The sequence below is a fragment of the Salvelinus namaycush genome, chromosome 19 (genome assembly GCF_016432855.1).
Source record: "Salvelinus namaycush isolate Seneca chromosome 19, SaNama_1.0, whole genome shotgun sequence".
Taxonomy (NCBI): Eukaryota; Metazoa; Chordata; class Actinopteri; order Salmoniformes; family Salmonidae; genus Salvelinus; species Salvelinus namaycush.
In genome coordinates this window covers 41563074-41781149 of record NC_052325.1, presented here as the reverse complement: position 1 = coordinate 41781149, position 218076 = coordinate 41563074, and the positions used below count along the sequence as shown (strand labels likewise).

Below are 218076 nucleotides of genomic sequence, written 5' to 3'. Positions count from 1 at the left end.
TGGTAACATTGGTTGGATTTGTGCGTTGCTCGGCATCGAAATGGTTGTTCATTTTCGATTCACGGGTAGTAGTCAAAGCGCACAAGTTTACCCAGGTGTCTGCGCGCTCGTGCACCCCCCTTCCCCCCACACCAGTATTCAAGTGGGAACGTATTTTCCTTGGATAAGAAATGCGCTCATCTCCAACCCGGTATGACGTTGCTTCGGGGCAAGTGAAATCCTTACTGTCGCTCAGAAAAACTGGATAATTACTTGGACGAGCCTGTGTGCACAAGGGTATTTTGTGAAATGGGAGAAAGAGAGAAACATTTCCCTTGCGTGTTTACAGTAAAGAAATAAGAGCTCACGGGAATGTAAGAACTCGTCTCAGGTGTTGCAAATAGGCATACCTCTGCCATATATGCCCATATCTGTTGATAACGTAAACATGCATACTTTTGGGGAAACTATGTATGCCCTCACCTGTTTTTCTATAATAAAGTAGGCTAATAGACCAGTAAACACAACTTCCATTGCAACTACAACAGCTGTGGAAAGACAATAACATGCGAAACTATTTCTTGACAGGCTGATATCAAATGTGTTTCTGCTCATCCATTCATCTATATTTTTATTTAGGCCAAGTAGCCTAAATGAATCTAGGCTATTACCTCCATCTGTGCTCAAATCTATTTGATGATGTTTCCATTATAAGGCCCTACTCTATCGAAACACCTGCTCCCAGTGCTTTTTCTTTGCCGAGTTCACATTCTATTTTTGTCATATTAGTCATTAATAAATGATTTACAATATTTTCAATACAAAATTACATGTGCCCTGCATGTCTTACATAGGTATCATTGCCATGTTTATATCTCCCTTTGGAGTGGCCAATGGCATCCCAATTGAAATTCAAGACCTCTGCTCTCTTGTAGCCCATCAAAGATTCCCCTCTGCATTCCGATACAGTGAAGCAATCAATCACAATACAGACACAAGCAAACAGGTAATAGCACTAGTCTCATTTACATTGCTCATTTCTCTCTCTTGATAGCCCTGAACTGCAGAGCGTAAAGAAGAGGAGCCGTTTGTTTATCTCATGACCAGGTCTCTTTGATTCGTACCTTTTTGTTTTATCTCCAACTTCAAAAGGTGAGATATGGAATAGTTTTGTCTGAACCGCAGGTGTGTCACAGTAGTCATAGTTCCATTTATCATGAGATAAAAGAGAAGTGATATCTGGCTTAGCCTCAATGTATGGTAGGTTGAAGTGCATCAAACAGTAGCAAAGCATCCTTGGGTCATGTGACAAAGCAGATATTCAATCAAATATTATGTTGTTGTTTTTTTAATGTGTGTGACCTACAGTAAACTCATGATCAGATGTAGGACACCATTCAAAGTAGGCTGATGTGTGTATTTTTTTGTGCAATTTTGTATCAAGTTTGAAGTGTCTTTATTAAAACCACATGCAGAAAGTTCATGTCCCAGCTTTGAGTGCAATACATTACATTTGACCTAATCCATTAAATATGCCTACATAAGTTTATCCTTACATTTTTGGAATTCTTGCAATACATTCCCCGCTATTTATATGAATATGTGACTTGCACTCCTAATGAAATAAGAAAGTTATAAAAATGGCATTATCACTCCTTGTCTATATTTAACTGAGGCATAATGTCAAGCATGACTACTCCACTTGTAGTCTCTCTCTCTCTCTCTCTCTCTCTCTCTCTCTCTCTCTCTCTCTCTCTCTCTCTCTCTCTCTCTCTCGCTCTCGCTCTCTCTCTGGGTGAGTGTTTTTGTTAGGGAGGACTGATTCTTCATACTTGGTTTAAACTTTATGGACAATAAAGATCCTATTTCAAAGTACAGCAGGGTGTTGAGCCTGGGGTCTTGGCTGAGTGTGCCTGAGAACAGCCCTCAGCAGACCCAGAGTTTGTGTTTAGCTGACAATGCTTCAACAATCCCTTGTACTGCTAGCATGTGCTCCATACTTTGCCCTCCACCCTTGCCCAGCACACTCCCCCTTTCAAACTGCTTTCATCCAACCATGAAATGGCTACCTACTGTCTGCCAGGGGATTGCACCTTCTATCTCTGGTTACCAGAGCTTCATCTTTCTACCACACATTAGCCCTTTGTTTCTCAAATCTTTCAATCCCCTTGCTTTGGCAAAAAGTCAGTCAATACATTCCCCTAGGATTATCATCCAAAACGATTAGAAATCCCATCACACATCATATTTTATGTGCCGGGTTAAATTAAGGCTAAATCAGAAACACATGACGGCTATGTTCCTTAACCTTTTTAAACAAACCACAGTCCTTTCTGGAATTCCCTTGAGAAGTCAAGTTTGTGAAATTCCTTTGCAACTGGCAAGGGAATTGTATTATAAAACATCGATAATGCCGCATGATTTCACATATCTGTAATTTAAACACTAAGTATGTTTGGAAAAATAAATGGAGTTATGTCATATGATACCCTGACTAAAGCAAATTAGGGACACGGACGCAATGTTTTTATCAGAATTGTGTAAATGTTATTAGGAAAATAGTAAATTGCCCAGAGGGAAAAAAACACCCGCGAATCAAGGTCACCCACAAATCAATCTGCCCTGTCAACTATGACCCTTTTTATGACCCTTTTCAGTGAGTCCAGACTGCATCCTCAACGAAAACCTAATTCCTGTGCAGATTACACATTCTGACTGTAAAAACGTGATAACATTTTTACTGATCATGAGATCACCCCCTCAGCAGCAAATAGTCCCCTCAGAATCGGGCCAGCCTATTGGAAACCTAATTAATTCCAGCAGTGGTCGCATCTTCCAAGTGCGTCACATTTAATACTCCATATTAACATCACTGTTGAACTTTTGTTTATTAGATTAGGTTTGGCCCAATCGATTGTGTTACCCAGGGTGTTGTGTGAAAGTGAGACCCACTGTGTGTCTATCAGTTATAGGTATAGCTGCTTTTATATCACCAAGGTATACTCTGTTGGATAGGGTCATGTTACACGAAGCCATGGAACTAAATCAAATCAAATTCTATTTGTCACATGCGCCATATACAACAGGTGTAGGTTGACCTTACTGTGAAATGCTTACTTATGTGTCCTTAACCAACAATACAGAGGTTAAAAAAAAAGTATGAACAATTTGCTCATGTAAAGGAAAAATAGTAACACAATAAAATAACAATAGCGAGGCTATATACAAGGGGCACCGGTACCGAGTCAATGTGCAGGAGTACGGATTAGTCGAGGTAATAGAGGTAATATCTGTTCTTATCTTAGGTTGTGTGTAAAGAGACAAAAGGAGATGAATGGAGCTACTTCTGAATTTTCTTTCATTGAGCACGTATCTCCATGTGCAACAGTACACACCCCTCTGTGTCTAACAAAGGAAATATTTATGTACTAGTGGATCTCTCCTGGAGGAGATGGTCTCCGAAGATAACAGGCTTCACACTGATCAACGGAATGATAAACCCAGTTCATTAACAGTGCTCACAATGAGATGTAGAAAAACATTGTACAATGTGCAACCAAGGGAGAACTGTATTATCTGGAGTATGTACAACAACATTGAAGATATGATTTTCTTTACTTTTAAAAATCTTTGCTTTACTACCTTTATTTTTTTTCCGTTACCCTCACTCACTATATGATTATTCATCATGATGCCTCATGATGTTATGTACAGTAGGTACACTACATAATCAAGCCTTGCTACTTTGAAAATATTGCTTAATTCGTTTTGTTTGATTTTTACATGCTGTATCATTGCCTATTAAATGAAGAACAATTTGAGATGAAATGTGTTCCTGTATGTAAAACGTTGATATGGTTTATTAGTATATAGCGCCATCTTGTGGAAATCGATGTAAAGGACGCTTCAGAGAGAACAGAGGAAAGTATTAATGACTGTCCTAGGCTACTCTGTATGTGGTGTGAGCTTTAATGTCATCCATTTTTTTTATAAGAAGGCACAACCTGGAATAATTTAGTAGGATATTTAGTATTTTTTTAGGATCCCCATTAGCTACTGTTAAAGCAGCAGCTACTCTTCCTTCGGTCCACACAAAACATGACATAATACATTGGCCTAACATTAATAGACAGGTAGGCTAGGCTATATCAAGGACAGAACTACATAATGTAAAATAATTATACATGCTTTCATCGATTATGCCTTCATAATCATGTGATTCATAGATGCTACTGAATGCAAGTGGAACACACAAAAACAAAAATGGTAATGCAATAACAAGGAGGTGCCTTGCAAATATGCTGCCACTTTTCGCTAAATTCCCCTGAAGTGAAAATCAACCTTGTTTTGCTAAATTCGCCTGATGTGAACAAGGCTACCTTGTTTCTATAGTTACAGTCCATAATGGGTAACCTGGAGTAAGTATAGACTTTTTACAGTTAAACTAACTCCGGCAATGGCTTTTCTGGGGTAACATGTATGCTAATCTCTGAAAATTGTAGGTCTTGTGATACAGTTACCACCCACAATGGATTTCATTAGATAAAATGCAACATTCATGAACATGAAATAACCAGGCCTTGAATTCGGATAGGATTAAATGTATAGAAATAATTCCTGAACTTTAATGGTCATTTTAATTAATGACATCCCACTGGGCACAGATGTCAATTCAACATCTATTCCATGTTGGTTCAACGTAATTTCATTGAAATGATGTGGAAACAACGTTGATTCAACCAGTGTGTGCCCAGTGGGAGAGGCTAACTTATTGACTTTTGACGACTTATAAACAGAGATCTTATTAAAATACTATATGATTCTATGCAATGTGCAATTCTATAGGTCTACTTATAAATTCCGTATGACTAATTAGTAGCCTAGGCTACCGCTGTCTTATCATTTTGTTTGTTAAGCTTGCAGATGTTATGTAGGCTAATACCTTTTATTAATTATATTTAATTGTATTCCAGATTACAGTATTCTACATCAATAATAATGTGGATGCTCCAATCATTTTCAATAGGCTAAATTGAATCTTTTTGAACATTCTGCACCCTCCTGAACCGGTCTCTGGTGTCACAGGCCTGAATCAGTCCCTGAAGAATGAAAATTTAAAGTTATGAAAATACCTATTAGGTTTACCACACTATGGGGGAGTCAACGACCAATCCTATTTACCTGAAGCAAATTGCAATCACGGCCAAAGGGCCAATGGATGCGAAGCTCGCCCTCGGAAGCCCCGCCTTCCTAGCTCTAACACCAGGGCTCGCATCCATTTCCTCAATTCAGTACTGCTCTTCAGCGAGCCCAAATCCCCTGATGGCGCAGGGCCAAAATATGTTATACCTCGTTCCCTCCTTCAGCGAACAGTAGTTATATTCATAACTGTACATTCCTTTTCAGTCACTCGGTATAACATACTATAGGAACATACAATCAGGCTCAGAGTTACCAAACTAGGAGACCAAAGGCAGTCCAAGCACACACAGATTCCACCGGCTGGCTCCAAAAAGGATGTTACAGAAGCCTCATGAGGCCTGAACTGTCAGAGCCCCATATAGGGAACCAGAACCTACTGCAACTTGGTTTTGCGCACTGACATGCTGCCACTGCAGCCCAAGTCCATAAACCCCACGGTTCAAAGAACAATACTTACCATACGAGCCTGAAATGTCAGAACTCATACAAGGAACTCATGAAGCTATCAACTTGCTCCACTACAGCCCCATCGAAGAAAATGGGGGCGTGCCCGGTCCTCCTTTTCCTGTAGTCCACAATCATCTCCTTTGTCTTGATCATGTTGAGTGAGAGGTTGTGGTCCTTGTACCACATGGTCAGGTCTCTGACCTCCTCCCTATAGGCTGTCTCATTGTTGTCGGTGATCAGCAAACTTAATGATGGTGTTGGAGTCGTGTCTGTCATGAGTCATGAGTGAACAGGGAGTAGAGGACGGGACTGAGCACGCACCCCTGAGGGGCCCCGTATTGAGGATCAGGGTGGCGGATGTGTTGTTACCTACCCTTACCACCTGGAGGCGGCCCGTCAAGAAGTCCAGGATGCATTTGCAGAGGGAGGTGTTTAGTCCCAGTGTCCTTAGCTTAGTGATGAGCTTTGAGGGCATTATGGTTCTGAACGCTGAGCTGTAGTCAATGCATATCATTCTCATAAAGGTGTTCCTTTTGTCCAGGTGGGAAAGGGCAGTGTGGAGAACAATAGAGATTGCATCATCTGTGGATCTGTTGGCGCAGTATGCAATTTGGAGTGGGTCTAGGGTTTCTGGGATAATGGTGTTGATGTGAGCCATGACCAGCCTTTCAAAGAATTTCATGGCTACAGACGTGAGTGCTATGGGTCGGTAGTCATTTAGGCAGGTTACCTTAGTATTCTTGGGCACAGGGACTATGGTGGTCTGCTTGAAACATGTTGGTATTACAGACTCAGACAGGGAGAGGTTGAAAATGTCAGTAAAGACACTTGCCAGTTGGTCAGCGCATGCTCAGAATACACATCTTGGCAATCCGTCTGGCCCTGCGGCCTTGTGAATGTTGACCTGTTTAAAGGTCTTACTCACATCGGCTGTGGAGAGCGTGATCACACAGTCGTCCAGAACAGCTGGTGTTCTCATGCATGTGTCAGTGTTACTTGCCTCGAAGCAAGCATAGAAGTTATTTAGCTGATCTGGTAGGCCCGTGTCACTGGGTAACTCTTGGTTGTGCTTCCCTTTGTAGTCTGTAATAGTTTGCAAGCCCTGTCACATCCGACTAGCATCGGAGCCGGTGTAGTACGATTCAATCTTAATCCTGTATTGACGCTTTGCCTGTTTGATGGTTTGTCGGAGGGCATATTGGGATTTCTTATAAGCTTCCGGGTTAGAGTCCTGCTCCTTGAAAGTGGCAGCTCTACCCTTTAGCTCAGTGCGAATGTTGCCTGTAATCCATGGCTTCTGGTTGGGGTATGTACGTACAGTCACTGTGGGGACGATGTCCTCAATACACTAATTGATAAAGCCAGTGACTGATGTAATGTATTCCTCAATGCCATCGGAAGAATCCCAGAACATATTCCAGTCTGTGCTAGCAAAACAGTCCTGTAGTTTAGCATCTGCTTCATCTGATCGCTTTTTGATAGACCGAGTCACTGGTGCTTCCTACTTTACTTTTTGCTTGTAACCCGGATACGGGGAGATAGAGTTATTGTCAGATTTGCCAAATGGAGGACGAGGGAGAGCTTGGTACGCGTCTCTGTGTGTGGAATGAAGGTGGTATACAATTTTTTCCCCCTCTGGTTGCACATTTAACATGCTGATAGAAATGAGGTAAAAGTGATTTAAGTTTCCCTGCGTTAAAGTCCCCTGTCACCAATGGCGGTGTCTCTGGATGAGCATTTTCCTGTTTACTTATGGCGGAATACAGCTCATTGAGTACGGTTTTAGTGCCAGCCTAGTTCTGTGTTGGTATGTAGACAGCTACAAAAAATACAGATGAAAACTCTCTAGGTAGATAGTGTGGTCTACAGCTTATCATGAGATACTCTACCTCAGGCGAGCAAACCTTGAGACTTCCTTAAAAATCGTGCACCAGCTATTGTTTACAAATATGCATAGGCCCCTGCCCCGTGTCTTACCAGAGGCTGCTGTTCTGTCCTGCCGATAGAGTGTATAACCCGCCAGCTGTCCACAAACTCTAATGGTTCAAACAAAAACACAGCGCGTCCAGGACCAAAGCCAGGTCCCAGGTTGGTGCCATAGGCGCAGATAAGGTTTAGCAGAAAGAGAGACCGCGTCCCTCCCTGCCTGTTTATGTACACCCCCACCGTACTGTTGTCAGACCTTACCAACACATGCTGGTCCTCCAACATCAGAAGGAAACGCCTCAGCAAAACAGTCATTAGCTCTAGGTAATTGATATGCAGTGCCCTTTGAGCTGTTGACCAAATCCCTCTTTCTGAGTAGCCCACACACAGTGCTCTCCCATCCCAGTAAGGATGCATCTACCCGGCCCATGAGAACCCCCTGCAACAGCAATCATGGGTCTCCGAGGAGACCGTGGGGATACACTCCGGGGATACAGTACCTTGAGCAACCAATGGCGAGATGCGTCCAGACGCGTAGCAATCACCCAGTGCTGGAACACACATATCAACGGATGTACCAAAGGTGAAGAAGCCGGATGTGGAGGTCCTGGGCTGGCGTGGTTACACGTGTTCTGCGGTTGTGAGGCCGGATGGAGGTACTGACAAATTCTCTAAAACGACTTTGAAGGCCGCTTATGGTAGAGCAACTAACATTCAATTCTCTGGCAACAGCTCTCGTGGACATTCCTGCAGTCAGCATGCCAATTGCATTCCTGCCAACTGCACGCTCCCTACAAACTTGAGACATCTGTGGCATTATGTTGTGTGACAAAACTGCACATTTTAGAGTGGCATTTTATTTCCCCCAGCACAAGGTGCACCTGTGTAATGATCATGCCATTTAATCAGCTTCTTGATATGCCACACCTGTCAGTTGGATGAATTATCTTGGCAAAGGAGAAATGCTCACTAACAGGGATGTAAAGACATTTGTGCATCAACTTTTTTAGAAATAATTTTTCCGTGCATATGAAACATTTCTGGGATCTTTTATTTCAGCTCATGAAACATGTGTAACAGTATAACTTTAGACCGTCCCTCGCGCGAACCAGGGACCCTCTGCACACATCAACAACAGTCACCCACGAAGCATCGTTACCTATCGCTCCACAAAAGCCACGGCTCTTGCAGAGCAAGGGGAACCACTACTTCAAGTCTCAGAGCAAGTGACGTCACCGACTGAAAGGCTGCTAGCGCGCACCACCGCTACCTAGCTAGCCATTTCACATCGGTTACATTCACCCCCCTTTCGACCTCCTCCTTTTCCGCAGCAACCAGTGATCCGGGTCAACAGCATCAATGTAACAGTATAACTTTACGTCCGTCCCCTCGCCCATACCGGGCGCGAACCAGGGACCCTCTGCACACATCAACAACAGTCACCCACGAAGCCTCGTTACCCATCGCTCCTCCTCTTGCAGAGCAAGGGGAACCACTACTTCAAGTCTCAGAGCAAGTGACGTCACCGACTGAAAGGCTGCTAGCGCGCACCACCGCTACCTAGCTAGCCATTTCACATCGGTTACACATGGGACCAACACTTTACATGTTGCGTTGATATTTCTGTTCAGTGTAAATCTTATTTTATCTGATCTGCATGCCTCTTGTACTTGATTTAGTCTATTTAATATTTTTATTACTATTTATTTACAATGTGACTTATTTCATTCCTTTCCTGTGTTACTTATTACTATGTTACTTTTGTCGCTATTGCACTGTGTGAGAAGCCTGCAAGTACATGACAATAACATTTAATTTGATTGGATTTGATTTGTCCTCACCAGTGGACACAGGTGATCAGGACGCGTGGGCTGTGAAGAAAACAGCACGTGAATGTCAGGAGCACGGCTGCCGCTTACTAAAGCATAGGCCGATGGGCAAAAAAGTGACCATTCTGGAAGGAAGCCAGCCTTTCCAATACTCATTGCTAACTGGGTTGGTTCTTGAAAAGAGGTGGACCATAAACAGCTATTGGGAGATGATGCAGCAGAGCAAGTTGCACAACCCAGTTAGCAATGACCTGCACTGTTGGAGGGCGGAGCTAAAAGAATTTCACTGTATCCTGCAATTTACACCCTGTGCTTGTGACTAATAAACTCATCTAATCATCTAATCTAAACCCAAAACCCCTCATTTCCTTTATCCTAAAACCAATGCACCAAGGGGCTGATTCTGACTTAGGAAATGTATGACTTTTTTATGCATTTTGATTTAAGCACTTCTCAGTATTCAGACTTACCCTATGCACATAAAGGCCTTACTGATGTGGCTCCCTTGGGCACCCACAGGGTGGCCTACCAATTTGATCAAGGAGTTTTTCTTCAATTGTTTTTCTGTTAATTTATCTAAACCAATCCCTTTTCTTAGGTTAAATGTTAAATATTTTTTTACAAAGATAAAAACTGTCTACCGTTAATTTGAATTTGATCGGCACATTAGAATGTAGCCTATGAATGCATTCAGAACGGAGATCAATGAAAGACAGCCATCAAAACATATGCATATCTATCTCTGTTTTTGAACTCATGTGTAGATAAAAAAAACTCTGAAATTTCACAATTTGTATGTTTTAGATAAGTTTTCATGAACCCTATGTAACCTCAAGGAAAAATAGATCCCAGGTGCACAATTGGCCCAGCGTCGTCTGGATTAGGGAAGGGTTTGGCCGAGCAGATTTCCTTGGCTCATTGTGCTCTAGCGACACCTTGTGGCGGCCCGGGCGCCTGCAAACTAACGTCGGTCGTCAGTTGGACGGTGTTTCCACAAATACATTGTTGCGGCTGGCTTTCGGATTAAGCGAGCAGTGTGTCAAGAAGTAGTACGGCTTGGCAGGTCATGTTTCGGAGGAAGCATGGCTCTCGACCTCTCCCGAGTCCGTTGGGGAGTTGCAGCGATGAAACAAGATCGTAACATACAATTGGATATCAAGAAAAAAGGGGGTAAAAAAACTCCATAATGATTTAATGAACCTACATGTCCATTGTTTTTACATTATCCTGTTAAACTCTGATCCCCTCTGGTGGCATTTTCTAAACTACCCTCATTTCGGTTTCAGAAATACAAACAACAAGAGATTTGAAAGTCTAAGTTTGAGAAAAAATATGTCACCAATTACTGTGCCAAAAGGATACAAATGAAATACAAACAATTTCTCGTCTTACAGGAATCATATACATATGAGGAGAAAGCTGAAGTCTCTACCTATCGATCCATTGATGTAAATACACTGAGTGTACAAAACATTAAGAACACCTTCCGAATATTGAGTTGCACCCCTCCCTCCGTTTTGCCCTCGGAACAGCCTAAATGTGTTAGGGCATGGACTCTACAAGGTATCAAAAGCGTTCCACAGGGATACTGGCCCATATTGACTCAAATGCTTTTCACAGTTGTGTCAAGTTGGCTGTGTGTTCTTTAGGTGGTGGATCATTCTTGACAAACACTGGAAACTGTTGAGCATGAAAAACCCAGCAGCATTAACTTTCTTAACACAAACCGGTGCGCCAGGGGCCTACAACCATACCACGTTCAAAGCCACTTACATTTTTTGTCTTGCCCATTCACCATCTGAATGGCACACATCCACAATCCATGGGCTTTATTTTAACAAACCTAGCGCAATGGCCAATCTATGCCCTGGGCGGTAGTGCTATAGGTTCGGGGGTGTGTCAGAAATATTTTCGCTATTTTCACAAGTACAATTATTGACGCAGATCCTGGTGTTGGTGCGAAAGGGCTCGGTTTTGATGAATAAACATGTTGTGGATGTGTTGAGGCTTGGCCCCTCACTGGCCACTCAGAAAATGCTCCATGGCTAAATATGTGGTTGTTTCAAGTTGTATATTTACAGTCTTTTATGTATTGCCTTGGAATCAACTCCAACTCCAATGTTAGTTTGTTATAGTTTGTTAAACAGCTTACAGAATCAAAATAACTGTCATGTGTGCTCCCTCTCCGGCCTCTAGGTCACCAGGCTGCTCATTATGGCGCACACCTGTCACCATCGTTAAGCGCACCTGCGCGTCATCAGACTCACCTGGACTCCATCACCTCCCTGATTACCTTCCCTATAGATGTCACTCCCTTTGGTTCCATCCCCAGGCGTTATTGTTTCTGTTCCTGTGTCATGTCTGTGCGTTATTCGTATTTCTTATTTTGTATTGTGTTTATTTATTAAAACACTCACTCCCTGAACTTGCTTCCCGACTCTCAGCGCACCCGTTACAGTAACAAAATGTAGACCTTTCCCAAGTATGTTAACTTGAACCTATTTGCAGTCCACATTGTTCTAAGAAATTGCATGGCTTCAATGTGGAAATATAAACATAAAATTCACACATATATAGGGGTCAGGCCTAATGTAAATTGCATTATGGCTGAGCATGGACATGCCAAATGTTGTCATTAAGCAAGATTCAATTCACTAAAAAGAGAGCGAATAATTAAAATCAAATTCTAAACAAAACAACTTGCTTTAAATAGGCTATGGCTAAATACACTTACAGGTACCATAATTGCTATTAAAACAACACAGACTATGGAGGGTTTAACCCACATTCAAACGTATCACAGTAGCTGGGACAAAGATCCAATATCAATAGAAAGGGAGAATGTCCATTCACCTTTATACTGCTCCCAAATAGGGCTATGTTTTAATGAACCCAATTGTAACCATCTTACAGATAAGATCGCATTCACACGTCTCCAGAAATTGGATTGCAAGCGTCCCACGGATGTTGCAACAGAATATCAGGAAGGTGTTCCCATTTTTTGGTGTACTCAGTGTATGTCATGTTATATGGTACTGTATATATTGTGAGCATACCTTATATGCTCATATATGTGTGACACATAGCATTCAAATGTTTATTACATATATGTCCCTTATATGTCACAACACATGTTAACAATATGTGTTAACATACAGTACCAGTCAAAAGTTTGGACACACCTACTCATTCAAGGGTTTTTCTTTATTTTTCCTATTGTCTACATTGTAGAATAATAGTGAAGACAACACATATGGAATCACGTAGTAACCAAAAATGTGATAAACAAATCAAATTATATTTTAGATTCTTCAAAAGTAGCCACCCTTTGCCTTGATGACAGTTTTGCAGACTCTTGGCATTCTCTCAACCAGCTTCACCTCGAATGCTTTTCCAACAGTCTTGCTGAGGACTTGTTGGCTGCTTTTCCTTCACTGAGATCCAAATGATCCCAAACCATCTCAATTGGGTTGAGGTTGGGTGATTGTGGAGGCCTGGTCATCTGATGCAGCACTCCATCAATCTCCTTCTTGGTCAAATAGTTCTTACACAGTCTGGAGGTGTTTTGGGTCATTGTCCTGTTGAAAAACAATTGATAGTCAGATGGGATGGTGTATTGCTGCAGAATGCTGTGGTGGCCATGGAGGTTAAGTGTGCCTTGAATTCTAAATAAATCACAGACAGTGTAACCAGCAAAGCACCCCCACATCATCACACCTCCTCCTCCATGGTTAACGGTGGGAACCACACATGTAGAGATCCTCCGTTTACCTACTCTGCATCTCACAAAGACACAGCGGTTGGAACCAAAAATCTCAAATTTGGACTCATCAGACCAAAGGACAGATTTCCACTGGTCTAATGTCCATTGCTTGTGTTTCTTGGCCCAAACAAGTCTCTTCTTCTTATTGGTGTCCTTTAGTAGTGGTTTCTTTGCAGAAAAATCGACCATGAATGCCTGATTCACGCAGTCTCCTCTGAACAGTTGATGTTGAGATGTGTCTGTTACTTGAACTCTGTGAAGCATTTATTTGGGCTGCAATTTCTGAGGCTGGTAACTCTAATGAACTTATCCTCTGCAGCAGAGGTAACTCTGGGACTTCGTTTTCTGTGGCGGTCCTCATGAGAGGCAGTTTCATCATAGCGCTTGATGGTTTTTCCGACTGCACTTGAAGAAACTTTCAAAATCCTTGAAATTTTCTAGATTGACTGAACCTCTTAAAGTAATGATGGACTGTCATTTCTATTTGCTTATTTGAGCTGTTCTTGCCATAATTTGGACTTGGTCTTTTACCAAATAGGGCTATCTTCTGTATACCCACCCACCTTGTCACAACAAAACTGATTGGCTCAAACGCATACATTTTTAAGAAGGCACATCAGTTAATTGAAATGCATTCCAGGTGATTACCTCATGAAGCTGGTTGACAGAATGCCAAGAGTGTGCAAAGCTGTCATCAAGGCAAAGGGTGGCTACTTTGAAGAATCTCAAATATAAAATATATTTTGATTTGTTTAACACTTTTTTGGTTACTACATGATTCCATATGTATTATTTCATGGTTTGGATGTCTTCACTATTATTCTACAATGTAGAAAATAGTACAAATTAAGAAAAACCCTTGAATGAGTAGGTGAGTGGTACTATATATATTGTCATGGAAATACTACACACAGACACTCAAAGTCAATATTAAATGAATCATTGTTTATTATCAGCATGCTGGAGAGGTTCCAACCAACTCAATGCACCAAGTACACATGTCAATCAGCAGCTCCAATGGGGCAGTCCTGTTAGTTCTCTTATATACTGCAGACAAGTCATATTTGCATGATTTAGCTTATTCATCATTCCTAATTAATTCACGTTTGGTTCATTCATGTGACCGACCAATACTGGTTCATGCATCATGTGGCAGACCAATACCTCACAAAGCTTCTTCTCTCCAAGCTAAGACCTTGAAACTGAGTTATCGTTCTCAAAACAAAGGTCTGGGCGTACTGCCAAATTGCAGATACTACAATAAAGATTTTTCCCAGGTGTTCAATCAGTCACTTGCATGAATACAGAAATTGGTTTATAGGGAAGCACAAACAGAACACAGAAATTGGTTATCAGAAAACCACAAACATAAAAATGTCCATCACAATTTCGATCTTGTCTCATTGCTGCAACTCCCCAACGGGCTCAGGAGGCAACGGTCTAGTCATGCGTCCTCCAAAACATGGCCCGCCAAACCGCACCTTTAACACCTGCCCGCTTAAGCACCAATGTGTAGGAGGAAACACTGTTCAACTGACGACCAAGGTCAGCCAGCAGGCGCCCAGCTCGCAACAAGGAGTCGCTAGAGTGCGATGAGCCAAGTAAAGCCCTCCCGGAAAACCTTCCCTAACCCGGACGACGCTGGGCCAATTTTGCGCCACCCTATGGGACTCCCAAACACAGCCGGTTGTGATACAGCCCGGGATCGAACCTGGGCCTGTATTGACGCATCTAGCACTGTGATGCAGTGCCTTTGACCACTGCGCCACTCAGGAGGCCTGACTATTTACATATGGTGTACTTGTTACATTTTAAAGTACTTGTTACATTTTGAATGCTTATTAGGACAGGAAAATAGTCCAACAAGAGAACATCCCTGGTAATCCTTCCTGCCTCTGATCTGGCAGACTCACTAAACACAAATGCTTTGTTTGTAAATTATGTCTGAGTGTTGGAGTGTGGCCCTGGCTATCTGTAAATTAATTTAAAAAATGAAAATTGTGTTGTCTGGTTTGTACTTATACTTTTACTTTTGATTATTAAGTATATTTTAGCAATTACATTTACCTTTGAAACATAAGTGTATTTAAAACCAAATACTTTTAGACTTTTACTCAAGTAATATTTTACTGGGTGAGTTTTACTTTTACTTGAGTAATTTTCTATTAAGGTAGCTTAACTTTTACTCAAGTATGACAATTGGGTACTTTTTCCACCACTGCCAACATATGCTAAATATGATGTGGCTGTCCAGGGTTCTGATTTCTGTGTGCGCATGTGTGTGAGTGCACGTTCGTGCAAGTAGAAAAAACAAGTTGACCTACCCTACTTGTAGAGAAACACCAATGCCATGCTCCTCTCTTTCATGTTGACAAAACAGTCTATCACTCTGTCATAAAGTAAATGCTTTATGACAGACTACCTGGATAAAATGCTTGCCTGCTAGCCTAACTTCCTTTCATGGGCAAAGTTAGCTAGTTAACAGTAGCCTTCTACATCTAGCTACATATTTAACTTCAATCCTCTCAGGCCAGAAGCACAAAGTATGAATTTATGTTTGGATCAAAATCGTTGCTATAATCATTGGCCAGTATGGAGAATTAAGTGTGGAAGGACCAGTCACAGTTGAGCTCACTCTTTTTTATCTCAATGCTGATTGGCTATTATTTTATACAATTATTTTTCAAGGGAGGTCAAACGCTCGCTGGCTTCCCTTGCATTCAATGCTACGATAGGTAACAAAGTCATACTCTTTTGGACCGGACAGAATCTGATAGATGGCCTTCACATACAGAGACAGAGGGGCGCTGTTTTGCTTTTTTTCTATGTACATTTTATGAGGAAGCCTGGCTTCCCTTGGCATCCATGAGTACACAACATTGTACACATCCAAGGAAGCATGTTCAAACCTTTAACTAGCTAAATGATCCATAAACCAGTATAGCCATTGCAAAACTGAGCCAGGTAACGGTAGCCACTGAGCTAATAGCAACCCTATAGACTTGACAGGCTTAATCCGTTAGATTAGTTTTAGAGTATATAGTTTTTCCAAAAAAAATAACTTTAAAAGGTAAGTATCATTCAGATAACCATTTAAACATTTTCTGGTGGCAACAGACATAAACAATTCCCAAAGGAAATCCTTGGAGGACTCAGCCCAAAATAATAGTGGATTACAACAATACATGTACAGTCATTGATTACAATAACAATACCAAATAACGTTTTATAAATACAATGTGATTCCATAACCTTATGGGCAGCCACAACTATAGTGTTCAAAAATAAACATTCATACTTAGATAGCTTTCTGTGCATTTTCAAAACTTGTACATCACAAATTATGAATCTAAATATATCCATATTATAATGTTTTGTATTGGGGGATGGGAGATTTATATATGTTATTCAAATATATGAACATATATTTTTAAATGTATGACACGTTCTTTGATATCTGCTTTAAGGCCATATACAACTTTTCTGTATGGGTACTTTCTGAAGGGACTGTAGCATCAGCTGCTGCATTGTGTGTGTGTGTGTGTCTGAGGTGTCAAGTGCAGACATCTGTTGATCAGCAACATTTTGGGAGGGTTGTTGTCACGCTCAAACTGCCAGTAATCTACTGATTGAAATCCAGCATAATGTCCAATCCATCAAGATGACACACGTAGGCAAATTAATTATGTTTCTCTCCATCTAGAATCCACTCCAAGAAGAAGCCCAGGCACCACACAGTGTTGTCTGTAAGACAAAAAGTTAATAAATTATACACTATTGTACAATTTCAACTTGAGTTGAACTATGCCAGCATAACATAACTTCGGGATCAGTGTCCTTTCCACGGGACGGTTAAGCTAATGTAGGCTAATGCAATGAGGTTATAAGTAACAAGAACATTTCCCAGGACAGACATATCTGATATTGGCAGATAGCTCAAGTGCAGGGCGCAAAATTCAAAATATATATTTTTTTAATATTTAACTTTCACACATTAACAAGTCCAATACAGCATATGAAAGGTACACATCTTGTGAATCCAGCCAACATGTCCGATTTTTTAAATGTTTTACAGCGAAAACACCACGTATATTTATGTTAGCTCACCACCAAATACAAAAAAGGACAGACATTTTTCACAGCACAGGTAGCATGCACAAAGCCAACCTAACTAACCAAGAACCAACCAAACTAACCAACAAACAACTTCATCAGATGACAGTCTTATAACATGTTATTCAATAAATCTATGTTTTGTTCGAAAAATGTGCATATTTCAGGTATAAATCATAGTTTACATTGCAGCTACAATCAGAAATTGCACCGAAAGCAGACAGAATAATTATAGACACCAACGCCAAATAACTAAATACTCATCATAAAACATTTCTGAAAAATACATAGTGTACAGCAATTGAAAGACAGGCATCTTGTGATTCCAGACAATATTTCCGATTTATCAAATGTTTTACAGCGAAAACACAATATAGCGTTATATTAGCTTACCACAATAGCCAAAAACACAAGCAATTTCCCAGTAGCAAAAGTAAGCGATCGTAACAAACAAGCAAAAGATATATAATTTTTGACTAACCTTGATTTTATTCCTCAGATGACAGTCCTATAACATCAGGTTATACATACACTTATGTTTTGTTCGAAAATGTGCATATTTAGAGCTGAAATCAATGGTTACACATTGTGCTAACTTAGCTACTTTTTCCCACTACGTCCGGATTTTTCCTGACACTTTTTCTGACACACATATTCTGACCAAATAGCTATTCATAAACATAACTAAAAAATACATGTTGTATAGGAAATGATAGATCCATTAGTTCTTAATGAAATCGCAGTGTTAGAATTCTAAAAATAACTTCATTATGATATGCAGCTTCGGTATAGCTAGAGTACCCAAATGTTGGGCGCCCACGACTAGTTCACATGTACGACAGATATATGAAATAGCATCATAAAATGTTTCTTACTTTTGCTGATCTTTCATCAGAATGTTGGACAATGTGTCCTTTGTCCAGAACAGTCGTTGTTTGGATTTAGAACGGCAACTTTCCCTCTTGATTTAGCACGCGCACTAGCCAAGTGGCACGGATCTCTCCATCGTCAACAAAGTCAGAGAACGGAACACGGCAAAACTCCCGAAAAAATTTCAATAATCTGATTAAACTATATTGAAAAAACATACTTTACGATGATATGGTCACATGTATCAAATAAAATCAAAGCCGGAGATAGTAGTCGTCCATAACGGCAGCTAAACAGAAGGCAATCCCACTGTCCACCTCGCGCTCCCCAGAGTACCGGAAATGAGGGACACGTCATACAAAGAGCTTGTATTCCACTTCAGACCAAGATAAACACTAAATTTCTTCTCTCACAGCCTCTTGACATCCAGGGGAAGGTCTATGAAGTGCACGTAGACTCTTACGTATCATGCCCATGTATAGGCAGGAAGAAGAACAGAGCCTCGATTTCAGACTTTCCACTTCCTGGTCAGGAAGTTTGTGCCAAATGAGTTCTGTTTGACTCACAGATATAATTCAAACGGTTTTAGAAACTAGAGAGTGTTTTCTATCCAATAGTAATAATAATATGCATATTGTACGAGCAAGAATTGAGTACGAGGCCGTTTGAAATGGGCACCTTTAATCAGAGCTACTCAATACTGCCCCTGCAGCCATAAAACGTTAAATTCTGGTTCATCTAACTGCACTGTCCAATTTACAGTAGCTATTACAGTGAAATAATACCATGCTATTTTTTGAGGAGAGTGCACAACTTTGAATATGAAAAGTTATAATAAACAAATTACACATACTTGGGCATTCTTTTTAAATTATTTTTTATTGAATATCCGAAACAGACAATATACTTGCAGTGAAGCCGCTCAACAACTACACCACACCAGCCAGTCATCCAACAGACTCCCATTCAGAGCGACACACAGAAGCATCCAGGGTCAATGCCCTGCTCAAAGGCACAATGACAGATCTCCCACCAGGCCAAAAAACGAGAACCTGAATCCTCCAAGATCCCCCACATAGTTCCCCAATAGCTGTCCCTCAACCATTTGAGACCCCTCCCACAGTCCCCCCCCCAAGAAGAAAAAATAAATACAAATAAATACAATTCATTCCATTCCCCACCCCCAAGAACCCCCCATGCACCAACAACCAAGAAAATGAACTAAAGAGAAAGAAGAAGAAAACAGAAGAAAACAGCAAACAACAATGCAAATTTAAAAACAACAAAAAAACAAAGGACATCAAGGACAACTAAAATCATAACAGCAATGCCAACTGTATATGTTTGTGTGCATGTCTGGCACTATTACATGTATGTGTGTGTTTGTGTATGCATTTATTTGAATGAGTGTGTGTATATGCATGTGTACAAACACCTGCACGGCATCAGCCTCAGGCAAACTGGCATTAGTTGTAAAAACACTGCCCCTCAGTGTCATTCAAACATACTTTTTATTATGTTTAATTTTTTACTTTTATCTTTGACCCTCATTCTATTTCCTGCACAGCAACTCCACTCCCACTTGTCTCCAATTCCACATCCCAACCCTCAGCTTCCCTCAGCCCATCCCACCTATCTGTGCTGGCCACCCTCTTTGGATTTCTATGCAACATATATCTTTCAACTATGCTGTGATGTTTAACGTACAATTTCAATCTATCTAATTGAATAGAATCCACAGATTGCGAGTTGAAGATAAATACTTTCACTAAGAATATTAGTAATTGACTGACCCGGTCTCTCCAGATCTCCTAACAGTACTATTTCTACGGTCAATTTTAGATCAATGCTATGCATTTTCAGTCATTCCTGAACCTGAGACCTGAAACAGGCTCCCTCTGGCCAATACCAAAATAAATGGTCTATTGATTCTGTATCCTCACAACAAAATCTGCAGAGCTTCGATGATTTTATGCCCCAAATATTCAACGTTTTGTTGGTGGCAAGAATTTGATATTTGATATAGTAATTTTAGCTGAAAAGCATGAAGTCTTGAATCTTGCATTGTTTTATATATCAACTCAACTCGTACCATGGAATCGGTACATCAAAAATCTCTTCCCAACAAATTTGCAATCTGTATGGCACAGTTGTCAACATCCTGGTCCTCAAATGAAATTGGTATACTTTCCTATGTATGCAATTTTTATTCCTCTGCCAGTTTTGATCCTTTATATTGGGCGGACAGACCAGTTCCCTACCTCCTCCCGCTGCCACCTGCCTCCTCCATTTTTTGGGGTAATGCTGTAATGAATTGGTTGTACTCTTGCATTGAGCAGACCTTTCTGTACAATTCTGATAACTCAATGAAGGACATAACTCTACCATTCCAATTTACAATATAATTTGAATGAGTGAAGCTTTTAGAGAGAGGTTTAGTGCTTTTATATTTAACAATCTCAACCCACCCAATTCATATTCATTATATAGATAGGCACGTTTTATTTTGTCTGGTTTAGCGTCCCAGATAAAGCGAAATATTTTTTGCTCATATGATTTGAAAAACAAATCATCAGGAGTAGGCAGTGCCATAAGTAAGTGAGTAAACTGAGATATGACTAAGGAGTTCATCAGGGTAATTTTTCCATAAATAGACAGGTATTTACCTCTCCATGGTTGGAGGATCTTGTCTATGTTTTCTATTGAAATTCATTGTGGAGATCTTATTTATATCTTTTGTGATATGAATACCGAATATGTGTCACGACTTCTGCCGAAGTCGAGGCCTCTCCTTGTTCGGGCGGTGCTCGATCCATTTTTCATTTTCCATTGGTTTTGTCTTCCTACACACCTGGTTTCAATCCCATTCATTACCTGTTTAACCCTCTGTTTCCCCTCATGTCTTTGTCAGAGATTGTTTGTTGTTCAGTTTTGTGTTTGTATTGGTGCGCGACGGGGTCCTAGTACCCACTTTGTTTTATTGTTATATTTAGTTTTGGAGTTATGTTTCGTTTATTGTTATTAGACAACTCCATTACATTCAGTTTGATTCTCCTGCGCCTGACTTCCCTGCCACCTATACACACGACTCTGACTATATGTCTACTTCACCATCAGCCCATTTCATAGGTAAACTGCAGGGTAATATAAAAGTTGTATTTTTTAAGGATCCAATACATAATATTGTACACTTATCATAATTAGGTTTTAGTCCAGAAAGTACAGAAAAGTTATCTAGATCTTCAATGAGACATTGCAGGGATCTAGCTTGCGGAGTTAATATAAAACTTGAGTCATCGGCATACATGGACACCTTTGTTTTTAAGCCTTGGATTTCTAATCCTCTAATGTTATTGAATCTGATTTTAATAGCTAGCATTTCAATGGCCAAAACGAATAGATATGGTGACAGCCTTGTTTAACTCCTCTTGACAATTCAAAACTCTCTGAGAAATAGCCGTTATTTACTATTTTACACCTGGGGTTGCTATACATTATTTTTACCCATTTTATAAGAGAATCATCGAAATTGAAAAAATCCAGGCATTTATAAATAAAATCCAGTCTTTATCAAATGCCTTTTCAAAATCCGCTATAAATACCAGGCCTGGCTTCTTAGATATTTCATGACGTTCTATTATTTCTAGTACATGTAGTTGTCGTATATTATCTCCAATGTATCGTCCATGTAAAAAACCTGTCTGATCAGGATGAACAATACCTGGTAAAACTTTTTTATTTCTGAGTGCTATGCGTTTTGCTAGTATTTCTGCATCACAACATTGAAGTGTAAGGGGCCTCCATTTTTTAAATAGACTGGATCTTTATATTTGCCATCTGGGTCTTATTTGGGCAGTCTTGATACAACATTTTGAACAGAAATACAATGGTTCATTGGATCAGTCTAAAACTTTGCACATACACTGCTACCATTTAGTGGCCAACATCTAAATTGCACCTAGGCTGGAATAATACATTATGGCCTTTATCTTGCATTTCAAAGATGATAGTACAAAAAAATACAAAAGAACGGTTGGTTTTTTCTTTGTATTATCTTTTACCAGATCTATTATGTTATAGTCTCCTACATTCCTTTCACATTTCCACAAACTTCAAAGTGTTTCATTTCAAATGGTACAACGAATATGCCTATCCTTGCTTCAGGGCCTGAGCTACAGGCAGTTAGATTTGGGTGTGTCATTTTAGGCGAAAATTGGAAAAAAGGGGTGGATCCTTAAGAGGTTTTTAAGGTAGGTTAATTGAACATGCATGCATGTGCACATGCGCAGATATGACTTTTAGAACAATGTCTAGCCTAATAGAAAGAAATGTGGCATAACCCTCAACTTTTGCATAGTGACCAGACTATAAAGATGTACCTCAGTAGGTAGGCAGATGGTATCTAGCTACAGCCGTGTCTATCATGCATTCTTAGGCAAATCTTTTTCTTGTAAAACCAGCTTGTCAGTTTTTGAGATTTGCAATAGTAAATTCTTGCATAATTGTTTCTCCTCACTGTTAGGACACTTAGCTAGCTAGCGAGCTTGCTGAATAGCCAATAATTGTTATTTACATCAGCTTGGAATCCTATCTTGCGTCATGCTTATAATTTTGTGAGATTGAAATGTATCCACTGTCATAATCATAACCAATGTTAACCTTTGTCAATTATGCTACATAGCTAGCTAGTAAAATGATTTACAGTTGCCGATGTTACACATTCTAGAAATCATAAATCAAGTAGATGGTTTGGAGCTATACTGTTATTTGCGCATGGCTACAGAATCCTATAGCTTGGGTCTCCACATTTCCTATCTGCAAATTATAAGGCCAACAAAATTCACTGTGGTAAAGGTGAAATGCTTCAGTTTGCTGACATGTGACTGGTTTCACATTTGTCTCCAGCAGTCATAGGGTAAAATAGATCTAAAACAATTGTAAAAATGGTTTACTCATTTACCCAGCTCTCATCAATAGCTCATCAACTTGTAAATTACAGTGCACAGAGGATGGTGTTATTTCTATCTGAAAAATATTAATATGACATTGCCAGCAGTAAGATTTCAGTTTGATTTAAAAAAGGACAAGGCCTGTAGCTTTCAAATTATATGTCACCACCAAAACTAAAACAACCGCTCAGAGTTTAACAGGTGAAATATTAGCGACAATTACTAGTGATCCTCAGCAACAAACACAAGGATATGACAGCATTTACAGAGGAAGCAAATTTAACTAAACAATGATACATTGGCAGTGTGGCATGTGTGGTTATTACTGATGGTTGATACAGATTGTGGCTAATAGTAAAGCTGCACTATGTACGTTTGTGTTTCCAGGTGTTTTTGAAGACCCCTCCTGCTATAATGCAGAATTTTCTCTAGATTATCATTTTTTCCCCCAGGAACCCCAACTAGTCGGCTGGGAAATATGTGTACCGCTCTGAACGCAGTCTAGGCCAGTGCTGCCAAGTTTGTGGTTTTCCCGCTAAATTGGGCCACTTTCAAAATGATGTCGCGGGTGAAAATGTATTGATCACTGGTTGCATGTTTTTGGGCTATTTCTAAGTTGCACCGCGGCCGCCATGGCATGTCTCTTACAAATATACAGTACCAGTCAAAAGTTTGGACACACCTACTCATTCAAGGGTTTTTCTTAATTTTTTACAATTTTCTACATTGTAGAATAATAGTTAAGACATCAAAACTATGAAATAACACATATGGAATCAGTAGTAAGCAAAAAAGTTAACAAATCAAAATATATATTTCAGATTCTTCAAAGTAGCCACCCTTTGCCTTGATGACAGCTTTGCACAATCTTGGCATTCACTCAACCAGCTTCATGAGGTAGTTACCCACAATGCATTTCAATTAACAGGTGTGCCCTGTTAAAAGTTCATTTGTGGAATTTCTTTACTTCTTCTTCTTGTGTTGTTTTGTGTGTGTTTTTTTCACCTTTTATTTAACCAGATAGGCCAGTTGAGAACATGTTCTCATTTACAACTGCGACCTGGCCAAGATCAAGCAAAACAGTGTGACACAAACAACAACACAATATAAAAAATGTATATACAGTGTGTGCAAATGAGGAAAGATTAGGGAGGTAAGGCAATAAATAGGCCGTAGTGGCGAAGTAATTACAATTTAGCAATTAAACACTGGAGTGATAGATGTGCAGAAGATGAATGTGCAAGTAGAGATACTGGGGTGCAAAGGAGCAAAAAAAATTCTAATAACAATATGGGGATGAGGTAGTTGGATGGGCTATTTACAGATGGGCTATGTACAGGTGCAATGATATGTGAGCTGCTCTGACAGCTGATGCTTAAAGTTAGTGAGGGAGATATGAGTCTCCAGTTTCAGTGACTTTTGCTATTCGTTCCAGTCATTGGCAGCAGAGAACTGGAAGGAAAGGCGGCCAAATGAGGAATAGGCTTTGGGGGTGACCAGTGAAATATACCTGCTGGAGCGCGTACTACGGGTGGGTGCTGCTATGGTGACCAGTGAGCTAAAATAAGGAGGGGCTTTACCTAGCAAAGACTTATAGATGACCTGGAGCCAGTGGGTTTGGCGACGAATATGAAACAAGGGCCAGCCAAAGAGAGCATACAGGTCGCAGTGGTGGGTAGTATATGGGGCTTTGGTGACAAAACAGATGGCCCTGTGATAGACTGCATCCAATTTGCTGAGCAGAGTGTTGGAGGCTATTTTGTAAATGACATCGCCGAAGTCAAGGATCGTAGGATAGTCAGTTTTACGAGGGTATGTTTGGCAGCATGAGTGAAGGATGCTTTGTTGCGAAATAGGAAGCCGATTCTAGATTTAATTTTGGATTGGAGATGCTTAATGTGAGTCTGGAAGGAGAGTTTACAGTCTAACCAGACACCTAGGTATTTGTAATTGTCCACATATTCTAAGTCAGAACTGTCCACAGTAGTGATGCTGAACGGGCGGGCAGGTGTGGGCAGCAATCGGTTGAAGAGCATGCATTTATGTTATGTTATGTTTTACTTGTATTTAAGAGCAGTTGGAGGCCACGGAAGGAGAGTTGTATGGCATTGAAGCTCGTCTGGAGGTTAGTTAACACAGTGTCCAAAGAAGGGCCAGAAGTATACAGAATGGTGTCGTCTGCGTAGAGGTGGATCAGAGAATCACCAGCAGCAAGAGCGACATCATTGATGTATACAGAGAAAAGAGTCGGCCCTAGAATTGAACCCTGTGGCACCCCCATGGAGACTGCCAGAGGTCCGGACAACAGGCCCTTCGATTTGATCTTCAAGATATGAAGATCAGGCAATCTGGAAAATTTCAAGAACTTTCTGAAGAAGTTTCTTCAAGTGCAGTCTCAAAAACCATCAAGCGCTATGATGAAACTGGCTCTCATGAGGACCGCCACAGGAAAGGAAGACCCAGAGTTACCTCTGCTCCAGAGGATAAGAGTCAACTGCACCTCAGATTGCAGCCCAAATAAATGCTTCACAGAGTTCAAGTAACACACCTCAACATCAACTGTTTAGATGAGACTGCGTGAATCATGGTCGAATTGCTGCAAAGAAACCACTACTAAAGGACAGCAATAATAAGAAGAGACTTGTTTGGGCCAAGAAACACGAGCAATGGACATTAGACCGGTGGAAATCTGTTCTTTGGTCTGATGAATCCAAATTTGAGATTTTTAGTTCCAACAGCTGTGTCTTTGTGAGACGCAGAGTAGGTGAATGGATGATCTCCGCATGTGTAGTTCCCATCGTGAAGCATGGAGGAGGAGGTGTGATGGTGCGGGGGTGCTTTGCTGGTGACACTGTCTGTGATTTATTTATAATTCAAGATACACTTAACGATACGCCATCACATCTGGTTTGCGCTTAGTGGGACTATCATTTGTTTTTCAACAGGACAATGACCCAACAAACCTCCAGGCTATTTGACCAAGAAGGAGAGTGATTGAATGCTGCATCAGATGACCTGGCCTCACAATCACCCGACCTCAACCCAATTGAGATGGTTTGGGATGAGTTGGACCGCAAAGTGAAGGAAAAGCAGCCAACAAGTGCTCAGCAAGACTGTTGGAAAAGCATTCCAGGTGAAGCTGGTTGAGAGAATGCCAAGAGTGTGCAAAGCTGTCATCATGGCAGAGGGTGGCTACTTTGAAGAACCTAAAATATTTAATATATTTTGATTTGTTTAATGCTTTTTTGCTTACTACATGGTTACATTTGTGTTATTTCATCGTTGTAATGTCTTCACTATTATTCTACAATGTAGAAAATAGCACAAATAAAGAAAAACCCTTGAATGAGTAGTTGTGTTCAAACTTTTGACTGGTACAGTATATATTTCACTGTGACCTGCTGCTGACTGTCAGGCAGTCAGTGGCGTGTGAGTGAGTGGCGTGTGTCTGTTGAGAGAGCACTACAGCTATTGTTTTTTGGGTCTGAGAATTCCCTCACGTGGTTCTTTTTATGGGGACATTAAATGTGGAGAATGAAACATTTGCCTCTGTTGGCCATCAAGTTGCCTATTCATTTATATGCCATTGTAAGCTACCATTTGATACTAAATATGTTGAAATTACGATTGTGTAGCTTACCTGGAGCTGGAAAACCAATTTAATAGGTGTTTAACACAAGCAATTCTTACCTCGAAATCGCCTCGCTATTCATGTTGAATAAATTAGTCTGTTAATTTGAACTAAGCAAGCTGCTAAATCGTTCAGTTTACATCTTGCCTACATCTTGTCTAGGCTACTGTAAACAATCTGAAATTAGATGTAGGCCTATCAGGGCCTATTGTAATGACAAGTCAATCTCGCAAATGGGACATTTATAACGGTTTTTAGTCTAAACATCACATAATAACAGCACAGTTGTCAGAAAATAGCCTAACAGTTTTTTTTAATGTTTGTCCAAGTTTTTCATACTCAGAGATTGAGATCCCCTGTCCAACTTTCATCACTCAAACTCTCCTGTCAAATTTACCCATAGTTATGCACATGCTCAAAGGGGATTTGTTTACAGTTATAAACTTGGTTCAAGCCCTGAATGCTGATTGGCTGAAAGCCATGGTATACAGTGGTATATCAGATCACCACTGAACAAAGGCAGCGTCAGGTTCAAGGATAGATGGGCCAGAACCTGAAAGGTTGCTGGTTGAAATACCAGAGACTGCGATTTAGAAAAAGTTGCTGTGTCCTTCAGCAAGGCACTTAACCACCAATTGCTCCATGGTTGCCTACGCAAGCACTTTGGGAATTGGGATATGTCAAAAATAACACATTTCGAATGCACTTGTGTGTTTATGGACCGATATCAACAATTGTTATTATCATTAGAGCATGTCATTTGTGGTTACAATCAACACATTGTCGTGGAATATTAGATCCAAAGATTAAGGCAGAGACTATTTAATTGTATAATAGAATAATATTTAATACAAGCAGCTGCAGGGGAGATCTACCTCTGATTTCACAGGAAAGAAGTCAAATAATAAATGGTTACATGTCTCTTATATAGTGGGAGGTGAGAATAAAATAATATTGTTACACAACAGTTCTTTCAATACAAGCAACAGTTCTGGAACACAATGGCCTTGTGTTAGGGTGCACACATAGCAGAAGTCTATTAAAGGCATAACATCACAGTCCAACACAGAACATATCCCTTGAGAAGTTACAACAGCTCACCCCAAATTCTGCCACCACAGCATGTAGTTCCTTTCACAGATTTTTGGCGCCATGCCATATGTCAAGGGAATAAAGAATACCAGAGTCCTTGTATTTTCCTTTCTCTGGCTCTGAAATGGAAGTAGAACAATACAGATTGGAATATTCACGTGTTCGAACTCAAAAACACACTGGGAATAGTGAACATGTCAACAAATAGGTAGAAATAATAAAACGTTGTGCAATCACTTCAATATAGGTCGATGTGGATGGGGGGGGGTGCTCCCTCTGCTGTTTCCTGAAGTCCACGATCATCTCCTTTGTTTTGTTGACGTTGAGTGAGAGGTTATTTTCCTGGCACCACACTCCGAGGGCCCTCACCTCCTCCCTGTAGGCCATCATGTCGTTGTTGGTTATCAGGCCTACCACTGTAGTGTTGTCTGCAAACCTGATGATTGAGTTGGAAGCGTGCATAGCCACGCAGTCATGGGTGAACAGGGAGTACACGAGAGGGCTGAGAACGCACCCTTGTGGGGACCCAGTGTTGAGGATCAGCGGGGTGGAGATGTTGTTTCCTACCTTCACCACCTGGGGGAGGCCCATCAGAAAGTCCAGATCCCAATTGCACAGGGCGGGGTCGAGACCCAGGGTCTCGAGCTTAATGACGAGTTTTGAGGGTACTATGGTGTTAAATGCTGAGCTGTAGTCAATGAACAGCATTCTTACATAGGTTTTCCTCTTGTCCAGATGGGATAGAGAAGTGTGCAGAGTGATGGCGATTGCACAGTCAGTGGACCTAAATGTGTCATCGGCAAACTTAATGATGGTGTTGGAGTCGTGCCTGGCCGTGCAGTCATGAGTGAACAGGGAGTACAGGAGGGGACTGAGCACGCACCCCTGAGGGGACCCCATGTTGAGTATCAGCGTGGCGGATGTGTTGTTACCTACTCTTACCACCTGGGGGCGGTCCATCAGGAAGTCCAGGATCCAGTTGCAGAGGGAGGTGTTTAGTCCCAGGGTCCTTAGCTTATTGATGAGCTTTGAGGGTACTATGGTGTTGAACGCTGAGCATTAGTCAATGAATAGCATTCTCACATAGGTGTTCCTTTTCTCCAGGTGGGAAAGGGCAGTGTGGAGTGCAATAGAGATTGCATCATCTGTGGATCTGTTGGTGTGGTATGCAAATTAGGGGGTCTAGGGTTTCTGCGATAATGGTGTTGATGTGATCCATGACCAGCCTTTCAAAGCACTTCATGGCTACAGACGTGAGTGCTATGGGTCGGTAGTGAATTAGGCAGGTTACGTTAGTGTTCTTGGGTACAGGTACTATGGTGGTCTGCTTGAAACATGTTGGTATTACAGACTTGGACAGGGAGAGTTTGAAAATGTTAGTGAAGACACTTGCCAGTTGGTCAGCGCATACACGTCCTGGTAATCCATCTGGCCCTGCGGCCTTGTGAATGTTGACCTGTTTAAAGGTCTTACTCACATTGGCTGTGGAGAGCGTGATCACACAGTCTTCCAGAACATCTGGTGCTCTCATGCATGTGTCAGTGTTATTTTCCTCGAAGCGAGCATAGAAGTAGTTTAGCTCATCTGGTAGGCTCGTGTCACTGGGCAGCTCTCGGCTGTACTTCCCTTTGTAGTCTGTAATAGTTTGCAAGCCCTGCCACATCCGACAAGCGTCGGAGCTGGTGTAGTACAATTCGATCTTAGTCATGTATTGATGCTTTGCCTGTTTGATGGTTCGTCGGAGGGCATAGCGGGATTTCTTATAAGCTTCCGGGTTAGAGTCCTGCTCCTTGAAAGTGGTAGCTCTAGCCTTTAGCTCAGTGCAGATGTTGCCTGTAATGTATGACTTCTGGTTGGGGTATGTATGTACAGTCACTATGGGGACGACGTCATCGATGCACTTATTGATGAAGCCAATGACTGATGTGGTGTATTCCTCGATGCCATCGGAGGAATCCCGGAACATATTCCAGTCTGTGCTAGCAAAACAGTCCTGTAGTTTAGCATCTGCTTCATCTGACCGCTTTTTGCTTTTAAGCAGGAATCAAGAGGATAGAATTATGGTCAGATTTGCCAAATGGAGGGCGAGGGAGAGCTTTGTATGTGTCTCTCTGTGTGGATTAGAGGTGGTCCAGATTTTTTCCCCTGTATATAGCCTCGTTATTGTTATTTTATTGTGTTACTTTATATTATTTTTTACTTTAGTTTATTTGGTAAATATTTTCTTAACTCTTTCTTGAACTGCACTGTTGGTTAAGGGCTTGTAAGTAAGCATTTCACAGTAAGGTCTACACATTGTGTAACGGTTTTCGTCATCTGAAGAAGAGTAGTCGGACCAAAGCGCAGCATGGTAAGTGTTCATGCTTATTTATTATAACAGAACACTATAACAAAATAACAAGAGAATAAATGAAACCGAAACAGTCCTGTAAGGTGCAAAACACTAAACAGAAAATAACTACCCACAAAAACCATGTGGGAAAAAGCTACCTAAGTATGGTTCTCAATCAGAGACAACGATAGACAGCTGCCTCTGATTGAGAACCACACCTGGCCAAACACAAAGAAATACAAAACATAGAAAATGAACATAGAATGCCCACCCAAATCACACCCTGACCAAACCAAAATAGAGACATAAAAAGCTCTCTACGGTCAGGGCGTGACACATTGTATATGATGCATATGACAAATAAAGTTTGATTTCATTTGAAAATAGAACCCAGACCTTAAACCCAGACTTGGGACCACACAGCCTCCACTGAATAGCAGGCTAGTGATTGCTTTGCAATGCTTGCAGTTAACCACTGATTCCTTCCAAACCACTCATTGTTGAATTTGCGATTTCCAACTTATTGTGTAACGTTTATGTCCGATTGCCAATGAGCACCGATACGTTTTATCTATAATTTCTCTTCATATGAAAAGGATTAAAAAGGATTTGCCAGTAGACTGTCAACTTGATTCATGATGATGACTGCTAGCTAAGATTTTGAAAGTATCAGTCCAATCAAAGCTACTGTAGATATGTCATTTGACATCATTTTATCTGTGGCCAATGAACTTGCGCCTTCTTGGATGGGCACGTCTAATGTAACTCTATGGCAGTACCCAAGGGGCTTGAGTTTTCTAGCCTTAGATTTGGCAGTGACGTAGTGTCCCCATGAGTCACAGAACACTGAGCCAATCACGGTGCAACTAGAGAACATTACCAACCCCTGCACTCTGTATTATCCGCTGGCTGCCCCACCACCACAGAAAGCACTGAGCTAGGCTGAAACCCCTGCATTTTGGCTCAAAAAAGAGACCATGTTTGTATGCAGCTATTTTGCTTGCAAACTGATGTGACAAATTAATGCAAAAATAACATGCAAAACATGCACCCCCCAAAAAAATGTATTTTATTTTATTTTTTGCAAAAAATGTTGCGTCTCTGCCGCTGCCTCTATTTAGCCTCGTGGGGACAGTTTCTCAGACACAGATTAAGATACAGAAATATATAATCAATATTTAAAAAAATTGTCAGTATTTGTAGGCCTCCAGAAAGTATTCATACCCCTTGACTTGCTTCACATTTTGTTGTGTTACGGCCTGAATTAAAAATGTATTAAATATATTCTCTCACCCATCTGCAAATACCCCATAATGACAAAGTGAAAACATGTTTTAAGAAATGTTTGCAAATTTATTGAAAATGAAATACAGAAATATATTGACATAAGTATTCACACCCCTTAGTCAATACTTTGTAGAAGCACCTTTGGCGGTGATTACAGCCATAAATGATCTTGGGTATGTCTGTATCGGACCACCAGCTCTAGGCAGAGTCTGGGTAGTTCCATATTTTTTCGATTTCCCAATGATGGAGCCCACTATGCTCTTGGAAACTTTCAACACTCAATAAATTGTTTTATACCCTTCCCCAGATATACAGTGCATTTGGAAAGTATTCAGACCCCTTGACTTTTTCCACATTTTGTTACGTTACAACCTTATTCTTAAATGGAATAAATAGTTTTTTCCCCCTCATCAATCTACACACAATATCCCATAATGACAATGCAAGAACAGGTTTTTAGATTTTTTGGCAAATATATATAAAATAACTGAAATATCACATTAAATAAGTATTCAGACCCTTTACTCAGTACTTTGTTGAAGCACCTTTGGCAGCGATTACAGCCTCGAGTCTTCTTGAGTATGATGCTACAACTTGGCACACCTGTATTTGGGGGAGTTTCTCCCATTCTTCTCTGCAGATCCTCTCAAGCTCTGTCAGGTTGGATGGGGAGCGTCGCCCTAGTCTGAGGTCCTGAGCTCTCTGGAGCAGGTTTTCATCAAGGATCTCTCTGTACTTTGCTTTCCCTCAATCCTGACTAATAGTTCAATCAAATAGTTTCATCAGACCAGATAATCTTCTTTCTCATGGTCTGAGAGTCCTTTAGCTGCCTTTTGGCAAAGTGGAGTGTCATGTGCCTTTTACTGAGGAGTTGCTTCCGTCTGGCCACACTACCATAAAGGCATGATTGGTGGAGTGCTGCAGAGATGGTTGTCCTTCTGGAAGGTTCTCCCATCTCCACAGAGGAACTATGGAGCTCTGTCAGAGTGACCATCGGGTTCTTGGTCCTCTCCCTGACCAAGGCCCTTCTCCCCTGATTGTTCCGTTTGGCCGGGCGGCCAGCTCTGAGAAGAGTCTTGGTGGTTCCAGACTTTTTAATTTAAGAACGATGGAGGCCGCTGTGTTCTTGGGGACCTTCGATGCTGCAGACATTTTTGGTACCCTTCCCCAGATCTGTGCCCCGACACAATCCTGTCTCAGAGCTCTACAGACAATTCCTTCAACATCATGGCTAGTTTTTTGCCCTGACATGAACTGTCAACTGTGGGACCTTATATAGACAGGTGTGTGCCTTTCCAAATCATGCCCAATCAATAGAATTTACCACAGGTGGACTCCAATCAAGTTGTAGAAACATCTCAAGGATGATCAATGGAACTAGGATGCACCTGGGCTCAATTTCGAGTCTCATAGCAAGGTGTCAGATGTCTAAAAACCTGTTTTCGCTTTGTCGTTATGTGGTATTGTGTGTAGATTGTACATTTTTTATTAATCAATTTTAGAATGAGGCTGTAACTAACATAAGAAAATGTGGGAAAAGTCAAGGGGTCTGAAAACACATCACAATTATATCTATGAGCTCTACAGACAATTCCTTGCATGTAAGAGTTTCTGCTCTTACATGCACTGTCAACTGTGCACATGCACATGTCCAAACAATTGAATTTGCCACAGATGGACGGACTCCCATCATGTTGTAGTGACATCTCAAGCAGTGGAGGCTGGTGGGAGGAGCTATAGGAGTACAGGCTCATTGTAATGGCTGGAATGGAATAGACAATAACGGAGTCAAACATGTGGTTTCCATACGTTTGATGTGTTAGATCCTTTCCATTCATTCCATTCCAGCCATTACAATGAGCCCGTCCTCCTATAGCTCCTCCCACCAGCCTCTCAAGGACAATCAAAAATAAATAAGATGCACCTGAGTTCAATTTGGAGAGTCATAGCAAAATGTGAATACTTATCTAAATGAGATATTTCTGTATTTAATTTTCAATAAATCTGCAAAAATCTTTAAAAACATGTTTTCACTTTGTCATTATGGGGTATTGTGTGTAGACGGGTGTAAAAAGATATATATTTTGAATTAAGGCTGTAACACAACAAAATGTGGAATAAGTCAAGGAGTATGAATACTTTCTGAAGGCACTGTATATTTATTTCTGTGACACCTGAGGCCCTACTTAAAACTAGGCCAAGGTTTCAAGGTCAAGTCAAAAACAACTTTCTTCTTTTATGAACAGTCTTGGAGCGAAATATTTGATTTATTTCACACATTAACCATGACTTTATAGTAAAAATATATATGTTTGGTCTTAACCCGCAAATCTGGATTTTGTGGTTGATTGAATGTGACTCTAGGTTGCCCTCTAGTGTGACAACGCACCTCTAATAGGCTTTTCAGCTGAAGAGAGGATTTTCTTTTCTATAGCTCTTTATTTAAACCAACATTTATGTAGGCCGCAGTATTGTGATCTATTTAGCCATGGGCGAGGTTGATGGGTTTTATTTAACAAATTATGTGATTCAGTAGCATACTGAAAGGGTCCTGGAAACGCATGCGTTTATGCATATCTGGCGGTTGTGTTTCATTGGGGTGGAGCTAGAGACCATTGACACGTAAGAATCCTGCTTTAATTTTGGGGAAGAGGCTACATAGGCCTACGTCTTTTTAGTAGCGAAGGATGGCATTTTTGAATATAGTCAGCTACTAATATTTTGTATTTGGTTTGATGTACATAATTATCCAAAGCGACTAAATTAGGCGGTGTGTAGGCTGTAGAAAGGGCCTACATAGTCAACGTTGAGAATGAGATTCTCAATGTTTATTTCTCTGCTGAGGCCGATCGGTCCGGTTATTATCGGTATTTCTTTGGGATTTACCTTAAGTTTACTTAGTGTGAATTGGGTGGAGGAGTCTTGTTTCCTCAACGGGAAAGCGAGTGAAGAAATAAGTTTGTCCCAAGATGGGAATTCAAAAGGAGCAAGGAGACCCAATTCGATATCGACGGTCAAAGATGTGGACGCCGAGGAAGATTTTGAGCCAAGAATAGTGCCATATAAACCAGTCCAACAAAGCAAACCAAATAAACTTTTTCGGTAAGGATTCAAAAATCATGGTTTGAACCGGAATAGATTAAATGTATAATTTCTAACATGCTACAACAGTGTAGCCTAGATCTTGTTTTGCCAGTTGACTGTGATGCCTGTGCCATTATTGCCCCGAAATCTTCAGCATGGATATTAGCCGAAATCTTCAGCACGGATATTAGGCTATAAGATATGTTGCCCGTTTTCCCGGGAAAACTCGTTACAATGTTGCCAATTGTCCTTCAGCAGTATGTGAGCCTGGGTTAATTAGGCATGGTTGTTTCCCCATCTTTCTTTATCAGTTTTTCATTTGGTTTGCAGTATCTTTAACTCCTACACCTATTAGATGTCAAGCACACTTAAACAACATCAGATAGCAATTTATGAACAATATGCTTTTTTTATGTAGGCAATTAGCACAATTACATGTCAGTCATTATTGGAGTAGGCTTTTATTGTGCCCACAAAAACAAAAAAATCTTTGAAAGGCCAACATTCCTGAAATGTTGAACTAATTTTACATCCTTCACCCTATCTGTGGCATTCAGTCTCCAGCTACCAGAGTACACACAGTATTTTTGTCCATAACAAACTATTGAAAAGTTTTATTGATATCGTCTACCTACTGTATGTGGAAGAATACTCTGAGAATGGCTTGCATTGAACATTGTACCATGTGCTTGACTAACCTTGTGTAGCATGCACAGCCAAGTTGTTGTGGTGTAGTACCCTCGACCATGAATTTATTTTCAGCAGTATTTGGGCAAATAATGATGGCTTAGGAGTAACTATTACTATACAATGTTATTATAACTTTATTCTGTGCTGTAACATGACTTACTTACTTAGTCCTCTGGGTCCCTGGTGGGACATAAGACTGTAACAATCTTCTGCCGCTGGAGTCTATCTTTGGCTACAGCTTGAAGAGACCCATCTCTACTAGCTCAGCCTGTAACATGAAGAACTGCCTACATTTTATTAGACAAAATATGCAAGGATCTTTTCTCATCATGACCTTCACAACAGTGTCTGTGTAACACTATTTGGTTTGATCTGAATAAAAATAAAAAAACATATAAAAACATATATTTTTTGTTTTCAATCATTTCATGGGGTTATAGGACATTTTGCCCCTACTCCTCATGGACAGCTAGCCAGTAAAAGAGATGTACTGGGTAGATGTGTTTGTGTATTTCAAATGATCACACAGACGGGTTGCTCCATTGCATGAGATAGCGCTTTGAGCTGCTGGGCTGGGGCCCTCCTCTGGTACGGACTCTTCAATCTTGGACTCTGTCCGATGACCAGGTTTCAAAGACAGACAATCCTTAATCAAATCCCAGAAGAACACTGGACCTTGACTTCAATTAACCATAGCAAAACAATTACTGATGGGCTTATCTACTGTGTGAATGATGGCAAGTGTTGAGCATAAGAACATGCATGACAGGGTTGCTTTCGCATGATGAACGAAGACTTTAAAAGTTCATTCTTAAATCATTGAAATGCTGAGCTGCAATTGAAGTACTAGTATATTTGCAGTACTATGTATAAATATATGGACAATAACTCTGTATGTTATGTTTTTGTATGCTTGTTTCTCTAGCTTTAACTTTTCACATTGAACATAGCTGCAATCACTTCATGAGAATGTGTATGTTTTCCAGGGCTAAGTACATCAGTACAGAGCTGGGGATCCGGGAGCGCCTCTTCGTAGGGATCCTGACGTCCAAAAGCACCATCAACACACTGGGAGTGGCCGTGAACCGCACCATCAGCCACCACCTGGACACTGTGGTCTTCTTCACAGGCATGCGCAACCGCAAAGTGCCCCACGGCATGTTCGTGGTCACCCATGGGGACGAGAGGCTCATATGGAACATGTTCCAGACCATCAAGTACATCTTGGAGCACTATATCCATGAGTATGACTGGTTCTATCTGGCCCAGGACGACACCTACACAGAGGCAGACCGGATCAAACAGCTGGTGGCTCACCTGAGCATGGACCGGGAGCTTTACATGGGCAGCCCTGAGGAGTTTATAGGTGGGGAGATGGAGGGGAGGTACTGCTACGGTGGTTTCGGATACATTCTGTCCCGTACCCTGTTACTCCGGCTCAAACCGTTCCTGGAGAACTGTAGGAATGACATCCTGAGCGCCAGGCCTGACGAGTGGCTGGGCAGATGCATCATTGATTATGCCAACACCAACTGTGTGGATGAGCATGAGGTAGGTTATGTATTATGGTCTTGTACAATTAAGTTCCATGGCGAGAGTTCTGTTCTATGGGTTTATGATCCCTTTGTCCAAGAGATTAGGCCTAGTCCTAGACTAAGATGCATTCATAATAGAGATTCTCTATTCAAAGTGTCTTTTAGTCCATGACTAGGCTTAATCTGTGTCTGAGAAAGCAGCCCCAAGTGTTTGTCAGGAAGTGAATGTTTCTTGTGTCAACATACCAGACCTGGGTTGAATACATATGTGAAATACTTGAGCGGGACTTGATTTAGTTCATCCAGTACAATAGAACAAATGGAATAGTCACAAAGTGGACATTTTAAGTATTTTACATATGCATTTGGCTCAGATGTGCTCTGAATTGAAACCCTAAGTCAACTGTCATTCACTGGCATCTCCCCCAAAAAAGATGAAACAGAGCCTGACTTTATGAGGCCTCATAAACTTTACGCTGCCCCCTAACATGTAACTCAATCCGTTAGTGTAATAGGCTGGTTCCTGCTCAGTGGAAGCTTGACACACACACACACACACACACACACACACACACACACACACACACACACAATATAGTAAATATTGACGACGGTATACTACAACATCAACATAAGATCCGTCTTTTAAGATCCACCAGCCTCATGTTCAAACACTTTATTTCCAAACCACATTTGTCTTGAAATAAATAAATACAAATTATAATAGTGATATCTATAGAATAAGGCATGTTGCACCATAGTAGTGCTATAACATAGTTATAACATCCATCAGTGTTTTAACACTGCATTTTCTATAGAGAGAGAGTTGTCTGGCTGGCTGTCTTTCTCTTCACACTGTGGCCCCCGATGGTCCTCTCTGCTGTGAAAGGGAGCTTTGCTTCTCCTGTTCTGCACTGACAGGCAGGGCCCCAGTGGAGCCCTGTCACAGTCACACCGCTTGTCCAAGTGACAGTTTAAAGACTGTGTACCTTTTAAACTAACTACACTGATTTAATTTATTTGTGTATGTTAACCTTTTCGGCTCGTAGTGTGGCCCTTTCACATTACACCTGAATTTGTTCCAACAATACCCCATTCTATAACAATACTATTTTAGAACCTTTTTACATAACGAGTAGTTAATTCAAGACAGTTTGAGTGTGCCTTAACCTTTTTCTGTGGTATGTTAACTTCTATACCATTTTCTCTCCTGTGGTCTGGCATTTGAGCAGGAAAACATGTTGTTTAAGATTCTGTAGTGGAACAGAAACAGAGGGCCTGTTTCACTGCTGCACGGTTGACCATCATGCCTCAGGGCCAGCACGACTCCAGCAGGGACCGACCTATCTATGAAGGGAGAAGTAGGGGAAAGGTCAGAAGAAAAAACACGGGAGAGTGTTATTTGGAAGTGTGACTCACATTCCAAAGAACTGCGTTAGAGCATATTAAAAAAAGGTTACTCAGTTATGTGTTGCAGTGACATATTCTTTAGATCTTTGACATTCTTGAGATGTTTAGTTGACACATACAGTCCGACGGTCGGTGACCTCTGCTCATGCGACTTAATTCTTTGTTCTTTTAATAGCTTGATCAGATCGGATTCACTTTTTCTTCCGACCCCTTCCTAATTGGTTAACTTCTTAACGTGCGTACTGTGTTTATCCTAAATGGCCGTCGCTTTAGATTAAGTGGAGTCTTATTACTTATTGTGGTCATTTAGGTGTTATTCGTACACTGATTCCTCTTAAGTTGTTGACACCATACATTCTAGCAGTGTTTTTCCTATGAAGCCGTTTCGAAATGTTTTTTTAATAAGGGCATGTCCAGGTAAAAGGACCCATGAGAACCAACATGTAAAGTTCATAGAAGTTCATGTCAAATCTGGTGTCAGCTAAGTCTATATATTTTTTTTTAAATTAAGGCATATTCTTTTTTCAACCATTTCCCATCATAAATATTAGGAACAGGCAATGGTTTTGATTTCTGGTCAAACAGATGGAAAAGGGATCTTTGAAAAAATTACCTGAAATATTCTTAAATGATTAGAAATACTGTGGGGTCCAAAATTATTGACACCCTTGATAAAGGTTAGCAAAAATGACCTTAAAATATATAATTCAAATACTGAGCTATATTGTATGCTAAACAAATTGGGAAATTATATTATTTTATACTAATACAATTGCTCAGAGAATGGTTTTTGTTTAAAAACGTATACTTTTTTTATCAAAAAGGTAGGGGTCAAGATTCACACCCTTGTTTTCAATACCTCACCTTGCGAAGATAACGACACAGCTTTTTTTCTAAAATCCTTCCAGATACTTGATATCCTTCATCTGTTCTTACTGACTGCACTCTTCAATTATGTCGTTTACTGATTGAGAGGATCAGGTCTGTCTGTCTAGCAGCACAGCCAATGTGCCCATATAGTGTGAGCACTGGGAGTCTAGGCTACATTATTTTAGCTCCCCACTCATGCTGCATAGAAGTTAACACACTTGAATAATGCAATATGTAGAAACGTATTTACTGTTCGCAAAACAATGTCCATACAGTCTAGAACACTTTACAATGCAAGAAGATACCGGTAGCTTCCAGCTTTTTTTAGGCTAACTTTCCTTGCTAGCTTACAGCAGAAGTGAACATCAATTCACTACCCTAGTACTTTGTTTATGATAATGCGAGCCATAATCAAACTATGCTGATTTCAAAGCTGATTGACACCAAACACTTTTAATTCAGTTAATCGTTTCTCCCTCACGTCTAAAGATGGCCTACTTTTGTCTGTGTCACATCCTTCCCCTCACCGATCTCAACTGACTGTGGGAATGTGCCTTGTGAATGACGTCATTACTGGGTCTTTCAGAGAGAGAGGGCACTTTTTATAAAGTAATACATTTCTACTTCTATGCAAATGTTGTTGATCAGTACAATAAAATAAGTCCCAAATGGAAGGGACACCGATTGTTTGTTTGTAATCTGTAGCCCCATGAAATCAGTGCAAACAAGCTCAAAAACTCAATGCATGCACACACTCCTATTTAATATGCATTCACCTGTATTGTTAATAGCCCTGGGTTATGTCTTGATTCACACAGTTTATCAATATAGATTTACCACTCCAAATAAATGATTACCATTATGTTATTAAGTAGTTAGATTGGTCAAAATAAAGTCGAATAGTTTTAGTGTATAATTGCCATGTCTGCATTAATGAGTCAATCTCATATTTCAAATGTAATGATATTGAACTCAAAAGATGCCTAACGATTGAACAGAGCAGTAGCTGATTTTATTTGTCTGGAACATGTGCCATTCTGTGACTTTTGCTAATTAGCCTTTTTTGCCGTGGTATTGTTTTGGTATCAAGTATCATGATGGTATAGAGTAAGTCAAAATTCTGGTATCGTGACAACACTTTTGTTACGTGAAATGAGAATGAATGAAAGCAGAAAAGAACCCCACACCTACTGTAAAATATGGTGGTGGATCTTTGCTGTTATGGGGCTATTTTGCTTCCACTGGTCCTGGGGCCCTTGTTAAGGTTAAAACATAAAAAACTGGCCTCCCGAGTGGCGCAGCGGTCTAAGGCACTGCATCGCAGTGTTGCGGCGTAACTACAGCCTGGGGTTTGACTGGGAGTCCCATAGGGCGGTGCACAATTGGCCCAGCGTCATCGGGTTAGGGGAGGGTTTGGCTGGGGGGGCTTTACTTGTCTCATCACGCTCTAGCGACTCCTTGTGGGGGCCGGGCGCCAGCAGGCTGACTTCAGTCGTCAGATGAATAGTGTGTACTCCGACACATTGGTGCAGCTGGCTTCTGGGTTAAGCGAGTGGGTGTTAAGAAGCTTGGTGGGTCTTGTTTCATAGGATGTATGACTCGACCTTTGCCTCTCCTGAGCCCGTTGGGGAGTCGCAGCGATGAGACAAGATCGTAATCATGAAATTTGGGAGATAAAGGGGGTTAAAATTATTAAAATGTTCTTTCCCATTTAGTTTAATTTGATTCAAAACCAAACATAGCGTCCCCTCCCCCAATGAAGGCTGTTTTTTTTTTTTGGTCCTGCCCAATGCATTCGCCAAGTAGCAGCCTATGGAAAAAGGATTTGGCTCGTGAGACTGTTTTGAAATAAATGTGAATCCCCAAAGCTTTATTAAAAGATCAAGTTTGGGAACAGAAAAACAGTGAGCAGACATCACCTTTTGATCATTATTTCAGCCAGCTCCCATTTTATTATTTTGATTGTGCCTTAAACCCCCTCCATGTAACAAGTGTCCATATGCCCATCAGAAACAAGAGATGAGATGATGCCGGTGACCCTCGTATTTAGAAACATTTACGTTATTTTCCTGTAACAATTGCTTGTTTTCCATTTAATTTGATTAAAACCTCAACTTTTTTAGAATGATTCACCATCCTTGGCTTTATGTTTGAGAACATCCATGGCTCACATGCAATGCAATTTAGAAGCTGTCTGCTATTCCTGGAGAAGTGCAAATGCGATCTGTATGATCCTTCCATGATTTTTTATAAAACATTATATTTAGGAGCAGTAGCCTATAACGGAGTGGACATTCCCCCTTTCTCTTTATATTGGCTCCTGTGAAAAGTATGGATGTGCGTAAAACCTACCATAATCTACATTGTCTGGTGTATGTACTATATTTTAACAGCCTATTTAAAACAAGTTGTTTTAGTTTTGATTATAATTAATTTTTTTCAGCTGTATCAATAGTGACTTTAATCTTGTTTATATACAGCGTTTGGCATGTCCATGGCTCAGACATGGCAGAAATAATGTAATTTACATAGGCCTAGCCCCTATATCGGTGTGAATGCTATGTTAAACAATGTTGAACTCTTGCAATTACATAGAACAATGTGGACTGCAAACATGCTCAAGATATTTAGCAAAGATAGGATAGGCCTACATTAAAAAAATGTTCTGTAGGCTATTTAACAAACTAGGCTATAACGGACTAACATTCAAATTGAAGTTGATGACAATGCAAGACATAAAAGACCGGAAATATACACAACTTGAAGCAACCACATATTTAGACCATTAGCATGTTCTGATTGGCCTCAACACACCTACAACTTATTTATTAATCAAATCCCAGCCCTTTCTCGCCACCGCCAGCTACTGCGCCCATAATTCCAACTGTGAAAATAGCTAAAATATTTCTGACACACCCCTAGACCATTAGCGCTACCGCCAGCACTAAGATTTACATTGCATTAGGTTTGTTGAAATACAGCCCAAAAATGTATAACTCAGTCTTTTTGTTTTCACCCAATTCCCACTTTGCTAAATGTATGTCGATCTTTGTTTTCAGGGGCTGCAGTACTACCATTACGAGATGGGCAAGAACTCAGATCCGAGTAAGGAGGACAATATGCAGTTTAAAAATGCCTTCACTGTCCACCCGGTGTCTGACCCTGAGCAGATGTACAGAGTACACAAGCACTTCACTGAGATCGAACTGCAGAGGACATACGATGAGATTAAGAAGCTGCAGGTAAAAACAGTCTAAACCTGAACACCACAAAACATCCTCTGTTCAGTGAACACTGACTGTAGTCTGTCTCCCTGTCTGTTTTAATTGAACATCAAGCGCTGAAGTCTTATTTATTTCAGTACACTGTTTGTTTTGTGAATGACTCAGCTGTCTTGGTTGAACATAACCAGCTTTTAATTGTAGCCATACAGTATCACTGAGTATAGTTACATGCACACAATTATTGTGATAATCGAATATTGTGAATAGTCAGATTTAATATAATAGTTTGATTTTAATTATTTACATGCTTTGCAAGAATAACTATTTCCATAATAATCCTGTTTACAAGGGCACATCTGAAATCATTTGATAAATGCAGAAAATCGGCATTCAAAATCAAGCGACCAAGCCTATTTGATTCCGAGTTTGGATATATAACGTTTGTATGTGAAAACTATTTCTAAGATCCATACTTTCAGTTTTTCCGAACTCACTTCACTCGCGGGAAAGAAGGAAGCGTGCGTTGTTTATGCACATGCACCAGATCAAATACCAGGTGTTTTAATCGGCGTGTGCTTACTTCAATTATGACCGTACGCCGATTAAGATAAGCAGAGTAAGGTGTTTACATGACTAATGCCATACTCGGCCTGTTGCCATAATCAGTTTAATATCAAGTTATTAGTGTGCATGTAAACATACTCACTGTCAGGTTTTGACTTTACAGAGGTATTTTATTTCTTTACATCTGTATCCACAGACGGAGATAAAGAATGTGAGTGAAGTGGCTTATGATGGCAACCGGAGCGCCCAGTGGCCCATTGGGATCAATCCTCCCTTTGAGCCCAAGTCTCGCTTCGAGGTCCTTCGATGGGACTACTTCACAGAGGAACAGGTGTATTCGTGCATCGACGGCTTCCCCAAGTGTGAACTGCGCGGTATTGATCGTTTGGACGTGGCCGACGTCATCGAGATAGCCATGGGGGAGCTGAACAAGAAGTACAAGCCTGTCCTCCACTTGAAGAAGCAGCAGCTGATCAACGGCTACCGGCGCTTCGACCCCACTCGGGGCATGGAGTACACCCTGGACCTGCAGCTGGAGGTAGTCAACCAGAAAGGCCGCAGTCGCTCCATCACCAAGAGGGTCCACCTGGTGCGTCCCCTGAGTCGCATCGAGATCATCCCCATGCCTTATGTCACAGAGGCCACCAGAGTTCACATCATCTTACCGCTGAACGTTCAGGATCGAGATTACGTCAACCATTTTCTTGAAGTGTTTGCCGCAAATTCGTTTGAGACCAGTGAAAACGCCATCTTGACTTTCCTGTTCATCTACGACCCATTCGAGGCCCAGCAGGTCAACCAGAATGACATCTTCGCCAGTGTTAAAACCCAGATCAATGCCTACGAACGCAAGTATCCAACAGTGAAGATCCCGTGGATAAGTGTTAAGACCGAAACCCCCTCTCAAATCAAATTCATGGACATCATCTCGAAGAAGCACCCAGTAGACACTCTGTTCTTCATCGCCAACGTCAACACCAACGTCAACTCCGAGTTCCTCAACCGTTGTCGCATGAACTCCATCAACAACTGGCAGGTGTTCTTCCCAATCCACTTCCAGGACTACAACCCAGACATCGCCTTCCACAACCAGGAGCCCCCACCTGCAGTAGACCTGGTCAAGGACGCCGGACACTTTGACCGCAGTTCGTTCGAGGAGGCGTGCTTCTATAACACTGACTACATGGCGACGCGCACGCGCATGGCCTTCGACGTGCAGGAGAACGAGGAGATCCTGGAGACCTTGGATATCTACGATATGTTTGTCAGGTACTCAACCCTGCATGTGTTCAGGGCTGTGGAGCCAGCCTTGCACCAGAAGTACCGCTACCAGGCCTGTAACCCTCGGCTAAGTGAGGACATCTACCACAGGTGTGTCCAGAGCAACCTGGATGGCCTGGGAGCCCGTTCCCAGCTCGCCATGCTGTTATTTGAACAAGAGCAAGGAAATAGCACTTGATCACACCCCCCTTAGAAACTTCACCTAGAATGTGTGTGTGATTGGGTGTATGCATGTTTGTGTGTTTGCGTGCGTGTGAATGTGTGCATGTCTGTTTTAAAACTAATGCAGTACATTCCTAAAAAAATTTTTTTTTTTTTTACTGAATACAAAAAACCATGCTGGAACCAAATGGGTTTGTTTTGAACATTGAAAGTATTTTAAACCTTTGATTTGGTGGTCATGCAGGGATGCCTATATCAATATTTTTTTATATATTAGAAAAGTTCTACATACATTTGATGTTGCTCTCAAGGGTATGGCTTTAAACCTGCACAGCTTTTGATACTTGGTCCTTTGCAGTTTAGTAATCACTACTAAAGCACATCTCAATATGTGTGCCTTTTAATGTCTGTCGGTCCTCTTGTATTTTCATGTCCATTGTCATATCAAGCAAAAAAAGTAGATTTACATGTATTCATTTATCAATATTTGAGGCCTCATATTTCCACACTACACATTTCATATTTTAATGTGTAAGCTGGCATCTGAAATATAGATTCACTCTACTCAAAAATGTTAAACGGATGAAAGCTTTATGGTACTAACGTAATCAGATGCAGCATGAGATTACTGTTAGGCTAAGAGGATTGGACATTATGTGTCGGTACTGTAGGTCCCCATAGGTGGGGTAGAAAACTAGCCTGTAGGGTCTCTTTAGGAGGCTGCAGCATTACACATTCTTAAAAAAAAAAAAAGCATATGATTGTCTGTTATTTAGAATAGGAAATCATGTCATCTTTATCTGTTACATTTCTATCTGCAACACTCTAAACATTTCACCCCTCTGAATACACGGTTAGATACTGTATGTTTCTCTGACCATATTGCTGGAGAGTCCTTGAAAATAACTGAGAGGCCAACTTTGTGACTGGACTAGTTCACATAAGTTGATGGTTTCAGTATGTTACACACTCAAATGTGATCTCAATATATTAAAGTAGCAATTTGAAATCAGTTGAATTTAAGAATGTAGTTATTGAGGGCAATCAGGATTGTGGTTTGTAATGTATACATTGGTCATCAACGTTGTAACATGAATGTTATTACATTTCTATTGCATCAGAATATACCTGAAGATATACAGTTGAAGTCCGAAGTTTACATACACCTGAGCCAAATACATTTAAACTCAGTTTTTCACAATTCCTGACATTTAGTCCTAGTAAAAATTCCCTGTCTTACGTCAGTTAGGATCACCACTTTATTTTATGAATGTGAAATGTCAGAATAATAGTAGAGATTGATTCATTTCAGCTTTTATTTCTTTCATCACATTCCCAGTGGGTCAGAAGTTTACAACACTCAATTAGTATTTGGTAGCATTGCCTATAAATTGTTTAACTTGGGTCAAACGTTTCAGGTAGCCTTCCACAAGCTTCCCACAATAGGTTTGGTGAATTTTGGCCCATTCCTCCTGACAGAGCTGGTGTAACTGAGTCAGGTTTGTAGGCCTCCTTGCTCACACATGCTTTTTCAGCTCTGCCCACAAATGTTCTATAGGATTGAGGTCAGGGCTTTGTGCTGGCCACTCCAATACCTTGACTTTGTTGTCCTTTAGCCATTTTGCCACAACTTTGAAAGTATGCTTGGGGTCATTGTCCATTTGGAAGACTCATTTGCGACCAAGCTTTAAGTTCCTGACTGATGTCTTGAGATGTTGCTTCAATATATCCACATAATTTTCTTTCCTCATGATGCACTCTATTTTGTGAAGTGCACCAGACCCTCCTGCAGCAAAGCACCCCCACAACATGATTCTGCCACCCCCGTGCTTCACGGTTGGGATGGTGTTCTTCGGCTTGCAAGCCTCCCCCTTTTTCCTCCAAACATAACGATGGTCATTATGGCCAAACAGTTCTATTTTTTGTTTCATCGGACCAGAGAACATTTCTCCAAAAAGTACAATCTTTGTCCCCATGTGCAGTTGCAAACCGTAGTCTGGCTTTTTTATGGCGTTTTTGGAGCAGTAAAACCGTAGTCGGGCGGTTGTATGGCAGTTTTGGAGCACGACCTGGCTTGTGAAGGTCTACACATTTTTTTTCTGAAGTCTTGGCTGATTTCTTTTAATTTTCCCATGATGTCAAGCAAAGAGGCACTGAGTTTGAAGGTAGGCCTTGAAATAAATCCACAGGTACACCTCCAATTGACTCAACTTATGTCAGTTAGCCTATCAGAAGCTTCTAAAGCCATGACATCATTTTCTGGAATTTTCCACGCTGTTTAAAGGCACAGTCAACTTAGTGTATGTAAACTTCTGACCCACTGGAATTGTGATACAGTGAGTTATAAGTGAAATAATCTGCCTGTAAACAATTGTTGGAAAAATGACTTGTCATGCACAAAGTAGATGTCCTAACAAACTTGGCAAAACTATAGTTTAAGAAATTTGTGGAGTGGTTGTAAAAGTGTATGTAAACTTCCGACTTCAACTGTACATAGTTTGAAATCCCATTGATATTGACATTTCCCTGCAACATTTCTGCCAAGTTATAATAATAATCACTATTATTATTATAATTATTGTATATATACATTTACATGGTACCACATTGTAGCCCTCAATATGTAATAGTTTGGCAGCAAGCAAATAGCTGTACACTGCAATTTCCACTCAGTATTGTGCAAACAGAGGCCTTTTGAGTGGGTGCAGCAGGTACCAGTAACCTGAGAAGTAAAATATGTGCAATACTGTATAGATTATATTTATATATGAACAAATTATAACTGTCCATTCAAGGACCGGGATTATATTTGTTTGACATGTGTTGCAAATTGAGAATATGTTCTAAAGTTATATTTATAAAGCTTATACCAAGCCAATATCCTTTGTAACACTGAATGTGACATGGCCTACATTAAAGGTAGACAGTGAAATGACGTTGCAACGAGCAGCAGCGCAGATGTTGCGATGAGACGCAAGACTTCGTTCTCATACAGTCACACACAGTATCTGCGCATGTGTATGGGTTGGTACGGGACCGAAACGACTGAGAAGTTTAGCCTCGCGCTTCAACGCTCTTATTTGTTGCGGAAGTTGACCCACTATGTTGTTGACTTTGTGCATCTATGTCCTTTCACTGAGTCTACAGTACCTTTTAAGACTTAACTGACATTACTGTATTGTGTATAAATTAATACACTACATTTTTAAGATTTGATTTGTATTGTATTATACTGAAAGAAACACTATGGACACTGAATCTATCATGAAATGAATACATACTAAAAAGAAACAACCAACCCTTGTAAATCTAGATTTTACATGTACAGTGCCTTCAGAAAGTATTCACACCCTTTTACTTTTGTGTAACTGATCTACACACAATACCCCATAATGTCAACGTGGACTTTGGTTTGTAGAACATTTTAGAAAGGAATGAAAAGTCAATAAGTATTCAACCCCTTTGTTATGGCAAGCATAAATAAGTTCAGGAGTAAAAATGTGCTTAACGAATCACATAAGTTGCATGGACTCATTCTGTGTGCAATAATAGTGTTAAACATAATTTTTGAATTCTACCTCATCTCTGTACCCCACACATACAATTAATTATATGTAACTTCCCTCAGTCGAGTAGTGAATTTCAAACACAGATTCAACCACAAAGATGTGGGAGGTTTTCCAATGCCTCGCTAATTACACTTTGGATGGTTTATCAATACAGCCAGTCACTCGAAAGATACAGCCGTCCTTCCTAACTCAGTTGCTGGAGAGGAAGGAAACTGCTAAGGGATTTCACCATGAAGCCAATGGTGACTTTAAAATGGCTGTGATAGGAAAACACTGAGGATGGATCAACAATGTAGTTACTCCACAATACTAGCCTAATTGAGTGAAAAGGAAGCCTGTACAGAAAAACTATTTCAAAACAGGCATCCTGTTTGTAATATGGCACTAAAGTAATACTACAAAAAATGTGGCAAAGCAATTCACTTTTTGTCCTGAATACAAAGAGTCATGTTTAGGGCAAATCCAATAAAACACATTATTGAGTACCACCATCCATATTTTCAAGCATAGTGGTGGCTGCATCATGTTATGGGTATGCTTGTAATTGTTAAGGACTGGGGAGTTTTTCTGGATAAAAAAGAAACGGAATGGAGCGAAGTACAGGCAAAATCCTAGAGGAAAACCTGGTTCAGTCTGCTTTCCACATGACACTGGGAGATTAATTCACCTTTCAGCAGGACAATAACCTAAAACACAAGGCCAAATTTACGCTGAAGTTGCTTACCAACAAGACAGGGAATGTTCCTTAGTTGCCGAGTTAGTTTATTTACTTAAGACAACCAAAAAAAGTAGATTTAACAATAAATTGTTGTCTAGCAATGATCAACAACCAATTTGACAGATCTTGAAGAATTTTGAAAAGAATAATGGAAAAATGTTGCAAAATCCAGGTGTGGAAAGCTCTTAGAGACTTATCCAGAAAGACTCGCAGTTGTAATCACTGCCAAAGGCACTTCTACAAAGTATTGACTCAGGGGTCTGAATACTTATGTAATTGAGATATTTCTGTATTTCATTTCAAATAAATTATTCAATTTTGAATTCAGTCTAACATAAGAAAATGTGGAATAATTTAAGGGGTATGAATACTTTCTGGAAGCACCGTATATGATTTTCCAAGATGTTTTGTAATTGCATCCAAAATGCTTCATATGCATGTCTATTTTGCTAGAGACCATTTGAGATTATAATACATTATGCAAATTCAGAATGATGAAGCTCAAATAGAGATTTCCATTGTTTCCCTTGTATCTGATGTGTGTAAATATAATATGTAAGGGATAATCCACGAGGGGCTATGCGTTCTATGAAAAATAATGAACAACGTGGAAGGTGTGACCTTCCACGGAGTTGCATTATTTTCCAGAGAACGCATAGAGCCTCGAGTTGATTATCCCTTTTATACCATGGCTATAATTTAACACATTTGCCACTAGAAATGTGTTAATTTGCCTGTAGAAATGTGTTCAACATCCACTGAAGTAGCTAGCAAGTTTACTAGATGGCTAGTTGCCATGGTCACCAAACAGACTTGCTAGTTTAGCTAACCAAACCAATCAGGCCTAGCTTGTTATTATGAAAATCGAATTCAACAATACCAATACTGTTTTCAATTTGACTTTTGCTTTCAAAAGCAACTAAAAAAACATGGAAAAATGAGCTATAGCCATTGAATTCTACCGTGCAAATATAGCATGTGTTATTTAAGCAATAAGTCATGAGGGGGTGTGGTATATGGCCAATATACCATGGCTTGTGGAGTGCCTGGATACAGACCTTAGCTGTGGTATATTGGCCATATACCACAAACACTCGAGGTGCCTTATTGCTATTATAAACTGGTTACCAACGTCATTAGAGCATTAAAAATAAATGTTTTGTCATACCCGTGATATACCACGGCTGTCAGCCAATCGGCATTTAGGGCTCGAACCACCCAGTTTATAAAGGCAAATAATGCCCACTCTAGAATGCCCTTTGAGCCAATCTGGAAGGAGTATTCAACAATGCCATGATATGTCTTCTAATTGTTACGACAAATCTTCAGTTATTTGCTTTGTTTAGGTGAGGCGATGGCGTAATCGACATTTCCTGCTTTGCATTTTTCACGGTTGACTATTCTCTGTTTACTACCAGTGCAAATATTGGATTCAGTTATTTGAAGTGTCCAGTGTACTATAGTATGTTTCTAACGGTAGTGTTAACCTAACTCATTATTAATCTAATTGAGAAACAGTGACCACTTGGAAATTCAATCCATATCCTCCCCATAAAGCAGCTGACCCAAGTCTGTCCAGACCTATATTAAAAGGTCCTGTGTACAGCACAAACTGTAAATAATGTTTTTCCCCCGTCTATATTATATCCGTTACAAAACAAGCAACCGCAGAACATTTTCTACCTACAAATGGAAAATGAAATAATCATTGGTAAATCTTCTGTTACAAACATTTTGCATGTCATATTACTGAGTACATCATTATTGTGTAGATACAAGACTCAATGGTATACTGAAATCCTCAATGAACTGTGAATTATTGTAATGATGAAATAAAGAACTAAAGTGTGAACATTTTGTCTTAGTTCCTTTTTTAAAATGTGTGGTTTGGTAATGAACTAGCATGTACAGTAGAAATGGTGAGCGGGGCATTACATTTGGGAGGCAGTGGAGTCAGCAAAGCTAATGTTGTCCTTTAGGCGTCAGCAAAAGAGCACAATCATTCAGCCATGGTCAAATGTCGGATGTTTATCAAACATGTGAAAGACCAAGTTACTTATGATATGTTTAAAACTGCACAAGTTTCAAAGCCAATATATTATATTTGGTATATTCTGTATATCTTATCCTTCCTATTTATACTGAACAAAATTATAAATGCAACATGTAAAGTGTTAGTCCCATGTTTCATGAGCTGAAGTAAAAGATCCCTGAAATTTTCCATACGCACAAAAAGGTTATTTCTCTAAAATGTTGTGCACAAATTTGTTTACATCCCTGTTAGTGTGCATTTCTCCTTTGCCAAGATAATCCATCCACTTGACAGATGTGGCATCACAAGAAGATGATTAAACAGCATGATCATTGCATAGGTGCACCTTGCGCTGGGGACACTAAAATGTGCAGTTTTGTCCAAACACAATGCCACAGATATCTCAAGTTTTGAGGGCGTGTGCAATTGGCATGCTGACTGCAGGAATATCCACCAGAGCTATTGTCAGAGAATGTAATGTTAATTTCTCTACCATAAGCCGCCTCCAACGTAATTGTAGAGAATTTTGCAGCATATCCAACTCACCACAGACCACATGTAACCACACCAGCCCAGGACCTCCACATCTGGCTTCTTCACCTGCAGGATCGTCTGAGACCAGCCACCCAGACAGCTGATGAAACTGAGTAGTATTTCTGTCTGTAATAAGAGCCCTTTTGTGGGGAAAAACTGATTCTGATTGGCTTGGCCTGGCTCCCCAGTGGGTGGGCTTATGCCCTCCCAGGCCCACCCATGGTTGTGCCCCTGCCCAGTCATGTGAAATCCATAGATTAGGGCCTGATTAATTTATTTAAATTGACCGATTTCCTTATATGAACTGTAACTCAGTAAAATCGTTGAAATTGTTGCACGTTGCATGTGTACAGTATTTTTGTTCAGAATAATTTGTCTATAGGACAAAAGTATTCTTTTAAGTTTGTTTGGGAAGAAACAGTGAAAAATGCTAAATTGTATGTATAGAAGATGTAAGGGCCTCATACATACTACCCTCAGGCATGCTGTGAAACCACCTAACTATAGTGCAGCTGGGAGCAAATTGTATGTCATTATTTTGCACTCCATTTTACATAGATCCTTGGACTTTCTCCTCCCACAGGGAACAGTTTACCTGAAGAATTCAAACTCAACGTTTGCGTCCCAAATGGCAAATGTAAATAAAAATACCTGACAGCCAAGCTCCTTAGAGCTCAAGAACAAAGCAAGAACAAAATAAGTGAATTAACAATAGATCATATAGGAGGCATTTTAATGTACCAATCTAAACTTTAATATTTGTACTTACCATAACATTTATAAAATGTGTTCTAACAGAAGAAACAGTCACAATAGCAGACTTCTGTACAAAATGTATTCAGCGTTTTCCTTAGTGAATTTCCATTGATGCCATACTGTTTAATAGACTTGCTCTGATCCTTTCTTGAACCCTCAACAGTGTAACGGTGCATGCGTCATTGCCATCTCACTATATGACCGATTTCTGTCATATGTGGAACATTCAGATCATGATGAGACAAAATCGCAAAACACAAACTTATTACTGAGAACTTGATTTTGATTGTGTGAATATACAATATGCAAACAGTATTGCGAAACAGAAAAATTGTGAAACTGGACAAGCAAGAGTAGAGAAATGAAGTGAAAGAACGAGCAGAGTGGCACATTTAGAAATTGTAAAATGTTCAGATTGTTGTCAAGGGGGGAATCAGGCAAGGTCAGCTCTACAGCAACCATTTAGTTCCACAGTAATATGCACAGGTGTTGTTGTAATTTGCACATACTAGTTGTTATATTATATACCAAATTCTTTCTGAATTCCATGGACACATTCTCAGACAGGCCATACATGTATGCTATACCCATAGCAAATACATTTCGCTGTAGAGACAGACAGACAGAGGCTTTTCTGGATCTATAAATACTTGACCGCCTATAGATAACTGTAACAAGTGACGTCAAGATTGCGTTTTGACACCCACATTCACCCTTGTACAGCGTCTCATCTGTGTGTGTGGCCTGTCATTAGTGGAGAGGATAGTGTTTGTGATGACAGAGTATGCAGAGTATGCAGAGTGTTTGTGATGACAGAGTATGCAGAGTATGCAGAGTGTTTGTGATGACTTTGTATGCAGAGCCAGTACAGGATGCCATCAGAGACTGTGATTGGGAACCTTTGAAAATGTCATATTGACACATGATTATGAATATTTAAAAGCCATGTTTAAAAGCCACGATTACTTGACATGGACAACAGTGGATTCTCTATGCTGATGAATGTGTCATTTCATTGTGGACTTGTCTAACAAAGCACAGCTCGGAGCACTCGACTACAGTATGCTTACCAATATTAAGATCACAAACCAAATGATTAAGAAATAGTTGATAACCTCCTGATATCTATTTATGTGATCATATACGCTGTAGTGCGAGGTAAAAATAAATAACCCAGCAAAATCCAACAAAATGGTGGAGGTCTTAAACCCACAGTGGATTGTCAGATAGTACTCAAAGGTCTTTGATAGGTCTTTCACGGAGACTGTTTCACTGAGGAGAGTTGACAGCAGTTTAGTCCTAGATCAGCCTTTTCTTTGTCAAATTCACTATTTATGCCAAGAGAGTGTGCAGGAGACGTAAAACAATTATTTTGGAAGTCAGTTTACTTCCAATAGGGATTTTGGGAAAATAATATTTTGGCCCTTTCTTTAAAAGGAGGAGATCAGGTACTACAGTCTGTTGAAGGTGTTCAATGATGTGTGTTATAGTGCCCACACGCAAATGTGTGCCTGATTTGTGAAGAGCTACAAACTGTTTCCCACAGGACTGGCATATAGTGAAAGGGAATGGTTGTTGGTTTGGTTCCAAAAAATTCACCCTCTCATTTGTTGCTTTGGCTTTAAGCTGTGGGGGCATTAACTTGTGTCACACATCTGTTAGAGAATATATAACCTTAAGCAACCTTAATGGGGACTTTGTCATTGAAATGACCACAGCATTTGCAGAAGGGCCCAAATGTGAAATGATTCATCCATGTCAGGCTTGTTGTTATTCATTACCTTTGAGTGCTGTCCTAATTTGGACACCGTAATTGCTGTAAGAACTTCACCTTTACCCAAGTCAGTAAATCTGAAAAATATATTCATTGCCTGGAGCAATGCAATTCCAATCATCACCTTTCCGACTGGTTTCACTAATAAACAAGAAGAAGCTACAATCATATTACTTAAAAAATAATATTCTCTAAAATATATCAATAAATTACCAACATTTGTATTAGAGTTATATATTAAATGAATCATTATCCATTTAAAACAGTGCTTTCTCTTTGTACTCAGGTTGGAACCATGTACAGTACATATATAATACTACTCTCTAACACACCTTTACTATAAACAAGACATGGTGTGTATATAGTACGGGCCCTATCATCAAAGCAAGTGTAGTAGGGGTTTAACGCGCTAAAAGATCAGTGTAATATTTTCTCTGATTCTGTTTGCTGATATCTCTATATAATGGTTAGATTGAATATGACCACTTGTCTCATCTTGTATACAATATAAAGGGGAAATTATAATATCTCAGTAAATAATTACATAATTTACAATGATATGATTCAAAATAGTAAGTGAGAACTTATTGACAAATAGTTTGGTGGAAACAAGATTAAGAGTGGTACATAAATCAAGATATTGGAGGTGAGTATATCAAGATGGCTCAAGATGACATGCAGCCCTTGTCTTGTTCCCATGTGGTGACCATGTACCAAAATAACCAGAATAGGGATCGAAGGTGGGCGTCTCCAGCCGGACAGTACTGTGGGGTCCAATCTGTGCTTACATACAAGTGGTCTATTAGCAGCACAGGTTTGGTGTTCGACTTTGGCTGTAGCTTTTTCCACTGGTGACAGCAAGAAAGGTATAGAACTGAGGTCCCAGGGTCTGTTTTGATGCCCAATCCAGCCCAGATAGGACATATTTTATTGTCATCAGGATGGAAAGATGGCCCCTGGGTCTAGCAAGCAAAGTCCTCAAACACTCCATGTGGCTGTCCTTGGTGGTGGGGGAGATGGTGGTTCGGTAGAATCGTATTGGCGTAGGCTCCTTCAGGGTGACTTCTGGTCATGTCACTGGACTCCTGGTTGCCACAAAGACCACAATGTAATAATATATACTAAATGGGTCAGTTTCCCAGACACAGATTAAGATTTGTCTTGGACGAAGAAGCACGTTCAATGGAGATTCTCCATTGAGCAAGCTTTTGAGTCTTGGGCTAGGTTTAATCTGTGTCCGGGAAACCAACCCTAAATGATGTACAGTGTGTTGGCTCAATAAACCAAAACGATATTGCTTTTGAATAAACCAAAATGATAATACCTTTGATGTAATGGTAGATATTTCATGTAGATAATTGTTTTACGTCTATGGAAAATTGATGATTTTGGATGATTTTATATGGACTCAAGGAGTAAATTTGTTCCTCATGAGAGAGGGACCTGGGAATTGAAGTTGCCTCTGGGGGGATGTAATCCTGTACAATGGGATAAAACAATATTTTTAACAAGAGATTAAACTGATCTCCCTGAAAGATGTGCAGTGATATAGCTTGTGATATAAAGATTTATAGTGATAATGGTTGTAAATATTTCGATTTACAACCATTGTGCCAAATGTGTTGTACATCAGTTACACAAATTGAGTGTGTACGGGGCCAGAGAGAACTGAACAACCCCATTTCAGGAGGCTCATTCCCCTTTGGGCTCTCCCTGCATACACAGAGATGCGTAGGCCTACAACCTGCCTGACGCTACATGTCTGCCCTCCACAAGCAAACCACTCACCTTATTGGCTTTCATATCTTGCAGATCCACAGTGGCAACAGTGGTCGTTTGTTGTTTCTTCTCATCCTTCTGTGGCCTCAGCAGACGCTGTAGCCTGTGCTTGATCACCTGGATGGAGGCAGGATGGAGGGAGGGATGGAAGAGTGCAAGCAGAGTCAGGAGTTCACTCCATCAGCACATCTGGCATGTCCCAGAGCTCAGCGAGCGGAGATTTTCCCATATCATTAGCCTCATATAACACAAGTGAAATCCTTCACACTCATAACTGACACATTAGCAGTGATAGTAGTGCTAGTCCACGCGTGACAGTTTAAAATGTCAAAGTGCCGCTAACACTGATTGAGGCAGGCATTTTAGAACAAAGTCCTTGGTGTTTATAGAGCAAGACCAGCTGAAATGTGTGTAGGGTTGTAAAATTACTTCCCCAAAATATCCAGTTATTCCAGAAATCCCGGTTGGAATCAGGTGGGAATAAGCAGAAAATCCGGAATTCTCCAACCAGAATTTCTGGAAAACTTGGGAATTTTGCAACCCCAAATTTGTGTCACCTTTTGTGAGCTTCATGCACATATTATAAGGATAGACGATGTACCTCGTAAACATAATCCAATATTTCTAAGATGGACAAAATACTGGCTCCAATGAACAAGCCCATCTGGCCTCCAATGTCACCTGAAAAGGAAGAAATGTAATATTCAGGATGCCAATAATTACTCATTCACTCATATTTGAAAACCATTGTCTGAAAATTCCATGTATTACTAGAGCCAAAGAACCAGTGTCAGGCAGTTTCCATATTAAGACTTATCTTAAAACCACATGAAACCCCAATTATTATTATCTTTGAATAAAACAAGAGCGAGAGAGAAAGGGGTCATAGTAGAAAAGAGAAACTCACCTAGTAAACCTGCAACATCATACGCTTTCTTTTGTTCAATTGTTTCATAGTTAAGGGCCTCAAAGAAGATATCCAACACCAGAAAGTTGTCTCTAGAGATGGAGAAAATGAGAACAATATTAAAAGATAACTGCATATGTTTAGTCTACGTTGTTATAACCGATAGTAAAGTGTTATTATGAAAAATACAAAATTGCACTTTCCTTTTTACCTCAACCGCAGCTCTATAATATTACCAGGGTAATATAAAAAAATATATATATACTGTACCATGTCATTTTTGTGGTTGTTATAAATTGTCATGATGGCACTTTCAATTAAAATTAAAATGAATCAAGTTAATAATTCACAGATTATGGGGACTTTAAGATTTTAACAGCACTGGCAGGGAACATGAGGGAACATGGGAACATGAGAAGCATGGGCTGAGTCTCTAATGGAACCCTAATGCACTTTTTCTGACCAGGGCCCATAGGGTTCAGGTCAAAAGTAGTGCCCTATATTATATAGTATCTCTGAATAGGTTGCCATTTGAGACACACATGATGTGTCTCCATTTTCCAGCACTGATCTTTTCCAGGTCACAGTAATGTAAGTAATCACGTCAGTTCTACCTGATGTACTCCTCAGACTTGTCGTATTTCCTGGACAGGTAGCGAGCGGAGCCCTTGCTGGGGATCTTGACCATGGAGAGCTCCTTGCCGTAGCGAGTCAGGTTACATGGTGTCTCACAGGGACAGGTGTCCCCAGTGCTCTTCTGGAGAAGGGCTGGAACACAGAGCAAAGTGTTTTGGCCTGGGTCTGGGACACAGCTTGGAACACAGAGCAGAATGTAATAGACTGGGTCTGGGACACAGCTTGGAACACAGAGCAGAATGTAATAGACTGGGTCTGGGACATAGCCTCGAACATAATCTCGGTTAAACCAGAACTGAAGTCTTGCGTAATTGGTGAGATGCTCGATTAAGTTCTGGGTGCATACATGTTAAGAGAAGAGATAGAACGAGAATCGGAACTGGAATGAAGAGCTCCACCCTCTGTCTATGCATGTTATGGGGAAGTCTATGGACCAAATGTCCCCTCCCCTTCCGAAATTCAAAAGATGCTAACACCTACAAAATCTGGATTTTCCAAAGCACTGGAACGAATGCTGCTCGTTATCTTACGCATCCCGTTGTATCATGACAGATCTACGGTACCATTTATGTTTACGTAGCCTGTCCACGAGAGAATACCTAGAATACAGAGCAGACTGTTGGGGGGCCTGGAACACAGAGCAGAGTGTTAAGGCCTGGGCCTGGGACATAGCCTTGAACACAGAGCAGAGTGTTAAGGCCTGGGTCTGGGACATATCCTGGAACACAGAGCAGAGTGTTAAGGCCTGGGTCTGGGACATAGCCTGGAACACAGAGCAGAGTGTTAAGACCTGGGTCTGGGACATAGCCTGGAACACAGAGCAGTGTGTTAGCTTGGCTCTGGGATATAGCTTGGGCCAATAGGCCGGTCTAAAGCCAGGTGATCGTTAATGAGCAATAGACTCCAGTGATGATAGAACACCTGCCATGCACAAAGTGAGGCCCTTGTTCTCCTGGGCACTTGTCTACAAATGGGATGCACGCGTATTTCAGTTAGCAAGTTAAAGGGAAATTCCACCACTTTTTAACCTCATATTCATTATCTCCAGCACCATACCTTTATCAATGTTTATTTACTACATGCTTAGTATGCATACTGAGATCATGGCAAGTCTCAATATTTATTTTGGCCACACACGCACATACACACACTCTAACACAAACATGCATAAACAATTTCTCATTCATGGCACTAAAAGAAAAATATTATATACTGCATCAACATAGACAACAATACATGCCTTACTCAACTCATCCCTCTTTTCACGACAAAATTCAATTCAGTTAGAAAAAACTGTTATCCAAATTTGGTGAGTTGTGTGTTTTATAACTCTTATAATGAGGTTATTTGTATGCAGGGGCAACACAGACTCTATTCTTAGACTGAGGCACACAAAAAGTCACCTACTGTATATAATATAAATAATGTTTTAAGTTATTACCTTGAATTTATTCTGATTGAGTCGAGAATACAGCTAGATATAAATATTAGCCATTCTTGTAAGATATATATCTAGATTTAGCGCACCCACCCATTAAATGGGCTTGAAATCCTTTTGAAGAGGAAGATAATTACATTTCTGGCTTATTAGGCTCGAAGATCATAATTGTACTGATACATCTCATCACATAATAAAGCGTCTCTTTTATGACCACCATAATATCTTTGAGACAAGGCACCTCTGCACAGAGATTACCCAGAGCCAGCCAGTGGGGAGTCAGCCACATGGAATTGGTTCAGTGAAGGAATATCAAATGTATCGTGAAAGCTCAGAGAATGAAGGTGAGTAAGCAGTTAGGTAGCATCGTTGTCACTCACAATTTGTGCATTTTCTACTCCATCAATTGTCATATCATCATGGAGGCAAGGTAATTTTGTAATCTTTACCTAGGCAATCCCTACCAGTACATTGAAACCCAATTTCTCCTTATAATTTAAATAATTATTCTGCATTTCACTCAGGGACCATTTATTATAGTAAAAAAGAAAAACATTTCTTACCAAGCGCCTTGTCAACACATTTGATGTTACTGGGAGTGCAGATATCAGCAGTTCCTGGAGTACAAAACATGAAATGAGTTTGATCAAGAAAAAACTAAAATGGCCACCATCCGTATTGCTGCCAACATGAAAAACTCTCATTGAGAACACTAGCTTATCATTCATCTACAAACGCAAGTAGATGTGGGAAGATGAGTTCCATTCACAATTTTTCGGCCATGTTGGGCATCCTCTGTTTGCATTGAGAAATGGAGCACCGGGGCCCAACCCCAAAGGCATATTTAGAAAGTCTTTAAAAAACAATCAATGATTCACCTCATCACAGTGACAAACACAGCACAGGGGCCACTAATGATAGGAATTCATCAGGAGCACAATTCATCGTGGGAAATATGTGTGGCGAGCAGACAACAAAATGTTCTTTGAGTTAATGTTTTAGGAACAGTCGCCTTTTCAATTTGCATTAGGGAAGATTGATTTGGGGACATTAACGTCGGGGGCACTGAGGAGCAGAGGCATCCTTATGATCAGAGTAGCATGACTGCACAGGAAATCTTTCACCCTACTCTCAATGGAGAGAGGTCAGGTGTCTCTCTACAGGGGATGTTACATCAAGGCCCTCCATTCAGGAATGAAAAGAAGCAGATTTGTATACCAAATAAGACTACTGCCATGACTACACATACAGTTGAAGTCGGAAGTTCACATACACCTTAGCCAAATACATTTCAACTCAGTTATTCACAATTCCTGACATTTAATCCTAGTAAAGATTCCCTGTCTTAGGTCCGTTAGGATCACCACTTTATTTTAAGGATGTGAAATGTCAGAATAATAGAAGAGAAGGATTTATTTCAGCTTTTATTTCTTTCATCACATTCCCAGTGGGTCAGAAGTTTACATACACTCAATTAGTATTTGGTAGCATTGCCTTTACATTGTTTAACTTGGGTCAAACGTTTCGGGTAGCCTTCCACAAGCTACCCACAATAAGTTGGGTGAATTTTGGCCCATTCCTTCTGACAGAGCTGGTGTAACTGAGTCAGGTTTGTAGGCCTTCTTGCTCGCACACGCTTTTTCAGTTCTGCCCACAAATTTTCTATATGATTGAGGTCAGGGCTTTTTGATGGCCACTCCAATACCTTGACTTTGTTGTCCTTAAGCCATTTTGCCACAACTTTACTTCCTCATGATGCCATCTATTTTGTGAAGCGCACCAGTCCCTCCTGCAGCAAAGCACCCCCACAACATGATGCTGCCACCCCCGTGCTTCACGGTTGGGATTGTGTTCTTCGGCTTGCATGCCTCCCCCTTTGTCCTCCAAACACAACAATGGTCATTATGGCCAAACAGTTCTATTTTTGTTTCATCAGGCCAGAGGACATTTCTCCAAAAAGTACAATCTTTGTCCCTATATGCAGTTGAAAACCGTAGTCTGGCTTTTTTATGGCGGTTTTGGAGCAGTGGCTTCTTCCTTGCTGAGCGGCCTTTCAGGTTATGTCGATATAGGACTCGATTTACTGTGGCTATAGATACTTTTGTACCCGTTTCCTCCAGCATCTTCACAAGGTCCTTTGCTGTTGTTCTGGGATTGATTTGCACTTTTCGCACCAAAGTACGTTCATCTCTAGGAGACAGAACTCCTTCCTGAGCGGTATAACGGCTGCGTGGTCACAAGGTGTTTATACTTGCGTACTATTGTTTGTACAGATGAACGTGGTACCTTCAGCCGTTTGGAAATTGCTCCCAAGGATGAACCAGACATGTGGAGGCCTACAATTTATTTTCTGAGGTCTTGGCTGATTTCTTTTGATTTTCCCATGATGTCAAGCATAGAGCCACTGACTTTGAAGGTAGGCCTTGAAATACATCCACAGGTACACTTCCAATTGACTCAAATTATGTCAATTAGCCTTTCAGAAGCTTCTTAAGCCATGACATCATTTTCTGGAAACTTCTGACCCAGTGGAATTGCGATACAGTGAGTTATAAGTGAAATAATCTTTCTTTAAACAATTGTTGGAAAAATTACTTGTGTCATGCACATAGTAGATGTCCTAACCGACTTGCCAAAACTACAGTTTGTTAACAAGAAATCTGTGGAGTGGTTGAAAAACGATTTTTAATGACTCCAACCTAAGTGTATGTAAACTTCTGACTTCAACTGTATGTGCGGTACATTAAATGGGTAACATGGAATCATATATAATACCAGGTGAGTAGTGAGTAGTGAGTGAGGGCTACAGTAGCCTACTTACCAGGCATGTGTACCATCCTACAGTTGCACTCCCGGAGCACCTCCCTGGTCTCGCAGCGCAGGCGGCAGGCACTGATGCTGTAGGTGTCGTATCCTGGGATCATCTGGTCGCTGGTGGAGCGGCAGTTCCCCCAGGGCTGGGGCAGGTAGGTCAGCTAAGCACAGAGTGATTGATTAGAGCCATGCCTGAGCCACACGGCTCGGGGGTGAGGATAAGTGAGTACTGAGAGAGTGGTAATCTGGGTGAAAGCGGTGCCGGGGCCTACCCTTTGTTCCTGACATGAAACAAAGGTCTGGAATCCCGGGGAGACTCCGAAGCCCAGCTGGTGGATGTAGGGAGGCTCATCCTGGCTGTGGATTTGCACGCGGATCCCTGCCTCTAACGACGTCTCATCTTCAGGGATAAAAGAGGCACGTGTAGGCAGTACAAAGACACACGTACAGAGTGGATTCATTCAGCCTTTTATCCATCAATCCTAGGGGAAGGCTAATAGTGACAAGGCCGATCTCAGTCATTTGAGAAAAACATGACACTGACAATGATCACATCTACATATACTGAACAAAAATATAAACACAACATGTAAAGTGTTGGTCCCATGTGTCATTAGTTGAAATAAAAGAACCCAGAAATGTCGTATATGCACAAAAAGATTATTTCTCTAAAATGTTGTGCATATATTTGTTCACATGTCTGTGAGCATTTCTCCTTTGCCAAGATAATCCATCCACCGGACAGGTGTGGCATATCAAGAAGCTGATTAAACAGCATGCTCATTACACAGGTGCACCTTGTGCTGGGGACAATAAAATGCCACTCTAAAATGTGCAGTTTTGTCACACAACAATGCCACAGATGTCTAAAGTTTTGAGGGAGTGTGCAATTGGCATGTTGACTGCAGAAATGTCCACCAGAGCTGTTGCCAGAGAATTTTACGTTAATTTCTCTACCAAAAGCCGCCTCCAACATCATTTTAGAGAATTTAGCAGTACGTCCAACCGGCCTCACAACTGCACAACGGTTTCTTCACCTCAGTCTTGATCTGAGACCAGCCACCCGGACAGCTGATGAAACTGAGGAGTATTTCTGTCTATAATAAAGCCTTTTTGTAGGGAAAAAATTATTCTAATTGCCTGGGCCTGGCTCCCCAGTGGGTGGGCCTATGCTCTCCAGGCCCACCCATGGCTGCGCCCCTGCCCAGTCATGTGAAATCCATAGATTAGGGCCTAATTTATTTATTTCAATGGACTGATTTCCTTATATGAACTGTAACTCAGTACAATCGTCGAAATTGTTGCATGTTGCGTTTATATTTTTGTTTAGTGTACATGACTTACAGCACCGTCAACAGATTTATCCCTTACAATAATAATTTTACGAAAGCATTCAGGATAGTGGCGACATTGCAAAAATGTATCACTAGTGTCCTATACAAACACGATTCAGAGATGGGGTAGAATACGGTTGATTTATGACAACAGAAACAGATCCCGTAACAACATGTAAGGTTTACGACTTACTTGTCTCTTTCCAGATGGGGAGATACTCGTCCTGTTGAATATCCAACATAATCTCCAGCCCATTTCCCATTCCACCTTGCTTGGTTTTCCTGGACGTCGACTTGTTCCCATTGAAAGTGTAGCATTTTCCATATCTTGTATAGACCTATGGGAGAATATATTAATATCAGAAATGTCATAATAACATGACAATATCCATCTATGCTGTAACAGACTCATACAGTACTTAAATGGTGTAGAAATGAAGTTGGAGGTATGGACCAGGAAAATAAAGAAGGTCTACCTGGTCTACATTCTCTGTATGTAATGGCTACCCAGAATATTTTCAATGCATTTTCATAACTCTACCTACATGTACATGTTACCTCAATTACCTCGACTAACCAGTGCCCCCGCACATTGACTCTGTACCGGTACCCCCTGTATATAGTCCCGCTATTGTTATTTTACTGCTGCTCTTTAATTAATTTTACTCTTTTATTTCTTATTCGTATTTTTTAAACTGTATTGTTGGTTAGGGGCTTGTAAAGTAAACATTTCACTGTAAGGTCTACACCTGTTGTATTCGGCGCATGTGATTGATAAAATCTGATTTGATTTAATAAACCTAGGAGATGTGTGTTGAAGGGAGAGTGATATACCAACAGTCTTGATCCTTATTATACTATATAAACATACAACATATAACTCATTAAAAATGTATACCTATATACTTTACATACTTATGACTATGATAAAAATGTAGTTTGCTCTTCAAATTTACAGAGCAAACACCCACTAACGATCCATTAAGGATTCCACAAACTGATCACACAAAGTTAAGTGTTCCTTTTTTATCTACGTTGATAAGAGAAGATAAAAGACAGAAGCAGTTAAAATTGAGGTCGAATATCTGTTGAAAGCTTGACAGCAGCCTTTTAGGGAAACATTGAATTCCTTTGTTTATGGGCCTCATCTCTTTACAGTACAAGCCAAAGTGACACAATTATATTATTTTGACTTGACACCATGAACCTTGTGGAGCATTAGAATGAAAGATGAGGAAATCACATGACAAACAAAATCAGCAGATGAGACAGTGGGGTTGACAGTAAAATAACAATGGTGCCAAATCCAGTATGTTTCTGTAACAAGCCTGTTTTTATTTCAATATCAGCACACGTAGGGTTTCACAATTCCAGTAATTTTCTTAAAATGCCAAGTCTTTTCAGAAATTCTGGTTGGAAGATTCCCGGAACAGGAAGGAATAAGTAGGAAATCCAGAATATCCTCCAACAGAGATTTCTGAAAAACCTGGGAATTCCAGAATTTTGCAACCCTAAGCACAAACTTTACAATGAGTGGTGTGATGACTAAATTAGGGTTGAACATTAGACAACACACAAACTAATTTACAGACCACAGGGTGTGCTCTGATCTCAAATAGTTACACACAAACCAAACCTGTACACTGTCATATGGCTCTGCAGCTGGCTGTTGTGCACCATACACAACAGTCATTAACACTGGTTTTGGTGTTGTTTGTATCCCATATTTCCCCTTTAAGCCACTGTTAACCAAACTGGGATGTTTACTAAAACACAGGCATGTACAGTACAGTACACACCCTGTAAATGGTTATGCTGTCCCCTAAATCAGGTAGGCCCATTCCCCTATATAATGTGGGAGTGCCCTGCAGTTAAATGCTTCTGGGGCAAAGTTTCAAAATTAACTTTGAATTGCATGAATGTAAACATTAAATGCTTAGCTCTTTGAATCGCTCAATCAATCAGGCAACAGCACTGGCAGGCAGCACTGGATAGGGACATGTTGGCTGGTTTGGGAAGGGACGTTGGAGGTGGAGGCCCACTTTTTTTGTTTTCCTGTTTATACTGAATTCATCATCACTTAAAGTATATCTTACAGTTAAAATTTTTTTTTTGTTGAGTGGCAGCCTACAGGTATATGTTTTATAAACTTAGAATTTGAAATGAATAATGTACCTGTAACCCCCCCCCCCCAAGAAATAATAATAATCGTCCCCAAAAAAATCTACTCTATGATCCTTCAAGAAATGGGTACATATAGAATATGTAGCCTAGTATGTAGGAAGAAAAATATGTCATCAAATGATTTAAAGCCCTACTGTGTAGTTGTGGCTAAGCCAATGGTGTACGAAGAGGACAATAGTGTGCAACCCGCCCTCTTTGACTGACGTGCTATTAGTGTGCGTTGGTTTAATCTGTGGAAGGCGAGCACAGAGCAGCAGAGGAGGTAAGCTGCACCCCATCATTGATTTAGCCTGCTTTATTGACATACTTAAGCCTCCACCGCTGCACTCGATTTACAGAGGAAGAGGAATTAAAGAAAGAAAAAACACACTTACAGAGATAGTCCTGAGTTCTGCTCTAAAACTTGTGATAACGCCGGGGTATTGGCAAATTATGTCCACAGAGAGCAGGGGAAGTTTTTCCATCATCTCAGCCTGGAAATGTTTGTTGACAGAGCCTCCACTGATTCATTTCTCAGCTTTAGCCTCTCTGTCTCGTCTCTCCAATAGCCTGTGTGATTGATGGAGCATTTTCCCCTTGTTACATCTTGCACCAAATTTAGCAAAGGTAACAGGACTGACTATCAATTCCAAGGAGGAACATGGCATCGTCTCTGAAAAACCAAACATCCTGTACCATAGTATTTTCAAATCACACTAACAGTTTATTCTAAAATAATCCCTCACATGTATCTACAACAATATACACCTTTACGATAAATCGTGTTGTGGACCAGTGTTCTTGGTAAACTTTTAATGAATGTAATAGATAGCTACATTCACAACAAAGGTTAGAAACAATTATTTATTTTTAAAAAATTATACGCCAACACTGGTACGAACAGCTGGATAGTTACATGCTATCCACATTAAAATGCAGCCCAAGTCCGTAGCAGTAACTTTGCTTTGGAAAGATGCCCAACTACTCTAATTTGCATAAATCTCTCTTGTTCTAGTGGCTAGCACCCAACTTAATTGAGCTTAATGTCAGTCCATTAACAGTCTTTTGGCAGTATTTTCTCCTCAAATTGCCTTGTTTCTCCCCTGGTCTCTCCATTTTAAATACATTAAGAGGCTCACCACTTGCTACATGTAACTCCTGAGCCCTTGTGTGGTATACCCTAAAACATCCTCTTTATGGCAGTCATCTGACAGTTCCCGGGTGTTTTCCTTTTAAATAACCCACAAGAATCACTTGAGCGCTTCTCCAGAGGACATCCATTTCTTAGCATGTGGCCGTGTGTCAGCGGCCGGGGCTCTTCGTGTATGGATGAGGAGGAAGATTATCATTAATTTCAGATGGTGGTGGAACACGCTGCATGGCAGATTGGCAGTTGAGTCCCATTAAGGGCGGCTCATGCAGGTTTACAGGTGAGAGAACGTTCCCTGGTTTAATGGCTTCATTACAGCCCTCTGGCAGAGTGCTAGGGATCACACAATAGCATAGATTGATGGAATATCTACATGAGCTGCCTAATCTTGTCTCTTGGTTGGTTCCTCATGTTAAGTTGCAAGTAGGGTTGGAAAACTCTGGTAACTTTCCCCAAATGCCCAGGTTTTCTAGAAATCCCCCACGGAAGATTCCCAGAATCAGGAGGGAATTAAGCAGGAAATTCTGAATCCTCTGACCAGGATTTCTGGATAACCTGAGAATTTTGGGAAAGTTACCAGACTTTTGCAAACCTATTTGGAGACATGTCTTGGTTGGTTGCTCTTGTAAGTTGCAAGGCAGGAATGATTGAGTAGGGACATCTATGAAGGAGTCTCACCACCTCCTGAATTGCACATACAGTAGCTAGGTGCCAGAGTAATGCAGGAACTAAGGGGAGAGGTTTTACCTCACTGCTAGATGGTAGTTTAGTCATTTAATTCTCAAATATCTTGCAATCGAAGTATGCCATTAGAGTCTATCAGAGGCAACATGAAACAAATTAGATTTGTCATGGGTCAATGCATTTAAGATCCTAACATACTGACGAGAAGAAAGTGCTCTAATTGAGGGAACAGAGGTGGTGCCCCAAATGCCCCCCTATTCCCTATAGAGTGCACTACTTTTGAACTGGGCCCATAACGCTCTGGTCAAAAGTAGTGCATTAGCTACATAGGGAATAATGTGCCAAATGGGACGCTGACAGACACTCCACTCCAGATGTTTAAAGACAACGACAACGTGGTTTGGGTAAACGGAGTAGACATTTAAGTGTAACGTCTGAACAGTGTGGATAAGAATGTGAGGCACGCAAGGTTCTGCACCATTTGCTCCTGTCTCACGGGCAAGCCACTCAACTCGGCGTATAGGGCACCACTTTGGCACACAATCAGACACATTACATTTATTGTATATCAATTCCTAACTTCATTAAACAACTGACTGGAAGCATCACTTTACTGGTGGCCTATCCCTCTAGCATACAGCACAGTAAGCAAGACGTGTCATCAAGGACTTGTTTGCATGGCAAATAGAGCGGATTACGGCAAAAAATCTGAGCGGATAACGAAAGGATTTTATCTCATCCCTTTCATTGGAGATATGTAGTAAATTATATAGTTAACGGACACACGCAACAGGGGTGAAATTATCCTTAAACTATTGAGTCTCTAATCACTGTTGAATGTATGACTCGGTACACTAAGAACCATCAGTATTTGCACACCTTCGGTTATATTTTATTTTAAGAAATATAGAGAACACGTGCTGAAAGGAATGTGAACGCCAAAGTGGATACCAAGAAATGTCAAAAAAAGCAAGGTAGTTCTGCATAAAGAGTACTTTGTCTTCGCTACAAAAATGAAGCATCCCTATGCTGATAGATCAATCACTCTATCACCATATTCAGGGACTTTTATTCTGTTTCTCATCTTCACTCAACCCAAAAAATAGGAATAAAGAAAAACATGGGCGCTATACTCCCTAGAAAATACACACATTGTTCATCTCCAGAAACTAGGAAGCTGTAGCCCTCCTTCCTATCCTCATGTTGGATTATAGCAGGCTAATGAAGCAGCACATGTGCACTCCACAGAGTCTCTGTCCCAAATGGCACCCTATTCCCTATATAGTGCACTACTTTTGATCACGGCCCATACAAAAAGGAGTGCCCTATGAAGGCAACAGGGTGGTATTTTGGACTGACCAGACAGCTCAGACAGAAGGGGGGAAATCTACCTTGACAGTGTTGACAGTGTGCCAACATCAAGCAGCCTACACGGACACATAAATGAGCCATTTTGGAAATGTGATTAGATACCAGTAATATAACGGAGATCAATTAATTTCTATCACCAGTGGCACACTGTTCTCTAAGCAGTCTTTGTCAGTAATGGAAATGAGTCCTCGCTTGCTTGTAAAGCTTTGTTAAATGTCTTGGAGGACTGAAACAACCGATTGGGCACAGAAACGATGCCCCCATAATTTCCTCTATAAATCAAATGATTAAATCTTCTCATTTTTTAAACACCCAAAGGCTTCTATAGATGTAGCATTGCGAAACATTAGATACGTTGTTCATTTGTATGTACTGCTGTAGTCATGTCATATTTTCAGATCTGCATTCAGATTAGTTTACTGGATTGTTCATCATACATGTGTCTAAACTACACTAACCATTTGTGACAGTTGACTTATGTGCCCTTTCTTGTAGAGGTGGTGAACGCAAACGGACCCCTAGATACAATCTTTTGCTCTTTTTTTCCACTTGGATGGTCAGCATCATAGCAGCGATGAAAAGAGTGGAGCAGATTAACGTTACTACTACAGCAGTGCTGATTGAATGTTATCATAGGTCACAAGGGTCCCTCACTAGACTTATATAATCCACGTTTATCAATGTACCAGGCTATTTCCTTTTGGGTCGATTTGCTCTCTGTTCTTATTTGTGATTTGGTTTGATAATAGCTAATAGAGCCTGGAGGAAAGAGGAGAAATCTGCCCTGTGCAGAGTATGCAGCTAAAAGCCCTGCCCGAGGCATTTGTCTATCTGTCGACAGCTTTTCTGCTGCTGTTTCGATTTTCTATTTTAATGAAGGCACCTCTCATTAACATAGACCTTCACTTCTCCAGCTCTCAATATTCCACCTCCCTTGCTCTCTGTCCTCCAGACTCCTCCCTCGCTCTATCGCCCCAAACTACTCCTGCCACCGGCGTACCCGGGTGCCACTTTTGCCTGGCAAACTTTTTATTTGCTATTAATCCGATGTGAGACACCTCTGGGAAAGTCTGGGGAAACAATATCTATTGAGGCAAAGCCAAATGCTGAAGATTGATAATTCTATATTGGAAGAACAGCAACTACTACATTGCCATGTAAATCATCAGTGCACAATATATGGTGTTCAAGGGTTTAGTACAGGCCTTTCTCTGGTCATCAGCCAATGGGCATTTTAGAGTCTAGACCTTGATTGAACACATTCATTCTACATGTATGGATTATGGTAATTTGGGCAAATTTCCTCACCCAGCATTATTACACATTTATTACAAATGTTATTAAATATGTTATACATAGAATACGTATAGATCCCCTTAGCACCATGATGTGATCTCTAAAGAGACATGCAACCCTAACTTTATTCACAAGGTGCTGCAGTAAGTGCAACATACAGTGCCTTCGGGAAGAATTCACACCCCTCAACTTTACACATTTTGATGTTACAAAGTGGGATTAAAATTGATTTAATTCATTGTTTTTGTCAACAATCTACACACAATACTCTATCTTTTCAAAGAGGAAGAAAAATTATTCAATATATCTAATATATCTTTATTAGATAAGTGGGTGGGGTTATATCCTGCCTGTTTGGCCCTGTCCGGAGGTATCATCGGATGGGGCCACAGTGTCTCCTGACCCCTCCTGTCTCAGCTTCCAGTATTTATGCTGCAGTAGTTTATGTGTCGGGGGGCTAGGGTCATATCTGGAGTACTTCTCCTGTCTTATCCGGTGTCCTGTGTGAATTTAAGTATGCTCTCTCTAATTCTTTCTTTCTCTCTCGGAGGACCTGAGCCCTAGGACCATGCCTCAGGACTACCTGGCATGATGACTCCTTGCTGTCCCCAGTCCACCTGGCCATGCTACTGCTCCAGTTTCAACTGTTCTGCCTGCGGCTATGGAACTCTGACCTGTTCACCCGACGTGCTACCTGTCCCAGACCTGCTGTTTTCAACTCTCTAGAGACAGCAGGAGCGGTAGAGATCCTCTTAATGATCGGCTATGAAAATCCAACTGACATTTACTCCTGAGGTGCTGACTTGTTGCACCCTCGACAACTACTGTGATTAGTATTATTTGACCATGCTGATCATTTATGAACATTTGAACATCTTGGCCATGTTCTGTTATAATCTCCACCCGGCACAGCCAGAAGAGGACTGGCCACCCCTCATAGCCTGGTTCCTCTCTAGGTTTCTTCCTAGGTTTTGGCCTTTATAGGGAGTTTTTCCTAGCCACCATGCTTCTACACCTGCATTGCTTGCTGTTTGGGGTTTTAGGCTGGGTTTCTGTACAGCACTTTGAGATATCAGCTGATGTAAAAAGGGCTATATAAATACATTTGATTTGATTTGATTTGATTCAACCCCCAGAGTGAATACATGTTAGAATTACCTTTGGCAGCGACTACAGCTGAGGCTATTTTTGGGTAAGTATCTAAGAGCTTTGCAAATCTGGATTGAACAATATTTGCACATTATTCTTTTAAAAATTCTTCAAGCTCTGTCAAGTTAGTTGTTGATCATTGCTAGACAGCCATTTTCAAGTCTTGCCATAGATTTTCAAGCCAATTTAAGTCCAAACTGTAACTCGGCCAATCAAGAACATTCAATGTTGTCTTGTTAAGCAACAACAGTGTATATTTGGCCTTGTGTTTTAGGTTATTGTCCTGCTGAGATGTGAATTTGTCTTCCAGTGTCTGTTGGAAAGCATACAAAGTGTTCATCTAGGATTCCTGTGCTTAGCTCTATTCTGTTTATTTTTATCCTAAATAACTCCCTAGTCCTTGCCAATAACATGATGCAGCCACCACGCATGCCTGAAATATGAAGAGAGGTACTCTGTGATGTGTTGTGTTGGATTTGCCCCAAACCTAACGCTTTGTATTCAAGACAAAAAAGTAATTTCTTTGCCACAATTTTTGCAGTATTACTTTAATGCCTTATTATATACAGGATGCATGATTTGGAATATTTTTATTCTGTACAGGCTTTCTTCTTTTCACTCTGTCAGTTAAGTTAGTGTTGTGGAGTAACTACAATGTTGTGAGCATCCTCAGTTCTATCACAGCCATTACACTCTAAAGTAGACCTTGGCCCAATCCCAAAAAGACCTCTAGACCCTACGCCCTCTGCACTTGTGGAGATATGAGAATATTTGATTGGTACAAGCAATGGTGAAACTTCAACCTAGCCTATCAGATGACAAGGTGGAGCTATTACCATATTGATTACAACGGTGAAATCCTCTCAGATTATAGGGCGACGGGTGTAGGGATCCATTTGGGATTGGGTCCCTGTTTTAGCATGGCCAGCGCCATTAATGACTTTCACCATTCTGAAGTAGACAGCTGGGTGGGACTTCCTCTGGGTTAAGCCATTACGCAAAAGATGCAAAGATGGGCCCTCTATCCAACTCTATGCTCAACACATCAAAGAGTGGTGGAGTAGCCGTCCAATCCAGAAAGATCCAGATATATGCTCAGCTACTGGCAGCATGACTGGGTGCCATCCTCACAGATGTTTGACATGCAGACTTTGGAGCTGCCAAATTGGGACCAGGAGACACCAGGATCTTCCCCAAGAGGCCTACAGTATGAAGCTCCCAAAACATCAAGGGTAAATCTGTGGTCAGGCAACACCCCAAGGAGCCTAACATTCTGCTAACAAGGTTACTACTTTCAACTGTTCAAGTCAGACTGTTCTGAGAGGATTAGTATGGTAAATATGTGAACTCTCTTTATATTTTGTTGCAGCGGCAACCGCATACTGGTATGAATGTTGCCACATGTGAGTAGACTACTACTGTCAGTTGAGGGACTCGCCTAGTATACAGTACGCAGGTCTACACATATTGGAAGGGCTCATGCAGTTACAGCGCTAACTGTCAACCAAATCAAATCAAATTGTATTTGTCACATGCGCTGAACACAACAGGTGTAGTAGACCTTACAGTGAAATGCTGACTTACAAGCCCTTAACCAAAAATGCAGTTTTAAGAAAAATAAGTGTTAAGTAAAAAATAGATAAGCATAAAATAAAAAATAAAATAAAAAATAATTAAAGAGCAGCAGTAAAATAACAGTAGCGAGGCTATATACAGTGGTACTGGTACAGAGTCAATGTGCGGGTGCACAGGTTAGTCAAGGTAATTGAGGTAATATGTACACGTAGGTAGAGTTAAAGTGACTATGCATAGATAATGAACAGAGAGCAGAGAGTAGCAAATAGTTTGGGTAGCCATTTAATTAGCTGTTCAGGAGTCTTATAGTTAGAAGCTGTTAAGAAGTCTCTTGGGCCTAGACTTGACGCTGAAGTACCAGTTGCCGTGCGGTAGCAGAGAGAACAGTATATGACTAGGGTCTTTGACAATTTTTAGGGCCTTCCTATGACACTGCCTGCTATAGAGGTAGGAATCTTGGCCCCAGTGATGTACAGGGCCATACGCACTACCCTCTGTAGTGCCTTGCGGTCAGAGGCTGAGCAGTTGCCATACCAGGCAGTGATGCAACCAGTCAGGATGCTCTCGATGGTGCAGCTGTATAACATTTTGAGGATCTGAGGACCTATGTCAAATCTTTTCAGACTCCTGAGGGGGAATAGGCTTTGTCGTGCCCTCTCCACGACTGTCTTGGTGTGTTTGGACCATGTTAGTTTGTTGGTGATGTGGACACCAAGGAACTTGAAGCTCTCAACCTGCTCCACTACAGCCCCGTCGATGAAAATGGGTGTGTGCTTGGTCCTCCTTTTCCTGTAGTCCACAATCATCTCCTTTGTCTTGATAACGTTGAGAGATAGGTTGTTAGCACCACACAGCCAGGTCCCTGACCTCCTCCCTATAGGCTGTCTCATCGTTGTCTGTGATCAGGCCTACCGCTGTTGTGTTGACGGCAAACTTAATGATGGTGTTGAAGTGGTGCCTGGCCATGCAGTCATGACTGAACAGGGAGTACAGGAGGGGACTGAGCACGCACCCCTGAAGGGCCCCCGTGTTGAGGATCAGTGTGGCAGACGTGTTGTTACCCTTGCCACCTGGGGGCGTCCCGTCAGGAAGTCCAGGATCCAGTTGCAGAGGGAGGTGTTTGGTCCCAGGGTCCTTAGCTTAGTGATGAGCTTTGAGGGCACAATGGCATTGAACGCTGAGCTGTAGTCAATGAATAGCATTCTCACATAGGTGTTCCTTTTGTCCAGGTGGGAAAGGGCAGTGTGGAGTGCAATATAGATTATATCATCTGTGGATATTTTGGGGCGGTATGCAAATTGGAGTGGGTCTAAGGTTTCTGGGATAATGGTGTTGATGTGAGCCATGACCAGCCTTTCAAAGCACTTCATGGCTACAGACTTGAGTGCTACGGGTCGGTAGTCATTTAGGCAGGTTACCTTAGTGTTCTTGGGCACAGGGACTATGGTGGTCTGCTTGAAACATGTTGGTATTACAGACTCAGTCAGAGACAGGTTGAAAATGTCAGTGAAGACACTTGCCATTTGGTCAGCGCATGCTCGGAGTACACGTCCTGGTAATCCGTCTGGCCCTGCGGCCTTGTGAATGTTGACCTGTTTAAAGGTCTTACTCACATCGGCTATGAAGAGCATGATCACACAGTTGTACAGAACAGCTGATGCTCTCATGCATGCTTCAGTGTTCATTGCATCGAAGCAAGCATAGAAGTAATTTAGCTTGTCTGGTACGCTCGTGTCACTGGGCAGCTCACGGCTGTCCTTCCCTTTGTAGTCTGTAATAGTTTGCAAGCCCTACCACATCCGATGAGCGTCGAAGCCGGTGTTGTACGATTCAATCTTAGTCCTGTATTTACTCTTTGTCTGTTTGATGGTTCGTCGGAAGGCATAGCGGGATTTCTTATTAGCTTTCGGGTTAGAGTACCGCTCCTTGAAAGCGTCAGCTCCACCATTTAGCTCAGTGTGGATGTTGCCTGTAATCCATGTCTTCTGGTTGGGGTATGAACATACAGTCACTGTGGCGACGACGTCATCGATGCAACTTATTGATTATGCCATTGACTGATGTGGTGCACTCTTCAAAGCCATTGGAAGAATCCCGGAACATATTACAGTCTGTGCTAGCAAAAGTGTCCTGTACCTTAGCATCTGCGTCATCTGACCACTTCTTTATTGATTGAGTGATGGTGCGTCCTGCTTTCGTGTTTGCTGGTAAGCAGGAATCAGGAGGATAGAATTATGGTCACATTTGCCAAATGGAGGGCGAGGGAGAGCTTTGTACGCGTCTTTGTTTGTGGAGTTACGTTTTTTTCCCCCCTCTGGTTGCACATTTAACATGCTGGTAGAAATTAAGTCAAATGGATTTAAGTTTCCCTGCATTAAAGTCCCGGGCCCCTAGGAGTGCCGCCTCTGGATGAGCGTTTTCCTGTTTGCTTATGGCTGTATACAGCTCATTGAGTGCGATCTTAGTGCCAGCATCGGTTTGTGGTGGTAAATACACAGCTACGAAGTATATACAGTGGGGGGGAAGAAGTATTTGCTACACTGCCGATTTTGCAGGTTTTCCTACTTACAAAGCATGTAGAGGTCTGTAATTTTTTATCATAGGTACACTTCAACTGTGAGAGATGGAATCTAAAACAAAAATCCAGAAAATCACATTGTATGATTTTTAAGTAATTAATTAGCATTTTATTGCATGACATAAGTATTTGATCACCTACCAACCAGTAAGAATTCCGGCTCTCACAGACCTGTTAGTTTTTCGTTAACCTGTCTGGCACCGGGGTTCCGCTAGCGGAAAATATTTTTGAGAAATATTTAACTTTCACACATTAACAAGTCCAATACAGCAAATGAAAGATACACATCTTGTGAATCCAGTCAACATGTCCGATTTTTAAAATGTTTTACAGCGAAAACACCACATATATTTATGTTAGCTCACCACCAAATACAAAAAAGGACAGACATTTTTCACAGCACAGGTAGCATGCACAAAGCCAACCTGACTAACCAAGAACCAACCAAACTAACCAAGAAACAACTTCATCAGATGACAGTCTTATAACATGTTATACAAAAAATCTATGTTTTGTTCGAAAAATTTGCATATTTGAGGTATAAATCAGTTTTACATTGCAGCTACCATCACAGCTACCGTCAGAAATAGCACCAAAGCAGCCAGAGTAATTACAGACACCAACGTCAAATACCTAAATACTCATCATAAAACATTTCTGAAAAATCGATGGTGTACAGCAAATTAAAGACAAACATCTTGTGAATCCAGACAATATTTCCGATTTTTTAAGTGTTTTACAGCGAAAACACAATATAGCATTATATTAGCTTACTACAATAGCCTACCACACTACCGCATTCATTCATCAAGGCACGTTAGCAATAGCAATAGGCACGTTAGCGATAGCGAATAAACCAGCAAAAGATATTAATTTTCACTAACCTTCATAAACCTTCATCAGATGACAGTCCTATAACATCAGGTTATACATACACTTATGTTTTGTTCGAAAATGTGCATATTTAGAGCTGAAATCAGTGGTTATACATTGTGCTAACGTAGCATCTTTTTCCCAGAATGTGCGGATATTTTTATGACACTCAACTATTCTGACCAAATAACTATTCATAAACATTACTAGAAAATACATGTTGTATAGGAAATGATAGATACACTAGTTCTTAATGCAATCACCGTGTTAGAATTCTAAAAATAACTTCATTACGACATCCAGCTTAGTTATAGCGAGAGCGTGCCCAAAATCTGGGCGCAAACTACTATTTCACATGTTCGACAGATATATGAAATAGCATCATAAAATGGGTCCTACTTTTGATGATCTTCCATCAGAATGTTGTACAAGGGGTGTTTTGTCCAGAACAATCGTTGTTTGGTTTTAGAATGTCCTCTTCTCCAGTCAATTAGCACGGAAAGCTAGCAAAGTAGCGCGAAGCTCTCCTTCCTGAACAAAGGCACACAACGCAACACGCCTAACGTCCCGACCTTACAGACCTTTACATGCTTTGTAAGTAGGAAAACCTGCAAAATCGGCAGTGTATCAAATACTTGTTCTCCCCACTGTAGATGAAAACTCTCTTGGTAAATAATGTGAGCAATACCTAGAGATTTCCTTACTATTAGATTTTGTGGACCAGCTGTTTACAAATATACACAGACCGCCACCCCTTGTTTTACAGAAGGCGGCTGTTCTATTTTGCCGATGCAGCGTGAACCCCACCAGCTGTATGTTACTCATGTCGTCGTTCAGCCACGACTTGGTGAAACATAAGATATTACAGTTTTTAATATCCCGTTGGTAGGATATTCGTGATAATTTTTTGTCTATTTAGTTGTCCAATGATTGTACGTTGGCTAATAGTACTGATGGTAGGGGCAGATTACCCAATCACCGTCGGATCCATACAAGGCACCCGAACTACGTCCCCGATATCTCCGTCTCTTTTTCATACGAATCATGGGGATTTGGGCCTTGTCGGGTGTCTGAAGTTAATCCTTTGCGTCCGACTCGTTAAAGAAAAACCTTTGTCCAGTACGAGGTGAGTATTCGCTGTCTTAATATCGAGAAGCTCTTTTCGGTCATAAGAGAAGGTGGTGTGGAGCAATGACACATTTGACACACAACCAAACCTCTCGGAGCTAGCACTGATGTCATTCTGCTCTTGGGGAAGTGGAGATGGAGGTCAAACTGATCATTGCCATTGCCTGGGTCAAGTGAGGGGGGATTACTTATGAGTAAAAAGGAGGATGATCAAAATGAAGTAAATTTAAAGTTGAATTTGACTAGTACACACATAAGCAGTGAGGCATGGCATACAAGCAGCCATTCTTTTTTGTTTTTTTCTCCTTATCGTTGGGTAGTTCCCTTAAGATAAATGGCTATGCAATTTTCTGTCAAATCCATTGTAAACTGAATATTAGGGTAGAACATTTTCGATGAGCAGTGGAGTTGCTAGCGAATCCCATATAGGGCATAAAACAAAATAGTCTTAGCAGAATGAACATTCAAAACAAAAATGTTCCATAAGGGTGCCTGTATTGTCATCGACAAATCCATTTGTAAGCTGTTAGCCTCTGACTTTGTCCACGTCCCGTGGATTCAGACTGCTAAAGTTACATAAATACCTTAGGAAATGGGAGTACACAAAATTCCTGCAATATCGACAGAGAGGCGGGTCAAAGTCTGTGTCCCAAATGGCACCCTATTTCCTATACAGTAAACTACTTTTGACTACAGCCATAGTCAAAAAAGGGCACTATATAGGGAATGGGGGGGAATTTGGGATGCAGGAAAATCTTGACTCACCTGGTCTCGCTGCGACAGCCGTTTGTGTGGCATGTGGAGAGATGATCTCACACATACTTTACATATCTGCAATTTCATCACCACAGTTGAATGCAGGAATCTATGTGATAATCAGATGTGGATTTTATGGATTTAATAGATTCGAGGGACATGAATGGGGAAATGTCATCCATCATTTGGCACTTTATTTTGATAACGAACCATTTGATTACTTCTTCAGTAAACCACAAGGTCATGGAGAGAGAGACAGAGAGAGAGATGCTAGAGAATGGAACAGAATTAATCGGGGAACACAGGCTCAACATAGCATCAATTCCTCTCCCTGGAGCCTTGAGGGTTCATATCGCATTTTTAGCATGTGTGACTGACTACAAGTGAATGACAGCTACTGTAACAGAGATGAGCAGGCCTCTTGATATGAAAGAGACCTCACACTGTTCACCCTCTCCCTCCCCCTCCCTTGACAATAATCATATTGCTACTCACGATAGACTGAAAAGCAAAGTCAAAATAATATTCGTTGCTGACACTATGACTAATTTGGGTCCTCTCAGCCACCTAGAAAATGGCCAAAACACATTCCTTTAGTCTGAGGAAATTTGCAATCCCCATTTCCAGTGGCCTTACTCTTCCATAAAATGTTGTTCAAGATCATCTTAAAGATTGAATGAATACGCCCGAAGACAGACACACTACTTAGTGTTGGGCCTACAGCCTGTACAGCGCTGCTCTCTTACCTACTCTCAATGTAAATGAAGCATCTACAACAGATCAGGATTGGACCCATTGCGTCCATCTATGTGTGTGTGTATAGGGATAGAGAAATCAATGTCAGTGGATTCCCATGACGCCTCCATGCCTGCCAGCAAGGCTTCATACAGGGATGGAAAGTCATCAGCTGAAACTCACCCAAGGGGAAAAGCAGACGTTTGATATTGATGTTTGAAGGGTGTCGGGTGTCAAGAAAGACCCTTGTAAAAGCAATGGTAACAGATTACTCAAGCAACCATCTCCTCCCTCTGCTCAGTGAAACACTTTGGCTTTCTCCATTGGTCTTGTTTGAAGGGTCATTTTTAAATACAGCAAGGGATGAACAAACAAGCGGAAGAGCGGTGAATGACCATCCATCAAACCCACACTTCTTTGTCTGGTTGTCTATCCATCTATCTTGTGCGTGATCCCCCCCCCCCCCCCCCAAAAAAAACACCGATATAATTGAAGGAGAAAATAGTCACATCAAAAGGCTTAAGAAATGGAAATCCACAACTTCAAAATGCAGATGCAAGGACTGATTTGCAAAAAAGAGATTCGCTACAGAACAACCGATTTGATGCATTTAAAGGCACGTGTTTGAATGACTTATTTCCTCCATTAAATTACCATAAGTGCTGTGTAATGGCTGATTAACAGGTGTTTGGTTTAATAAATTATTATTACTAGAGGGTTAGAGGGTTAAAGGGTTAATTAAAGCAGATATTCATTATTTAGAGGTCAAAATGCTTAATAAATCAATGAATCAACATTAAGGACAAGACAAACCAACACGAACGCCGGCCATGCGTAGTAGATCACCTGCTGGGTGTCGACGAATATGTAGAATAGTCAGTAAATTAACAGAAAATGAGGGCCAATGTTCTGTGGTCAGAGGCGATAGGACGGCCACCAGCTGCACACGGATGTCATACCTCAGCCAACACACTATAAAGATCAAGAGGATATGACGAAACTTGATTATACACTATGGAATTATTCCGCACACACGTTCATCCCACTATGTATTATTCTGGTATTATTCTGAACTTTTTTCCACTTCTTGCTATAAAATTACCCACAAGCTTATCGTCTAACTTATGCTCCAAACATTTAAACTCGGCATCAAAAGGAAGAGGTACCTGTGAAATGAGGTGACGAAATCCCACATCGATGTGCCAGGGAGCAAAATATTCAATTTGCTGGCAAACCTTTGTGATGAAAGATAGAGTAAGGACAATGTGCAAAAGTGACTGGGAAAAAATGTATTTGTCTGAACCTTTATGTGATTTCTTTTTTACTGTACCATCTTTGTCGCCTTATTATCGGAAGATATTACAATGCACAAATCTCTTATTGCACATCCCATCAAAATGGGGGGTGACTAGTCCCCAAAGTGGTGACCCTAATAGTCTGAACATGCCTTAGGAGTTATTACAAAGAGCATAAACAGATAAATACATCCAAACTCCCAGTTTAATTAAAGACAAGTCCCCTGTTTAGTCATTCGAAGTCTCCTTTATTAGAAAATGTAAAAAGTCTCATCCCCAGAGTCTCAGAGTCACAGGGAAACTGTGCACAATATGCTTTTAATTTCCCAGGAGACCACAGCACGGTAACTATTTAACGACGGGAGGTGCGGCTCCACTGAACGAAACAAAAAAGTGCCATCAAGTGTGTTCAGTTCATGAAATATTTGACTGATTTTGCTGACACTCATTTGCCCTTTAATCATCATTCAACTCCAACCTGGACCTAATTTCATTCATCAACTAACTCTGATATAGTGTACAGTAGGGGGTCACTGGGTTTGGCACCGTAGGCCTTTACCTCGAACATCAAATGGACAAACCTTATCTGTAACCAGAGACATTTGTCTAAAAAATACATAATTGGCCATTTCTCCAGAAATAATCCATTAATTGCTCTTCTTGCGGGGCAAGAAAAAAGTTCTATTGAAGTTTAGCACGTAGTAAAATTACTGGAGGGGTGAGGCATAGAAGATCAGTAGTCTACCAGTGGGGCCAGGGACCAACTGCACCAAGGAAGTAGTTTTGATTCTGTTTGGCATGTGTGGCATCTGTACTTTGTTTCATGGAGACCGACAGAGACAGACAGGGAGACCGAGAGACAGGGAGACCGAGAAACAGGGAGACCGAGAAACAGGGAGACCGAGAGACAAAGAGAGAGAGAGAGAGTGAGAGACAGAGAGAGACAGACACAGACAGGCCTTGAACTCCTGAGAATGCCATGGCTGGCCAGCCTGGGACACGTTGTCAGCACATTGTCAGGCCTCATGATTTCCACTCCCCTACGGGGCCATGGAAAGGACACACAGAACCACGGTCGGCTGAGGTCACCAGGACAGGTGGGACTCCATTTGAAGTCAAATAACCTTGACAATTAATGTCATGCATTTCATCATTCAAAGAGCTTGAAAGTGTCAAACCAGCTGACGAGGAAAAGACAGACTGTCTTTCAAAATGTAGTGTCATGGATGAGACTGAATTTTATCTTTGCACACGAAATTAAGTGGGAAATTCAATTGGATTTTGTAGGCTAACTCACAGGGCCTATTAGAGATCTGTGAAATTGGTCGGAATGTTTACCAACAAGACACCTTTTAATATCAGATCGTATTTATAAAGAAACAATTTGAGATCTACCTTCGTGAAACTGAAATAACAGAGGCAAGCAATCTCAGGGAGGAAGACTTTACACTTTGGAGTGGATTTATACCCTGTTTTTTCCTATAGGTCACAGTCAGGTGGGGGCAAATCTACCCCAGACTTCCAAGAAGCCTCCTGTTTGAAGCAGCTGTTTGTATGAGAGATGTGCAAGTCCTTGACCACCCTCTTTGCCTTTCATTTCAATGTTGGCAAAAACTGTCTTCCTAATCTGTCTGTAATATAATGCATGTACAGTGGGGTCCGAAATGATTGACACCCTTATTAAAGATTAGCAATAAGGACTGTGTAAAATACATAATGCACAGTACGCTCAGTTTTTTTTGTTGCATTTGCAGTTTGTTTTGGTTGTGTATCAGATTATTTTGTGCCCAATGGAAATGAATGGTATATAATGTATTGTGTAATTTTGCAGTCACGTTTATTGTAAATAAGAATAGAGTGTTTCTAAACACTTCTACATGAATGTGGATTCTACAATGATTATGGATAATCCTGAATGACTCTTGAATAATGATGAAAACTTTAAACTACTTTAATACACATCACTGATTTTCTCCCAATACTTTTGGACCTTAAAATGGGGGGACAATGTTCAAAAGATGCTGTAATTTCTAAACGGTTCACCCGATATCGATGAAAATACCCTAAAATTAAAGCTGACAGTCTGTCACTTTAACCTCATAGTCCTTGTATAATTTCATTAAATGTGCTGGAGTACAGAGCCAAAACAACAAAAAATGTGTCACTGACCCAATACTTATGGAGCTCACTGTATATCATGAATATATAAGTCAAAAATTTGATGTAGCAACTAAGGATTGTAAGCTTTAAGGATTTTCACACACTAACTTAAAATCTGTTGAGTGGTCTTCAGGATAGAATTGGTATTCCTGTCAACGATAGGGGGGATTAGGGGTAAGATTTAAAAGCTTCTTCCTCCAACTTTTGCCAGGAAACGTGGAAAAAGAAACAAAGGAGGAATGAGTTTACATTTTGAGTGCAGACACCCCGATGCATGGCGTAAAGAAAATCAAAAACGGGTGAAAAAAAAGTGGCAGGTGACAAGCCATCAGTTATCCTTTACCACGGACATTTTTCATCGTCAGTCGTGAAAATATAAAACTGCACTCAATAGAGAAGAAGCTCATTCTCCTGTATCAGGATTCACAACAATCTACAGACAAAAATAACTTTAGTCCCCAGTCCCCATCACACCTGGCTAATATCAAGGTTCTGCATGCAGGTTATGAACTGGAATGAATTTACAATGCCCAGTCAATTTGGACAATTGCAGAGTGCAAGCTATAGGGAGGTAAGTGTAGGAGTGTGGCTTTATTTAGAAATCATAACTTTCCATGACATTATAATTGTATTACGATAACAGTTCAAATGTGTTCCCACTTTCCACCAAGTAGTAAATTGTTTTATATTAACGTATGCTGAGACCTTCTCTCTGGTCTTTAACGGAATGATAATATAGTAATAATGACAGAATATGTGTGGTATAATCCACTACTGTGTTTGCCTGAGTGATCATTTTAGCTCAACTTACTCCAAATTAAAGCTGATTTTGTTTCAAGACGTCCCTGCCTGCTCCCTCTTCACATCAATCTCCAGCTCAAACGCTGGTGTTTGTTACTATTTTTAGGACCAAGCAAACCGGGTAAAATAAGAAACATGGTTGATGTTAAATTATTCCCCAATCCTTGAACTGTATAGCAAGGCATGGAGTTATGACTCAACTCACAACTAAGAGAGGATCAGATTGGCACAGTGGAAAGTGTTGGCGTGTAATTGAATTGAAAAGCACAAAGCCGTTGTAGATCACACAAAATTCCTCAAGCCCTCCAATTCAAAACCAAGTCACGACCCTGGTCGCCATAAGTGCCATCCAAGTCAAATCCCAGTTGGTTGCATGTGTGTCTCTGTCACGAGCAATCCAAATTCCCCCATCAATTGGGCAGCGGAAGAAACGATCCCTGGCAACTTTTCACATCAGCCAGGGATTAGAGGCAGAGGGGTTTACACTGGCCTTACCAGAATAGTGGATACCATTTTTTGATTCAGCAATTTAAACTAATTTCAAGGCTGGCTCCGCAGCAATTTTCTGGATCAATGGAACGTCATAGCTCACTTGGTCACTAGCCCTCTTATCGTACCTACAGCAATGGGGTGTAGGGGGGCCTATGCTAGAAACTGAGTCTGGAGGGGTGAAGGTGGCATGTTCCTATAACAGGGCATCTCTGTCCCTTTCCCGCCAGGCAAAAATCCTAAACAAATTAGATTTTTCTGTAATTCAGAGGACTTAAGAGAGTTTATCCTAAAAAATCCCATTAGTAACGCTTTACATGAAGTTGCCGCTATTACTATGTAACTACACAGTAATAACTATAGTAACAACATAGTAGTTACATAGGTGTTACTACGTAATTACATGGTAATAGGGTTGTAGTGGTATCAGTTATTAGGCCTACACAATTGGAACAAGAACTGTAAATACATATCCACTTGCTGAAGATTATTCCACATGTGTAATTACTGATGTTATTACACATGTCTTGTTCCATTATGGAACTAATGTTTTGTAATTACATGTTTGAAAGTTACCTGTGAATTTCCATGTTATTAACTCAAACCAAAAGCTCACCTTGTTACAAGGTGCCACTACCATCAAGTCCACATGTAATACCAAGGTTGATAAATAGGCTAGGACCTGGTAACAACAATTATAACAAGGCACACCCTGTCATTAACTACTGGTTATTTTCAATGCATTTATTTCTATGTTATGACCTTGCTCAAAGGCTATACCAAATCCAAGTACAATGTAAGAACAATGTAGATAAATAGGATATACTAGTAATTATCATGTATGCACTTAGAAGCAAGCAACCTAATATAAAGTGAAACCCAGTAGGGTATAATCTTCATAATTACTATGTAGTTACAGTGTAACAACCTTTGCCGACAATAGGCTAACAAAGATAAATTAGGAGACAGGCAAACATAAGGTACAACCCGTTTAGTTACATTATTCGTACACTATAACGATCTTTAACAGTACTTAGTCCTTAGTTAGTAGGCAGCTAAAGGTTTACTACCAAGAAAACAACATCTTAAATGGAATGCAATCAGGTTTTAGGTCTGGCCACAGCACTGTTTCAGCAACATTGAAGGTTTTAAATGACATCCACTGTGATCTTGATAAGAAGTTACATTGTGTGTCTGTTTTTATTGATTTGTCGAAGGCTTTTGACACCTTGGACCATGCTGTGTTAGTGCAAAGGTTAAAATGTTGTGGAATTACTGGTCATGCTCTAGATTGGTTTATAAATGACCTATCAAATCATACACAATGTGTAATGGCGGATGGTTTTAAATCCATAGTCCATAGAGGTGTGCTCAGGTGTTTTCCGCAAGGTTCTATTTTGGGCCCACTGTTGTTCATTTTGTATATCAACAACATTGGGGATCTTATTGAAACAGCGGATGTTCATTTTTATGCAGAAGATACTGTTCTTTATTCAAGTGATAGTAGTTTATCTTTAGCTTTTGAAAATGCCCAAAGAGCATTTAACATCATACAACAGAATCTGTATGATTTAAAGCTGATTCTAAATTTGGGTAAAACAAAATGCATGGTATTTTCAAATGCCAGGCATGTTACAAATCATGTCATTGCTACATTGACTGGACATACTATAGAGCAAGTTAAAGTGTACAAATATTTGGGTGTGTGGGTTGATGATAAGCTGAGCTTCACTGTGCATGTGGAGAACTTGATAAGGAAGCTCAAGCTGAAAAATAGTATTTTATTACCGGCATAAGGCTTGTTTTTCTTTTGAGGCCAGGAAGGAGCTGGTACGATGTACATTACTGTCGGTTTTAGATTTTAGTGATGTTATATATATGCAGGCCTCAGCCACTACCCTGAGAGCACTTGATTCAGTGTATCATGCAGCCCTCAGGTTCATTTCAAATCAGAAACGTCTAACACATCATTGTGATCTCTACAGCGCTGTTGGCTGGTCATCATTGACCTTGCGTAGGCTTAAACACTGGTATACACTGATTTATAAGGCCATATTGGGTAAAATGCCATTTTGTCTCTGTTCTTTTTTAGTCAGGTCAGTAAATAAATATCAATTACTGTCCCATTCTGATTTGCTTCTAACAGGTAAAGGTAAAATAAAAATAAAACAACCAACTTTGTAATGACAATGTTGTTACAAGGAATATACAGTACCAGTCAAGAGTTTGGACACACCTACTCTAGGTTTTTTGTTTGTTTTTACTATTTTCTACATTGTAGGATAATAGTGAAGACATCAAAACTATGAAATAACACATATGGAATCATGTGTTAAACAAATCAAAATATATTTAAAAATAAAAAATTATTCAAAGTAAACACCCTTTGCCTTGATGACAGTTTTGCACACTCTTGGCATTCTCTCAACCAGCTTCATGAGGTAGTCACCTGGAATGCTTTCCCAACAGTCTTGAAGGAGTTCCCACGGCAGTTGGAACCAACAATCTCAAATTTGGACTTATCAGACCAAAGGACAGATTTCCACTGGTCTAATGTCCATCGCTCGTGTTTCTTGGCCCAAGCAAGTCTCTTCTTATTATTGGTGTCCTTTAGTAGTGGTTTCTTTTTAGCAATTCGACCATGAAGGCCTGATTCACGCAGTCTCCTCTGAACAGTTGATGTTGAGATGTGTCTGTTACCTAAACTCTTAAGTATTTATTTGGGCTACAATCTGAGGTGCAGTTAATTTGCTGAATCCTGAGGCTGGTAACTCTAATGAACTTATCCTCCGCAGCAGAGGTAACTCCTCATGAAAGTCAGTTTCATCATAGGTTTTTGCGACTGCACTTGAAGAAAGTTCTTGAAATGTTCTGGATTGACTGACCTTCATGTCTTAAAGTAATGATGGACTGTCATTTCTCTTTGCTTATTTGAGCTGTTCTTGTCATCATATGGACTTCATATTTTACAAAATAGGGCTATCTTCTGTATACCTACCCTACCTTGTCATAACACAACTGATTGGCTCAAACGAATTAAGAATGAAATAAATTCCACAAAGTAACTATTAACAAGGCACACCTGTTAGTTGAAATGCATTCCAAGTGACTATCTCATGAAGCTGGTTGAGAGAATACCAAGAGTGTGCAAAGCGGTCATCAAGGCAAAGGGTGGCTACTTTGAAGAATCTCAAATATAAAATATATTTTGATTTGGTTACTACATGATTCCATATGTGTTATTTCATAGTTTTGATGTCTTCACTATTATTCTACAATGTATAAAATAGTCAAAAATTTAAAAAATCTTTGAATGAGTAGGTGTGTCCAAACTTTTGACTCGTACTGTACATGTGTTTACAATGTACTTACCCAGGAGCAAGCAATTTAATGTACATGTAAAGTTAAGTTATGTTTTTTATTACTCTGTTGTTGCAATGTAACAACCTTAGCAGACAACAGGCTTAACAGGAGAAGTTAGCTTGGAGACGAGAGAACATTTTTCAGTTTGACTTTTCTTTAATGGATTTGACAAAGATTAATATTCAAACCGTTCAATTCCCCATTTCAGACGCAAAGCAGTAACAGGTTGGAAAGGAAATGTTCAATATCTTCAGAGTCTGGGGGAGGATTTAGTATTTTTTCAATCTAATCCAGGAGAGGCTCGTCATGTGATTTGTAATATATGGAATGTCAATATTGCTCAGTGTTTTAGAATTAGTTGCTTTTTATATCTCAATGTGGGCCTGAAGCTGCGTAAACGGTAAATGGTTTCCGTAATGAATACAACACTGCTGTTCTGTCTGTTAATTTGTTTGTAATGTGCAAAAGTGCAATGTAAGTCTCAAAATAATGAAATATCATTGTTAACGAAATGTTTGAGTTTCATGATGATTTTGTAACTTTTATTGACTGAGTTTGAAAATGTTAACATTGTGCCAAGTGCTTAGCTAGCCACAAATGCTAGCTAGCTTTACGACCCTGTGCTAGTATGTTTCACTAACACAAATAGTTGGTTATTGCTTTAGTCTGTTTGAATATCAATCTTTGTGTCTATTTTCAGATGATAAAGCTAAGAACATTAACAACTTCATACTTAAGAACACTGATGACATGGAAGAAATGGAAACACAGTATTTTACAAGAACCAATTGTCAGGATTTGGCCAGGATTGTTCCGGTTTTGGTCACTAGATGCCCCCATTGTGCTTTTTTGACCCTTTTTTGACCCTTTTGTTTTCCCTTGTTTCCAGTTATTATTTGCACCTGTGCCTCGTTTCCCTTGAATGTATTTAAACCCTTAGTTTTCCTCAGTTCTTTGCTCTGTGTTTGAATGTTAGCACCCAGCCCCAGCCATGCTGTGAACATTTGTTACTCCTGTTGGATTCTCTTGAGGTACTCTGGTTTTGTTCTCGTTTATTTATTTTTTGATTATTCTTTTGAGGTTTTTTCCCTGCTGTACTTGCCACTTTGTGGATTTACCTTGTGACTTGGAGGATATACCTTTTTCTCTTGGAATTACTTTTGACGTTGTGGATTTATATTTTTTGCCTGAAGAACTTTCCATTTTACTTTATTAAAACACCGTCTCAAGTACTGCTGTGTCTGCCTCATCTTCTGGGTTCTGCCGACTATTAGTGGCTCAGTTTGCTAAGTGACTGTTTCTCACACCGGAGACCCGAGTTCGTAACCGGGTCCTGACACCAATGTCACTCCCTAGAAACACAACCTTATGGAACAATCCTTGGATAGCTTTTCAGAATTCATCTATAAATTGGCCCACGTGGAAACTAAAGGCATAGAAACCGTAAGTGACTTGGTACAGTAATAGGAAATACATTTATTTCAATGACAAGTTTAAAAACTAATTTTGGGTTGACCAATGTAGATATTTTCAAATACATCCAACTTAAGTTATATTTCACAACCTTTTGGACATCAATCTTGAGGGAATCCAATTTGAGTCAGAAAAGGAAATTCATGTGATAGGTAAGCTTTAAAAAAGAGTGAGGGAATGTTGGAACATAACTAACGAGATTACAGTTAACAAAAATGTATGCTTAATCCAGTATAAATGTATAGAATTGATTAAAAAACTGTTAAAATTCACAAATTATACAGCACAACTGCAGAATGATGTCTAAAGTGTAAAATTGCTAATGACCCAATAATTCATGCCTCCTGGGTTTGCCATTACATGACACATTAGGGTGCAGTGAGATACCCGATGGGTTTGACTAAACTCTTGCCATCAATTATCTTTAAAAAACATACAAAAAACTGGAAATCAGAAAATCCTCCGTCGTTCACGCAATGGAAAGGTCAAATGCTTTATAATCTAAAAATTGAAAGAGCATGGGTGACGGAGAGAAACAAAATGGTGCAGATTGAGGTCATGTGGCAGAAAGTGATAAGGGTGCTGGTGATAGGGGTGGGGCCTAGTGGGTCTGGGCAGGTGTGATGTAGTTGTTTGTATGTGTATGTTTTGTATTGTTTTTAAAATAAATATGAAATAAAATAGTCAAATCCATTAAATAACTGAAATATTGTCTCCTAACTTCTCCTGGTTAATCTATTGTCTGCCAAGGTTGTTATATTGTTGTTACTTCAATTTACATTCAATTGTTTGCTCCTGGGTAAGTACATTGTAAATACTGTGCTTGTACAGTTGAAGTCGGATGTTTACATACACCTTAGCCGAAAACATTTAAACTCCGTTTTTCAAAACCGCTGGCATTTAATCCTAGTAAAAATTCCCTGTCTTAGGTCAGTTAGGATCACCACTTATTTTAAGGATGTGAAATGTCAGAATTATAGTAGAGAGAATGATTTATTTCAGCTTTTATTTCTTTCATCACATTCCCGGTGGGTCAGAAGTTTACATACACTCAATTAGTGTTTGGTAGCATTGCCTTTACATTGTTTAACTTGGGTCAAACGTTTCGGGTAGCCTTCCACAAGCTTCCCACAATAAATTGGGTGAATTTTGGCCCATTCCTCCTGACAGAGCTGGTGTAACTGAGTCAGGTTTGTAGGCCTCCTTGCTCGCACATGCTTTTTCAGTTCTGCCCACAAATTGTCTACAGGATTGAGGTCAGGGCTTTGTGATGGCCACTCCAATACCTTGACTTTGTTGTCCTTAAGCCATTTTGCCACAACTTTGGAAGTATGCTTGGGGTCATTGTCCATTTGGAGGACCCATTTGCAACCAAGCTTTAACTTCCTGACTGATGTCTTGAGATGTTGCTTCAATATATCCACATAATTTTCCGTCCTCATGATGCTATCTATTGTGTGAAGTGCACCAGTCCCTCCTGCAGAAAAGCACCCCCACAACATGATGCTGCCACCCCCGTGCTTCACGGTTGTGCTTCGGCTTGCAAGCCTCCCCCTTTTCCTCCAAACAAAACGATGGTCATTATGGAAATGTTCTATTTTTGTTTCATCAGACCAGAGGACATTTCTCCATGTGCAGTTGGAAACCGTAGTCTGTTTTTTTTATGGCAGTTTTGGAGCAGTGGCATCTTCCTTGCTGACCGGCCTTTCAGGTTATGTCGATATAGGACTCGTTTTACTGTGGATATAGATACTTTCGTACCTGTTTCCTCCAGCATCTTCACAAGGTCCTTTGCTGTTGTTCTGGGATTGATTTGCACTTTTCGCACCAAAGTACGTTCATCTCTAGGAGACAGAACGCGTCTCCTTCCTGAGCGGTATGACGGCTGAGTGGTCCCATGGTGTTTATACTTGCAAACAATGGTTTGTACTGATGAACGTGGTACCTTCAGGCATTTGTAAATTGCTCCCAAGGATGAAGCAGACTTGTGGAGGTGTACAATTTTCTTGGCTGATTTCTTTTGATTTTCCCAAGATGTCAAGCAAAGAGGCACTGAGTTTGAAGGTAGGCCTTGAAATACATCTACAGGTACACCTCCAATTGACTCCAATTATGTAAATTAGCCTAACAGAAGCTTCTAAAGCCATGACATCATTTTCTGGAATTTTCCAATCTGTTTAAAGGCACAGTGAACTTAGTGTATGTAAACTTCTGACTCACTTGAATTGTGATACTGTGAATTATAAGTGAAATAATCTGTCTGTAAACAATTGTTGGGAAAATGACTTGTGTCATGCACAAAGTAGATGTCCTAACCGACTTGCCAAAACTATAGTTTGTTAACAAGAAATTTGTGGAGTGGTTGAAAAAGGAGTTTTAATGACTTCAACTTAAGTGTATGTAAACTTCAGACTTCAACCGTATATATCCCTTGTAACAACACTAATTAAAGAGTAACTAAATGTTCTCCTGTCTCCTAATTAGCATATTGACTGCAAGGGTTCTTACATTGTAACTACATAATAATTCAAAGTTACAGTGCATTGAGAAAGTATTCAGACCCCTTGACTTTTTCCACATTTTGTTACGTTACAGCCTTTTTTTTTTATTTATTAAATCGTTTTGTTCCCTCGTCAATCGACACACAATACTCCATAATGACAAAGCGATATTTTTGCAAATGCATAAAAAATATATATATATATAAACACCTTATTTACATAAGTATTCAGAGCCTTTGCGCTGATACTTGAAAATTAGCTCAGGTGCATCCTGTTTCCATTGATTATCCTTGTTTCTACATGTTTCTACAACTTTATTATAATATTTTTTAATTTTACCTTTATTTAACTAGGCAAGTCAGTTAAGAACAAATTCTTATTTTCAATGACGGCCTAGGAACTGCCTTGTTCAGGGGCAGAACGCCAGATTTCTACCATGTCAGCTCGGGAACTTGATTGGAGTCCACCTGTGGTAAATTCAATTGATTGGACATGATTTGGAAAGGCACACAAATCAAATCAATAACATTTTATTGGTCACATACACATGTTTAGCATATGTTATTGCGGGTGTAGCGAAATGCTTGTGTTTCTAGCTCCAACAGTGCAGTAATATCTAACAATTTCACAACAAAACACACAATATACACCAATCTAAGTAAAGGAATGGAATTAAGAATATATAAATACATGGGCGAGAAACGTCAGAGCAGGATAGACTAAGATACAGTAGAATAGAGTACAGTATATACAAATGAGATAATGAGTAATGCAAAATATGTAAACATTATTAAAGTGGCCAGTGATTTTAAGTCTATGTACAGTATATAGGGCAGCAGCCTCTAATGTGCTAGTGATGGCTATTTAACAGTCTGATGGCCTTATGATATAGCCCAACAGGATGCTCTCAATTGTGCATCTGTAAAAGTTTGTGAGGGTTTTAGGTGGCAAGAAAATGTCTTCAGCCTCCTGAGCCTCCTTGCTGTTGCTCCTTCTTCACCACACTGTCTGTGTGGGTGGACCATTACAGTTTGTCAGTGATGTGTACACCAAGGAACTTGAAGCTTTTCACTGCGATCCTGTCGATGTGGACAGGGGTGTGCTCCCTCTGCTGTTTCCTGAGGTCCACAATAATCTCCTTTGTTTTGTTGATGTTGAGTGAGAGATTCATTTCCTGGCACCACACTCCCAAAGCCCTCACCTCCTCCCTGTAGGCTGTCTCGTCATTGTTGGTAATCAAGCCTACTCCTGTTCTGTTGTCTGCAAACTTGAATCAAAAATCTAATCATATCAAATCAAATTGTATTTGTCACATATACATGGTAATCAGATGTTAATGCGAGTGAAGCGAAATGCTTGTGCTTCCAGTTCCGACAGTGCAGCAATATCTAACAAGTAATCTTACAATCCGCAACAACTACCTCATACACACAAATCTAAAGGGGTGAATGAGAATTTGTACATGTAAGTATATGGATGAGCAATGGTCGAGCGGCATAGGCAAGGTGCAATAGATGGTCTAAAATACAGTATATACAGTACATGTGATATGAGTAATGTAAGATATGTAAACATTATAAATAAAATACAGTGTATATATGTGATATGAGTAATGTAAGATATATAAACATTATTGAAGTGCCATTATTTAGAGTGGCATTGTATAAAGTGACTAGTGATCCATTTATTAAAGTGGCCAGTGATTGGGTCTCAATGTAGGCAGCAGCCTCTCTGAGTTAGTGATTACTATTTAGCAGTCTGATGGCCTTGAGATAGAAGCTGTTTTTCAGTCTCTCTTGTACTGACCTCAACTTCTGGATGGTAGCGGTGTGAACAGGCAGTGGCTTGGGTGGTTGATGTCCTTGATGATTTTTTGGGCCTTCCTGTGACATGAGTGCTGTAGGTCTCATGGAGGGCAGGTAGTTTGCCCCCAGTGATGCGTTGTGCAGAACTCACCACCCTCTGGAGAGCCTTGCGGTTGAGGGCGGTGCAGTTGCCATACCAGGCTGTGATACAGCCCAACAGGATGCTCTCGATTGTGCATCTGTAAAAGTTTGTCAGGATTTTGGGTGACAAGCCAAATTTCTTCAGCCTCCTGAGGTTGAAGAGGCACTGTTGCGCTGTCTGTGAGAGTGGTCCATTTCAGTTTGTCTGTGAAGTGTACGCCGAGGAACTTAAAACTTTCCACCTTCTCCACTGCTGTCCCTTCGATGTGGATAGGGGGGTGCTCCCTCTGCTATTTCCTGAAGTCCACGATCATCTCCTTTGCTTTGTTGACGTTGAGTGAGAGAATGTTTTCCTGACACCACACTCCGAGTGCCCTCACCTCCTCCCTGTAGGCTGTCTCGTCGCTGTTGGTAATCAAGCCCACTACTGTTGTGTCGTCTGCAAACTTGGTGATTGAGTTGGAGGCATGCATGGCCACGCAGTCGTGGGTGAACAGGGAGTACAGGAGGGGGCTGAGCACGCACCCTTGTGGGGCCCCAATGTTGAGGGTCAGCTAAGTGGAGATGTTGTTTCCTACCTTCACCACCTCGGGGCGGCCCATCAGAAAGTCCAGGACCCAATTGCACAGGGCAGGGTTGAGATCCAGGGCCTCCAGCTTGATGATGAGCTCAGAGGGTACTATGGTGTTGAACGCTGAGCAGTAGTCAATGAACAGAATTCTTACATACTGTAGGTATGCGATGGCGATTGCGTCATCTATAGACCTGTTGGGGCGGTATGCAAACTGAAGTGGGTCTAGGGTGGCCGGTAAGGTGGAGGTGATATGATCCTTGACTAGTCTCTCAAAGCACTTCATGATGACAGAAGTGAGTGCTACGGGGCGGTAGTCATTTAGTTCAGTTATCCTTGCCTTCTTGGGTACAGGAACAATGGTAGCCATCTTGAAGCATGTGGGGACAACAGACTGGGATAGGGAGCGATTGAATATGTCCGTAAACACACCAGCCAGCTGGTCCGTGCATGCTCTGAGGGCACAGCTAGGGATGCCGTCTCGGCCAGCAGCCGTGCGAGAGTTAACACTTTTAAATGTTTTACTCACGTCAACCACGGAGAAGGAGAAGGGGGGGCAGTCCTTGTTAGCGTGCCGTGACGGTGGCACTGTATTATCCTCAAAGCGGGCAAAGAAGGTGTTTAGTTTGTCTGGAGGCGTGACATCGGTGTCCGTGACGTGGCTGGTTTTCTTTTTGTAGACCGGGATTTCCTGTAGACCCTGCCACATACGTCTCATGTCTGAGTCGTTGAATTGCGACTCCACCTTGTCCCTGTACTGGTATTTTGCTTGTTTGATTGCCTTGCGGAGTGAATAACTACACTGTTTATATTCAGTCATATTCCCAGACCTCCGTCCATGGTTAAATGCGGTGGATCGTGCTTCCAGTTTTGCGCGAATGCCGCCATCCAGCCACGGTTTCTGGTTAGGGTAGGTTTTAATAGTTACAGTGGGTACAACATCTCCAATGCATTTCTTTCTAAACACACTCACCGAGTCAGTGTATAGGTCGATGTTGATCTCTGAGGCTGACCAGAACATATTCCAGTCCGGGTGGTCAAAACAATCTTGAAGCTTGGCTTCCAATTGGTCGGACCAGCGTTGAATGGTTCTTGTCACTGGTACATCCTGTTTGAGCTTCTGCCTATAAGACGGTAGGAGCAAGATGGCATCGTGGTCGGATTTGCTGAAGGGAGGGCTGGGAAGGACTTTGTATGCATCGCGGAAGTTTGAGTAGCAGTGGTCGAGGGTATTGAGCATGCACGTAGTGCAATCAATATGCTGGTAGAATTTAGGTAGCCTTGTTCTCAAATTTGCTTTGTTAAAATCCCCAGCAACAATAAATGCAGCCTCAGGATGTATGGTTTCCAGTTTGCATATAGTCCAGTGAAGTTCCTTGATGGCCGTCTGGGTGTCTGCTTGAGGGGGAATGTACACAGCTGTGACTATAACTGACGAGAATTCTCTTAGGTAAAATGGTAGGTAAAATGGCTGGCATTTGATTGTAAGGAATTCTAGGTCGGGTGAGCAGAAGGACTTGAGTTCCTGTATGTTGTTATGATTACACCATGAGTCATTAATCATGAAGTATACACCCCCACCTTCCTCTTCCCAGAGAGGTGTTTATCTCTGATGCATGGTTAAGCCCGGTGGCTGAACCGATTCCAACAACATGTCCCAAGAGTGCCATGTTTCCGTGAAACAGAGAATGTTACAATCTCTGATGTCTCTCTGGAAGGCAACCCTTGCTCGAATTCTGTCTACCTTGTTGTCAAGAGACTGGACATTGGCTAGTAGCATACTCGGAAGCAGTGGGCGATGTGCACGTCTACGGAGCCTGACCAGGTGGCCGCTTCGTCTGCCCTTTCTGTGGCGCCGTTGTTTTGGGTCGACTACTGGAATTAGATCCATTGTCCTGGGTAGTGGTCTGAACAGAGGATCCGCTTTGGGAAATTCATATTCCTGGTCATAATGTTGGTAAGTTGACGTTGCTCTTATATCCAATAGTTCTTCCCGGCTGTATGTAATAAGACTTAAGATTTCCTGGGGTAACAATGTAAGAAATAATACATTTAAAAAAAATACTGCACAGTTTCCTAAGAACTTGAAGCAAGGCGACCATCCCTGTTGGTGCCATCTTGAGTTGGAGCCGTGCGTGGCCACACAGTCATGGGTGAACAGGGAGTGAATACGCACGCACTCTAGTCTGGCCCCAGTGTTGAGGATCAGCGAGGTGGAGGTGTTGTTTCCTACCTTCACCACCTAGGGGCGGCCCAATAATGTAAGAAATAACACATAAAAAACAAAAACTGCAAAGTTGCCCAGGGGCTAGAAGCACAGCTGCCATCTCTATCGGTGCTATATTCATGGTTATATAAGGTCAGTTGACAGTGCATGTTAGAGTAAAAATCAAATCATGAGGTCGAAGGAATTGTCCGTAGAGCTCCGAGGCAGGATTGTGTCGAGGCACAGATCTGAGGAAGGATACCAACACATTTCTACAGCATTGAAGGTCACTAAGAACACAGTGGCCTCAATCATTCTTAATTGGTAGAAGTTTGGAAACCCCAAGACTTTTGCTAGAGCTAGCCGCTCGGCCAAACTGAGCAATTGGGGGAGAAGGGCCTTGGTCAAGGAGGTGACCAAGAACCCGAGAGTCACTCTGACATAAATATACCCTGGTCATTTAGCAGACACTTATCCAGAGCAACTTAACGTGCCTTACTCAATGGCACATCGACACATTTTTTTACCTAGTCGGCTCAGGGATTCAAACCAGCGACCTTTCGGTTACTGGCCCAATGCTCTTAACCACTAGTCTATCTACCACTCCTGTGGGTTCGATTGTAGTGGCCGTAGTCACATATAACATGGTAATTCACAGGTGACTTTCAAACATGTAATTATAAAATGTTAGTTACATAGTGGAACAAGTTGAAAACATTTTGCTAATTTTATGCAATTCTACTTATTTTTCAAAAGGCGTAGAGAAAAATGTGCAGTTATAGCAAATTTCCTGCAATTCTACACATTTTGCCATAGGGTGGAGAGACATTTTTGCAGTTTTAAAGCTAAATTCCTGAAATTCTACACATTTTTCCATGACTTATGGCATGTTAAAATTATATCTGAGTGAGAGTGGCTAACAAAATGAATGGCGGGCCCCTGGAGGTCAGGGCCCTGGGCACGGGCCTGGCAATGATTAGATAGCTGGCTACTGGCTGGACTAATTTGACAATCTAAAACATCTTAGTGAGTGACAATTATGCATGGAGCTGGCCCTGGGAACAAAAAATAATTACATTAGTAACTACACATGTAGAATAACCTTCAGAAAGTGGATGTTTAATTAGAGTCCTTGTTCCAATTGTAGAATAACCACTACAACCCTATTACCATGTAATTACATACCTATGTTATTACAGTTATTACTGTGTAGTTACATAGTAATAGAAACAATTTAATGTAAAGTTACTGTGGCCTTTAGGGACAGAAAGAGAAACATTTATCAAACATGAATTGAATTTAGAAGCTGCTTTGCGATATTTTCAACAAAAAAGGTGTGAATTTGTTATTTTGTTAAAAATTTGACTTAATTAGAATAATACATCTACCACTACCTAACATCCTTTTAAATCAATAGTGTAGTATAGTATAATTACATTATACCATAACACCTATCCTTTCCATCCTTGAGCCAGACACTTAAATGGGCATTGGTTAAAGCCTCCCTGGGCCATCTCTGAATATAAATTCAAAATCAACAAAGATCTGTAATCTGCAGATCGCTCTGCAGTGCTTCCACTTTTCCAATATTGACATGCTTTATGTTTATTTAACCTTTATTTAACCAGGTAGGCCAGTTGAGAACAAGTTCTCATTTACAACTGCGACCTGGCCAAAATAAAGCAAAGCAGTGCGACAGAAACAACAACACAGAGTTACACATGGAATAAACAAACGTACAGTCAATAACACAATAGAAAAGTTTATATAAAGTGTGTGCAAATGAAGTAAGATTAGGGAGGTAAGGCAATAAATAGGCCATAGTGGCGAAATAATTACAATTTAGCAAATAAACACTGAGTGATAGATGTGCAGAAGATGAATGTGTAAGTAGAGATACTGGTGTGCAAAGGAGAAAAATATATATATAATAAAATAAATAACAATATGGGGATGAGGTAGTTGGATGGGCTATTTACAGATGGGCTATGTACAGGTGCAATGATCTGTAGGCTCCTCTGATAGCTGATGCATAAAGTTAGTGAGGGAGATATGAGTCTCCAGCTTCAGTGATTTTTGCAATTCATTCCAGTCATTGACAGCAGAGAAATGGAAGGAAAGACGGCCAAAGGAGGAATAGGCTTTGGGGGTGACCAGTGAAATATACCTGCTGGAGCACGTGCTACGGATGGATGCTGATATGGTGACCAGTGAGCTGAGCCAGTGGGTTTGGCGACGAATATGAGGCGAGGGCCAGCCAATGAGAGCATACAGGTCGCAGTGGTGGATAGTATATGGGGCTTTGGTGACAAAACGGATGGCACTGAGATAGACTGCATCCAATTTTCTGAGTAGAGTGTTGGAGGCTATTTTGTAAATGACATCGCCGAAGTCAAGGATCGTAGGATAGTCAGTTTTACGAGGGTATGTTTGGCAGCATGAGTGAAGGATGCTTTGTTGCGAAATAGGAAGCCGATTCTAGATTTAATTTTGGATTGGAGATGCTTAATATGAGTCTGGAAGGAGAGTGTACAGTCTAACCAGACACCTAGGTTTCTCATGTCAAGTCTGGGACAACAGGAGGGAAAACTGGCAAAAAAACGACAAAAGATACTTTGAACTCCCAAGTGGCGCAGTGGTCTAAGGCACTGCATCTCAGTGCAAGAGTTGTCACTACAGTCCCTGGTTTGATTCCAGGCTGTATCACATCCGGCCGTGATTGGGAGTCCCATAGGGTGGCGCACAATTGGCCCAGCGTTGTCCGGGTTTGGCTGGGGTAGGCCGTCATTGTAAATAAGAATTTGTTCTTAACTGACTTGGCTAGTTAAATAAAGGTTAAATTATAAAAATGACAGAAACTCTCCATTCTAACTAGACTAATGCATAATGTTACTTTTTTGTTTATCCAGTGTCGGTTCCATTTAATTTTGTTTCAATTACCAGAGAGGGAATGCTGCAAGGGGTTAAAAAGCAATTTCCCCCATCATGACATCTGTACAAATGTCTGCTGGCAAATGTTGGAGGAAAAAGGGGGCCAGATAAGGGGTGAAAAAAAGCAATGGTGTTGGAGGAGAGAGGTTCATCCACCTGTTTAATCTGTGGAGGCCTTATCTTTGCCTCCTGCTGCCTCTGCACACTCCTCCAGCACCCAGGCAGTCTGATTGTCTGAAATCACTCAGTACTGAGGGGCGGGTGGGGGGACTAGCGGTGAAACCAGGGACGTGGCTGGGGTACTGCCATCCCAGCCCAACCCAGGTCATACATTCCCCTGATAGTCCCGCTATCCAGCTTTGTAAGGGCCTTGGAGAGAAAGCGGAGAGTACCATACTGTCAACTTCCACAAGGCTTAGTAGAATGTGGGGAAATCCCACAAACATAAATATCACTAAAAGACACATCTAAACGTTTACAATATGCTCCTCTCTTTTCTTTTACAGACAGGCTCAAAGGATTAATTTGTCAAGCATTTGGACTTATGTAAATGGTTACATTGTCTCAAACAAGATTCAGTGAGTGAACATTTAGTAAAATAAACAAAAACTTTTCATGTGAATAATGTCAGCAGCATTCTGGTTTCAATCAAAGAAATTCTGTAAGCAGACCTAATAATGTCATTTATGTATGGCTCAGATCAGTAGATGAACATAACATATGCCAGAAGGCAGGGCATTGAGTAGTGTGGCAGACTGGGCTCATGAGTCATTAAGAGCATGTAAAACCAAGCCCAGTGTGTGTCACAAATGGCAACCTATTTCCTATGCAGTGCACTACTTTTGACCAGGCCACATAGGGCTCTGGTCAAAAGTAGAGCACTATGTAGGGAATAGGGTGTCATTTGAGATGCATCTTAGAAAAAGCCCAGGCCATCGACCCAGCAGCAGAAGTAATGACTATATGATTTCAAAAGCATATTTTGTTGTCGTCCCTCACTTGACCTTACCATGAGCACTTTGTTTTTGCCTTAGATCAAATGGGTCTTTCTAGTGGCATATTTGCTAAGTGTCATGTTAAAATGCTCAATATAGCACTGAATGGGGAAGCACAGTTTGAGACTTTACTTCATTCACAAGGGATAGGCAAAGTTAATTGAATATCCAAACGAATGTTAGTACTCAATTACTTGAGCGAGTTTTCATTTTTGGTTAAATATACACTGCTCAAAAAAATAAAGGGAACACTTAAACAACACAATGTAACTCCAAGTCAATCACACTTCTGTGAAATCAAACTGTCCACTTAGGAAGCAACACTGATTGACAATAAATTTCACATGCTGTTGTGCAAATGGAATAGACAAAAGGTGGAAATTAAAGGCAATTAGCAAGACACCCCCAATAAAGGAGTGATTCTGCAGGTGGTGACCACAGACCACTTCTCAGTTCCTATGCTTCCTGGCTGATGTTTTGGTCACTTTTGAATGCTGGCGGTGCTCTCACTCTAGTGGTAGCATGAGACGGAGTCTACAACCCACACAAGTGGCTCAGGTAGTGCAGCTCATCCAGGATGGCACATCAATGCGAGCTGTGGCAAGAAGGTTTGCTGTGTCTGTCAGCGTAGTGTCCAGAGCATGGAGGCGCTACCAGGAGACAGGCCAGTACATCAGGAGACGTGGAGGAGGCCGTAGGAGGGCAACAACCCAGCAGCAGGACCGCTACCTCCGCCTTTGAGCAGGAGGAGCACTGCCAGAGCCCTGCAAAATGACCTCCAGCAGGCCACAAATGTGAGCCACTTGTGTGGGTTGTAGACTCCATCTCATGCTACCACTAGAGTGAGAGCACCGCCAGCATTCAAAAGTGACCAAAACATCAGCCAGGAAGCATAGGAACTGAGAAGTGGTCTGTGGTCACCACCTGCAGAATCACTCCTTTATTGAGGGTGTCTTGCTAATTGCCTTTAATTTCCACCTTTGGTCTATTCCATTTGCACAACAGCATGTGACATTTATTGTCAATCAGTGTTGCTTCCTAAGTGGACAGTTTGATTTCACAGAAGTGTGATTGACTTGGAGTTACATTGTGTTGTTTAAGTGTTCCCTTTATTTTTTTGAGCAGTGTATTTTTAGGCCTATTTTGACACTGAAAAAGCTTTGTTTTCAATTAAATTAGATTATCCTTGTGACATTTTTACGTACAAGGATATACTGTACCATGACATTTGGAATAGATAATTTAATAAAACAAAAAACTTTGGAATGTAGTGTTTATAACTGACTGCTGTGAATTTAGCAGTCTGATCTGCCATTGGTATGCTATTTTGCCACTTCAAATTGCAACCTTTATTTAACTAGGCAAGTCAGTTAAGAACAAATTCTTATTTACAATGACAGACTACCGGGGAACAGTGGGTTAATTGCCTTGTTCAGGGGCAGAACGACAGATTTTTACCTTGTCAGCTCGGGGATTTGATCCAGCAACCTTTCGGTTACTGGCACAACACTCTAACCACTAAGCTACCTGCCACCCCTATTTACAGGTGTGCAGCTAACAGAGTTTCCAGAAGACCTGACACAGCTCAACGCAAAACTCACCATAAAAACGTAACAGAACCAGTTCTATCATAGCGAAAACTAGACTACGCTTTCACTGTTGCTTTTAGACAAAAAACTACAGAGAAAAGCTAAATGCATCATATCGACTGTATTTCTGTATTTCGAAAGTTATACATCTTGATTGCTGACATGCAAAACATTTTGGGACTATATCAACAATGAACTAATGAAACAATGTTCAGATTGAGCATCAGTGGGCTCTTAACCAAAGAAGCATTTGTCCAATGACTCTTATGTGTAATGTAATGGAACTGAGAGTCATGATCAAGGAGTAATGAAACAGGAGACTCTAGAGATTGCAGAAAACACAGTCTCATCTCACTGAGGTTCTCAGATGGATTTAGAGCTCTCAACCTGAAAAAATACAAAATCATTTTGTAGAATTGAAACCAGACCACTTTCACTTAATCAGAGGTACGAAGTCACCTTGTGCTTAAAGCTGAAGTTGAAACGAGTCAGCAGGCATTTGAATCATGTCTGTGCTCACTCAGAGGACGCTAAGCAGAAAATGCTCTGACATCACTTACTGTATATGAAATGGTGCCAATGTCGTACTGTCACTAAGTACGATCATATTTATTTTATAGTTATAAGGTGAAATATTATAGTATGTAGTTTATAATTTCAGTGTTACTAAAGTCAGAAAGCACTTCAATCATTTCAAGCCCTACTCCCCTACATTTGTTAAATAGGAAAAAAATCATATGATTTTTTATATTTTCATATTTGTACTGTGTACTTGAGCTTATGTCCTCAAAAGTGACTACACATCGGCAATCTATCAGCAAAAGTGACTACACATCAGCAATTTAACTATTTTTACCAGAAATATGAAATTTTATTTTTTTCTAGCAGTATAAGCATTGTTAGATATTGCTTATGGCCCGCTCATGAAAAATCATTTATTTTGAGTATGTCTATTTAGGCTGAAATCTATATTCATTAATTTAATTCTAATATTAATAGTGTTGTTATTTACTAGCTAGGGTCTGTTTTATGAGCTGTATCACAATTGTTCATTAAATTATTACAACAACCAAAGGCAAAGTGATCAACCATAGAAGTCACTGAGCATGACATAGCACAGGGATGGGCCAAGTTCCAATTCAATATATTTGAAAAATGTTATTAGTATTTGAAAGGCTTGGAAAATGTGTGTGCTGTTTTGAAGATGCATTTTGCCTGACCCAGCAGAGCAGAGAAAAGGTGACAGAATGATTGACAGGTGCTCCATCTTCCAAAGAGTGACTTCACTTTTCAGTTCAGTCTAATTAAAGTGGCAGAAGGAACCAGTCTTTTCAAACGCTATATTGATGTAGGAAATAAGCTACCTTTCGCTTTGATATTCAGAGAAATAAAACAGTCCTACTGAATGATTCCGCATCTCTGGCCTCTAGCACAAAAACAATTAGGCCTACCAGAAAATGTCTCCATACAGCTAGCTATCTATTGCGTACTATGTCATATATGTGCAACAGTGGCAGTCACTGCTGTTTAAGATGATGAAGGACGATTAATTATTTAATGAGCATAGCCTTATTTCTATTACAGCATATTGGGTGACTGTCATTCATATTCCATTTAGCCAGCTCAATGTAACATCGATAGACTATCATGTAGCCTAAACCTACGTTTTCCTATACCCATCATGAGGTTGCTACAACCTAGCCTATGAATATAAGTTTACAACGTAGGTGCACAGGTCGAGATATTTTTTTGTAATGAAGGTGAGACAGACAGTGACACATTCAATACCGCCTTGCACACTCTCAGTGGCGTAAAATACTTCAAAGTACTACTTAAGTCGTTTTTGGGAGTATTTTTGACAAGTTTGACTTTTACTTCACTACATTCCTAAAAAAATTATGTACTTTTTACTCCATACATTTTCCCTGACACCCAAAAGTACTTTTTAAATGCTTAGCAGGACAGGGAAATGGTCAAATTCACACACTTATCCGTGGTCATCCCTACTGACTCTGATCTGGTGGACTCACTAAACACACATGCCTCATTTGTAAATTATGTCTGAATGTTGGAGTGTGCCCCTGGCTATCAGTAAATAAAATTAAAAAAGAAAATGGTGCCGTCTGGCTTGCTTAATATAAGGATTTTAAAAATTATTTATACTTTTACTTTTGATACTTAAGTATACTGTATATTAGCAATTACATTTACTTTTGATACTTAAGTATATTTAATTAAAATCAAATACTTTTACTGGGTGATTTTCACTTTTCTATTAAGGTATCTTTACTTTTACTCAAGTATTACAATTGGGTACTTTTTCCACCACTACACACTCTTGCCTGCATCTAGCTGATCTAGGGTGTAATCATTAGTCCAGTTGCAAACAAGGGTTTCTATTGGACAAATTCAGCTATGTTTATCCCTGTTTCATTCCGGTTAAGAAACATTTTTCAACACAATCAACGGAATGAATACACCTCTGATCATACGCAAACACAGTGCACTTTCATAGCAGCCACATACAAACAACATTATCACTTTGCTTGTTGTATAATTACATCTACATGCTCTCCTTACCTTTTCCCTTACTGCTTGTGGAGTTCAGTGCAATAAACATCAGCTGTCTGTGACCAGGCAAAAAAAACTTTTCAAGGCAAACGATAAACAGCTGCCTCTGATTGGGAACCATAACAGGCCAACATAAACACACAAACACCTAGATGACCCACCCTAGTCACACCCCGACCCAACCAACATAGAGAATAAACAGCTCTCTATGGTCAGGGCGTGACAGTACGCCCCCCCCCCCCAAAGGTGCGGACTCCGACCGCAAAACCTGACTCAATAGGGGAGGGTCGGGGTGGGCATCTACCTTCGGGGGCGGCTCCGGTGCGGGGCGAAGTACCCACTCCGCTCACAGATACGTCTTCCTCCATGGTGGCTCTGGTGCGGGTATCGTCGCCGGAAGCTCCGGACCGTGGGTCGTCGCCGTAGGAACCGGACCGTGGGTCGTCGCCGTAGGAACCGGACCGTGGGTCGTCGCTGGATATTCCGGACCGCGGATCGTCGCCGGAGGAACCGGACCGTAGATCGTCGCTGGAGGCTCCGGACTGAGAACCCCCGCTGGAGGCTCTGGACCGCAGACCGTCGCTGGAGGCTCGGGACTGCAGACAGTTGCTGGAAGCTCTGGACTGGGAACTGTCGCCGGAAGCTCTGGACTGGGAACTGTCGCCGGAAGCTCTGGTCTGTGGAGGCGCACTGGAGGCCTGATGCGTGGGACCGGTACAGGTGGCACCGGGCTGATGACACGCACCTCAGGGCGAGTGTGGGGAGGAGGCACAGGACGTACTGGACTGGGGAGGCGCACTGGAGGCCTGATGCGTGGGACCGGTACAGGTGGCACCGGGCTGATGGGGAGGAGGCACAGGACGTACTGGACTGTGGAGGCGCACTGGATGCCTGATGCGTGGGACTGGTACAGGTGGCACCGGGCTGATGACACGCACCTCAGGGTGAGTGCGGGGAGGAGGCCCAGGACGTACTGGACTGTGGAGGCGCACTGGAGATACAGCGCGTAGAACCGGCACAGGATATCCTGGTCCGAGGAGGCGTACTAGAGACCAGGAGCGCTGAGCCGGCACAACCCGTCCTTGCTGGATGCTCATTTTCGCACGGCAAGTGCGGAGAGCTGACACCGAGCGCACCGGGCTGTGAATGCGCACTGGAGACACAGTGCGTATCACCGCATAACATGGTGCCTGAACGGTCACACGCTCCTTAAAGCGAGTGCGGGGAGTTGGTTCTGGTCTGAAACCTGGCCCTCCCCAAAATTTGTTTTGGGCTGCCTTTCGTGCTTGCGTCTTGGTTGCGAACCCCGGTGTCGTCGTTGTTCCTCCCTTGCTGCCTCCATCTGCTCCCATGGAAGGCGATCCTTTCCAGCCAGGATCTCCTCCCATGTCCAGGATCCCTTACCGTCCAGGATCTCCTCCCATGTCCAGGATGTCTGCTCCTCCTGCCCACGCTGCTTGGTCCGTTTGTGGTGGGATCTTCTGTCACGCTCGTCGAAAGGAATGAACCAAGGTGCAGCGTGGTAGGCGCACATTTTTCTTTATTAAATGAACACCGAACAAAAACAACAAAATACCAAACGAAACGTGAAGCTAAATAATAGTGCTGACATGCAACTAACCATAGAAAGGTGTGTGCTTTTCCAAATCATGTCCATTCAATTGAATTTACCACAGGTGGACTCCAATCAAGTTGTAGAAACATCTCAAGGATGTTCAATGGAAACAGGATGCACTTGAGCTCAATTTCGAGCCTCATAGCGAAGGGTCTGAATACTTATGTAAATGAGGTATTTCTGTTTTTTATTTGTAATACATTTCCTAAAATGTCTAAAAACCTGTTTTCGCTTGCCATTATGGGGTATTGTGTGTCGATTGATGAGGAAGAAATGTTATTTAATCAATTTTAGAATAAGGGTGGGGGAAAAAAGTAAAGGGGTCTGAATACTTTCCGAATGCACTTGTGTACATGTAGAATCTATGCCAAGGCACACTGAAGCTGTTCTCGGCGGCTCGTGGTGGCCCAACACCTTATTACGAGGACGAGGCAAAGCGAGAGGGATAACTGGGCCCAAAATCTGTCTGCTCCAGCAGGTGACGGTGTGAATACTTTCCAAATGTTCTGTAGTGCTGCAGAGGCTACTTTAGACCTTCATTGCGAAACAGTGTGTTTTAATCAATTATTCGGTGACATGCGTATATATTCAGTATAGTCTTATCTAAAAAACAATTCAATTGAAATTCACTGAGGATGGTCCTCTGATTCCTCCTCTGAGGAGCCTCCACTGATGTGCAGATATGTACACCACGTCATTGCTCTCTCTCGCTTGCTAGCTGTCACTCACATGGCGAGGGGCTGAAGTTCATTGGCTGAAACTCGAATTGCTAGGGGGCTGGCCCAGTCGCTTTCAAACTAGGGATTTCTTGGCTAATTGAGGTATGCTCATAGATTATGCATGCATGAACTACACGTTATCACATCCAGCTCAAAGCGTGAGGTTTAAAAAATACTTACTAGTCACCACAGTTCCAGAGCATGTCTTTAATGCACAGCAGACGGCTAATGACAGGTTTATTAAGTGATCATAGGATTTTATTGGCCACTTAGCCGCGATCCTTGAAGACAGTCAACACAGAGATGGTGAGAATCACTTGAGCAGCGGTCGCTTTGCCAAACAGAGGGAGCCCACTTGAATGATCTAGTTTCCTGTTGAACTCTTTTCTCTCCAGTCTTCACCACACACCCTCATTGGGTGACAATGCAAAATGCAGTTGGCAACAGACCATATCTCTAATTTAAATACTTTCAACATGGTGCAACGTGATATTTGTTTAAAAACAAATATGGCATTTATCCCCTTACACGTATATGGATAGGGCCAAATTGAAATGTTTCTAACAGAAGAATGATAAAAAGCATATGCATGACCATGGTAGCAATTGAAAGAGTTAGGAGACAACAGTTCACCTGACAAGACTGAATCCAAACATTATACTGTTGATGTTATGTGCATTTGAAATGTTCTGTACTTTTCACAGCATTTGAAAATACTATGGATACATTCAGTAACATAATAATATTGATTGAAATATTGGAGTAGGTGCAAGATAAGTAAAAAACGATTGAAAGGGTTTGAGTGAGACGTCTAACTGGTGTCTCCAAGTGTCCACACACCTCTCCAAACTGTGCACACCTCCTAAGTAATTTCAGTGCACTTTTATGACTCAAGGAAAGTATTCAACTACAGTATAAGGTGCTTTATTGAACTCTCCTAGCTTTGCCATTGAGGAACTGAAGCAAGCCCACTTGTAGTTGTTTGTTTGGAATACAGCCCTGTGTCCCCACCATTACACAATTACTGTTGTTGTTTCCGCAATCCCAAAATGTTCCATCACAAATTGCAATCTGGGTCTTTTTTCTTTTGCCAACATGGGTATATATGGTTACGTTATAAAATACGATCTTACAGTGTTAGGCTTCAAAAGGCACTTCAGACAAACGGATTGTAATTTTGGTGTTCATAGAATGGAGTCCTGAATGGTTTAAATCAATCGATCAAAGTTATTTATAAAGCCCTTCTTACATCAGCTGATGTCACAAAGTGCTGTACAGAAACCCAGCCTAAAACCCCAAACAGCAAGCAATGCAGGTGTAGAAGCACGGTGGCTAGGAAAAACTCCCTAGAAAGGCCAGAACCTAGGAAGAAACCTAGAGAGGAACCAGGCTATGAGGGGTGGCCAGTCCTCTTCTGGCTGTGTCGGGTAGAGATTATAACAGAACATGGCCAAGATGTTCAAATGTTCATAGATGACCAGCAGGGTCAAATAATAATAATCACAGTGGTTGTCGAGTTAACAGGGTTTTCAAATATGGAAATGTGAAGTGCACGTGTCTGGTTTGCTTGTATGACATCAAAACTGTGTTTATTATAATACTCAACGTCTCATCTTTCAGAACACATCGACTCCTCTTGATTTACAGGATTTCCCCTCACTCAGACAACAACAAATGTGCAGAAGTAGGCCAATTAGCGGTAGGGATGGGGGCATCTTGTCGCGCCACCGTGCTCAAGTTTATAGCAGCTGTCAGTCAAAACCCATACAGCGCTGTGAAGCAAAGAAACTGAGCTCTGACGTCATGTACACTGAGTATACTAAACATTAAGAACGCCTGCACTTTCCATGACATAGACTGATCAGGTGAAGGCTATGATCCCTTGTTGACGTCACTTGTTAAATCCACTTCAATCAGTGTGGATGAAGGGGAGGAGACATGATTGTGTGTGTGGGCAAGACAAAAGATTTAAGTGCCTTTGAATAGGTTACGGTAGTAGGTGCCAGGCGCACCGGTTTGTGTCAAGAAATGCAAAGCTGCTGGGTTTATAAACGCTCATGTGTATTAGGAATGGCCCACCACCCAAAGGACATCCAGCCAACTTGACAACTGTGGGAAGCATTGGAGTCAACATGGGCCAGCATCCCTGTGGAACACTTGACACCTTGTAGACTGCGTTCCAATTTAGGTGCTTATCAATGACAAAATCTGGATGGCAGGGGCTGTGAGTGAAAAGGGATACGTGACTATGTGACAGCATCATGTGCATCACACATCAATACAGTTTCATTTTAGAACTTGAATTGTCATTGGCTTCATCATGGACACAGCACAATTCGAGGTTGGGAGTAATATGGTTTGTTTTGACTAGTGGGGTCTATCAAAAGTCCAAAAAGGTAATGGATCTACATTTACCGTTTTTTTCCTTCACAATCTCGCTCCTTCAGTTTTTACATATTTGAAATCAAACTGAGAACATGTTGTGTCCAAATATGAATTCCAATGTTATGTTTCTCACAAACATTGAGGGAAAAACTGATTTTAAAAAGTCATTTGGGTGCACACAAGAAAAGGAGATGTCTGAAATGAGGCAGGAAAGCAGGTTCACAGTAAACTTTATATCCTCTATTGATTGAGCACTCACACATGTATTGAAACATGATGATGAATACATTCCCTGGAAAAACACTCTCTAGGCAATCTACCCTAAGTTACCAGGGGCATTTTGGTGTTAGTAAACAATGTCTACCTCAGATTTGTGCGTTTTTATCATGTTAATTTATGAATTTATGGAAATTTCAACTCAACTCATACGAGTGGTTCAGCTAAATACTGTTGACAGCACATGTTTTAAGTCTTTACTGGTGATTCCTCATGAAAATAGAACAAAAAAGGTCCATGATTTGGGGGATTTTCAAAAAATGTAATCCATAGAAGGATCCTTTGGAGGAAGGACTGTAGACATATATTCAACATTTGTATCTTAACCTCTACAGAGAAATAATTAATTGAAGTTGGAACATTTTACCTTTTGGCCTTACCCAGGCCTTCTTAAAGACTTGATGTTTCATCTCTAGGTGCTACAAAGCAAATATTGCTTTCATATAAAGCTTTACTACTTGCTCTGTATTATGGGTAGTATTTTGATTTCTTTATTTTATGAATATTATTTTATGACATTATTTTATGAATATTGAAAAAGATAAACATAAATATAGAAAATATTCAATTTTAAATATATTGTTGAACATAATATTCTCTACGGGCATATCAAAGTTCCAGAGTGAGATCTCTGCTTGTTTTAAAATTATGGCCCATTTTATACAGAGAAATTGGCATGTTAGGCATATAAAGCAATTATTTAAATATACATAAGATGACTAATACGAGGCACTGTGGGGAAGCCACCGCACCTCCATCTTGGCACTTCCCCACCATTGTAAAAAATATTTTGGAAGCTATAGAAATGCATTTATGTCTACATTTTTGCCATGTTTATTTTATTACATACTGTACAGTTAATGCTTACTTTTAAATTATATTATGTGGCATGAAGACACATTATTTTCTGCGACTAATGTTACTGTCCCCACTACACTAATATGGTTCCATAGTGGCCATGGTGCCGAGTGGCTGCCTTGGTAGTTTACGCCTTAATTTATTTTTAATTATTTGTTTTAAGTGGTTTCATGTGTATAGTTTTTTAGCAACATTTTGTTTTTTTACACAATCTGAAGTATTTTGTGGGCACTCCTAATGAAAGCTGTACATCATGCCCCCTGGAGTTGGATGATAAAAGGACACTGGCCTGGGCTGCAGGCTGTTGGAAACACCACGAGACCTCTGCACACAAGGCACGCAAAGTGGATTTCAGTGACCTGAGACCTCTACAGTGACATGATGATCAGGTCAAGTACAGTTGAAGTCGGAAGTTTACATGCACTTAAGTTGGAGTCATTAAAACTTGTTTTTCAACCACTCCACAAATTTCTTGTTAACAAACTATAGGACATCTACTTTGTGCATGACACAAGTAACTTTTCCAACAATTGTTTACTGGCAGATTATTTCACTTATAATTCACTGTATCACAATTCCAGTGGGCCAGAAGTTTACATACACTAAGTCGACTGTGCCTTTAAACAGCAAGGAAATTCTAGAAAATGAATACATGGCTTTAGAAGCTTCGGATAGGCTAATTGACATAATTTGAGTCAATTGGAGGTGTACCTGTGGATGTATTTCAAGGCATACCTTCAAACTCAGTGCCTCTTTGCTTGACATCATGGGAAAATCAAAAGAAATCAGCCAAGAAAATTGTACACCTCCACAAGTCTGCTTCATTCTTGGGAGCAATTTCCAAACGCCTGAAGGTACTACGTTCATCTGTACAAGCAATAGTACGCAAGGCTAAACACCATGGGACCACGCAGCCGTCATACCGCTCAGGAAGAAGACACGTTCTGTCTCCTAGAGATGAACGTACTTTGGTGCGAAAAGTGCAAATCAATCCCAGAACAACAGCAAGGGTCCTTGTGAAGATGCTGGAGGAAACAGGTACAAAAGTATCTATATCCACAGTAAAACGAGTTCTATATCGACATAACCTGAAAGGCCGCTCAGCAAGAAAGATGCCACTGCTCCAAAACCACCATAAAATATCCAGACTACGGTTTTCAACTGCACATGGGGACAAATATAGTACTTTTTGGAGAAATGTCCTCTGGTCTGATGAAACAAAAATAGAACTGTTTGGCCATAATGACCATCGTTATGTTTGGAGGACAAAGGGGGAGGCTTGCAAGCCGAAGAACACCATCCCAACCGTGAAGCACGAGGGAGACAGCATCATGTTGTGGGGGTGCTTTGCTGCAGGAGGGACTGGTGCACTTCACAAAATAGATGGCATGACGAGGATGGAGAATTATGTGGATATATTGAAGCAACATGTCAAGACATCAGTCAGGAAGTTAAAGCTTGGTCGCAAATGGGTCTTCCAAATGGACAATGACCCCAAGCATACTTCCAAAGTTGTAGCAAAATGGCTTAAGGACAACAAAGTCAAGGTATTGGAGAGGCCATCACAAAGCCCTGACCTCAATCCTATAGAAAATGTGGGGGCAGAACTGAAAAAGCGTGTGCAAGCAAGGAGGCCTGCAAACCTGACTCAGTTACACCAGCTCTGTCAGGAGGAATGGGCCAAAATTCACCCAACTTATTGTTGGAAGCTTGTGGAAGGCTACCTGAAACGCTTGACCCAAGTTAAACAATTTAAAGGCAATGCTACCAAATACTAATTGAGTGTATGTAAACTTCTGACCCACTGGGAATCTGATGAAAGAAATAAAAGCTGAAATAAATCATTCTCTCTACTATTATTCTGACATTTCACATTCTTAAAATAAAAGTGGTGATTCTAACTGACCTAAGACAGAGAATTCTTAACAGGATTAAATGTCAGGAATTGGGAAAAATTTTGTTGAATTGTATTTGGCTAAGGTGTATGTAAACTTCAACTGTATGTGCCCAAGGGTGTGCGTGGGGACATCAAAACTTGCTTCAGGTCAAGACAGTCAATCAAACTCAGAAATTCAGCAGCAGAGTGACTTGAGGGAGAATCCTTACCTGGGTGGATCCTATTCCATCTACAGCTTCCTTGCCTAACAGAATGGAACTAATTAATGCCCAGTCTCGCAATAATACACCCTCCAGCTGCATGACCACATGGTGAACAAGAAGCTTGACATCATGTCCATAACTGAATCCTGGGATCAGTTTGGGATCTACTCAGCCCTAAATGAGGCCTGCCCACCTGGTTACAGATACATGTAAAATGCCTGTAGCACTGGTCGCGGCGGTGGCTTAGCCATGATACACCAAGCTGAACTGAAACTGTCCCCCCTGCCCCTGCCTGAACTGTGCTCTTTTGAAAGTCTCGCCGTAAAATCCAAATCCTCTACTCCATGACTGTGCTTCTAGTTTATTGGCCTCCTTTATCTCAAAATATCTGATCTGCTCACTCTGATCCACCTCAACCAACACTGTGATTCTAGGAGATTTCAATATTCACATTGATTCTCCCTCATGTCACTCTGCTGCTAAGTTTCTCAGTTTGATTGACTGTCTTGACCTGAAGCAAGTTGTTGATGCCTCCATGCACCCCCGTGGGCACATACTTGACCTGGTTATCACTGACTCTGCCCCATCAACAACATGCAGGTCTATGACCTCTGTGTGTCTGACCACAAGCGTTTCCGGAACTGGGAAAACATCGACCCAGCCAGCCTGTCAGATGACATCTTGAACATCCTTTTCGTTAGTGGTTGAAACTGTGGAGTTTTACAACCAATCCCTGAGCAGTGTGCTTGACCTCCATGCCCCCATAAAAACATGGGACGTTGCATTTGCTCGCTCAGCTCCCTGGCATACTCCAGAACTGAGAAACATGAAATCCACTGGACGCATCTTGGAGCAGCATCTCAGAAACTCTGGCCTCATCGTCCACAAACTGGCCTTTCAAGAGCACCAAAGGGCATATTCCAAGGCCCTGAAAGAAGCACGGTCGACATTCTATTCCAACCTCATCATTAAAAAGTCTGGAAACCCCAGTCACAGTCCCCCATCGAGACAACAGAACAGTAGCGTAACAGCTTCATTGACTTTAAAAAAAACTAAGGTCAGCAACATCAGATCTCTCATCTCCAGCTCTACTAATCCATCTCTTCCCGCCCTCGACCCTCCACCAATGCCACCTTAGCCTCTCTCCTGCTTTCTTTAAGTCACCCAGGGAGGTATTGAGAAAACTATCTTCATAATGAAAACCTCCTCTTGTACTTTGGAACCTATTCCAACAGCTCTGCTTAAATCATGCACCTCTGCACTCAACCCTCTGATAACCCAGATTGTTAACCACTCCCTCCAATCTGGCAGTGTCCCACCTACATTTAAGACCGCTGTCATCAGCCCACTTCTGAAGAAGCCCACCCTGGACCCAGAAGTTCTGGCCAATTACAGGCCAATATCCAACCTCCCCTTCCTCTCCAAGGAAAAAGTGGTACAGCTGCTGTACAGCTGCAGGATCATCTCAATCAGAACAAGAGAGTTTTAGAGAGAGTTTAGTTTAGGTTGCAAATGTAATTACAGCGTACAGGGAAATTCTTGAGCTCTGAGCAAAATAAGTGAAATAAGACTAAAATATAAAAATATAAACATTGATACTAATATATACATATTAACAACTCTGGCAAAGATAAATGTTCATTGAGAGGTGGGCAGGGTAAAAGTCCATTGGGGTGGGGGCAGGGTAAAACACATCAGTTAATAAGGGGAGCGGGGGGGGGGGGGGGGGGGGGGGTTGACTTGTGGTGGCTACTTAACAGCCTTAAGGTCTGGGGGTAGAAGCTATTGGCCAGTCTTACAGTTTTTGCCATGATGCTTCTATACTGCCTGAGTCTGAGTAATGGAAACAGGGAGAACAGGCCCATGGCTGGGGTCTCTGATGAACTTCTTGGCCTTACTGCGACACCTGGTGTTCTAGGTGTCCTGGAGGGCAGGTTGTGTTCGGTTGAACTCTGTAGCGCCTTGAGGTCTGTGGCGGTGGAGTTTCCGTACCAGGCTGTAATGCAGCCTGACAGTATGCTCCGCTAGAAAACTGTGAAGGCCCTTGGGGACAGGCTGAAGAGTTGCTGTTGTGCCTTCTTCACCATGGTGTCCGTATGGTTTGACCATTTCAGCTCCTCTGAGAACATTAAGTTTTTGACCGTCTTCGCTGCGGCCCTGTTGATAAGGATTGGGGCATGCCCAGCCTGGCTCCTCCTGAAGCCAACAATCAGCTCCGTTGTTTTGCAGGGAGAGGTTGTTTACCTGGCACCACACTGTCAAAGTGCCTACCTCCTCCCTGTAGGCCGTCTCGTCATTGTTGGTAATCATGCTTACTACTGTCGTGTCGTCAACGAACTAGATGGAGTTGGAACTATGTGAGGCCACGCAGTCGTGGGTATGCAAGGACTACAGGAGGGGACTGAGGACGCACACTTGTGGGGTCCCCATGTTGAGAATCAGTGTAGAGAAGGTAATGCTGCCTACCTTCACCACCTGGGGTTATTTTCCATTTCTTGGGCATGAGGATGACAGTGGACATCTTAAAGCAGGTGTAGATAGCGGCCTGAGCTAGAGAGAGATTGAAAATACAACAGCCAGCTGGCCTGCACATGCTCTGAGGGTGCAGCTAGGGATGCCAGCCTTGAGAGAGTTAACATCGTTGTCCTCAGGGGATCTCTTCAGCCGCTCAAAGTCATCGTTGTGCTTGAAGTGTGAGAAAAGGTGTTTAACTCGTCCGGTAGGGCGGCGTTGGTGTCCACAACGTGACTGGCTTTCTTTTTGTAATCCGTGATAGTTAGGAGCTCCTACCAGAAATTCCAGTCAGGATTCCCGCCGGTCCACAGCAAATAACGGCCCTATTCAGGCTCACCAACAACCTGCTGATGGCATCTGATGCAGGCTCCCCATGTCTCCTGATCCTCCTGGACTTAAGCGCAGCGTTTGACACTGTCGACCACCCCATTATCCTGGAATGCCTCCGGGACACCATCGGACTGTCTGGACCAGCTCTGAGCTGGTTCCACTCCGACCTCTCAGACATGACTGTCACTAGGTGGGCCCAAGTCCCGGACCCACCACACCACACCACCTGCGGTGTCCCACAAGGATCTGTTCTTAGCCCCACCCTATTTGTCCTGTACATGCTCATCCTTGTAGCGTCAGGTGTGTTCTTTGTGTCAGTTCCCGTGTCTAGTTGTTTCTATTTTTTTCTATTTGATTTCTATTTAATTTTATGCACTGAGATTATTCTGTATAATGAAAAGCACTTTACAAATGTAATAAATTATTCATTATTATTATAATGCAATTTTGTAATTTAAACATTGTAGATTTCCATTTATTCCTATGGAGGACTGCTCCTACTGGGGAGTGCCAATATGTGACTCATTTCAGGAAACTAGGCATATGTTGTGCGTCACTACTTCACAGGAGCGCCATTTGAACATAAACTAATTTTTTTAATCAAAAATGCCATCTGGAACATGTGAAATTGAATGTGCCTTAATAACAATATTGTATGTCATCTGTAAATATGAATTGAATTGTTAAATTATGAGCCTAGTTGGTTTATCCATGGAAAAAGTCAGCAACCTTCCCGCTAGACATGATTGGCTGAGATAATGAGTGGGCTGGACATAGCGAGAGATGAGTTCGGATTGGTCTGCCAATTAGCACGCTTCTGTCTATAATATGAGTTGGTCAGTATGTGTAGGTAACCCTTTCTAACACAGCTTTTTTGAAAGATATCAAGTAGTAGAACTGCATAAGTGTTTCTCTCCACTTTCTGGAGTTTTGAAATCAGTGGATTTAGAGTATAATAGCTAAGTGTAACGGTGCGTAGAGTGATGGGTGTGGAGTCAGGCGCAGAGAGCAGAGGATTCGGAAAAAACTCTTTATTTCCGTACAATCACCGCGCACAAAGAGGGTGACGCTGAACACAGGCGTACAACACTCCAATAATGTACTACACAGGCACATACGCTGTACAGCGGACAATCCAAAAAACAGGAACACTCCTTGACCAAAAACAGCAAACAATCCCGCACGAACACAGGCGGGCTAACTGAACTTAAATAACCCCAACCCAAAACCCCAAACAAGGAACAGGTGAAACCAATTAGACCCAACAAAATGAAAAGGGAAAAAGGGATCGGTAGCAGCTAGTAGACCGGCGACGACGACCGCCGAGCGCCACCCGAACGGGAAGGGGAGCCACCTTCGGTGATATTCGTGACACTAAGGAGATGGAGAAACTTCTGGCATTTGATTGCAAATATGCAGATGGAGTCGAAAAGAGAACACACAGAAGGCTCCGGATTACGTCTTCAAACTAAGGGCAACCATGGCATCCGAGACAGAGAGGAAGAAGCGTCCATCCATGTATACGGGTAAGAGAGTCTAGCTAGCTACATTTTCAGATATAACACATTTTTAATTTTGTCAGAAAGTTGTTTTCATTTCAAGTTAAAGTGTACTGTTAGCTAGCTAACATTAGTTGTCTGGCTAGCTAGCTAACGTTATGTGTATGATCTGTGCAATAATATTATTCGTATCTCAGAGCAATTTGCATTGCTAGTTATAGCCTAATGTTAGCTAGCTAACGTTGAACCTGGTTGGTTAGCTACCTGCAGATTCATGCAGGGTAGTAACGTTATGAGTCGGGATTATGGTTCATTGTTTAGCTAGCTAGCTCACATGTCTAAACAAAAGACTACACTTTGTAAGTAACTATTTTAATGGAATGTTTATGATGTCACTGCGACAACTGCCGATAGACGTAGCTGGTAAAGTGCAGAATAACTGACGAATTCATGAACGCTCAACACCTGTTGAATATGGCCGGTGTCAGTAAACGTTGCCAGCAGCACAGTTGCAGTCACCAACACTCTGGATAACATAAAAACAGCCTAACCAACTCTGCTAGGGTGAGTAAAATGGTCAGAGTGAGCTGTTCTCTCATTTGTGTCTGGAAGTAGCTAGCAAGCTAGTCAAAGTTAGCCAGTTAGCTTGGGTGCTTGACTGCTGTTGTTAGGTCAGAGCGCTCGGATCAAGCCTACTTTTCGGCCAGAGCATCCAGAATGCTCCGAGAGCAAAACGCTCTGAATTTACGAAAGGCCAAAGCACACTCTGGCACACCAGATTAAATTGACGAACACAACCGTAATATAAACCACCCTTTAGGCTTGAAATCTTTGGTGTTTAGTATATAGCCTCACATGTGAATCCTTAAAGAGATTGGTGGGTCTAAAGCTTGAAAGGGTGTAAACGATGCTGAATGTGTGTAGACAAAGAAGAGCTTGGTACCAAAACCTTCAAGGGCCATTTTCTCAAAATTGAGGTTACAAGTTTATCAACTTTCAAAGCGCAATTACTTTCCCATTGTTCCTCAACTGTAGTGTATGATATACCATTTTCTAGCTCGGAGGCTCTACTTTTATCCAATGTAAAAAACACAATTTCAAATTTTGCTACATAAAACCGAATCAAGCCGGTCTGTCACATATTGCCAACTGGTAGCTTCAATGGCCAAGACATGGCATCTTGTTGGATGCATTTGCTGTTTGTTTTGGTTGTTTCAAATGATTTTGTGCCCAATAGAAATTAATGGTAAATAATGTATTGTGCAATTTGGAGTCAGTTGTACTGTAAATAAGAATATAACATGTTTCTAAACACTGCTACATTAATGTGGATGCTATCATGATTACAGATAATCCTGAATGAATCGTGAATAATGATGAGTGAGAAAGTTAGACACACATATCATACCCACCAACAACTGCTAACCCTGTTATTGTAATGGTGAGAGGTTAGAATGTCTTGGTGGTCAAGTTGTGCGTCTGCAACTTTCTCACTCATCATTATTCACGATTCATTCAGGACTACCCATAATCACGATAGAATCCACATTAATGTAAAAGTGTTTAGAAACATATTCTATTCTAATTTACAATAAAAGTGACTCCAAAATGACAATACATTATTTACAATTCATTTCTATTGGGCACAAAATAATCTGAAACGCAACCAAAACAAATAGCAAATGCATCCAACAATTTTGTAGAGTCACAAGCTTGATGTAATCATTGCATGCTAGGAATATCGGCCCAAATACTAAACTTTTGACTACTTTGATACACATAAGTGCATTTGTCCCAATACTTTTTGATCCCCTAAAATGGAGGGGGGACAATGTACAAAAAGTGCTGTAATTTCTAAACAGTTCACCTGATATGGATGAAAATACCCTGACAATCTACACTTTATCCTCATAGTCATTGTATCCCTTCATCTAAAGTGCTGGAGTACAGAGCCAAAACCAACAAAACAATTGTCACTGTCCCAATACTTTTGGAGCTCACTGTAACTCTAAAAGTAGCAGGGATCCCACTCTGGAACTTTCATATGCCCGTAGAGTATATTACACTCAACAATATACATTTTTTTTTTGCCAAATAAAACAATTATATTGTTGAATTCATAAACGAATGTTATTATTTTATTCATTGAAATCAAAATACTACTCATATTACCGTGCCAGCGGTAAAGCTTTACATGACACCAATGTTTGCTTTGTAGCACATACTGATAGAACATTATGGAGTCTTATTAAAGGAGGCCTTGGTAAGGCCAAAATGTTACAAATATTAATATTCCAACTTCAATTCATTGTTTCTCATTCATGCTTTAAAAGATACAAATGTTAAACATGTGTCAACAATCCTTCCTCCGATAGATCCTTCTATGGATTACATTACATGAAAATCCCCAACTCATGGTCTTTCTTTGTTTTAGTTTTGTGAGGAATCACCCTAGAGCAAGTCGCTCTAGACTAGACTGTATTAGTGTCATTTGGAGACTTCTAAAACTGCAACTAGTGATACCATTTGCAAAAGCAAATGCACCTCAGGCAAACCATCTTCCCTCGACTAATGCTGTTACCACAGTCAAAGGGGATCTCTCAAAGTCTCAAAAGGGACACAGTTTAATACCCTGAAACTATAGTGTTCTGCCACATGCAGTTAGCTAGATTTGGGGGAGATCATTAACATTGAATTGTTTGTTTGAGAGAACAGAGTTCAATTGTGTGTAGCTCGTCGAGCTCTCTTTTCCTCTGCCCCCCCCCCCCCCCCCCCCCCCCCCCCCCCCCCCCCCCCCCCCCCCCCAAAATATAATATCGTAGATGAATGTCTCACAGTAACAACTTGGCTCTCATTATGTGTTGCACTGCTCCACTGGCAGACAGTATTATGTGACTGTGATTAGTCTTAGTATACTTCATCCATCCTAAGGTTCTGGCCAGGAACCCTAGGGCAGCAGGGCTGCGTCTCAAATGTCACCCTATTCTCTTTATTTAGACCTACTTTTGTAGGGTAGGCCCTGGGAAAAAGTATTGCACTATATAGTGCCATTTGGGATGCAGCCCACATTTGGACAGCAGTGAGATGTAGCCCGGGTCACAGAATCAGTGCTGGGCACCAGGAGTCCCACAGAGAAGCCCAATAAGCAGGGGTACGCTGTGACTTTCAGCCGTCAATGTGCTTACTCCCCAGATCAATGTATTTCCTTTTCTCTTGGCCACTTCACACATTTTGCCAAGCCACATTTGAATGCCAGCGGTTTCATTGATTTCCATTAGAGCAGCTCACATCTCTTCGCTGAGGCCACGGCAGGGATATTTTAGCATTCCACTTTAACACACGCCACTGTTTCTGGATATTATTTGACACAGCCTTCTCCTAAACCTTACTGAACAGTGTAAGTTGTGTTTAATTGAACATCTGAAAAGGTTTGAATGGCATGAAAAAGGGTAGGGGTAAAAAAATCTAACATTTTCACGCACCTTTCAGTGCACTCAGTTGAGATTCTAGCAGTACTCAGTCCCTCTGTCTTGCCTCAGGGCTCACCCCCTGAGACCAGCAGACCACTGGTTCAATCCCCTGTTCGACAGGCTATAGCACAGACCAGAGAAAGAAGCATTTCTGCTCCCAAACAGGCACTAAGAGCAGGCCTTCGGTCCAGGGGACATACTTGAATGTCACCTTAGATCCCATCACAAAAATCAGCAGAAAAGGTCAGCAACCATGAGCTATTATTGAGAATCCAGTACCATACAAGCAGAGCTGGAAATAGCATGGGGGTGAATTAGGAACACAGGATATGTCCCAAATGGCATCCTATTCACTATACAGTCCACTACTTTTGACCAGGGCACATAGTGCATTACTTTTGACCAGAGCCCTATGTAGAGAATCAGTTGCCATTTGGGACGCAGCCAGTGACAGAGCCATCCCATTGGTTCCAGTTTGCTTTGCAGGGAGGGAAATGTGTGTACTTGACTACAGAGGCCACCAAAGGAGAGGCGAGCTCAGCCTGTGCCATTAGTGTAATTGTCTGTGAGGGCTTTACCATCATTGGCCTTGGCACTAATAACAAAACAAAAAAGTAAATCCAAACTGGTGATTTGGTCATGAGTGATCAAAATACTCTCTGACGCAACACCATCTCCATGGCAACTGAGAAAACAGGGTGAGAGAGGCCAGCCTCACGAGTCTGGTTTTAATGGGATCAGTGCATGGGATATAGCATGGCCCTGATTTGGCAAATAATTGCTCGTAGCGTTGGCCTGATGAGAACATGAACAAAGTGAAGAAGCAAATGTTTTCTCACACAGAAAATACATATATTATACTTTCCCAATCAATGTCTATTCCAGATCTACAGGTAACTGCCAAAATAAAGGAAACATCAACATAAAATGTCTTAATAGCCTGTTAGTCTTTTCGGCATGAATCTTGTTCTGGAAGCAGCTCTGCAGAGCTTGCACAGCCACAAAGTGATACAATCTTATTTTAAACATAACGCTAACCTTAAACACACTGCTAAACCTAATGGCTAACCCTAACCTTAAATTCTGACCAAAAAGCAACATTTTGTTAGCATGAATTTTTACAACATTGCCAATTTTGACTTTGCAGCTGGGCCATTTCTGGAAATCGCTCAGTTCTGACTCCAGTGCAAGACAAACGTCAACCTGCGTCTTAACAAAGATTATCCATGATAATGACCTGATACTCTAGTGAAAGCTCAAACAATGAAAATAAATGTGTTAAAAAATGGAACGCAGTCAGGAGGAGGCAAGACAGGTGAACAACAGGTACAACTCTGATAGTGTTTATCTCAAAGTTGCCGGGATGTAACATGTCCTACTTATATCAGTACACTCGTAACAACCTAAGCATTACAGAACTTCTATGCGATCAAACAACGCCCTATTAAGAGGAAGAGGAGAAGCTGGAGGGATAACTGGGACCAAAATCTGTCTGCTCCAGCAGCTAACGTTTTGAGGTCAATGAGAGTGTCGAATTTGGTTAACAAAAAATGTAATGGCTTATTTGTTACAAGTGACATGTAGCAAATAAGCCATAACATGATTGTTAACCAAATGTGCTCAGTTATCCCTCTGGCTTCGCCTCTTCCTGTTAATAGGGCGTTGGGCCACCACGAGCCGCCAGAACAGCTTCAATATGCCTTGGCATAGATTCTACATGTACAATATACACTACCGTTCAAAAGTTTGGGGTCACTTAGAAATGTCCATGTTTTTGAAAGATTTTAATTTTTTTGTCCATTAAAATAACATCAAATTGATCGGAAATACAGTGTAGACATTGTTAATATTGTAAATGACTATTGTAGCTGGAAACGGTAGATTTTTAATGGAATATCTACATAGGCGTACAGAGGCCCATTATCAGCAACCATCACTCCTGTGTTCCAATGGCACGTTGTGTTAGCTAATCCAAGTTTATCATTTTAAAAGGCTGATTGATCATTAGAAACGCCTTTTGCAATTATGCTAGCACAGCTGAAAACGGTTGTCCTGATTAAAGAAGCAATAAAACTGGCCTTCTTTAGACTAGTTGAGTATCTGGAGCATCAGCATTTGTGGGTTCGATTACAGGCTCAAAATGGCCAGAAACAAAGACCTTTCTTCTGAAACTTGTAGTTTACTCTTGTTCTGAGAAATGAAGGCTGTTCCAAACTGAAGATCTCGTACAACGCGCTGTACTACTCACTTCACAGAACAGCGCAAACTGGCTCTAACCAGAATAGAAAGAGGAGTGGGAGGCCCTGGCGCACAACTGAGCAAGAGGACAACTACATGTGTCTAGTTTGAGAAACAGACGTCACACAAGTCCTCAACTGGCAGCTTCATTAAACAGTACCCGCAAAACACCAGTCTCAACGTCAACAGTGAAGAGGCGACTCCGGGATGCTGGCCTTCTAAGCAGAGTTCCTCTGTCCAGTGTCTGTGTTATTGCCCTTCTTCATTTTTTATTTTTTTGGGGTGTCTGAGATATCGCTTTTTCTTTGCAACTCTGCCTAGAAGGCCAGCATCCCGGAGTTGCCGCTTCACTGTTGAGTATTTATTTTTCATTGGACTCTGGAGCAGTGGAAACCCGTTCCCTGGAGTGATGAATTACGCTTCACCATCTGGCAGTCCGGCGGACGAATCTGGGTTTGGCAGATGCCAGGAGAGTGCTACCTGCCCCAATGCATAGTGCCAACTGTAATATTTGGTGGAGAAGGAATAATGCTCTGGGACTTTTCTTCATGGTTCAGGCTAGGCCCCTTAGTTCCAGTGAAGGGAAATCTTGATGCTACATCATACAATGACATTCTAGACAATTCTGTGCTTCCAACTTTGTGGCAACAGTTTGGGGAAGGTACTTTCTTGTTTCAGCATGACAATGCCCCTGTGCACAAAACATACAGAAATGGTTTGTCGAGATCAGTGTAGAAGAACTTGACTGGTCTGCACAGAGCCCTAACCTCAACCCCATCGAACACCTTTGGGATGAATTGGAACGCCAGCTGCGAGCCGTACCTAGTCGCCCACCATCAGTGATAATTCTATCTTCCTGATTCCTGCTTACAAGCAAAAAATTAAAGAAGGAAGCACCAGTGACTAGATCAATAAAAAAGTGGTCAGATGAAGCAGATGCGAAGCTACAGGACTGCTTTGCTAGCACAGACTGGAATATGTTCCAGGATTCCTTCGATAGCATTAAGGAGTACACCACATCAGTTATTGGCTTCATCAATAAGTGCATCGATGACGTCGTCCCCAGAGTGACTGTACGTACATACCGCAACCAGAAGCCATGGATTACAGGCAGCATCCGCACTGAGCTAAAGGCTAGAGCTGCCGCTTTCAAGGAGCGGGACTCTAACCCGGAAGCTTATAAGAAATCCCACTATGCCCTCTGACGAACCATAAAACAGGCAAAGTGTCAATACAGGTCTCAGATCGAATCGTACTACACCGACTCCGATGCTCGTCGGATGTGGCAGGGCTTGCAAACCATTACAGACTACAAGGGGAAGCACAGCCGAGAGCTGCCTAGTGACATGAGCCTACCAGACGAGCTAAACTACTTCTATGCTCGCTTCGAGGCAAATAACACTGAAACATGCATGAGAGCACCAGCTGTGTGATCACGCTCTCCACAGCCGATGTGAGTAAGACCTTTAAACAGGTCAACATTCACAAGGCCGCAGGGCCTGATGGATTACCAAGACGTGTACTCCGAGCATGCGCTGACCAACTGGCAAGTGTCTTCACTGACATTTTCAACCTCTCCCTGTTCGAGTCTGTAATACCAACATGTTTAAATGCAGACCACCATAGTCCCTGTGCCCAAGAACACTAAGGTAACCTGCCTAAACGACTACCGACCCGTAGCACTCACGTCTGTAACCATGAAGTGCCTTGAAAGGCTGGTCATGGCTCACATCAACACCATTATCCCAGAAAACCCTAGACCTACTCCAAATTGCATACCACCCCAACAGATCAACAGATGATGCCATCTCTATTGCACTCCGCACTGCCCTTTCCCACCTGGACAAAAAAACACCTATGTGTTTATTGACTACAGCTCAGCGTTCAAGACCATAGTGCCCTCAAAGCTCGTCACTAAGCTAAGGTCCCTGGGACTAAACACCTCTCTCTGAAACTGGATCGTGGACTTCCTGACGGGCCGCCCCCAGGTGGTAAGTGTAGGTAACAACACATCCGCCATGCTGATCCTCAACACGTGGGCCCCTCAGGGATGTCTGCTTAGTCCCCTCCTGTACTCCCTGTTCACTCATGACTGCATGGCCAGGCACGACTCCAACACCATCATTGAGTTTGCCGGCGACACACTAGTGGTAGGCCTGATCTCTGACAATGATGACACAGCCTATAGGGAGGCGGTCAGAGACCTGGCCGTGTGCTGCCAGATTAACAACTTCTCTCTCAATGTGATCAAGACAAAGGATATAATTGTGGATGACAGGAAAAGGAGGACCGAGCATGCCCCCATTCTCATTGACGGGGCTGTAGTGGAGCAGGTTGAGAGCTTCAAATTCCTTGGTGTCCACATCACCAACAAACTATCATGATCCAAACACACCAAGACAGTCGTGATGAGGGCACGACAAAGCCTATTCCCCCTCAGGACACTGAAAGAATGTAGCATAGGTCCTCAGATCCTCAAAAAGTTCTACAGCTGCACCATCGAGAGCATCCTGACTGGTTGCATCACTGCCGGGTATGGCAGCTGCTCGGCCTCCAACTGCAAGGCACTACAGAGGGTAGTGCGTACGGCCCAGTACATCACTGGGGTCTGGCTTCCTGCCATCCATGACCTCTATACCAGGCGGTGTCAGAGGAAGGCCCTAAAAATTGTCAAAGACTCCAGCCACCCTAGTCATAGACTGTTCTCTCTGCTACCGCATGGCAAGTGGTACCGGAGCGCCAAGTCTAGGTCCAATAGGCTTCATAACAGCTCCACCCCTAAGCCATAAGACTCCTGAACAGCTAATTTAAAGGCTACTCAGACTATTTCATTGCCCCGCCCCCCTATTTTACGCTGCTGCTACTCTCTTTTTATTATCTATGCATAGTCACTCTAACTCTACTTACATGTACATATTACCTCAATTACCTCGACTAACCGGTTCCCCCGCACATTGACTCTGTACCGGTACCCATTGTATATAGCCTCGCTACTATTATTTTACTGCTGCTCTTTAATTATTTTAACTTTTTAGTTATCTATTTTTTTACTTAACACTTATTTTTCGTAAAGGGCTTGTAAGTAAGCATTTCAATGTAAGTAAGCATTTTAATTAACTCAGGAACCACACATGTGTGGAAGAACCTGCTATCAATATACTGTGTATCCATCATTTACTCAAGTGTTTCCTTTATTTTGGTAGTTACCTGTACGTCTGAACATTTCCGAATCCTAATTCAAGTTAGGAGTTGACCGTAGTAGAATAAATAAATTCATGCTCCATTTTCTTATATTAATGTAGACAGGGGAAAGCAAGCGTTGACGTATACCTTAGGTTTCACTCAGCCCCCGACCAAGCAACGTTATCAAAGTGGTTTTAAAAAACATGCTATGTCAACATAAAACCCAACTCCCTGCTGGATGCCTTTATCTCATCTGCGAGTTTCCGACTGACCGCTCAGGTGACAGCCATGTTGATGATGCCTCAGATCAAGGGAAACCTTGCCTTTGCTATACTGCCTTACACAGCAGCCACATTACAGCTACACATGCACACGTGCACATTTTGTCAGCAACAAGTGCGTCCCAAATGGTACCCTATTCCCTGAATAGTGCACTACTTTTGACTAGGACCCTCTGGTTAAAAGTAGTGCATTACATAGGGAATAAGCCAGCGTGCCATTTGGGACGCAGGCCATCTTTACAAAATGTCAGCTAACCAAGCTGTTTTGAATGGGCATGCACTATCCCAAAACAAGATCATTAAGGTGTGTTGTGCTCAAGTATCATCTCCCAGCCCTTCTGCATACTTCAAGGTCTATCAGTAGATATTGTTATTGGGAGAATCTGGCCTGTCGTGAGGGAGAAGGTCTATGAGCCGATGATGAAAATGAGCCCCCTCCTGCTGCAGCCGATAAACTGCTATTGATTTGACCATGAGAAATGGCAGACAGAGGGAAAAAGATGCCTGCGTGAGATAAACTGTTTCAGGTATGGGCCAGGCAGATTCCCATATTTCCAACTATAGGAAAACCTTATTCAGTTTTAAAGTCAGATATCATACAGTATATTTTGAAAAAGAAAATCTGATGCACTGATATTCTGATAAAGGTCTATATGGAGCCAAAAGAACACAACACATTGTGGAGAATGAGGAAAAAATGGAGGCTAAACTTGAAGGATATTATAGACCAAGGACGGGTAACTTTGATGGGGGTGGGGGCCACAAAAAAATCTGAACTCATCATTAGGCCATATCCATACATGCAGTCAGAGCTGGCCCTAGCCTTTTGGGGGCTCCTAAGTGAAATTGTGAGAGGTGGCCCACCCTACCTTGCGAGCAAAACATCTTAGAGGCCCCCTTCTTGACATCGGAGAGAAGCAAATAGACGTTTTAAAGAAAGTTTGCTGCAGTTCAACACATGTTGTCATAGGGTGGAGAGAAATGTTTGCTGTTTTTAATATGATATCTGAGTGACTAACAAAATCAAGTACCAAGGCACTCTTACCAGGTAATTGCTTTTCTAGGTTTTCCTCTATGCACCGGGTCCTACATCATGTGTAGTGAGCCAACAACCCTATCGTGTACAATACATATGTTAGCATAGAAGCTTGTTAAAAACAGCAAAAAGATACTGAAATGGAGAGGTGTGGTGACCACCACTGCTACTATAACAGTTAAATTAAGAAATAGAGAGCTGAGCCATTCTCCATATTTAGTCATATGTATGAGCAGCTGGTCTGTTTATTTTTCACAGGAGTGGGAGAGGGTTGAGACCGACGTGTGAACAGATGAACTCATGGCCTTTGCTGTGTTCTACAGGACCTCCACCACATCCTTTAGCATAGTACACCGCCTCCTAGAAGACACAAGTCCCCTGCTGCTGCAGGCTAACGTTAATTAGCGCTTGTCAGCAGAGCACTCCTTTAAAACAGGTCATGCCGAAAGGTCAACATGTTATATTATAATTACCTTACGTGTTGGAACAAGATCTTCCATTAAAAATTGTCTGGTACAAGCATTTTTCAAGCATTTCGCTAAACCCGCAATAACATCTGCTAAACACATGTATGTGACCAAAAAAAATTGATTTGATAACTTTTCTCTGCCATCAGTGCACTGTTACTGAAATCCATCTCTGTATTATACATACTCTCTCAGATATATGTATAATGCAATTCCAATAATGCAATGTTAGGCCCATAAGAGTTAAATACATTAAAGTTGGTTTTCAACTCTATTCATTTAATAGAGATGTTCCTCTAGGGACCAAATCCCACTTGAGACCATTCTCAAAGGTAATTCTCAAAGCCTACATTCTTTGAGATAGGTATATGACAGCCGGGTATATTGTGTATTGCCATGTCTGTTCAAGGTATACTGTATGACAGTAGTGGTGCATGCAGTGTCTGTGGAGGCTGCTGTGTGCCACACACTCTAGTGGCCCACACCTGCCTGTCACTGTATTGACCTTCTGATGGTGTGTACTCCCCCTGATCTACTCCATCTTCCCCTGTAGTGGCAGAGAACTCTCCAGAGGGCAAATACAGAGCGACGCGAGTGCATCTGCCACACGGCCATCCTCCCAGTCTCCGATCAAACATCCCTTCTACTGTAACCATACGAACCACAGCTTTCTCTTTTTTTCTCTCTGGTAAGGCCCCACAGACAGTTAGAGATAGGGCAGGATGCTTGTCCCACTGCAGAACATTCATCACATCTGCTGAAGAATAGGCCAGAGATAATAAAGCAGTAGTGTCCTCACCACCATCGTGACATTTTGTTAAACCTCAGAGGGCGAAGGTGGCTGATCCAGCCCATGTTTCAACATCACGTCTGTAAAATTTGTAAATGAGTCAAAGGCCAGTGTGGTTCAGGATCAGAGTGAAGGGGCATTACTCCGAAAAAGACACAGAGGATTTTGACACCCACCATCTCAGATTGTTCAGAAATTATTCCCGAAACATTATTTTGTTGAAATATAATTTAAGCTAATTGATTGCACCCAAATTGGCCACTTTAATTTATAGGATTCATATAATCTTCAATAAATATAGTGCCTAACATCCAATTTAGACAATAATTATTCCTAACAATGGGTAAGACATGAGGAATCCAATAAAATGACCAAAAGTCATCCACGGACCCCCCACACCCCACACAGTTTGTCCTTCTCTTAGGCTTAATTTGTGTCCAGGAAACAGCCCCTCTGTGTGTGGTTTGTTCCCTTAAAAAAGGTCTGGATTACTTAGACCATTCCTGGTGAACAAGCAAACCATTAGCCTACAGCACTTCTAATGGTTTCAATGTTATGGTCTCTAACAGACACAGTATAGTGTTTTTCACCGGTAATGGTATTGGGTTGGGTTTAATGGTAAATGTCACTAATCACATGAGATGTTTTCTAAGAATTTTATTGAAAAACATATGACTGCCATGCAATGGTTTATAATTGTATTATTTTTTCAGGGTTGTCACAACATTTTAGTCACTAGCCCAAGTTTTTCTCTAAAAAGGGGGGAAAACATTCACCAGATTCACAGGGATTACATTACAAAGGGTGAAAAATAAATACTCCAAGCGGCAGCTCCATACTACTTGTCAGACAGACAGAGAACTGATACTGTATACTGGTTGTTTGAGTGGGATTGGCATAGGGTGTGGGGGGGTCCGTGGGTGGCTTTTGACAATTTTATTGGATTCCTTATGTCTAACTCAAAGGTAGGAAGACCTTTGGTCCAAATCGGATGTGGGTACTACAATCGCTGAATATTATGTGAATCGTATCAATTACAAGGGCAAATTTTGGGTCCAATCAATTAGCTTAATTTCTCAGAGATTAAACAAAATAATGTTTAAGGAATGCTAATCTTATCTGTTTGCGAACTACATAAATTATTTCAGAACAATCTGAGAGGATGGGTGATGTGGTTTGCTGAAATGACATGGGAATGGGGGAATATGAACTTTGGAGATGATAGTGTATTGGCATGTCAACAGAAAACTAAACAGTCCTGCCCTCTATTTAGATGTACCTCTACTGGATCTGCGTCCCAAATGGCACCCTATTCCCTATTTAGTGTGCTACTTTTGAGCAGAGCCCTATACTCCCTGGTCAGAAGTAGTGCACTACAAGGTGAATATGGTGCCATTTGGGATACAACCTTTACACTACATCATCCAAGAGGATAGTCTTTCAGCGACAACAGAGCCCAGCTCAGATCCCCAATCATGGGTCGTATATCGTGAAACATTTTTTTATCTGCATTCGTTGGCCCCTGATGTGATTTACAGTACTGTCACCAAGGACTAAGATAACACCCATAAATCTGACATATTTTACATAGCATCACTACACTAGATAGATTTGTATCTCTTTCCCTTGAAACCAATAATGAATTCCTGATAACTCATTACCGCTGGGTGACAATTTACAACACAAATATCAATGTGGAAGTTCAATTCAAAGTTACTGTACAGTGACTTAAGAAAGTATTCCGCTTGACATTTTCCACATTCTGATTTGTTACTGCCATAATTCAACACCCATTAATGACAAAGTGAAAATATATTTTTAGAAATGTTTGCACATTTATTAAAAATGAAATACAGAAATCTAATTTACTTAAGTATCACACCCCTTAGTCAATACATGTTAGAATCACCTTTGGCAGCGATTACAGCTGAGAGCATTTCTGGGCAAGTAAGTCTAAGAGCTTACACACCTGGATTGTATAATATCTGCACATTATTATTTTTTTAATTCTGAAAGCTCTGTCAAGTTAGTAGTTGATCATTGCTGGACAGCCATTTTAAAGGCTTGCTATACATTTTCAAGTCTATTTAAGTAAAAACTGTAACTCCCCCACTTAGGAACATTCAATGTCGTCTTGGTAAGCAACTCCAGTGTATATTTGGTGTTGTGTTTTAGGCTATTATTCTGCTGAAAGGTGAATTGGTCACCCAGTGTCTGTTGGAAAGGAGACTGAACCAGGTTTTCTTCTAGGATTTTGCCTGTGCTTAGCTTTATTCCATTCATTTTTATCCAAAATAACTCCCTTGCCAAAGAAAAGCATACCCATAACATGAAGCAAACACCATGCTTGAAATTATGAATAGTGGTACTCAGTGATGTGTTGTGTACAAACATAACACTTGATATTCAGGACGTGAAGTTAATTTCTTAGCAATTTTTTGGGGCAGTTTTACTTTAGTGCCTGATTGCAAACAGGCTTGTTTTTGAAATATTTTTTATTCTGTAGAGGCTTCCTTCTTTTCACTCTGTCATTTAGGTTAGTACTGTGAAGTAACTACACTAAACAAAAATATAAATGCAACAATAAAGATTTTACTGAGTGACAGTTCATATGAGGAAATCCGTCAATTTAAATACATTCAATGGGCCCTAATCTATGGATTTCACATGACCGAGAATACAGATATGCATCTGTTAGTCACAGATACCTTAAAAAAAATAGGGACATGGATCAGAAAACCAGTCAGTATCTGCTGTGACCACCATCTCCTTCGCATAGAGCTGATCAGTGGCCTGTGAAATGTTGTCCCACTCCTCTTCAATGGCTGTGTAAAATTGCTGGATATTGGCAGGAACTGGAACATGCTGTCATACACTTTGATCCAGAGCATCTCAAACATGCTCAATGGGTGATATGTCTGGTGAGTATGCAGGCCATGGAAGAACTGGGACATTTCAGCTTGTGTGGAATTGTGTATACATACCTGCGACATTGGGCCGTGCATTATCATGCTGAAACAAGAGGTGATGGTGACAGATGATTGGCACGACATTGGGCCTCACGATATCATCACGGTATCTCTTTGATTTCAAATTGTCATCAATAAAATGCAATTGTGTTCGTTATCTGTAGCTTATGCCTGCCCATACCATAACCCCACCGCCACCATGGGGCACTCTGTTCACAACGTTGACATCAGCAAACCGCTCGCCCACACGACGCCATACATGCTGTCTGCCATTTGCATGTTACAGTTGAAACCGGGATTCATCCGTGAAGAGCACACATCTCCATCATGCCAGTGGCCATCGAAGGTGAGCATTTGCCCACCGAAGTCCGTTACAACGCAGAACTACAGTCAGGTCAAGACCCTGGTGAAGACAATGAGCACGCAGATGAGCTTCCCTGAGACGGTTTCTGACAGTTTGTGCAAACCCACAGTTTCATCAGCTGTCCGGTTGGCTGGTCTCAGATGATCCCGCAGTGTTGATCCATCCTCAGTTTTCACCTATCATAGGAAAGTAAACTATGTTTTAACGGTTTTAAAGTCCCTGAGCGGTGTCCTTCCTCTCCGGCAACTGAGGAAGGAAGGATGCCTGTATCTTTGTAGTGACTGGATGTATTGATACACCATCCAAAGTGTAATTAATAACTTCCTGCTCAGTGGGATATTCAATGTCTGCTTTTACATTTTTTACCCATCTACCAATAGGTGCCCTTCTTTGCGAGGCATTGGTAAACCTCCCTGGTCGTTGTGGTTGAATCTGTGTTTGAAATTCCCTGCTCGACTGAGGGACCTGACAGATAATTGTATGTGTGGGATACAGAGATGATGTAGTCATTAAAAAATCATGCTAAACTCTTATTGCACACAGAGTGAGTCCATGCAACTTATTTGACTTGTTAAGCAAACTTTTTACTCCTGAATTTATTTAGGATTGCCATAATAAAGGGGTCAAATACTTATTGATTCAAGAGATTTCAGCTTTTTATTAATTTGTAAAAATGTCTAAAACCATAATTCTACTTTGACATTATGGGGAATTGTGTGTAGGCTAGTGACACAAAATCTAAATGTAATCCATTTTAAATTCAGGCTGTAAGACAACAAAATGTGGGAAAAAATCAAGGGATGTGAATACTTTCAGGAAGGAACTACAAAAGTATCGGGACAGTGACACATTGTTTTTTTTGGTTCTGCACTTCAGCACTTTCGATTGGAAAGTGAGGTTAAAATACAGACTGACAGCTTTAACGTAAGGGTTTTTCATCCATATCGGGTGAACCGTTTAGAAATTACAGCACATTTCTTACATGGTCTCCTAAAATGGGGGGACTAAAAGTATTGGGACAAATTCCCTTATACAGTGCCTTTGAAAAGTATTCAGACCCCTTGACTTTTTCCACATTTTGTTACGTTACAGCCTTATTCTAAAATGTATTACATTAATGTTATTCTTCATCAATCTACACAAAATACCTCATAATGATAAAGCGAAAACAGATGTAGAAATTTTTGCAAATATATTGCAAATAAAAAACTGAAATACCTTGTTTACATAACTATTCAGACCCATGGCTATGAGACGTGAAATTGCGATCAGGTGCATCCTGTTTCCATTGATTCCTTGACATGTTTCTACAACTTGATTGGATTCCACCTGTGGTAAATTCAATTGATTGGATATGATTTGGAAAAGCACACACCTGTCTATACAAGGTCCCACAGTTGACAGTTCATGTCAGGGCAAAAAACAAGCCATGAGGTCGAAGGAATTGTCTGTAGTGCTCCGAGACAGGATCGGGTCGAGGCACAGATCTGGGGAAGGGTGCAAAAAAATGTGTCCCCAAGAAAAAGAAAGTTCCCCAAGAACACAGTGGACTCCATCATTCTTAAATGGAAGAAGTTTGGAACCACCAAGACTCTTCCTTGAGCTGGCCACCCGGCCAAACGTATCAATCGGGGAAGAACGTCCTTGGTCAGGGAGGTGACCAAGAACTCTGACAGAGCTCCAGAGTTCCTCCGTGGAGATGGGAGAACCTTCCAGAAGGACAACCATCTCTGCAGCACTCCACCACTCAGAACTTCATGGTAGAGTTGCGAAATGGAAGCCACTCCTCAGTAAAAGGCACATGACAGCCTGCTTGGAGTTTGCCAAAAGGCACCTAAAGACTCTCAGACCATGAGAAACAAGATTCTCTGGTCTGATGAAACCAAGATTGAACTCTTTTGCCTGAATGCCAAGCATCACGTCTGCAGGAAACCTGGCACAATCCCTAGAGTGAATGTTGGTGTGGCAGCATCATGCTGTGGGGATGTTTTTCAGCGGCAAGGACTGGGAGACTAGTCAGGATCAAGGGAAAGATGAACAGAGCAAAGTACAGAGAGATCCTTGATGAAAACCTGCTCCACAGCGTTCAGGACCTCAGACTGGGGCGAAGGTTCACCTTCCAACAGGACAACGACCCTAAGCACACAGCCAAGACAGAGCAGGAGTGGCTTCGGGACAAGTCTTTGAATGTCTTTGAGTGGCCCAGCCAGAGTCCGTACTTGAACCTGATCCAACATCTCTGGAGAGACCCACAAATAGCTGTGCAGCGATGCTCCCCATCCAACTTGACATAGCTTGAGAGGATCTGCAGAGAAGCTCTCTAAATATAGGTGTGCCAAGCTTGTAGCGTCATACCCAAGAAGACTTGAGGCTGTAATCGCTGCCAAAGGTGCTTCAACAAAGTACTGAGTAAAGGGTCTGAATCCTTATTAAATGTGATTTTTCTGTAAAAATAAAAAGTATTTTCCTGTTTTTGCTTTGTCATTATGTGGTATTGTGTGAAGATTGATGAGAGAAAAAAAACTATTTCATACATAGTCTGAATTCTTTCCAAATGCACTGAATGTGTATTAAAGTAGGGAAAAGGTTAGTATTTGGTCCCATATACCTAACACACAATGATTACATCACAGTTGTGACTGTAAACTTGTTGGATGAGTTTGCGGTTTGTTTTGGTTGTGTTTCAGATTATTTTGTGCCCAATAGAAGTTAATGGTAAATAATGTATTGTCATTTTGGAATCACTTTTATTGTAAATTAGAATAAAATATGTTTCTAAACACTTCAACATGAATGTGGATGCTACCATGATTACGGATTTTCCTGAATGAATGGTGAATAATGATGAGTGAGAAAGTTAGAAGCATAATTATCATATTCCCAAAAAATGCCAACCTTGGGGGTACGATATTTGTGTCTGTAACTTTCTGTTTTGGCCCCTCTACCATCAAGTCACAAACTTCATGTAATCATTGCATGCTAGGAATAGGGGACCAAATACTAAACTTTTGACTACTTTAAAACACTAGTGAATTTGTCCCAATAAATTTGGTCCCCTAAAACGGGGAGACTTTTTACAAACAATGCTGTAATTTCTAAACGGTTCGCCCAATATGGATGAAAATACCCTCAAATTAAAGCTGACAGTCTGCACTTTAACCCGCTAGTTGTTGTATCATTTCAAATCCAACATGCTGGAGTACCGAGCCCCAAAAAACAACACAATTGTTACTGTTCCAATACTTTTAGAGCTCACTTTAAATTAACAACATTAGTCAGGCCACTGGTCGTAATTGTCTTTGGTTCAATCATAGAATTGCACAGCTGTTAGGAAAAGAGAAAAAAATTGAAATGGTCTGTCAAAATAGCTACATAAGTATTCTGTTCTCTCCATTTCTCTGCAGACTTTCAAAGCGTATTACTTTATTTCAATCAAACTAAATTGTTTAATCATCCATGCATGGCTTAATTGAATTATTGCGGATGTGCATAGATGGACAGTCGGAAACACATTTATCCACAGACCAGTTCTCTTACAGAGTATTTGTCTAAAACAATTATATGTGCAGTGCAGACTTAGCTATGCTAATAGCAAAAACAACAAAGCATGATGACCAAATTACTTGTTCATATTTCTTTTTACAGACTGGGAAAAATGATGACGTATAATCGTTGATTATCTCTCAGAAGTGCATTTGATTTCTGCAGGGTGGAAAAAAACACTTTGTGTAAATATTGAATTCTGATTTTAAACAGCTTGTCAGTGCAGAGAGGGAGCGTTTTTGTCCTTACATGATGTGCCGATGCGGTTCTCAAAATATGAGTAACAAGGTAGACGGAACCTCATGTACTCAAACACAAAGGGAGACAGAAGAATCAAGGTAAAAATCACTGAGGGTTTAACACGAAAGTCATTCACTACCAAACCTCAATCTCTACCACATTGGCAAGACCACACACGCAAACAACATCTCTCCTTCGAATCCTTCGTGATCTTGTCCCATAGCACAATCTCAATGACTTCATCCTGAATGTCCAAACAATATATAATTTACTGATTAAAAACTAGCCACTATTAGCGCTCTTATTGACCTCTTATTGAGAACTCTTCCAAGAGTACAAAAATGCCTCCCCCAAGAGGATAATACAGTATTTGCTTTGTTTGCAAATGTTGCAGTGTCGCCCTGAGCCAGTGCTCCTCTCCTCTGGATTTGGGGTTGTACAACCCCACATCTGTAAACATGGGCACACTCATAGATATCATCCTTACCAACTTGCCCTCTAAATACACCTCTGCTGTTTTCAACCAGGATCTCAGCGATCCCTGCGTCCGTTATGGGTCCGCAGTCAAACGACCACCCCTCATCACTGTCAAACGCTCCCTAAAGCACTTCTGCGAGCAGGCCTTTCTAATCAACCTGGCCTGGGTATCCTGTAAGGATATTGACCTCATCCCTGTCACACTCATCATCGACCTGGCCAAGGCTTTTGACTCTGTCAACCACCGTATTCTTATCGGCAGACTCAACAGCCTTGGTTTCTCTAATGACTGCCTCGCCTGGTTCTCTAACTACTTCTCAGATAGAGTTCAGTGTGTCAAATCGGAGGGCCTGTTGTCTGGACCAGGCAGTCTCTATGGGGGTGCCACAGGGTTAAATTCTCGGGCCGACTCTTTTCTCTGTATATATGAATGATGTCGCTCTTGCTGCGAGTGATTCTTTGATCCACCTCTACGCAGACGACACCATTCTGTATACATCTGGCCCTTCTTTGGACACTGTGTTAGCAAACCTCCAAACGAGCTTCATCGGCCATACAACACTCCTTCCATGGCCTCCAACTGCTCTTAAATGCTAGTAAAACGAAATGCATGCTCTCCAACCGATCGCTGCCCGCACCTGCCCACCCGACTAGCATCACTACTCTGGGCGGTTCTGACTTAGAATATGTGGACAACTATAAATACCTAGGTGTCTAGCTAGACTGTTAACTTTCCTTCCAGACTCATATTAAACATCTAAAAAAATAATAATAATCTGAAATCGGCTTCCTATTTCGCAACAAAGCCTCCTTCACTCATGCTGCCAAACATACCCTCGTAAAACTGACTATCCTACCGATCCTTGACTTCTGCGATGTCATTTACAAAATAGCCTCCAACACTCTACTCAGCAAGTTGGATGCAGTCTATCACAGTGCCATCCGTTTTGTCACTAAAGCCCCATATACTACCCAGCACTGCGAACGGTATGCTCTCATTGGCTGGTCCTCGCTACATATTCGTCGCCAAACCCACTGGCTCCAGGTCATCTATAAGTCTTTGCTAGGTAAAGCTCTGCCTTATCTCATCTCACTGGTCACCATAGCAACACCCACCCATAGCACACACTCCAGCAGGTATATTTCACTGGTCATCCCCAAAGCCAACACTTTTGGCCGCCTTTCCTTCCAGTTCTCTGCTACCAATGACTGGAATGAATTGCAAAAATCACTGAAGTTGGAGACTTATATCTCCCTCACTAACTTTAAGCATCAGCTGTCAGAGCAGCTTACCGATCGCTGCAGCTGTACACAGCCCATGTGTAAATAGCCCATCCAACCAACTACCTACCTCATCTCCATATTTGTTTTAGTTTTTCTGCTCTATTGTACACCAGTATTTCTACTTGCACATCCTCATATGCACATATCACTCCAGTGTAAATTGCTAAATTGTAATTACTTTGCCACTATTGGCCTATTTATTGCCTTAGCTCCTTACTTCATTTGCACACAATGTATACAGATTTTTCTGTTGTGTTATTGACTGCACGTTTGTTTATCCCATGTGTAACTGTGTTGTTTTTGTCGCACTGACATGCTTTATCTTGGCCAGGTCGCAGTTGTTAATCGAGAACTTGTTCTCAACTGGCCTACCTGGTTAAATAAAGGTGAAATAAAAAATGTACAATTGTGTGAGCACCCTGCTTATGCAGAGTTACAGTTGTCCACTGCTAGGTGTGTTAGATCAGATGCGAGATATAGGTCACAGAACACTGGAGCTTAGCTCTGACAGACAGCTTCTGAATTAATCTCAACCATCTCCAGGTCCACCATTGCCATGTTGACAACAGGTTATAGGTCATACAAGTCTACAGGTCTCCACAGCGAAATAGCTAGCCATGGTGGATGCAGTGAAATAGGCTAGTTCTCCATTGAGAGTTCCTCATATTGGTCCATACAGACACGTTGGACGTGCTGAGATTATGAAGTTGCGTAATAAGGTATCCCAGACAATAAGGGGATTTGCTGAACCTATATTATACTGGAAAAATTCAGTTACAATTAATTTTGTCTTAGTTAAAAATAAGTTGTCCTCCAGTAAACTTTGATTAAATTTCCAATATCCCTGTCCACGTGGAAAATCTATAAGAGTTATGTGAAGGCCAATTAGATGATGATACGATCACATTCTGTCCCTATAAAAACTTTTTTAACCTTTGATGCAAGAGAGAAAGAGACAAGAAAGTAGTCTAAACAACTAGCTTGATTAAGTCTCCTCCATGTATATCTCACTAGGTCTGGGTTTTTTAGTCTCCAAATATCCACTATTTCTAATGTGTCCATAATATTTGTGATTTCCTTAAGGGCACGGTGATGATAGTTTGTAGAGTGATTACCTTCACAGTCCATTGAGGTACTTAACACTGTGATATAGTGTCCTACCATAATGATTAGATCATTTGTTGCCTGTAAGTTCAATAAATTGGTATTAATGTGTGGATCGTCCTGATTTGGACCATATAGATTAATGAGCCAAGTCTCTTTTTCGTCCACTTTCATATTCAAAGGGATCCACCATCCTTGCGAATCATTCCTGACTATTTGCACATTCAGATCAACATTTTTGTTAATTAATATCATCACACCCTTTGAGTTCCTTTGTCCATAACAGAAAATTATTTCACCACCCCATTCCTTTTTCCACGCAACTTCATCTAAGGATGTAGAGTGAGTTTCCTGTAAACAGTATATGTTATATTCCTTTTCTTTTAGCCATGTAAAGACTGATCTTCTTTTTTATAATCTGCTAAACCATCACAATTATAACTGGCTATACTTATTTCACCCCTTGTGAAGCCGGTTGGACGTACTGCCAAATTCCCTAGAATGACAGCTTATGGTAGAGATATGAACATTCAATTCTCTATCAACAGCTCTGGTGGACATTCCAGAAGTCAGCATGCCAATTGCACGCTCCCTCAAACCTCACTGAGGTGTGACAAAACTGCACATTTAAGAGTCGCCTTTTATTCTACCCAGTACAAGGTGCACCTGTGTAATGATCATGGTGTTTAATCAGCTTCTTGATATTGTGGAGGATGAATCAGAATTAGTTGGGTAACATAGATAAATAAGATGTTTTATTAACATAATATGCTTATGTGAGATACTTGTCATTAGAATGTCTCCCTTTGGACTATACTGTTGGCAGTTGCACTTTTCCCTTCTCAGCTATCTTGATATGCAACACCTGTCAGGTGGATGGATTATCTTGGTAAAGGAGAAATGCTCACTAACAGGGATGTAAACAAAGTTGTGCACAAAATTTGAGAGAAATAACCTTTTGGGAACATTTCTGGGATCTTTTATTTCAGCTCATGAAACATGGGACCAACACTTTACATGTTGCGTTTATATTTTGTTCATTGTAGTTGCCCTGGTAAGGAGATTAAAAAAGTGTTTTACAAATACATATGACTAGTATGACAAAAAATGTTGAATAAAAATATGAAGTGTTCCTTATTCCAATTATATAAAAACATACTATTAATTAGATGTAGGCCTATGTATTTGACAAATCACATACCATAGAGAGTGTGGTGGAATGATCCAGAACACTGTTAAATCAGTTTGATTTGGTTATTGCCTGCATCGATCTGAGTAATTTCCTTCAATGTTCAGCTCTACAAGAAAATGTGCCAAAGCAGATGTCACGCCCTGACCTTAGAGAGCCTTTTATGTCTCTAGTTGGTTTGGTCAGGGTGTGATTTGGGGTGGGCATTCTATGTTTCTTTATTTCTATGTTTTGGCGGGTATGGTTCTCAATCAGGGACAGCTGTCTATCGTAGTCTCTGATTGGCAATCATATTTAGGTAGCCCTTTTTCCCTCCTTTCAGTGTGGGTAGTTATCTTTGTTAGTGGCACTATAACCCTGTCAGCGTCACAGTTGTTTTTTTTGTTTATTGTTTTGTTGGCGACATTTTAAATAAAAAGAGAAATGTACGCTCAGCACGCTGCACTTTGGTCCACTTCTTTTGACGGCCATGACAGCAGAGCCCTGTTTTCTCACTGAACATGTAGTGTAAGTGGCCACCCAAGGTATCATTGATTCTAAATCCACACAAGATCAGGCAACTCAAAGCTTTTGATAGAAAATACCAGCAATACATTTCATAAAATGTTATTATGAAGCTCTGATGAAAAAAATGTCTAAGAGTTGCCACATGAATGTATCATTCATGGGTGGCAGGTTTACAATAACTAAACATTTGTCTCATGCTGTGGCATTGTATTTTGTGTGTTTCTATTCTTAACAAGGTCTCATACCTGGGCAAGAGAAAGAAAATATGCACTTGACACACACAAAAGGTGGCCAGGGCCACAGAGTGCTAATCATATGCACACAGTGTACAAACACTAATTACATAGTGCAGTTACAGCAGCAGACAAAGCCAGTGCGGCTCCTAGAAGTTATCAGTGTATGCTGATAACCACCCAGACAATTCCGACCATCATTAACCTCTTGATGACCCTAATTCAGATCCACAATGTCGGAAATTCTGGGGGATTAACACTACATTTACATAATTACGGTCAGGGACGGACAAACAGCGTATAAATACCAACTTGGTTGACATGATCCTCATTGAACTTAATAGAAGTCTCCCACTACAATAAGCTGCTATCATATTATAAAGCTGGTGTTTAACAAATGTGATAACCACAATAACCAGATGACATTATTGATTATGTAGAGAGCCACATGATATGATGTCGGAATAAAACACACAGTGTTATTTTGATAAAATTGTGATAAACGGTGCTTTGCATAAGTGTATAGAATTCTTACTGTAACAAAGGGAGTGCAAAACAATTTAAAAAATAAGGCATTTAAACTGGATAATGGCCAAAACGTCCCCTGTTAGATTTACTTGCACCCACTCTTATTTTGAACATGAAATCACATCACCTGTGGTATTCTCTTTCAAAAACCTGTTTCGGTGTCTCACTATGGGATATCACGGTCTAGCGATTCACTAGGGAAGAACCAACCACACAACGTGTCGGAGACATACAGGTCCAATGGCGCATGAGCTCAGCCCCTCCCTTCTTATAAGGTGCCACTCGCCCCACCCTCTTCCTTGCGAAGAGCACTACGCTCCTTGAAGCTCTCCTCAGCACAACTTGATCCCTGTCTTCCTGCTTAACTGTTCTCAGGCGAACCGCAAGGTTAACGCAGCTGAATGTAGTTCCTCACCTTTCGTCTTTTAGTGTTCAACAACTGACTGAAAGGAAAGTTTCAGCTTAGAGTAGAATTCATTTTCTACTCCAAGACTCCGGTGGTAGTTATCGTCACACGGCTAGCTTTCGAGACTTGGATAGCTAACTCTGCAAAACCAACTCAGCTAGCTCCCTACCTGCCCAGACGGTAGCATTTTCGGCATTTTCCTTCGCTTAGTACAACCTACATAGAGTCCCACATTGGAGGTGTCATAGTACCCATAAAACCTAGTGGTCAAACAGGGAAATGGTTCCAATCATTTTTCCACCATAAATTTCAAAAACACTTAAAGTAATGGCTGTGTTTTGTAGAGGCTTACCCTGGCATTAAGTTTTGATAACCATGTAAATCTCTCTCAGAGAAGGTGACTTTTATCAATATATTCGGCTCTATATGCTCTCAGATTCGAAAATGCTAATTATCATCCAAGTCTACAAATCCCTGCAAGCTCCTGCACATCATCTCTATCTGGCCTCTTTGCTAACAGGTACATGTCAATACATTTTTCCTATGTATTCATTACTACATTTAGCTAACAGATAGTTCATCCAGAGATTCTTACCTTTGCCTTGATTCGACAGTCTCGTCCAGATCAGTATGGCATTTGTAGTTCTTTATGATAGCCACATTAGCAGCTAATTATCATTTCATTTGTTGGGGGTAAATACAGGCGAATATAATGATAAGTCACCTTGTCCGATAGAGATTTACACAGTTATCAAAATGTCACTCCAGGGTAAGCCTACACGAAACATAGCCCTTACTTTAAGCATTTCTAAAAACGATTGGAACCATTCCCCTGTTTGACCGCTAGATTTTATGGGTATTATGACTCATACTACGGTACTCTATTCACACGTTTGGGTTGACTAGACTGACTGGTTTAGCCTCTCTGCATTACGGTTGTGAGAGATTTTCTGCCCAAAGATGAATACCCATGCGGTTCTCTTCGGCTAGCACTGTGCAACCTTAGCCCACGACATGGTTTCTAGCTAGCTAATGTCTACACTAACCCCACACGGTTTTCTTCTGCTAATGTGGTGCTAGCTATAGCTAGGCTATTAGACCACTGGGTGAACACTATCTAGTTAACACAAAAGCCTCACAGCTAAGCATCAACTAACACATGCATAACCCGGTTAGCAATACTTTTCTCCCGGTGTAATTATGGGCCCCTGTACCCCATGGGAAACAAACTGTCACGACTTCCACCGAAGGTGGCTCCTCTCCCTGTTCGGGCGGTGCTCGGCGGTTGTCGTCGCCGGCCTATTAGCTGCCACCGATCCATTTTTCCTTTTCGTTTGTGTCTGTCTGTATTGTTTACACCTGTGTCCTATTATTTGATTTCGGTGAGTTTATTTACCTCCGCTGCCTGCTAGTCTTTGTGCGGGATTGTTTGCTGTGGTTACTTGGTTAGGGGTGCGTGTCTGCACCACGGGGTTTTCTTTCACATGGCAGTTGTACCGTTTTGGTATGTGTTTAGGAGTAGAGGTTTCTCCTCCGTGTGTAGCGTTCATTCCGACATTCCGACATTCCAGTATTCCATTCCACAGGCTGCTACTTGTTAAAACCTTACAAAACTCGCAGGACTCGTATGAGAGCTGCCTGCGCATGTTTGTATGCCTCCGGGAGAAAAGTATAGCTAACTGGGTTATGCATGTACTAGTCGACACTTAGAAGCTTTGCTTCTTCGGTCTTATAAGTCTCTTTTGACCATAGCACGTTGAGGTGTAACCGGTCGGTTGAGCCAACTAAACGAGTGACCGTTAGATGTACTAAATGAGGTGGAAGGGCCAGTAGCAGCTGGCTACCCAGCATCATCGAGCCACCAGCGCAAGAGAGTGGGGGTTTAAATACATGACCTAGTTGGCGCTCAGACGGTGTAGCAGTGGCCATAATTTGTTGAAACGGGGAGTCACGTTGGGCCGCGGTTAAGCCACTGTTACCCTTCTTCCATCCCTAATTTATGGAACAAATAATGTCTTTATACCCAGTAGTGCCTGCAGAACATTTGCCATGACAGGCTTCAGCTAGCTTATTACATGCCTCGCGGCTAACGGTTAACTGAAATTAGCACTATTTATAAACACAATAGCCATGGGGCTAGTGTAGGCGTTAACTAACTAGCAACCAGGTCATGGGCTAAGTTTGTTATAGCTAGCACAGTACTAGCCGAAGTGAAGCGTGTAAGTATTTGTCTTCAAAATCTCCCAGGACCATAATGCAGAGAATTTAAACCAGTCAGTCTAGCAACTCAAACGCGTGAATGAGGTTGTAATAAACAAGGGAGCTGGCAATACTACCATCTGGGCAGGTAGTGAACTCATTCTGAGTTAGCTAGCAATGCTTATGTTACCATCTGGGCAAGTAGGAAGATCGCTGAGTTAGCTTAGGCTTTGCAGCATTAGCTAACCAAGTCTGGACAGCTAGCCGTGTGACGATAACTACCACCGGAGACTTAAGAGTAGAAAATAAATTATACTGGAAGCTAAAACTTTCCTTTCGGTCAGTTGTTCAACACAAAAAGACAAGAGCTGAGAAAGTACGTTCGGCCACGTTAACCTTGCGGTTCACCTGAGAGCAGTTAAGCAGGAAGACATGGATCAAGTCATGCTGAGAAAAGCTTCAAGCAGCGTAGTGCTCTTCGCAAGGAAGAGGGTGGGGCTAGTGGCGCCTTATAAGGAGGGAGGGCTCACCTCATTCGGCACTGGATCGGTCGGTCTGTGACAGACGCTGTGTGATTGGCTCTTCCATAGTGAGACATTAAAACAAGTTTCTGAAAGAGGTGTGTTGAAGAAAAATGACACACCTTGCGCAAGCATTTGGACTTTTTCCACATTTTGTGGTTTTCTATCCTGAATTTGAAATCCTCAGTTTCCTCCTATCACAGCCATTAAACTCTGTAACTGTTTAAAGCACAATACTAACCTAATTGACAGAATGAAAATAAGGAAGCTTGTACAGTATAAAAATATTCCAAAACATGCATCCTCTTTGCAACAAGGCACTAAAGTAATACTGCAAACAATGTGGCAAAGCAATTAACTTTTTGTCCTGAATACAAAGTGTTATATTTGTGGCAAATCCAATCCAACACTCTCCATATTTTCAAGCATAGTGGTGGCTGCATCATGTTATGGGTATGCTTATAATCATTAAGGACTGGGGAGTATTTTTTTTAGATAAAATATAAACGGAATGGAGCTAATCACAGGCTAAATCCTACAGGAAAACCTGGTTCAGTCTGTTTTCACCAGACATTGGGAGACGAATTCACCTTTCAGCAAGACAATATCCTAAAACACAAGGCCAAATCTACACTGGCGTTGCTTACCAATAAGACAGTGAATGTTCCTTAGCGGCCAAGTTACAGTTTTGACTTAAATCTAGTTCAAAATGGTTGCCTAGCAATGATCAACAACTAATTTGAAAGAGCTTGAACATTTTTTAAAATAATAATGGACAAATGTTGCACAATCTAGGTGTGGAAAGCTCTTAGAGACTTACTGTCACGCCCTGGCCTTAGTTATCTTTGTTTTCTGTATTATTTTAGTTAGGTCAGGGTGTGACATGGGGGATGTTTGTGTGTGTTTGTCTCGTCTTGGGTGGTTGTATTTGTCTAGGGAGTTTTTGTAGAGTTCATGGGGTTGTGTTCAGTGTAGGTGTTTAGGTAAGTCTATGGTTGCCTGGAATGGTTCTCAGAGACAGCTGTCTATCGTTGTCTCTGATTGGGAGCCATATCTAAGGCAGCCATAGGCATTAGGTAGGTTGTGGGTAATTGTCTATGTCTAAACGTTAGTAGCTTGTGTCTGCACTTTCGTTTTGTAGCTTCACGGTCGTTTGTTGTTAGTTTGTAAAAGTGTTTCGTTTTGTGTTCATCTTCTCTCAATAAAAAGGAAGATGTATTCGTGTCACGCTGCGCCTTGGTCCACTCTTTCACCAGAAGACGATCGTGACACTTACCCAAAAAGACTCACAGCTGTCATCGCTGCCAAAGGGGATTCTACAAAGTATTGCATTAGGAATATGAATATTTCTGTATTTCATTTTCAATACATTTGCAAAAAAATTCTAAAAACATGTTTTCACTTTGTCATTATGGATATTGTGTGTAGATGGGTGAGAAAAAAATATTGAATCAATTTTGAATTCAGGGTGTAACACAACAAAATGTGGAATAAGTCAAGGGGTATGAATACTTTGAAGGCTCTGCATCTACACCTTTCCCTCTTTGCCTGTGCCCTTTGTTACTCTTTTGTATCATCACTTTCTTTTCAACAAGAACATCCCTCTACACTTCCACTCTACTGCTGTCCTCTCATCAGCCTGTAAACCACCACATCCACACACCCCAATGGAAACCTAATGAAGTCTCCCCTGAGGGAAGTCAATCAGTCTCCCTACAGTAAGTCATTTCTCCAGCCCTAACTGATCATTTTCCCTCTAATATCCTAGGCCTGGCTTCACACTGGCTGATCAATGTTGTTGAAAATAGTTGACTGTCCATTCTCTCTGGGAGCAGTGGGGAAGTGAAAAACATACTAAATGAATGACTTTGTAAAGTGAGGCAGGAAGGCTCGTATAACCCGTGGTTCTCCCTCAAAACATGTTCCCGTCAGCCTCATCACAACTGAATTAGCAATTCAATGTGCGGCCGAGGGGTTGCGAGATTTTTATGTGGATGCCCAGTGTGATGAGGGTTCACATTTGTATCCTGTCACTGCTCTGTCACTCACTTGGCACTGGAGTAAGGAGGCAGCAATCATTTTGAACCTCAGACTGCTACAGTGGCCAGCAACACAATCTCCTCAAAGAATAAATAACATAAGGTTATCCAATCATGAGAGTATTTTTCTCTCATAGTTTCCACTCCTCCCATTGAAATACATTCATCAGAGATCGAGTTAAGGGAAAAAATGACTTTAGAAGTGCCCTTCGTGAAAGTTGTGAGGTTGCTCACTTTGCACTCTTAGTAGATTATGAGATTTCATCATCTTAAACTGTGATATTATGACATGGGATCGATAATCCTAATTAGCTCATCTAAAGCAACACAAAGTAGTCATCAGATTTTGAGATTATATTTTCAACCTCAATGATCAATTGGCCGTTTGAAGTGTCTTACTTAATAATGCTACAGTAAATCTCGCCCTGCAACTTGCTAAGGAAGGCTCCTGAGTCTCCTAGGGACATGTAAATTCAGCACTATCCCAATACTTCCCCCTGCTTCTTCTGCTGTGCATCAGCAGCATCCACTGTTGTCTTTAAGAAGACGTGAAAACATGCTATCTTTAAGTTTTTGTTACCGAATGTATATAACGCATCTTCTCTATGACTTATCATATATACTGTATACTGTTTTTCTTGTCTATAACTTATCTTTTATATAACTTAACTTATTTTTGTCACGCCCTGACCGTAGAGAGCTTTTTATGTCTCTATTTTGGTTTGGTCAGGGTGTGATTTGGGTGGGCATTCTATGTTCATTTTCTATGTTTTGTATTTCTTTGTTGTTTGGCCGGTGTGGTTCTCAATCAGAGGCAGCTGTCTATCGTTGTCTCTGATTGAGAACCATACTTAGGTAGCTTTTTCCCACATGGTTTTTGTGGGTAGTTGTTTTCTGTATTTGTGTCTTCACCAGACAGAACTGTTTCGTGTTGTTACATTTTGTCTGTGTTCAGTTTTTTAAAATAAATATCATAAACACTTCCCACGCTGTGCTTTGGTCCACACCTTCTTCATACGACGATCGTTACAATTTTGCACTGGCAATTATTTGGTCATAACCTAACAGATTACTACACTTTCCCTCGTTTTTTGTTAAAAAGACAATGTAGTTAGAAGAATTGTGCTTTATTTGCAAGCCTTAAGGGCCTTAAAGGCTTGATATTAATGTTGCCATTTCTACTTTGACTAATGATGTGCCAATAGGGGACTGGTGTTAAACACATACATGAATATTTATGTACATGAGATGTCTGACATGTTTTCACTTTGTCATTATGGGGTATTGTGTGTAGATGGGTGAGAAACAAAATATTGAATCCATTTTGAATTCAGGCTGTAACACAACAAAATGTGGAATAAGTCAAGTGGTATGAATACTTTGTGAAGGCTCTGCATCTGCACCTTTCCCTCTTTGGCTGTGCCGTTTTTACCCTCTTTTGTATCATCACTTTCTTTTCAACAACATCCCTCTACACTTCCACTCGACCGCTGTCCTCTCACCACCACATCCACACACCCCAATGGAAACCTAATGAAGTCTCCCCTGAGGGAAGTCAAAGTGTAAAGAAACTCAAGGTTACCCCGGTTCTCTGAGAATGAGTGAGATGTCTCACTATGGGATATCGCGTTCTAGCGATTCACTACGGAAGAGCCAATCATACAATGTCTGTCAGAGCGGTTTTGAAGGAGAGAAATTTAATCTCCACACTTTCGGCTCAAAAGGCTGCTGTCAAATAGCCTCAAGCACAAAAGACAAATGTATTGAAAATAAAATACATACATCTAATTTACATAAGTATTTACACCTCTAAGTCAATACATGTTAGAATCACCTTTGGCAGGGATTACAGATGTGAGTCTTACAGGGTAATATTCAATGTAGTCTTGGTTAGCAACTCCAGTGTATGTTTGGCCTTGTGTTTTAGGTTATTGTCCTGGTGAAAGGTGAATTTATCTCCCAGTGTGTTGGGAAAACAACCTAGTTGGGAGAACTCCCTAGTCTTTGTCAATGACAAACATACCCATAACATGATTCAGCAACCGCCATGCTTGAATATATGAAGAGTGGTACTCAGTAATGTGTTGTTGGATTTGCACCAAACATAACACTTTCTATTCAGTACAAAAATCATGTTAAACACTATTGCACACAGAGTGAGTCCATGCAACTTATTATGTGACTTGTTAAGCACACTGTGTGCAATAATAGTGTTTAACAGGATTTTTTTAGGACTAACTCATCTCTGTACCCCACACATACAATTATCTTTAAAGTCCCCCAGTTGACCAGTGAATTTAAAACACAGATTCAACCACAAAAGCCTTGCAAAGAAGGGCACCTATTGGTAGATTGGATAAATATTGAAAAAGCAGACATTGAATATCCCTTTGAGCATGGTAAAGTTATTAGTTACATTTTGGATGGTGTATCAATACACCCAGTCACTACAAAGACACTCAGTTGCTGGATAGGAAGGGCACCGCTCAGGGATTTCACCATAAAGCCAATCGCGACAGCTAGTCTTACTGGGGTCCAACATATAATTTAAAATACATTACAGACAAAAGACATTACAATTTACATACATTTAAAAACCTTAACATGTAGTGTGTGTGTGCATCGTGTGTGGGTGCATCTATCAGTTAAACATACATACATGTCAGTACATACACACAACAAGTAGGTTACATGGGGGAGAGGTGTTGTGCCGTGAGGTGTTGCTTTATCTGTTTCCTGAAACCAGGTTTGCTGTTCACTTGTGCTATATAAAATGGAAGGGCGTTCCATGCACTCATGGTCCTGAATAAGACTGTACATTTCCTTGAATTTGTTCTGGACCTGGGGACTGTAAAAAGACCCCTGGTGGCATGTCTGGTGGGGTAAGTGTGTGTGTCAGTGCTGTGTGTAAGTTAACTATGCAAACAATTAGGAATTTCCAACACATTGTTTCTTATAAAAACAAGAAGTAACACAGTCAGTCTTTCCTCAACTCTTAGCCAAGAAAGAGCCAGTGCCAGACTGGCTCACATTGTCTGTTCTGGGCCAGCTTTCTTTCTTTGCAGCACTTGACCATATGACTGGACAGTAATCACAATAAGATAAAACTAGAGCCTGCAGTACTTGCTTTGTGGAGAGTGGTGTCAAAAAAGCAGAGCATCTCTTTATTACCAACAGACCTCTCCCCATCTTTACAACCATTGAATCTATTTATTTTGACCATGACAGTTTACAATCTGATGTAACCCAAGTAATTTAGTCTCCTCAATTTGTTCAACAGCCACACCATTCATTACCAGATTCAGGTGAGGTCTAGAATTTAGGGAATGATTTGTACCAAATGCAATGTTCCTTGTTTTAGAGATGTTCAAGACCCGTTTATTACTGGGCACCCATTCCAAAACTGGTTTCTCAATTCAGTCTTATGTAGCAAGGCTGGTTTACATTACAGGTGTGTTCGTGAATTTAATCTGGAGTGCCAGAGTGTGCTCTGGGCGTTCGTAAACTCGGAGTGTTGTCAGATTGGCCGTTCATAAATTCAGAGTGTTTCACTCTCAGAGCATTCAGAGGACACACTGGACGCTCTGGCTGAGGAGTAGGGTTTACCCGAGCATTCTGACCTAACAACAGCAGTCAAGCACCCAAGCTAACTGGCTAACGTTGGCTAGCTTGCTAGCTATTTCCAGACACAAATGAGAGAACAGCTCACTGACCATTTTACTCTCCCTATCAGAGCTGGTTAGGCTGTTTTTATGCAGAGCGTTGGTGACTGCAACTGTGCTGCTGGAAACAATTGAATTACGTTTTTTTTGCCAACGTTTACTGACACCGGCCATATTCAACGGGTGTTGAGCGTTCGTAAATATGTCAGTTATTCTGCTACGTCTATCGACAGTTGTCGCAGTAACATCATAAACAATCTATTGAAATAGTTACTTTCATAGTAGAGTTTTTTATTTAGAGCTAGCTAGCTAGCTAAACAATGAACCATAATCCCAACTCATAACGTTACTACCCTGCATGAATCAGTAGGAAGCTAACCAACCAGGTTAAATGTTAGCTAGCATTAGGCTATAATTAACCATGCAAATGGCTCTGAGATACGAATAATATTACTACACAGATCGTACATGTAATGTTAGCTAGCTAGCCAGCCAGCTAATGTTAGCTAGCTAGCTAATAGTACACTTTAACTTGAAATGAAAACAACTTTTTGACGAGGCTCTTAATTTAACAAGTTTATTCATATTTACAGATGGCATACACGTTTATTATTAAGGCACATTAAAGTACACATGTTCCAGAAGGCTTTTCTGCCAAAAAACACATTTAGATTTTTCTTTTTTAAGTTTACTTTCAAATGGTCGCTCCTGTGAAGTAGTGATGTGTGACATATGCCTAGTTTCCTGAAACGAGTCACATATGGTTGAATCATCAGCATACATGGACACATATGCTTTGTTTAATGCCAGTGGCAGGTCATTGGTAAAAAATAGAAACGAGTAGAGGGCCTAGAGAGCTGACCTGTGGTACACCACACTTTACATATTTGACATTAGAGAAGCTTCCATTAAAGAAAACCCTCTGAGTTCTATTAGATAGATTGCTCTGAACACACGATATGGCAGAGGTTGAAAAGACATAACACATACGTTTTCTCAACAACTGGTTATGGTCAATAATAGAGTACAGCTCCCACAATCTTCTTATTATCAATTTATTTCAGCCAATCATCAGTACATGTTGAGTGCCCTTTATAAGCATGCTGAAAGTCTGTTGTTAATTTGTTTACATAGAAATAGCATTGTGTTTGGTAAACACATTTTTTCCCAACAGTTTGCTAAGAGCTGGCAGCAAGCTGATAGGTCTGCTTTTAGAACCAGTAAAGGCCACTTTACCACTCTTAGGTAGCGGAATGATTTTGGCTTCCCTCCAGGCTTGAGGACAAAGACTTTCCTCTAGGCTCAGATTAAAGATATGACAGATAGGAATGGCTATAAAGTCAGCTACCATCCTCAGTAGCTTTCCATCTAAGTTGTCAATGCCAGGAGGTTTGTCATTATTGATCGATAACAAAATAAATCCACCTCTCTCACACTTACTTTACAAAATTGCAATGCTCATCTTTCATTATTAGTTTTTTATACATGAGTACAATGGCTCACTGTTTGTTGTTGGCATTCCCTGCTTAAGTTTGCCCACTTTGCCAATGAAGTAATCATTAAAATAATTGGCAACATCAAATGGTTTTGTGATGAATAAGCATTCTGATTGAATTGGTCTTTCTACCCATAAAGTAGTTTCCATTTGTCTTTATATAATTGATCTTGGCTTCATAATACAGTTTCTTCTTTTTGTTGAGGTTAGTCACCACTCCTCAATTTGCAGTAAGTCAGCCAGACTTATTTTCCACTCTTTTTGTCCAATCTCTTTCAACCATATACAGTTGAAGTCGGAAGTTTACATACACCTTAGCCAAATACATTTAATTAAACTTAGTTTTTCACAATTCCTGACATTTAATCCTAGTAAAAATTCCCTGTTTTAGGTAATTTAGGATCACCACTTTATTTTAAGAATGTAAAATGTCAGTATAATAGTAGAGCGAATGATTTATTTCAGATTTTATTTCTTTCATCACATTCCCAGTGGGTCAGAAGTTTACATACACTCAATTAGTATTAGGTAGCATTGCCTTTAAATTGTTTAACTTGGGTCAAACGTTTTGGGTAGCCTTCCACAAGCTTCCCACAATAAGTTGGGTGAATTTTGGCCCATTCCTCCTGACAGAGCTGGTGTAACTGAGTCAGGTTTGTAGGCCTCCTTGCTCGCACACACTTTTTCAGTTCTGCCCACAAATGTTCAATAGGATTGAGGTCAGGGCTTTGTGCTGGCCACTCCAATACCTTGACTTTGTTGTCCTTAAGCCATTTTGCCACAACTTTGGAAGTATGCTTGGGGTCATTGTCCGTTTGGAAGACCCATTTCCAAGCTTTTAACTTCCTGACTGATGTCTTGAGATGTCGCTTCAATATATCCACATCATTTTCCTCCCTCATGATGCCATCTAATTTGTGAAGTGCACCAGTCCCTCCTGCAGCAAAGCACCCCCACAAGAGGATGCTGCCACCGCCTGCTTCACGGTTGGGATGGTGTTCTTCAGCTTGCAAGCCTCCCCCTTTGTCCTCCAAACATAACGATGGTCATTATGGCCAAATAGTTATATTTTTGTTTCATCAGACCAGAGGACATTACACCAAAAAGTACTATCTTTGTCCCTATTCAACTGTAGTTTTTAAATTCCTCATCAATCCATGGAGCCTTAACTTGGGGTCAGAATTTGTTTTTTTCCCAAAAACGTTCCCAACGTAAACAGACATTTTCTCTGGCCCAGATCGTAGAATATGCATATAATTTACAGATTAGGATAGAAAACACTCCAAAGTTTCCAAAACTGTCAAAATATTGTCTGTGAGTATAACAAAACGTATTCTGCAGACGAAAACCTGAGAAAATATAACCCGGAAGTGATATTCTTTTTAAATAAACTGTGTTTCTGTGACCGTCTTTCTTCCATTTAAATGGGTATCAACCAGATTCCTTTTCCAATGGCTTCCTCAGGCTGTGACCAGGCTTTAGACATAGTTTCAGGATTTTATTTTGAAAAATGAACGAGATTTTTCAAAACTAGTCAAGTGTCCTCCGAATAGTTCCTGCGCGTGCGAGAGGAGCTCTCCATTTTCCGTTTGTCTCTTAAAGAATAGGTTATGTGTCACGATCGTGTGGAGGAGAGACGGACCAAAACGCAGCATGTGGAAAATAAGCCATCTTCTTTTATTTTACTACGAAGATGAACATGAAACGAAACACTATTATAACCTATACAAAAACAACAAACGACCGTGAAGCTATAAACGTAGTGCACACACACACAGGCTACAAACGTTCAACATAGACAATTCCCCACAAACAGCTAAAGCCTATGGTTGCCTTAAATATGGCTCCCAATCAGAGACAACAATAACCAGCTGTCTCTAATTGAGACCCAATTCAGGCAACCATAGACTTTCCTAGAACCTACACTCAACCATAGACACAGCTAGACTACTATACTAAACATAAACCCAACTACTCTAATAAACCCCCTAAACCTTACAACCACCCTAGACACTACAAAAACCACATACATTCCCCATGTCACACCCTGACCTAACCAAAATAATAAAGAAAACAAAGAATACTAAGGCCAGGGCGTGACATAACCCCCCCCTTAAGGTGCGAACTCCGGGCGCACCAGCACAAAGTCTAGGGGAGGGTCTGGGTGGGCTTCCGTCCACGGCGGCGGCTCCGGCACTGGTCGTGGTCCCCACCCCACCATAGTCACTACCCGCTTTCGTAGCCTCCTCCAAATGGCCACCCTCCACATTAACCCCACTGGATTAAGGGGCAGCACCGGACTAAGGGGCAGCACCGGACTAAGGGGCAGCACCGGACTAAGAGGCAGCACCGGACTAAGGGGCAGCACCGGACTAAGGGGCAGCCCCAGGATAAGGGGCAGCACCAGGATAAGGGGCAGCACCAGGATAAGGGGCAGCTCCGGACTGAGGGACGGATCCTGGCTGGATGACGGCTCTGGCGGATCCTGGCTGGACGGCTCATGGCTGGCTGACGGATCTGGCTGCTCATGGCTGGCTGACGGATCTGGCTGCTCATGGCTGGCTGACGGCTCTGGACGCTCATGGCTGGCTGGCGGCTCTGGCAGATTCTGTCTGGTTGGCGGCTCTGGCTGGTCATGGCTCGCTGACGGCTCTGGCTGGTCATGGCTGGCTGACGGCTCTGGCTGGTCATGGCTCGCTGACGGCTCTGGCTGGTCATGGCTCGCTGACGGCTCTGGCTGGTCATGGCTCGCTGACGGCTCTGGCTGGTCATGGCTGGCGGAAGGCTCTGGCTGATCCGTTCTGGCGGAAGGCTCTGGCTGATCCGTTCTGGCGGAAGGCTCTGGCTGATCCGTTCTGGCGGAAGGCTCTGGCTGATTCGGTCTGGCGGAAGGCTCTGGCTGATCCGGTCTGGCGGAAGGCTCTGGCTGATCCGGTCTGGCGGAAGGCTCTGGCTGATCCGGTCTGGCCGAAGGCTCTGGCTGATCCGGTCTGGTGGAAGGCTCTGGCTGATCCGGTCTGGCGGAAGGCTCTGGCTGATCCGGTCTGGCGGAAGGCTCTGGCTGATCCGGTCTGGCGGAAGGCTCTGGCTGATCCGTTCTGGCGGAAGGCTCTAGCGGCTCCATTCTGGCGGAAGGCTCTAGCGGCTCCTGTCTGGCGGACGGCTCTGTAGGCTCATGGCAGACGGGCGGCTTTGCAGGCTCATGGCAGACGGGCGGCTTTGAAGGCTCAATACAGACGGGCAGTTCATGCGGCGCTTGGCAGACGGACAGTTCAGACGGCGTTGGGCAGACGGGCAGTTCAGGCGCCGTTGGGCAGACGGGCAGTTCAGGCGCCGCTTGGCAGACGGGCAGTTCAGGCGCCGCTTGGCAGACGGGCAGTTCAGGCGCCGCTTGGCAGACGGGCAGTTCAGGCACCGTTGGGCAGACGGCAGACTCTGGCCGGCTGAGACGCACTGTAGGCCTGGTGCGTGGTGCCGGAACTGGAGGTACCGGGCTAAGGACACGCACCTTCAGGCTAGTGCGGGGAACAACAACAGGGCACACTGAGTTCTCAAGGCGCACTATAGGACTGGTGCGTGGTACCAGAACTGGTGGTACCGGGCTGAGGGCACGCACCTCAGGACGAGTGCGGGGAGAAGGATCAGTGCGTACAGGGCTCTGGAGACGCACAGGAGGCTTGGTGCGTGGTGCCGGGACTGGAGGCACTGGGCTGGAGACACGCACCACAGGGAGAGTGCGTGGAGGAGGAACAGGGCTCTGGAGACGCACTGGAAGCCTGGTGCGTGGTGTCAGCACTGGTGGTACTGGGCTGGGAACACACACCACAGGGCTAGTGCGAGGAGCAGTAACCGGACGCACAGGACTCTGGAGACGCACAGGAGGCTTTGTGCATGCTGTAGGCACTGTCTTAACCAGACGGCTAGCACGCACCTCAGGACGAGTATGGAGAGCTGTTCCCGGTGACATTAAATCACCAACACGTTCATTCGGACGGATGCCGTGCCTCATGCACCAAACCAATACATCCCTCATAACTCTCTCCTCCAATTTCTCCATTAACTCCTTTACTGTCTCTGCGTCACTCTCCTCCAAATCCGCCCTCACCGGCTCCTTACGGTAAGCAGGAGGAGTTGGCTCACGTCTCCCGACTGACCCAACTAAACTACCCGAGAGCCCCCCCCCAAGAAATTTTTGGGTTTGACTTACGGGCTTCCAGCCTTGTTTCCTTGCTGCCTCCTCATATCTCCGCCTCTCTGCTTTCGCTGCCTCCAGCTCAGCTTTGGGGCGGTTATATTCTCCTGGTACTTCGCGGTCCAGAATTTCCTCCCAATTCCAATAGTCCTGTGTAGGTGGGTCCTGTTGTTGTTGCACACGCTGCTTGATCCGATGTTGGTGGGGAATTCTGTCACGATCGTGTGGAGGAGAGACGGACCAAAACGCAGCATGTGGAAAATAAGCCATCTTCTTTTATTTTACTACGAAGATGAACATGAAACGAAACACTATTATAACCTATACAAAAACAACAAACGACCGTGAAGCTATAAACGTAGTGCACACACACACAGGCTACAAACGTTCAACATAGACAATTCCCCACAAACAGCTAAAGCCTATGGTTGCCTTAAATATGGCTCCCAATCAGAGACAACAATAACCAGCTGTCTCTAATTGAGACCCAATTCAGGCAACCATAGACTTTCCTAGAACCTACACTCAACCATAGACACAGCTAGACTACTATACTAAAGATAAACCCAACTACTCTAATAAACCCCCTAAACCTTACAACCACCCTAGACACTACAAAAACCACATACATTCCCCATGTCACACCCTGACCTAACCAAAATAATAAAGAAAACAAAGAATACTAATACCAGGGCGTGACATTATGGTCCGGTTGAAATATTATCGATTATGTTTGTTAAAAACAACCTGAGGATTGATTATAAAAACATTTGTCATGTTTCTACGACCATTACGGATACTTTTTGGAATTTGTCGAACGGAACACGGCTTTGGTTTTCTCAAGATAATGCGCAACCCAAATAGCGTTTTTTTGTTATAAAAGTAATATTTATCGAACAAAAAGACCATTTGTTGTGTAACTGGGAGTCTCGTGAGTGGAAACATCCGAAGATTATCAAAGGTAAGCGATTAATTTTATTGCTTTTCTGACTTTCGTGACCAAGCTAACCAAGCTTATATAAGGCTAGCTGTTGTAGCATTGAAAGCTACACTCACAAAAGCTTGGATTTCTTTCGCTGTAAAATATATTTTCAAAATCTGACACGATAGGTGGATTAACAACAAGCTAAGCTGTGTTTTGGTATATTTCACTTGTGATTGAATGATTATAAATACTTTTAGTAATATTTTTGCATTTGGCGCCCTGCAATTCTAGCGGTTGTTTAGGAAAGTGATCCCGTAAAAGGGATCCGTAGCACAGAGAAGTTAACAGTTCTAACAGTCAGTTTCTTAACAGGTGCATGTTTATCAATTCTTGGAATTCATCAAGTGCAGTGTCTGGATGCTCCTTGTTAATCACATCAGACCAACAAATATTTTTAACATCATCCACATAAGAGTCCAGCAAAATCTCTCTTATACACTATTTTAGGCCCAGCTTTTGGAACTTTGGCTTTCCTGGATATAGCCACTATATTGTGATCACTGCATCCAATGGGTACGGATACAGATTTAAAACAATGTTATTATGAGTAGTACAGTATTAGTAAAAATGTCATCAATACATGTGGATGATCTTGTTCCTGTAGTATTTGTAAACACCCTGGTAGGTTGATTAATTTAACACTCTAGAACCTTTCTTTAAATTACTATAGCGGCCGCGAACGGCCTTGTTTTTCTAACAATATTACCTGTGTCAATTCGCGTGACTTTTGTGAGCAGCTTGAAACCGGAAAAAGGGTGTGCTGTCATTTTACTTCCCTACGTTTTTTAAAACTTCATTACTTAAAATCACAGCGCCAAACCAGACACGACTTGGTTGGTGTTACAGATTCGCACACGTCCCTGCACTTTGAAAAGCGATGATGTCTAGGTGAGTGAAATAGGTCAACAGCAGATATATGTTTGGTATTGTCAATGTCTGATGCTGTGAAACTTAGGGAGTAGCTCAAAGATTAGAATGTCCTGTCATGTCATGATAACTTGGTTGGTACAGGCGAGCACATCAGTGGTGGAGCTCGAATGATTGCTCTCTATCTCATGGAAATAATGTTTGGCTGTATATCGTCAGCTAACTAGTTGGTTGTTTTGTCTTGTTTCTAATGATGTACTTCATATGGAAACGGCCCAAGCTGCTTGCTATAGCTAGCTAGCAAACTATTAAGTTTGTCAGGCAAGAGAAGTTGTGTGTAACGCTCACAAAGCGTCAAACTCAGGTGTCACTTTCACTAGCTAGCCATACAGACAACCAGCTAACTAGCCACCGAAATGGAGGCTAGAGCAATTTGTGTTTATCTGTTGGGTTTAGGTTATGGTTTGTCATGTTTGCTAGGGGCAGATATTCATAGGCTATACATTGCCTCGTATTTCTATTATTTGACACCTTAGCTGTCGTGTTAGGGTCGTAGATGTTTTGTTTTGTCCTTTTCTACCGATGCAATTTATTTCAAAACAGCTGAGAGAGAGAGAGAGAGAGAGTGTGTGGAATGGGAGGCGTGTAACTGTATCACACAATTTATTATGGAAACCCCTTATTAGGAAGAGAGTATGTGTATGTTGAGAAAAAAGAAAGATGGGAAGGAAGAGAGTGTGAGAGAGAGAAATTATGTTCATGGCTACAATTTTATCCTATTTTTTGCTCCTCTCCCTCTGTTACTCTAGGTCAGTGAAAGAGAAGGAAGTGATGTAGAGATTCAGGGCTCAGCAGCAAAAGGCAGGGAGGAAGAGGAGTTAGAGATGATTGGAGGGATATAGATGTGGAGTGAGGAGTGGAGCGAGAGAGAAAGAGGAGAGTGAAGAGGAGGGAGAGTAGAGGGAAAGAGGAAGAGGAGCATGAAGGAGAGGAGAGTGGAGGGAGTGGAACATGAGGAAGGAGGATGAAGAGGAGGAAGGAGAGGACGAAGCAGAGGGAGAGGGGGAGGAGGAGGGAGGGGACGAGGGATCGCACACCGGAGTGGGAAGACTACGTTTCCATGGCGTGTGTCTGCCCCAAGTCCCACCATTCACCCTTGTACCACACAGCCTGGGCCTAAAATGACAGTGGCAGGGGTTTTGGAGTTGTTTGAAAAGTGGTAGGAACTTATATCTGTTCCAGTGCTTGTAATGGATTACAACAAGAAAATGGGCGGGGTTGAGCATCTTGACCAACTGAGGAGCTATTACAATGTTGGACACACAGGCAGAAAATAGTGGAAGTATGTGTTTTGGGCGATGCTCAACATTTCCATCATAAATGCGTACATTGTGTGGGGGACCCTGCAAAGGCCTCTTCCCAGAAACAGCAGGCGCTGGTCCTTTAAGGCATTCAAAATGCAGCTTGTGCATTCACTTTGTGATATGGCTACAGTGGCAGGAAGAGGGGAAAGTTGGGCACAAGGGCGCGTGGACTGAGTTGTAACTCATTTGAAAGCAGGTGGAGTTTGAAGAGCGCAAGAGAGGGTGTGTGGTGTGCATCCTGAGTGGACACGGGGCAAAAAGTGGGAGATATATGGAAACGTCCTTTGGGTGCTCTACGTGTTCTGTCTACTTTGCTGGATGGGGCCGTGCTTCCAGAAGTTCCATGACATGTTGTAGGCTAAATGAAAACACTAAAGAGACAGTGTGAAATATGAATGTGTACTACAAAACTTATTGAGAGAGTTTACCTACATTTTGAAATAGTCTTTGTTGTGTTGAGTGTTAATCATTTTTTGATAGTGAGTATTTTTACACAAGGAAGTACAAAATGTGTGTTATTCTTATTGACATGAATGTGGTATCATATTAAAGAAGAGGTTGTGCTCTTTTTAACTAAGTTAACGTGTAATTGTCATTTGTTCTTTGTTTTTGAGCTATGTCTGTTTGTTTGTAGGGGTATCCCCAACTAAAACAAATCTTGGTCGACCGAGATTCATCTGTTCTTTTGACCAACCGATTGGTCGAAATTTTAAAACGTGTATTTTTCCATATATAGACACACCCTATGTGTCAATAAAATCAACTGTATGTAGGCTACTTTGCCTGATGCTTTAAGCACTGCAATTCAAAAGTAAAACACACAAATTACTAAAGAGGGAGCCTAACCAGAAGGAAAAAACCTGTTCCCGACCAGACCCTCCTCCTCCCACTGCTGCTGGCCTCCACAGATTCTGCCATTAAGCTCCTGAAGTTGCCGGTAAAAGGCTACACCAGCAGTCAGCAACCTTTTCCATTTGGAGTGCCAAGTTATCGTACCATTTTTTAAATATATTTGCACACTGCTTGACTAAATAAATCTCAGTTGACCAACAGCCTATGGACCAGACGACTAAATGGGGTCAACCCTAGTTTGAAATGTGTGAGAAAATATGCTTTATCTTGACAATGATCAGTAATCTACAGCAGCATTCAACAATTCGATTAGGGTCGAAAGGGTTAATAACCTGAACCAGATTACAGGCACTGATTTTTTATTTCTTTTTTATTTCACCTTTATGTAATTAACCAGGTAGGCAAGTTGAGAACAAGTTCTCATTTACAACTGCGACCTGGCCAAGATAGAGCAAAGCAGTTCGACACATATAACAACACAGAGTTACACATGGAGTAAAACAAACATACAGTCAATAATACAGTGTGAGCAAATGAGGTGAGATAAGGGAGGTAAAGGCAATAAATAGGCCATGGTGGCGAAGTAAATACAATGTAGCAATTAAAACACTGGAATGGTAGATTTGACAGTAGATGAGTGTGCAAAGAAGCAAAATAAATAAATAAATACAGTAGGGGAAGAGGTAGTTGTTTGGGCTATTTATAGATGGGCTATGTACAGGTGCAGTGATCTGTGAGCTACTCTGACAGCTGGTGCTTAAAGCTAGTGAGGGAGATAAGTGTTTCCAGTTTCAGAGATTTTTGTAGTTTGTTCCAGTCATTGGCAGCAGAGAACTGGAAGGAGAGGCGGCCAAAGGAGGAATTGGCTTTGGGGGTGACAAGTGAGATATACCTGCTGGAACGCGTGCTACGGGTGGGTGCAGCTATGGTGACCAGCGAGCAGAGATAAGGCAGGACTTTACCTAGCAGGGTCTTGTAGATGACCTAGAGCCAGTGGGTTTGGCGACGAGTATGAAGCGAGGGCCAGCCAACGAGAGCGTACAGGTCACAGTGGTGGGTAGTATATGGGGCTTTGGTGACAAAACGGATGGCACTGTGATAGACTGCATCCAATTTGTTGAGTAGGGAGGCTATTTTGTAAATTACATCAGGTTACAGTGAGAAGGTTCTTCTTGAGCGGACAGATTGATGAAAGCCAGTCAATATTCAGGTCCCCAAGAATGTAGACCTCTCTAATTACATCACATACACTATCAAGAATTTCACACATTTAGATACTGACTGTTAGCACTTGGTGGCCTACAGCAACACCCCAAAGGAAATGGCTTTAGATGTGTCTTCTCTAAGCATTACAGGGATATGGCTCTGAATATATACAGCAACACCTCCCCGATAAGCATTCCTTTCTCTTCTATAGATGTTATGTCCTTGTATTGCTACTGATGTATCATCAAATTAATTATGTAACGAGTCTCAGAAATGGCTAATATATGAATGTTATCTGATGTTAGCAAGTTATTGATTTCATGAACCTTATTTCTAAGGCTACATATATTAGTATGGGCTATTTTCAGCCCTTTCCTGGGTAGCTTATCAGAGACAGACATAATATAGAAAAGAGCAAACAAAGCAAGAGAAAAAATATACATTCAGAAGTCCATTAACCTTTTCACATGTGAGTTCCAAATATCTCCATCTCGTGATGTCAGAATGTACTCACTGTTCCAAAATGTGATTGTTACGCATCAGGCCAGTTAACCTGTGCTGCACTCCAACCAAGGCAGATGCCTGCTAATTATCTATAGGCTATGTTTCATCTTGTCAATTTCTAATTATTTTCGAACAAGTTGGATTTTCTAACAACAGTTTGAATTGAGCTGTGTTCCGCCTCCTCATTAATTCACATAAGAAGTAGACCATTTCACTGTTGCGGACAATGTATGTTTGAGGCTTTACTGAGCCAAACAAACTTCTCTCTTTTTTCCCGGCATATTTTCTGGCTGGCACCCGCATTGCCTTCATTGTTGTTTTCCTTACAAATAATACCTTTGGACATATGTGCGTTCCTATCAAAGTAAGTGCTTTATTTTCTGTATAATGTGTTGTTGTTTCTACTGTAGCATACTAGTCAAACGTTTGGACACACCTACTCATTCAAGGGTTATTCTTTATTTTGATTATTTTCTACATTGTAAAATAATAGCGAAGACATCAAAACTATGAAATAACACATATGGAATCATGTAGTAACCAACAAAGTGTTAAACAAATCAAAATATATTTTATATTTTTCAAAGTAGCCACCCTTTGCCTTGATGACAGCTTTGCACACTCTTGGCATTCTCTCAACCAGCTTCATGAGGAATGCTTTTCCAACAGTCTTGAACCCTGGAATGAGTAAATGTGTCCAAACTTTTGACTGGTACTGTATGTATGGAGCATAATGTATTTACTGTTTTATTCATTTTTTCAAGTACTGATGACAAATCATGCATTCCGATTCTTGCACAGATTGTAATGGACACCTATGATGTGTGTAAAATACTTTTTTGAAGGTTGTACTTATTACGATGAGCTAATGCTAAGCTATTTGCCAGCTATGTGTGGTGCCATGTTTGTTGACATCATACAATGCATTCTGGTTGTCATGTAAGCGTCTGCCAGACCAAATATGTTATAAAAAATTAGGTAAGGGATAGTTCACTCGACTGACTTATGATGCTTTCAAGACAACTGGGAACTCATAAAAATACGAGGTCAAATGATGACATCAGTGATCTTCAGGTCAGAAAGTCGGAGTTCTAGAAAGAGGCCGAGTTCCTGAGTTGGAATTACGAATTGGATGACTATTCAAAAAGATTTTCCCCAGTCGGAGCTTGTTTTTTCCAGTTCCCAGTTATCTTGAACGCACTGAAGTCTGAGATTTCTGAGTTCCCAGTTGTTTAGAACAGTGCATCAGATTGTAACTATGGTACCTCAGAGTTGCCAGCTCAGACCTCCCTTTCCAGGGGTTTTATTTTTATTTTGAGTACAACGTTCTCCTGTGTTTTCCTTCTTTTATTGATAAATCCCCCATCATAGTAATATTTCCTGCATCATATCCCCCACGATAGCTTCCCTCATTCATACCCCTCATGGTTTTGAAAACCCCACACAAATGAAATTAACCCCCCCCCCCCCCCCCCCCCACAAACCCCTCTAAAATGGTTTCATCCCTGTTTAGCTTTCGTGCTACTCTTAGGCTAGGCAGTAGGTTTGTATTTGGGGTGATGATCTAAGGTGATAACATTTTATTTGCTTTGTGATTCGTTAAAAACGGTAAACAAATTGTCAAGTCAGGTGCTCCGTATGCTAAAAAGTGGCCAAACTAAGATAATATTTTTCAGGCAATGGGCATCTTTGACTTTGACTTGCTTATTTGTCTTTTATAGTGAATGGCATTCTGGGATTAGGGAGTTTTCTCTTGTCAAACAAACAAACATAGGTGCCATAAAGAATTTAGATGCGTGATAGCTTAGCTGACACACATCTCTTTTCAAAACAATATTACATTTATCCCTTGTGCTCACCAGAGATGTGGTATACTGTAAACAATTCTAGCTGTTAGGTCGCTAACATATGTTTTGTGTTTTGTCTGCGCAATGTGTTATTTAGACTGGTTTATGGAATGAGTTTGGCTGTGGATGTGTTCCGTGTGATGTTTGGATGATGAAGTTCACATTTATCTTTTAAAATAAAAGGTGAAATTGAGGAATAAAGTTGTAAAAACCTTTCAGTACAAAACATAGCTGCTTTTCAGACAGCAATGCTGTTTAGACACTTGTTGCATCATACATTCTGTTGCTACTGTTCCAATCACATATTTGCGATGGTACGCTGCAGGGACCACTCAACAATGATCACAAATATGTGATTGTACGCGTCAAAAGGTTAATCAGTTGGTGTGTGTAAGTGTGTGTGTTTGCTGTGGGGTTGAAGCTACGAACCCATAGGCTTGGCTCTCTCATCCCTTCCAGGCTTTTGGGAGGGAGGGTGGACAATGAGCCTGTCATAGCAGATGTAAGCAATGTCCCCACGCGCTTTGGCAGCTTGCATGGCTGGGATAAGATCTTTCTTCTTCTGGCGCACAGCTTCAGGATAGCCCTCATTGAGGAAGATGTATGTTCCTCTCAAGTTCTTGTCTCTTTCCAGAGCAGCTACCTTGTCATTGAACCTCAGGAACTTGATCAATATTAGCCTGGGCCTGTCACCTGGGCCAGTGGTAGGTTTTCCAGTCCTGTGGGCACACTCCACCTCAATCTTCCTGTGGTCCATTTTCAGTTTCTCCGAGATCATTTCCCTCACTTTGTCCTCAGACTCCATCCAGGTCTCGTGGAGATTCTGCAATTCAGTATACAACAATGTTGTTCTGCCTTGATTGTCCCTTGAGATAATCTGATTTCTCTGTCATTGTTATCATGGATTCACATACAGAACTGATGTCCTCTCTCAATGACTTACAGATTGCTGTCATCTTGCCGTTCTCCTGTTTAAACTGATCAAGCTGACCCTGTGAGAACGGAAAACTGATCTTCAGGTCCTGGAACTCTCTGGTCAGGTCGTCCATTATTTTATTAGTTGACTCCACCAGTATTTGGACACAACACTTTTTGTTGTTGTTGTAACAATTCCTTTTAAAAAATCCTTCAATTGTGATAGAGACACCACTGTCTTTGTCATGGTACAGTAGCGTCATAGGCTGTTACTCCTCCCAGTTCCAAACAGGGCAGGTTGCAGGGAGGTTTGGAAACAACAACAAACAGCAGGGATGTAGACAGCCACAAGCCAGACACAAGAGCTAACCGCGTCGCAGCCTGCATTCAAGCCCTCAAGAAAAAACACTGCTAGCTTGATAGGCAGCCTTGGTCGACAGGATCACTGGACAGATAGTAGCTATCCCAACAACTGATGCCAACTGCGTCACGGGATCCAAACTCAAAAGGTAGCTAGCTAGTAACCAAACTTAGACTTTCAAAACAACAAACTTTCCAAAACAACAAATCAAGCTCTCCCTACACTCCACATTCAATAGGAAGTGACTCACAATCAACAAAGTAGTTATGAATACAATTGGGTATTTGATTTAGCTAGTTAGTTGTCATTACTTTAAGCAAAGCTGCAGTATGCTCTGAATTACTGGTACGAGTTGTCCCAAAGTGTCACCTCATCATGGATGGAGAGATGAGAGGGCATCTTCAATGAGGAGCAAGCAAGGTATGTTAAGCTAGCTTACTAGCTAGCTAGTTAAGTACACAATATAAACTCAGGCCTTCACTACCTGCATCTTCTTTGCATTTGTTCAAAGTAAGCTATACATTTGGGTCTCCATGACAATTTACTTTATTGTGGATCCAAATAAGACTGATAAGGCATTGAAACCTGTTTTTTCCCCCTTAGGGTAAGATGGTGAAAGGAATGGACAGGCTCATGGATCAAGGTGGTTGTTAGCATGGAGCACTGCGCTACGGTAAGAAAGATTACTTAATAGTTTGTGTTTGTGTGTTAAAGAGCTCTGTTTGTTTGTCAAAGAAAGAGTCAAATTCATTAATATCTGTAAGGTTCTGCTTTTCTTTTCTTAGTCAACCTTGTGTTCTGTTTCTTGGTGTTCTTGAACGTAGCCCTGTTTCTTTGTGTTCTGGAACATAGCCGTCTTTCATTTTTTGTTCATTGATGTCACCTGTGTTCATTTCTCACCTGGTCTCATCAGCTCCCTATTTAGTTCAGTTCTTTCTTTTTGTATGGTTGTGAGGTATTGTTTGTTTTTGACTGCCTACCTGTGTTTGACCATTGCCTGCCTGTGACCACGATTCCTACCTTCTGCAAAGGATTAACCTTTTCACACGTACCATCACACGTGTGATCATTCTACAGTGGAAACGGTGTGATTAGAACGCTTATTTAGAACAGCCAGTTACGAATGACGCAACAATCAGCATTTGAGCTGGCCACTGTTTTTTTTCAGAAACATTTTGTACAAACACAGTCCTTACAAAGTTATGTCCAGAATGTGAGAAGTTTATTTGTGGATGCAATGTTCAGACATTCACAGAAGTATCTACAGCATAACACAATCATCCAAACCAGAAAAATGTAGGGTACATTTGTCCTAGAGATAACTGAGGAAAGATTGATGTAACACAAGCGGTCGTATTTGTATCTTTCAGCTGACAAACTACAAAATTAATTAGCTAATAGACATTACTATTTATAATTATTCACATCACGGGTGAGCTCACCATTGATCAAAATCAAAAGAAATCGAAAGTAATCTGACGATGCGTAGTTTCTGCGTGCCATGCCATGCTTTTTTTCTCACAGAAACCAAAGATAATAAGAGAAGACAAGATGAGTTTGATTGTTTATAGTATGCATGTTGAAGGGCGTGTCGTCTACCATCGTTCACGTCCCACCATTCATTTCCGGAAGTTCTCAAAAAATGTGTGATCCCTTACTCAACTCATTTTGTTATAACATCTTTGGTCCGACAGACGATTACGTGAAACCCAGAATGCTTTGTATGTCAACAAACATGGCTCCACACACAGCTGGAATTAGCTTAGCTCATCATAATCAGTACAACCTTCGAAAAAGTATTTTACACACAAAATATTTGCCCATTACAATCTATGCAAGAATCGGAATGCATGATTTGTTACCGGTAATTGAAAACATGAAAAAAACAGTAAATATATAAATAATTACCACACAAAACATTTACTGATAGTGATTTATTGATACAAGTGGTGCGTGCCGGCAGTCAATCACGTAACCTCTCACTCCCACTCTGAGCCATTCAGTGTTATTGTTTATGTATGTAGCTAGTGAGCTAAGCTGTAACATTAGCAATGTCTTTCAAAAGGAGACAACTCACAAATGTGGAAATTCTGGAGATTAAAAAAAATTCTGACAATGAGTCTGTGTACGAAAGTCAGGAATCAGATTCTGACAGTGAGGAGCTGCCCCTCAACCTTGTAGCCATTGAGAACTCTGAATCTCAGGACTCCCAGGTCCCTTTCAAGTCCCAGGTCCCTTTCAAGATGCTGGTGGTGATGGAGGCAGACCGACAGTGGATGAAGTATAGGAGTTCTGTGGTAGCTGGACGGCCACCAGCCATTTCACCCCTCCTGGCCCTGCTGTTTGCTTTGATGATTCCCAGTCTGGAGCGCAACGCCCCTTGCCATTTCCATCTGAGGCAGAGAGCTTCAAGTTGTTTCTTACAAAGGAGCTGGTGGGAGACATAGTAGAGGAGACCAATCGCTATGCCCTGGAGCTACAAGACAAGAGAGAGCCAGGAGTGAGGGGGAAACTTGCTAAATGGGTGACAACCACAATTAGTGAAATGTATACCTTCCTGGTGACAGTCCTCCTCATGGGGATAGTAAAGAAGAACTCCCTAAGAGAATACTGGAGCACAGATATTATGTTTGCAACTCCCTTCTTTTTCACCCTCTTTTCCCAAGACCGCTTCCTAGTTCTGCTGCGATGCCTGCATTTCGTCAACAATGCTACTGCCATCCTAATTGATCCGTTATACAAAATAAGAAATGTTCTTACCAGCCTGACATCAGCATTTGGTCGGGTCTTTGTGCCATACAAGGACCTATGCATTGATGAGTACCTGATGTTAGGGAAAGGTAGGCTGGCGTTCCGTCAATATATTCCCTCCAAAAGGCACAGGTTTGGGGTCAGGTTCTTTGTCATGTGCGACGTGAAGACAGGATTTGTCCAGGACATTATAGTTTACACAGGGTCCACCACTGACATCCAACATTATGAGGGGCTTGGGGTGTCCGGGTCCATGGTGATGACCATGCTGGCTCCTCATCTCAGCAAGGGACACACTTTGTATGTGAAGAATTGTTGCAGCAGTCCCACACTCTGCCTGCATCTGCTCTCCAACAGCACAGGAGCCTGTGGCAGAGTCAGGTCAAACAGGAAGGGGATGTCGGCGTTCGGATGCAAGAAGATGCAGAGAGGGGAGGTGGAGTTCAAGGAGAACGGTCAACAGCTGGCAGTAAAGTGGCATGACAAACGAGACGTCCATGTCCTCTCCACTGTCCATACAGCAACCATGTCATCCACAAGGAAGGTGGACCACCTGACGGGAGAGAGAAAAATCAAACCAGACTGTGTGCTTGACTATAACCTCAAAATGGGGGTAGTGGATAAGGCGGACATGATAAACAGCTTTGTGGAATGCACTCGGAAAACTACCAAGTGGTATAAGAAGATATTTTTCCATCTGATTGATGCTGCCCTCAACGGCCACATAGTTCTCCGCCAACTAACAGGTGAGATGATTACTGAACAAGGTATTTTTTGTAATTGGACGTACAGTTCACATGCAAATCACATACAGAAACTATTAACATAATAAGACACTTACTTTGATAGAAACACAGCCTGGATTTGAACCAGGGTGTCTGTACTGACACGTCTAGCACTGAGATGCTGTGCCTTAGAAGACTGCGCCACTTGGGAGACATAAGGCCAGGGTAGCTTCAAAATACAACACAAGCTAATACTTCTGACGCAATTAGCATTGTTTATCAGAGCTAATAGAAGAATGTAGCTAGCTACATAAGCACAATTGAATATAACACCATAAAGGTTATGAAATGAGTAACTTTACCTCGCGTGTTAGCGGTTATAAGGAATATACACAAATATATTATGCTTCCTTACATACAGTGAGCTACATGACATACAGAAACAATTATAATGTAATAAGGCACTTACTTTGATAGAAACGCAGTGTGGATTTCAACCGGGGTATCTAGCGACGCCTCTAGCACTGAGATGCTGTAATAGACAGCTGCGCCACTTGGGAGTCATAAGGCCAGGGTAGCTTCAAAATAAAACACAAGCTAATACTTCACTGCCGCAATTAGCATTGTTTTACAGAGCTAGTAGAAGAATGTAGCTAGCTATATAAGCACGATTTAATAACACCATAAAGGTTAAAAAATGTGAACACGTGTGTGCAGATCCTGTTCTTATGGGACATGTGCAAATGTCTGCAGACTTGTACTGCACAAACAATTGCGAAGTGCTAGGGGAATTTTGTCTGGGTCAGAAATGTAAAAAAAAATCAATTGTCCGCAAAAGTCAAAATGACTACTTTTATGTGAATGAATGAGGAGGCGGAGCACACCTCAATTCAAACTGTTCTTAGAAAATCATTTGAAATTGACGAGTTGAAAACAGCCTATATATAAAAAGTCTGCGTGCCTTGGTTTGAGGGCAGTTCGGATTAAATGTACTGTTGCGGAACAATCACATTCTGGAATGGAGAGAACATTTTTACATCACGTGCATAAATAAAACTCACGACCGTTAGAGATATTTGGAACTCATGCATGGAAATGTTAATTAACATCTACCGCACTCTGCGCGTGAATCTACACCTTTCTCTCCCTGAGTATTCATTTCAATACCAACATGAATTAAATCCTTCTTGCCCACTGCCATCCGGGCCTTCAGCAACACCAGGTCGCAGTCAACACACGACACTACCCAGTATCTTTATTTGATTTTGCACACTAGTACTGTACAATTTTACTTGCATCTCTACAGTTATATTTATGTTTCATATGATTGTCTTGTGAGTATTTGTATTGTTTTTACTTTGCCTGTATGACAAACTCATTTAATCTCTCAGCAGATGAGATTGTTCCTCCTGGCCATGGAGATGTCGACAATTCGTTTCAGTACCTCAATTATTATAATTATTTTTGCCATCTTTCATACCATCCGGTGTTTTGTATATTTTCAAATCAAACAGACCATTCTTTGTTTTTCTTTTTAAGGATTTGTTGTTGACGGTTTATAACCACACTGAAATACACATTATTTTGAATCTAATTCAAATGTATGCATCTATTATTGTACTGCATAGTCATTTGTTATAGTAATGATATTTAATGCAAACAATACCAGCAATTGCCAGTTTAAAAATAAGAAATATACAGGCAATCTTTTTTGAAATATTCAAGCTGTGTTGCTGTTTTTCTCTCATGCCTCAATGGAATTAGAAAAATGTTTTAATGCTGTTTTTAGTTGAAGACAACTTTAAAAGCTCATAACTCTGTTTTGATAAAGATCTCTCAGTGGTTTAAAAAAATATCTGGATTTGGGAGAGTTTTGTAGTTCTCAGAACTATAAGAAAAATCGAGATTTGATGATGTGAAGGGTTTCCCTAGGCCACCACACATATTTCTCTGAGGCCAGGCTGGATCAAGACCTAGCACCCAAGGAGGCAGCATTCAGGCTTATGTTACAGCTGGTCACATAAAGACACATCTAAGGTGTTAACAGATAGCAAACTCCATGGGATACTTAATCCATGCAATTACATCCATCTCTTTAAGTAGACTCACACAATCAATGCCATTGAATGCTCTTATGGAATTATGCAGATAAGAGACAAAAGTGTTTGTTCATGTTAACGTAATACATCGATAATGAGATATGAACCGCGAATGTAATTAAGAACATAAAAATCAAATGTTTAAAAATCGAAGTTATACATTTTTCCATTCCACTGGACATACTTCAGAGGAAATAGACCTGTGCCTTTAGTTGCACGTCCAGAAGTCCGACTGCAAACCAACCAATTTCTACACTTCTCGTTTCTCATTCTGTGCTAATGTTTGGGGATCCCTTGGTGGTTGAATATCTTTTCCATCTTTTGGCCAATTCTGTTTTGTCGATGTCCCTTGTGAAGTGTTGAATCAAGCATTCCAAATGTGTGTGGATCTCCAGATAGGTCCCTGAACACACGTCTTGTCATGTGGAAAATCTTATGTTGTCTGGACAGAATTTAATATTGTGCTATGAGATTAGAACATTAATGAATCACAAAAACTGAAACTGATTGTAATGTTGTTGGATGGAATATTAAATACATATCGATTTGTTCATTTAGGATACTTTCTATGTTCTGCATTGGTCACTATTGACACGACATAGTAGGAATTATACTGTATGAATCATTGTTACATATTTGTGTAAAACCCATGAAGCTTAATAGTACATGTATTTTTTTGACCAGTATTTTATCTCCACCCCCCTCAAAATGCAGCAATAGTCCATAGAAAGAAGTATTCCTATCAGCAGAGAGGCTCTCAGTGGAGAAAACATTGCCCTGAATATTCTAGATCGCATTACCAATGGAGATTATGGGTCTGTGGCCAGGCTTGTGTGGTTAAAAGCAATGGAGGTACCCTAGGATGGAGTAGAACACTACATTAAAGACATTACGACAGGCATTTTAAAGTCTTCTAAGCAACTCCAGGCATGGTGGGGAGAACCAAACAGAATGCTAAATAATCAACTATCCACCCTCTTTCTAATCTCCATGACTTTCTAGGCCAAAGCTGATAAATAGCTTTAGACTGAACTTAATACATTGAGACCTGGCCCAGGCAGAGCCAGCATGCAGACTCAAGTTCAGGCACAGCAGTTTACCCTAAACAACATGATTAAGGTGACAGGAGGAATTGGACTCACTATAGATAGGGGAACACAATCAGGTAGCTATTTTACAAACTAAACTGTTTGACATTCAGATCAAGAAATATCCATTCAACTAACAAGAGGCTACCTTCAGTCTATTCACTCTTCATTTCTGCCCTTGACAATTATTTTAAAAAATGTAAAAAGTTATACGAGTTATAATACCAAATATCAGGAAAGCAAACATGTTCATCTGACCGTGTACTATAAAAATGCAATAGGGTGATTCATAAAAGGTTAATGATGAAAATGGCTATTTTAGGCCCTTTTTAGTTGCTTGACAACTTACCCTAAATTTATTTCCGCCGCTATATCGATCGCTACAAAGATTCAGTCTGAAACTGCCTTCCTAGAAGTCATTCAGCAGTTTGATGGTCTCTAACAAATTTAACCAATCAGAGTATCAAAGTTGATAACGTCATAATTTTTTATTTTTTTAACTAGGCGAGTCAGTTAAGAACAAATTCTTATTTCCAATGACGGCCTAGGAACAGTGGGTTAACTGCCTTGTTCAGGGGCAGAACGACAGATTTTTACCTTGTCAGCTTGGGGATGCAATCTTGCAACCTTCTGGTTATTAGTCCAACACTCTAACCACTAGGCTACCTGCTGCCCCAACTAGGCTCTGGCCCAACCCATTGTTTTCTGGGACCAATCAGAGCGGTCAGAATGTGTTTGCAGTCTAGAAATAGTCGGGCAGGGAGACAAATCCAGACACATTGTGGAGAAGAAACAGCAGTTGGCCGAAGCGATGTGGATGGGTAGCCAGGCAACCTTTTTTGACTTATACATGCCTCCGGTAAGACCCTAGGATCTGTGAACCGCACATGATACAGACAATAAAAAATATATATATATTTAACCAGGCAAGTCATTTAAGAACAAATTCTTATTTACAATGATGGCCAACATCGGCCAAACCCGGACAATGCTGGGCGCCACTAGGGAGCCAAGACAACATCTTGATGTCATTATACTCCTTATAATGTGCACTGTGTTAGTACGTTTTACTCACTTAAATAGTTATTGCTAGCTATGAGTCTAAAATGGGGAATTTAATTTCAATGCTTTGAATATGAATCTATTAATTACTATGAAGTGCTTAGCTATAAAATATTTTACTTTACTTTGACTGCATAGAAATCATACATAGACCCTTCATGTGTGTGTTACAGACCAGTATGAACAACTTAATTGTGATGTGGAGGAGAGCTGTTAATGAGTTAAATTGTGTAGTTCAGGGTCATATGATAAATCTTTCGTAGCAAAACTTGGGATCATGGTTCATGTCTAAACAAAAGACTCCACTATGCAAGTAACCATTTCACTGTACTGTTTACACCTTCTGTATCCTGTGCATGTGACAAATAAACTTAGATTTCATTTGATATAGTGTGTGTTTGCGGTAATGACAAGAGCAATATGGCCTGCACCAAAGTCAGATTAGGATATAGGCCAAGGACTAGATAAAAAGTGGATTTGTACTACTACTTTTTGCTACTACAGTACTTTCACCACATTTAGTCTTGAAATCTTTGGTCGTTTACTACACTGTGAATCCTTAAAGAGATGGGTGGGGCTAAGGCTTAAGAGTTTGTGAACGATGCTGAAGGGGTTTCGACAAAGAAGAGCTCTTCAGTAGGCATACCAAAACATTCATGGGCAAGTTCTCAAAAGTGGGGTTACAAGTTTATCAACTTTCAAAGCAGAATTACTTTCCCATTGTTCCTTAATGGCAGTGTATGATATACCATTTACTAGCTCGGAGTCTCTACTTATATCCAATGTAAAAAACACAATTTCAAATTTTGCTACATAGGACCGAATCCAGGAGGTAGGTCACAAAAGCGCTGGTGAAAATTGTGTTTTACTGGAATAAAAGTAGCCTAAATTACCGCATGAGACACAACTCTCATCTCACTATATATGCTGATCGGGGCATGGCCTAAATTAGATTTTATTTTGATTGTTCAGGTTCCCCATCAGCAATAGTTTTGGTAGTTTTGTTTGAAACAATCCGTATATACAGAGTACCAGTCAAAGTTTGGACACACCTACTAGTTCCAGGGTTTTTCTTTATTTTTACTATTTTCTACATTGAAGAATAATAGTGAAGACATCAAAACCATGAAATAACAAATATGGAATCATGTAGTAACCAAAAAAAGTATTAAACAAATCAAAATACGTTATATTTGAGAATCTTCAAAGTACCCTTTGCCTTGATGACAGCTTTGCAAACTCTTGGTACTGTAAATATAGTAAATTTGTTAAACTGAACAAAAATATAAACGTAACATGTAAAGGGCTGATCCCATGTTTCATGAGCTAAAACAAAAAAAATCGCAGAAATGATCCAAATGCACACAAAACGTATTTCTCTCAAATTGTGTACACAAATTTGTTTACATCCCTGTTAGTGAGCATTTCTCCTTTACCAAGACAATCCATCCACCTGACATGTGTGGCATATGAAAAAGCTGATTTAAACAGCATGGTCATTACACAGGTGCACCTTGTGCTGGGCATAATAAAAGGCCACTCTAAAATGTGCAGTTTTGTCTTACAACACAATGCCACAGATGTCTCAACTTTTGAGGGAGCATGCAATTGGCATGCTGAGTGCAGGAATGTCCACCAGAGCGGTTGCCAACCGGCCTCACAAACGCAGCCCAGGACCTCCACATCCAGCTTCTTCACCTGCGGGATCGTCTGGGGGGTTGTATTTCTGTCTGTAATATACTCCTTTTGTAGGGAAAACTCATTCTGATTGGCTGATCCTGGATCTCCAGTGGGTGGGCTTGATTCCCAAGTGGGTGGGCCTATGCCCTCCCAGGCCCACTGCGCCCCTGCCCAGTCATGTGAAATCCATAGATTAGGGGCTAATGAATTTATTTCGAATGACTGATTTCCTTATATGAACTGTAACTCAGTGAAATCTTTGAAATTGTTGCATGTTACATTTTATATATGCAACAATTTAAAAACATGCAACAATTTAAAAGATTTTACTGAGTTACAGTTCATATAAGGAAATCAGTCAATTGAAACAGGCTATAATGTAAAGTTAATCATTTCATAATGAGGACGTCAATCACTTTTGCTATCCGCACTGCATGGTTGAATCGTGAGTAGAAGAGAAGCTCCCTTCGCGTCTGTCAACTTCCAAACGGCCTAATCCAAAGTTGTGCTGTATATTCATTGGCAATGTCATAGCTAATATTTAAAGATAAATCGCGCCGAATTGTATCAAACTAAAACGTATCGTTCCTAGATACGTATCGCAACGTATTGAAAGGGAAAGATGCACATCACCACCACTTTCATCATGAATTGTTTGTGATACAAATGTAAAAAGAATGTCAAACATCCTCCCAATGAAGTTTCTACATGAGAATTTCCAGAAAAAATCAGATACCAAAAATATTTTCTGCCTAATCTGGTCTGGAATAAACCAATATGGAAAACATGTTTGCAAAATATAAACAAATGAATAATACAGATTTTATCCAAGACATGCATCTCTGCATTCACAGTTGTGTAAGAACTGTACAATTCAAAACATGCCTCTCCCACCAGCTTCTACCTGGAGTCAAGCAGGACTCTGGTTAACATTCAAATCATGAGGCCTCCAGCTAGTTTTAAAAAATAAATGTCAGGTCATTATAGATTGCAATTTTTGCCAGAGTAAAATGAATACATGAAATCTTTATTACCCTCAAGACTGTGTGTGAGAGGTGGAAAGACACCTTCAGAATAATTCAGACTCCTTTCTTTTCCTGGTTTACCCGTCAGATCAGAAAAGTTTTTTTTTCTAGCTTCTTTTACAAGTTTTTGGGGCCTCTCATGTCAAGGTCAGCCTCTAATCTCATAAGGGCTTGATCAAAGTGCCAAGAGCGAGAGGGCGAACACAATACCTAATTTCTCACAGTGTGGGGATTAACTCAACTCAACCAGCAGCACCAGCATCACCCCACCCACCCACCCACCCAACCACCCTCCACAACCAACCACCCACAGAAAGCTTTCTGCTGACTGCAAGCAAGCAGCAAAACAGACAGCTCCTGAACAATTTGTAATCAGGAAGATAGAATATACAGGCAGAATCCAGACTCCATATGCTAGCGCAAGATAGATGATCGGAGTGATAAAAAACAGAGGGTAAATCACGGATGTGGATGCCTTCTAGGTGGGTGATCAAAAGAGCTTCAAGTCGGGGCCTCCCGGGTGGCGCAGTGGTCTAGGGCACTGCATCGCAGTGCTAACTGCGCCACCAGAGTCTCTGGGTTCGCGCCCAGGCTCTGTCGCAGCCGGCCGCGACCGGGAGGTCCGTGGGGCGACGCACAATTGGCATAGCGTCGTCCGGGTTAGGGAGGGTTTGGCCGGTAGGGATATCCTTGTCTCATCGCGCTCCAGCGACTCCTGTGGCGGGCCGGGCGCAGTGTGCGCTAACCAAGGGGGCCAGGTACACGGTGTTTCCTCCGACACATTGGTGCGGCTGGCTTCCGGGTTGGAGGCGCGCTGTGTTAAGAAGCAGTGCGGCTTGGTTGGGTTGTGCTTCGGAGGACGCATGGCTTTCAACCTTCGTCTCTCCCGAGCCCGTACGGGAGTTGTAGCGATGAGACAAGATAGTAATTACTAGCGATTGGATACCACGAAAATTGGGGAGAAAATTGGATAAAAAAAAAAGAGCTTCAAGTCGAGAGCGTGGGGAGAATGCTGGAGGAATATTCCTCACAAATCCCATTGTCAAAATTTTAGAGGAGCAGTTGCCAGTCTTTTACAGCTCTCCAGTCATTTGGGAGTAAAGCCCTTGTCGTCTAAATTTAGTTTAGACCAAACCTATATCTCTGCACATAAATAAATAATCCATGTTGGTCAATTGTAAACTAAATGTCACATATTCACTAAAAATAATAAATAACTTTAGCAATATTAATAAAAAGTGTATCCTGTCTAATGTTTACCAAGGTCATCAGCAATATTCTGTATTTCCTCTGTAATCCTACACAGTAAATGCAAGCGGATTGTCGGGGGATTAAGGAATTATCCACCCCTGCAGGTAAACATGTTGCTAGAATAGGAGTTGTTATGGGGAGGAAATTGAGGTTGTATACAACAGCAGATACGTACAGCAAGGTAAGCCATCATAGGGAGGAGACAGACATACTGAGATACTCTCCAGTTATGCAGCTTTGTGGAAGAAAACTCACCCTTACTCTAGTGCATTCTTATATGTCAGTTAGAATGATTGGATCACAGTGATGGATGGCCCCTGGTTCCCTTGTGTAGTGGTCAACACAAATATGAGATGTGTGAATTACAACTCACTCACTATACAATGGTAAACGTTGTATTTTTGCTGCAAGTGATGCAGTTGTAACCTCACGTGACACACTTTGTGAAGTTCATGTTTGATTCCATTAAAGTGGTGCAATGGAACACTGTCGCTGAGCCCATCTATCAATTTACTCCTACCTTTCCCAAACACTGCCCTGGGACATTTGTCTACAAAATCAACCAGGATATAGTAGAGCTGGGCGATATGGAGAAAAAACCATATCACACTAAATTTACTGAATTAGCATGATACCGATAAATTGAACGATACGTTTATGGAATTAATGTGCAGTTACATTTTTACAACTACTTCTACAACTTTGAATGTTGTGGGTCTCAATTGTCCCGTTAGCAATAGTTCATATTAACAGGCTTTTCTCATTTCTAACTTAACATTCCTCTAGTAAAGACTACTTATCGTTATTATCGATATCAGTAAAATGTCCTCGATAAATGGTCGGTATCGATCATTTTTGGTTTATCGTCCCATTCTAGGATATAGTGTTGCACTTAGTGGGGTAGTGAACCAGCAGAGTCTGAGCAGACCACTTCCAAGTTTCATCTCCGCTAAACAGTTGAGAGGAAGACAGACTGGAAGTTATCCCATAAGCAACCTGAAAACAAGACAAAACTGCACCATCAGGCTGCCTTATCCAACCAACTATGAAAACAGTACAGCATCTCAATTTTAAAAAGTCCTTATTCAAACTAGGGAGAGCGTATTTGGGTCCTTCAGAATCAGATGCAGCGTAGCTACTGTCAACGAGCCCCTTGTCTACCGTAGTTTTCTGCTTGACTGAGCATCAACACATCAGTGGGGAATCAAGATTAATTGCATGTTCAGGGCACAGATAACGCAGACTAGCCAGCAGCAGAGGATTTGTAGTTTTGCCAATTTATCTCTGTGGCAAACAGTCTGACCCACCTCTTGAAGAATACACAGCTCAAACATATTACTCAAGGCTTTTAGAACTTACTGTGCAATTTGAAGAGATAAGGCAGACAAAACTAAGGTGTTATGAGACTGATATAGGCTCCCCAATGAGCTTGCAGTAAAGCAAAGAAATGTGTGTACAACCATCCCATTTTCTAGCTTGCAGCTCAGCCTGGGAAATGTAATTTTAGATCGACTGCATGACACTTCTGTGTCTAGACAGAATGAACACAAATTTGTCTAGTCTTTGTAAGTGTCACGGTGCGGAGGGTTCTCTTATTCATTGTTTCTGGGATTGTCCTAACATAATACAAATTCTGGTCAGAGATTCTACAGATACTGTAGATAACGCTTTTGAATGCTCTCCCCAGCTGTGTGCAAAGTCTTGTATACTGGAAACTAGAGATGAGCTGCCTCTTAGATTTTGTTAAAGATGTAGGACCTCTTCATGAACTACCTTGCCTAAAACAAAGCCCGAATGTTCATTTCAGGACTCTCGGGCCTTGCATGATTATTCTACTTAATAATTATCCTACTCTGTAGGCTATTTGTACTCTTTTCACATGCTTGACCTTTGTGATTGTGTAGTCTGATGCTTGTCAAATCAAATACAATGTTATTGTATACACATATTTTGATATATCACAAGTGTAGTGAAATGCTTATGTTCCTAGCTCCATCAGTGCCGTAATATCTAACAATACAAAACAATACACGCAAATCCCCAAAATAAAAAGGAATTAAGAAATATATACATTTCATAACGAGCAATGTCAGAGTCCGGGAATATATACACCACCGTTCAAAAGTTTGGGGTCATTTTGAAATGTACTTTTTTTTTAAAGAAAAGCTATTTTTTGTCCATTAAAATAACATGAAATTGATAAGAAATACAATGTAGACATTGTTAATGTTGTAAATGACTATTGTAGCTGGAAACGGTCGATTTTTATTGAATATCTACAATTGGCGTACAGAGGCCCATTTATACGCAAACCATTACTCCTCTGTTCCAATGGCATGTTGTGTTAGCTAATCCAAGTTTATCATTTTAAAAACCTTTTGCAATTATGTTAGCACAGCTGAAAACTGTTGTTCTGATTATAGAAGCAATAAAACTGGCCTTCTTTAGACTAGTTGACTATCTGGAGCATCAGCATTTGTGGGTTCGATTACAGGCTCAAGATGGCCAGAAACAAAGACCTTTCTTCTGAAACTCGTCAGTCGTGTTCTGAGAAATGAAGGCTATTCCATGCGAGAAATTGCCAAGAAACTGAAGATCTCGTACAACGCTGTGTACTACTCACAGAACAGAACAGCGCAAACTGGCTCTAATCAGAATAGAAAGAGGAGTGGGAGGTCCCGGTGCATAACTGAGTAAGAGGACAAGTACATTAGAGTTTCTAGTTTGAGAAACAGACGCCTCACAAGTCCTCAACTGGCAGCTTCATTAGTACCCGCAAAACACCAGCGGTGCAATCCATAGTCAATGCATGTTTATCCAGAGCTCCCGGGAGGGATCCAGCGTCTCGACCTCTTTCATATTCAGGTGAGGGAACTCTCCCAGTCCCTCTTTTGCTCCCTGTTTCACACCGCTTTGTTCACAATCCCCAGCCCTCCTTTGTAATGAGATGCTAATCCTCTGCAATTTATTCCAGTATTTCGGGGGAGGAAGGCTTTTATTTATTCAGTATTTATCTGTATCATGTTCCTTTTCCTACATTAGCTGGATTTGATAGGGGCTCATGGTTAAAGGTGACCTCTTCTGAGCATCAATATACAGATGCAGGATCTTAATTTGACCAGTTTCTCACAGCAGGAAAATAATCCTGCAGCAACAGGATATGCACATTGTGTGGATTATAATTAATGGACATTTTTGTAAAGGTGATACATTTTTAGTTAGGGCAAATCAAGTCACATTTTATAGTGGAAATTACAAACTTTAGAAGCCTTTTTAAACCTAGAATAAACTACAAGTTTGCATTTCCTGCAACAACAGGGTGATCAAATTAAGATCCTACACCTGGACCTGTCTGGTGCAATGTTGGTTTTATACATATTTACCTTTGCATCTTAACTACTTTTTACCGGGCAGGAAGTTTAATTATTCAAACAAAAGTATATGAAAGCAGGTATTCATCATGTGGACGGCTGAAAAATTCATTAGTGATACATTGTTAATTTTCGATTCTTTGTAAAGCAGATATTATGCTCCCAAATAGTTTTTATTTTTATTTGTTTATAAACAAACAATACATTCCACAAATGTGCACGGATTGCCATGAGAAGACGCCATGCACCTTAACATAGATATGAAAGGAAACGGCAGTACAGTTCTTTGGGTGGCATAACATAAGAGAGTGGCAGTCCAGTTCTGTGGGTGGCTTGTGATTTCCCCTCTAAAAGGTGAATCCATTGTGGCAATGCGCTCTCTGATTAGGAGAGCTGCTTGACTTTATTACAAGCTGAATCAGAGGGGAAGGAAAGGAGGCTGATAACTCCCCAATTTGGAACACTCCAATAGCATATGGCAGGTCAGCACATGGGGTGGCTCCAATTTATTTCCCGAAACAGCTGGTCCAGCACAGAAGTGGCCAGCCGCCATTTCACCACTCTGTCTCCTCCTGCTCATTCAGGAGCAGTTTGGGAGTAAAGAGCTGTGCCAAGTGGTTTAGCGCTTCCATTCAAATACTATAGTGTACAACCAAAATATATACTGAACAAAAATATAAACGCAAAATGTAAAGTGTTGGTCCCATGTTGGTCCTATTAGCTTAAATAAAAGATCCCAGAAATGTTCCATACACAGAAAAAGCTTATTTCTCTCATTCTGTGCACAAATTTGTTACATCCCTGTTAGTGAGCATTTCTCCTTTGCCAAAATAATACATCCACCTGACAGGTGTGCCATATCAAAAAGCTGATTAAACAGCATGATCATTACACAGGTGCACCTTGCTGGGGACAATAAAAGGCCACTAAGATTTGCAGTTTTGTCACACAACACAATGCTACAGATGTCTCACGTTTTGAGGGAGCGTGCAATTGGCATGCTGACTGCAGGAATGTCCACCAGAGCTGTTGTCAGGGAATTGAATGTTCATTTCTCTACCATAAGCCACCTCAAGTTGTTTTAGAGAATTTGGCAGTACGTCCAACTGACATCACAACGGGATTGTCTGAGACCAGCCACCGGGACATCTGATGAAACTGAAGAGTATTTCTGTCTGTAATAAAGCCCTTTTGTAGGCAAATACTCATTCTGATTGGCTGGGCCTGGCTCCCAAGTGGGTGGACCTACAGCATGCCCTCCCAGGCCCACCCATGGCTACGACCCTGCCCAGTCTTGTGAAATCCATAGATTAGGGCCTAATGAATTTATTTAAATTTACTGATTTCCGTATATGAACTGTAACTCAGTAAAATAGTTGCATGTTGCATTTATATTTTTGTTGAGTCTAATTAAGCAATACGGCCCAAGGGGTGTATTATATGGCCAATATACGACGACTAAGGGCTGTTCTTAGGGACAACGCAACGCAAAGTGCATGGATCAGCCCTTAGCCGTGATATATTGGCCATATACCACAAACCCCAGAGGTGCCGTATTGCTATTATAAACTGGTTACCAACATAATTAGAGCAGTAAAAATAAATGTTTTGTCATACCCGTGGTAAACAGTCTGATATACCACTGGTGTCAGTCAATCAGCATTCAGGGCTCAAATCACCCAGTTTATAATCATGTATAGTACTCTGCTGTTATTGATCCGTAGCTGTTTCGCTTCCTCAGGAGCTGCCAAATACTCTTTTCAGAAAGTATGACAATACCAATTAGATCGTCAATATTCAAGAATAAAATGATTTTAAGAGTGCAACAATTGTATTGTCAGCCCACTTTTGGCACAAAGAGCAGACTATTTGTTCTATAACAAGTCTTGTTCTATATACAGTGCCTTCGGAAAGCATTCAGACCCCTTGACTTTTCCCACATTTTGTTGAGTTGCAGCCTTTATTCTAAAATTGATTAAAATGTTTTTTTCCCTCATCAATCTACACACAATACCCCATACTGACAAAGCAAAAACAGGTTTTTATACAGTTTCGCTCATATATTTTAAAAAAACTAAACAGAAATGTCAGACCTTTTACTCAGGACTTTGTTGAAGCACCTTTGGCAGCAATTACAGCCTCAAGTCTTCCTGGGTATGACGCTACAAGCTTGGCACACCTGTATTTGGGGAGTTTCTCCCATTCTTCTCTGCAGATCCTCTCAAGCTCTGTCAGGTTGGATGGGGAGCATTGCTGCACAGATATTTTCAGGTCTCCCCAGAGATGTTCATGTCCGGGCTCTGGCTGGGCCACTCAAGGACATTCAGAGGCTTGTCCCGAAGCCACTCCTGCATTGTTTTGGCTGCCCCAGTCTGAGGTCCTGAGCGCTCTGGAGCAGGTTTTCATCAAAGATCTCTCTGTACTTTGCCCCGTTAATCTTTCCTTCGATCCTGACTAGTCTCCCAGTCCCTGCCGGTGAAAAACATCCCCACAGCATGATGCTGCCACCACCATGTTTCACTGTAGGGATGGTGCCAGGTTTCCTCCAGACGTGATGCTTGGCATTCAGGCAAAAGAGATTAATTTTGGTTTCATCAGACCAGAGAATCTTGTTTCTCATGGTACGAGAGTCTTTAGGTGCCTTTTTGGCAAACTCCAAGCGGGCGTCATGTGCCTTTTACTGATGAGTAGCTTCCGTCTGGCCACTCTACCATAAAGGTCTGATAGGTGGAGTGCTGCAGAGATGGTTTTACTTCTGGAAGGTTTTCCTATCTCCACAGAGGAACTCTGTCAGAGTGATCATCAAGTTCTTGGTCACCTCTCTGACCAATGCCCTTCTCCCCCGATTGCTCAGTTTGGCTGGGTGGTCAGCTCTAGGAAGAGTCTTGGTGGTTCCAAACTTCTTCCATTTAAGAATGATGGAGGCCACTGTGTTCTTGGTGACCTTCAATGCTGCAGACATTTTCTGGTACCCTTCCCTAGATCTGTGCCTCGACACAATCCTGTCTCGGAGCTCTGCAGACAATTCCTTCGACCTCATGGCTTGGTTTTTCTTCTGACATGCACTGTCAATTGTGGGATCTTATATAAGCTGTCAAGCCAGCTCCCGCTATCCCTCTCTGGCGCCCAAAGGCGCCAAGCTGCCCAGCACTACGCACTCCTGCCACCATCGTTATGCACACCTGTTACCTCGTTACGCACACCTGTTACCTCGTCACGCACATCAGCGTGTTTTATTACCTCTTCTATATCTGTCTGTTCCCCAGCTCTGTTCCCCGCTTCAGCATTAGTTGCCGTATGTCGTTGTGTTACCTGGTTCTGACGCTGTTCCTGTCCTGTTCCATGTCCGTGCAAAATTAAATGTTGACTCTGCGTACCTGCTTCTCTACTCCAGCGTCGGTTCTTACAATAGACAGGTGTGTGCCTCTCCAAATAATGTCTAATCAATTTAATTTACTCCAATCAAGTTGTAGAAACATCTCAAGGATGATCAATGGAAACAGGATGCACCTGAGTTCAAATTTGAGTCTCATAGCAAAGGGTCTGAATACGTATGTAAAAAGGTATTCCTGTTTTTTCTTTTTAATACATTTGCAAACCTGTTTTCGCATTAACGAGTATTGTGTGAAAATTGCTGAGGATTTTTTTTTTTTTTTTTTTTAATCCATTTTACAGTAAGGCTGTAATGCAACAGAATGTGAGAAAAAAATCAAGGGGTCTGAATACTTTCCGAAGGCACTGTATCTCAATACCACTCCTACTGTATATCTCAAGTTCTATTGCACATTATCATCCCTGATGTTCCTCAATGTTGTGGTGGTTATTTATATATTAGCCTATTACCTCAACTTACTAATTAGTTGTCAGTTAAGGGGCATTATAGCCATTATGGAAAAATATTCAAGAGGTCTCAGGGGAGCACTTTCATTATGGTAGAACATACTAATGAAACATTCGTATCCTGTTAATTCCCCTTAGAACAGAGTCAACGGTGAAGGTCAAAGAGGAATGAAAAAAGGGTGGTGATTTGTGAGTGAAGCACTGTGATATGTATTTCTTCCCTGGACTTGAGAGTTCTGATCTGAAGCATGCAATTCCCCCTTCCTTCCTTTACTCTGAAAATACGTCCCAAATGGCACACTATTCCCTACATAAGGCTATGGGCCTTGTCCAAAAGTATTGCACTCTATATAGTCCAAACCCCCAAATTTGGGCCGTCGGGTTCACTTGGGACAACGATGTCTCAGTGATGTCCCTAGAGTTGGAAAATGTGTAATAGCAGTGCAACAATGGGAGCTTTCTATGTGTTATCACTTTCTTTCATCCCTCCATCCCATACATTTATCCCATAGGGATTTCTCCCTATGACAAACAATGTCAGTACACAACAAGTTATTGCTCACGTATACCCTTTAATCATATCATTGGACAGCTTAGATTCACAGCTATCCAACGTTTTTGGAATGTTCAGGTCAACAGAACTTTGACCTTTGACCTCCAGGGTACATGTAAGAATTACCTGTTACATTGCTTAAACAATGAAACGGATACATTTTAATCTTTGTGAGATAAGTGGTTCTGAAAGGTCATGAAATTACTTTTTCAAATTATCTATAATTTACACCATGGCAATGTTGAATACTCATATCTGATTGTCTTGGGCATGCTAGAGAGTGCATTATTTCCCTATAACGCACGGCATATCCGCACGTTAGAATTCAATGGCTATAGTTCATTCTTACTATGTTTGAGCTGATGTTGAAAGTAAAAGTCGAATTGAAAACATTGGCATTGTTGAATTAGATTTTCATAAAAGCAAGCTAGGACAGATGGTTGGGTTAGCTACACTAGCAAGTCTGTTTGGTTACCAAGGCCAGCGTTTCCCAAAGTTGGTCCCCCAACTCATCATCAAGCTTTAATAATTTTAATCACTGTGTAGTGCTAGGGCAAACTCGGTCCTGGGGAAACCCTGACCAAGGCAACTACTGTAGCTACAGTTGAAGTCGGAAGTTTACATACACCTTAGCCAAATACATTTAAACTCAGCTTTTCACAATTCCTGACATTTAATCCTAGTAAACATTCCCTGTCTTAGGTCAGTTAGAATCACCACTTTATTTTAAGAATGTGAAATGTCAGAATAATAGTAGAGAGAATGATTTATTTCAGCTTTTATTTCTTTCATCACATTCCCAGTGGGTCAGAAATGTACATGCACTCAATTAGTATTTGGTAGCATTGCCTTTAAATTGTTTAACTTGGGTCAAATGTTTCTGGTAGCCTTCCACAAGCTTCCCACAATAAGTTGGGTGAATTTTGGCCCATTCCTCCTGACAGAGCTGGTGTAACTGAGTCAGGTTTGTAGGCCTCCTTGCTCGCACACTCTTTTTCAGTTCTGCCCACAAATTGTCTACAGGATTGAGGTCAGGGCTTTGTGATGGCCACTCCAATGTCTTGACTTTGTTGTCCTTAAGCCATTTTGCCACAACTTTGGAAGTATGCTTGGAAGTATGCTTGGGGTCAATGTCCATTTGGAAGACCCATTTGCGACCAAGCTTTAACTTGCTGACTAATGTCTTAAGATGTTGCTTCAATATATCCACATAATTTTCCTCCCTCATGATGCCATCTATTTTGTGAAGTGCACCAGTCCCTCCTGCAGAAAAGCCTCCCACAACATGATGCTGCCACCCCCGTGCTTCAAGGTTGGGATGGTGTTCTTCGGCTTGCAAGCCTCCTCCTTTGTCCTCCAAACATAACGATGGTCATTATGGCCAAACAGTTCAATTTTTGTTCCATCAGACCAGAAGATATTTCTCCAAATAGTACGATCTTTGTCCCCATGTGCAGTTGCAAACCGTAGTCTGGCTTTTTTATGCAGGTTTTGGAGCAGTGGCTTCTTCCTTGCTGAGCGGCCTTTCAAGTTATGTCGATATTGGACTCGTTTGACTGTGGATTTAGATATTTTTGTACCTGTTTCCTCCAGCATCTTCACAAGGTCGAGTTGCACTTTTCGCACCAAAGTACGTTCATCTCTAGGAGACAGAACGCGTCTCCTTCCTGAGCTGCGTGGTCCCATGGTGTTTATTCTTGCATACTATTGTTTGTACAGATGAACATGGTAACTTCGGGTGTTTGAAAATTGCTCCCAAGGATGAACCAGACTTGTGGAGGTCTACAATTTTTATTCTGAGGTCTTGGCTGATTACTTTTGATTTTCCCATGATGTCAAGCAAAGAGGCACTGGGTTTGAAGGTAGGCCTTGAAATACATCCACAGGTACACCTCCAATTGACTCAAATGATTGCAATTAGCCTATCACAAGCTTCTAAATGACATCATTTTCTGGAATTTTCCAAGCTGTTTACATATACTAAGTTGACTGTGCCTTTAAACTTCTGACCCACTGGAATTGTGATACTGTGAATTAATCTGTCTGTAAACAATTGTTGGAAAAATGACTTGTGTCATGCACAAAGGAGATGTCCTTACCGACTTGCCAAAACTATAGTTTGTTAACAAGAAATTTGTGGAGTGGTTGAAAAACAAGTTTTAATGACTCCAACCTAAGTGTATGTAAACTTCCGACTTCAACTGTATGTAAGAATGCTGTTCATTGACTAGAGCTCAGCATTCAACATCATTGTCATCACTTTTCTGGTCTTTTGCACACCAGTATCTCTATTTGCACATGATCATCTGATGATTTATCACCCCAGTGTTAATCTGCTAAATTGTAATTATTCGCTCCTATGGCCTATTTATTGCCTACCTCCTCATGCCTTTTGCACACATTGTATATAGATTCTCTTTTTTATCTTTTTTTCCCCTACTATGTTATTGACTTGTTTATTGTTTACTCCATGTGTAACTCTGTGTTGTTGTCTGTTCACACTGCTATGCTTTATCTTGGCTAGGTCGCAGTTGCAAATGAGAACTTGTTCTCAACTAGCCTACCTGGTTAAATAAAGGTGAAATAAAAAATAAAATAAAAAAATTGTACCCTCCACGCTCATCACTAAGCTTGAGGCTCTGGGTCTCAACCCCGTCCTATGCAATTTGGTCCTGGACTTCCTGACGGGCTGCCCCCAGGTGGTGAAGGTAGGAAACACCCTCTTCACTTCGCTGATCCTCAACACTGGGGCCCCACAAGGGTGTGTGCTCAGCCCCCTCCTGTTCTCCCTGTTCACACATGACTGAGTGGCCATGAACCCCTCCAACTCAATCGTCAAGTTTGCAGATGACACAACAGTAGTAGGCTTGATTACCATCAACGACGAGACAGCCTACAGGGAGGAGGTGAGGGCACTCAGAGTGTGCCCTCACAACCTCTCGGTCAATGTCAACAAAACAAAGGAGATGATCAACCTCTCAGTCAACGTCAACAAATCAAAGGAGACGATTGTGGACTTCATGAAACAGCTAAGGGAACATCCCCCTTTGACATCGATGGGACAGCAGTGGAGAAGGTGGAAAGTTTTAAGTTCCTCGGCGTACACATCACGGACAAACTGAAATGGTCCACCCACACAGACAGTGTGGTGAAGAAGGTGCAACAGCGCCTCTTCAACCTCAGGAGGCTGAAGAAATGTGGCTTGTCACCTAAAACCCTCACAAACTTTTACAAATGCACATCCTGTCGGGCTGTATCACCGCCTGGTATGGCAAATGCACCGCCCTCAACCGCAAGGCTCTCCAAAGGGTGGTGCGGTCTGCACAACACATCACCGGGGGGCATCACAAACACAGAGAGGCTGCTGCCTACGTACAGACTTGAAATCATTGGCCACTTTAATAATGGATCACTAGTCACTTTAATAATGTTTACATATCTTGCATTACTCATCCCATATGTATATACTGTATTTTATACCATCTATTGCATCTTACTTATGCCGCTCTGTCATTGCTCATGTATATATTCTTATTCCATTCCTTTACTTAGATTTGTGTGTATTAGGTAGTTGTTGTGGAATTGTTTGATTACATGTTCGATATTGCTGCACTGTCGGAACTAGAAGCACAAGCATTTCGCTACACTCGCAATAACATCTGCCAACCATATGTATGTGACCAATACAATTTGATTTGAGACACGCCATAAGTGAAATGTACTAGCAGAATGACAAAATGAGAGGTGGCAAATCAAGCACTGGGAGACAAAATCAGATGACATTTCTCTGCACCTGAAGGTTGAGTGGTTTGTCAACATCATGTCTCCACACAACCTGCTGGTCTGGCACACAGGGAAATTTTCTGTCTGGAAAGATTAGGCCATGTACAGAAATATATACATATCAATGCTCATGAATATCTTGGCATAACTTGTGATTTATTCAAGGTACTGTAAAACCTTGTTCAAGTAACTAGTCTACCTTTAGAAATTATTTATTTACTTTATTTGAATATATTAATTCCTTCATTAACTAAAGTACTGTCAAAGGTTATTTTCATTATTATTTCCACTTTTTTCCCCACTCAACATAACAGATGTCCATTTACACCAGTGCAACGTTTGCATCTGGTATTCTACATCAGGGGGGGACAGAGATAAATCATCCCACTATGGTGCATGCCCTTCTAAAACTCAAAAGTGCAAACTTTGTACTAGTTTAAATGCTTAGTAAATCAGGCCTAATGTTTTCTATGTATAGCAATATAGGGAATCATACCACAGGCTTTAACAAACCTCTCTCACAGGAAAAGGGATTCTAGTAGTGGTCCTCTTCATGACACTTGTGTTCTGAATGATCAAGACAGAATTTCACACCTGACAGTAATGCCACCGTATCCATATAGGTCCTACCTGGATTGCATACTTTTTTTTAGCAATAGTGGCAAATATGCAAAAAGGTGTCAAATGGGCACAGAAAATGAAATACAATGTTTGAAATTCCGCTCGATAATTTATGCAAATGTGGGGCCAGGCCACTCTCAAAAGATCAGCAAGGGGCCGAGCCAAGTGTGTGACATTAGACATAATTCAGAACATGGGCCAATTGTCCAGCCAAGCAGATATACAGTACCAGGCACAGACAGTGCATCATGCAGATGCAGATAGCACTGGGGGTAGATATGCACCGTGACATTTGTGCTCCCTGTCATTTCCTGCCGCTGAATGGTAGCCCAAGTGACCACCGCTATTTCCATGCAAATCGCAGCCACAATGGTTTCTACATTTTAAATATCTTTGAAATTTAAACATACGGTCTCTTTCAAAGTATATGCGCGATACTGGTTAAAGAAACAACAGGCACGCATGTATTATCTTGTGTGGTCTAAAAGCAGGCTTGATACATTTCCACTAATGTATTCGGTGATTCGAAAACCCAAGCAAAAACAGCTCTCACGGCTGTCTCCACTGAAGAAAGAAAAGAGTACTTACTGTACAGTGCATCTTTGGTCAGTAGCTTTCATCATCATCACCCAGGGTTGTGTCCCAAATGGCATTCCCTATATAGCGCATTACTTAGTGCACTATTCCCTATATATATTGAACAAAAATATAAAACACAACATGTTGGTCCCATGTTTCATAAGCTGAAATAAAAGATCCCAGAAATGTTCCAAACGCACAAAAACATTATCTCAAATTTTGTGCACAAATTTGTTTACATGCCTGTTAGTGAGCATTTCTCCTTTGTCAAGATAATCCATCCACCTGACAGTGGCATATCAAGAAGCTGATTAAACAGCATGATCATTACACAGGGGCACCTTGTGCTGGGGACAATAAAAGGCCAATCTAAAATGTGCAGTTTTGTAACCCAACACAAAGCCACAGATGTCTCAAGTTTTAGGGAGCGTGCAACCCCCTCCAACGTCGTTTTAGAGAACTTGGCAGTACATCCAACCGGCCTCTGCAGACCACGTGTAACCATGCCAACCCAGGACCTACACATCCGGCTTCTTCACCTGCGGGATCGTCTGAGACCAGCCACCCGGACAGCCGATGAAACTGAGTAATAAAGGCCGTTTGTGGGGGGAAAAATTATTCTGATTGGCTGGGCCTGGCTCCCCAGTGGGTGGACCTATGCCCTCCCAGGCCCACCCATGGCTGTGCCCCTGACCAGTCATGTGAAATCCATAGTTTAGGGCATAATGAATTTATTTCAATTGACTGATTTCCTTATATGAACTGTAACTCAGTAAAATCATAGAAATTGTTTTATGTTGCATTTATATTTTTGTTCAGTACAGTTCATTACTGCTCACACATAGGGAATAGGGTGCCATTTGAGATGCAGCCCTACTGTATTCAGATGGAGAGTGCAAAACTGTTTTTCAAAATGTACAGTAGGGTCCAAAATTATTGACACCCTTGATTTAAGATGAGCAATAATGACAGTATAAAATAAATCATTCAAATACTGAGCTATATTGTACGCTACAAACAATGGGGAGATTATATTATTTAATACTAATACAATTGCTCAGAGAAAGATTTTACTTAACAAGTAATACTTTTTTTCTCAAAAATATATTATTTAACATGTACTGTAATACTTTTTTTCTCAAAAAGATATTATTTAACATGTACTGTAATACTCTTTTTCTCAAAAAGATATTATTTAACATTTACTGTAATACTTTTTTTTCTCAAAAAGGTAGGGGTCAAAATAAGACACCCATAAAGATTCCTATAAATAAATAGTCAAAAGTTTAGTATTTGGTCCCATATTCCTAGCACGCAATAACATCAAGCTTGTGACTCTACAAACTTGCATGCATTTGCAGTCCGTTTTGGTTAGATTTTAGATTATTTTGTGCCCAATAGAAATGAATTGTAAATAATGTACTGTGTCATTTTGGAGTCACTTTTATTGCAAATAAGAATATAATGTTTCTATACACGTCTACATTAATGTGGATGCTATCATGATTACGGATAAACCTGAATGAATTGTTAATAATGATGAGTGAGAAAGTTAGCGAGGGTCAAAAATCATACCCCCAAGACATGCTAACATCCCCTGTTATTGGTAATGGTGAGAAGTTAGCATGACTTGGGGGTATAATCTTTTACACTCTATCTTTCTCACGCATCATTATTCATGATTCATTCAGGATTATCCGTAATCATGGTAGCATCCACATTAATGTGTTTTAGAATTCTATTAGTATAAAATAATAGAATTTCCCTGTTCTTTTTAGCGTACAATATAGCTCTGTATTTGATTTATTTATTTTATACACTCATTACTGTTCATCTTTATCAAGGATGTAAATAATTTCGGACCCCACTGTATAGAGAATAACAAATGTATTTTCAGCCCAATATTGTGTGAGGTGTGGAAATGGCTACTCATGGTTCATTACTTAATAGTAATAGACCATTGGAGCACACTTTACATGTAAATTAGGAAAAGTCAGCCATATTGACTGAGTTCGACCAACAACTCTGTTTCTACAAATAGATATGTTGCTCTAGACTAAAATCAAACTCGAACCTGGCTCTGGCAGCATCAACAAATGCAGCAGAGACCCGGACCAAAACACAGCAACCAGATAATTAGTCACACTAGGCTTAAGGCCTGGGAAGCAATCTGACTGAAGGATATATCGATCCATGGAAGGGGGAGGGCCAGTTGGGGGTTATTATCAATCTTGTTGAACCAAGTCCTTCAGCCTGTGATGAAACGTGTGTGTACACACAAGCACGCACGCACACGCATTAACACAACCAACAGCTTGGTGTACTACTTCTCAAAAGGAGACAAATGTATGAGTAGATGACACCCAGGGGTTAGAAGGGGGTTAACTTCACCGGAGCATTAGAAACCTTTATCGTGGAGTTACAAGCCATCCCTAAGCTCTAGCTTCTCCCCATATACAGCCTAGTGCTCCAAACCTTGCAGTGGTAAGATTTTTTAAATCTGCTCAGAAATGATAAAAAAGACAAATCCTTTAAGAAAATAAACTGTTTGGTTTTGTATTATACAGTAGCTGGTCACAGGATGGATTCATCTGATTAGATGTTGATGATGCGTATCGAGTAAAGCAGCCGACCAATTTGACTAATTCATCTCCAGCGTGGAGGAGGACAGTGTTTGTTGGACAGGGCCCGGAATAGGTTACACCTACAGTACTGTTTGCGTATCCCCCATCAGAGAGCAGCCTGATACGGGATAAACTGAAGTATTTCTTTGTAAGGATCCAACCCTTTTTTTAAATTTTCACCTAAAATGACATACCCAAATCTAACTGCCTGTAGCTCAGGACCTGAAGCAAGGATATGCATATTCTTGATACCATTTGAAAGGAAACACTTTGAAGTTTGTGGAAATGTGAAATTAATGACGGAGAATATAACACATTAGATCTGGTAAAAGATAATACCATCATCTTTGATAAAGGTTAAATATATATATCATCCCGTAGAGGTTAAATATATATATTTTTGAAACTTTTACCCCTTTTTCTCCCGAATTTCATGGGATCCAATTGGTAGTTACAGTCTTGTCTCATCACTGCAACTCCCGTATGGACTAGGGAGAGGTGAAGGTCGAGAGCCATGCGTCCTCCGAAACACAACCCAACCAAGCCGCACTGCTTCTTGACACAATGTCCGCTTAACCCGGAAGCCAGCGACACCAATGTGTCAGAGGAAACACCGTACACCTGGCGACCATGTCAGCGTGCAGGCGTCCGGCCCGCCACAGGAGTCGCTAGAGCGCGATGGGACAAGGACATCCCTGCCGGCCAAACCCTCCCCTAACCCGAACGACGCTGGGCCAATTGTGTGCCGCCCCATGGTTCTCTCGGTCGCGCCCGGCTGCGACAGAGCCTGGACTCGAACCAAGATCTCTAGTGGCACAGCTAGCAACTGCACATTTGTGGTCTCCCTAGCTGCTCATATCCTAACTAAAGATGGCTCTAAATTCAGATTGAGTCTGTACATCAGATGTGGAGTAGCATGGTGAACTGCAGAGAGTCCCATAGCAGTGGAACTGGACGGCTAATTGACAGGTTGTTTCAGATGAAGCTCCAGAAAGGCGGTCACTTTCACGGTCCCCAGTCCTCTGTCAGGGTGCTGGACGGATGGGGGGGTCAGACGCTAAACCCACTGAGGGACCTGATGTCATGCTCATGTGCAGCACTCACTCCAAGACAAGGGAGACATGCCACACCGGGAGAGAGTGGGTGCCAGCCCACTTGTTGACAGTGTCAACAAAGAGCACCGGTTCATGGCAAATCATTTCACAGGACGACACAAAGAAGTCAGATATAAAGAGTGCCTACTTTTGTTGTTGACTTGGGAGTTTTTGCGTAAAGGAAATTCACTAGAGCTTAGCAATAACAAGCTGTAGGTTAATAGAACCTGGCTCAAAGCCGTATACTGTATGGACAAATCCCCAGATATCTAGGCAGGCAGTTGTCTGCCTTGGTAAGGATCAACAACAGCATCACCATACATGCTTGCCTAACCATTCTGCATACTATTGATTTCATTATCCTTGTTCCAACACTTCTGATTTGATTGAAATAGATGAGGTAGAGGAGATCAAGAACAGTTAACCATTCAGGATCACGTTGTTAAATATTCAATTATCTATTAAAACACACCAGCCTCTCAACAAGGACTTAACATGCAGAGGGGCCAAATTGCAGAGACCTTTAATTGTGACTGCGTTAACCCATGTTACATAGATTGCTGCACATCATACCAACACCACTTAGTTAACCACATGAATATATGCAGAAGGGATATGTCCTTATTGCGAGCTAAATCTGATAATGCTGCTGCAAACAGAGCCGACCGAGAGAGCAAACAAATCCAAAATATCCTCTTTAAAATGCCAAAGGGCTCTCTGCACATGCTGGGGAGACAGATCTACACGATAGCACAACACAATGAAATAACAATTATCCTGGAGGTTAAAAAAAACTGGGAATAAAACATTTATTCATGGCATGTTGGGTCAGCTCTATCTGGTGCTAAAATAATCAGAGTCAATATGATTTTTAATTATACCAAATGGTATAAAATGCTAGTCAAACAATGCTGACAATCTGCAAAGTTATTAGCCTAATGAAGGGAAACAAATCCTTCTGATATGTAATTATGTACGACCGCGTTCTAAAATAGATCAGCTATTTGTTTTCCTATTTGTTGACCAGTCAACACAGTCTTAAATTCAATATAAACATCAAGACCTACTACGAAAACAGATTGTTGAATTGAATAGGGACTGGGAACGGCTAATGTTTCGTTACATCTGTAAAACGTAAAATATGACAACGCTAGTAGCTGCATTTTTCTTTGCATTTTCTTTTCAATGCAAAAAATACACCAATCAATCTTGTGAAAAACGACAACAGCTCTTTGATACTCAACATCTATCCAAGGTGTTTCTGACGATAGGCTTCCAATAGGTCTTTGATAGTCCACGTCTATCCAAGGTGTTTCTGACGATAGGCTTCCAACAGGTCTTTGATAGTCCACGTCTATCCAAGGTGTTTCTGACGATAGGCTTCCAACAGGTCTTTGATAGTCCACGTCTATCCAAGGTGTTTCTGACGATAGGCTTCCAACAGGTCTTTGGTAGTCCACGTCTATCCAACGTGTTTCTGACGATAGGCTTCCAACAGGTATTTTGATAGTCCACGTCTATCCAAGGTGTTTCTGACGATAGGCTTCCAACAGGTATTTTGATAGTCCACGTCTATCCAAGGTGTTTCTGACGATAGGCTTCCAACAGGTCTTTTGATAGTCCACGTCTATCCAAGGTGTTTCTGACGATAGGCTTCCAACAGGTCTTTTGATAGTCCACGTCTATCCAAGGTGTTTCTGACGATAGGCTTCCAACAGAGCTACCATGTTTGGATGACAAAGCTTCTTTTTCTTTGAAAATTCATTTCATTCTTAGGGACCAGAATGTACAATAAATTGCTGTGTATCACTATCTCGGTGGGGTCTTGAGTGCCTCAAGCGCAAATGCATGGTTTTGAATTCCTTTTTCCCTAGCAATTATTGCATTTCAAATCACACGATTCAGACTCACAGTGTGTCACACCATGTCATTTTTCAATTCAATTATGTGTCTAACTTGAGAACACTGAAGTGTTCTGTGAGAGACCAGTTAAAAAATATCAAAATTAAATATCAGTTGCAAGGTAATAAGACAGACAGAATGTTTCTTTAGGGACAAATAATGAAATGACAAATGCCTTGGAATGAGACTATTCATAAGACAATGTTCCCCAGAGCAGCATCTCAGTCATTACCTAAACAAAACATCTGGAAAACCTCTGAATGATCCATTGAAACTCACAACCCTGTGCGTAAGGCCTTCCCGATATATGCAAATCACAGAGGAAAAATAATAAAAAGTAAACAGAGAGAGAGAGAGGGAGAGTGTGTGTGTTTAATTGCATCTTGCCTGTAATAACAATGCTTCTAGTGAGTTAGTTTAATATTCAGCCTTAGCTACATACTGTGGCGCACACTTCTGTTGCTCCACGTTCCTCAGAGGCACGCACACATGAAAAGAGGAGTAAATGCAGTGTGAGAGAGACTGTGGATGGGTTTAACATCCGTTAGCTAGCTAGCACACATCCATCCCATCCTTTCCCTGCCTGCCCTTACCCAGAGCTCCCAACCCAGGAAGGCTGGCTCCACACAGACGCTCCCTCCCAGTTGTGCTGCCCTTGGGGGTGGAGTAAATGACTTGTCATGCGTGGAGGCAGTAGGAAGCCTGTAACAAATCTAACTGACAGCCCCCGAAATGCAGATCCCAAAGCTGACAGAGAGAAAACAGCAACTTAAGGAACTTTCTACGGGATCTTAATCTGTGCTGACGTCACTCCCCGTCCCGGGGAACTAGCGAGGTTTCAACAGCTGACACAGGACAGCCCCGTTCCTGGATGTCACAATCTTCCCCTAATTGATGTACTTAGAGAGGAGGGACTGTCAAAGTGTCATAGGACATTCTCATCAACTGGTGTAGCAATAGCTTGAACCCAAGCACTTTGCAAACTTTTGGAATCGCATCTCCAAAGCTGCCAGTATTTCGCCATCTTTACCCGTCATTTTATTCTTATTTTAGCATGATGAAAAAAAAAGAGAATTCTACGGGGATCTTACTATATGTCAGGGGCAATAACATGTCACTATGTGAGTGATTCTTTTGAAGATCAGAATTACTACATAGAAAACAAGCTGCCAATACATTGCAACAGTCACAGAAATATGGAAGGATACGTCATGATTCCCTTGGTCTGTAACATGGCAGATCAAAGGGTATTACTGTTTAATCACCATGAAAAGAGAGAATCCTTGGGTGTCAGGAAAGTGAGCATATCAATGTTCAACACACCCTATTAAGACTTGACACCAGTACTTTATCATCACTAAAGCCATTGCATATTCCTGTTCCTCCTGGATAGAGGGAAAACATCCATCTGCTATCAGGACTGTGGCTTTAATAAATAGTGCACAACACAGACAGACAGACAGACAGACAGACAGACAGACAGACAGACAGACAGACAGACAGACAGACAGACAGACAGACAGACAGACAGACAGACAGACAGACAGACAGACAGACAGACAGACAGACAGACAGACAGACAGACAGACAGACAGACAGACAGACAGACAGACAGACAGACAGACGACCTTACCTTCCTGTCCGGATGTGAGAGAAGCTTATGGAATTTCTTTTTTATTCCTTTTAGTCAATTTGGCTAATGCAAAAATCATGTATGTCTGACTCTAAATATTTAATCTTAACAGCAGTGAGATTGAAATACAACGTTGGCGGAACATTACTCCTCCCCTCCTGAAAGGTTCAAGAGCTGAGAGAGCTAGGCAGCGGTTCTGCAATGCCAGAGAGAGAAAGAGAGAGGGAGTGAGGGAAAGAGAATTTCGCTTTTAAAATATGCTCTTGCTGCCATGAACTCTCTCAGCTGCTGGCATCAGAGGTAGCACAAAACCACAGCCTGTATTTAAAAAGTAAACAGTCTTTTTTTCCCTTTAGGGGAGCCGGAGCAGTTGTTCCATGCCGTTACATTCTCAAACACTAGGAAATCATGAGAGAACTGTTGCTGCCCTGTGCATGATGAAAGCTAACTGACACAGAGCTCGGAATCCTATTTTTATAAGCTTGTCCCAGTAAAAAGCACATGGCTCTTCAAGTAACACTAGAACAGAGAATTTAAATGACACTAATTACACTTGAAAGTATTTAGCTTTCAACCTTTTCTTTCAGGCCTCCAGGTGTTTTGGAAAAACACGACAAGTGCTATGTCCCAAGGAATTGTGTTTTATGTAATTTAGAATACATAAGAACATGTACTCATTTTTCTAATGCCTTGTGTTTTCACTATTTGAAATGTTTTAGTTTAGATGAACATCGAATGAAATTAAATTCTTTCTCAAAACAAGACACAAGCAAGTCGGCTAATTTGGGAAACTTTTCAATTTACCACAGAGAAGTCCTCGGCAGAGCAGTTCTGTCCACTGAAGTTGCAGCTCTTCAGCATCTCATCCAGCTGATGTCCCGTCCGGTTGAAGATGTCCTGCATGTCGGGCGCAGGATAGTCCAAATCAGTGGGCTTGTGGCCATCCCGGTTTTTTGGAGGTAAACCTGTGAGGTTAGCCAGGTGGTAGATGTCGGCATCGGTGAGAGCAGAGAAACGAAAACGGTTGATGTTGCAGATGGTCACAGCAGGAAAGATCATCTCAGGGCTTGCTTCCTCATTCAAAGCCGTGACGTGAGGGTGCTCCAGGTAAGAGATGGCACACTTTGCTGCCTGGTACAAAAAGAGTGCCAGAGAAGCCAAAAGGGCAAGTGCCCAGAGGGTCTGCCGAATGCCCAGGCGCCCCGAGACAAAGATGTGGTTAATCCCGTGGAGAGAGCTGGAGTTGGCGAAGCCAACCAGGTCCTTAGCTGGAGGTGTGCAGCTCTCCTCAATCAGGCTCTCCTTGTTCCCATCCTGTTTGCCTTTCTGCTTCTCATCCTCCTCTGCAAATTTGATTTTGCAAACAAATTCGATCGGCATGTGGGCAGCCAGGTCTGCGTTTGGGGTTGTTTTGATGACAGCTATCAGCCCTGATCCACTTGTCCTGTCTTCCCTGGCCGTTGATCTCAGAACAGATTATAACTACACAAAGAAGAAAAAAAAGGCACGAGAGAGTTGCTGTTGCTGCTGCTTCTGCTGTTAGTGCTGCTGCTACTGACTGCCACTGCTCATAGTGACTAGTGCTGCTGTGTAGCTGCTGCTCGGGATGCTTGTCTCAGTACTTGATCAGCTGGCAGAGTCTTGCTTATCAGCAGTAATACTGCTGTCATAAAACACCCTTTCAGACCCATAGATGAAAATGCAGCGCTTTGAGTCGAGCTAAGAGGCATGGGGCTACTTAATGATTCATGAGAAGGCAGCATTGTGATTATTTCCTCTTCACTGGCGCGAGCCGCAACTTCCCCCGTCGTACGTCCCTGATCTTCCCATAGCCTGCTCCTGCTTTATCCACTTGTTTGTAACGCTGTTTTACTCCTTGACCGTAATAAGTTGGTGTCAAAGGTTGTTCTACCAAACATCCGGTGCTGGTTTTTAATGCCACCCCCCCTCGGGTCCCCAGAGAATGCCTAATTTGAAAAATAATGAGGAATGAGATAAGTAGAAACGAGCAGCAGGTAACTCCTAGCAATCAATCTTCTCTTTGGAACAAAAAAAAGTGAAAGACTATCGATCTGGCTGAAGCATCTGTCAGAGATTAAGTAAGGCAGTACAACGGTCCTTTCTTATCAGGAATTAATGGTAGCGTCACAGGCTCCAGCACGAATTTGAATTAGTGGATGCCTTCTTATCTGGGACCAAGATGACGCTGGAGATGTTGAAATAAAGTATCGATCTACCCCCCCCCCCCCTGCTGTTAATAGCCCTTTTCCAGATTGCCAAACTAAATTATGTAAATAGGGTGCACAAAATTGGGCTCCCTAATGCATGTTATTCCCCTTTAAATGGGATTACTCATGCTGGTCACATCACACGGCTGGAACCTTTAAAGAAAAGGCATATTTAAAAGGTGAATTGAACCGCTTTAAACACATGTACCAAGTCCCCTCAAGTGGAGATGGTGACAGCGTAGAGAAACAGGATTATTACAGATTGAACAAGGAACTATGGGGACAAGCTTTTTAAAATACATTTTTGCAAACCCTCCACTGTCTTAGTTACTCACTACATAGACTGGGGGAGTAAGTCATTCTGTGAAATAGCAGGAAAGTTATTTTTTGGCAGTGTAACCAATTAGCATGAAATCTTGCTAAATTATAGAAATAATGAATGATCACAGATTGAGATATTGATTGCAAAGACAACAATATATCCTTAGTTTGTGCAAGCCAAGGAAATTCCTATGCACAGTGAGAACTGACAAGGTGCCCCCAAGTAACTATTGAAGCCCTAACCTTGACTCCTCACTGTAAATTTCTCCTTTGATCATTGTCATGGTACTCACTCCTACAAGCGGTTTTACTTTGTCAAACAAAGGACCCTTGATCGTAATTCCTTATAGATACATTGAGATATCTAAGGAACATGGTTTAACCTTGCTTCTGGCAGTGAGGTCTGCTGGACATGAAGTCTTTTATATAGAGATACCCTGAGAATGGGGTTATTTACAGTAGCCACACGGAGGACTGGGCTGATCATCATCCTGGGGGAGGGGTACAGCCCTCAATCCGGCCTACAAAAAAATATAGAAGACACATTATGGCAAATGGAATAATTTCACATATTGGAGATCATTATATTTTCCTTCAGCCAAGACATGTAAAAAAATATATATCGCAGGGTAAAGTGAAAATCTTATGCTCTGAGCTCCAACAGTGCAGGTAAAAAAAAGATCTGTAATTTAAAAAAATATATATATTTAACCTTTATTTAACTAGGCAAGTCAGTTAAGAACAAATTCTTATTTACAATGATGGCCTGTATGAATGAGACAATAAAAACAATAATATATGCACATTTACAACTGTAGCAATGATAAATTGGGATAAATGATAAATGATAAATAAACTGTTCAGTCGTGTGGTCAGGTGCCACAAAGAGTTACTTGGGAAAATTGCAGTTGGCTCAGAACAGGGCAGCACAGCTGGCCCTTAAAAGTACACAGAGAGCTAACATTAGTGACATGCATGTCAATCTCTCATGGCTCAGAGTGGAAGAGAAATTGACTTCCTCATTACTTGTTTTTGTAAGAGGTGTTGACAAGCTAACGGTATCGAGCTGTCTGTTTAAAATACTAGCACACAGCTCGGACACCCATGCATACCCCACAAGACATGCCACCAGAGGTCTCTTCACAGTCCCCAAGTCCAGAACAGACTATGGGAGGCGCACAGTACTACATAGAGCCATGACTACAAGGAACTCTATTCCACATCAGGTAACTGACGCAAGCAGTAGAATCAGATGTAAAAAGCAGGTAAAAATACACCTTATGGAACAGCGGGGACTGTGAAGCAACACAAACATAAGCACAGACACACATGATAACATACGCACTATGCACACGCGTACACATGGATTTTGCACTGTAGATATGTGGCAGTGGAGTATGGGCCTGAGGGCAAACACTTAGTGTGTTGTGAATTCTGTAATGAATGTATTGTAATGTTTTTAAAATTGTACAACTGCCTTAATTTTGCCGGACACCAGGAAGAGTAGCTGGTGCCTTGGCAGCAGCTAATGGGGATCCATAATAAATAATAAATCAATAGACCTCCAATGAATTGTATCGGTGAGCTCTACCGACTGGTAAATATCATATCACAGGGTGTCCAATCAAAACATATTTTGACCAATGGGTAAAATAATATGTTAATTATGTAGATACTCCTCTAAGAAAATCAATGAGCCAAACCTCATGTCTCTCCCATAATCTGTTTTACCCTTGTAGGAAGGCCAAGATTACTGTGACTAAATCAATAACATTAGTATAAAAAAAAAAATCTGGAGAATAGCATTGCGTCAGCTAGGCTGGATTCTGTGCGAGAATTAAGGCAAACTGACAGGCTCACCATTGAACTTGTCATCTTCTTGAATCCGGAGGACATGAAAGAATATAGAGGTAAGATAGATATCGATTTTCGAGATATTGATGACGTGTATTTTCATATTTTAGTATACACTTTTCATATTAATGCAAAATTCATGATATTTTTAGAAGATTTCTCCGAAAAACAAGTGTATGTGAAATGTCACTGATCATTCCGCACACTATTTATTTTCAAAGTCTTTTACATTTAGCTGAATTTGTGTCATGTTAATTTAGTTTTTCGTGACCCCAGAAACCACTTTGCAGAAGACCACCACAAAAATCTTCAAAAGTCGCGGCAAGAAGCGGCACTCTGCGCTTATTATCGCTGGTATTAGGTTACGAAATTCATTTTTTTTTATATAATGTTAATGATACGTTAGAGAAAGACCCCACTGAACAATTCAGAACATAAAGAATCATATTTGTATTGGTAAAATGTATTTTATAATGTAAGGAAGTGAAATTGTATCACCAAACCTGCCCAGAGTGGATGGACACCCTACATATTACATTTAATAGCCTTTCAAATGTCACTTCACTGGCTTAAGGCTATTCAACACCTTTTGAGCACACTATACACAAATTTTAATCAAAAGTCAGAATTGACTTTACCTTTGGTAAACCTTTAGGAACAGTAGGCCTAATTATTCCATTTCAGTTACTCAAATAACGCAGTGCAATGTGCAATTGTTTCGAAAATCATATTAAAGGATATGGTGAAGATGCTTGCTATCAGACCAAATATCACATAATTACCAACAATTTGTCCATTAAAAATGAGTGTGATGGAAGGCATGACCTGATACTGTATGCAACAACCAAAATCAACAGAAATTAAGTAGAACTGGAGAATTCTCTTCACGCTTCAGTTTTGTGCTACATAATACATCCAGGATGTTGCACTTCGGTTTTGCAGTTCATTATATTTTTTATTTATCTTGGAGGAAAATACATTTTCTTCAATCTCTGTTGAATAAACGTTTCCTGGGGGTAAACGTTTTCCACACAGGCATTTCTATTCATTCCCAAGAGTGCAACTATGAGATATGGAGTTTGAGATTCTGCCAGACCCTAGCCTAGCCTAACCCTGCTACACAAGCAAATGAACTGAGACTTTGAGGCTATGTAATTGTTGTTAGAGGTTTTCATTTTGACAGTTGTTAAAAGATGCTCCTTGAATGCAGGTGAGGTGACTGCTACCTCAGCAGTAACACAGGCGGGTATCTGCACCAAACAGACAATCCAACTGCCTGGAACAGGCCAGGGAAATGTCAGATTTGCATAACAGCTACGAAATATTGTATTTCTTGTTTCTCCTCTGAGAATTGTGGACTGTGGGAAATGGGAGGATTAACTGATTTACAATGTTTTTTTAAAATATACTGAACAACAATATAAACGCAACATGTAACAATTCCCAAAATGTTACCGAGTTACAGTTCATATCAGGAAATCAGTCATTTTAAATACATTCATTAGGCCCTAATCTATGTATTTCACATGACTGGGCAGGGGTGCAACCATGGGTGGGCCTGGGAGGGCACCCCTGCACACCCACTGGGGAGCAAGGCCCAGCCAATCAGAATGAGTTTCCCCCCACAAAAGGGCTTTATTACAGACAGAAATGCTCCTCAGCACCCCCACCACTCCCCCTCAGACGATCCCGCAGGTGAAGAAGTGGGATGTGGAGGTCCTGGACTGGCTACACGTGGTATACTTTTGTGAGGTCGGTTGGACGTGCTGACAAATTCTCTTAAACGATGGTAGAGAAATGAACATTAAATTCTCTGGCAACAGCTCTGGTGTACATTCCTGCAGTCAGAATGCCAAAAGCACGCTCCCTCAAAAGTTGAGACATCTGTGGCATTGTGTTGTGTGACAAAACTGCACATTTTAAAGTGGCCTTTTATTGTCCCCAGCGCAAGTTGCACCTGTGTAATGATCATGCTGTTTAATTGGCTTCTCGATATGCCACCTGTCAGGTGGATAGATGATCTTGGCAAAGGAGAAATGCCCTCTATGAGGCATGTTTGAGCAAATTTGAGAGAAATAAGCATTTTGTGCTTATGGAACATTTCTGGGATTTTTATTTCAGCTCATGAAACATGGAACCAACACTTTACATGTTGTGTTTATATTTTTGTTCAGTATAAAAACATTACTATATATACACTGATTGTTTCAAGCAAAAGTACCAAAACTTTTGCTGATGTTGTAGCTGAATTGTCTAAATAAAGTCAAATGTAATTTAGGCTACTTTTATTCCAGTAAAACACAATTTCCCCCATCTAACAGAGATCCCAGTTTGTAAAAACTCAAGTGTAAAATTCAGGGAGAATCCCTGAGAACTGTCACAAAGTAGTAGACAATACCCTTCAATAACATTTTCAATCAAATGTATTTATAAAGCCCTTTTTACATCAGCAGATGTCACAAAGTGCTTATACAGGAACCCAGCTTAAAACCCCAAACAGCAAGCAGTCGAAAACAACAGGTCCGGGACAAGGTAGCACGTCCGGTGAACAGGTAAGGGTTCCATAGCCGCAGGCAGAACAGTTATGGCCAAAACCACTACTCAATTAGCAATTTTAACACTGGCGAATATTGGCGATTGTTATCAATGCTATACCTACGTTATGATAAACGAGACATTTTCTTTTTGAGGGATGGCTTAAAGACATTTACTTTGGAGATTACATGGCAGGGAATGTATTAACTTATTGCCTTGAGAATATAACTGAGACCAACCTACCTTACTGTTAACTCTAGAAATGGAATTTCTGCTTTACATCCAGTTTCCGTTTCATTATAGATTAAGTATATTTTACTTTTTAGTCCTCTGAAAATGCTGAAATATCTGGTATGCCATTGAAAGCCACTCAGCAGCCCCCCCCCCCCCCCCCCCCCCCCTGTTTATGCGGAGATTGGATCAGTCACTTAATTCTGCTACCATGGTTTAATACTACATGAAAGGAAAGTCCAAAGTGCCAGGGCCTAATGAGAGCTCTCATTATTAAGGTTAGACTATCTACTGAAGGACCATATGGATGGACCATATCTCATTTTGCTGTACGTATGAATGTAATCCATTGCCCTGGGGGAAACAGGAAGTGTAGCCAGTGCAATGGACTGAGGAGTTGACATGCTTTGCAAACATGAGCAGAAAGCTCAAGGTTCACAGATTTTTGTTACAGCTCTGAGGATCATTTATATTAAGGAACACATGCAGTGCACTGCTTAAATAAAAAAATGCAATGTCTTACCCATGTATATCTTCAATGTTTCAGTATGAGAATAATATTGGGAGAAGTCACGGAAAGTGCTCATCCCTTGACCTCCCTAATAGTGCTCTACATATGTGAGAACGTTAAGGAGCACAGTACATTACCTTCAGTGTATTGCTGCCAATGATGGAAAAAGTACCCAATTGTCATACTTGAGTAAAAGTCAAGATACCTTAACAGAAAATGACTCAAGTAAAAGTGAGTCACCCAGTAAAATACTACTTGAGTAAAAGTCTAAAAGTATTTGTTTTTAAATATACTTAAGTATCAAAAGTTAATGTAATTTCAAAAAAATACTTAAGTATCAAAAGTAAAAGTACACATCTAACACCTTATATTAGGCAAACCAGACACCACAATTTAATTTTTAATTTTTTCTTTATGAATAGTCAGGGGCACACTCCAACACTGACATAATTTACAAATGAAGCATTTGTGTTTAGTGAGTCCGCCAAATCAGATGCATTAGGGATGAGCAGGGATGTTCTCTTGATAAGTGCGTGAATTGGACCATTTTCCTGTCCTACTAAGCATTCAAAATGTAACGAGTACTTTTGGGAGACATGGAAAATGTAAGGAGTAAAAAGTACATTATTTTCATTCGGAATGTAGTGAAGTAAAAGTAAAAGTAATAAAAAAAATATATAGTTAAGTACAGATACCCCAAAAAACTACTTAAGTAGTACTTCAAAGTATTTTTTACTTAAGTACTTTACACCACTGATTGCTGCCAATCAGCTCCTCTAAGCTACATTTCAGATGATTGGGAACTGTCACATGCCTTTACACTGCATGTCGTAATTTGGGCTGAATAAAAACCGCTATTACGCATTCCTGCGCCTGTCTCCCGAATCATTCATACCAACGTGACAGGAAGAATAGAAACCAAGGCTAACAAATGCAACATTAATCGATAAAATGTCAAATTAAAAAACAGAGGTTGTTGACAATGGGTAGGGTATCCAAGTATTGACAACCACAATTGGCAGAGCTCTTTATCTACAGAACAGTATAAAGGACATACCCAAAATAGTGCAAACTTCCCAACAGTATGATATTATTTCTGTCCTCATTCCCTCACCCGTGAGTGGACCCCCACCCCCAAGTAAAAGAAAGAAAGGTACTCTCTCCCATAAGCAAAGGAACAAAAGCTAAATGTCACAGGCTGAATCTCCTTTGCCAAAAATCATTCATGCGCAATTTCTACAACACATAGTGTCTTGTAAATAATAAATGCACTTTCTTTTTAAGAGCTTCTTAATATAAATTCCTCTACCTCTTCAAAAGTTCATGGGAGTGTCAGTTTTTCTGTGGCCGGCCGAAATAGCAAAGGCCTATAACGCCAGGGGAGAACATTGACTGACTGAACCTCATCTGTTTGCATCTGACACACAGAATAACAGTCCAGTTCAAAACAATGGATGACAGAAGACAGCAGTGAGGTTCAGACAAAAGAAATGGGTGGGGGAAAAAATACTTTTACATATAAAATGTTTTTCCGGTTTACGAAGCAAAGTTTGCACTGATAAAGACAAGTCGGGTGTGTTGTATAATTAATAGCGAGGCGCTCCAAACGATTATTGCTTACTTTGTAGATGGAGACATTGTGATTAAGTGGACTTAGACGGCTATATTTCACGGGGGGCACCTCTCCTCCTGCCTTGATGATATACCTGTTTGTTTGATGTCTTGATGCAGAGCAGGATGCCTCATTAGAGGACAGATGCTAACTTGTTATTGGGCTCGTAGGCTGTCAGTGCAGGACAGATGGGACGCACACGGATGAAAGCCTGGGAGGGACTGATGACCCTCTTCCCCTCCCCATCAGCAGCACAAACACGACGGGAATCACACTCGCAATCCTCCCCCTGCTTTGACAGAGCCTCACCTGCCCTCCAGCCCCCACTAAAAGAGGGCATGTTCTGCCGCCAGCTGTGTACATCACCACCACGCACGCCATGCCGCCCAGACGCGGTGAAGTCTGAAAACTCACTCCAGCCCTTAGAGGATTTCACACAGTGAGTCAGTGACAATGTTTTGAGGGGGGGTGGTGGTAGTGGGGTTGAAAAGTGTGTCTGACTGGCTGGATCTTATTTCTAATCCAGTTATTATGAGAGGTAGATTCATTGTTTGTTTGTATCATCTTACCTTTCAAAGGAGGGGGAGGGGCCCAATGAAACTGTCTTAACATAGCGACTACGGAATGCAAGTCAAACGGCTGTTCGGTGTAAGGGAAGGGGAGAAGGAAAAAAACAGTCTTAGAGCAATAACACATTAAATATACATTTTGAGACTGTGTAAGAATTTATCCAAACAGTCAGGCTCCCCACTAAGTGAAGATCGTCACAGCCACTTCGTGCGAGAAAAGTTGAGGTTGCATTTAGTAAAGAGGTTCTGATCCTCCCGATGATGAAAGAACAGCATGCCTGAAGAACAGCGTCCCTAGGGAGAGGCCCTGACGCAGGATATTAGAGTAATAATGTTATGTTGCAGTATCATCGCTTGCCTGATCAACCTTCTCCAACCTTCTCCAGTCATGATATCCGAGGGACAGGAGAGCAGGCACCTAAGCTGCTCATTAGCATTGGAGGAGTGATTGGCTAACTAGATGAGGTAGAAGGGGAGCATGAACAGGCTAGCCAGAGGGCAGAGAGGGATGAACTGCATAAATATTCTAGAACAGTCACCCGATGCTGATAATTATAATAATAATTTGGGTGGGTGTGTAAGGGCCGACGCCGGACAGGAGAAGCAAGTACGGGGAGTCAGACATTAATTCGGGAACAAACATAGAACAAGACAGGAACAGCGTCAGCACACGGGTAACACGTACATATGACAAACAATGCAGCACCGGGGAACAGAGCTGGGGAACTGACAAATATAGGGGAGGTAATAAACAGGTGATTGAGTGAGTCCAGGTAAGTCCAATATCGCTGAAGCGTGTGATGAGGGAAGGCAGGTGTGCATAAATTATGGTGGCAGGAGTGCATAATACAGGGCAGCCTGGCGCCCTTGAGCGCCAGGGGGGAAGAGCGGGAACAGGAGGGAGCAGGCTTGACAGTACCCCGTCCCACCAGTGCGAGCCAACCAAGACATGGGTGCTGGGCAAGCCGGATGGGGGTAAACTCCCCACGAACCAGCAGGGGCGTGGGAGCCTGGCGAGCCGGCTGAGGCATGAACGCCTATCGATCCCTCTGCGGCGTGGAAGCCCGATGATCCGATGGAGCATGATGTGGGATGGGAACCTGCTGAGCCAACCAAAGCAAGGAAACTTCTTGAGCCAGCTAGGACGTGGAAGCCATCAGCGGAGGAATCCAAGCCCGACGTCACCAACAAAACAAGAAAACTCATGGGCCGGCTGGGCGAACAAGACCTGATGATCCGGCTGAGGCCCGACGTGGGATGGGCGCCTTCCAAGCCAACAGGGGCAAGGAAACCTCTCGAGCCAGCTAGAGCGTGGAAGCCTGACGAGCTGGCTAGGCACCCCCGGTTCCATCGGCGGCGACCCAGGGCCGACGTCACCACCAACCGGAACACCAGTACTCCCCGATGCTTCGTGTGATGGCTGCTACATTCTGTAAGGGCTGACGCCGGACAGGAGAAGCAGGTATGGGGAGTCAGACATTTATTCGGGAACAGACATAGAACAAGACAGGAACAGCATCAGCACACGGGTAACATGGACATATGACAAACAATGCAGCACCGGGGAACAGAGCTGGGGAACTGACAAATATAGGGGAGGTAATAAACAGGTGATTGAGTGAGTCCAATATCGCTGTAGCGCTTGACAAGGGAAGGCAGGTGTGCGTAAATGATGGTGGCAGGAGTGCGTAATGCAGGGGGAAGAGCGGGAGCCGGCGTGACAGGTGCTTATATTTGTCCTATTTCACAGATGTACAATGTGAATTGGATGTGAATTGGAAATATATTTTTTGCATATCCGAACTCCCCTTAGGCAGTGAAAGATAGATACATTTTACACAATTTGGAAAGCTCTTGCACCAAACAGCTGTTTGGCACTAATGTGTTGATGTACTGTAGTTGGAAGTTGTATATGTTTAGTACTTTTCGGAACAAGACACCATTCTAGTTCAAATGTGTTCAGAAATTAAATTGGATTGACACTACATTTAAGCCACTCAGAACATGCTGGTGTGATCTAACATGCGCTGGTACTTCATATTGTTCAGTCACTATGAACTGGGGTGGATTTGTCTTTCTTCTTAATGGAAATAGATCAAGACCCTCTATAACCCTCTCTTAAAAGTATATCAATGGCTTTTTGAGTAGTTCAAAAGAAAAATGAAATATGGAATAGCAGTTCAATGTGCAGCAGCTAGCTACTTGTTGATTACTGTAATTCACATAGGAACGTGACCTTCATTCTCACCAAGGAAAGTCCAGTTCCGGACACTCAGATCCAGAATGTATTCTCTATCATCAGTGGGGCGGAATCTATTGCTCTGTGAAATGTACTGCAATGATCTGTCATTTGATCCCTTAAATAGGCAAATTTGCTGGATTTTAGAATGCTGGCAATATTGACAGACATCGGAAAGAAATGACTAAGGTCGCAAATGAAACTAGTCCAATGTGAATCAGGCTTCAGCATAAATATAGTCAAGCTGTGAACATTCTGTAACCTTTGTGGCTCCGAGATGACCTTTTCCATCTAATCATAACAGAGAATTAGAACATTGGCACGGACAAAAGAGCTGAATGAAGTCAGCATGGTGGTGCTATTGTAATGCAATGTAATTGATGTTTTCAAAGAACTACGACAAAATACCAACTCACTACAATAAAGCAATAAAGTGCTGTTTATTATGTACAGACATTAAGATACAGAGCATGTAAACAAGGGCTGGGGATAGATAGAGACATTTTCAAAAAGAGACCAACAAAAATAAATGGTAGCCTCAGAGCTGCTTTCAGGCGACACTAACGCTCCTCAACTCACTGCCTTTTTTTTTTTACCTCAACAAAAAAGGTTGTCAACAGAGTAAAAAATAAAATAAAAATCCAATAAATATTTTGGAATATAAATTAATGGAGTCAGTGTGACGGATGGTAGCAATAATTAGTTCAGCAGTGGAACACAATTGTGTCTGACCTTTCCTAGTGCTCCTGACTTTGGGACATTTAGCTGTAGCTGTGGACAATTACCTCTCAGGTACTTCCTGCTGTGTTCGATAATAATACTTAATTAGCCAAACAGCAGAAACTGTGAGGATTCGATCTGTTGGAACTGCAGCACTCCAGGGTATGCAGCGTAGTCAATCATGTCCACTCTATTGCCTCTTCTCATACTTGCCCAGTGGGATGTGCAGGCTGCACTGGTCTTAATCAGAGCCCTCGGTGGTATCAAGCGTTCAGGATATTCAGAGGTCAGGCCATCAGCGAAGGAGGAACTATGAGGGACCCATCTGCAGTGTTTTCCATTTCCGTAAGCAGGCAACTTTTCCACTTCATAAATTAACAAGGCTTCTTTTCATTTAAAAGTTTCAATTCACTAGTCAGAATAGTCAGTGTAGCCTTCTCCCACTAGAATGAACAATATGAATCTTCAAGTGATCTATTGATAGGACAGGCGCCTGTCAGTCACAAAGCGAACAATGACAGGGAAATTGCTGGTTTGTCAGTCTGCCCAACATCTCGGTACTGGTGTTATTTTTGTATACTGTGGTTGGCTGCAGTCTAATTTATTTTCCTGGAGGAGGGATAACATGATGCTTCTCATCTTCTCCTGTGTAACTTTAGATGTCCCGTAAGTAGTTACGATGAGTTGAATTCAAATCAAATCACATTTTATTTGCCACATGCGCCGAATACAACAGGTGTAGGTAGACCTTACAGGGAAATGCTGACTTACAAGCCCTTAACCAACAATGTTTTAAGAAAATACCTAAAAAAAGTAAGAGATAAGAATAACAAATAATTACAGAGTAGCAGTAAATAACAATAGCGGGGCTATATACAGGGGGTGCCGGTACAGAGTCAATGTGCGGGGGCACCGGTATCGAGGTAATTGAGATAATATATACATGTAGGTAGATTTATTAAACTGACTATGCATAGATAATAACAGAGAGTAGCAGCAGTGTAGAGGGGGGAAATGCAAATAGTCTGGGTAGCCATTTGATTAGCTGTTCAGGAGTCTTATGGCTTGGGGGTAGAAGCTGTTTAGGAGCCTCTTGGACCTAAACTTGGTGCTCCGGTATCGCTTTCCGTGCGGTAGCAGTGAGAACATTCTATGACTAGGGTGGCTGGAGTCTTTGACAATTTTTACTGTAGAGGTCCTGGATGGCAGGAAGCTTGGCCCTGGTGATGTACTGGGCCGTATGCATTACCCACTGTAGTGCCTTGCGGTCGGAGGCCGAGCAGTTGCCGATGGTGCAGCTGTAAAACCTTTTGAGGATCTGAGGACCCAAGCAAAATCTTTTCAATCTCCTTAGGGGGAATAGGTTTTGTCGTGCCCTCTTCATGACTGTCTTGGTGTGCTTGGACCATGTCAGTTTGTTGGTGATGTAGACGCCAAGGAACTTGAAGCTCTCAACCTGCTCCACTACAGCCTCAGCAATGAGAATGGGGGTGTGCTCGGTCCTACTTTTCCTGTAGTCCACCATCATCTCCTTTGTCTTGATCTTATTGAGGGAGAGGTTGTTGTCCTGGCACCACACGGCCAGGTCTCTGACCTCCTCCCTATAGGCCGTCTCATCGTTGTCAGTGATCAGGCCTACCACTGCTGTGTCATCAGCAAACTTAATGATAGTGTTGGAGTCGTGCCTGGCAGTGCAGTCATGAGTGAACAGTGAGTACAGGAGGGGACTGAGCACTCACCCCTGAGGGGTCCCCGTGGATCAGCGTGACAGATGTGTTGTTACCTACTCTTACCACCTGGGGACGGCCCATCAGGAAGTCCAGGATCCAGTTGCAGAAGGTGTTTAGTCCCAGGGTCCTTAGCTTAGTGATGAGCTTTGAGCTGCTGTAGTCAATGAATAGCATTCTTACATATAGGTGTTCCTTTTGTCCAGGTGTGAAGGGGCAGTGTGGAGGGCAATAGAGATTGCATCATCTGTGGATCTGTTGGTGCGGTATGAAAATTGGAGTGGGTCTAGGGTTTCTGGGATAATGGTGTTGATGTGAGCCATGACCTGCCTTTCTACGCATTTCATGGCTACAGATGTGAGTGCTACAGGTCGGTAGTCATTTAGGCAGGTTACCTTAGTGTTCTTAGGCACAGAGACTATAGTGGTCTGCTTGAAACATGTTGGTATTACAGACTCAGACAGGGAGAGGTTGACAATGTCAGTGAAGACACTTCCTAGGTAGTCAGCGCATGCTTGGACTACATGTCCTGGTAATCCATCAGGCCCTGCGGCCTTGTGAATGTTGACCTGTTTAAAGGTCTTACTCACATCGGCTGCAGAGAGTGTGATCACACAGTCATCCAGAAAATCTGAAGCTCTCATGCATGTTTCAGTGTTACTTGCCTCGAAGCGAGCATAGAAGTTATTTAGCTTGTCTGGTAGGCTCGTGTCACTGGGCAGCTCTCAGCTGTGCTTCCCTTTGTAGTCTGTAATAGTTTGCAAGCCCTGCCACATCCGATGAGCGTCGGAGCCGGTGTAGTACAATTCATTCTTAATCCTGTATTGATGCTTTGCCTGTTTGATGGTTCGTCGGAGGGCATATCGGGATTTCTTATAAGCTTCCGGGTTAGAGTCCCTCTACTTTAAAGCAGCAACTCTAACCTTTAGCTCAGTGCGAATGTTGCTTGTAAATCCATGGCTTCTGGTTGGGGTATGTACGTACAGTCACTGTGGGGACGACGTCCTCAATGCACTTATTGATAAAGTCTGTGTCTGATGTGGTGTACTCCTCAATGCCATCGGAAGAATCCCGGAACATAGTCCAGTCTGTGCTAGAAAAACAGTCCTGTAGTTTAGCATCTGCTTTATCTGACCACATTTTTAGAGACCGAGTCACTGGTGCTTCCTGCTTTAATTTTTGCTTGTAAGCAGGAATCATGAGGATAGAGTTATGGTCAGATTTGCCAAATGGAGGGCGAGGAAGAGCTTTTTACACGTCTCTGTGTGTGGAGTAAAGAGGCCATAGAGGCAAAATAATTACAATTTAGCATTAACACTGCTTCAGTCTGCTTTTCACCAGACACTGGGAGATTAATTCACCTTTCAGCATGACAATAACCTGAAACACAAGACCAAATCCACACTGGAGTTGCTTACCAAGAAGACAGTGAATGTTCCTGAGTGGCCTAGTTACAGTTTTAACTTAAATCTATTCTATGTCAAGACTTGAAAATGGTTGTCTAGCAATGCTCAACAATCAATTTGACAGTTTGAAGAACTTTTAAAAGAATAATGGGCAAATGTTGTACATTTCAGGTGTGCAAAGCTCTTAGAGACTTTGGTAAATGAGACACTTCTGTATTTCATTTTCGATAAATTAGCAAACATTTCTAAAAACATGTTTTCACTGTCATTTTGGGGTATTGTGTGTAGATGGGTAGGAAATGTTTTTATTTAATCCATTATGAATTCATGCTGTAACAACAACATGTGGAATAAGTCAAGGGGTATGAATAGTTCCTCGAAGCACTGTTTATGTCCATGGTATCGCATCTGGACAAGCAATACATTTTTCCTAGGATTCGACGCCCATGTCAAGACTTGCCAGTGACCGCTATAGTGACTCGTCAGTGTTGCCTAGTGATGGGTTGTTCGGCTCTTTTTGAACAGAACCGAATCGCATCGGTGAGAGAGCCGTTCATTTGGCGCCATCGTTTTCATACAGGCAATTTTTTTTTAACCAAATATGCCGATTGCGATTTTAGTTGCGATTATAGATCAAAACACTTGGTTAAAATGCTGAAATTATAGAAGTAGAATGATCATTCTAATTTTATGGTTGGAATACAGTGGGCACTTGGAGTGCAGTTTTGTTTGGCATGACAATAAATGAAAGTGACAGTAGGAACCAAAGTTTTGGTCAGTGTTTCCCATGGGACCCTTATTAGATTTGAATAGATAGTTACAATCAGACGAAGATTATAGAATATTCTTTACCTTTTCCTCTCTGATTAAGAACAAGCTGTTGCACAAACAATGCTGATACACTCTACCACTGGTAACCGGCCTATATTAGAGCGAAAGTTTGCTAGCCAGCTGGCGATTAGCATTAGGGGCTAACAATTATTTTTGCCACATTTGCAGTTACCTAAGTCCAACTAACTAGCGTTTTGCAGAAATCAAGTTACACAAAAACATGTGGATCTATATTAAGTAGTAAAGCAGGAAGGTGCATTGTTCTTGTTAAGAAAAATCTATTGACTGCATGCTGTTTGGTCAATGCATGCAGGGTGAATCTCGAGCACGAGGAACTACCTGCTTGATTGACAGTGGGTGGATCTTAGTGTGTGTGCGCTATTGAGAACCATCCAAAAGAGTTCCGTTTGAAAATATTGCAGCCTGTTGCGATATGGATATTGTGCATCTCAATATATCGCAATTTCAATACCTGATTTGATTAATCGTGCAGCCCTACTGGTAGGTTATTGCTTTTTGCCAATTATCGGTAGATAAATTATGAAAACATTCATCATCAGGTCCAAAATGTGATAAAAGAAAACAGATTGAAGGTTATAAAAGCTAATGGCATGATAATTATATGGTATTATTAAAGATATTGATATAGGCCTACAGATTTAAAGTGTCAACAATGGAGTAGTCAATTGTTGCTTTCTGTGTTGCAAAGCCCATGTTTAACACCTGATTCATTCTTCAATCACACCTGTAGGTCTATTCATGGGCGTCTGACTTTGTGCACCTCCACTTTTATACAATCTGGCAGGGGTCTCTGGGGGGTCATTCCCTGGACATATTTCAAACCATTTTCCTCCATTTCTACTTTGTTTCTCAACAGGGAATCCATGTTTACTTGACAGAACACAACTTTTTCTTAAGTTTTTGTCACAAACTAAAATTGAAAGAGTAGATTTTATTTAGTTTTTGCCACAATAAATGAAATTGAAAGAGTAGACTAGTATTTCTGACTAGATTACTAATCTACTGCCTTCCCTCAAAGTCCCACCCACAGTGATTGATTGACATGTCAAAAACCCTACCAACTCTGACTCACAAACACATAATTCGAAGAACAAACATCATTGTGGCAATTCATATCTTGCAGTAAAACTATAAATATGACTAAACCTCAAGAGAAGACTGTTTTCATGTAAAAAAAAGTTTATTTGAAAATAGTCCTTGGCGATATCCAAAACAACCAACACACTGAATTCATACATTTTCAGTAATTGTAAATGTAAAGTAATATTTCTAATCAACAAATTTTACCAATTTGGGAGGTAAAGTATTCAATAATTTAGATGTGTATTTCAGATGGAATCAAAGCATTAGAATGAACCAGAGGCCACCAAACAGAGCTGGCCTCTCGACCCAAATCCACTCATCCCCTAACATGGGTGGAAAAGCTTTGACAAAAACTATTGAAATACCGTATGTTCTGTACTGAGAAACGGCGAGACTTTCAACAACTCTGATGCATGTACAGTATGCACTACCTGTGAGATGATCAGGGAAGGGAACATTATTACCATGGTTTTAGGGGATTATGCCATTTTCTCTCGATCTATAGATATACTGCATCTTGGCAGTAAATTAATTGAACATTTAAAATGCTTACTATTACATACTACATACGGTAGTTAACATTGCTTGAAGCATATTGCCATATTGTTTGGCCATTCCATTCTGTCCATGATGAGCATAATTAAATGCCTTCTTCCCTTATTCAGGATAGTGAACAGACTCTCCTTTGTAGCGTATTGCCCAAGATACCAAAATATGATACGAGTGAAAATACTTTAAATAATTGTGTTCCAAACCCATATCTTCAAAAATACATCCACTACTCCAACTCTGTCCGAGTACTTGGAGAGACACTATAGTGCCCAGATCTGTGCTTCTATCCCCAAGTAGGCCTCAATTAAAGATATCACCACTGGTTGAGAAAGCTGCACTCAGTAGAAAAAGTTGGCCTGAATGTAAAGGGGAGTAACAAATAGAAGAGTTCAGAGGAATGGGTGACAACATAATGTCATGTGAAAACATATCATTCACATAGCTTTTTAAAAGGTCAATATGCTTCAATATGATATAGCCACTTGAGCACAGTAAATGACATTTGTCTACCATCTCCTGCCTCAAGTTGTGTTAGTCGTATGTACAGGACACATATGGTATACACCAGGGTTTGGCCCCCGGGTTACATTATTTGGACCCCCAAATTTTGAGTAAAATATTATACATATTTTTAATTTTTAATTGTTGGACAAAAGACTATAAAAACACCAGAAAATCAGCTCCAAGTTATTTTATGTTTGGAAATCTGTTCCAAAGTATTCCCACGCATAATAGAGAGATATATTATATGTGATCGTATACAAATGTAAGCAAGGTTTGAAATGATTATGTTTTAGTCAAATCACTTTCAGAATGTCATAGAGATTAATCAATATATCTCCATATGCATCAGAGTAAAGTATTTTGTGGGCATTTTAAAGCTTGTTTGTAGCATGTAAGGAGTGCAGGGTGAAAGTATTGAAGGATTTGGCCGACAAATCTATGGATAGCATAATTGTGTCTGTCAAACAGGTAGGCCTACCTCTTATTTTTTTTTACAAGAAGAAATAGGCTCCAACAAAGAGTTTAGTGAAGTCTAATTAAAATGAAGACAATTGTTGAAATTAATGACTTTCAACACCATTTGCTGTCTACCTCTGTTTGATTATGCTGCAGCCATTCCAAAACTGATGTCTGCCCGCTTGCCTGCACTCTCTCTTCTCATTAATAAGTTAATGATTTAAAACAGCGTCTGCCTCACGACATTGTAATACATTTGGTCTCCAGTCTAGGGTTACAGAAAAACCACATAGGCTACTACTTTTTGTACTGTAGGCTGAGTGAGAGAAGTTATCATTGTTTTTGGGCAGAATCATTTGAGGTGTTACGTGTTGTTGGAGGTGCATCTTGGTCAGTTTAGCTTGAAAAATGCTGCCCTCGTCAAACATTGAGACAATATGGGCCCACATTCACACCAAAAAAGAGGAGTTACATAGAGGATGTATACGGTTGCGATCAATCACTGTAAAATGGCATATGCCACGACCTGGAATCAGAACAATAGCACAGACACTCAACTCACTAAATGGCTTCAGTCAGTCATCAATTACCCGGAGACTGTGCAGAATGTTACAAAAGCTCCCTAATTAAATGTAATCTGCACTCTAGATGTAAAAACAGGAGGTTAACATAATATCACATATAATATCACCAATCTTCATGGTTCAGAAGTGCTAAATGACTGAACTAATGAAAGCGTGTCTGCTTCACCAACACCTTTTGACTGGTCGTGTTTTGCAAGACAAGGTATTCTCGAAAATACAATTGATGCAATACAATTTATGTCTGCTCACTTTTCATGTCTTAAGTCTGCGATTTTTGTTTGTTTGTTGCCACTTTGCCATTTCTCTTCAAATCTATAATTTACTGCAGGTACAATGGTTGGATAGCATAAATCCTTTCTGCTTGAGCACCCCTCTGGGGACTAGTTCAAAATGAGTGAGTTCTGCGATTTAAGCATGTCATTTGGCTTCCTATTCTCAAGTGGTGGAGTAGAGTAAACCTTGACATTTAATTACAAGTCTGCGTCTCAATTGGAAACCTATTCCCTAGTGCAGTGGTTCCCAACCTTTTTTCAGTTACCGTACCACCAACTGAATTGGAGTTGGGGGGGTACCCCTGAAGTACCCCCCCATGTGCATCTTACCAGTAGACCTATGGTCTCATGAGTCTTCAAGTACCCCCTGTGGATAGGCCAAGTACCCCCAGGGGGGTCCTAGTACCCCTGGTTGGGAACAACTGCCCTAGTGCACTAATTTTTGAATACTCAGTTTAAAAGTAGTGCACTATATAAAGAATAGGGTGCCATGTGGGACGCAACCTAAGTTATTTGGAAAAGTAAACCCTTTGACAAATCTACACTGAACAAAAATATAAACGCAACATATAAAATGTTGGTCCCATGTTTCATGAGCTGAAATAAAAGATCCCAGAAATGTTCCATGCGCACATAAAGCATATTTCTCTCAAATGTGTGCACAAATTAGTTCACATCCCTGTTAGTGAGCATTTCTCCTTTGCCAAGATAATCCATCCACCTGACAGGTGTGGCATATCAAGAAGCTGATTAAACAGCATGATCATTACACAGGTGCACCTTGTGCTGGGGACAATAAAAGGCCACTCTAAAATGTGCAGTTTTGTAACACAACACAATGCCACAGATGTCACAAGTTTTGAGGGAGCGTGCAATTGGCATTATGACTGCGGGAATGTCGACCAGAGCGGTTGCCGGGGAATTGAATCTGAATTTCAATGCCATAAGCTGTCATTTTAGAGAATTTGGCAGTACGTCCAACCGGCCTCAGAACAGCAGACCACGTGTATGTGTGGGCGAGTCATTTGCTGAGCGGTCTACGTTGTGAACAGAGTGCCCCATGGTGGCAGTGGGGTTATGGTATGGGCAGGCCTAAGCTATGGACAATGAACACAAATGCATTTTATCTATGGCAATTTGAATACACAGAGATACCGTGAAGAGGTCCTGAGGCCCACTGTCGTGCCATTCATCTGCCGCCATCACCTCAGGTTCCAGCATGATAATGCATGTCGCAAGGATCCTGGAGGCTGAAAATGTTCCAGGTCTTCCATGGCCTGCAAATTCACCAGATATGTCACCCATTGAGCATGTTTGGGATGTTCTGGATTGATGTGTACAACAGCGTGTTCCAGTTCCCGCCAATATCCAGCAACTTCGCACAGCCAACAACATTCCACAGGCCACAATCATCAGCCTAACCAACTCTACGCTAAGGAGATGTGTCGCGTGGCATGAGGCCAATGGTGGTCACACCAGATACTGACTGGTTTTCTGATCCATGCCTATACTTTTTGTTGTTGTTGGTATCTGTGACCAATAGATGCATACAGTGCATTCGGAAAGTGTTCAGACCCTTTGACTTTTTCCACATTTTGTTACGTTACAGCCTAATGTTACAACTGATTACATTGTTTTTTCCCCTCATCAATCTACACACAATACTCCAGAATGACAAAGCAAAAACAGGTTTTTAGACCCTTTCCTAAGTACTTTGTTGAAACACATTTTGCAGTGATTACGGCCTCAAGTCTTCTTGGGTACGACACCACAAGCTTGGCACACTTGTATTTGGGGATTTACTCCCATTCTTCTCTGTAGACCCTCTCAAGTTCTGTCAGGTTGGATGGGGAGCGTCGCTACACAGTTATTTTCAGGTCTCTCCAGAGATGTTAGATCGGGTTCAGGCTGGGCCACTCAAAGACATTCAGAGACTTTTACCAAAGCCACTCCTGCGTTGTCTTGGCTGTGTGCTCAGGGTCGTTGTCTCGTTGGAAAGTGAACCTTCGCACCAGTCTGAGGTCCTGAGCATTCTGGAGCAGGTTTTCTTCAAGGATCTCTCTGTACTTTGCTCTGTTCATCTTTCCCTCGATCCTGACTAGTCTCCCAGTCCCTGCCGCTGAAAAACATGCCCACAGCATGATGCTGCCACCACCATGCTTCTCCATAGGGATGGTGCTAGGTTTCCTCCAGACGTGACACTTGGTATTCAGGCCAAAGAGTTCAACCTTGGTTTCATCAGACCAGAGTCTTGTTTCAAACTCCAAGTGGAAATCTCCAAGTGGGCTGTCATGTGCCTTTTACTGAGGAATGGCTTCAGTCTGGCCACTCTACCATAAAGGCCTGATTGATGGAAGGTTCTCCCATCTCCACAGAGGAACTCTGGAGCTCTGTCAGAGTGACCATCGGGTTCTTGGTCACCTCCCTGACCAAGGACATCCCCCCCGATTGCTCAGTTTGGCCGGGCGGCCAGCTCTAGGAAGAGTCTTGGTGGTTCCAAACATCTTCCATTTAAGAATGATGGAAGCCACTGTGTTCTTGGGGACCTTTAATGCTGCATAAATGTTTTGGAACCATTCCCCAGATCTGTACCTCGACAAAATCATGTCTCTGAGCTCAACTGACAATTCCTTCGACCTCATGGCTTGGGTTTTTCTGACATTCACTGTCAACTCTGGGACCTTATATAGACAAGTGTGTGCCTTTCTAAATCATGTCCAATAAATTTGATTTACCACAGGTGGACTCTAATTAAGTTGTAGAAACATCAAGGATGATCAATGGAAACAGGATGCACCTGAGCTCAATTTCAAGTCTCATAGCAAAGGGTCTGAATACTTATGTAAATATGTTTTTTTTATTTTTTATATATTTGCAAAAATGTCTAAACCTGTTTACGCTTTGTTATTATGGGGTATTGGCTGTAGATTGATGAGGAACATTTTTATATAATCCCTTTTAGAATAAGGCTGTAACATAACAAAATGTGGAAAAAGGGAAGGGATCTGAATTCTTTCCAAAAGCACTGTATCTGTATTCCCACTCATGGATTCCATAGATTAGGGCATAATGAATTAATTTCAGTTGACTGATTTCCTTATATGAACTGCAACTCAGTAAAATGTATGAAATTGTTCCATGTTGTGTTTATATTTTTGTTCAATATACTTTCTGGTAGTAACAAACAAAGATCCCCCAGCCAGATGGGACAAATTTTTACCCCCATCCCTCAGAACTATACTTAACTGCTTTTATGTATTTTAATGGATGGCCACATCAAAGTAATGGCTGATCAGCAGTTATTGGGGTATTGGGGAAGGTAGTTCCTTGTAATGGTTCTGCTCAGGTAATGGTAGCAGAGGCAGAATGTGACAGACAAATGGGCCATTTTCTCTTAGGTCATATAAGACCCACTGCTGTCGAATATGCTGTGTACGCTCATGAGAGACATTGTAGAAGTATTTTCTTGTACTGGATAGGGTTGGGCTGTATCCAGATTTTCATACCGTCATACCGTTTCTGTACCATACCGGGGTATACGGTATTACGAGAAGGGCGCACAAGGGGCACTATTACAAACCTCTTAGATGTAAGGTTCCCTGTTTAGGGGACCTTACATCTGCGTGGTTCAATTATAAATTGATC

General features: G+C 41.4%; 2 protein-coding genes across 2 annotated transcripts; one reads left to right on the top strand and one right to left on the bottom strand.

Moving 5' to 3' along the window:
• Positions 1-34072: 34072 nt before the first annotated feature.
• LOC120064440 (chondroitin sulfate synthase 2-like) lies at positions 34073-45430 on the top strand. Its single transcript, XM_039015020.1, has 4 exons — positions 34073-34522; positions 36181-36745; positions 42069-42251; positions 42994-45430. The coding sequence occupies exons 1-4, from the start codon at positions 34233-34235 to the stop codon at positions 44254-44256; spliced, it is 2301 nt and encodes a 766-aa protein (XP_038870948.1). The 5' UTR covers positions 34073-34232; the 3' UTR covers positions 44257-45430.
• Positions 45431-54585: 9155 nt separating this feature from the next.
• On the bottom strand, positions 54586-195555 carry LOC120063850 (acid-sensing ion channel 4-A-like). The gene is made up of 10 exons (XM_039014167.1): positions 194980-195555; positions 62725-62869; positions 61470-61597; positions 61205-61358; positions 58947-59000; positions 56924-57077; positions 56310-56401; positions 56004-56083; positions 55412-55519; positions 54586-54708 (listed from the first exon to the last, which is right to left on the bottom strand). Exons 1-10 carry the CDS (start codon positions 195553-195555, stop codon positions 54586-54588), a joined length of 1614 nt encoding a protein of 537 aa, XP_038870095.1.
• Between the last annotated feature and the right edge of the window lie 22521 nt (positions 195556-218076).

Coding starts and splice junctions, on each gene's coding strand:
- LOC120064440 (XM_039015020.1), top strand. CDS start 34,233: ATGAGATTCTCAATGTTTATTTCTCTGCTGAGGCCGATCGGTCCGGTT. Junction 34,523..36,180: donor AAACCAAATAAACTTTTTCG/GTAAGGATTCAA, acceptor TATGTTTTCCAG/GGCTAAGTACATCAGTACAG. Junction 42,252..42,993: donor ATGAGATTAAGAAGCTGCAG/GTAAAAACAGTC, acceptor CTGTATCCACAG/ACGGAGATAAAGAATGTGAG.
- LOC120063850 (XM_039014167.1), bottom strand. CDS start 195,555: ATGCCGATCGAATTTGTTTGCAAAATCAAATTTGCAGAGGAGGATGAG. Junction 59,001..61,204: donor TAGGATGGTACACATGCCTG/GTAAGTAGGCTA, acceptor TTTGTACTCCAG/GAACTGCTGATATCTGCACT. Junction 55,520..56,003: donor TATTGGATTATGTTTACGAG/GTACATCGTCTA, acceptor GCCTCCATCCAG/GTGATCAAGCACAGGCTACA.